The sequence below is a fragment of the Miniopterus natalensis genome, chromosome 2 (assembly GCF_054644295.1).
Source record: "Miniopterus natalensis isolate mMinNat1 chromosome 2, mMinNat1.hap1, whole genome shotgun sequence".
NCBI lineage: Eukaryota > Metazoa > Chordata > Mammalia > Chiroptera > Miniopteridae > Miniopterus > Miniopterus natalensis.
Window position 1 is genome coordinate 105,808,041 of NC_142082.1, and position 287,086 is coordinate 106,095,126.

The 287,086-nt window shown below is 47.2% G+C and overlaps 5 protein-coding genes across 10 annotated transcripts; 3 read left to right on the plus strand and 2 right to left on the minus strand.

The window, feature by feature from the left end:
- Window positions 1-10,059: 10,059 nt before the first annotated feature.
- Window positions 10,060-46,577, plus strand: SLC6A13 (solute carrier family 6 member 13). 2 transcript variants are annotated; one of them, XM_016224802.2, is made up of 14 exons: window positions 10,060-10,261; window positions 23,456-23,590; window positions 25,929-26,069; window positions 29,663-29,747; window positions 30,419-30,551; window positions 31,408-31,542; window positions 39,812-39,915; window positions 40,810-40,934; window positions 42,752-42,864; window positions 43,176-43,313; window positions 44,038-44,140; window positions 44,592-44,692; window positions 45,635-45,805; window positions 46,122-46,577. In XM_016224802.2, exons 1-14 carry the CDS (start codon window positions 10,060-10,062, stop codon window positions 46,242-46,244), a joined length of 1,809 nt encoding a protein of 602 aa, XP_016080288.1. In that variant the 3' UTR covers window positions 46,245-46,577. The 2 variants fall into 2 exon arrangements, with proteins under 2 accessions (XP_016080288.1, XP_087669983.1); XM_087813857.1 differs by lacking the exons at window positions 23,456-23,590; window positions 25,929-26,069.
- A 7,446-nt stretch (window positions 46,578-54,023) lies between these two features.
- SLC6A12 (solute carrier family 6 member 12) lies at window positions 54,024-75,505 on the plus strand. Its single transcript, XM_016224804.2, has 15 exons — window positions 54,024-54,094; window positions 56,008-56,286; window positions 61,317-61,451; window positions 64,365-64,505; window positions 64,819-64,906; window positions 65,854-65,986; window positions 67,526-67,660; window positions 68,720-68,823; window positions 69,167-69,291; window positions 69,776-69,888; window positions 70,433-70,570; window positions 71,296-71,398; window positions 73,212-73,312; window positions 73,825-73,995; window positions 75,233-75,505. The coding sequence occupies exons 2-15, from the start codon at window positions 56,073-56,075 to the stop codon at window positions 75,374-75,376; spliced, it is 1,845 nt and encodes a 614-aa protein (XP_016080290.1). The 5' UTR covers window positions 54,024-54,094; window positions 56,008-56,072; the 3' UTR covers window positions 75,377-75,505.
- Window positions 75,506-89,326: 13,821 nt separating this feature from the next.
- On the minus strand, window positions 89,327-191,378 carry IQSEC3 (IQ motif and Sec7 domain ArfGEF 3). 3 transcript variants are annotated; one of them, XM_087813859.1, is made up of 15 exons: window positions 190,817-191,378; window positions 159,600-159,683; window positions 140,179-140,458; window positions 127,949-128,759; window positions 127,627-127,912; window positions 125,507-125,668; window positions 110,293-110,415; window positions 109,594-109,760; window positions 102,349-102,488; window positions 101,053-101,178; window positions 98,986-99,085; window positions 98,676-98,837; window positions 95,295-95,387; window positions 93,238-93,287; window positions 89,327-89,967 (listed from the first exon to the last, which is right to left on the minus strand). In XM_087813859.1, exons 1-15 carry the CDS (start codon window positions 191,365-191,367, stop codon window positions 89,530-89,532), a joined length of 3,573 nt encoding a protein of 1,190 aa, XP_087669985.1. In that variant the 5' UTR covers window positions 191,368-191,378; the 3' UTR covers window positions 89,327-89,529. The 3 variants fall into 3 exon arrangements, with proteins under 3 accessions (XP_087669985.1, XP_087669984.1, XP_087669986.1); XM_087813858.1 differs by having other exon boundaries at window positions 127,627-128,759; XM_087813860.1 differs by lacking the exons at window positions 89,327-89,967; window positions 140,179-140,458; window positions 159,600-159,683; window positions 190,817-191,378 and adding an exon at window positions 93,080-93,154 and having other exon boundaries at window positions 127,949-128,753.
- Window positions 191,379-230,225: 38,847 nt separating this feature from the next.
- WASHC1 (WASH complex subunit 1) lies at window positions 230,226-248,780 on the plus strand. Of its 3 annotated transcripts, none has more exons than XM_087814474.1 (11): window positions 230,226-230,433; window positions 235,493-235,646; window positions 244,646-244,757; window positions 244,971-245,117; window positions 245,290-245,426; window positions 245,674-245,809; window positions 246,002-246,203; window positions 246,278-246,442; window positions 247,127-247,285; window positions 248,110-248,178; window positions 248,329-248,780. In XM_087814474.1, exons 2-11 carry the CDS (start codon window positions 235,498-235,500, stop codon window positions 248,466-248,468), a joined length of 1,416 nt encoding a protein of 471 aa, XP_087670600.1. In that variant the 5' UTR covers window positions 230,226-230,433; window positions 235,493-235,497; the 3' UTR covers window positions 248,469-248,780. The 3 variants fall into 3 exon arrangements, with proteins under 3 accessions (XP_087670600.1, XP_087670599.1, XP_087670598.1); XM_087814473.1 differs by lacking the exon at window positions 230,226-230,433 and adding an exon at window positions 230,819-230,968; XM_087814472.1 differs by lacking the exon at window positions 230,226-230,433 and adding an exon at window positions 231,123-231,390.
- A 929-nt stretch (window positions 248,781-249,709) lies between these two features.
- DDX11 (DEAD/H-box helicase 11) lies at window positions 249,710-280,428 on the minus strand. The gene is given in 27 exon segments (XM_087814475.1): window positions 249,710-249,822; window positions 249,903-250,057; window positions 250,238-250,316; window positions 250,637-250,721; window positions 251,141-251,244; window positions 251,247-251,402; window positions 251,633-251,782; window positions 252,720-252,823; window positions 253,165-253,237; window positions 255,933-256,045; window positions 256,469-256,600; window positions 256,763-256,874; window positions 257,172-257,210; window positions 258,758-258,825; window positions 258,946-258,990; window positions 259,881-259,960; window positions 260,317-260,363; window positions 261,342-261,494; window positions 263,086-263,291; window positions 263,655-263,742; window positions 263,962-264,069; window positions 265,031-265,076; window positions 270,867-271,024; window positions 271,347-271,433; window positions 271,956-272,204; window positions 279,300-279,447; window positions 279,727-280,428. Coding segments are annotated over 26 exon segments (2,811 nt in total). The 5' UTR covers window positions 279,444-279,447; window positions 279,727-280,428; the 3' UTR covers window positions 249,710-249,792.
- Between the last annotated feature and the right edge of the window lie 6,658 nt (window positions 280,429-287,086).

A 287,086-nucleotide genomic window follows, 5' to 3' on the forward strand; every position in this document is an offset into this window, starting at 1 on the left:
GAAAAGGGCACCTCCGCTGGGGCGCGGGATTCCCTCCTTAGCACCGAAGGGGCGGCTCCTCACCAAATGGGGGGTATGGAGCCCCCTCCTTATAGCTAGTTTGCGCCCCCTCCAGAGCGGGAGCACTGCCTTCTCTCCAGGGTGGGGGATTCCCAAGGTGGCCCCGGGCTCTCCCACCCCGGGAAGCAGGGGGCTGTTGTTTCCTCCGTAGCGGTGGTTTCTCTCCCAAGCGCTGGGGCTTCTGCCCCCACCTTCGGGGCGCGGGGATTGAAAGTAACCTTGGGTTCCCCGTTCCCTGCGCGGAGGCGTTAGGGCACACCTACGTGGCCCAGGGTTGGGGGGGGGCTCTCCCCAGTACGCAGGGGCGCAGACCCGCCCAGGGACTTGGGGTTCTTTTAGCAAGTTGGGGAGGTTGAAGGTAGCCCCCTACGCAGAACGGGGTGCGTGGCCCTGTTAAAAAAAATAGACAGAAAAAAACCTTTCGTTTATTTTGTATAGCTCCTGATGGGATGTTGCCCGACTCATGAATTGTTGAATAAAGCCAATTAGATCTTCAAGTTTACTCAGTTGAATTTTGTTTTTTTACAAGCTCTAGTTTTTGGAGACTGAGGAAAATGTCTTTTTAAACTTATTTAAATGTTTCAAGTGTGCGCTGAGTGGCCTGGAGGATTTTTACTCTCCTTGGGAGATGACACTGAACTGTCTTAAGCCTCCATTCTAGTGGTGCTAGGTCTGGACTATAGCCACTGACTGTCAAAATTGGGAAAATAATAATTCTTCGAAAGACTACAGTTGCTGGGAGAAAGAATTATGAGCGATCAAGTGGAAGGGGAATGATCGGACCAGCTCCTTTTTCCTAGCACAGCTTGAGGACAGCTGTGGGAGATTCAGAGCTGTAGTGAAACCTAGAGATGATCCAGTCTTACCCTCTTATTTTACACACAAAACACTGGGGACTAGAAAGGTGAACTGACCAAGGTTATGTGCCTGAGTAGGGTCCCATCCAGGACTAGAATTATGGAGGTCTGCCTCCCTGGCTATCCATTTCCCCCATCACGGTGAAATGTGCCTTTGCCTTGTTCCCCATTTATGCCCTCTCTTTTTGCACCCCCTCCGCCCCCCATTGGCCACCTAGGAGACCACCCTATGCCAACAGTCGCTTCTTTAGTCTTTTGCCTCTTAGTGAGCTAGTGAGTATGTAGAGTCCCTCAAGTGCTGAATTTCTCTTTTGGTGGAAACCAGAAATTCAGTCAGCAGTGCAGAGCTATTGTTGACACAAACACAACACTAGCCAGTCAAAGGAGGAGTCATGAAGGTCTGGACACTTCAGCTTGATGGGATCTTAAGAACCTGGAGAGCATCCAAGGTGGCACAGTGAGCACAGTGGTCGGGGTAAGAAATACGAACAATTAAGAAAGATGAAAGGATTTGTGGTTAATTTATCTTGGAGAGGGAAAGGCTAAGGGTGACTTTTAAAAGTGTGTTAAGCCCTGACAGGTGTGGCTCAGTTGGTTGGGCATAGTTATGTGCACAGAAAGGTTGCTGGTTAGATTCCCAGTTGGGGCACACGCCCAGGTTGTGGGCCCATCCTTGTTGGGGGTGTGCAGAAGGCAGCCAATCAATGTTTGTTTCTCACATCAGTGTTTTTCCTCTCTCTCTCCCTCTCTTTTCCTCTCTCTCTAAAAATCAATGAAACAAATCTTAAAAAATAAAAGAGTATCAAATACAAGAGCAGGTTAGTACATCTTCCCTGAGGAAGGTGTGAAAAAGGAGACAGCAGCAGCAAGAGCAGTTGGACTTCAGAGGTTTTCAACTTTAGCTGCCCAGGAGAGTCACCCAGGGAGGTTTTTTTTGGTCCAAAGATTTAAATTGCTCGTTTTAGATATTGTCACCCTACCCTAATCCCTAACCATAGCTCTAGGCTACAGTGTCAGGATGTGAGAGCCCTGTGGGGAATTTCTCCATTCCCTCAGAGCCCCTGATCACTGCTAATCAGCCACGTGCTTCCTGCTGAGACTAGTTACATAAATGCTGCAAACTGGCCTCTCTCTGTACTCAGAGATTCAGACAAGAAATCGGGAAACAGGGATCAGAAGAAACGGGATACAATTGGAAGAGAGTGACAATTAACTTTCTGGACTAAAAGAGAAAAGGTATGATTTCCTCCCTTGACAGGGAGGGCAGAGCAGCGGGGGAGGGTTGCAGCCCACATCCTGATAGGAAAGAGAGCTTTCTCATTAGGTTTAAAAATAGTCTTCAGGTCTGATGAAATTTTCAGTGAAAGTAACATTTTTCTTGTCATTTCATTGCCCACCTCTTGTCTAAGAAGGTTGTATTCGATCTCATGGACCAGCAATAGTCCAAATAAACACAGTGCTAGAGCTGGGCTTGTTAGCATTTTTCTTGTCTCCCCCTCCCTGGAATTAAAGTGTTAACATGTTATAAATGGACTTTAGACTCCTACAAGCCAGAGTTCAAGTTCTGGCTCTACCATTTTCTAGTTATGTGACCTTAAGCAAGTCATTTAATTCTCTCTAAGCCCGTATTTTCTCACCTTTAAAGGGTCATTGTAACAATCTCCTTTTCCCACGCTTGTTCTGAGGGTAAAATGAGATGGTGCATATGTAGCATTTAGCACAGTGCCTGGCATGTTGAAGTGAGTAATAAACATTAGTAACAGTGATGATCAATGGTATTAATATTCTTTTTTGTAAGTTTTGTTTCAGACCTTGAACATATAGAATTTAGGCTAATTATCCCATCTGAAATCAAACACAGCATAAGAGAAGAATCACCAAAGTGTTCAGTAACACTGATGGTTCCTGAGTACTATCCCAGCACTTTTCACAACAAGGTTAAATTCTTGGACTGCAATAGTCAGGATGCAAATCATAATCTGTTTTTTAAAAAACCCTTTTTATTTTAAATTAATTTTACTCTTTTTAAAAAATTTATCTTTATTGTTGAAAGTATTACAGATGTCTCTCCCACCCCCACTGCACTGACCCCCCCATCCCTGCCCCCTCCACTGGCCTTCCCGGCACTATTATCTGTCCGTGGGCTATGCATATATGCATATAAATTCATTGGTTAATCTCTTCCCCCCTCACTCCCTTCCCTCTGAAATATGTCAGTCTGTTGCATGCTTCCATGTCTCTGGATCTATTTTGTTCATCAATTTATTTTGTTCATTAGATACCACATATAAGTGAGATCATGTGATACTTGTCTTTCTCTAACTGGCTTATTTCGCTTAGCATAATACTCTCCAGGTCCCTCCATGCTCTCTCAAAGGGTAAGAGATCCTTCTTTTTTATAGCTGCGTAGTATTCCATTGTGTAAATGTACCACAGCTTTTTTAACCACTCATCTATTGATGGGCACTTAGGCTGTTTCCAGATCTTAGCTATTGTAAATTGTGCTGCAATGAACATAGGGGTGCATATATTCTTTCTGACTGGTGTTTCTGGCTTCTTACAGAAATGTTGCAAGAATAATAGAGAGTTTCCATATATCCTTCACCCAGCCCCCCTAATGTTAACATCTTACTTAGCCATAGTGCAGTTGGAACCAGGAAATTTACATTGGCTGAGTACTATTAATCTAAAGACGTTATTCAAGTTTTACCAGTTTTTACACTAAGGTCCCTCTTCTGCTCTAGCATCCTATATAGGATCTTATCCAGAATCCCATGTTCATTTAGTTTTTATTTTCCCTTAGTCCCCTGTAGCCTAAAAGTGTTCCTCAGCTTCCTTGTCTGTCATGACTTTGATGCTTTTGAAGAGTAGTGATCAGTTATTTTGTCCAATATCCCTCACTCTGGGTTTATCTTTTGTTTCCTTATGACTGTGCCAAATTTTTTTGGCAAGAACACCACAGAAATTTTGTTGTATCCTCCTTAGTACATCATCTCATGAAGTTCATGATACAGATATTGATGTTTTATTACTGACGATGTTGACCTTGGTCACTTGGTTAAGGGGTTTCAGCCTCATTTCTCTACTATGAAGTTACTATCTTTCTCTCTGTAGTTAATAAATATCTTGGGGAGATACTTTGAGACTATGTAAACTCTGTTCCTCCTCACGCTTTCACCCACTAATTTTAGTATTCATTGGTGAATCTTGTTTACAACAGTTATTACAGTGGTATTTGTCTAATGGTGATTTTCTATTTCTCTCTTTCCCTGTACATTTTTAATTGAATTCTAGTTTTCAGAAAAGCTGTTCTTTCTCCCCCATTTATCGATTTATTTAATTGTTTATATTAGCATAGCCTTGTGAATGTATTTTATTCCTGGTTATAATCCAGTACTGCCATTATTCATTTTGTTGCTTAAATTGCTCCAGTTTTAGAAAATCATAATTTGTTGTTTAGTTTATTATTCCACTTGTTCCTGTCCTTCCTCTTAATGTGATGTTTGAAAAGAGATCAGAAATGTCAACAGGTTTCTCATTCCTGGACTAAGCAGAACTACGCCTATGAATGTAACGGTCTCCAGAGGAGAGGAGCCCACCACTTCCTACACCAACTCTTTCCAACGCTGAAACTGATGTTGCTCAGAAATATCCTTTGGAAGGAATCATGCTCCTTCTTCAATGTATTCGCTCTTCCACTCCTAGGAGAGAGAAAAACTTGCTGGGAGAGTTTATCACGGCATATGGTCATTTAAATATGCCCAGGGAGCCCGGTTGGGTGTGGCTCAGCAGTTGAGTGTCGACGGAGGATCCTGGCGATCCGGGTTTGATTCCCAGTCAGGGCACATGCTCAGGTTGCAAGCTCGATCCCCAGCCGGGGGCGTGCAGGAGGCAGCCGATCAATGACTCTCTCATCATTGATGTTTCTCTCTCTCTCTCTTTCTCTCTCCCTCTCCTTTCTTCTCTCTGAAATCAAGATATATAAATAAAATAAAATAAAATAAAATAAAATAAAATAAAAATATGCTCAGGGTTAATTTGATAGGAACCAGACCTCATAGCCTTCTCTCCATGGTTCACTTTGTTTCACACACATGTGAGGGGAGCACAGCCTTCAGTTATCCTACTAACAATCTCCAGCGAGCCTTACACTTATGCAGCCTCCTGAATAACAATTCTTGAATATTGATCCTACTGTGACCTGTTTCCAGGTTTCCTGATCCTGCACCCAGGAGACAGAAGGACGACAGTAGTTGAGGCAGATGGAAGGCTGGTCCTGCCTGATATTGCTAAACCTCCCACAAGGAGTCGTGATGAACTATACTGACACCAGTGGTTCTCAAACTTTTAAAAACTATGGTCAATCTAGGCAGGGAAAAGACCTACCATATCCATTCGTATGTTATAGAGAAAAAGAAATTGGGGATAACAAGGATTTGGAGAGAAATAAAATAATCAAAATGGCAATTTGGCAACAGTTATATAAAAAACACTAAGACCAACAAGTAAAACCAAACATTCTTTAATTATAAGAGCAGCCACTCAAAACCAACTCAGGCTGCTCCTGATGGTGCCTGATGATCCTCGGGTCTTTCCTGGACACTGGAGATTCCAACTGTTGGCATGTATGAGAACACAGGAGCGGCTGTGCGCCATTGCCACAAGCAGTATGGTGTCCCAGCTTCTTAGAGTACTGAGTCTGAGTCCTCAGTAAACTCCGGTTACCTGGTAATTTTAGATTACAAATGCCAGCATTTCCAGTGCTTAGTAGCTCAATTAATAGGTCATTAGTACCACTCACTGATAAGTAAAAATGGAACCTAATAGCATTGTCTTTGAAGATGGATGTTTTGGAATGAATTTGCAGACTCTCTCGGAGGACCCTTTTGTTCTATCGCTTTATTTTACACAGTTAAATCAGATGGACAGATGGTTATAAGGGGAGGGGAAAAGAGGCAGCTGAAGCATTAGAATAACAATCTCCACTAGCCTCCATAGGTATTATGATGTGCTTCCCTGTCCCTGCTTCCATACCCTAGAGATGGATGAGGGGTGAGAGAGATGTCAACTCCCTTAGACTCTCTGCTTTACCTTCCTTTCCACTGTTCTGGGTCCTTTCAGACACACTGTTTCTATCCCATTCAGTCATCCACCCCACCCCCAGCCTCACCCCCTATCCCCTAACTCAGCTTTGCTCTGGGGTATCCCATCCCCTTCAAGAAAACTTCCCTGCCCAGCCGGGCGTGGCTCAGTGGTTGAGCGTCGACCTAGGATCCAGGCGATCGGGGTTCGATTCCCAGTCAGGGCACATGCCCAGGTTGCGGGCTCGATCCCCAGTTGGGGGCGTGCAGGAAGCAGCCGATCAATGACTCTTATCATTGATGTTTCTATCTCTCTCTCTCCCTCTCCCTTCCTCTCTCTGAAATCAATAAAGATATATTAAAAAAAGAAAAAGAAAACTTCCCTGCTCACTGTGACTAGTTCCTTAAGAATAAATAATAGCTACCTTTCGAGGGCTTGCTATGTATTAGGCCCTTTACATATTAGGACACATTATCTCCTGAAACCTCACACAGCCTTGCAAGGTAAGGAATATTCTACCCTTTTTGTAAAGGAGACAAGACTTGCAGAGGTTGAACACCTTCCTCAAGGCCACAAACTGGAAGGTGACAGAAGCAGGACTCAGCAGCCCCTGCCCGGACCACCTGGCTCCACAGCAGCTTTTCACTGCACTGTGCTGTGGCCAGTGGTGAACCGACTCCTCGCTTATGATGGGTTTTGGGTTTTGCTTTGTTTTAAACATTGGCACTTTCTTTTCTTTATTGGTTTAAAAATTACTTAAAAATCAATTCTAGCACATTATTTAAAAATTCAAACAATATTGAAGCTTAAAAAGCAGAAGTGGAAAATGTCTCTTCACATTATCTCCTGACTCCAACCTTGCTCTCCAAATGTAACTACTATGAACCGTTTGATGGATATTTTTTCAAACTTTTCTATAGGTATGTAAATGTGTGTGGTTAGGAAGTTTTTATGACTTCTTAAAGTTCTCATAATCTATGTATCTTTATTCTAAATCATCGTTCATTCTAAATTGTAAGCTGGAAAGGGTAAGATAAATGTACTTTTAAATTAATCTACACAAACTTGACCAAAGAAACACCTATTCTTTTTAGAAAAAAAATTTTTTTTATTGTTTTCAGAGAGAGGAAGGGAGAAGGAGAGAGAGATAGAAACATCAATGATGACAGAGAGTCATTGATCAGCAGCCCACTGCCCACCCCCTACTGGGCATCGAGCCAGCCAGCCTGGTGAAACACCCCTTCTTGATGGATTTATGGGAGCACTTGAGTTGGAGAAAGGGATGGAAGGCAGGATCCCCCTAGAGACCCCGAGGTCACCAAGAGGGGAACAGCATGTGAGCTACAGGGAGGAGAGCATGCCGCCAGTAAGCTCACAAGCAACTGGCCTGGCCTGCCAGGGTGTGCCCATACTCCCAGGCTGTGAAATCACTCACGTGTGAGTAGTCTGGTGCCAGGGGAGGGGAGAGCCTGGGAGGGGGGGTGGGAGGGCAGAATGTGGGCCGGGCCAAGTTTAGAATTACAAGTGCCACAGGGGAGTTGGAACCACACTTTAAATAGCTAGCACCTTCCCTTTCCCCTTAGATGATTCTCCTCCCCCTGACTGGACCTCTGGCAGCAACTGCAAGCAGGTTGGTAACATTTTCTTCTCTCCTTTTTCTGTTTCTGGGTCTCAGACTACAGGTTGGTGGGATCCATAGGATTTGTAATCAAAGGATTTTTTTTATACTCTCCTAGAAAATGTTTCTGACATTTATGTGCACATATGCAAAGAGTATATGCTATTTCTTTACTTTCTGAAACTTCAGTAGCTGCTGACTTAAGGGACAATGTGATTTGGAGAAAGAGAATCCTAGATTGAGAGGAAAGACACTGGAGTTTAATTCTAAGAATATGAAGGCTTTCTTCTCCGTGAAATGAGATAAGATGGAAAGATTGAAAGAGCATACAATTTTGACAGGATTGAAAGAAAATAAAATCTGAATGCTTGTAATTCTACTAAGTGCCTATATATATATATATATGTGTGTGTGTGTGTGTGTGTGTGTATAAAATCTCATTTAATCCTTATAACAAAGTCTATCCTATCATTCTCGCTTTTACAGATGAGCAAACTAAGGCTCAGAGTAATTACTTTCCCTGAAGTGAGGCAGGAAGTGCTATGGCACAAAGCAAAAATCTGAATCCAGGCTTGCTTGACTCTATGCCTCATGTCCTTCCAACTGCACGACGCTGCCTCCGAGAAGCAGTACCCCAATGAGGCCAAGGGACCCAGGATAGGGCTGCTGGGAGGATGAGGAAGTGAAGGGAGATGATATTCCATCATTGGAAGACATCCATCAGACGCTAACGGGAGGCCCAGCACACGGCATTAGACAACCTTCTCTAAAGGACTGAGGAATCTTCTTGGAACAAGCTGCTTGGGTTTCTCCTTCTTAGCCCACAAACAATCTCTGCAGTCCATTCCCTAATTTATGAAATAAGCAAAGGTGCCTGCTGTTCCCTGACTTTCTGGATCCCTAGGGTAGGGAGGTAGAGCCTCAGGAGGGTCTGTGCCCAGATGAGGCTCCTGCTGAGAAAGTTCCCTTAACATGAACTTCTCTTGAGGTGTAGAAAAAAGTCTACTTGCCCACTTTTCCAGAAAAGGGGCCACTGTATACAATCAGGGGAGAGTCATTAGAAGATGCTTGTATGAGACATGCTGATAAATCTAGGCAGCCAATGTAATCAAGGGATGTAATTGAAAGAACAGGAACAGCCGGTTCAAGTCCTGGCTGTGCAATTTACTAGCTATGTGGCAGCAGACACGTTATTTAACCTCTCTGAGCCTCAGTCTCTTCATTTACAAAGCAGAGGCAATACTGCTGACATCTCAGGGTGGTTGTATGTAAAGTGCTTAGTCCATAGTAGTTGCTTGCTACATGTGAGCCACATCCAGTCTTATCCTCAGTCCCAATAAGAGTCTAGAAGGGGCAGTGAAGGGTTTAGAATTCTTGTTCTTGATTTATTTGGTGTTGTCTTCTCTACTGTAAGAGTTTCCTACATTTTTCATCACCACAAAAAGAAAAGAGCCCAAAGTTCGTCTTTCTCTTATGCTGATTTCAGAGAGAGGTGGAGGGAGTGGCTGGAGAGATCAGCTCATCTTGTTCAGAGTTCCTGGTCCCACTCAACCTCTCTCATTGCTTTGGAAGGAGTTTTTAAAAAACTGGCTTACAAAATAAAACATGTTCTTTGACAAAAAAGTAGAAAATATAGATAAGAAAAATATTCCTTTAATCCAATCACTGAGAGAAAAAGCAGTTTGCTGAACATCCTAATCTTTCAATGTATATAAATATAAAATATTTTTGCAGCCATAATCGTATTGTATGACCTATTTTATAATTGTTTTCACTTCACACCTTATGAACATCTTTTCATTCATTACACTTTCTTCTGCAACACAATTTTTAATGATTATACAGTAGTCCATTCTGAGTATGTCCCATAATTTATCCATCTATTTGCCATTCTTGAACATTTATGTACTTTCTAATTTTTTGCTGTTAAAAGCAATGAACACCCTTGTGCCAAAATCTATATCCACAGTCATAATTATTTCCTTATAATAAATTCCTGCAATGGAAATTGGTGGTTTTGAGTATTTATAAAAATCCCATCACTTCAACAGTCCCAGCATACAGAAAAGAGAAACTGATGCACATGCTAGCACAGACAAGGCTCGTTGGGGGGCGGCAGGGAGAACTTAGGCAATCCCGAGCCCAGGCGAGTTCTTCCATGTCCACAAACCCCGACCCAAGAGAGCCTGTGCAGTGGAAGCGACAGCTGTACTTCAGTACTGATCTTTCTTCCTGAAACAGGAAAGGAATATGTATTTTCAGCAGCGGTCACCCAGGCTCTACCCATAGAGATGCGAAGGAGGACATGGGCCTGCAGACAGGGAGAGGAATTCACTCTCTTCCAGGGCGCTATTCCCTTGGAAATCTGCAGGTGGAGGACGGGGAGGGCTTTCCTCTGAGTCCCCAGCGATGACAGAGTGCCCTGCTTGTTTCCCAGGTGGGATGGACAGCCGGCTCTCCAGCCCAGCCAGTAATGGAGAGACAAAACCTGTGTACCCAGTGGTGGAAAAGGCGGAGGAAGATGGCACCCTGGAACGGGGGCACTGGAACAACAAGATGGAGTTTGTGCTGTCAGTGGCCGGGGAGATCATTGGGCTGGGCAACGTCTGGAGGTTTCCCTATCTCTGCTACAAAAATGGGGGAGGTGAGAGCCACTGCACCACCCCGCCGACCCTGGAGGCAGGATGTCTCCATCCCTGCGCTTGCTGCCCCTCTGGGAGTTCCACAGACACACTGAACGCTGCGTCGGAGAGGCCCTTCCTTAGAAGTCGCTAAGGACCCTGAGACCTAACCAGACCCCGACTTCCCCGGGGGTTTTCTACTATAGCATGGCATCGTGGAACTGAGTACAGGCTCGGAACCAGATGGCCCAGAGCTTGGATTCTGGCTCTCTGTGTAATCTTGGGGATGTTAGTCGAGTCCTCAGAGCCTCCACTGCTGCGTCTGTAAATTGAGGTGTAATACGTGCCTTTTGAGGTTGTTGTAAGGATTAGAGACAATGTGCGTAAAGTGCTTAGCAAATGGTAGCCTTGTTGAAGAGGATGGGGACACCAAACTGTCCCATGGTCTTGAGATTTCTTAGCTGTGGCTTTATGCCTTCCTCCTATTCTTCCGCTACCATGACACCCGCTAAGCCATTCACTACCTAACCTCCACCGGTGTCATAACCTTTGATTTTAGTGGCTTTTCCTTTATATGTTTCCCATTGAAAATGTGTGTGTTGGGCTGGGGGTGGGGTGGCGTGGAGCATTTACTCTAACTCTAGTTCTTTGTTGGCTTCTCATTCCCCTCCATTCTCACTCCTGGGGTAACTCTGCTACCCCCACAGCAGTGGTGGTGATTTTCCTACAGTTTCAGGGAATTCCAGATCGCTGTGGGAAGCCCCAGAGGGATTTCTCAGGTACCGAAGGTTCTGGCTGAGCAGCGGGTTCGGAAGGCCTCCTTGTTGATGGTTGGGCTCCCAGGTCTGGTTTGTTTTTGTGTGTTTTTTTTTGTGGGTTGTAAAGACATGAATCTTTTTTTTTTTTTAATTTTAATTTTTGTTTAAAGTATTACAGATGTCCCTTTTTCTCCCCAATGACCCGTTCCCCCCCCCTTCCTTCCCCCTCTCCAATCACTCTCCCCATCATTGTCCGTGACCTTGGGTTGTGCATATATGCACATAAATTCTTTTGTTACTCTCTCCCTCTCCATCCCCCCACCCCCCTCCATCCCTCTGACATTCGTCAGTCTCAACTATGCTTCCATGTCATTGAGTCTATTCTGCTCATCAGTTTATTAAGTTCTTTAGATTCCACGTATAAGCGAGATCATGTGATATATACCAGGTCTGGTTTTGAGAGGCTGTAGTCTGAGCTGGAGGAAGGAGAAATGCAGAGGCAGGTCACAGGGGGAAATGTTGAGGGGAGTGGTAATCCACGGCCACAAGGATTGGAGAGTACCCTAATGCAACACCTACCATTTTGCATGGGAGCAGAAGACTCCAAAATGCATCAAGCTGAGTCTCACAATGGCTTTAGAGAGAGAGAAAAACTGCAACACAGAAGGGAGGTGGGAGGAATGCGGAGAGCCCAGAGCACTGCTCTGAGCCCATAGTGTTATTCTCAGGATTGTGGCCGTTGGGATTGGCCCTGGGATTGGAGGTTAATTTATATTTTTCCAGAGGGGTGGGAAGGGCTAATAAGGCTTTTCTCTCCTGTAATTTCTGGCCAGCAGCCTGAACTCACAGGACTTTGCTCAGTCTGCATTGTGAAGAAAGGAGGGAGGTCTTTCCACTTTTGACCTAGCCCTGGATACCCCACATGCTTGTTTAGGAATTTAGGCCTGAGCACTCTCCCTTCAGAGAACTGGGCGGAGGGATGGAGCTGGTCGAAGGAGGAGGAGGACTCTGGGGCCTAAGCTGGGTGTTGAGACTCTGTGTCTGGAACCTATTAACGAGCTTAGCTCCTCACATGGCAGAAAGCTTAGGTGGTGAGCAGCTTTCCACAAGCCTCTCTGGAATTGGGTAAAGATTTGCCTGGGAATGAACAGAAATAGCATGAAGAGGTGGGAAGGAGGGGTTTCCAGGTCTAGTGTAAAACCACTAGGCTGGAGAAGAGGAAATAAAAGGCAGCAACTACGGGAACAGCAGGGGGGGTGGGCTCACCCTGTGGACTTGTGGAGGGGAGGTGCTCTGGCAGTGTTTGGGTCTGGGCTCTGCCTCAGGGCTCCGTGGTAAGTCTGTGCAGACCCAGGAAGGAAAGAATACCCACAGCTCTTGGTTTTACACATGGTGCTTGCGTGGGAGGTAGAGGCAGAAGGGTGGCTGCTGTGGCTGCTCCCTCCCTGGATAGAGCCTACCTTCCAGCAAGCAGGTCATGGTGGGCAGTGGAGACATTTTTAGGCACCTTGGATCCAGTCAGGTTCTCTTTACTGAATCCTTACACCACCAGCCACAATCCCTTCCCTTGGTCAAGCACAGGGCCTTAGGACGCCTCTTCTCTTTCCCTGATGGATGACAGCAGCTGGAGGGAAGTGTGCTTAAGGGCTTTGGAGTTAGAGGCTGATGCCCAGCTTTGTTTGAAAGATATGAGTCACCCAGGGCCACCGGGTGAATTAATGGAAAGGCTCCTTTACCAAGGTAAGGGGGACTAACCAAGGATACATATGGTCATTAGAGGTACCTAGACATGCCTATTTTTCTGGTTTTGGGTGTTCCCCGTGGTTTAACCCCTTTGTCACCATTTAACTCCCCTCACCTCCCAAGCAGCAGAGGCTCTTGCAAAGAATGTGCCCTAGCACTTCTTGTCATTTCCTTGTCTCTGTCAAGGAGAGACTGGTGTCTCTTTATGACAGGACCTTTTACTGCCACTGTGAGGAACGAGGGTGAAGAGAATAGAGAACATGTAGGTTGGTTTGACCCCTTTCTCCTGGCGCAGTGGTTTTATTTAAACCCACAGTCCTAAGATTGGGGCTTGAGCTCTCAGAGGATGAGAAGAATGTTCTGAACAAGCTCTGGAGAGGGCTGTTGGGGTGCTCTGTGTGCACTCTGCTTAGGTACTGTGCGCTACTAGCCTGCGCCTGACAGCAGAGCATCCCATTTCTCTAACTTCATAGCTTCAAATAGCTGCTTGGGGCTGAGGGTAAGCTAGGGACTTCATCATGACTAATATTTATTCAGTGGCGAGGCCAGGGATGAAACACTTCCCAAAGCATAATTTTAGTTCCAAACAAAAATTGTAAGTGATGTCTTCTTGGGTTCCCTGCAGCTCTAACATTTGGTAGATCCAATCTGAAGCGAGTTCCAAAGCAGGAAAAGGGCTTAGGCAAGATTATGATCAAAGAACAGGAAAATGGTTAGACACTGTAGCTGAAAACCAGAGAAGCTGAGAAAGTGGTATAAGGAAACCCACCCTGCCCTGGCTGGGTGGGTGGCTCAGTTGGTTGGAGGGTCGCCCCTTACACCAAAAGGTTGTGGGTTAGATTCCAGTCAGGGTACATATGGAAGGCAACTGATCGATGTTTCTCTCTCTCTCTTGAAAGAGGTATCTATTAGATAGCCAAGTGGAGATGTCAACTAGGCAGTAGCACATGTGAGTCTAGAGTTTGTAACAGAGACCTGAACTGGTAATACAAGTTTGAGGGTCCTTAGACTGATGGTATAAGAAAAGAGAGCAAGGACCTTTAAAGATCTAGGAGAAGCCCTGGCCCGTGTGGCTCAGTTGGTTCGAGCATCATCCTGTGCACCGAAGGGTCTCAGGTTGGATCCCTGGTTAAGCACATATGGAAACAGCTGATCGATGTTTCTCACATCGATGTTTCTCTCTCTCCCCGCTGCGACCTCTGTCTCTCTCTTCCTCTCTTCCTCTCTCTCAAAAATTAATAAAAACATATCCTTGGTGAGGATTAAAAAAAAAAGATCGGGTAGAAGAGGAGGAACCAACAAGAGAGACAGGAGGAGAAGCCACCAAAGGAGGAAAGCCAAGAAAATGAGGTGTTTTAGAGGCAAGTAAAGCAGTGTTCACTGGGAGGAGGGAGAGAACTAACCAAATGCTGCAGATAGCTTAGGAGAGATGAGAAATGAAAATCTGTTATTGGATTTAGCAGTGTGGAGATCACTGGTGACTTTATAAGAACAGTTATAGTGGAGCATGGGGCAAAGACTGGTTGCAGTGGGTTTAAGATCATGGGAGAGAGAAGAATTGGAAATAGGAAATATGGGTTACTTAGGCAAAATTCAGACTAGAAGTTTGTCTCTTCTCTCTGTAGTCTTCCTTCTGGGGGGAAGTAAGCCAATATGAGCACTGCACAATGGTAACTGGGCCCTGTGTGTCCAGCAGTGGTGGGGATGGGTCATGACTGATGAAGTTGCTGAGAAGCTGCACATTTGAATGATTTCCCCAGCTCTCCAGCCTCAACTCCCTGGAGGGAAAAGCAAACATGATCTTCCACCAGGGCCTGTCTGACTAAAGCTCCAGGCATGAGACTCAGGAGACTGGATCACCTGAGGCATGCTATGGGCAAGGTGGTAAGAGAGGTTTGGGCAATACAATTCAGATCTGCCAGGAAGGAATTCAAATTACTTGCCTGCCAATCTCAGTTCAGACAAAAACAAATAATCCGACAACCATTTTATACTTAATTTCTTAGTCCAGTTTGCTGAAAACCAGGGGCAGAGGTCACCAGTGCTGAGAGCCTTTTGTTTTTTCAAGTCATAGACCACCAGCTGAGACCACCTCGTATGAGGACAGGCGCTCCCTTCTTCATTGCCCACTTCCACCCTCTTTCGTTCTCACCTTCAGTCCCTAAACGTTTGCCCAGACCGTGGGTGCTTCAGAGCATGGGCCTTTCAGCTCGAACCTCTCTAGCTCCTTGGATCCTGGCTGCCGGCAGACTGAGTTCATCAACACCCAGAATGTGTACCACAGCTGGACGTCTCAGAACTAGGGCCCTTAGAGAGTGAGGACTGTGGGGGAAGGGCAGCAACGAAGTAAACCTCAGCTCTAACTGTAGGGAGACAGAGCAGGGGAACACCACTGTAAAGGGGACTAAATGACACCTGGCATCAGGGAAAACTGTTCTTGATCCTGTCTGTAGATGCTGAAGAGCAAAGAGAAACAAGGAACACGTTTCTTCCTGTTAGAGTAATAGTAGCACGTGACAATTTGGTGTCATTTTGCACGAATTACTTAAAGCCTAGTACTGGACAGATCAGCGCTGATTACAGCGTATGTTGATGTCTGCTCATTGCTGTGTTGCTCCTGTGGACTGTCATCAGTTTATGTCTTTAAAAATATCACCTGGAACGTTACAGCTGACAGCACAGAATGTGCTTTGGGAAGGCAGCCTGCAGAAGGATGCCTTTCTAGGATGGACACGTGGTCTCTCCTATCCATGGGGGAGAATGCCAGGACATTCTAGAATTTGGGGAAGGACATGAACATGGTGGATATGGGGGAGCAGCGGGTAACTGTGAACACCAACCTCCATCTCTAGTACTAACTCCGTCTTGTAGTGGTGGTGCCTGGGCTTGGGTGGGGAAAGAGCCAGAGTGTCTCACAGGACTCCCCCATCTGCACTTGAGTCCCTTAGGCTCCATCCTGCCCCTCGCTCCTTCCCCATTTTTAGGGCCAGTGGCTCTGCTTGGTGGGTGCAGACCTTGTCCCTTGTGGCAGGTTACCCAGGTGCTCAAGGAGGCAGAGGATTAGGGGAGCAGAACTGACCATAGAACCCATGGCAGTTAAACATTGGCTTAGTTTATTGGGAAAGCAAGTAGCATAAAGTTGGGAAGAAAGGGCTTGTGCTGGCCTGAAAATTCACCCCCCCCCAGGGTTTCCAACTCTCAGCAGTGATTGTTCATATTATACACTGGGCTATCTCTTCCCTAATTTTCCCTTCCTGCCCAACAAGTCTTGGATTGATTTATATCCTTATTAGACTAAATTGCTTACAGTCTTAATTTCTTTGCCCTTGTGGTAGTTAAATTCTTCCCTCAGTGCCTGAATTATGGACCCAGAGATGTGGACAGTGAAGAACTGGAGAACTCTATTCCCCATAAACTCCCCCCCCCAAACTTTTGTTTAAACAGTTCTATTAAGGTATAATTGACTTATAAATTGTACATATTTAAAGTTTACAATTTGATAAGTTTCGACACATATATATACCCTTGAAACTATTGACACAATTAAGATAATGAACATATCCATCACTCTCCTAACTTTCCCCCTGTCCACTTCTCCTGCCTCTGACCTCTGCTACCCCATCCCAATGCAACAGCAGACTTGTTTTTTGAAATAAACATATATATTTTCCAGGTTTATTGATATATTATTGACATATAGCATATGTAAGTTTAATGTGTACAACATGATGATTTAATACCTGTATATATTATGAAATGACTACCACAATAAGGTTAGTTAACACCTCTATTCCCTCATATAATTACCATTTTTTCATGGTGATAACATTTAAGATCTACTCTCTTAACAACTCTAAGTATACAAGTCAGTATAGTTCACTGTAGTCACCATGCTGTACATCAGGTCTCTGGAACTTACTCATCTTTTAACTGGAAGTCTGTACCCTTTGGCCAACATCTCCCCATGTACCTCTAGCCTCTGGCAACCACCATTCTACTCTGTATCTCCAGGAGTTTGGCTTTTTAAAATTCCACTTATAAGTGAGATCATGTAGTATTTGTCTTATTTGTCTTTCTCTGACTAATTTCACTTAGCATAATGCCCTCAAGGTCCATCCATGTTACAAAAGGCAGGATTTCTTTAGTTTTATTTTGGCTGAATAATGTTCCTGTGTGTGTGTGTGTGTGTGTGTGTGTGTGTGCATCTCTTGATGGACACTTAGGTTATTTCCATACCTGTTTTTTGTCACTCTACTTTATTTTGGCTTTCTTTGAATTTTATAAAAATGGAATCATGCAATTTTCTTTATCTGGCTTCTTTCACTCAGCATTCTGAGATTCATCTATATTTTCATGAATCAGTGAATCTATTGATCAATATGGAAAGAATTGACATCCAACTAATATAGTCTCCTGACCCATGAATAGAAGGGAACTATGTCTCACTATTTATTTAGGTCTTTAATTTTCTCTCAGCAATGGTTTGCAGTTGTGAATGTATACATATGTCACACTTTTTGTCAGATTTGTGTTTGATGCTGCTATGAATGGTATTATTTCTTAAACTTAATTTATATATTTTGTTGTTGATAGTTTACTGAAATACAATGCATTTTTGTATGCTAATCTTGTAGTTTAGAACCTTGCTAAACTAACTTATTGATTGTAGTAGTTCTTTGGTATATTTAAAAGGATTTTTCCTTTTCTTTTTAAAAACACTATTGAGATATGATCAACACACAAAAAGCTGTGCATATTTAATGTACACAACTTGATGAGTCTAGAGGTAATATCTATCACCTCAAAAAGTTTCTGTCTGTGCTCTTTTTTTTTATTCTCACCTAAGGATATGCTTTGTTTTTAATTGATTTTTAGAGGGAGGAAGGGAGAGAGAGAGAAACATTGATGTGAGAGAGAAACATTGATGTGAGAGAGAAACATTGATGTGAGAGAGAGGCGTCGATTGGTTGCTTCCTTTATGCACCCTGACCAGGGATCAACCCACCACCTAGGTATGTGCCCTGATGGGGAATCGAACCCATAGCCTTTTGGTGTTCAAAACAATGTTCCAACTGAGCCACCAGGCCAGGGCCTGTCTGCCCTCTTTTAATTTTTTTTTCTGGTGATAAAAACACAACATAAGATCTACCTTCTTAGTAAATTCTTAAGGAAACAATACAATATTGTTAACTGTAGGCAATGGTATACAGTAGATATCTAGGACTTACTCATTTTGCATAACTGAAACTTTGTACCCTTTGACCAGTGCCTGCCTCTCTGTTCCTCCTTTCTCACCCCCTGATAACCACCATTCTGTTCTCTGCTTCTATGAGTTTGACTACTTCAGATTCCAAAGGACTTTATGAATAGACTATTATGTCATTTGAAAATAAAGCAATTTTATCTCTTTTCCAATCTGAATAACTTTTAATTCCTTCCTTGACTTTTTGCCTTGGCTAGAAGTGTTTATAGAAACAATGTTGAATAGCGTGGTAAGAATAGACACCTTTGTCTTGTTCTTGATTTTGGGGGTTAAGCAGTCTCTCACCATTAAGCATGATGTTATCTATAAGTTTTTTGTAGATGCCCTTTATCCAGTTGAGAAAATTCCCTCCTATTCATCATTTGCTAAGAGGTTTTATTTATTTAGTTAGTTTTACAGAAATGGCTATTAGATTTGTTAATATTATAAATTACATTGTTTTTTGAATGTTAAAACAACCTTGTATTCCTGGGATAAACCCCACTATATAATGTATTATTTTTTTAATATATTGTTAGATTTGACTTGCTGAAATTTTGTCTAGAATTTTTGCATCTATGTTCATATAAGGTACTGGTCTGTAGCTTTTTTTTTCTTATAATATCTTTGTCTACTTTTGTTATTAGGATAATGCTGGCTTCATAGAATGAGTTGGGAAGCTTTCCTTCCTTTTAAATTTTCTGAAAGAGTTTGTATAGAATTGGTATTATTTCTTCTTTAAATGTTTGGAGAATTCACTAGTGAAATCTTTTGGGTATAGAGTTTTCTTTGTGGGAAGGTTTAAACAACCAAAAACATTTATTTAATAGAGATAGGGCTATTGAGATTATCTATGTCCTCTTGAGTAAGCTTTGGTAGTTTGTATTTTTAAAGAAATGCATCATTTTACCTAACTTTTTACATTTATTGACATAAAGTTATTCATATATCTTCTTCTTATTCTTTTAATATCTATAGAATCTGTAATCTGTACTGATGATACTTCACTCATTTGTCATACAGGTAATTTGTGGCTCCTAGAAGTTTATCAATTTTATTGATTATCTCAAAGAACTAGCTTTTTTTTCCATTGATTTTTTTTCTTTATAGTTTTCCTGTTTTCTGTTTCATCGATTTCCACTCTGATTTTATTATTTCCTTAGACTTACCTGGAGTTTTGCTTGCTTTTATTTTTCTCATTCTTAAAGTGGAAGCTGAAATCATTGATTTTAGACTTTTCTTATTTTATAATAACATTTGGTGCTATAAATTCTCATTCTAAGTACTGCTTTAACGTCATTCCACAAGTTTTGATTTGTTGTATTTTCATTTCATTTGATTTAAATACTTTCTTATTTCCCTTTTGATTACCCCTTTGTCACTTGGGTTATTTAGAAGTGTGTTACCTAATTTCTAAATATTAGGGAATTTTCCAAATGTATTTGTCTTATTGATTCTTAATTTGATCAGAGAACATACTTTGTATGATTTGAATCCTTTGAAACTTACTGAGGTTTGTGGCCCAGAATATGGTCTATCTTGGTAACTATTTCAGGGGCACTTGGAAATCATGTATATTCTGCTGTTGTTGGATAGAGTGTTTTATAAATGTCAGGTAGGCCAAGTTGGTTGATATGGTTTTCAAATATTTCATATTCCTATTGATTTTCTATCCACTTGTTTTTATCAGTTTCTTAGAGAGGGATATTGAAATTTTGGACTTTAATCAGGAATTATTTATTTTCCCCTGCAGTTCTAGCATTTTTGCTTCATGTATTTTGAAGCTCTGTTATTAGGCACATATGCATTTAGGACTGTTATGTTTTCTTGATTAATCTACTGCTTTATCTTTATGAATGACCTTCTTTACCTCTGGTAATATTTTCCTACTACAAAATCCACATTGTGTTATATTAATATAAACACTCCACCTTGCTTTTGGTATTAGCATAACAAATCTTTTCCCATCCTTTTACTTCTAACCTACCCTTGTCTTGATATTTTATTTATTTATTTGTTTAATCCTCACCTGAGGATATTTTTTCCATTGCTTTTCAGAGAGGGTAGAAGGAAGAGAGAGAGAGGAACATCAACGTGAGAGAGACAGATCAATTGGTTGCACATTCCCTGACTGGGGCCAGGGATAGAGCCTGCACCCGAGGTGTGTGCCCTTGGCAAGAATCAAACCTGGGGCCCTTCAGTCCGCAGGTCAATGCTCTAACCACTGAGCCAAACCAGCTAGGGCAATGTCTTGATATTTAAAGTGCATTTCTTCTAAGCAGCATATAGCTGAGTCTTGCTAGTTGTTGTTTTTTTTTAAACCCATCTGACAATGTCTACCTTTTATTTGGGTTATATAGACTAACATTTAAATGAAGTTATCCATATAGATAAGTTTAAATTTTTAAAAATTTCATTTTTTCAATTACAGTTTACATTCAGCAGTATTTTATTTAATTTCAGGTTTATAGCATAGTGGTTAAACAATTATATAATTTATTAAGTGATGTCCCTGATAATTGTAGTACCCACCTGGCATCATACATAGTTACTACAATATTATTGACTGTATTCTCTATGCTGTGCTTTACATCCTCATGACTATTTTGTAATTACCAATTTGTGAGTTAAATTTAAATTTATCATTTTGCTATTTGTTTTCTACTTGTTCTATCAGTCCTTTCTTTCCCTTTTTGTCTCTTTCTGCCTTCTTTTAGATCAGTGATTTTCAACCTTTTTCATCTCATGGCACACATAAACTAATTACTTAAATTCTGCAGCACACCAAAAAATATAGTTTTTGCCAGTCCGACAAAAAAACAGGCATAATTTTGATTCATTCACACCAGATGGCTATTGTTGTGTTGGCTGCTGTCATTTTTTTATTTGACAATTTAAGGGAAAAGAAGTCAGTGCCCCTGATTAAATAGTCAGGTATTGCATGTTTTAAAAATTCTTGTGGCATACCTTTTGAAAATCGCTGTTTTAGATTAATTAGATATTTTTTATTATTTCATTATCAGCTTTCTTCCTTGTTGGCTTATTAGCGATTATCCTTTGTTGTGCTAGTTTAGTGATTGCTTTAGGTTTTGTAATATGCATCTTTAACTTTTCACAGTTTACCTTGAAGTGACATACCCCTTTACAAATAAGAACCTCACAATAATACACGTCCATTTCTCTCCTCCTGACCTTTGTGCTCTTGCTGTTACACACTTTACTTTTTCATGTTATAAACTCCACATAACATTGTTATTATTTTCATTTAATCAGTCAATTATCTTTCAAAGAGATTTGAATAATAAAGAAAAGTTCTTATATGTTTACTTATATATATAGTTAACATTTCTGATGTTCATCATTCCTCTGTATATATTCATAGTTCTCTCTGGCATCATTTCCCTCTGCCTGAAGGACTTTCTTGAATATTTCTTGCAGTGCAAATCTGCTTACTGGTGATGAATTCTTTCTGGTTTTATTTATTAGGTGTAGAATTCTAGCTTGACAGGTTTTCCCTTCAGTGCTTTAACAAATGTGCTCCCTCATCACTCTTGTCTCACTTGCATTGTTTCCAATGAGAAATAATGATGGCTTCCTTATCTTTGTTCCTCTTTACATGTGTTCCGCCCCCCTCCCCCGTTTCTTTTGAAGATTTCTTCTTAAAAACTCTTAATCACGGCTTTAAATAATTTTATTATAATGACTCTTGTTCAGGTTTCTTATTTGGGGGCTCATTGAGCTTCTTGTATCTGTGGATTTATAGTTTTCATCAAATTTGAAGAATTTTCAGCCATTATTTCTTCAAAAAATTTTGACCCCTCTCTCTCTTTTATCTCCTTCAGGGTTTCAATTACAAGTATATTAGGCTGCTTCAAGTTGTTCTGAAGTTAACTGACACCTGTTTGTTTGTTTTCTAATTCTCTTTTTTCTCTGTATTTTATTTTGGATAATTTCTGCTTCTGTGGTTCAAGTTCACTAATCTTTTCTTCTGCTATGTCTAATCTGCCATTAATCCTAGCCATTGTATTTTTCTCTTTTAAATCCTCACAAGGATATGTTTTTCATTGATTCAAGAGAGAGAGGAAGGGAGAGGGAGAGAGAGAGAAACATCGATGTGAGAAAGAAACATCAATCAGTTGCCTTACACACACGCCCTGACTAGGGATCCAACCCACAACCTGGGTATGTGCCCTGACTGGGAATCAAACCGGAGACCCTTCAGTGCATGAGAAGGCACTCTAACCACTGAGCATACTGGCCAGGGCCATTGTACCTTTTATCTCATGCATTTTGGGTTTTATTTCTAGAAGTTTGATTTGGATCTTTTCAATATCTTTTATTCTCTGTCTAACTTTTTGAACATGTGGAATTCAACTATAATAACTATCTTAATGTCCTCACCTACTTATTCTAATATCTGTGCAACTTATGGGTTGACTTCAATTGATTGATTTATATACTAATTCTGAGTAATATTTTCCTGGTAATTTTTGATTGGATGCCAGATCTGGTGATTTTTGCCTTACTGGTTGCTGAGTATTTTGTATTTCTATAAACATTCTTGAGCTTTTTTCTGAGACCAGTGAAGTTATTTGATCCTTTGGGTTTTGCTTTTTAAGATCCGTTAGGCAGAACCAGAGTTGTGCTCAATCTAGGGATAATTATGTCCACTACTGAGGAAATACCTTCTCTTCTCAATGTCCTTCAGTCCTGAAATTATCCAGCCTGGCTAGTTGGAACAGTCACTCTTCCTAGCCCTGTATAAGCACCATAATCTCAATCTTTTGAATGCCTTTCTCCCCCCTCACCTTAGGTAGTTTCCTCACACTTAAGTGCTGACCAGTACTCAGTTGAAAGCTAGAAGGGGACCCTCTGCAGATATTTGTATCTCTCTCTCTGTGCAGGTCCCTCCTCTCTGGTACTCTATGAACTCCCCTGTCTACTTTGCCAGCAGATAAAGGTCCACCCATGCTGGAGAAAATGTTAGCACTCCTAGAATCAGGAGACTTGTCTCATCCAATGATTGTGAAACAAAAGCAGAAAGGGTTACTAAAGGGAAATGTGATTTCAGCACCCTAAAAGTTCCTAACACTAAGAGCAATCATTTCCTTGAAAAGAATTATAGTCTATGGGCTGTGTTAATGCTCCTGGATATCCATCATTCAGCGAGCTCCTTGTTATTGCCACAAGTTATGTGTTATTTAGGCAGTAATTGATGTTTGATTGAAGCAAATCTTGGTGGGTATAGATTGAAATTTCAAAATGGAAAAAAAAGGGACTGGTTAGGTTCTATGTAACTTGGTGATTCTTTATCTCTGCTATGGTTCCAGGCACCTGGACAGATGACTCCTGCGGTTTTTCATGACCCGCACCCCTAGGATTCTAATGGGTAGTATGGGTGGCTATGGAAAACTAGGAATATGGACCATGAGGAGGCTATGCCAGGTAACGAACAGCCTGTTTCTCACCCACAGGTGCTTTTTTCATCCCCTACCTCATCTTCCTTTTCACCTGTGGCATTCCCATCTTCCTCTTGGAGACAGCGCTGGGCCAGTACACTAGCCAGGGAGGCATCACAGCCTGGAGGAAGATCTGCCCCATCTTTGAAGGTGAGTAGCTGTGTGCCTGATTCCAGGGAATCTGCATTTGGGGTTATAAACCTATTTGCAGTGACTGAGCAGTTTAGCAGCTGTGCTGATTGAGATAAGACTCTGTATGTTAAACCCTCCATTTGTGGGCCCAATATTGAGCTAATCGCCCAGTACATCAGCTAATGGAGAAGATGGTGATGAGGGTGGGGCAAAGGCTTCAGGTTAAAAAAGTAGAGAACAAGCTATTTTAGTTATATGTTTTAAAAATATATAACAATTATTTTGTATTTTCAAAATATGTTTAATCAATTGTCACACATTTTAAAAGAATTTTAAATGGGAAAAATATCATTAATAATTCTACCACCTTGATACAACAACTATTTAAAATTCAGGGTTTTTTATTTCAGTATTTCTCTCTATGTAGGGTTTTTCTTAAGTTTCTATTTTGAAATAATTATATATTCACAGAAAGTTGCAAAAATAGTACAGAAAGATGAGGTGTACCTTTCACGAAGTTTTCCCCAATGGTAATATCTTACATAACTATGGAACAATATTACAACCTGGAAATTGACATTGGTACTATCCACAAACCTTATTCAGACTCATTTGTATAATTCTGTGTAATTTTATCACTCTCTGTAGGTAGTTTTGTGTAACTGCCACCACAATCAAGATACCGAACTGTTCCATTGCCACAAAGATCTGCCATACTCTTCCTCTGTAGTCACATTACCTTCTCCCTTCCCACCCCTAACCTTCTCTGTCTCTATAATTTTGCCATTTTGAGAATGTTATATAGATGGAAACATACAAAATATAACTTTTTGAGATTGGCTTTTTCACTCAGCATGATGCCCTTGAGATTCATCCAGCTTGTTCTTGTATCAATAGTTCATTCCTTTTTATTGTATGGTATGGATATATCACAGTTTATTTAACCACTCACCCATTGAAGAATATTTGGATTGTTTCCAGTTTGGAGGGTTTATTTCACTCTTTTTGTTTATATAGAGTTTACATATCTATTAACATGGAGTATACACAGTTTATAGCTCTGTTTTACAGTTAGTGCTATTTTCCATTTTCTACACAACAATCATTTAATGATTATATAAACTTACATCAAGTAGATATAGCATAATTTATTTAACAGTTCTTTGTTTTGGGCTTTTTCTTATTTTAAATTACTTACAAAATTTTTATATTCTGCTATCATGTATATTTGTTGGGATAGATTCCCACCTTTTTTGGAATTATTTCTTTGGCATAAGTTTGCAGGATTAGGATCACTGGATCAAATGGACGATCAAGTTGATGTCTCTTAATCTGGCTTATTAAATTGTCCTGTGGAAGTGTTATACTGATTTACAGTGTTATTGCACATGAGTAAGCATCTTTCCTTTCTGTCTTTAACAACCCTGAATTTGTGTGGTACCCAAACTTGTCTGCATATTGGAATCACCTGGGGACCTTCAAAACATCCTGAGGTCTGTACCACACCCTCAGATTGTGATTTAATTGGTCTGGGATCTGGTCTGGGCTTTGGAATTTTAAAAATATCCCCAAGTAATTCTAATATGCAGACAAGTTTGGAAATTACTGAGTTATATCATCTGTAAAAAATTTCACTCAGGCTGTAGATGCAGAATGGTACCTCAGTATTGCTTGATTTTGCATACCTGCAATTATTAGGGTGGATCTATTTGTATTTTCTCCTATGTGAATTGTCTTCCTGCTCTTAACATGTGTTTTTATATTTCAGAAATATATCAGACTAATTTTGGGGAACATTAACTATTGGAATCTCACAGTTAGTCTATGCATTTTTAAAATAACTTTGAGCCCAGCCGGGCGTGGCTCAGCGGTTGAGCGTCAACCTAGGATCCAGGAGATCACGGTTCGATTCCTGGTCAGGGCACATGCCCAGGTTGTGGGCTCGATCCCCAGTCAGGGGCGTGCAGGAGGCAGCCAATCAATGACTTTCATCATTTATGTTCTTCTCTCCCTCTCTCCCTTCCTCTCTCTGAAATCAATAAAGATATATTTAAAAAGAATAACTTTGAGTTAGTGAACTTTCAGAACCTAATAAAGATGACAGAGCACAGGAAGCCAGGATAGGACAGCAGAAGGCTGGGAGAAACGTCCCCTTCTGATCTGGAAAGGGCTGCTGGAGGATGCTGCACACTCCTGCCTGCAGGGGAGCGAGAGGAGAGAGCCAGGAGCCTAGGCTCCAGCACTTCTTGTTTTAGGACACTGGCAGTGGAACACAAACCCTCTCCTAAGCAGGGGTGGGTAGCGTGTGAGAAATCTGTCCACAGTCCCAGCCCAGTTCTGCCCCTTTCCCCTGCAGGCATCGGCTACGCCTCCCAGGTGGTCCTCATCCTCCTCAACGCCTACTACATCATCGTCTTGGCTTGGGCCCTCTTCTACCTCTTTAGCAGCTTCACCATCGACCTTCCCTGGGGAAGCTGCCGCCATGAGTGGAATACAGGTAAGGTTCCCTCCGGGTCCATTTCCTCCAGCTGCTCTGCCCCATGAACCAGGAGTGGGATTGTCCCTATATCCCTGGCAGCACAAATCCCAACCATAATTTGGGACTCCCTAGAAACCTGCCAAATGGATCATGGAGATCTTACACCAAAGATAAGAGTGAGATTTCACCAGCATCACAGGAAAAATGTATTCAATTAATGTATTATGAATTCATGTATTATGCAAATAGAACTATTTATGTAGTTTAGCTATTTATTTATTCCAGTTTGAAATATTGTTAGTTTGATGTATGTATATATTGTTTGTTCATTTTTTTGTTTCTCTTGCCTTCTCTCTGATACTGTTTTAGGTCTTTCCAACTCACAATTCATCTGGATTTAACCAGGGAATGAACTATTTTGTATGTCATCAATATAATTTATAATAGCAATTAATTTTTTCTTGTGCCTACAAGACTACAAGAGCCACCTGTGGCAATAGAACTACTGAGTCTAATGAATTGAAATTAATAAAAAACTGAAACTACCTAGGGTAGCCCTGGCTGGTGTGGGTCAGTGGGTAGAGCATCAGCGTGTGCATCAAAGGGTCACAGGTTCAATTCCTGGTCAAGGGCACGTACCTGAATTGTGGATTTGTTCCCCACACCTGGTTGAGGCGCGTGTGGGAGGCCACCAATCTATGTGTTTCTCTCACATCGATGTTTCTCTCTCTCCCCACCCCCCACCTCCCTCCCTTCCACTCTTTCTCTGAAAAGCAATGGAAAAAATATCCTCGGGTGAGGGTTAACAAACAAACAAATGAACAGAAAAACCTACCTAGGGTAGTGCTATCCAAAAGAACTTTCTGTGATGAAGTACTATCTGGAATGGTAGCCAACATGTGGTTGTTGAGCACTTGAAATGTGGCTTGTGTGTGTGAACTGAATTTTTAAAATTTTAATTTAATATTAGTTAATTTAAACATAAAGAGCCACGTGTGGCTGGTGGCCACCCTTTGGACAGTGCAGATGAAGAGCACACTGGACATGTCCTGTTTGGGTCTCAGCACCACATCCTGCTCTCATTGCCCAGATACCTCTCAGAGCCTGTCAATGAGACCCTACCTGTGCTTGGATAAAGTTTTCTGGTTCAGATAAGTCACTCAGCTCTGAAGGTTAATTCTGAACAGATTAAGACTCAGCTCTGGAGTTTTAATCTGTTGCTGGCCAGGAAGGCACATTTCTGCATTGGTTATCGTCATGTTCAAGGCCCCTCATGCCCTCAGACTTTATGCTTCCTTTCCAGGCAGTCCCTGGCCGATCCCTGCCACCACCTCTATCCCACTATTTTTTGAGTGAAATTCAAATCTTGGAGGTACTTCCCCTGCCACCCGAAGGTGCATTTGCTTCTTGGCAGTACCTGCACTCACCTTGGCCCTGCTGTGGCTCCTACATGCTTTCTGTCTGTCTGTTGGTCTGGCTTGTCCACAGATCAGCAAGAACTTGAAGGCAGAAAAGATGTCTTTATCTCTATGGCGTTTGTGCCAGGCACAGTGCTGGCTACAGCACAAACACTCAAAATATTTGTTGAGTGAATCAAGTTTTAAAGAGATGTTATATTCTAATATTTTCTTTGCATGACATATACAAAGATTAGGTGGGGGGTTGGGGGGTGTCTCTGAGATAATTCTGAGGCAAATGCAATACCTAAGTCTTTTGCTTCCTGACATTTTGGACATTTCTCCTAGTGAATCTGGTTTTACTCCAAGCCTAGCATCTTGAAATAGTGCAGGACACCCTGTCCTGTCAAGATGAGATGCTTTTTGTGGTGTGCTGAAGCTTCAAGGAAAGTGACATGTTTAGCAGGAAGAGTGCTTGACTGGCATTGTCCTTCAACAGATATTATTGAGCTGCGACTATGCCAGGCTCTGTTCTAAGAACTGGGATGTGGTGATGAACAAAAGCGAAGGTCCCTGCCTGCATGGAGTTGCCATTCTAGTGACAGGATACAGACCATAAATGAAATAATTGAGCATTAGGTATCATGTTAGAAGAAGTGCTGTGGGGAAAGGTAAAACAGGGAGGAGGTTGGGAGTTTTAGGGATGGGGTATAATTTTAAATGGGTCATCAATGCAGGTTTACTAAGAAGCTGACACGAGTAATGCTCTAAAGGAGGGTGGGAAGTGAGCCATCGAGACAGCAGGAAATGGACACTAGGTAGAAGGGACCTCCAGTCAGGGGTCCCAGAGTACCAGTACCTATAGCACCCGAGGAACAACAAGGGCTCTGTGTGGCTGGAGCAGGTGAGAAGGGAGTAGTGGGAAGTGAGGCCAGGTTTGATGGGTAGATTAAATGGGACCTTAGAGGTGATTATAGGGGTTTTGGCTTTTTCCCCTGAGTGGGATAGGAAACCCATTGGAGAGTTTTGAATTTACGTCCATAAAATGTGACGTAAATTTTAACAATGTCACTCTGCTGGATGGAGATTTGGCTAGGGAGGCCAGAGTAGAGATTGGAAGCCAGTGGGGAAGCATGAGGTGATGGCGACCAGCACGAGGGTGGTGGTAGTGGTGGTGACCAGAAAGATCAGATTCTGGGTGTTTCGAAGATGGAATGTACACAACTCACTGGACTGGATTCTAGTCCTCAGTCACTTACAAGCTAAGACAGGCCATTTCTAAGCAGACTCACTTTCTTCATCTGTACAATGGGAAAAACACTATCTGTTTTAATATATTTGAAGATTATTGTACTAATAAACCATAAAAATCAATGTAAACACGCTTTGTGAAACTCCAAAGTCATGTACAGATAATTAAGAGCCACTACTTATTGAGTGCTTTACAGACATGTTTTCATTTAATCCCCTATCCATCCTGCAAATGGATTTTCCTGTGTCCATTTGAGAAATGAAGAATGTGAGGCTTAGAGACCCACACAGTGAAGTGAATAACTGGATTCCAGCCAGGGCTTTCTCGCACCTGTCCCTGTGCTCTTCAGCAACTTGACTGTGTAACTTCCCTAAAAAGCTTCTTCTTTTTTTTTTTTTTAATCCTCACTCAAGGATATTTTTTCCATTTTTCCATTGCTTTTCAGAGAGAGTGGAAGGGGGGGAGAGAGAGAGAAACATCGATGTGAGAGAGACACATTGATTGGTTGCTTCCCTCAGGCACCCTGACCAGGGCCAGGGATCGAGCCTGCAACCAGGTACATGCCCTTGGCTGGAATCGAACCCGGGACCCTTCAGTCTGCTGTCTGACATGCTAACCACTGAGCAAAACCAGCCAGGGCTAGAAGACTTCTTCTTATTCCTCAAAGATTGTGACTTTACACACAGCAGTTACCTGGAAATATTTGTATACTTTAAAGCAGGTGGCATGCAGAGCATCTTTCCTGATGCCATCTGGTCATGCTGTAGTAAGGATATGCATCCTAACATTTAGAAACCGACAATTAAAAGCGTGTGGGTTTGTTGAGGTTATGTGTTTAAAGATATTTTTTTTAGACAACCTCAGCCCAATTCCTTCCAGATACCTCACTCCCATTCTCCTAAAATCTCACTCCAAAGACTAATGATTTTTCTCTTGCTTCCTCCCCTGGGGCCCATGAGTAGAACACTGTGTGGAGTTCCAGAGGACCAATGGCTCCCTGAATATGACCTCTGAGAATGCCACCTCTCCTGTCATCGAGTTCTGGGAGTAAGTGAGGCCTGTTTTTTATCCCATTGTGGGTTATGTGCCCACATTTGTGGGATGGGTTCATGCAGTGGTGAAGCTCAATGGACAACAAGGGAAGAATTTATTTTTCCTTCTTTGGTGGCCCTGTCACCTAAGTGGCTTTTTTCTGCTGTGCCCATATTTGTGGTTAGTGCAGAACAGGTTTCAGAGATGAGAATTTTGCAACTCTCCTCAGAATTTTGCAGCTCTCCTGCCTTTCTTCCCCCACTGTCCACCCCCATGTTAGTGCACATGCATGTGTGTCCACACCCTAACTACCCTCCTCTCTTGAGCTGCGTGTGCATTGTCTCCTATCTTCCCCTCCCCCAACACTGATATTCATCGAGGGCATGATTCCTCATATCAGAACATACTAAAACCCTGGTTGAGAAAATATGTGTTTGCACCTCCTTTTCTAGGTTAAACTGGTACTCAGCCTTCTAGAGCAAACTTACCTGGGAACAGTTTATATTTGCCTCACTTTATATCTACTCTCATCTCTGGGCAAAGGAGACCCTCATGGATTCAGGTGACAAGAGCTGACAAGCCTTTGGACAAGAGCCTGGAGGCATGGCTCCACTGCCTGAGACACAAGGGCTGTGCAATGGAGGCTGGCAGCAAAAGTGGAGCCCAGCTCAACCTTCTCTCCCCAGGAGGCGGGTCCTGAAGATCTCTGATGGCATCCAGCACCTGGGGGCCCTGCGCTGGGAACTAGCCATATGCCTCTTGCTTGCCTGGGTCATCTGCTACTTCTGCATCTGGAAGGGGGTCAAGTCCACCGGCAAGGTCTGTGTTGGAGAGCTCCTGGCTTTCCCATCCCAGGACACCCTGCCCTCAGTGGGGTTCAGTTACCCAGAAAACCCCTAAGTTGTAACTTAGTCAGGGATAGGAGGGGATGACCCAACAAAGATTTTTATGTCTTGCCCTTCCTTGATTCTGTGCCTCTCCTGGGTTTGATCCCAAGTCCTTCTGGTCTTTGGGGAAATTAAATGGAACTGAGAGAGAAGAGAGAGAGACTTCTAGAAGAATTTGATCTTGGTATATACCACATATGTGGGCATATTGTAAATCAAATGTAGTTCATGGCTCCCTAGTCCATTCAACATTTCTTTGAAAAAAGAATTCCATTAAAACCATTAGTCTCAAAATGATTCTCAGTCAACCTGGGCAGTTGGAGGAACTCTTTGCCCTAGAGTGTATAAGTGTTAGAAGGGCATTCTGAGTTCTGGGCTCTTGCTTTGGAGGCCTCTGCTAAGGCTTCCTTCCTAATCTGGCACCTGGTTGCACTGAACTTGTAAACTCTGTGAAGACAGGGATCATGTATTACAGACCCTTTCACACTTGGCAACCCTTGCCACAGTTCCGATCATACTTGTTGGGAGAATGCCTAAGTTCATTTAGTCACTCAACAAAGATTTACTGGGTTTGTGTCCAGGGAGGATGAGTGCTTCAGGCTGGAGGGGGAAGAGAGAGGAGAGGCTGTAGGCTCATAGCACGGGGGAGGTAGAACTGGACAGCTGCTGGGGTGAGAGGGGTGGAGCAGATGAACTCCTCTGACCTCTTCTGTAGGTGGGGAGCTCCTGCCTCCAGCCCCCTCTCTCCTACTCACATGTTTCTTATCTCTCATCTACCCCTTGGCCAGGTGGTGTACTTCACAGCCACATTCCCTTACCTCATGCTGGTGGTCCTGCTAATTCGAGGGGTGACACTGCCTGGGGCAGCCCAAGGGATTCAGTTTTACCTGTATCCAAACCTCACCCGTCTGTGGGATCCCCAGGTAAGAAGCCACAGGCAAGGGCTGTCACGTGGCTCTGGAGGTGCTTGAGCTACAGACCTTCCCTGTGCTCTGATGGGCCATCCCTGCTCCAGGCCCAACCCTAAAGCATCCACGGTGGGTGGGATGGTTGCAGACATCTGTTAGCAGCTGTTTGTGGTCCCCCTCCTTGGCTCACAGCTGCCAGGAAAGCCAGGAGACCCTGAGGCCTTCGTAATATTTCTCAAGGGAAGCAAATATGTCACTTACAGCCTTTACTCACAAGGTAGGGGGGCCTATTTCCCCACATCTGTCCACCCCCTCTTTGCATTTTCACCTTGGCAATCTTATTTCACACCCAGCTTCCTCTCTGTTTCTTAATCCTGTACTAGCAGCTCTGGTTCCTCGCTCTGTCAGAAGGCCCATCTCCAGGCCCCGGTCCCCAGCAGCTCCCCGCACCAGCTGGGCTGGTGTCCGGTTTGCTCTCGGTTGCCCGGCTCTACCCTCCCCTCAGCCAGCTTCTTCTCCGCCCTCCCTGGGAGGGGGCGGGGCTGCTTGCTGACTGGACAGGCTTGTAAGGCAGGGCTTGAATTAAGAAGCCACTGTCTCTGTAGGGTTTCTTTTCCTCTTCCGTTTGGCAGCCATTGTGAAAGCTGGCAAAGCCAGGAGGTGTGGAGGCTGGGGAGTGCGGGTGAGCTTCCCCCAGAGCCCCTAGGACGTGTTACGCTCCAAGCCCTGCCTTCCTCCCTGGGGAACATGTGTACAAGTTAAGCATCCCTGGTGCTGGAGAGGCCCTCTGTCTGTGACAGGGGCCCTGAGGAGACTTGGTGCAGGAGGTGCCCAGGACGGAGAAGGTGAACATGTGGACGGCTGTTCAAACGTTTTAAATAGTGAGGCACCAGCACAGTCACTGAAACTGCTGGGGGGAGCAAGAGGAAAGGGAGTGGCACATGTTTGCACAGTCCCTCAGAGGGACTCAGTTCACACAGAGGCAATGGCTCCCCCTTGTGCAGAATTTGGGCTGACCCAGAAGCTCAATTATCCTCAGTGTCCCAGCCACCCTGGCAGAGTTATGGGTTCTTCCATCCTGAATTCTACCAGGGCTGCCGGGGCTCCCGCAGGCAGAGACGTCCCCCTGGAGTCAAGTAGCCTTGTGTCCTGGGTATTTCTCAATGATCTTCTGGTGGGCCATGAGCTTTTCCTCCTCCTTTTATTTCTTAGTCATAAAAGCGACACAGATTGCTGCCGTGTCATCTCCACGTGGGGCACAGGGTTGCAGTCTGGCTTTGGCATCAAACTGTAGAGCCAAAGCCATTGTAGAGCCATAGCCATTGGAGCCAAAAGGGCTCCAGAGTTGATCCAGTGCAAACCCCTCATTGCACAGATGAGCAAATGCAGCCCAAGGTCACACAGCAAGTGGCAGGCCAAACAAAGTGTATTTTTATTTTGTGACTCATGCGTCCTTTGGTTTATCTGGAACCAAAGGGTTGTGATGGAGAGTAGGCAGCCAGCAGGAGGTTTGGGGCAGTAGGGTTGAGGGAAGGCTTTGAAGGACAGGTACAGAGTTAGGCTTGGATCCCCTATGCAAGAGGGAACCACTGTGGTTCTGGAGCAGCAGAGGAGTGAACCGTAGGTGTGGCTGAGCTACAAAGCCCACCTTTGTTTGGAGGTCAGGCTGGGAAGGAGGGGACATATTCAGGCCAGGAGACAGGCAGGTAGGCTGAGAGAGGAAAGGAGAGAGGGTCCAGTACTTCTGGAACTGCTTTATGGCTTCTGTGATCAATGCCTTGTTTGTCCTGATCGGCAGTTTATAGCTGGTAACTATTGAGTGCTTACAGTGTCCCTGGCATTAAAAGGTTTACATGCATTATTTCAGCCAATCCTCACAGCAGATCAACAAAGTATCCTTATTGATAAAGAAATTAAGGCCTAGAGAACTTAAAGAACTTTCCATCCTCTCAACTACACCCAGAATCCAGGTCTGAATGATGACAAATTCCACATACTTTATAATCTCTTGAAGGCAAAGTCCCCATCTGTATGTATATCTTCCAGCAAACGTAAAGAAGGTGGGCCAGGTAGCTTTCAACTATGAGAGTTACTAAGGCCATTGTTCTGTGTCTGGGTTACTGCAGGGAATAAGACCTCTTTGAAATCCGCTCTCCAGGGTACCATCCTTCCAACCCCAGCCAGCAGTAGGTGTGCAGGGAGCATATGTCTGCCAAGTCCTCTGAGGCTATGGGGTGGGGGGTGGGGGGGCAGGGGTGATGTTTCAAGAGCCAGGCTTGGTCCTGAGCTTTTGAGCTGCCAGCCTTATTAGCTGCCTGGTCCTGGTCCCACGCTGAAGTGAGGCCCTTGCTGTCTGTGAGCAGACCCGACAGAGCACTAATTGAATGTAGCTGGCACTCCCCAGGAAGTGTGATAATTCCAGCTGGCATTTGCCTGGCACTTGAGAAAGGTGCAAAATTCCTGTCTGCCAACACAAAGACCAAAGACATTTCTCTGTTAAGCACTCGGTGTGGGAGTGGGGAGCCAGGAAGAGACAGTGCTGGGTTATCTGGTTTCCTTTTCTCCTGCCAGGCTTTCCGTGTGCCCAGTGGGTTGCTGCTGGTCCTGGTGCTCCCCAGGGCTCGCCTCTTTCCCCTGGGGAATGGCCACTGGACACTCAGGGTGTCGCTGGTGCAGTGTGTGCTTTATTTGAGCACTTGTTTCTTTTCTTTTGTCTGTCCTACTGCACTTTGGTAGATTGGTAAGGGCAGGGACTGGGGGCAGGGTGTCCAAAGAGCCTTTGTTAAATCTTTTAAATCTCTATGGTAACTATTCTAATGAAGGCTTTATCTAGGGAGGAGGTTGCAACCATTGGTTAGAATGAGTTGTTTTATTTTGATATGGTACATTGAAATCTGTGGGACCTCATGTACACCTGAAACTAATATAATAATGCATGTCAGCTGTAATTGAAAAATAAAAATAAAATTGTTTTAAAAAGAAAGATTTATGAATTGGGCAGCATCCCATCTAGTAAATTGAAGAGTGCTCCAAGAAGTGAACAAACTGGAAGGTTATTGTGGGCAGAGACTGGGCAGGATAGAGAAGTTATTAGCAAAAGAAAAGTTTCTAGCAGGGGCACCTTTGTTTGGGAAAGGGTAGCAGGGGTCTTTAGAGGGCAGATGACCTCTAAACCCAACTGGCTTAAAGTCACATTCCTGGGAGGGGCTGACAACTGCAATTAAGTTTTGGTCTGTTGTGGGGTGGAGGTGGGGCAAGTGGCACCACCTTCTTTCTTTTTCCTGACAATTGGGAAAAGAGAAGAAAACAGTAGGAATGTTTGGCTCTCTCACATTCCCATTGAGAACTGCTTTCCCATCCCCATTGCCTGGATGGTAGTGTTTTTGAACCAAATAACTTGTTCCTTCAGGCTAAATGAGGACCCTGTCCAAGGACAAATAATCCATGGGATGAACTGTGGGAATAAGCACTAAGAATTACCTTCTGGCCTCCCATCTCCTGCAGATACTCCCACCGCCTGAGCCCACGGAGACGCAAAGGAGGCGAGGGTGTCCACGGTACAATCTGACAGGTCGGCCTCCTCTGGCACAAAAGCAGGAAAAGGGTGGAGTGCAGACAGGGGGGGCAAATAGAAGACGGGGGAAGTAGTTTCCAAGTAGCCAGCTTCCTTCACTGATGTCACAGGCCTTGTGCTACAGTGAGGATCCCAAACACCTACTGCCGAGTTCTTTAGAGACCCCCTGAGAACACATTTACCCTCCAGTTCTCTCTCTGAGAGCACAACCTATTTCCAAGAAAGCCCTTCTCTCTCTCTTCTTTCACTTTTCTTTCTTTCTTTCTTTCTTTCTTTCTTTCTTTCTTTCTTTCTTTCTTTCTTTCTTTCTTTCTTTCTTTCTTTCTTTCTTTCTCTCTCTCTCTCTCTCTCTCTCTCTCTCTCTCTCTCTTCCTTCCTTCCTTCCTTCCTTCCTTCCTTCCTTCCTTCCTTCCTTCCTTCCTTCCTTCCTTCCTTCCTTCCCTCCCTCCCTCCCTCCCTCCCTCCCTCCCTTCCTCTCTCTCTCTCAACCCCTCCCTTCCTCTTTTTCTTTCTTCTTTCTCTTCATTCCGAGGATAGTTTTCCCATTGCTTTTCAGAGAGAGTGGAAGGGAGAGTGAAACATTAATGTGAGAGAGACACATCAATTGGTTGCCTCCTGCATGTGCCCGGGCCAGGGCCGGGGATCAAGCCTGCAACCAAAGTACATGCCCTTGGCTGGAATCAAACCCAGGACACTTCAGTCTCGGGCTGACGCTCTAACCACTGAGCCAAACCAGCTAGGGCCTTCAGTGTTTCTTTGAAAAAGTGCCTTTATGATTTTTCACTTTAATAAAACAAACAAAACAAAACAAAAAACAATGAACACAACCACTATTAAAGAGAAAACCACAGACCCAAAATGGCATCACTTGTGCAAGCCCATCAGAGTACCCTTCTAGTTGCTAGAGGGACACTGCGTGATTCATGAATTGCTTAACAAAGCTAATTAGATCTTCATATTAAAAAAAGAAATCTCTGGGACCTCATCATCACTGAAAGATGGGTTGCTTTTTAAAAATATGTAGCACAACAGCAAACAGCAGCAATAGCTGACACGCTGATCATGTGCTGATTATTTGCCAGGCACTTTACTAAGTGGGGTGACACAGTGTAATCCTCCCACTAATCCTGGGAGTTAGGTGTTAGCCTCATTTTTCAGATGAAGGAATCGAAGCTTTGAAAACTGAAGAGATTTGTCCCAAACCACAAAACTAGTGTGTGGAGGAGCTTGGGTTTCACCCCAGGTACTCTTTGGTAGTCTACTATCTTTATCACCGTGATATTCATTTTCCAAAGAATATGAATTATTTGAAAGTTTGTTTTTTATTATTCCAGAAGGTGGGATAGGGAACTAATATTTATGTGTTAGGCATTTTACATACATTATTTTATTTATCATTATACCTATTTTCCTGATGAGAAAAGGTTCAGAGAGGTTAAGTGACTTGCCTAAGATCTTACAGCTAGTAATTAATAGAGTTAGTAATTGAACCCAGTTCATTTTGACTGCAAAGCTCAGGCTTTTTCCATTGCACACTATTGCCGTCCTAAAAATAGTAAATATAATAACCCTTAGGGTTGGGCTCAAAGTTGAAAACATCTCTCCTGGACCTTCTAGAGCTCCCCCTCTCTTCCTCTGTGGCCCCAGAGAATTTTTTTTTGCCCACACTTCACCAAGTGTTCTTCACACTCGTTTTATTCTTGGTTAGTCTTCTGCCCCAGCCAAAGACACATTGGAGCTTTGTTCCAGAAACCAGGGCTCCTGGCATGGGCAGGGAGTCGGCCGCCTGCTGTGGGAACAGAACAGCTTGCTCTGCTGGTTCCTTCAGCCCTTCTTCTGACCCCATTCCTTCCTCCTATCCCAGCAGGCTTGCCAGGCAGCAGCTGTGCAGAGAGCTGGGCTTGCCAAGTTCCCAGCGAGGGGGCTTTAGTCAGAGGCATCATATCTGACCCTCGCACTCCGAACTCTCAGGCCTCCTGCTGCATTTTTCTCTGTTCTCAGTAACCTCTCCTCCCATCTCCGTTTTAGTCTGTCCCCTGCAGGGTGAGGTAAACTGCCAAGTCACAATTTTTCCTCCCAAGCCCGAGTTTACAAAACTTTATAACCACAGGATTTGCATCCCCTGCCAGCATATGGGCAGCCACAGACATCTCTGTGGGCACTTGACAGTTTCCCTGGCACTGTGTGGGTCCGTCTGCAAACGGAGCCAACCTCCTAGGCTTGAATGGCCTGTTTGGGAAAGATTACCTGATCTCATGACAAAGTAAGCCCCAGGCAGAGAAGCATGGCTCCCCAGCCCTGCATCTCTGACCCTGGGGTAAATCCCTGCTGTATAAGCTCAGAGCTCCTCGTTATCCACTGAGTGAGCAGGAAGGAAAGAGGCTGACCTTCAGACCAGAGGTCAGTGAGTTTTCCTGAGTTGCCCATCCTTACAGTATCTGGGGGGCAGAGTTTTAGAAGAAAAAATGATTGAAAACATCTCTGCCCCGGTCGGATGGCTCAGTTAGTTGGAGTATCTATCACCTGTACGCCAAAAGGTTGAGGGTTCACCCTGGCCAATTTGGCCCAGTGGTTAGAGTGTCAGCCCACTGACTGAAGGGCCCCGGGTTCGATTCTGGTCAAGGACACATACCTCTGTTGCATGTGCAATCCCTGGTCTCGGTTGGGGCGTGTGGTGGGGGCAACCAATTGATGCGGCTCTCTCACATTGATGTTTCTCTTTCTTTCTCCCCCTTCCACTCTCTCTGAAAAAGCAATGGAAAAAAAATATCCTAGGGTGAAGATAAAAAACAAAAATTAAAAAAAACCCCAAAAGGTTGTGGGTTCCATTTCTGGTCAGGGCACATACCCAGGTTTCGGGTTCGACCCCTGGTCAGGGTGCATACAGGAGGCAACCGACTGATGTTTCTCTCTCACATCAATGTTACCCCCTTCCTCTCTCAAATCAATAAACATATCCTCAGTGAAGATTAAAAACAAAAAACAAAACCTAAAACATCTCAAACTTTTGTATCATCACACTGAATTTTGTAAATACCCCCATTCTTGTCTGCAGGTTTTTTCTTTTCATTCCTATCTTATCCTTCTTTTGCTGTGAAATAAATCCTGATGACCCTCCCCCTTCCCATTATGATTTCCCTCAAGTTTAAAAAAATCCCCCAGTGTTTCCACCTCTCATGCTATTTCTTGCTAGCGGGTACCTTCTTGGTCTGCTTCTGAGCCCTTTTCCTTGGTGGCAGCTTCTGCCTCACAGAATTCCTTGGGGACGGGAGTCACAGTGAGCACAGGGACAGGAGGCTAGGGACATTCTCCCCTTTCTTCACCACCTTCCCCTGCTCTTTTCCCATCCCTGCAGAAACAGAAGTATAACAAAAGGAGCGAGAGCCCGGGTGGGTCTCTGACGCCAGTCTCCTGGCTGTAGGACAGTGATTTCCATGCCTGACTGTTCAGTAGGATCACCCAGGCAGCTCTGAACATGATACAGGTTTCTGGGTTCTCCTTTAGCCCTAGAGATTCAGTGTCTCCACTGGGTGTACTGGTTGAGGAGTCAATGCGATTCTGATGTAGTTGGCTTGCCAGCAGGTCCCTGGGACCCAGTATAATGCTGAATAAAATGACACTTTGGTGGGGGTGAGTGTGATGAGAGAGCGAGCAAGGGAGGCTGAGGCTGGTGGTGGTGGTTAGGGAGATAGGAGTGACAGGTCAGGGGCTTAGGAGCTTTGGACAGAATGAAGCCCAGGCTTTGGTGTGTGGGGGCATTGGGAGCCTGATATTAGTGAAAGGAAAGTGGGCACCTGTGTGGGGGCTACTGGGGTAGAGCCAGGCAACAGACAAGAAAAGGGGAACACAGATGTTGGGACAACTGCTGGCGATGTCTGCGTCCACAACTTGGTGCTCCCTTGTGTGCTCACATCCTTCGAAGGCAGGAGGTGCCTGGGGAGGGTCTGTAGCCCCAGGACCCCACCTCCTGCTGATCTGCAGGGCTGCCTAGTCCTGTTTGCCTTGATGTTCTTTCTCTTTGGGATGTTGTTCCAGCTGTTAGACCTAAATCATAACATGCACAGCCTGGGTCAGCAGCTGAGATAATAACAACAACAACTTACCCTGTTTAGCTGGAGAGCTCTTCCCCCACCCAAGGAGTACAAAACCCTTTGCAGATACATTTCTGTTCATCCTCTTGACTTTCCGTGAGCTGAGTGTTGCTTTTCCTATTTTTCGGACAGGGGGCTTTAGACACGAGGGGCAAAGCTGCGTGCCCATGATAGCACTGACTGATATTAGGGACCCATAACTCTAGAGATCCTGTCTCTGGGCTCCTTCCAAACTAGTCACACCACCAGGACAGCCCAGGACAGGAGAAAGTGGAGGCAGAACCGAGGCTTTGTTTCCATGATAAGAACCTGGTGCCAGGCCCAGCTTAGTCCCACAGCACCCGCCCACCCGCTCACCCTCCTCCACCATGTCCTTTAATATTCTTCTTCAATGCCTAATGCCCATGCCATCTTGGTAGTGCTTGAGAAACCCCATCTAGGGGCCCAGGAAGTAGAGCTTACTGGGGTAGCAGGGTGGCACGGGAGCCTGCTCGGCCCGAGGACAGGGTTCTCGCCATCCCTAGCCAGTGCATGGCTCAGCCATGGGCCTGCGTGCTCCTCGGGAGCCCAGATGTCCTGGTTCCGTGGAGTGCAGCTTTCTTGCCTTTTCCCTGTGCAGGTGTGGATGGACGCGGGCACCCAGATCTTCTTCTCCTTTGCCATCTGTGTAGGGTGCCTGACAGCCCTGAGCAGCTACAACAAGTACCACAACAACTGCTACAGGTGATGGGGGGGCGGGGGTGGGCAGCGGGCCTAAGCCACAAACCCACACACCACTGTCCCTCCGGCCGTGCTGGGCCAGGGGTGGTTTGGAGGGTGCACTAGCTCATGGATTCGCCCACCCCCACCCTTCACCCCACTTTCCAATACTCTGGGGCTACCAGCTGCTGAAAGGGGCCACCTGCAGCCTAAGCAAAGGGTTAGCTGGGAAAGCACAGCAGGGACCCAGCCTGGGCCCTGGCTAATGTAGAGGGTACCGGGCTCAGGAGGGTCAGTGAGCCTGAGAAGTAAGTAGTAACACCATGCAGGGGGGCCTCAGTCTTTCCTGCTTTGTACATTTGCCCCAGCAAACACTGGCTCCTTACCCACTTTCCTTCCCCCCTCCCCCGGCTGGTGTCCCCTCCCCGTGGTTCCCTTGGCCTATCTGGTTGATATCAGAGAATTTAAGCCAATTTTAATGTTAGCCCCAAACATCATGCATTTCAGAATCAGATTTAGAGAACTAAGAATTGCTGGTTGCTCGAGACAATCTAGGCCTGCGTCCTCGACGTCAGCATGCCACCCTGCCTTGCGTCGGAATCATGGTGCCCCAAACGTGTGACAGCATGGCAGGGAAGGGGGCTGTGCGGCAGTGTGTAACTTTTAGATTAATATTTTACTTCCTCAGAGCCTCATTCTTTTAGGATGACCTTGATTTATTCCAAGTCTGAGCTAGTGGAGTAGGGGGAGCAGGACCATCCCTGGAACGCTCATCTTTCTGCCAGGCAACCCCCTCCGGCCTGCCTGCTGGGAGGAGCAGGGCTCCCCTGGGGTTCCCACTGGCCCTGGACCATAGGCCAGAGACGCTGCAGCCTTTTGTGACCTGCCTTTTGTTTCCACTCCCCACCTCGCCCGCAGGGACTGCATGGCCCTCTGCTTCCTCAACAGTGGCACCAGCTTTGTGGCTGGGTTTGCCATCTTCTCCATCCTGGGCTTCATGTCCCAAGAGCAGGGGGTGCCCATCTCCGAGGTGGCTGAGTCAGGTGAGTGTTGGGGAGGCCTGAGGCCGTGGGTTTTGTGAGCTTTGAACCTTCGCCAACCGTGTTCCAGAGATATTTCTACTGTCACTTTCACTGTGGGTGAGCTCTGGTCACTTTTCAGCAGGTGTCTCCCAGGAGGAGCTGGGGGAAGACTTAAAAACAGTAATTCCAGCTTCAAAGAGTGAAAGGGTATATAGGGAATATTTTTCTTCCCACCCCAATGTTGTCAGGCCACCAGTGTTATCAGGTTCATGTTTATCACCAGAGATAGTTTATTCATATATGAGAAAACGCACACGCATATATATATATATATACCCATTCATTCATACACAGGTACATATTGTAACTTCTATTTCTTACCCCCTTTGAAAAACCAGTTGATAACATACTACATACACTGTTCTGCACATTGATTGTTCACTTTAAAATGTATCTCAGAGGTAAGTTTATATTGACTCATAGAGTTTCCCCCCTTTTATGTGAATGCTTTTCCACCACCCAGTCTTGTTGCTTCTTTCAAATAAAATCAAGGCCTGGTCCCCTATCTGGGTAAGCTGTAAATGCTTCTCTCGCTCGTCCCCTATTCTTCAGACCACCCACTTGTACTCTGTAGCAAGACAATTTTTTATCATAGCATCACGAGCACACCCTTGTGATATAGGGTGCCACGCACTAGGCAATTAACACCATTGACTCTTAAAAAGGATAATATTTTGCACTGGCTGGTGTGGCTCAGTTGGTTGGGCATTGTCCCGTGCACTGAAAGTTTGCTGGTTTGATTCCTGGTCAGGGCATATTCCTGGGTTGCAGGCTCCATCCCCGGGTGGGGAGCATGCAGGAGGCAGCTGATTGAGGTTTTGCTCTCACATTGATGTTCCTCTCTCTCTCTCCTCCCTTCCTCTCTCTCTCTCTAAAAAAAAAAAAAAAAAATTCAATTAAAAAATCTTTTTAAAAAGAGTGATAATATTTCACTTTTATTAAGCACTTACTATATGCCAGGCACTATGCAAAGCATTCTGCCTGTACTATGCAGTGGAAAGCTGTGAGACAGGCGCTAGATAGGCAGGTCCCCATCTGCTTTAAGAGGTAAAGGACTGTCAAAGGTCACAGGGTCACACCCCTTTTTTCATGTGCTGGCATGTGAATCTGTTCCTGATATTTAAGCCAACTGAGAGGAACATTCATTTATTTGAGAGATTGCCTATCAGTGGAATTCTGGAATTAATGACAGTTCATTGGCTACAGGGTGACAGGAAATGCCCAGGGCAGAGGCGGCCAACTGGTGGCCCCAGGAACGGTCTAGTCTTGGAGGTATTTTCTTTGGAACTATCTCCTCTACAGAAACAGCACAGCGACTGCCTCAGCTGATGCGGGAGCCTGATGGCTCTGGGTCTTGTCAGGCCCTGCCACTCCCTCATTTTACCCTGGGTCAGCTTCACAGAAATAGACAGCCTGCTTGGTCCCTGAGTTTTCAAACCTCTGGTTTGGGACAATAGATCTGGAGAGTGAGTTTGGAGGATTTGGGGTAGAACTTACAGAAATGTGGGTGATATGCCCCTTTCTGTTTTCCAAAGCCCTTTATACACACAGCCTCTAGGTTCTGTTCCTGCCAATGAGAATACAGTGGGTGGTGCCTTGGACATCTGGGGAGCAGGGAGAGGTCTGGGTGGCTTCTCGGGGGTCAGGAAGGTGGTGGTGATAGTAACTTTGGGGCAAAGCTTCCTCTGGCTCCAGTGATTCCGTGGCACCACACTGGGATGGCACGTGGCCTGCAGCTGGCCCAGGCACTGGGTTCTGTTCCTCTGCTTTCTCTGCAGGCCCTGGCCTGGCTTTCATCGCCTACCCCCGGGCTGTGGTGATGCTGCCCTTTTCTCCTCTCTGGGCCTGCTGCTTCTTCTTCATGATCATCCTCCTGGGACTGGATAGCCAGGTATCGAGAAGCTGAGAGATGAGTGGGTGTGGGTGGGCTGGAAGAGGGGGAGCAGGGGGCATGAAGGTGAGCTTCATGCCCTGATGGACCTTAAAACAGCTGGGGACCTGGTGAGCGCCAGATGTGGATGCCCTTCCAGGACAAAGAGGAGCTTTGAAGGATGGGTCCAACCTAACCATGTCAGGGCAGCTCTGTGGTCTTGAGATAGGGAGCCTGGGGGGCTGAGCCCAGGAGCAACAAGCCAAAGCTAGTTGATGGAGCTTATTTTGGGGAACTCTCTTTCCCTCCAATTCTTTTGCCCTGTCATCCAGTTTGTGTGCGTAGAAAGCCTGGTGACAGCGCTGGTGGATATGTACCCCCGTGTGTTCCGCAAGAAGAACCGGAGGGAGGTCCTCATCCTTGGGGTGTCTGTCATCTCCTTCCTTGTTGGGCTGGTCATGGTCACAGAGGTGAGACTCTGGGAGGCTTGAAGATGGGGACTGGGTGAAGAGTCAGAGCAAAGGTGGACAACTGCCACCTTTCAGGTGGAACGGGCTGCTGTGGTTCCAGGGCAGTGGGACTCTCTCTTTCCCAACCACAAGCAGCACAAAGTAGTCAAGTTCCTCCTTGGCCTTTGGGCATTGACCACCTACTTCTGAGGATGGGTGAGAGGTAACTTGGCTCCATGTTAAACTAAGGGGTATGGAAAGGATGGTCTTGGATTAGGAAAAACTGCCTCTCCAGCAAGATTTCATGATTTCCCAGGCAGCTGCACCAAATTCTGGGGATAAACATCAAAGGGAGAAAGGGTGCCCTGGGAAGGGGCGATGTTCTGCATGCTGTCTCAAAAGAGAAGGTGATGGAGCCTGTCCACTCGGTGACACCAATGACAGCCCCTATCCTGATTTTTGCCACAGAAGTGCACATTGTGTCTTAGACTTCTGGGCCAATCCCTAAATGTTATCAGGGACAACCTAATAATAGCTGTCTCTTTCATCTATCATCCATCCAAAAACAATAATGAAGAATAATTATTGTCTCATATCTGTCTAGTGCCTTTCAGCTTACAAACTATATTCTCTGTTAATATCTGTCTTCTGTGATCCCCACCAACTCTGTTCTGTGCCCTGAAGTTGTGAAGCTGGATGTCTGTTTCCTGTGGATAAAGTTCTGTTATTATCTCTTCCCTGGCAGGGCGGTATGTATGTGTTTCAGCTTTTTGACAACTACGCAGCCAGTGGCATGTGCCTGCTGTTCGTGGCCATCTTTGAGTCCCTCTGTGTGGCTTGGGTCTATGGTGAGTGACTCTCCCTAACTCCAGTACTCACCTCTACTCCAGCCAGGGTCCTTAGACAAAGAGAGACGTCCACTGCTCACACCCATTTTTCTTGGGACTTCTCCTCTACCCAACCTCAAAAATTTCAAGAATCCTAAATTGCTACCATTGGAAGGGCCCTCGAGGGGTTGCCTTGCCTACCCTCCTGGTTATGGCTGCACCTAGACCACCCCAGGTGAGCCCATATCCTGTCCTATCCAAACCTTTTCAGCCTGTAACAGCCTTAATAATTAGAAAGCTATTGCCTCTGAATCCCAGGGAAGAGCTTTCTTCCAGCAGTGGTCTGAAAAGACAACCACTGTATCTTCTCTTTATTGATCCTTGCCCATCCTGGTCTGTGTGGGCCCCATCCTGATACTTTGGATACTAAAGAATGTCCTTTCTCTCCCTTCCTTCCTTCTCTTCGTGGTAGGAGCTGGGCGCTTCTATGACAACATTGAAGATATGATTGGGTACAGGCCTTGGCCTCTTATCAAATATTGCTGGCTCTTCCTCACACCAGCTGTGTGCACAGTAAGATAACCTTCAGGGAGGGAGGCCAGACGAAGGGAGAGAGATACGGTGGTGGCAGGAGGATAGGCAAGCTGTTTGCCTCAGAAGGGACTTCTCTGGGAATTGAAAGTCATTTCAGATTTTCATCCATCTTCCTGTTAGATTCTAGAAAATGACAGCAAGATAGATTCTTCCTTTCCATTTCACAGCAGGACAAACTGAAGTCCAGAGCAGTCAGAGTGTTTGACCAACACCATAATGTGAATCTAATGCCGCAAGCAGGACTGAAACCCCAGTGCATTGGGCTGCTCATAATAATACTGATAACCACGGCAATAATAATAGCAATAGTTACAGAGCACTTACTGTATGCTGGGTACAGAGTGCTTTATACATTTTAACCCATTTAATCCTCACAAGGACCCCATGAAGTAAGACTTGCTATTATATTTATTTTACAGATGAAACTGAAGCCAAAGGGGTTTAGCAATTTACCCAAGCTAGGATGTGGCTGAGGGCTAAGATTCAAGCCTAAGCGACTGGGCTGCAGAGTCTGAGCCATGAACCACTTGCCTCCTCTGCTTTATCCCTTTGATTCCTCAGTTCCCCAGCACCCACTGTGTGCAGTATATAAATGAGGCCTAACTTCTGCCCTTGAGGTATTCAGAGCCTCGCCTGAAAGCACCAGCAGGCACACTGTGCTGCCTTAACTGGGATCCAACCATGTGTAGAGGTGCCCATGGGCACAGGGCCCTGGAGGGACAGCATAGGTGCTTTGGAAATACCTATTGTGGGTATGTGGATTTTGAGCAGAATGTGGATGGAGACTGGAGACTGATTGGCCCAGATCAGCCCGGAGGAAAATCCGGACTTGTAGTGTGATCTCCGCCCGTTCCTCCAGAGGGCGCTGGAGGCACAGGACCTCTGCTTCCAAGCCCCTTTCTCTTCTGCTCTCACCCTCAGGCCACCTTCCTCTTCTCCCTGATCAAGTACACCCCACTGACCTACAACAAGAAGTACATGTACCCCTGGTGGGGGGATGCCCTGGGCTGGCTCCTGGCTCTGTCCTCCATGGTCTGTATTCCTGCCTGGAGTTTCTACAAACTCAGCACCCTCAAGGGCTCCTTCAGAGAGGTTAGTGGGGAGAGGGCAGCCAGAGGGGTAAGAGCCCTAGTGGATGGTGGTAGATGGCTGCCTGCCAGGGAATGGCTGGTGCACAGGGCAGTGAGCCTGGTGTGGGGATCAGGGAGGGGGGGAGTAAGTGCTTAAAAGTCTCAGAAAGAGACTGGATGCCTCCAAGACACAGGCAGTGATTGTAGGGCTGGCACTTAGAGGGCATGACTGTGTATGGGGAAGCAGGCAGACATTGGTGATGAGGGCAACTGGCAGACCTGTTACCGGCCCTCCCCCCCACTCCACCTCATGGCAGCCACCTCGACTCTCCTTCCAGAGAATTCGCCAGCTCGTGTGCCCAGCTGAGGAACTGGCCCAACGGAACCAAGCAGGACCCTCTGCCCCTGCTACACCCAGGACATCACTTCTCAGACTCACAGAACTAGAGTCTCACTGCTAGGGGCCAAGTCCTTGGACAGTGCCTGTGGGCCTGGTCGTGGGGACAGCTGCAGAAGGGGAGGGCAGAAGCAGTCCCTCTATGCTTCTCTGTCTCCCACCCGGGGTAGATAAGACAAAGGGGGTATTTTGGAATCTACCTTCTGAGCTGGGTGCCTCCCACTCCAACTTCCCTGCCCCAGGGGTGGCTAAACAGGTGTGAAATGCCAGTATCCACAGCATTCCCTTCCCGAGGGGCTGCGGAAGCTGGGTGAGGGCTGGTAGGTGGGCTGAGAGCTCTGTTTGGCTTCTGGGCCCTCTTACCCTTCATTCCATTAAATCCAAGTTCTTTCCACTGACTGCTAGCAGTTCTGCCTGGTTCTTGCCCCTTTGCCTTGTTGCCTTGTCCCCTTCATCACTTTAAAGTTGTGGCTTTAGGAGGCCCCTGTCTGCTTCCCTCGTTGGGTTCTTGTGGACCATGAGCAGAGGGGATTGCTGTGCGGAGAAAGGGGATGGGGCCTGGCTGAGGTCCTCCATCACCAGACACTTGGACCAGAGTGGGGATGCCTGTCACACCTCTGTCATACTTCTACTAGAGTCCCTTTCCTCCTCCTTCCCTCTCTAGAATAAGAAAGGCAGTGGTGGGAAGAATGGAGGAGGCCTGAGCCCCAGCTAGAGGAAGGAAGTGGAAAGAGTGGTTGGGCTTCTGCCCACCTTTCCCTTGCCATGTCCTTGCCCGACCCCGCCTGCCAAACCTGTCTGTGTGTGCCTGCCCAGGACCTGGTGCAGGGGCATAAGAGAGGGACAGCAGCGACTTGGCAGACTTGAGGCAGCCGGTCCAAAAAGCCCTGGCAGAGCAGGGCACTAGCCTAGCTCAGCCAGCAGAGGGACCCTACCTCCTCAGTACCACCCTGCTTTTCTGCTGAGAAGATGTAGGATGCAGCACCACCAGATGTGGCCACGATGGGGTGGCTGAGCTGCGAGAGGAACTCTTAGCGTTAGGCTGCAAAGAAGACCCAGGTGGAAGGCCAGGCCTGTCCTACTCAGGGTCAGTGGACATGACGTTGGCCCCGGAGGAGCCCACAGGTGTGTCTCTGTAGCCTCACTTCTGATCTGTGTGTGGAGCCGGGGCACATGTATCTGTGTGTGTGTGTGTGTGTGTGTGTGTGTCTGTGTGTGTAAGTGCTAACACACACAACTGCATTTCCCCCTGAACATGTGGAGGCTTTGGTGGCTGTGTCCCCACCTCTGTTCTGCTGGTTCTTCTTTCGGTGCAGTTCCAGCGGAGCATCTGGCAATCCCTGGAGCCGGCAAGGGTGCACTGCATTCCCTGGGCTGTTTTCTGATTTATTTATTTTTTACAAGTTATTTAGTGGGAAAGGGCACTGTAATCATTTCCAGTCTTTAGGTTTTGATTTTTTGTTGTTGTTGTGGAGTTTATAAGAATTAGTGAAAGCAACCCTGCTGTCTATTGGCCTTGGCTGCTCCCTCCAGGACACGGCTGGGAGGGCATCCCCCATGTGTGCCAGGCTCAGTGACAGTCCTAAGATGGGAGAAACAAACCTGCTAGAGAAACGTGCTGAAACTCGAGACCCCACACACCTGGCATCTCCATCCATCTGACAGCATTCCCAGATCGCCTACTATGTGGCTGTGCTATGCTCATGACACATGAGGAGCAAAAATAAACAGTTTCTTAAGTGAAAGATTGTGACAAATGCTATGAAAGAAAAGAGCAAAGTGCTATGAGAAGGAATAACTGGGGTATGGAAGAAACCTGATGACTTGGGTTAGGTGGCCTGGGAAGGCCATACTGAGGGTGTAATATCTGCCTCTCTATCCATCCACCTGATCAAAGTTGCAAGAATCTGCTAGGCCCAGGAAAGGATGTAGACAGTTCAGTAATGGTGATTTGAATCCCATTTAGGAGTTGCATCAATGGTGGAATATAATGTGAAAAGAATCCATTGGCATAAGAATTAGGAGATGTGGGCTCTAGTCCTGACCTGCCTCTATCTTGCTACTTGTGTTTGTGTAAGTTACTTAGTATTCAGGTCTTTGGATTTTTTTTTTTCAGACGGAGATAAAACTGTGCACCCCACCCACCCACAGGTTTGTTGTAGGGCTCAAAGGAGGCAGTAGGTGTGGGATCCCTGAGGTCATTAAACCAGCTGGGGGGATGGAGTGGATGAGAAGGATCTGCTCTAACAACCTATGGGGTTAACAGGCAAAGATGTGCGAGAAAAGCCACTTGTCTGGGTCCGGGTGGGGAAAGGAAGCAGGAGTGTGCAGACATGTTTTTAGCCAAGGGAGACATGGACAGGGCGAGCTCAGTCCATTTGCTCTCTCTGCCTGCGGAGGAAGACATAAAAGGAAGGGGAGCCTCTCCTGTTTAGAGGCCACACCTGTTAGATAAGAAAGGCAGGCAGAGGGAGCCTTGTGGCAAGTGATTACTGAATGGAGAGAGAGGAGCCCGGCCGGGCGTGGCTCAGCAGTTGAGTGTCAACCTAGGATCCAGGCGACCGGGGTTTGATTCCCGGTCAGGGCACATGCCCGGGTTGCGGGCTGCAGCCGATCAATGACTCTCTCATCATTTATGTTTCTATCTCTCTCTCCCTCTCCTTTCCTTTCTCTGAAATCAATAAAAGATATATATATATATAAATGAAAGGAGAGAGCAGAAGCATAGGAAACTGGAGACTTACAAACAGGGCCCTTGGAGATAGGGAAGTAACTAGTAACATACCAAGCCCACTGGGCTGCCTTGGGGCCACAGATCTCATACCTTGGACCTGGCACACATCTCAGATTCATACATGTGCACACAGATGTACTCCTTCATGATCTTCAGATAAATGTGCACAAGCTCAGCCACACCACCGTCAACCAAGTGGTGCTAGCCTCTCGCATAGTAGCTCTGTGACTGTGGGCAAGTTAATTTCTCTGATCCTTCATTTTCTCCTCTATAAAGTGGGAATACGAATACATTGTTGTGTTGTTGGGGTCCAGTGGGGGAGAGTTGCCCTGGGAAAGCAAATCCATCCTATTTCCCGTGCTCCAGCCCCACCACATTGGCTTGTCAATGACAAAGGAAAGCCCAGGAGTTCAGAGACATCCTTGCTGTCCTATGGCTCCCTGGCCCCAGGCATCAGGTTGCACTGGGCCCCAGAAGAAGGCTATGTATGCATTTATTGAGTTAAGCATTTTTGCTAGGAGGCAGGGCAGAGGTAGCCCTAAAATAAACCTGCCTCCTGTGGGCCTAGTTCCCTGTCAGCACCAGGAATGTTGTCCAAGAAAATCAGACTGAGTCCTCCAAGCCTCAGTCTACCCCCTGGTTCTGGGAGAGCAATGCCCTCCCAGAAGAGGGAAGACTGAGATAATTTTCCCCCCTCAAGCTGCATGCATTCACCCACCCATCCACCATCCATCCATTCATCCATCTAATAAACATTGAGTGCCTACTCTGAGCCAGCACTGTATTAAACGCTAGAGGCAAAACAAAGAGTTATGAAATGTGACACCTGCTCTTTAAATATTCAGGGTCTGGGAAACAGTATGCGGCAGTAGAACAAACGTAGGCTTTTGGAGCCAAGAGGCCCAGGTTCAAATCCTAGCTCCATCATTTACTAGTGTATGTATGGTCTTAGGACAAATCGCTTATCTTCTATTCACCCCAAAGTTCTCATCTGTAAAATGGGGCTAATAATTTCTACATTTCAAGGTTATTGGGAGGATTAAATGGGGTAACATGTAAAGTACCTAGCCTGAGTAAGATGCTCAAGAAATGGGTTCCATGCCAGTCCCACTGAAAGCAGGCCCACTAGAAGATGAGAAGATTCTGTGGGGCTCACAGTTCTCACTGCAGCAAGAGAACTGATCTATTTAAGCGTATTCCATCTTGTTTCTGGACCCTTCCCAGTGTGGGAACAGCCTAGTCTTAGGTAAGCTTTCCAGGTAAGTTTGGGATCCTACCTTTTGCAGATGGGGGACTCTGGTCTCCAGGAGTTTACCAGTTGGGCTGAATACCCAGTGGGGGTCGGAAGTGGCAGAGATTGGAGTGGACTTGAGTATGTGAGGACTCAAGTTAAAGGGAGTCCTGGTCAGACAAAGCAGCTGCTTTCCTATAAGGTAAAGGAGAGGTGGCAAGACTGCTGGACCATGTATATCCCCAGGTCCTCAAAGAAAGCCTGACGCATTGTAGGCATGAAATAAAGTTTTTGAATGAATGAATGAGCGAAGAAACTCACCCTCTGCCTAGTCTGATTCTCTTTGCTCTTACTCCCCTTCATGGAGAGGCTGGGTGGGTATTTTGTCTGCATGGTTGACACATGGTGGCTGATGCAGCAGTGCAGGTCACACCACCCCAGGTGAGCAAAGGGGTGACTGGAGTGTGAGTTCCGGCTGCTCTGCTCACACACCTCCTGCTTTCACAGAGGCAAATGTCTGAGAACTGAGACTCACTCTGGCTTCCCCTCCACGGGGAAACCCACAGGAGGTGCTGAGAGGGGCCTGAGATACAGTGAGAGGGGTGCTTGATGGAAAATTACAGACAGAGTTTCTCACTTCAAACCCAGCCCTGCTGAGAAGTTCTAAAATATGTAGGGGAAGCTTGTGCAAAGGGAAATTTCCCTTTCTCCCCACAACTTCCCCTCCTCCACACCACCTAGAGCCGAAGAAGCAGCATCGTCATTGCTTTGAAAGAGACACTGGCTGTTCTGAATGGAGGGCCTGGGACAGTCCTGTCTCCAGCACCGTGAGGGTGTGCTGGGGAATAGTGACAGGACCCTGTTCTGGGTAAGCTCACAGGTCACATAGCATGGGAAGCACACATTATTCAACACAGCTCACCACTGATAGCTGCCAGGCAACCAGACAAGGCTCAGCTGTGTGCTTTGGTGCTGCCGGACCACACACTCTACCACCCCAGCCCCAGCTTTCTGAGGACCCACCGCAAACACCGACGCCTCCCCTTAAGCACCTATGTTATCCTAAGCAGTTTACCCTGTTACTTCAGCCCTCGCAGCAACTCTGCAAAGTGGGTATTGTTATATGCTTTTTACAGACTGGTAAACTGAGGCTCAGACCCTTGCCTAGCTGACATGACTGATAAATGACAGGAGGAGGAGTTCAAACTCAGGTCTGATTGTAAACCTGTGTCCTTTGCATTCCTTGAGGTGTGTTCTGGGCGCTTTCTCTAGGAAAATCCCAAGGAAAAGGGTAGTTGTTGTAAAGGTCCAGAGCCTGCCTCGAAACCACAGAAGGGCAGGTACTTGGTGGAAAAGTCCAGCATGTGATTCACCCTCCTCCCGTCCCCTGTCACTGAGGCCAACTCCCCTTCTGAGGTTCTCAGCTTCCAGCCTGGGAGCTGGTGCTCCATCCTTCTGCTCTGGTAAGAGAAGGCTGTCCTCAGCCACTACCTTCCCATCTCCTCATCTCTCGGGAGGAGCTGATACTGGTACGAGGAGCAGGCAAGGTGAGAAAGGGGAAGAGGGAAAAGGCAACGGGCAGAAGGTGGGGAGATGAGCTTGGATTTGTGTATCTGAGTCCGGCTTGGAGGGGTCATCTTGGGACAGAACCACTAGGAGGGCAGGAGGGGCTGCAGGGGGAGGGAGTGGGGGTGGGGGACTGGGGACAGAGGACTTGACTTACTGAGGTTAGATGTTGTAATCCTGGTTCACAAACTTTTGACCTCAATCCCTCCTGTTGCTTGTGGTATTTCTCTGCCCCTTCGCTTCCCAATACACTCACACTCACACACACACCAGGCACTTTCTGTCTGGGAGTCCAGGACACAGCTCGGCTCGGATGGGATTCTGAGCGGGGAGAACAGGAGAAGGAGCGAAGGTGGAGGACAATTTCCCTTTCAGGTCCTGTCTCTCTGGGTATTCCTGTAGTGGCCTCCCTGGGCTCTCCTGGGGACCCGAGGCATGGAGCTAAGCTGACCACAGGAACCGGGATTGGGGCGAGGTGAGCAGGAGGTGGAGGGCTGGAGCTGTCTTCACAGTTTTGGGGAAGGTTTTCAGAGGGGCTGAAGTGTGAGACCTGAGAGACAAGACTGTAGGAGTGAGTGTGTGTGTGTGCGCGCGTGTGTGTGCAATGCACTGGGCCAGAGCAAAGTCTGATGTTTGGGAATCCCAGGACCACGGGTGTCCTAGCTGCCCCTCACCATCCACAGCATCTGGGTTGCTCGGGAACAAGCCTGGGGAGCAGGAAAGTCGGTAGATGGGGGGATGGCCACAGGGAGTGAGTGAAGGAGGGGGTGATCACCTGACTACGAGTGAGAGGGAAGCAGACTGTGCCCAGCAATGTGGGAGGAAAAGCAGACAGGAGAAACCTCGACCATTCCTGAAGGCCCATGGTCTGCAATTAGCCATCACAAGTGAGGGGCTCCTGCCCTCCCCCTACCAGCAGGGCAGAAGGAGAAAGCTGCCTGTTCTCAGGGGAGGCTTGGGCATGCCGGTGCCTGAAAGGGGTAAAGAGGGGGCTGACAGAAGGCACAGGCGGCCACCAGCCAAGCCAAGCAGCCCCCAGGGTATGAAGGACCAGACGGGAGCCAGGTTTTGGTGCCATGCACACAGGTATGTGTGTGCAAAGGGACGTGACGGGAATGGCACCAATGTGTGGAGGGAAACGGGAACTGGTATGTGGGTGTGGGCTGAGGCAGGACAGGAGCTGGGGTGTCCTGTGCTGGCCTGGGATGTGACAGAGCTGAGCTGGGGTCCCAGCAGTATATGGGGAGTAGCATTTCTACACTTGTCTGCTTCTCTGCTAGACCCTGGCCAGGCCTCCATCCACATGCCTGCCTCCTACAGTTACTTTTGGACTTTCTAGCCTCTTGAATATTTGCTCGATGGGCAGCCTTCAGCCCAGTGTGGCTGTTGGTGTCTGCTTCTGGAGGCACTGAGGTATGGTGAGGTCCTCTGCATGACCCCATACCCCGGCCCAGCACAGCAGAGCAGGTGGGCAGCCTGGGAGATGATGCTAGGGGCTGGAGAGGTGACAAAACTGAGGTGCATCTTGGGGAAGGGGGAGATCTCTGGAAGTCATCTTGACTGTGGATAACACTGTTGTTTATTCCTAACAAAAGGGCTGGGGTGGAAGGGCACAGCGGGGGCGGGGTGAGGGTGGCAGGAGGGCTGGCTGTGCTGTCCTTTGTCTTTTAAAAGTAACCCAAAAAGGAGAGCTCTCTGTACAGCTGGTTTTTGTGCCTAACGTCTTCCTGGACATTTTTTCCCTGAGTCTAACTTGCACCCTGCTTGCTCAATTTAAGCCTGCTTCCCCTTGACTTACCATGGCTCTAGGCCAGCTTTCCTTTTCACATGCCCTTGCTTTCATTCTGCCATTCCAGTTTTTCATTCTTACCCATAAGTTATGATTCTCTCAATAACCTTTTTTTATTAAAAAAAAATCACATTAGTGTCAGTTCATCAGTTCATGTTCTTTTCTATCCAGTCCATCTGTGATACAACCCAAATCCTGTGCCCAAACTGGGTTCTGAGATTTGCTTCCTGATCCCACACTCTCTTCTGGTTTTCCCTTCATTTACTCCTTTCCTCACCTCCAACTGCGAAGGACAGCTTGGCCCTGAAATAGCTGCTTCTGGTCTGGGAACAGTAAGGCTTGTCCCCTGACCATCCTTTTGGTGGCTCTTGTGCTTGGGCTCACCCTGAGCTAAGTTACCCTATGGCTTGGCAAACAAAGGCGATCATCTCTCCTTGTCTTCTACAGGTCTTATGTTTATCCCTTGCCCTCCAATACCCTTGTTGAGCAGAGGCCATTCTCTCTTCCAGGGAGGCATAAAGCCCAGAGAGGACGTGTGATTTGCCTAAGGTCACACAGCAAGTTAGAGACTCAGCTCCACCACTTATTGCATTGGTAAGTTCATGCAAACCACCCAAAAAAGCTTTTACCGAGTACCTGCTGCATGTCAGGTCTTGTTCTTAAGTTTTTTGAGCATTTCCTCATTTATAAAACAGAGCTAATAACTACTTCAAAGATTTTGATGAAGATGAAATTAAATAATGTATATAAAGATGTGTATGTTTTTAGGACAGTGCTTACTCAGGTGTTAAATTTGGTTACTATTATTAGCTAGGTCTGGACTAGAACTTGGGTTTCTGTCTGGTGCTTTTCTCATCAATGTTTTTTGGTTTATGCATTCATTCATTTGTTCACTCACCCACTCATTTGGTTGACTCAGGGGCTATTCCTCAGGGTGCCCCCGCCCCAGTTCTGTAGCAGAATTACAGTTGGTTTGGGTATTACAGCTTTTCCCCTGGGGCCAAACCACCCTGTTCTTTCAACCCCAGGCTCTGATTCTCAAGGCCCCCTGAGGTCTGCTGCTTACTCTGAACCTGGAGCCTGCTCCATTCCCTTCCTCCACTCCTCCTCCTTTATGTCAGAGGCTGAGGATCTCTGATTTCCACTGCGTGCCTCTCTCCTCATCTTCCCTCCTGGGCTGAGCTTGCAATAGCAGCCTCTGAGTAGGTGCCAATACCGGAATTTCACCCTGACATGCTTTGCCATTCCTGGGATAACCTGCACCCTTCAAGTCACCTTCAAAAATTTCCACAACCTCAAATGGCTCCTGCCACACCTTCCTAACCAACTTGGGCTTGGGCTGTTGCCTGGGTTAAAAGGACCAACAAATAAACACAGACTCTTCTTTTAATAAAAAGGACCCTGTGTTTCTCTAGAGCTGTGGAGGAGTGTGGAGCATTTGGTGGCTCCGAGTCACTTGATGCCCCAACGTGGGGGGTGGGTGCTTCCCTCTGCAGCCTGGGCACCTCCTCCTGGCAGCCCAAGGGAAACAGAGGCAGAGGTAGCCTAAGGGAGATTGGGGGTGGGGAGAGGAAAAGGCATACAGGGATTTTTAGACATGACACTAGGGTGTCGTGGCAGTTGACAAACGGACAATGAGAGGGCAGAGTAAAATTGAGTGGCACACATGATTTTCCTGGAAGCCCAGGGAGCTTCAGGCTCTTCAGGAGGGCAGGAAGTAGGGAAGGGCAGCGACCTGCTATGATGTGCAGCTACTTCTGGGTCTCCCTTAATGGGACCACTCTGATCTGGAGAAGACCATCACCCAAGTGAGAGTCATTCTGGTGACCCCTTCTATCACCAGGACCCCACCCCCGTTCTCAGGATAGAGATACAACTGAGAGGGAAAGAACCAGGGTTCCCTTGCAGGCCTACACTCGGCCCTGGCATCAATCCTCATCTGGCCTTGCTCAGAGGCCCCACCTTTCATTTCCCTCCCAATCAGATGTTTCGTGCTAGCTGGCTCCCATGTTTACCCTGAGTTGGTCGATCACCCTGGCACAGAGATGAGCACACAGTTGACCAGGGGAAGACCATGCAGTCACCTGGGCCACACCTGCCCTTTGACCGCCTGTCATCCCTGGCAGCCTTTGATCTCTTCTGGCCTGGAGGCTGGAAGCTGAGGAGCTGGGACACACAGGTGGCTGGCTATAAAGATCAAAGGGACTTGGAATAAAAGGCCCTAAGCCTGGGTTTAAATATAGTCCTAAATGGTTTTAGGCGAATCACCTCATCTGTCAAGGCCCGGATTTTCCCATCTTCAAGATGGGCAAGCTAAGATTTGGTCCCTATTTGTTCTCAGAGCCATGAGAGCAAAGTGTAACTGTAGGTGTAAATGTCATTGAGAACTTCGGAAGAAAATCAGTATTAAAGCAATATTCCAATAATAATGAAAGATTAGGATGGAGAAAACAAGGATGGCGGGCGTGTGTTGGGATTGCACAGCTCATTCCTTCTCCTCCCACCAGGCTGCGCCTCTCTCACCATCCTGCCCCACTCCCAGCTTGGCGGCCTCCGGATCCATTACGTGGCTATGGACAGAAAAGTGGCAGTCCACGAGGGTGGGCCTCCTGTGGTCTCCTGGGTCCCTGAGGAGGGAGAGAAGTTGGACCAGGAAGGCGAGGACCAGGTGAAGGATCGGGGCCAATGGACCAACAAGATGGAGTTTGTGCTGTCAGTGGCCGGGGAGATCATTGGGCTGGGCAATGTCTGGAGGTTTCCTTATCTCTGCTACAAAAATGGAGGTGGTGAGTTCATTTTGAGGTAGGCGTGGTGGGGAGAGCTGTGCCCTGATAGCCAGGCAGTGCCTACCTGGGTGCCTCCTGCTTGGGCAATGCGGTAAAATGGGAGGAGGCAGGGATGGAGTTGGAGGACTTGAGTTCAAGTTCTAGCTCCACCACTGGCCTCAATGTACCTCTCTGTGAAATGGCAATGATACCCCACAGGGCTACAGTAAAGATTAAATGAGGCAACAGCAGGACCTACGAATCTGAGTTTTTAATAAGCTCCTTCATTACTCTGTATAAATGTCAGTTGTTGACAGGATTCATTCATTTGTTGAACTAACATTATTGTGGGCCTAGCATGTGCCAGCCACTGCTCTAGATACAAAACAGAACATATCCCATGTGTTGTATTCTAGTGCAGGGTGGTGGATTACAGACAAATGAGTGAAACATGTGCTGTGTCAATTGGTGATGAGTGAAATGGTGAGAGCAAAGCCGGAAAGAAGGCTAGGGAGTGCTGGGTCACAGGTGGAGGGAGACGGGTCTGAAATGTAAGGTACCAGGAAAGATTTCACTGAGGAGGTGACATTAAAGACCTGAAGGAGGTAACAGAGTGACTCTTGTGAATGGATATCGAGTGAAGAGCATTCCAAACAGGGAACAGAGGCCCATAGTCTTGCAGGCTCTGCTCTGGGTGAGGTAGGAACCACTGAGGAATTTTAATCAGAGAAAAGTTATTATCTTGTCTATCTATAATTTCTTTTAATTAAAGAAACATAATTTTATTATTGAAAATCACTGGTAGTAAAAATGAGCAGGGACATGGTAGGAAGGGGCCTGAATACTTGTTTTAAGTATACAATTAAGTGGTTTTTAGTATATTCACTGAACTGTGCAACCATCACCACCATTGAGTTTTGGGCACCTGTTAATAGTCATCCCTCGCTTCTCCCCATCAGCCCTTGTCAACTGCTAGTCTACCTTCTGTGGCTATGGACTTTCCTATTTGGATGTTTCATATTTCTATGGATTTGTCTGTGACTGGCCAGGTCCATGTTTGCTTTTTGAAATACCTGCATTCTCCTTGTGGAAGTAATATATGTTTATAGTGATCATTAGAAATATTCTGGAAGGTTAAAAAAAAAAGAGAGAAACATTATCATTTAAAGATAACCATTGTTTAGAAAATCCATCTAAACACTGTTTATATTTAATTTGATAAATTTTTACTGAGTATCTACCGTGTATCTTGCTCTGTGTTTTAAAACTTATAGTTATTACTACAAACTGCTTGAACCAATGACTCCAAATAAATAGAAATGGGATTTCCTGGGCAGGGCAGGGCTACGAAGCCAAGACTGGGAGGGGAGGCAGGAAGAAGAAGTAGGGGTGGTGACCTACTTCTTTATCGCAGGCCACAGTGTCGTGGACAAGTAGGATGTTAGAGCTAGAGCTAAAGATGATCTAGGCAGAGTCCTCATTTCATGGAAGGGGACACCCGAAAGCACAGAGCTCGAGGGCAGCAGTAGGCCCTGGAAGCCAGGTTCACTGGCCCCCACGTCGTTGTGTGCATCTCGCCCTGCATCTGACAAGGAGGGAGAATGCCAGCCCAGGTTCCAGTCCCCACCCTGCCTCTGTCCTGCCTGGTGGCCATGATCTCTGTACTGACCGTGGGCGGGGTGGAGAGACAAGAGCCTGCGACAGCAAGCAGTGACACTGGGCTGAGCCTGCCATCTGTGAAATGGCAGGACCAGATCACATTTATGTGCAGGGTCTGTGTTCCTCTCTGTCACCTGTGTTCTCACTTAGCTCTGTCCCAGCCTAACTACATGGGAAAGACATGCTGCTGCTTCGAGCATGTTTCCTTCATCTTCAACTTGAGGGGCCAAGTGAGGTCTGGGGTCTCCATCTGGGACCACTGGTCTTTGGGAATCTAGGGGGGTGGTAATGAAGGTCCAGGAATTAATTTCCTTATCTCAACAACTTAATAATAGATCTATGTGGGAACACGACTTCACAGACTGACCCAAATGCCAATTTTATGCTTCAGGCTAGAATTGTACCAACTCGCTGTGGTAATATGGTTTATCTCAAGTTGACCATAAGCTCTGGTTGGCAGTTAAATATAGTTTTTACTAATATATAAATTAAAAATTAATTACTAATAATTATTAATAAGTATCTGTTAAAATTGGTTGTTAATGGATTATTAATTAATAATTAACTAGTGATTATTAGTTAATACATAGTTCTGTAGAGGACATCTTTCAAAAGGAATGAAAAAGTAATAAAGTTATTGGTCTAATAATGTCTTTGGTTATGAAAAAGTAGGGAGTCACCAAACCAGGTGAGCCTCAAGAAATTATTCCTTCCAAAAGAGAGTTTTATGAAATTTTGAGTTTTCTAGTTGTCGGTGGTTCAGGGGAGAGTGCTCGGCGAGATGAGGTGAACCTTAGTGCAGAGGGAGGGAGAGTTTACACAGGCCCCGTGCACAGATCGCTGTGGCATCACAGGTGCCTGTGCCCATAGCCTGGGCAGGTGCCAAGAAAACTGAGCCAGGATCACCTGCCAAAGCCAGGGTTCAGAGAAGCTTGCTGGAGGGGAGGGCGTTTGCAGTGATCATGTGTTAGAAATACAGGGAGAAAGACAACGATGGAGGACCCAGCCTCCTCCCACTGTCCCCAAAGGCCCAAGCCTACTCCTGCCCTTCCGGGAGGATTCAACCTGAGGCAGGCCCAGCTCCAGGCCTCCTGAGGGCACCCCATCCTCTGTAGGGCAGACGTCTACACTTCAAGGATAGAATGAAGCCATTTCCTTTACTAGAGGGGAAGGATCACCACACAGCCAGTGGACAGGAGCCTCTGGGTCACGTGCCCTGCAGACTTCCAGTAAAGTGCCCCCTGGGGAGTCCCCCAGCTGTGTCCCTTCTCCTGAGCGCTACTCCCATCCGAGCCCCTGCAACTATCTAAGCCATGGAAAACAGAGTGGGTGGTGTGTATTAGCCTGGAGTTACTGATGCTCTAGTGTTACCCCGGATGTAAAGGCAAACATGGTGTTAAAAACGACTTCAGAACTTGGGGGAGAGTTACTGGCTGGTCCTGGCTCCATAGGGCCAAGAAGACCCAGAAATCCTTCTCACATGTTGGTTGCTGTTGGGAATGCAGACTGGTACACAAATTTTGGAGGGCAACTTGGAAATGCACATCAAAGACCTTAAAAAATGTTCATATCTGAAAGGTGGAAAGAACCCAAATGTCTGTCCATGGTAAATGGATAAACAAAATGTGATATATACATATATATATATATATGAATATTATTCAGCCTTAAAAAGGAATGACATCCTGACACGTGCTACAACATGGTTGAATCTTGAAGACATTATGCTAAGTGAACTAAGCCAGTCACAAAAGGATAAGTACTGTATGATTCATTTTATATGAGGTGAATAGGCAAAATCAGAGAGGAAAAGAATGGTGGTTACCAGGGGCTGGGGAGAGAGGAGAACGGGCAGTTAGTGTTCGCTGGGGACAGAGTTTCAGGCTGGGATGAGTGAGAAAGTTCTGGAGATGGATAGTGGTGGTGGTTGCATAATAGTGTGAATGTACGTACTAAATGCCACTGAAGTGTATACTTAAAAATGGTTAAAACAATAAAATTTATGTTATATATACTTTATCACAAAAAAGCAAAAAAAAGGCGTATACCCTCTGACCCACCAATTCCTCTATTGAAATTTTTACTAAGGAGCAAATTAGACAAGTGCACAGGGTGTGGATGACGGTCTGCATCACAGCAGTTTTCTCAGGAAACAACAGAAAAGGCCAAAGGAGGTGCTGACAAAATAAACTAGGATAGATGCCTAAGGTGGAATACTATGCAGCCAGTAAAATGATGCCGTGAGATATATTTACTGATCTCAAAAGAGGTTCATGATATACATTTTAAAAATGGTTATCAAGTAATACATAGTAGGTTCTCATTTTTTCCAAAAAAGAAATATATATACCTGTGTGTTTATTGGAAGGATATATATGCATTTTCCTTTCTTTCTCTTTGTACTTCCTATTTTTCTGCAAAGTATTACGGATTACTTGAGAGACATTATAATGTAGTAGTTAAGAGCACAGACTAAAGATCAGACCTCTGGGGTTTGTGCCTCAGTTTTTTCATCTGTGTCTCAGTTTTTGAATCTTTAAAGTGGCCTCAGTTTTTTCATCTGTAGAATGGACATAACAGTAGTATCTATGCCATGGCAGGTTGTTGTGTGAGGATTCTGATATTGGTGAAGCATTTGGAAGAGTGCCTTATACACAGTAAGAACCAAATAAGCATCAAGCATTATTATTGTGTGATAAACAATCACCCACTTGCTCATAGGTATAATTCTGAGGTGAGGTATGTCTTTGTGACTGAAGTGGGTACTGTGGGCCTAGGATTGCCTTCAAATCCATTCATTTGTAATTTGCTGGATGTCTTTTAAGCCCGGCCTCCTGTCAGGGCCTGTAGTCACTGTCCGATCACCTGGCTGGTTGATACCCCAGTTCCTGAGAGTTGGGCTGAATAGAGAAGTGGCCATCTCTGCCGAGAGCCCACTTCAGATAGGAGCCTGGTGGAGGGGAAAAAATCCCTCTGAAAATTATTAGGGGGAAAATAATTTTTCCAAGGTGTTTCTATTTGTTTGTTTTTCTCTAAAATGTAACAAATGTGATAATTTAATAAGCATATCAAATTATACAGAACACGTGTTTTTGTTCCAAAAATAATAAATTGACTAGATTTGTGAAGCACATTGAGCAAATAAATAGCGCACACATTAGGATTTCCACTGAAATTTCTCTTCAAAGATCTTTCCTGTCCTGAGTAAGGTTCAGACTGGAAAATTTCTGCCTGTACCTGGGCACAGACAGGAGGAAGCCGATTTGTGCCCCTGGGAGGGGTGAGGAGGGAGATGAACGCGTCGGGGGTGGGGTGGGGTGGGGGTTGGAGCACAAGTCTCTGGGAGAGGCCCAGGCTGAAAGGCTTGGCCCCCGCCTCCCCTTCCTCTGCAGGAGCCTTCTTCATCCCCTACTTCATCTTCTTCTTCACCTGCGGCATCCCAGTATTCTTCTTGGAGGTGGCACTGGGCCAATACACCAGCCAAGGGAGCGTCACAGCCTGGAGGAAGATCTGCCCCCTTCTCCAGGGTGAGTGTTCTCCCTCACCCACCTCCCGAAGGGCACCAGCCAGCCTCCATCCCTCCTTGACTCCCCCTTCCTGTCTGCTCACTACCCCCTCATTCATCCACTCTCATCTTGTGCTAAGTGCTGTGGGGGACATGGGAAGTATAATGAGGCTTATAAACCCCGAGGAGGAAGGCACTCCTCAAGAAAGGCAATACCAGGTCACAGATGAAGAATCAGGACCAGAGCCTTGCAAGTGGAGGACCCTGAAGCCTCATCTTCACCAGCTTCATGGAAAATGTGCTCCTGTGTCTGTGATGTGGTCCCAGACGTATCTCCAAAGTGTGTAATAATAGTGATGATGATGATGTCAAACACCTGTTGAGCCCTGTGTGTCAGGGTTCATGTCAACACCTTCCACGCAGTTCCTTATCTAATCCTCCAATAATAACTCGTCACCTCATTTTGTAGATGCAAAAAATGAGGTCATTTGAACCCAGGTCTACTTGAGCTGAAGGTTCATGCTCTTTTCTATGTTAGGGATTATGTTAGGGACAGCTCCTGCTCTCCTCTCTCTGCATCTGTTGGCACTAATGTGAGCAGCTTGGGGTGTCCTTCCACGCCCCCTCTAAAGTTGATTGGGCCACTGCGAAAGAAACCCAAGGGATCTTGTCCCTGAAAGGTTCCTTGAATATTTGAAATGGCAAGAGGACTCTTTCCTAAGGGAGCTCCAGGGACTAGGCTACCTAGGGTTGCTGCCCAGTTTAGTAAGCTGGACAGAAGTGGGCTTCGTGGGGGACGCTGGCTCCTGAGCAGGCTGGGAACCTGACCACTAATTGGGGGTGTTTGGTGGTGGGGCAGGACAAGGCTAGCCTGGTACTGATTCCTCTTGGGGCCTCCATGGGGCCCTGTCAGGCAGCAGTGAGGGACTGGGGCAGGGTGGAGCTTGGCCCAGCCAGGTTTCTACTCCAGGGTTCTGGATGCCCCAGGGTGCTGTGCCTTCAGCCAGAGCATACAGCTACTGGGGGGTCTGCTCTGGACTCCAGCAGGAGCCTAATTCCCACCCAGCTGAGTTCTGTCCCCAGGGCAAAACAAGCTCATGGGTGGCACAAGCAGGGCTGGCACACAGGTACTGAATTCGAGGAGGGCTGGGCGGGGGGTTGGTGCGCCATTGACAGGGCGAGCAAACCCAGCACTGGATGGGGGCTGGGGGAAGACACTGCTGCTCCCTCCTTATTTTCCCAGTTGAAGGGACCCCAAGGCCTAAGGTCTCAGGGAGAGGCTCACTCACGTTATGGGCCCCTGTGTTCTTGAGACGGTCCAGGCTGCTGACTGCCTGTCCTCCGCTTGCCTAACTGCCCCCACTCCATGTTCACCCTCCCGGGGAGCCGGTGCACGCGGGCGGGGCACGGAGGAAAAACACCCTCCGCTCCCCCACAGCTACCTCCTCCGTCACTTCGCGCAAGCGCGAGCCCCCCCCCCCCCCTCAGAGGCGGGGGCGCCCTTCCCGCCCGGCGCCCGCCGCCTAGCGGTGGGTGGGGCGCTGGGTCCCTGGGGGAGCTCAACGCGTTCCCAAGGCACAGTGGCTGCTTGTGTGGTGTGTCGCTGTCGTTACCCCCACCCCCACCCCCGCCATCAACCGGCCTGGATGCTTCGCAGAGACCCCAAGAAGGGCGGGAACCCTTAGAGTCCCCCGCGGAGTTCGCCAGGCCAATGGGAACGGGCGGCCTGGGCCGGCTCGCCTGGCACGGGGTGGGGGGGGGCGCTGTCGGCGGCACCCATCGACTGGCCGAGGGCTGTCTGCTGCTCTCCAGCCTTCCTGACTGATCAGTTCTTGAGTTAGACTTCCTCCGGAAGGAGGCTGACGAACAGGCGGTACCGCGCCCACCCTCCACGCTTTCACACCTCGCGACTGGCAGCTGAGCCTCACCGTGGCAACAGCCCCCTCGCAGGACGCAGGCGGGTGGGTGGGCGACTGCTCCCGCGCTCGCCCCTCACTCGCCAGAAGGGTCAGCCCAGGGGACAGGCTGTGCCCTAGATCCCCGCTGCTGCTAGGTGTTCAAACAACAGGCTTTACCCTCTGCCCACGCTTGCCACCCCGGGGGGAGATGGCATTTAGGCTGAGCCGGCTGCATAGGTCTGGACAGCTCTTCCCTGCTGCTTTCTTCTGGTTTTGGCTCTTATTTTGAGCCTGATTTTGAGCCTGATTTTTACCAAATTTTCCATAGTCACTCTTGTGTTCTTCCAGCCTTTTAAAACTTTTACAAGTAATGCATGATTGTACTAGAAAAACTAGAAAATGCAGATAGGCAAAAAGAAAAAAAAAAGACTAAGAAGTGAACTCAAATCCTATAACCCAGAGCAGTGATTTTCAACTGGTGTGCCTCAAGAGTTTTAAAATATGCCATACCTGACTGTTTAGTCAGGGGCACTCACCTCTTCTTTCTTAGATTTTCAAATAAAAAAATGACATCAGCCAGTGCAGCAATAACTGTTGGGTGTGAATGAATCAAAAATAATACCTTTTTTTTTTTGGTCAGATGGGCAAAAAATATATTTTTTGGTGTGCCAAAGAATTTTAGTAATTAGTTTATGTGTGCCATGAGATGGAAAAGATTGAAAATCGGTGACCTAGAGAACCACTTGTTAACTTTTGGATGCCTGTCCTTCCAGAATTTTTCTCATTAAAAAAAAAGATATACATTCAAATATATATTATAAAAATGGGGGGATGCATAGGATAGCGTTCTGCAACCTGTTTTTCTTACTCAGAAAATGTCTATAAATGGCTTCTCAAGCCCATAAGTAAACCCTGGTGGTTCTCTTTGTGTAGCACCTACTATCCTAATCACTTTGCAGTTTCTAGGTGACTCTTTTGGGCTAACATTGATCTCTTGGATTCTCTTACTGCTTTCCACCCCTCCCCCACTCCGGAAGGCATTGGTTTGGCATCTGTGGTCATCGAGTCCTATTTGAATGTCTACTACATCATCATCCTCGCCTGGGCCCTCTTCTATCTGTTCAGCTCCTTTACCTCCGAGCTGCCCTGGACGACCTGTACCAATAACTGGAACACAGGTATCCATTGTTTCAGCTCCTGGGATGTGGGTTCTCCCTGTGGGGCTGGGCCTGTGGTGGCTGGATTGTGTCAGAGGTTGGTGGGCTGGAACAAGAGCAGCTTGAGGCACATGGGGACGGGGACTGGGCTCATGAACCACCTGAGCAGCCAACTCCTGCCACTCTGGAGGTGGGGGCTCCAAAGGAAGCTCTTGGGACTTGGAATGCTGGCTACCACCAGGCCGCAAGACCAGAGAGTCAGAGGTACTAGAGTGTGAAGGCATCTCTTCCCATCTCATCCCTAGCTAATGCACTCCTCGCTTTGTCCCAACAGAGCATTGCATGGACTTTCTGAACCACTCACGAACCAACACAGTGATGCCTCCTGAGAACTTCACCTCACCTGTTATGGAATTCTGGGAGTAGGTGCTGGGCCTGGTTGCCATGGGCTAGGGGGCCTCAAGCAGAGGAAATTCGGGTGTCTGAGACCTGGGACTTGGAGTGCAAGTTTAAGGCTCTCTGTGCATGTTTTCCAGCACTTAGCCCCACCCCACACATCACTGAGAGATGAGAGGATACTCACTTCTATCCATAGTTGTTCACCTACGTCTCCCAAATCCACCTATGTTCACCCAGACTCACACATTTATCCATGTCAGTCAGCATTCTCACACATGCCTCCCTGCATCCTCAAATCCCCTACACACCACACACCCACCAAGGCTACACATCTACCTACACATGTCCACTGGTATGCTGGAAACAGTCTCGACCAGCTTAGGAGAGTTGATTGTATACATCCCTTCCCAACCATTTCAGTCACATTGACCAAGGTGGGAGTATTTACACCACAAGAATTGGCAAACCCTACACTCACACATTTACCTTCCCACATGACCACTTACACCCTCACACCCTCTTGTGCCCATGTATGTCCACCTACACTCTCACACATTTTATCATCCCCATACACATCTTTAAGCACTATTACACACCCAACTCCTCCATTGATACCCATATACTTGCTCATAAATCTGCACATATAAATATTTACTCTCCATATACTCATTTATACATTCCTCACCTCTCCCCCTCTTTCTCTCTTTCTCTCTCTCACCAACAGAGAGATCTGAATGAGTTAGAGAGACAAAGATACCTATGGTATTACGTGATTTGGTCTTCTAACAGCCAGGGGCATACAGACAACAGGTGGGAACATGGCAGGGCTATGGGAAGGTGGAGTGGGTGGGGGCAGGGGAAGCCTGGAATATATCTATGGGGTCAGCTCTAAGAATCAGGAGACTTGATGACAGAGGCAAGTTGTCCCCTTTAGCCTTTCACCTGGTTATTTATTTCTCCCACCCTTTAGGAGACGTGTTCTGGGCATCACTGCAGGCATCCATGACCTGGGAGCCTTGCGTTGGGAGCTGGCCTTGTGCCTCCTGCTTGCCTGGGTCATCTGCTACTTCTGCATCTGGAAGGGGGTCAAGACCACAGGCAAGGTGAGGTGCTCTGGTTCCTGCTAAGCTCTCTGTGGCCCCCAGAACCTCTGGGGATGCTCACAGCGTCTCTCTGGAGAACTGAAAGAAATCATAGTTTAAGGAGAGGCCTGGTGAGAATACAGGAAGTTGTAGGAAGGCAGAATTTAGTTCAATACAAGGAATGGATATGATTTTAAAAGAACTCTTTATGTAAATAATATACAAAACAAAATAAGAAACATAAAAGTCCCACTGTCAGAGCTAAGCACTGTATGAGCCATCACCTCGATGGCAGGTTGGATCTGTTAATCTGTTCTTTTAATGTTTTGCTGCGTTGCCTTCTAGTTTCCTTTATATGTGTGTATGTGTATAGCTGTATCTAGTAAGTGTGCATATTACACAATTAGGATCAGATACTCTTTTTTCTTCTTCTTAATTCTCACCCAAGGATATGTTTTATTGATTTTAGAGAGAGAGGAAGGGAGAGAAAGAGAGAAACATTGATTGGTTGCCTCCTGTACACACCCTGACTGGGAATCAAAGCTGAAACCTGGGTATGTACCCTGACCAATAATCAAACCCACGACCTTTTGGTGCATGGGAAGACACTCCAGCCAACTGACCCACACCAGCCAGGGCTGGATCAGACACTCTTATGACTTGCTTTTTGTATTTAACAGCAAACACATCAAGACAATGTTTAGCTTGAGCTAGCACACAGAACTGTCTTTGAGGGTGAGTTTCCAATCACTGAAGGGGTTATAGCCAAGAATGGGCAACAGGGCTTGTTGTATATACAGAGACAGTTCAGCTTTGAGCATTATTTCCAACCCAGAGAAGCTGAGACTGATGCTTCATGCTTTTTAAAGCCAGGAATAGACAGGTACTGACTTTTCTGACTAGCATTCCATGGATTGTTGAAATAATAATAACAGCAGTAGTAATGACAAAAATAGTATAGTAATAATAATAATAACAAGGATAGTGCCACCACTCCGAGTAAAGGGCTGAGCTTGGTCAGGGACAGAGTGGATTCCCCTCTGAGTGTCTCCAGTGTACCAAAGCTCAGGCCACTGCTACTTCTCCAACCTTAAGCCTGGAAAAATACAGTCTCAGTTTACTCACAGATCTCTGTACAAATCTGCTCCCCTTCCCCCTGGTGAAGGGAGGCCACCCTCCTCAGGGGACATGGGAAGAACAGCCCCAGGGGACATGGGGAGAACAGGCAGAATAAGGGAGACCAGATTCTAGATTTAAAAATAGTCTTTGAAATGTTATGGCTGGAAACTTGTACCCTGTCCTTCCTCCTCACCCCTTGCCCTGTTGATGTGTATCTCATACTCTGCTGGGGGCCCAAACCCACTGGAACGTAGAAAGAAAGGTGCAGAAAGTTTTGTGTTCCCCAGTCTCAGATGTCTCTCAGAAGGTGCTGGACACTGAGCTAGGTATGGCTTGTGCCTCCTGGGAGGGGTGACAGAAAGATCACTGTAGATTCGTTGTTACCTCTGGCTGCTAGGCCCGCAACAGGAGTGACTTTGACCAGGAGTGTTTTCCCTGCAGGTTGTTTATTTCACAGCCACGTTTCCCTACCTGATGCTGATCATCCTATTGATTCGAGGCATCACGCTTCCCGGAGCCTATGAGGGCATCATCTATTACCTGAAGCCAGATTTGTCTCGCCTGAAGGACCCCCAGGTAAGAACTGTGCTGGGGACTACTTCCCCAAATGTCTCTCACCCCAAACCAGATTCATACTTTTGAAAATCTTCTATTGCTTCCCTCTTGTTTTAAAGACAATCAGTGTCCACTGGAGAAGAATTAATAGGGAAAAAGGCATTTTAGTATATTTCCTTCCAACATTTTTTCCTAGCTGGGTGGTGTATGTGTGTGTTGGGGGGTGGGGGAGGGGGGAGAGGGAGAGAGAGATAACGTAATTGAGAAAATTATATATAGAGCTATATTTTTCTTTCACTTAAATGATATTGTAAGCATTTTCCACATTATTAAATTCATTTGTAAATCCCATTTTTAACACTTGCATAATATTTCCTCCATCCATCATCTGTCCATTCATTTATTCAGCCATAATATACAGAGGCTCCATTAAGTGCCAGGGAGTGTGCAGTGCTGGTGTAGGCAGGCTCCATGTGCAGACTTTCACTGCCAGTGTTTGAGGGCACCCTTCTTTCTGCAGGGTCCATGAGAGATTCAATTATAACTTATTTTAATCATTGATAATTTGATAGGTCAAAATAATATCATGTTTTTGGTATATTTTAATTTTTTTCACTACTGTGAAGTTGGACATTTTCCCACGTATTTATCAACCATTTGTATTTCCTGCTTTAGGACTTGTCTGAGCACATTCTTGGTCTCCACTCCCCGCATCTCTCCAAGAGTCTTGGTGTTTTCTTCTCCATATTTCAATGGTGTGGCCCCTATGCCCCAGCATGGCTGCCTGGGGCCCACTCTGCTTGTTGAACGAGAGCAGATGCCCTTTAGTTCCTCCTGCAGAGTGCCTAGCCTTCTCTGGGGTATAGCCATGGGTGACAGGCTCCACCTAAGAAATTCAAGTAACACACACTTACTTGGTGCTTGCTTAGTGTCCACAGAGCCAAGTTACAAATGGGCCCTGCCTGTGAGAGGAGGGCACGTTAACCAAGGGTTAAGATATAAGTGGCTTTCCGGGAACACTGAGCAAGCCTGCTGGGCTCCCTCCCCTCCCTCTCACCACTTTCTCGGGGTCTCCTGTAGGTGTGGATGGACGCGGGCACTCAGATCTTCTTCTCCTTTGCCATCTGTCAGGGGTGTCTGACAGCCCTGGGCAGCTACAACAAGTTCCACAACAACTGCTACAGGTAGGGGCACAGCTGAGGGGCACATGCCTGCCCATGTCTGAGAAGGGTGGGTCCTGATGGCGGGCCCAGTCCTTCTCCTTTATTATCAGGGAGCTACAGGTTGTGTGAAATTGACATTCTGGGCTCATTTCCCCAACTGACTTTCTTTCTTCCTCTCTTTTCTTTCTCCCTTTCCTCTCCCCACCTTCTGAAACCCCATCTTTGTCTTTTCCTTTCCATTTTTCTGTTCCTTTTCTCTCCCCTCTTTGCACTGTCTTCTGATCTCTCCTTAAATGATGGATTTCATTCTCCCTGTTCCTTCCTGTTTTATCTGCATTCCCCCCCACCCCCCCACCCCCCGCAGGGACTGCATTGCCCTGTGCTTCCTGAACAGTGCCACCAGCTTTGTGGCTGGGTTTGTGGTCTTCTCCATCCTGGGCTTCATGTCCCAAGAGCAGGCGGTGCCCATCTCTGAAGTGGCCGAGTCAGGTAGGTGCCACACTGCTGTCTGGGACCTGAGGGGAAAGAGGGTCAGAGAACACAGATCCTCTTACAGGAAAGCAGGGGTCCTATGACCCTTTTAGCATCAGGGGCAGTGCTTGGCTCAGAGCAGGGCCTCCATAACCATGGGAGGGAGGGGGAGAAGGGGATGGATGGACCCACAGCTGCATATATGGATGGACAAATGGGTGGACAGCATGCTCCCTAGAACCTGGGAAGAGCAGGATAATGAATGGAATCACCCTGCCTTCTTGAACCATCCCCACTAAACACACACACACACACATATACATTCATGTACACATATTCGTGCACACACACACTCATGCACATACACACATACATACTCATGCATATACACTCATGCACACACACACTCACGTGCACATACACACACAGTGCCTCTGGAGAGGGCCCTTCCCTGAGGGGAGTGAGAGCCCTGGGCTCACCTGATTGTGCTGTGTCCTGGCAGGTCCTGGCCTGGCCTTCATCGCGTTCCCTAAGGCTGTGACTATGATGCCCTTATCCCAGCTGTGGTCCTGCCTTTTCTTCATCATGCTCATCTTCCTAGGGCTGGACAGCCAGGTTCGTCACCCAGCCCAGCCCTGCCCAGCCCCGCCCTGGTCTTTCAGCTTCAGTATTTCCTGGTGTTAACGTCCCTCTTACCCCTTCTCCTGACCATACATTCCAAGGCCCTTTCCACTGTCCAGGGCTTGTCCTGGGGTTAGTTGGGTGATCCCAGACCTTGAGACCCTCTCTGGTGAGGGTACCACTTGCTTTGTTCTCTCACACCTGACCCTTCCCCATACTTGGATGCACCCTCCCAAATGTCCCTCCAGCCTCCTTCCAGCTGCTTGGCTCAAGCTGCCCACCCTGCCCCCATAGCCTTGGGACAGAACACATATCCCCTCTCCAACTCTCACTGCTGGGACCTTCTGTTGTGGATATGTGGCCAAGGGCAGAGCTGGCCTTACCCTTGGCCACCCCCTATTTCTACCTTTTGCACCCTATCTGCACTGCTGTGCCTCAGCATGGGGGAGTGGGGTGAGAGGAGGCTGGGCAAGGCTGTGCTGGGGAAGGTCCAAAGGCAGGTGGCCCCTCTCACTTCAGCTTCCCTCCTGGCCCACAGTTCGTCTGTGTGGAGTGCCTGGTGACGGCCTCCGTGGACATGTTCCCCAGGCAGCTCCGGAGGAGCGGGCGGCGAGAGCTCCTCATTCTGGCCATTTCTGTCATGTGCTACCTGATAGGACTCCTCCTAGTCACTGAGGTGAGCAGGGGAAGCAGCCTGCAGGCTGGGCTCCGGGGCGAGGGAGCCATGGGGAGCACCACTGACCCTTCTTAGAGCCACTTTTCTCATCTGCTAAATAAGGGCTTTGACACCCTCGCAGTGAGATTGTAGGGACCATCTGTGTTTGTTAGCTCTCTTTTGGTTTCAGGTGACAGAAACCAAATGCAAGCTGGCTTAAGCAGCAAGGGGAATTTGGGGAGGTCAAGCAGAAATATTTTGTTTGAGGTATGGTTGGATCCAGTTGCTCTAATGACATGGTCAGAAATGCCCCTCTCTATCTCCTGGCTTCCCTTTCCTCTAGTGCCTTCATTCTTAGCCATTAGCCCTCCTGACATTAAAGAGGGCTTACCTTCTGCCACCCACCCAACCCCACAGGACAGAGAGCACCCTTTTCCTGAGAGCGTGGCCAGCGTCCAGCCATGACTCTTCTACAGGCCTGGAGCAGGGAGAGGAATGCTGGGCAGACAAAACAGTGTATGTCCACCCCAGTCCCCAGTGCCCTTGCAGATGTTAGAATTGCCCTGATGTTAAGTGAGGGGCCAGCAGGCAGAGAGAGGTAGGGTAAACTCCTTTTAGATGCAAGGAGTAACTTCCCGCGGGCTGGGTAGGATGGAACCCTGATGGGTGCTTGCCCTGCTGCTGCATGGTGGAGCGTGTCCCCTCCCCTGCTGGCCAAGGCCTCAGCTCCCTGCCCTTCTCCACAGGGCGGGATGTACATCTTCCAGCTGTTTGATTATTATGCTTCCAGCGGCATATGCCTGCTCTTCCTCGCCATGTCTGAAGTCATCTGCATCAGCTGGGTGTATGGTAAGTGGAGTCGGGGGAGGGGCCTCTGGAGCCCAGCTACGGGTGGGACTTGCCCCGGTGAGAGACGGGGTGTACCAGCCTCTGGTTCCTATGTGTTTTTTATTGCTGTCCTGGTCTTTTTACTCGGGAAGTTTATCCGTTGCTGGGAACCCAGGCGTTTCTCATTGTGCAGGAAGAGTGGGGATAGTGACCACACTGAGTTCCTTGAATGGGGAGGGTCATTGTAAGTGACAGTGGACAGTTTCATTTTCTTTGATGTAGAGGCTGCCAGGGGTCCTTCCTCAGTGGGAGTTGTAGTTAAAAGGGACCTTCAGGGCCACTTGTTCTGATCCTGTGCAGACCCCCACAGTCCCTTTCAAAGTTTTCGCCCAGACTTTGCTTGAATACTTCTGTGAACAGGAGTCATGCTGTGTTTTTGACCTTTTCCGTTGTGGTTGTTGTGCATTCTTTCTTACACGGAGGTCAGCTGTGCCTCCCGTTGACTTCTTCCCACAGCCCTGGCCCCTGGGCTCGGAGATGACTAACCAATGGTGCTGAGTGCTGTCATTTCCACACTGTTATTGTGCCCGACAACAATGGAGGAGACACCTTTAGTTACTGAGCCAATGCACTGCTGTGTGCAAGCACTTGCTACCTCACCATCAGTACAACAACACTTTATAGGGAAAAAATGAGGCTCAGAGAGGTTATGGCTCTTTCCTGAACTCACACAGCTAGTAAATAGAGGAGCCGTCATCCCCCAGGTCTGTATGGCTTCACTGTACCAGGTTGGGGGGCACATTGCCAATGTCTCAAGGCTCAGGGCAGAGAGGGTAAGGGGTGCCATGTACTGGGGCCTCGGGACAAGCTCTAAGTAGAAAAGTTTTATTTTGCTACCTTCAGCCTTTCTATTTGTTGTCCTTTCCCCTCCTTGGATATGTCCTCTCCCTTCTCACTCAAGCATCCAATGTCTTCCTGATTGTCCCCTACTCCTTTTCAAAACCTGTTCTCAGAGAGGGTCTGATAAATTCAACCACAGTGAGGTGTAAATGGCTGATCAGTCTTAATATGTTAAACCTACTTAGCAGTATCTGGTTTTTAACTGGGGAGAAATGTATAAGCCAAAGGAATGACTCTTTAATGGTGGCATTTCCTGCCTTAGTGACCAGAGGGGAGATGTTTTTTGGTGAGGGGAGGCTAGGGGGTCTTCTAAGTGTCTAAATGTCAGGGGTTCTTCACTTCTTAGGAGACAGAGCAAATGTGAAAACCTGAGGACATTAAACAAAACCAGTCATTGTTTTCATGCACACAAGCCAACCCTCTCACCATGCTTCACTGAGAATGCAGAGGGTGTCCTCTGGAGTCTAGAGTCAGACCTCCCAGTAGTGATCTGGCCCAATCCTCCCCTCCCCTTCCCTGTAGTGATCTGGCCCTATTGGAGCTTGCCAGATCTGCCTGAGCAGTGGCACGCTTGCTGTTTTGTGTTTTGACTTGAAACTGAATTCATCTTTGCTATGCAGATAAACAAGCATCTGCATAGCGTTGAGCCTCATTTTAGGCTCACATCCTCCTCTGTGGTTAGGGCAGTGGCATCTTCATCCCATGACGGGAACAGAGACTGCACTAGGAAGTTGGGTGACCCCAGGGCGGCCCCCGGTTTGTTGGTGGCAGCTCCTTCTCCCTCCCCAACTCCCAGTACTGTGTCTGGGGTGCCAGGGACTCATCTCATTCACAGGGTTGGGGGAAGAGCACAAAGCAAAGTGAGTCCTTCCCAAATACCCATGAGCTCACCCCACCCTTCTGTTCTCACTCTTCCCCCACTGTGCCTGGGCAGGGGCAGACCGTTTCTATGACAACATTGAGGACATGATCGGGTACCGGCCATGGCCCCTGGTAAAGATCTCCTGGCTCTTCCTGACCCCTGGACTTTGCCTGGTATGTGCCCACTCAGCTACCCCTTTATTCCCTCCTGCCTCCAGCAGACTCGCAGGGATGAGGGATAGGATGCCTGAGTTCTGGTGCTCTGAACCTGACTGTCCAGTGACCTTGGGCGGCTGGTCCATTCCCTCTGATGTGTTACCCTGGCCCTTCCTATCTGGGGCTATCTCTCCATCTGGTTGCTTTACCATCATTATCATCTATTTCAATTCCTGCTCCTTCCCTTTCTCACAGCATCCCCACCCACTTGCTTGATTTCCCAGTTATTGGTCTCTGTCTGCTTAGAGCTCCTCTGTCTCCCTTCCTTTCCTTGATATCTCCTCCTGTCTCAGTCTTTGACACGAGTGATGCCCGGGACCACAAGTTGCAAATGGCTTTTACTCTTCCTCCTCATAGATGTACCACAGTGTGTTTAACTTGTCCTCTGTCATTGGGTATTTAAATAGAGAGGAGGGAATTTCAGTGACTCTCTGTCTCATATGTGTCTACCCCCCCCCCCCCATTTCTAGGCCACTTTCTTCTTCTCCTTGAGCAAGTACACACCTCTCAAATACAATAACATCTATGTGTACCCTCCCTGGGGATACTCCATTGGCTGGTTCCTGGCTCTCTCCTCCATGATCTGCGTCCCACTCTTCATCATCATCACCCTCCTGAAGACCCGGGGTTCCTTCAAGAAGGTAGGGGGCTGGGGGAAGTGATGCATTAAAGAGGGTACTGAGAGAGGTGGGATCCAAATACCACCCAGCACACTACAGCTGGGGCCCAGCTCTGAGTGTGGGGCAGCCCTGCAGTCTAATGGAGTCTTAAAGAGATGGGTCTTTGAAGACCAGTCGAATAGTTTCATTTTCAGAAACATTCTAAAGTCCCAGAGTCCTAGACCTCCAGAATCTGACCTCTAGAAGATTACCTGGGCAGGTTATCAAAGGGTTAAGGGGAAACTAAGTCCCAAACAAGAACATAAATGGGCCCAGACAGAGAGGTTTCTAGAACACTGATTCCTTGCTCTTGGGAGACTGATAACTAGCTATCATGGTTCATTCCAGACACAGTCTCCTGGCTTCTTTTCTTGTATTAACCTTGTCTGGGGAACCATGTGCAAAAAGCTTCCTGTTTAGAGTTTAGGACATGCCTTCCTGGAAGGATATATAGTCAGTGTCTCACAAAGACATTATATCTATAGAAATCTATCTGGCCTACTAGTAGCAGAAAACTCAACCTGCAATAAGCAAATTGGCTTATGTCTTTTCTTACATATCAAGATCAGAGACAGGGGTTGCTGGCATTTAGTTCAGCTGCTTAAAGAGGCCATTAGGGACCAGATTCTTCCTATATTCCTGTACTGCCATGGTGACCATGTTGTGTCTTTATTACATGCTATCACTTCATGGTCACAAGAAGGTTGTCATGATTCCAGCCATCACATCAGCAATCAAGGCAAGAAGGGGGGAATGATGATACCAAAAATCCCAATAATGATAGTAATGTACTTCTATGACTAGTAAAAACAACAATAGATACTTATTGAACATATAATAGTAATAGTAAGAAAATAGTAATAATAAGAAGAACAAAAATAGATACTTATTGATGACTTACCCTGTGCTAGGCACTGTACTGTGAGGAATGTACTCTTATTATCCTCACTTTACAGATGAGGCAGAGAGGGATTAAATGGGTTGCCTAAGATTGCACAGGTAACAGAGCCAAGAGTGGAACCTAGTTCACACTCTTAATCACCATTTATTGCTGCTTCTCTCTTCTCAAAATACTTATTATTTATTTATTTACTCATATGGCACTGAGCCACCAGTCCCATGTTCCTGGTTCTGTGCAGGGCCCTGGAGATACAGATACGAGGAAACATCTTTGCCTCTCTCACCAACAACATCCACTCATTCCCTCTTCTCTCCACAGCGCCTGCAGCAGCTCATCACCCCTGATCCCAGCCTGCCACAGCCCAAGCAACACCTGTATCTGCATGGCAGCAACGGCCAGGACTGTGGGCCCTCCCCAGTGAAGGAGGGACTGATAGTTGGGGAGAAAGAGACCCACTTATAAGATGTGGCTGAAAGCCAGGTGGCTACTGAGCCAAGAACCTGGGTCAGGGCCACCCTCTCCCCCCCAGTGGGCAGCCTTCACCTCTGTCCCCATCACAGCCCTGCTGAGAACATCTGCGATGTCTGTGGGCACCCCCAGTGGAGGCAAGACCCTCTCCTCTCCTCTCCTCAGCTGATGGTCCCACTGGAACATGCCGTGCTGTGAAGTGACTCCCTGTTGGAACACACCATCTTATTTATAAAGGAGAGTGGTCTTTTTGGAGTTTACCATGTGATAATAACACATTGCATTGTGAGGGATCTCCCGCTGCAGGGATGTTCCCTGTTCGAGTTTACTATGTTTGTGCATTGGAAGATAGTGCCAGTTGGAATACATATCGTGATCTGATTCAGAGAACATGAGGGAACACACTGTGCAGGCAGGGGCAACTGAACACACCACGTTGGATTCTGACATTCCATTAGAGGGGTCCTTCACTAGTTTTAGCGTTCTGGAGTCCAGGGGAAGGAGACTAGAGAATAGGCCAGGAGGCAAACCTTCACAGGCCATCATTGCATTGACTTCTCCAGGAGGCAGTCTCTCCAGGTGTTCCTAGTTCCAGTGCTAGTTCTACACTCTTCTTCAAATGTTATCAACTCATGGAGCGTTCAAATGGAAGGGACTTACAGATGATCCCTGGACTTTACAAATATGTGGCATGTATGTCCTATGTCCAAGACAGACATTGCTAATCAATCACCAATTCTTTCCCACCTCATAATCCTTCCAAATATAGTGCTCCAGGCAGTTCCATTTGCCATCCTGATTTTGTCCAAATCCCTGACGTCATGGATGAGGGCCAAAGAGACAAAGTGACTTTTTCAAGTTCACACAGCTCCTCAGCACTAGAGATATGACTAGAACCTGGTCTTCTGGTTCTCAGGCCAGTGTGCCTCCCATCACCCCCTCCTGCCTAAATTAACAAGCCTGTATGTATCGCCTGCCCCCTATACTGCCTTCATTACCTCGCCCAGTTACGCTGTCTTGGGCTAGGAGGGAGTGAGGTCCTTTCTGTGAAGGGTGAGCCCCTCTCCCTAGATTGGTGCCCCCACCATAGTATTTTCTCTGCCAGTCCTTACTCATGTGACCAGACTTCCTCTCTGGACCTTTCATTCTTGCCACTTTCTATGTCTCCTCCCCAGTGGAGGCCTTGGGGTCTGCAAGAGCCCTCTGGTTTCAAACAGAAAAGGTGTGTGGGTGGGGTGCTGTTTTCCCCATGCCCCTACCAATCATGCAGATTCTTCCCTGGCTGGAGAAGGCTTTCTAGAGGAGGAAGGCAGGGCTTGTGTTCAGAGGGAAGTGAGGAGAGGAAGTGGAGGTGGGATGGGCCACTCAGGATAGTTTCTTGGGGTAGCACCTGAGAGCTGGAGGAAAGGAAGTCACCTGGGGAGACTGATGCGTAGGCAGATATTACCAAGAGTCAATGTCCAGTGGCCAGAGTAAAATTCTATGGTCTAGCCCGGGTGAGTTCCATCTCCAACAGCTCCAGGCCATCCTCAGATCACTCATCACCCTTTGCCCAGATATGTAGGTATGTCTCAGCTTGTAAGAGCAAGTATATTGGCACACTGGGCACAAGAAGATGCCCAGACTTCTGGGTTCTGGCATTCCCCTTCTGCATCCCTCTGGACTGCTCCATTCACCTGTGTTCCCTTTTCTTGGACTAGTCAGTGGGTGAAGAAGGAGGTACAGGAGGAAGGGATGGAGAGAAACTGCTTCAGTCAGATCACACTCACTGATGAGATGGGAGCCTGAGTTTGGGCAGGCACAGTGCTCTCTGCTGTCTCCTGGTGGCCAATAGGAGCAGTGCCACCTCCCCAGATCCCTGCCTCAGACCTCCTCAGTATCCTTTACAGACAGAAGGAAAGAGCCCGCGCCCCTGTCCTCAGGATGGATGGACAAGCTGAACAGCTCTCCTTCCCTATGTAAGCTTTCACGATCTGGAACCCAAATGCTTCCCTCATTCTTCTCCCTGTGGCTCCAGCTGGGCTCCCCAAGAGAGGCAGCTTGCTTTGGGCAGCCAGCTGCAGAGGACATGCAGTGGGCCAGCCAGGCTCTCAGCTACCTGTCACCACCCACAGTGTGTGTGCTGTATAACCTCAGTTCTGTCAGCCTGGAGAACAGCATTTTCTGTTGTGGGCAGTTCTGCACGTTGGGGCACAAGTCTTCCCCAGCTCACGGGGCCCTAAATCTCTCTCGGTCTCTGCAGCCTGTTCACAGACACTATTGTCTTCCCATCCTCCTCACCCCACATAAATCTACCAGATCTCCTGGCTTTGAACTCACAGCCTGTCTTAGGAGGTCTCTGCTTAGGCAGAGGGACTGCTGGAGGCACTCAGTATAGAACCTCCTTGGCCTGTGGGTCCACGGGATCTGGGTGGGGCAGCTTGGGGCTGGAGGAAACAGAGTCAGGGAAAGGGATTTTGGCCAACTTCACAGCTCATGGAACCCATTCATATTGGGTTCACAACATGGGCAAGGAGCAGCGATTGGACCCTTTAAAGTGCCCGGAGCACTGATACAGGTGTGTGTGTGTGTGTGTGTGTGTGTGTGCACATGTGTGTATACAGAGAAGGTGTGGGGTTAAACTGGGGTTCTGTTTTTATCTCATCTCCTAGGTTGTTTTATACTGGTGACCAGAGTCCTAATCTGGCAGCCATGATTTGTTTGGCCAATATGGTATTTAAAAAAACTTTTTTTTCAAGTGTATGCTTTTAGGTACTACCCAGTTTGCTGCAGCTCCATCACTCCCAATTACCCAAACCTGAGCTTTTCACACATTTGTGTCTAAAGCCATTTGAATTCATAACCTGTGTCCTAGAGGAAGGACTGGGAACCTTTGGGCAAGGCACGGAACCAGAACCCTTGCCTGAGCAGGAGGGGAACCAAAGGCTAGTAGTCTCAGGATCCCAGTGCTCAGAAGGGGGCAGTCATAGAACAGCCGCCAACTCTGGCTTGTTCATGTGTGGGTTTCCCACTCGGTAGACTCTCTGATGTTCATGAATCCTGGTCAATTCTCACCCCTCCCACCCAGGCTCTTCCCTTTCCCAAAGAAGGGTGGTGGTTGAGTTTACTTGCAAAGATAGATCTGAAGTGTCAGGCCGTAGTGCCCCCTGTGGCACAGTAGATACCAAAGCCACAAAGACCTGTTGGATTTTCTGATGTTTAGGATCACTTCTGCCTCCCAATCTCACCAGTTCATCCAGATGTGCTTAGGACTCATCACTCCCTCCCCCTTATTTTAGGCAAAAGCATTTAGTCTGACTGGCAGTCCTCTATCTGTGAGGCTGAGTCAGTCCTGCTTTCCTCAGCATCCTGAGCTCCTCCTGGGATTCCCCCCATACCCACTCCCAGGATGGGCTTCCTGTGGAGCTGACTCTCCAAGGCTGCTGGTATCTTGGGGTTTGCAGCCCCCAGCCACTCACCTTGGTTGTTCCCTGTGTCCCCCTTGAAAAGACTGAGTCTGGGTTTGGACTCTCCCCCTCTTGTCTCAATTGGGAGCCCTTTCTCCATGCAGTGTGTGGGTTGCCTGTGTGGGGAGCTGAGGAGTAGGCTAAGCTATGCTTGTACCCTCTCCACCCCCTACCCCAGGCCAGGAGAGCTGGGGGAGCTGAAGAGGGCCTTGAACTCCGCTGAGATTGGAGCCCCAACCCCTGATGAATGGACTTCCCATGTGTAAGACTGTGGTCTGTGTGTATTAGGTCGGAAGGGTGCCTGACCAGGCAAAAGTGATCCCTGGCCTCCCACCTTTACAGCTTCTCCCACCTCCTTCTGTGCAGGGCCCAGAAGGGGCCTCCAGGCATCGCCTGGGCTTCACCTCCAGCTGACCTCCTGAACCACCCTCCAGGTCCAGGGCACCTCGAGGCTGACCCTTAACTTCAGGTCAGGGTCTCATGTCTGCTGCTTCCGTGGGCGGGAAGCATCCACTGTGCCCTTCTGTTCCATCCCAGTGTTACCCAGGGATGCGGGCCTTGGTCTTCAGGTAGAATTCCTCCCACCCCCATCAGAGAGAAAGGGAATGTAAGCCACCCAGCCTATCAGCCTTGTAAGCCAGGTGAGGGGCAAAGCTATGGGAATGAGATTTGGGGCAGGAGAAGGGAACAGAATCATATGGAAGACAGAGGGATATAGATTAGGAGGCCTGGAGGAGAGAGGTATGAATTTGGGAGGAAGGGGCCAGGACTGGGGTCTGTGGGGAAACATCATGATCAGAGGGCTAAGCTTAGCTCACTGGACAGGCCATTACCTTGTCCTGAAATAGCCAGAGCACAGAAGGGGCTCCTTGGATCCACCTTTAGCCACCTCTGCCGCCTCCTCCCCTCAGGGCCCCGTGACCCTCACTGCCTGCCATTCACGCCCTGATGCACAGCATATGTGGAGAACCATGGTGAGGGACTAGGTCATAGAAGGCACTAAGGCTTCCACCTTGGTCTCTTGGGTCACTTGTTCTGGGGGAAGCCAATCAACATGCCACGCGGACCCTCAAGCAGCCCAATAGAGAGGCCCACGCAGAAGGAGCTGAGGCTTCCGGCCAAGAGCCATGACCAACTTGTCAGCCACATGAATGACCACGGTGGAAGTGGATCCTCTGGCCCCGGTCAAGCTTGCAGATGACTGCAGGCCTGGCTGACATCGACTGCAACCTTAAAGGGGCCTTGAGCCAGAAACACCCAGCCAAGTGGGCCCTGAATCACTGATCCACAGTGAGAGAGAATAAATGTGACTCATTGTTTAAGCTGTGGAGTTTTGGAGTAATTTGTTAAGCTTTCCTAAGTACAAGAATCGCCCTTTTTGAGGGGGGCATGGCCCCCTCATCAGGGCATTGTCCTCAGCACTCTAGGAGGGGAGGCCTCGCTTGGGTTCTTCCTGTCTGAGCCCTTCGCCTTTCTCCCACTTCCTCACCACTTCTGACCCTCCATAGGCCCTGGATCCTGGGCCTTGCCCTCTTCTCCCTGCCCTGAGACAGGCGAGGGCTGCCTGCCTCTCTCCCTGCTACTCTAGTCCTCACGCGCCTGCTCCCTGGTGACCCAGGGCACGTGGCTTCCCTGCAGGTTTAGCTGTTCAGGGAAGTAATAAGGGCTGATTGGACTGGGCAGGGATGAAAAGCTTGTTAACCACCCATCAGTACAGAGAGGCGGGGTGGGGGAAGACAGCAGAGGACCGATCTGGGCCAAGCCTGGCTGGTCACATGGGGCTGAAGTGGGTTGGTGCCCTGGGTCCCGGCACCTTGCGTTCCAGCACATTCAGCTTCCAAGGTGATGACCAGCACTGTCAGGTCACTGCTCACATGATCTGAGGAGCAGGCCGGGGAGGTGGGCACATAATTGCGAGGTGATGCAGCAGACAGGGAGGAGGGCTCTCGGCTTGGGTTCCTCCACAGGGTCAGTGACCAACCCCATGGCTGTAGCAAGAGTTCTGCCAATACTCCTGATGCAATTGCACTCCGAGGCTTTCTTTGCCCACACCATGTCACCGGCCCTGGGGCCAACTGCGGTGCAATCAAAGGGCCCTGGTCCTGAGGCCAGACTCCCCCGTTCCACGTCAGCAACCAGCAGTGGACAAGTCCCTCCCGGCGCCACTCATTCCTTGTCTCCACTCCGCAGGTGTATGGGAAGGTGGCCTGCACCCTCCCTGGCCCAGCCGGTCCAAGTGCAGCTGGAATGGGGCGTGTTGATGAGAGGAGGGCTCCAGAGGGGGGCAGAGATGGACACAGGCAGCCAGAGAAGGCTCACGGCTCAGAGGGCAACAGCTCTAACCCACCGCAGGCTTCTCCTCCGTATTAATTCTAACACTGTTTTACCTCTATATTCCTTAGGGCTTTTTACTTAGATAATCTGTCAGAAACAATGACAATTTTAATTTCTTTGATCATCATGCCTTTCAGTTTTTTCTTGTCTTGGGTCACTTGGTAACTGGAAGTGGTGGCAGGAGGCCTCGTCATCTCCTTCCTGATTTGGAAAGGAATTCTTACATTTAACTATGAAGTGTACTAGTTGATGAAGATTTTTGAAAGATACCATTTATTAGGCTATGAAGTTTTCTTTTGTTCCAAAGTTGCTGTTTTTGTGTTTGTTTTTTTTTTAAAAAGAATGAGTGTTGACCAGGTTACGGTAACTAGACTTACTGTGGTGGTCATTTCACTATATATACAAATATTGAATCATGTTGTACACTAGAAACCAATGGTATATGTCAATTATATCTCAATTAAAAAAGAATGTGTTAAAAAAAATGTGTTGAATTTTATTGATTGCTTTTTATGCATTTATTGAGATGATCATATTGTTTTTTCCCTTTAATCTGTTGATATAATGAATCATATTAATAAATTTTCTAATATTTAACTATCTTTTAATTCCTGAGACAAACCTAACTTGGTTATGGTGCATCACTTTTTGTTTGCTAGTCATTCAATGCTAGATTCAGTTTCTTCACAATTTGTTTAGAATTTTGTATTTATGCTCTCAAGTGAGAGTGGCTTACAGATTTCCTTTCTCACACTGTCCTTGTCTGATTTAGAGTTTGTTTTTAAGTTTACACTAAACCTATAAAAAGAAGTTTGGAAAATTTCTTTTTCTTTTCTATGAAAGAGTCACTAAGAGACGGAAATTGTCTGCTCTTTGACTTTACAGTAGAATTTTATAAAATCATCTGGTCTGGTGTGTATTTTTTAGGGGAAGGTGTGCAGGTAGATTTTTTAACTACACATTTAAATGTCTTGAGGGGGTATACATCTCAAATTTTCTATTTGTTCTTGAGTGAGTCTTGGTAAGATATTTTTCTTGGATAGTGTTCATTATGTGAAGGTTTTCAAATTTACTGTCTCCGGTTTATAGTTTATCTGTAGTATTTTATCTAAAAGCAAATCCACAGTATAGATAGCATGTCCCTTGGTTATCTATGCTGACTCTCTTTTCATGATTAGTCTTATCAGAGGTTTGTAAGTTTATTTCATTTCTTCTACTTACTTTGGGACTATTCTGATGTTCTTTTTGTTCTTCTTAAGTTAGATAGTCCCCTTACCCATAAAAGGAAGCAGTTGGACTAACTAACCCGTCTGCTTCCAGGCCTGACATTCAGGGGTTCTGTGGCTCCCTGTACTGGTGGAAATGGCTCCCTCACGCTCTGCCTTCTGTTCCCTGCGGAGTTAGGGAGGGAGGCTACTTCCTAGCCCAGATGTCTTGGAAGGAAATGGTCCTGGGGATTCATGGCAGGGTGGGGGGCAGCAGGCCTGCCCAGGGAAGCTGGGAATATGGGAACAGGAGCCAGCTCTCCTGGTGGTTCCTGCCTTCCTTGCAGCTGGTTCCCACAGTTTTTCCAGGGCTTGCCTTGAGGTTCTTTAGGGTCATGGGAGCAGGAAGCACTGAGGTGCTAGGGCCTGGCTATTGGGGTTAGGGTGCCTGGTTCTCCAGGGAAAGAAGCCATCCAGACCTGCAGGGAGTGGGGGGAGGAAATAATTCCCATCCCTCCTTCCCATCTCCTGAACCCAGTTCTTTCATCCTCCAGCCTCTTTGGAATGGAATTTTCCCATTAGGACCAGTTCTGACTCAGAGCTGGTGTTTGAGGCCCATCCCTGGGCTTGGCTACCTTCCTGGGAAAGGGTGGGGAACAGATAAGGAGTCAGCCTGCAACTCCAGGCCACTAGGCTGTGCCTGGGCCTCACCTTCTCCTGGAGGAAACACCTCCCTTGCCCCATGAAGGGTCTCTCCCAAGGCCAGCAGAGCCTGGTGTGGCCTCCCTGGGCCATGCTTTGCCCTGGGATGGAGAGCCCCTGAGTGGCTTCTCTGGGGCATCCCTGACCTACATCTGTGACCCGGCTGCCGTCTGTACTTCAGGGGCTCTCTCTCTGGGCCAGAGCAGAGGCAGCTGGAGGGAGGTGAGTGGAGCAAGTGACGGTAGTGTGGCTGCCAGAGTAGCGTGGAGTCCTCGAAGGAAGCAGTCCTGAGCATCCCTGGGCAGCACGCTGGTGAGCCAAGGAGCCAAGCAGAGCGCTTTCTTGAGAACAGTGGGCTGGGCCGGAGCAGCCCCTGCGCGCTTCCTTGAGGAGCTTTTCTTCCTGGGCTCATGGTCTCACAGCCAGCAGCGTCCCAAATGCCTTCCTTCAAGGTGCCTCAACGAGGATGACAGCCGGGTGGCAAGCTGATTTCATCCCAGGCGCTGACATACTGATTGATGGTGACTCCTGGAAAGCCGCGACCAATTAGGCGTGACCGTGGAGGCTGGGAAAGGAGGGAGGTGTGCCGAGGTGTGCTGCCCACCTGCTGTAGTAGAAATCAATCTTACCATAGTTTTATCTCATGCACGCTGAGGTGTGAAGGGTTGTCAACCCCAGGAGCAGGTGGGTAATAGGCTAGGAAGTCCACCCGTTATTTTAAATAGTGAACCTGATCCGCTGGGATTGGGGTGATGGGAGGCGGCGGACAGGGCGCTTCCTGCAGGCCGACCAGGCCCCGGGTGGCTCCTCCTCAGGACCTGCCCTGACAGCTTGTCCTGACTGTGGGCTTTGTCTTCTGGGGTCTGCACTGGTGGGCTGGGCCCTCCTGCTGCGGCCCAGCCTCTGATGTTACCTTCACCCCACTGCCTTCTCCAGCTGCCTGCTGCTTTCGACCCATTTCCTTCCCCACTGAGCATGGTGACCATCTGCCTTGGGCTTTCTAGAAGCCCAGTTTTATTTCTTTAATAAAGGTGATTGTAAAATGCATCTAAGTAAGATTTAGCAAGAGTTTTCATGTAAGTACTTTCACATATCAGGAAATAGTCCTTTGCAGACTATCTCTGTAGACGTAGTCTCTGAAAGACTCACCGGCCCCAGGACCTGCCCTTCACTTTGTTGAATCCACCTCCTTGGAAAGGCCTTCCTTGAAAGTTTACTCTACAGTAGCCCCTCCCCATCACCTCTGTTGCACCACCATCTGCTGTGTGAAAATAGTCAGTCTACTTGTTGATTTCTGATGGCACCACCCAGTGGGAACTCCTCAAGAGCAGGAGCGTTGTTTGTCCTGTTCACGGCCTATCCCGGCACCTACCCAGCACCTGGTACATGCCAGGTGTTCATGACTTGTTGAATTTCCCTGATGTCTAGCACTGGCATCTTGTTCTGGTCCATTGCTCTCAGTCAGAAATTGCAAATCCCAGGCACCTACTGGAAACATTCCAAGTCAATGCTTGACTTTGAGTTTCCCCATCTGAAGGGTTTTATAAGGGAGCTGCCCTGACCATAGCTCTGCATCCCTATGGCAGATGGACCCAGAGGGGCCTGCAATACCAGGGGGCTCTATCAGGGCCAGAGGCTGGAGGCTGGGAGAACGGTGGCACCGCTCCACATCCCGCACAGACAGCAGCAGATCTTTTTTTTTTTAAATCCTCACTCCAGGATATTTTTTCCATTGCTCTTCCAAGAGAGTGGAAGAGAGAGACAGAAACTTTGATGTGAGAGAGAGACACATTGATTGGTTGCCTCCTGCATGGGCCCCAACCAGGGCTGGGGATTGAGCCTGCAACCAAGGTACGTGCCCTTTGTTGGAATCGAACCCAGGACCCTTCAGTCCTCAGGCTGACACTCTATCCACTGAGCACACCAGCTAGGGCAGCAACAGGTCCTTTTGACCCTCCGTCCTCTCCCAGGCCTGAGCTGAGCTGGGTTTCCTCAGGGGTGCTGTCCAAGGGCCAGTCCTCAGCTTCCTGGGTCAAAGAGTTCCCAGGATGTGACAGGTCATAGCTCGCCCCAGGCTTCTCCTGGAATTTCCCTTTTCCTGGAAGGAGGGTGAGATCATGTTCCCTTTCATTTTAACAGGGAGTAAGGGGACCCAGCCTGGGGTGCTGTTGAGATTTCTGGGTGTTCAGGTTTCTAGTCGCCAGGGGAGCTGGGTGCTGTCTTTGTGGGTGTCCCTGGACCAGCCATCCTGGCCAGTTGCTTTTCTCCCACAGTGCAGTGCTCTGACGCCTCAGCTTGGCTGGAAGGCTTCTTCTCTCCCAGCCAGAAGAGGTCACCCTGTGTCAAGCCAGTTTGTGGAGGCTGACTGAGCATTGACGTACCTGTGAATGCTCGCCAAGCACCTTGTGTCTCTCTCCTGCCCTGATTTCAGTCTGCTCTCTCTCCTGCATTGCAGCCACTTGGCTGTTGTATCCTTCTGCAGAATGTTGGCATCCCTTCCATCAACCAGCAGGGCACCTGGCACACCGTGGGCCTCGGTAAACGTTTGCTCCATTGCACTCTATGGCTCCAAGCACTTTCCCAACAATTTTCCCCCAATCCTTTCACCCGAGTCTGCTGCCCCCTCCATTGCAGGAAGAGCACACCCTAGGTCTCATCAAACCAGATGCTGAGATGAGAAGGTCAGGCTTCTGGAGCTGATGTCTGGTGAAAATCACCTAAGGGTGATGATCCAACATGGTCAGTAGTACCCTGACCCCCCAACATACCCTCACTCTCATGACAGAAAGCCAAGCAGGGCCCATGGGTTCCTGGCCCCTCATGTCTCACTCTGCTAGGTGCACACTGGCAGTCATGGTGATCCTACCTCCAAAGCTGTCCCTGGTCTCCACTGTCACCTGCTCAAAGCTGAGTGTGAGTGAGCGTGTGTGTGTACGCGTGTGTGTGTGTTAGGGGGCCCTGCACCCCCAGCTCTGACCCAGTGCCCACCTATCAGATGACTCCCTATACCCAAGCCTCATTAACTTTAGAGCTTCCTAGTCGTGTCACAGCATGGCTCGGAGGGGTATCACCCTGGTGTAAAGGGGTGACACCACTATGGCCAGAGAAGAGCAGCCTAGCAGCCCAGCTGCCCCTAGAGGCCCCAGGATTGAGTGCATTAGGACTTCCCCTTGCTTCGGACTCTCGCCAGTTTGTCACTCCCACTTGCAGAACAAAAACACAACCGACACAGTTTGCTCAAGTGACATATTTCAATATAATCTCTAAAACTCTATGAATTGAACAGATAAAATACCTCTGGGCTATTTTGTTACAAAATATTTGCCATTTGGATTAGTCGCTGGGTGCAGCCACCCTGCCTTTCTCTAGAGAGGTTTCTCTCCAGCGGGGTGAAAGTTCGTCTGCAGGGAGGAGGGGTGCAGCAGGAACGTATGTTCAGCAGAACACAGGACAGACAGACAGATGGTTATCAGGATAGCCTATCGGGTACAAAGAGACATTCTGGCAGGCTGTGGGGGAACAGGTGGGGTGGGGGTAGGGTTAAGGATTTCAAGGGTCAAGGTTCCTGGGGATGATACGCGCGTGTGCCTCAGGCAGGCAGATGGGCTTCCAGGTCAAGCTGCCTGGGGCAGCGTCTCCCTCCAAGTCTGGAGGTGAGATTTGCCCAAAAGTGGGTGGGAAAGCTAGTTTCTTCTCCACTCCTGATTCTGGAGCCAAATGGATAAAATTGAGAGAGGGGTTCAGATTCCCCAAAGTAAGGCCTAGAGTTAATAGAGTGGGGCCATGTTGGGGTAATTGGGCACACAGCCAGGAGGCTGTGTCTGGGGGCTCAGTAGCATTCTACTGCTCCTAAGCCTTGGGAGAGCAGGAGGGCCCATGAGCATCTCCAGCTGGGCCCTCCGCAAGGGCAGGAAGCTTGTCCAAGGTCTGAGGGCTAGGCTCTGGGGATGGGGACAGAGGGGTCTTAGCCTTAGCCTGTTGGCTGACCAGGGGAGGTGGGCTATTGACACTGGGAATTCTTGCTTCCCTAACAGTGAGGAGGGCCAGCTGTACCTTGTCCCAGGCCACTGGGGATTAAAAGCCTCTCACAGCTCAGGCTTGGCTCCAAGTGCTGCTGAGCCCAGGCTGGTCTGCTTCCTAGGCCAGGACTCCCCGTGCTGCCAGTGGGGCCCAGGGCAGCCACAGCAGTGCCCAGGGGTAAGTCCCAACGACCTGAGCATCCTGGTCCTCAGAGAAAGGGTTTGCATGCTCGAGTCCTAAGATCTCTGCTGGTCCCCATCTGGAAAGTCAGGGCCGCAGCAGAGGTGGAAGGGAGGGGCCAGCTTGCTGTGCCCATCTACAGGGGGAGGGCACCTTGTCAACTAGAAGCACTATGTGAGCAGGTCACAAAGGGCCCAACTGTCAGGACTGTGCTCCTTCCTCACCAGCCCATGGCATTCATGGTCCCCATCCCATGAAAGGGTTTAGTAATCTCAAAACCCCTCTCCATTCATAACTCATACTCCCTGCTGCCCCTCTGTAACTTCCACTCTATGTCCAGCCCCCCTCATTCAAGATTCATTCACTCCCATCACAACTCTGCTCCTGCTGCCCCACCTACACTCTTTTGGGGTGATCCCTGCCCTGGCCAAGGGCATCAGAGATGTGTGAATTTGTGTGCCCACCTGTCAGCCATTCCGTTCCAAAAGGCTCTGACTGGAGTGTCCCTATTACAGTAGAGACACAAGAGAGGGGCCAGGACAACAAGGATAAAAGCTGCTCGGCTGGGAAGCCACAGTGGGGGAGACAGCAAATTGGTCACAAGTTATGGATCCTAGGTTGACAAAGACAGGGCCAGAAATAAACTCACTGGGTGACATCATAATGACGTTTGGTGACTACACACATACAAATGGAACTAGGTCATCTGGAAGCTCTGAGAGAGGGAGAAGAATCGGGGTCTCCTAGCTGGCCCAGGGGACTGCAGTTGGGGCCCAGGGTAGGGGTTGGGAGAAGCACATTCACTTTAGATCTGGCCCACATTCACTGCCACCTCTTGGGACACTTTGATAATGGGTCCAAGTGGGAGCGGAGCTCTGTGAAGGACAGCAGTGAGCTGAGGGCACAGGGAGGAAGAGTCAAGCTTGGCTTGGGACATGATTGAAAGGGCATGATTGGGAACCTCCTGAGGTCTTTGAGGGGAGCTGCCCAGGCTCTGTGGAGTGACCTAAAGGTTGACTCCCCAATGCTGTTTGGCCCTGAGGAGGTCAGTGAGCCCCACTTTGCTCTTCTTTGTAATTTTGAGGGTGTAGGGGCTCTTTTAGTGCCCCCCTGCAGGAGGCAGGCCTGTTGCCTTCCTGGAGGAGGCAGGAGGTGGGAGATTTAAAGGTGAGGGGCAAGGTTGGGATGGCAGCAGGGAAATGCAAGTGCCTGTGGAGCACCTGCTTCTCTTGCCCACGTCTGCATCCAAATCCCTCATGGAGGCCACAAAAGCCGTGCAAGAGGGAGCCCTGACTCTCCCAATGCGCCTCCACTGGCTGCATTTGCTCCTGGGCAGCCCACTGCCCCTTCTCCCCTTCCACAGTGGAGGAAATTAACCACTTCTCACTCATGTTTATGTTTATGCCTGGTGTACACTTTGCATTGGCTGGGTATTATTGGAGGCTAAGAAACTAAAACTCTAAAAAGGTTCATTTTGTAGATAAATGACCTCACAGTTCCACAACCCTGTTGAACTGACCTATGGAGAGCTGAGACCGGTCCCCCTTCCTTCCTCCCTTTCTCAAAGCTTTCCTGGAGTCTGGGCAGCCCTGGGCAGGCAGGACCCAGCTCCAGAGAAAGAGCAGGCCCTGGGAGGAGGGGGAGGATGTGGTCAGGACAACCAACATCCTTGGGGACAGACCAGCAGCCTCCTGAGTTCTGCCAATTTTGGGGGGGCAGGTGCAACAGAGAAAGCCCCCTCCTCACAACTCTCACTTCCTTGGTCCCTCCAGGGATCCAGGGCAGACCACCTTTCAGCCACTGCAGCATCTAGAGCTGAACAGGGAGCCAGGCCACTTTCTGTCCGGTGCTTGGATACTGGCCCCCAGCCCCTCGTACCTCAGGCCCTCTTAGCCTGAGGCCCAGGGCCCAAAAAATTCAGGATCCAGAAGCTGGGTGGGTCTCAGCTCCTGTTCTCTCCAGTCTGTGGTCCACGTGGTGACTGGTGGCAGGAGGATGAGGAGGCCTGGCCGTGCTGGCTGTGCAGGGCCCAGGAGAGTGCGGTGGGGTCTCCAGATTTAAGGGGGGGGGGTGCTCAACTGAGTAAAGAGGCATGGTCAGGTGAGGCAAACCCAGGTGCCAGGGATTGGGGTTCTCTTTCCAAAATGATGGTGATGGTGACCAGGAACACAGTGTGCCAGGGTGTGGGGAGCAGTGAAGTGGCAGCCGGGGCTCCTGGGCACAGCCCAGGGACCTGGTGGCTGCCCTCCTGGGAAACAGTCTACACCAGGCTCCTGGAGCCACTGGAGTAGCGGCGCCGGTGCAGCAGGGAGCCTGGTGGGCAGTACTGGTGAGGGTGGTTGTAGGGGGGTGGCGGGGGGGGCAGGGGGGGCTGGTGGATGACCTTGACTGGGGAGCTTGGGCCGCCCAGGGGTGTGGAGCCGCAGGAGTCAGAGGAGGAAGAGGCGTAGCAGGAGAGAGCCTGGCTTAGCAGGGGCTCCATGCGGGCCAAGCAGGGCTTGTCCAGGACAATGACCTTGACAATTTGCTGACACTGCACCAGGGTCCCTGGGGGCGTGGGCAGTGATGATGGCAACTGCGGCAGGGCCTGCTCTCTCAAGGGGCTAGGCTGCGGGTCTGGCAGTGGCACCGGAGCTCCCCTCTCGGCCCCCAGTCCGGAGTTGTGCTGGGACGTTTGAAGCCTGTTGTGAATTGACACCTAGTTTAGAAACAGCCAGAGAAGCATGGAATGTTACAAGACTAATACCCAGCTACTAGGACTGGCTACCCTGAGCCTCCCTTCTCCCCTTCCCTGGCTCCTGTGCCCATGGGGGCTCTCAGCCTTCACTTTGACTCACTCCCATGTCTCCACCCGAGGAAAACTGGCAGCTGACGGACGTTCCAACCCTGCAGTCAAGAGACTAATGGGCTCTGCCACTATGAGCAGCCTCAGTTCTCTAGGCCTCAGTCTCCTCATCTGTGAGACGAGCAGTTGTTCCAGACTCTCAGGTTCTGCATAGCTCTGCAGTCTGATCTCATGGGCCTGCTGGGTGGCTTTGGGCCATGGGTAAACTTCTCCCTACCTTCCTCTCTACCAGCACCTGAGCTTGAAAAGCAGGGGTAAGGGTCTTTGCCCCCTCCCTGCCTCCCAAGGGTGTGTTGAGGACCAAGGGAGGACACAGGGACAGGGTTCAGCATCTGGACCTACCCCATCCCCCCGGGCTCCTAAGGCCATGATCACACATTCAAGAGCGGCCCAGAGAGCAAAGGCCAGAGTCAGATCCCCAGCTGCCTTTATGGCCCAACCTGGGTCCTGGTTAAGTTTATTCTGTTGCAGGAGCGGGTACCCAGAAAGACTCTGATCCTTGTCTCCTAGGTGGGGAATGAGGAGGCAGCTCCCTTCCCAGGCCATGGAGGTCACTAGGAACCAGCCTGGCCTCCTCTTGACAGCAGGGGGAGGGGGAGGAGAATCTAGAGGATTCTGGAAGGAGAGGGGTTTAATTCCTCACCCCTAAGTCTCTAGATACTACAACGCTGGACACCTGAGCCCTTTGGGGGTGCCTGAGACCCTTCTCTCTGAGGATGATTCCTACTGTCCTTGGTTCCACCACTCAGGACAGGCTGCTCAGAGTTTGGAAAAGATCCAGGTTATAGGGAGGGGACCTTATCCCCAGGCCTAGACCTGGATGGCCCAGCCCAAAACTATTTCAGATCCCTAAACCAGCAGATCTTAACCTTATTTATTGGCAAAAGGTGCAATTGCAGGCACCCCCCTTCCTGGGTCTGTGCACTGCCAGTAGACTGTGTCTCTCTCCACAGCCCCTGAGCCCTGGTTCTTTGTCTGCCCTTCAATATTCACAAGCCCCGCACCACGCTCAGCAGGTTGCAGGCTTTACTCTTCATCCTCAACCTCCAGCCTTGGCAGCACTTTTCAGGCCTGAGATTCCCACAAACTAATGAAGGGGCCCCTGAGCCCTGCACTGCCCTACCAAGACACAGGGCAGGCAGAGAGCTTGGCTGGGCCTCCTTCCTCTTGGGGAGCCCTTCGTGGCCCTCACTTGGGCAAAAGGCCTCTGTCCACTGCTGCTGGAGGGGACAGGCTCCCGCCCACCATTATTCTGACCTATTTCTCAGGAGGAAAGTGGCCAAGACAGCAGGGGCAGGCTTGTGCCCCTTCCGCTCTCTCCTCTCAGACTCTACAACTGCCCCGCCCCAGGCAAGTGCCCAGCTGCCCCAGTCCAAACTCGCTGAGCGCTCCTCCTCCTCCCCAGCTGCCCCCATGTAGCCCCCAGCTCTTGGCCTCATCCTGCCCCGCCTTTCACCTCCTGCTTTCTGATTCCACCTCCACTGTCCCACCTCCCTCCTCCCCACCCCAGCCCGATCCCTTATCTTTAATAGTAAGTGAAAAGCAGGAAGTGACAGCAAAACATTCTCTAATTTTGACCCTCTTCTCACCTCCCTGCTGATGAGAGAGAGAGAGAGGGATTGAGGATGGAACATGAGTAGCAGGTCAGAACAGCTTGGAGAAGATGGAGAAGCGCCTGCCAGGGGGATTGGGCCAGGCAATGAGGAAATGTCAGAGAGAGGGCAGGGGACACGAGAGCTCAGGGTCCAGCTGAGAGGCCGGGGCAGCGAGGCTGCCCTCTGTGCGGGGGAGCAGAGACTGGCAGGGCCCTGGGGCTAGCTGGGGGTGGCAGCCTTGCAGATAGCCACATGGCCCTCTGGGCAGGGCAGGAGGAGAGAACGGGCCATCAGATTGCTTGTCCTCCCTGTGCAGGTCAGGCTAAGGAGCGGGCAGGGCTGGCAGAACAAACCCGAGGACTGGTAACTCCGTGTGTTTATCTGCAAGGCTAGAGAATGGGCAGCTGCAGGAAGATGGGGAGAGAAGGGGACGGGATGGAATACCCACCCTGGGGGCTTGTCAGCTGCTGGGGCAGGAAGCTCCTCGGAGTAAAGGTGCCTCCTCCAGATACAGGTGTGTGGGAGATGGGGGCCATGGGGAAGGGGGAAGCGAGGAAACTGGGATCCCCTGGGGTATCTTAGGGCTTTCCTGAGCTTAGTCAGGCTGGTGGGCAGCAGGGCTCCTCCCTCAGACCTATACATGGGGCTCCTCCAGCTTGGGGGGGGGTGGGAAAGGAGGTGTCTGTGTGAGCAGCTAGCGGTCCCTGAAGGCTTGGCAGAAAAGGAGTGAGGGGGCTCACTGGGGCTTGAGGGGAGCCAATGCAGGATGGGCCCAGCAAGGCTTGCAGGGGCAACTGCATGCCCCCCCCGCAGGTGACACTTTGAGGCCTGGGAAGGGCTGGCTGCTGCTGCTACTTCCCCAGTGCCTTCCTATGTGGCTTGAGGATGGGCTGCCCTTCCCTCTGACATGGACAGTCTTCAGAGAGATCAGCTCTCCCCCCAGGAAACCCTGAAGACCCCAACCCTACTCTGCCTCATTTTTTCCAGCACACACCCCTACCCCATGGTCAGCTTTCCAGATGGACCAGCTGTTTCAGGGAGAAGCTCCACCCTCCAACATCTCCAAGAGGCATCTGGAGGGCAGGGTCCACCCTAGAAGGGGTGACTCTCTGGAAAGGGTCCAGGCTCCCTCATGGAGGATGGGAGAACTTGGGGGAGGGGAATATTGGGCTCTCTGATATAGCAAGTATTAGGAGATTAGTGTGCTGGGGATGTGGGCTTGGGGTGTGTGGGAGGGATTGCGTGGAGGGCTTCATCTGCATGGTGTTAGTCTGAGAGCTGGACCCTGGAGGGCAATCAGCTGGGCCAGGCTAGGAGATGGGAAAAATGCTGCAGCTTAATTAGGCGCTGGAACAGTGGCATTACCCATGCTAGCAGTAACTTTTAATTGTATCTCTTGAAATTGGTAAAATGGTGAGTCGGGCTGGGGAGGCATTGATTAATACCTGAGAAGAGAAACAACAGAGACGGTGAGAAGGACAAGCTGGGGCACAGAATCACTCACCTGGGCAACCAGGCCTCCACTTACCTCCACAGTGCTCTCCGAAGGCCTCTCACCAGGTGCAGCTTCCCTTTTGGCTTTGAATGCAAAGAGCACAGGGCTCATTCTCCACCCTCCCAATACAAACCCCTATCCCCTCCTTACCCCCTCAAATTGAGCATGCCTGCAACTAGAGTACGGGGTTGGTGTGGCTGGGTGCCACACCACTCCTGACTGAGATGCAGCCAGGTCAGTGGACTGGCAGTTCTTCCACTTAATAGCTGTGTGACCTTGGGCAAGATGTTACACCTCTCTGAGCCCCCGCAGACCAGAAGATCTCTGAGATTCCTTTGAATGTGGGCATCATTGAATCTAATTTACCCACACTCAAAGCTTTTCCCATAGGGACTGTGTAAGTTGGTTATGAGCTGGCATTGCTTCTTGGCTCCCAGAAACACATGAAGGCTCTACTGGGCATTTGTGGGCACCACATTTATCGGTCTTCTTCAAACACAGGCTCCTTGTTCCTTGTTTGTTCCCATCCCTGCTGCTTAGCCCGTTGCTGGGGATTCAGTGAAGTGAAGTGAGGCCCGCACAGCACTCACCACAGGGCCTGGCGTGTCAGAGGCGATAAAGGCTCTGTAATTGCTACAAGGGTGTTCTGACTGGCCTGGTGCAGCACCAGGGACCCTTTGGACCCCCAGGGACAGCTTGATGACTTTCTCTGGCTTAGTCATCTCCCGCCCCCTCCCACCCCCACCCAGCAGACATTCCAGGGCTCCTCTGCTGGAGACCCACATATTTCTCACACCCTCTGGGGTGGGGGAGGTTGCCAGTTCCCACGCTGTGCTCACCCCTGTGCTCTCTGTAGTACAAAAGGGAGCTGGGCCAGCATTTGGCATCAAGAAGTACTCCATGTGGAGACACCTGACAGACAGGGCCCTAGAGACACATGGCCTGGCCTGACCAGGGGCTGCAGCTCAAAAGAGGCAGGCTGGAGTGCAGAGTGCGCAGCGGCTGTCAGGGAATCAATCACAGCTGACATTCAGCTTTGGAGTTTAAACGGCTGTGAAAACAAGCAGCTGTGACCTGATAGAAATAAAGGGGCCGGCTGAAAAGCAGGCGTGTGTGTTGTGTGTGTGTGTGCGCGTGTTCAAGGAGGATCATGAATGCATGATGGCAGGTCAAATTCAAGCAAAGAAGGTGACATCACAGTGAGAATCTCCACAAAGTTCAAAGAGCCCTAAGCCCTGCTTAGAAAATGAGTCACCTCTTCCAGCTGGTATGCCTTGTCCTGGGGTGCTGTGTTGCAGCATCCTGGCGTCCTGGCCTCACTGAAAGCTGTGGACCAGCATGAGACCCACTGGAGCTTCTCGGCTCAAGCTGGTGTCTTGCTAGGACCCTGGCTTTCCGGGCTTAGCTCAGGGCACACAGCAGGCACTCAGTAAGTGTTTGTTGCATGTAAGAATACGTGCCTGAATTAACTAATGAGTGCACAGTTCTGGGTCCTTTGCTGGGGGTTTGATGGGATGGGATTGATTTCTCATGCCACCTCTCCTAATTCTTTTTCGTTCGGGACTGTAAAGGTGGAGGCAAGTCCTCTCGTGCTCCCTGAAGGTGGGGGTAAGGGCAGGGCGAGGTGTAGGAAGGTAGAAGATGTCAGCGGGAGGAAGGAAGCAGGTCTAGAGAACGTGGCCAAAGGGACATAAAGCCTAAAGCTGGCTTCATTCATCTGGAGTGAACAATTAACCCCCCAGTGAACAGCGGTCTCCGGAGAGCCTGGGTGTGTGAGGACAGAAGTCATTGTCACCAGGGCCAGGATCATCAGGGCTCAGGCCTGACTCCTGGGGGGGGGGGGGGACAGGGATGTAGCATGTGGACGCCGGGCCCTGGTGCAGTCTCTCTCCTTCCTCTTCACTCCCACCACTGAGGCCCCATGAGACTAAGCCTGGAACTCCTCAGCAGGAAGAAATGGCCATGGAAACGAGCACTTCCCTTACCCAGATCTCCCGGGAACCCAAGCCCAGGGGCGGCAAGTGGCGTCCATGCCACTTGTGCCCCAGCCATCCAGGCCTGGGGTCTGAAACTCAGGGTCCAAGGCTCACCTGTAGGCGATCCCTGCTTCGGCTGTGGGTCCACCTGCGCTCCTCCAGACTTGAAGGAGAGTGTCTTTGCTCCCTGCTGCTTCTCCAGCTCCCCTAGGGAATGGAGAGGCTCGTGAACAGAGAAACCCTAACCTCAGCCACACCGAGGTGAAGAAGGAAAGGAGGAAACAGAGAGAGCGGGAAGAGGGCAAATCCCTAACACGCTACAAAACATGGGCCTCAGGGTCGGGCACCCCACTTCATGGCAAGTTAAATACCTTCTGGGGCCTCAGTTTCTTCATCTGTATATGGGGATGACAATATCTACTTGAATGTAGATGTTAAGAAGAGGAAGGTGGGCTGTGTGGGTTTGAATCCTGGTTCTGATACTTTCTCTCTGTAGCTTTAGGCGAGTCACTGAGCTTCTCCATGCCTCACCTGAGGGACAGCAGTGCCCACTTCAAAGTGTCCTTAAGGGGATTTCCATGAGGAAATACATTAAGGCACTTAGAACAAGGCCTGGCTTGTGGCAAGTGCTCACTAAATACCTTTTATTACACTGTGTAAGACTCCTTTGGCACAGTAGACCTTAGAGATGGCAAGTGAGGTCTGGCCAGCCGCCACGCTCCCCTTGGCGCTGAACCCCAGCCTCTGCTGCTCCTCAGGAAGAGACCCCAGTGCCCAAGGGTCTGTGAGTGCTGCACACCTGCGTGGCCAGGGCATCTGTCTTGGTACTCAACTCCAATTTCTCTCTCTCGACTGTAAAACCCGTTCCTCCTTGTTCTCTGGGTGTTGCTAGAGAACTGCCAGTGACCATCCTTGGAGATTTGACAGTCATTATTAAATCACTCCTTCAGCTTCTCTCTTCCAGGGACATAACTCAAGTTCCTTTTATTAAAGCTATTCTCCTGGGTCCCATTATCTGCCTCTCCGGTTGTCTATAATCCAGGGACACAGACTGCAAACCCCCAAACCAAAACCATTTGTCCTGATTGCTCTGAATCACAGCATCAATCAATGTGAAATACTTGACGGAACTGAGCTTCGTTCCTCTCCCCACAGAGCTGCTTTCTCGGCTTTGGGAAAGTGAGCAAGGAGTCCAAGGAACCTGGGTACAAGTCTTGTTTTGTCACTGACTGGTGAACTTCACAACCTCCTCAAGCACTGTTAGATTCAGTTTCCTTATCTATAAAATGAGAACAATGCTACTCACCTCATGAAAGTGTGGCAAGAATTATATAACAGTAAGTTCAGCATTCAGCCCAGGGCTGGGCATGGAACCAGTGCTTAATAAACTGTAGCTGTTGCTGATTTTCATTTGCTCCTTTCTACTTGCCTCCCTGACCGGCCCTGCCTGCATCTTCCCTCAGCTGCTCCTTCCCTCTCTCCCCATCTGAAGATGAAGGGCTAGATGTGAGCCTCTCTCCCTACTTCCCTGCCCTCTAGACAGCAGAAGAGGATATTTGCCTCCTGACATACAGATTCTGGTGATATCTACTCCTTTGTGCTCTGGGGAGATATATGATGTGCTGCGCCCAGGCTGAGGGGAAAAGGTGCCTCTTGCAATAATGCCGGTGCCCATGGGCCCACTGTGGCTCCCCAGCTGCTCCCCAGGGCTGTGTGGAGCCACCTGTGACATTTTTTTTCCTTAATTTATTTTGTTGAAAATATTACTGATGTCCCCCCTTTTCCCTCCCACTGACATTTTGACAATGAGAGAAGTGAAGCCATTTCAGGGTGTGTTCTTGAGAATGTTCAAGATCAGTAGCCGGCAGAAGCTGCATCTGAGCATCAGCCCAGTCCTCTCGAAAAGGGTCTGTTTGTTGTACTAGTGAACTCAAGTATGTCGACGGAGTGCAGAACAGGAATTTACACACCCTCCCTTCACCTAAGCAGTAACTGGAATTATATAGGCTGGTCTGGTGGGTTTTTTATTTTAACTTGATTTAGCTTTGGTTGTTTTCTTAGGAAACTATCAACAAAACCTCTTCTCTCCTTCCCAGAGTGGAAAGTACATGAACCTCAAAATCAGACTTAAATGCAAATTCCAGCTCCTCTGCTTTTAATATGCATGACCTTGGACACACCCCTTAACTTCTCTGAGTCTTATCTGGCAAATGGGGACAATGCACCCACAATGCAGCATCAGTGTGAGGATTAGTGGAATATAAACAAACTGCCTAGCACATAGCTGGTGATCCCAAACACTGATTAAAAAGCAGCACTCCGTAATATGGTCCCTGCTCAAAAACTCCCACTGCCTTTCCTGTTGCCTAATGGATTTTTATGAATATATTTTAATCCTCACCCGAGGATATTTTTATTGATTTTTAGAGAGAGAGGAAGGGAAGGAGGGAGAGAGAGAGAGATGTGAGAGAGAAACATTGATAGGTTGCCTCCTGTACGCACCCCCAACTGGGGATCAAACCTGAAACCTAGGCACCTAGGTATGTGCCCTGACTGGGAATCGAACCTGCAACCTTTTGGTGCATGGGATGATGCTCCACCCCTAAGCCACCGGGCCAGGGCAGGTTTTTATGAATTTAGAAATGTTTTTCAACTAATTGGTTGTATAAGGCAGACCTGAAGTTTAGTTTTATTTTCTGTTTTACTTTCTGAATCCATTCTTATTTGTCTTAAAGGCTATCTGAAGCCACAGCAGTGCTTAAACAGTAAAAGCCTGCAGATGGACATAGGTTGCAGGTCAGCACTGCTCTTTTCTTAAGCCGAAAAGCAACCAGTAAACCACCCGGACATATGAAGAGACCGTGTTTTCTAAACCTCCTGAACTGGAGCCATCAAGAATCAAGGTTTTCCTTAGAAAAACAGAAAGACCAAGATGAGGGACAGTCAGAAACCCAGCCTGGGCTCTTCAAAGCACAACTTTATGAAAATTAAGTCGGGGGACTATTTGAGATGAAAAGAGATGAAAGAAACGAAACAACCAGCTATAATGCACCTGGACTGGATCCAGAGGAAAAGATTGTACAGGGAATTTGATGGCAGAGAAACTAGGCTCCGGACCTCTTTGGTTTGCATGCCTGCCTTGGTCAGCTTGCTCAGCGTCCTGGTCCAAACAGAGGAGTTCTCAGCTCCAAGGGGCCCACATGCAGCCCCATGGCCTGGCTAGGTGTGCACACATGCATGCATGCTCTAGCCTACCTCGATGTATTGAGAAGAAACAGAAGAGCAGTGCACCCACATGGGGCCGTGATTATGCAGTGGGCTGGGGAGGGTTCAGGACTGTAGGAGGGTCCTTGGCTCACCACACACTCCCTCCAAAGTGGGGGAAGGAGTCAGAGTGTGTCTGTCTACAAGCCAACTCCATCCCTTGTTGATTGGGAGCTGGCCCATCCACCCTGCCAACCGCCTCAGAGAGCCTGGGCTGCACTGTGTCCTTACACTCTATCCGGATCTGCTCCAGTTCTGTCACCTCCGCGATGGACTCCTTCAGGTCCTCCACAAACTTCTGCATCTCGTCTGAGCCCAGGGCACAGAAATGCAGCACCTGCTTCTTCTCGGATCCCGAGAGTGGGGTCACCAGGGTGATACCATGAGAGTAATCTGGAAACCAGACCCCAGGCCCATGGGCCGTGAGCAGCAGCAGGTGAGGCTGGAGCCAGCCCAGCATGCTTCCCCCTCCACCCTCCCTACAGCCCTCAACTTCCCCCAACCATCCTCCGCCACATCCCTGGGTCCCACAGGGACTCACATTCATTCTCAAAGAGGTGGAACTGCATGCCCAGCAGGCCAACTGACTTGCAGAAGGTGTATGTGGAGGAGCTCTTCTTCTTCGGGCAAAGTTTGAGAATCTGTCCAGGAGAGGGAGACAGAGATGCACTGGCGGGTGTTCACATGCATGTGCAAGCCTGGATGCATGAACCCCAGGGACAATCCTGACCACACAAGCAAAGATACATGCACACACGTATACACACATGCACACTTGTATACTTAGGATATGTTCACACATGCATACACATACATGTGCATCTACACATACACCACACATATATAAACACCCACTGTATCAAAATACGGGTTGTGTGTTTTTTACTGCATAAAACCCACCAGTGGCTATTCCCACTGCACTTAGAAGAAGCTAAGCCACACTTCCTGCCTAAACCAATCTAGTCCCAGCCTTACTCCGGCTTATGCTCAAGCCACACTCTCCTCCTTTCTGTAGCTTGAACAGGGCAGGCTCTGTCCACCGCAGGCCCTTTGCTCATGTTACTCCCTTTCCACAACTCTCCCTGCAGCTTTTTGCACAGTGGGGTTACTCTCATTACTTAGATATTAAATGAAATGCTACCTCCTTAGAGATTCCTTCCTTGACTGCTCTATCTAAAAACCAAACAAAAACAAAATAAATAAACAAAAAGTCCACCTTAACATCAGTCACTCCCTGTCCTATTACTGTTCTATTGTTTTCATAGCACCTTCCTCTCAATTTGATATTAACTTCTCTATTTGTCTTCTCAATTACTTTTTTATCTCCTTACTCTACTAAAATGAAAACTCTGTAAGCCAGTTGCTCAATACACAAATATTTCTTGAGCACCCTCCATGAGCTGGACTCTGGAGACACAGGAGAAGGGAGATATAAGGCCCTGCCCTCAGGGTGCTTATGCTTTGGTGGAGGAAGACAGTCAGGGACAATACAGCACAATAAGCACACAAAGAAACAAAAAATGGATACGGTAATTTCAGAGACTGAGAAGTGTTTTGAAGGAAATGAAGGATTAGACAGTGACTGGCAAGCTCCCTTGCTAGGTGGGCAGGGAGGGCCTGTGTAAGGAGGTGATGCTTGAATTGAGACCTGAATGAAAAGAGGGTGGTGGTAGGGCAAAGGTGGGGGGTAGGTGGGATGAGGGGGAGGAGCTTTTCAAGCAGAAGGACCAGCAAGAACAAAGGAAGGCCTGCGATGGAATTGTGGGGGTACATGGGAGGGGCCCACAGGAGGCAGCCTGTGGGGCAAGGTGCCAGAGCAGCTAAGGAAGAAGCCAGGGCATGAGGTCAGAGGTCAGAGGTCCTGGAGCCCCGGGGCTGGAAGGTGGGACTTTCTTTTCCTGCATGGCAGACAGGCCTGAAATGCACTCTGGAATGATCACTCCTGGCTCTGTGGAAGATGGACCTTAGCGCAAGATTGTTAGATTTGGGGTAATTTTAAAAGTAGTGCCAATCAGATTCATGGGTAGACAGGATGTGGGATATGAAGGAAAGACAGAAACCAAATTCTGTTCACCATTGTTTGCTAGCACTTAAAACAATGCATGGCACACAGTGGACACTCATTAAACATGTGTGGAATAGATACCTGTCTTCAAAGAGCAAAGAATGAGTACCATACAGATGTGGACATGCACACGCGAGCACACGCACACACACGCACACACACACACCAGCATCCCTTCAGGCCCAGGGACAGCGCTTAGGTCCAGGACCAACACCATACACCCTGGCTATGGGACATGAAGCACATCCCTGTATCCTGCCTGCCCAGGCTTCCTCTAATACTGGACTGCAGCATCCAGGATCTAATTCATTTCCACCATGACAGTGGAAATGATTTAACCTCTCTATGCCTCCACTTCATAACTTATAAGGTAGAAATGATCCTATCCACCTGAGCTACCTCACACCTATGATGTAAAAATGCCACAAACAAGGTAAATCAGCCACTAAGTACACAGCATTTGGTGTGAAACTCTTCTGCTCCTCTTTGGGAGTCCCCGCTAAGGCCAAGCAGGCCAGCAGGTGCCTGGGCCTGTTGGCTCACCACCAGCAAGTCGTTGAAGAGGAACACCTCCCTCTGATGGGCGGCCTGCTTCTGCAGCTTGTTCACATCCGTCACCTCAAAGAGCCGGCTGCAGCAGACCAGGCGGCGATGGGGCACTGACAGCACCTGGAGAGAGGCATGTGCTCAGCAGGAGATGGCCCAGAGCTCAGGGCCCTGCCCCCACCCAAAGCACCCATTTCCCAGAAAAGCAGATGGAGGCCCAGGACACTATTACAGGGCCTGTACTTGACCCTAAACCTCCTCTCTCCTCGCTGGGGCTCTTTCCCCTTCCTCACGTTTCTTAGGGAGCAATGCTGGGGGAGAAGGGCTCAGTATGCTGGAGTAAGTGAGGAGGTAAAGGAATGGGAAAGACAGTTGATAAGCACTTCCAGACTGTTCACATCCAGTTGCTGTCAACCTGTTTCCCTCCAAGGCCTTCTCGAGGGCACCCTATTTCCCAGGCTGTGGCCTGCAAGATGGCACCCACCCATTTTCCACTGCACACCTAAACGCAAGTGTAGAAAATGGGGGACTACAGGGACACCTCAAGGTGTAAAAACCATCTACTCCAGTGGCATCTGTAGACCAGAGAGATGCTAAAACCTCAGCAATATAGGCTCTGGGCAGAAAAGGGCCAACCCTGTGCAGACTGGGTGGAGGAGCCAGCGCACAGCCTCCAAGGAGGTCCCCAAAGTGCCCCCAGCAATTCAGGGAGGAGGAACTGGAGACCGAACCCAGAACCTGCTCCACACCCTTTGTATTTATGGCATGAAGAGCCTCCGCTGTCATGTAAGTAGAGTAGTAAACCAAAGAGAATGCTTACCTTAAAAATAACTGCAAACTCACAACATATTGCCTGTGACACAGGTCGCAACTAAGGGGCACCCCTGTGGTTTGAGATACCGCAGTCTAAAGCCTACCTTAGCCCGTTCTCTGTGTCTATCCAGTGGGACTAGCCAGGAATGCCCAGTAGCCATCCTCATTCTAAACCCCCCTATCTAGCCATCCAGATGCTTCAACCCTAGAGCACTGGGCAGTCTTGCCTGACAACTCACCTCAGTCTCCCTGCTGCAGCAGCTGGGAACAGAGGCAATAAGGGTGCAGTGCATGGCACACGGTAGGGACTCAATAACTACTAAGTACACAAGTAACAAAAAGTGTTTTTGAAAGGCAAGGAGGAGAATAGGAGATGTTAGGGAGAAAAAAATGAGAGGAGATTGGCAATGGGGGAGCTTAGCAGACACAGAAGAGGACATGACCCTCCCCGAGAGATACTGCTCTGCAGTGGGCACTTACTGTCTTCATGCCCACAATGGACTTCTCCACCTTGGTGACATACGTGACGTGGTCCTCATTGGACTTGAGCTCCTTCTGCTGTATCCTTTCGTAGATGCCTACCACCAGTTCTCTGGGGATGTCTGCGCCATCATCCACGCCTGCAGTGTGAGAAGGGAGGTGGGCAGGTGGAGGAAAGATGTGTTAGAAGCCTGCAGTCAGAGAGGGGAAGCCCCTACCAGATTGATGCTCCCAAAGGGTGGCCTTGATTTTGCCCTGTCCCTGTTCCAAAGCCTTCAATGGCTGGCTGCCCATATCCACTAAATTAAAGACAAACTCCTTAGCCAGGCACTAGAACTATTATAATATGATCCCAACACACATTACTAGCCTCATCTCCTATTGTTTCAGAACCTCCACTCCCACCTCCAAATACAGCCTCCCTGCACCTGCTATATGACCTTGTTTCTGCAGTCTGTCCTCCTTGCATTTGTCTAACCCCCTCTCCCCTGCCCTGCCACGAGAGCATCTTAAAGGCCAATGTTCTGTCTAGTTTCCTTTTGAATTTTCCCCTTCTTGGGCCTCCCTTCCCTTCCAATAAGGAGCACAGTGCTCAGTGATTAGTTGCTGAATGAGTGACAAGATTGTTCCCTCGCTGGGAACGTTGGGAGAATTAGACATTGACTGAAGAGGAGCAGGGCAGCCCATGTGCAATGCAGGTAAGGAGGCCCTCTATCCACCTCCTACTTCATAGTAATGGTAAAACTCTGGTAACAAATATTACTAGCAGGAAATGTATCAACATGAAAACAAATTTCTTTGGAAGTAGAAACAGAGGCAATAAAGAACTTCTACTTTTTCTAAATCTTTAATGACAGTACACTTCTTTGATAAGAGGAAAAAATTGAAAATAAAGCAACCTTGGCAAGTGTCCTCAAAGGAGTTTTCTTATGACTGAAAGGACATTCACCTTCTATGAGCAACTCTCTGTATTGACCCTGTTTCTTCCACATCTGTACTTGGCTCTTAAAGGTGGGCTAATGGGCCATGCAGCACCCCTGGGGGCCTGAAAGAAATCAAACCGGGGCAAGAAAAAGCAGGGATCAAGACTGATTACACAGAGGCTCCCAGGTAAAGATGGTAGGTTGCACACCTGCTCTTTCTGAATCTTCTGGTAAAAAGGAATTTTTAAAAGAGGATACATCCACAATATAGAGATCCAAGATGGCAGTGGATTGAATGAAAGCTACGCCGACACTCTTCCAGGACCAAAAGGGAATCACAGCTGAAATATAAAAAAACTACCCTGAATAATCAACTGCAACTGAAGAAGAGCTGGAGACTACCCTCATAACCAAGGACCTTTAGGAGTCTGCATAGACTGGTAGGAAGTGTGGAGGCACAATAGGGCTAGCCAGGCTCCCATAGGCAGCAGCTGAAGGTCCAGAGGGATATCTTAGGTGTTGGGGGTTCCCACTGAGGACTCTGGGGTCTAAACCCCAAACTGGGCTCCCCAGCCCAGGGCACCAGAACTGAGAAAGATGCCGACATAACACCTGGCTGTGAAAAGCAGAGGAGTTTCTGTCTGTCAGGGAGAGATGTCTGGAAATGCAGGCACCCTCTTAAAGAGCCAACACACAAAGTTTTGTGTGAACTCACTCACCTTGGGTGCCAGCAGAGGAAAGGCAGAGTGGACTAGAACAATATGAGGAGAATCTAGGGGGGTTGGCTAGGGGAATGGGGTTCAGAGGGCAGCCATCTGGACCCTGGTGCTAAGTCTTTCTCCCATACAGCCGAGGACATCTTTCTTGGGCAGACATTTACCTTCCAAGCAGCTTTTGGCGGGGGGCGGGGGGGAATTGCCTCACCCTGCTGGAAAACCTCTGGCCCCACCCTGTGGCCTTTCTACAGCCTGAGGCTTATTAAGAGACTGAATAACAGCCTCTGGGTGCTTTGAGTCTTTGCCTAATTTGCTTGTGGACCCAGGGCTTGGAAACGCACATCGTGGTCCCATCCAAACACACTCAACCTCAGCAGAGGAAACCAGAAGCTGTGGAGTGTGGAAAACTTCAAACAGGGTACACAAGGCTAGTCACAAACAGTGTTGAACATTGGTCTGCACTAGAGACCATCCAAAAGACTGGGAGTCCTAGCAGATCTACCTAATATATAGAAACAAATCCAAACAGGCAGCCAAAATGGGAAGACAAAAAACAAGCCCCAAATGAAAGAACAAGAGAAGTCTCCAGAAGAAGAGCTAAGTGAAATGGAGATAAGTAATCAATCAGATATGGAGTTCAGACTACTGATCATAAGGATGCTCGACAGCATGAAAAAATATAAAGAAACTATGAAGAAAATTAGGAATGACAGGAGAAATAAAAGAAAAAACATTGGAAGGAATGAACAGCAGATTAGGGGAAGCTTAGGATTGGATCAGCAAATTAGAAGACAAGGTAGAAAAAATCAATCAATCAGAGAACCAAAAAGAAAAAACAATTAAAAAACAGAAGGATAGTTTAAGGGAGCTGTGGCACAACATGAAACATAACAATATTCACATCATAGGTGTGTCAGAAGAAGTAGAAAGCAAGCAAGGGTTAGAGAACCTGTTTAAAGAAATAATGGCAGAAAACTTCCCTAACATGGTCAAGGAAAAAGTCACTAAAGTTTAGGATGCACAGAGTCCCAAGCAAGAAGAACCCAAAGAGGCCCACACCCAAACACATCATAATTAAAATGCCAAAATTTCAAGACAGAGAATCTTAAAGGCAGTAAGAGAAAAGTAATCTGTTACTTACAAAGGAGCTCCCATAAGGCTGTCAGCTGATTTCTCATCAGAAACTCTACAGGTCAGAAGGGAATGGCATGAAGTATTCAAGGTAATGCAAAACAAGGATCTGAAACCAAGAACAGTCTATACAGCAAGGCTATCATTCAAAATAGATGGTGAAATAAAGAGCTTTCCAGGCAAAAAAAAGGCTAAAGGAACTTATCAGCACCAAACCAGCATTGAAGAAATGTTAAAGGGACTGCTGTAATAAGAAGTTGAAAATGTCCCAATCAAAAAACATAGGGTAGCTGAACAGATAAGAAAACAAGATCCAAATGTGTGCTGTCTACAAGAGACCCACCTCAGTACAAAAGACTTACACAGACTGGAAAAAACCCACAAACAAAAACAAAACTTCTGGAGACTTTAAAGGAGAGATCATCAGCAGTACAGTCATAGTAGGGAACTTTAACACCCCACTGACTTCACTGGATAGATCTTCCAGACATAAAACCAACGGGGAAACAGTGACTCTAAATGACACACTAGATCAGATGGATTTAACTGACATTTACAGATCATTTCACTCCAAAGCTGCAGAATAGGGATTCTCCTCAAGTGCAAGTGAGACACACTCAAAGAAAACCCAATTAGAACACAAAACAAGTCTCTACAAGTTCAAGAAGATTGAAATCATATCAAGCATCTTCTGGGACATTTACACAATGGAACACTATGCAGCTATAAAAATGAAGGATCCTTTACCCTTTGAGACAGCATGGTGGGACCTGGTGAGTATTATGCGAAGTGAAATAAGCCTGTTGGAGAGAGTTGAGTGTATATCTTACTCATATGTGTAATCTAATGAACAAAATAAACTGATGAACAAAATAGATCCAGAGACATAGAGGCAATGAACAGATTGATGAATCTCAGAGGGAAGGCAGGGGTGGGTGGGTGGGAAGAGATTAACATAAGAACTTATATACATATATGCAAGTGTATATACACAGACAATAGTGTGGTGAAGGCCTGTGGGGAGGGGTATATGGTAGAGGAGATCAATGGGGGGGGGGAAGGGGACATTTGTAATAAGTTCAACAATAAAGATAAATTTTTTAAAAAAGGAGGCTACACCCACAAAGACAAAGAGGACAGGGAAGAGAGATGGCACCATGGAGCCTGGAAAGCAGACAAAGGAGTAAATGGGTAAGCAAACCTAAGAAAGTAGACACTGAAGCGCCACAGAACCTAGAAAGGCTCTAGAATTGGTGGCAATAGGAACTCTTAAAGTGGAGGTGAAGGTGGGCTGGAAACAGAAAAATAGTTTGTAAATCTAGAAAACATTTAGATTTTCCTATCCCTTCCTTTACTACAGCAAACCACTCTAGGTTAATCCTCTGAAAGGGATGAACCAGGAACTCTTGTTGGGGGTCCCCCAACCCAGCCAAAGGTGGGAGTCTGTGTTGAAAACTGGAAGATGGAACTGATGTCTAAGTATTAAGAGACCCCCTCAACCCTATTTATCCACAAAGGTCTCAGAATTTTGGAAGCCAGACTCATAGCCTCTGAACAACAGATTGGACATTTCTCTTTTGGGGAATCAACCAGCACAAGAGAAACATTTAGAGATACTGCAGTAGGGGGCCCCAACAAAACAGCTCAACTAAACCACCCTATGAGAAAGTCCACTATTCAGCAGCCCGCCATACTCACAGAGTGTTTAATCAGCTGTTTAGTGGCTCACTCTTAAAAATAAAAGGACAATCAAGTTTTGTCAACTATATATGAGAAAGAAGTATGGGAAAAACAGAAAACAAAAGCCAGGAGAAATGAAGACAAGCAAGAAGAACCGGAAACAATCAAATAAAAACATATCATTAATGTTTTCAGAGATAATAAGAAGATATCGCATCTACAAAACAAGAATAAAATGCTACAGAAGAGGAACATTTAGAGAACAAAAAAAGAGTTATTTAAAGTGAAAAATATGACAACAGAAATTAAAAACTTAGTAGGAGACTGGAAAGGTAAGGATATCTTCAAGAAAGTCAACTAGAAGACAAAGACGGCAGATAGAAAATTGTAAAAATTAGAAGATCAAACTAGGAGACCTAACAACTGAATAATAAGTGTTCCAGAAGAAGAGTACAGAGAAAATGGAGGGGGAAATGAACAAATACAATATTTAGAAAACTTCCCACAATTGGAGAACTTGTGTTTCTACACTGAAAGAACAACTCAGTGCCTAGTACAATAGAGGGGGTGTGGAGGGGTGGGGGAGAAAAACTTAACAAGGCACGTCATCATAAAAATTCAGAAAACAAAGGACAAAGAGAAGAACCTATGCATTTTCAGAGAGAGAGCAAGAAAAAAATAATAGCAAAAGATCAGGAATTGGAATGACAGAGCGTTCTTTAGCATTGTCAGTTAAAAGACAATGGAGCAACACCTTCAAAATTCTGAGTTCAATGTTTCCAATCTGGAATTCTATTCCCAGCTAGACTCCCAGAGTGAAGATAGAAAAAGATACATTCCAACACACAAGCTCTCAAAATGTTTGCCTCCACAGTGTACTTTTCTTCCTGGGGGAAAAAACGTGTGCCTTTCTCTCTCAAAGAAGCAGCTATGAAATCTAGGCAACATGAATCTAACACAGGAGCAAGGTGAAGGAGATCCCCAGATAACGGTGAAGGGAGATATCAGAATGACAGCTATGCAGCTATCCAGATCAGAGCAGAACTAGAGGCTCCAGGAGAGACAACTCCCAGAAGATGAAACTCATGGAATACCTGCTGGGACTCAATGTGTGTAGAGGAACTTGACACTTAAGGTGGAGAGTTTAGAGATGAATTAATGGTAGGTACATAGAGAGCTAAGCAAATGGACAAAGAACACAAGTATTCATTCCAAGGAAAATAGAAAGGATGTGTAATCATTATATACTTCAAGACTCAGCTTTGGATGTGTTTACCTAGTCTTAATAACATAAACACTGATGCAAACAAAATGATGCTATAACTATACTGAGAGCATGGGGCTATGACGTAGTTTTAGTGGGAGTAACTTGGGGAAGGTAAATGAAAGAGAGTTAATCTTTATAGTCTATAAGGGGAGATTGCTGTGGTCTGAATGTTTGTGCCCCTGCCAAATTCATATGTTGAAATCCTAATGCCCAAGGGTATTGGGAGGTGGGGCTTTCAGAAGGTGCTTAAGTCAGGAGGATTGAGTTCTCATGAATGGGATTAGTGCACGTATGAAAAGAGACCCCACAGAACTCTCTCACCCCTGGCACCACATGAGGACACAGTGAGAAGCATCAGCTAGAACAAGGAAGTGGGCTCTCGCCAGACACCGAATCTGCTTGTGCCTTGACCTTGGACTTCCAGCCTCCAGAACTGTGAGAAGTATGTGTCTGTTGTTTATAAGCTACCCAGGCTGTGGTATTTTGTTATAGCAGCTTGAACAGATTGAGACAGAAATTAATAGATAACACTTAACATTTTAAAAATGAGTAAGTAGCAGAATGTGAAAGAAACCACATACCAAAGTATATATACTGTATAATCCCATTCATATGAAGTTCAAGAGCTGCCACAGCTAGTCAATGGTGATGGAAGGTCAGGAGAGTTGTTACTCAAGGGCAGGGGTATTGAATGGAATGGAATGAGAGAGAATGTTCTGAGGTGAGGACAGTGATCTATATTTAGATCTGGGTGTGATTATCTATCTGTATAGGAACATAAACATTCATCAAGATCTCAGATTTATAGACCTTACAGTATGCATTTTATACCAATAAAAAAGGAGTAAGAAAAAAAGAAGCAGAAAGAAGCGTGTTATTTAGTGAAATAGAGGAAACACAATAAAGAAGGAACAGAATGAAAGTGGTTGCCCCTAAGGAAGGAGAGTGGTGACAGGGGCAGGGACTAATGTTTTTAGTAAGCCTTGTAGAACTATTTGACTTTATTAAATTATATTCATGCATAACTTTTATTTTCAAAACGCTAAAAATAGAAAAAATCAATTGAGCACACATCACAGCCTGCCGGGTGGTGCCCTGTATCCTTTAGAAAAAAACTTGGCTGGCAGATTCCATTGGTTATCTGCAGGGCTGACTTAAACGGACCCAAGACTGAAGAGCCCTCAGAAGTTGTGAAGTGGGAAGGGCTGCTACCACCTTGGCTGCAGCTTTGTTGTCAGGGGCCCAGAGGTCAGCCAATGGAGGACAGCCATGCAGGGCAAAGGACTTTGCCCAGGGGCTCTCGCTGCTTAGTACAGGACAGCGGCAGTGGCTCCGGGAAACTCCCCAGGCATCCGGCATGCAAGCAACTTTCCCAGGCTGCTATGCAAGACCCGGCCCAGAGAGCAGCGTCCAGCTCCTTTGGCTGCTGCAGTGACGATCTACAATGGGGCTCAGACTCACAGAATTAACACTGAACAGAAGAGGCCAAAGTAGTGGCCTGGCCCACCCCCTGCCCCCACCTCCTCACCTCGAAGGTTCCGGATGAAATCCTCCAGCATCATCTTCCGGTCAGGCTTGATGTTGGGGCTGTACATGTCGGTGTTGAGGAGGATGATGGCAAAGGCCAGGATGAAGATGGTGTCAGGGTTGTGGAACTGCTGCACCACCTCGGGGTTGCACATGCAGTAGCGCTGGCTGTGGTGATGGACACAGAATGGGGACTGAGGCCCCTCCCCAACCCTCCCCAGCCCCAGTAAGTAGGGGGGGGTAGTGGGGAGGGGAATCCGGCTCTCTGCGTGCCTTAGATCCAAGCAGCACACCCCCCCCCCCCCCTGTTGATCTTTCCGGCAGCCTGGTCTTCTTCCATCTGAGGGGACAGGGCAGGTGTCACATACCCACGGGTCCCACAGCACCAGCCTTGCACAGGTGCTCAGTAAAGATTTGCTCGTTGATGGGATGAGTGAGGTGCACCCAGGCCACCTGAGGGCCCAGTGCTGTTCCAGCTTGGGGAGCTCGAGGGATCCTGTCCCTTTTCTTCCCTTTCCTCCTTTCTATCCAGCCCACCTCTCCCACCTCACCAGGAGGGCTTCTCCCAGCCTTTGACCCTCCATCATCTCCCGACCCTCAGGCTCACAGCAGCTCTTTTTCCCCACCCCAGCCTCTCCCATGCCCCAGGTGTGTGTTTTGAGGGTGTATGAAGGAAGGGGGCTGCAGAAGGGGATCCTACCTGAAGGCCTCTATGAGCCGCTCCACCTTCTGGGCTTCCCCCTGCACACGGATGTGAGCCTGGAACTTGCGCAGGGCCTCGTCCAGCTCCATGCCAGAGAAGTCCATCTCATCCACCACGCAGCTGAGGATAGGTGGGAGCAGGGTCATGAGGAGTCAGCCCCCAGCTTCCCCCACCTCACTGGTGGCTGGAAGACCCCACCTTGCTGGGGTAAGGGAGGAGCTTTGCTCCCTGGGACCAAGTAGGAGGGGACTGGTGGGCCTCCCAGGCTTTACTCATCCCCCAGGGGTTTCCCTTGAATTAACCTAAGAGACCTTTGTCATACCTCTCATCTAACACAATGGCCTGCGGGGCCTGTTGTTTCCAGTTCAGTTAAGAAACCGAGGCCCAGAGAGGTCTGTTGGCTGCCCAAGGCCACAGAGCTAGGTGGAGGGTGAACCTCCAAAGCCCAAGTCCTTTCTTCTCAAGTTCAGAGAGTCTCAGTGTTAGATTAAGGTCTAAGACTTCCATAAATACTACTACTCTCCTATTCTTCCAGAGGCCTGTTGGGAGTTTGCATATCTCCAGAGCTTCTCTTTCCAGCCCCCATTTGGGTTTCAGGTGACAGAACCTCCTCTTGCATGGCCCTCCCAGTTCTACCATGGGCTTCCAGGTCCTTCGTTTGCAGCCATGAAGCCCCAGCTCTCAGGGGAGGCTGTGGCCATTGAGAGGAAATGACATATAGTCTTAATGTGGGAGGGGACAGTGTGGAAAACAGACTCCTGGCCAACCACTGGATTTTTTGTGACTTTAGTTTGCAGACTCACCACTTGGAGCCTCAGTTTCTTCTGAGAAGGTCAGAGTCTTGTTCCCCAAGGTCACTTCCATCTCTTAAATGCCCCCTCTAACCCTGGAGAGTTTGCCTCTGAATGTTCCCCTTTGGTGTGTGGGGGAAGAGGAAGTGGGGGACATGTGCAAATCACCCCCACTAGGCAGTGTCGTTCTTTTGGCTTGGGCTGCTCCTGGGAGCCCTCCCTTCCCCCGGGTCCTGCTTTACCCGCTTTGGGGAGCCTGTCCCCAGGGCTGTGGGCAGTGAGGCAGGAGGCTAGGCCTGGTTCAACCGAAGACCTGATTCTCCCTAAGAATTGCAAAAACTCACACAGGCCAACGAGGCTCTCGGCGCTGATTCCTCCCCTTTCTGCACCCATGCTCTATTCCAATCCTCTCTCTTTGTCCTTTTATACCCAGCCCTCCACTGCCCTCTGGAGGTGAGCAGCCCCCTCTCTGCTCCCACAGCCTCTGGAGACTCCACTACAGTGTCATGACCCAGGAATCAATGCCTTGTCACTGCCTGCCAGTCCATGGAGGGCTGGAGTACAGTGTGTGGCTCAGGACCCAGCTGAGGGACCCAGGAGAGTGGCTGCCCACTGGCAGGGATGAGCCCATGAGCAGGCCCACTCTTGCCATCATCCTGGCTCCTGTGTTGGGCCCGCTGCTTGTGCAGATATCTCAACTCAACCCTGGCTTTGCTGTCAATTTTTAGGAGAAAGCAAGGGGAAACATCCATGTGGTGGTGGTCGTGGATCTGGTGGTCCATGGGCTCTACCTCTCCCACTCTTTTCAGGGGGACCAAGAGGAAGAGAGCAACACCGAGGACTCCTATAGAGGAAGGGCTGGTAGGGGCTCTCCTTCTCCCACACCCCAAGGGCAGGGAGGATGGCCATCTTCGTGCTCGGAGCCCTTCCTGGCTTGGTCCAACCCAGACTTCTCTCAGGCTCATCCATCTGGGTAGTGAGTAGGTCGGAGGGTGGGGCTGGGAGAGGAGGCAAGAATTTGGCGCAAGCATGGGAATTTGCAAAGTCAGTGTCTGAGCACTTGAGACGGACAACTGGGTAGTAAGGGCCTCCAAGTTCAGCCTGATTTCTTGGCAGCTCTTGTCACCTCCTCGTTGACCCCCTCCCCAGTGGAACATGAGCTGTGAGGTCAGCATGATGGGGCCCACATCTGCATGTCCCTGTAGCCCAGCCTAGTCTGGAGTAATAAACCCAGCACTATTGAGCCATACAGGGATGCCCACTGTCCGGAGGAGGTGAACCAGTCATTCCTGAGCCAGGGAGATAGCAGAGAGAGGGAGGAGACAGAGACAGTGAGAGACTCAAAGAGTTAAGTGAGAGAGACAGAGAACAAAGAGACAGAGGGAGAGAGACACACAAAGAGAGTAAAAGAGAAGCAAGGAGGTGGAGAGAGACAGAATGACAAAAAGTGGGGGAGAAAGAACAAGAGAAAAACAGAAACAAGGGGAGAAAAGGGAAAGGAAGGGAAGGAGAGGGGGAGAGGGGAGAGGGGAGAGGGGAGAGGGGAGAGGGGGAGGAAAAGAACATAGGACAAGACAGAGGCAATGGGGGGAGGAAAACAGCAAAGCCTGGACCTGGTGGGCCTGGGAATGAAGTGAGGGAAAGGGGGAAAGCAACGCTGCAGCCTCTCACCCCAGGGGCTCCCACCCTGACTCTTGCAAGACCAAGGGGAAAGACAGTGAACTCTAGCTTGGTCAACCCTGTCTGTGGGGCCTGCCTCCCTGGGGGACCCCAGAATGCCCCCTGGTTCCCCCGGTCTGGCGTCTGGCTGAGCCCCAGGACCACTTGCTTCTGTGGTTTATCTGTTTACTCCTTACTTGGCCCATGACCTCTCCCTGCAGGCCCCTGAACCCTGAGATCCTAACACCCTGTACCCTTCACCAGTGTCCCTCCCAGAGCCTCTGTGCATTTATTATCTGCCCCAGCACCCCGGTCCAGGCCTCATCCATGATGAGGAGAGTGGGTGCCCAGAGGCCCAACCACTGTGGGCAGTCGACAGAAGGAAGCGGTGGAGCAGCTGGGAGAGGGTGGGCTCTGCTCCGCCAAGCACGATGGCCTAGTTTCCAGTCCTTCACTCAGGTGACACGAAGCCGGCTCACAAGCTCTCCGGGCTGCAGCTAAAGGCTCCAGTAATGAGCCCAGAGCCTGAGAGTCAAAGACTGAGACAGGAGATGCAGCCAGGTGGAAACACCAGCCCACGAATGGGGAGCATTACATAAATCAATAACTGCCCGGGGATGATGACTTCAGGGGAGGATACCTGGGCAGTGGGGCAGGACAGTCTCCACATCTCACATCTTTGAAAACCCCATGGAAGGAGGTTTGTTAAAATGTAGGTCCCTGGACCCCACCCCAGGTCTACCCACTAAATATCTGGAGGCGAGTCCTGGGGACAAGCATTCTTCAAATTTCTCCTGCTGATTCTTAAAAAATGTAAACTAATAGCTGAGCTGAGTGCAAGAGTAGAAGGGAATCCGGCCCATGTAGAAGCTTTTAAAATGTGAATCTAACAACTCACGGGCCATCAGGGCAGCAGCTCATGGAGGCTCGTGTGCCCCGCCCCCCCCAGCTCTCAGGGGCTGCTTTTGCAGTGGGGGTGGTGAGGGAGGGAAGGATGGAGGTACAGACAGACGGGGTCCCCCATCACATGCACACACACATTTCATGCCTTCCTCCTTGCGGTTGCCACCATGGGGCAGCAGTGGTTAATGGGCAGCTCGTGTCCTGGGGTTCTCAGATCCTAGTGGGAAGAAATCTCAATGTTTTCTGCAAAACCCCCAGATATAAGGAGGAAGCCAAGCTGAATGGTGGAGACAGGCACTACTACCCCCCAGCAGGCAAATCTCTTCCTCTGTGTAGAATTGGAGTCAGGCTAGGTGACCTCTCAGGGCTCTCCCCACTCTGACATTCTCTGGCAAGGACCCTGCCCGAAGCAGAGGGCCCCAGTCATTGTCTACGGCCCCATAGGGGCTCCAGGGATGGCAGGAGAGTGAGCGTCATTTCTGGCTGGCTTTGGAACACAGCTCCCGATGACTGCTTCTCCCCATGCCTCCCAGAGAGCTATCTCGTGTCTTCCTGGTGGGGCGAGTGTCTCCCGGGCCAGGTGGCTATGCTCTCTAACAAGCCTGCTCTTGTGGGACCTCACCTCAGGGGTCTCCATCACCCTGGGATCACCCATAATCCTTGCCTCTCCCTACAGCATGATTTTTTCTCACCCCCTAAGTAAAAATTTTGGCCTGTACCTTGACCTCTGCTATCTCTCCTCTACTTTTACCCTTTTCCATTGCTTCCTTTATTTTGCAGTATCTACCAGCATTTAAAATCTCCCCCTCCCTATCTTCTTTGCCAGCCTGGAATTCTTGTGGGGAGCAGATTGTTGATAGTTCTCCAAATCCACCCTGTTGCCTCTAGCCTGGAGAGTCAACTACCATCTCTCCTCTCTGATCATCTTTAAGGTGAAAAACAGCACGTTTCTGGGTGGCATTTTCTGGTGTATAATCTCCCCATTTTACAGAAGCCAAAACTGAGACCACAAGGGGCTTGCTCCATGTTCCCACAACTAGGTCTTTGCATCTCTGTGCCCTCTCCACTTTACTGGGGGGTCCTAACACTAGTGGGGAAGCTCCTCTGTGCTCTCATTTACTGAGTAGTGTTCTTAGTGCCTCACTAAGCTTCCAATGACAATCTTCTCAATCCATTGTTAATGCATTGTTAATTATCTTGTTATTTTTATCACACGTGGGAAACTGAAGCTCACAGGAGAGCTGGCCCTGCAGGGGGACTGCATACACAGAATTCCTTGCTGGCATCTCCAGGGCCAGGCAAACCTGCCCCCGCGCCCCCAATGCCTGGTGCTAATGTGTCTCTCCCTGGGGGCTGCTACCTTATCCAGAGGCATGATAGGAGCCTGTGAGGGGCCAAAGGGGAGGAGCCACTTCTCTGACAGCAGTCAGGATGAGGCTGTGCGGCCACCCTCAGTTTTAGAGCTGGCCTGGGCACACAGCCCACAGCAGGGGGCTAACTCCTTGCCCTCTTACCTTCCCTTTTCTTGTCTGCCCTCTCGCCCTCCCGCCCTCCCTTTTTTCCTTTCCCCCTTCCTTCCAAGAAACATGCAGTTAGTGTCTCCTGTGTGCAAGACACTGTGCTAAGGACTGGTATAAGTGCAAACAACACAAACACAGCCCCTGTCCTGATGAGAGACACATGGAATTTAAAATAATTATTTCTTTATAATTGTGATGAGTCCTATGTAGGCAAAAGACAGGGTTCCATGGGAGGACAAAGGAGAGTGTTTTATATTGGTGTATTTAGAAAGGCCTCTTCGAGGATATGGTATTTGAGCTGAGACTTGGAAGACAAGTAGGAGCTGACCAAGGGAAGATGAGGGCCAGGGGAGAGCTTTCAGGCAGAGTGGGGGAACCATATACCAAGGCCCTGTGGTAGGAAAGAACTTTCAAGGACCTAGAAAGGGTGAATGAGGCTGCAATGCAGAGTTTAAAGGGGAGAGTGGAGAATGGCGGACTGTGGGGCCAGGGAGGTGAGCAGGGGCTTGACCAGTCAAGAGCCTTGTGAGTCAAAAGGAGGATTTTGGAGTTTATACTGAATGCAGTGGGAGACAATGGAAGGGTATGATCAGAGGAGTGATGTGATCCAGTTCGTTTTAAGAAAGCTTTCTGGCTGTTGGGGAGAGAATGAACAGGGGAGAGAAACAAGAACAAAGCAGGGGGCCCAGTTAGGGTGCTACTGCAGAGTCCAAGTCAGAGGGGATGGAGTGTGGGCCAAGGTGCAAACAGTGGAGACACACCGAATGCACAACCTGAGATACATCTTGGAAGAAGAACAGACGGAACTAGGTGAGGGAGGGGATTCGGGAAGTGGGACAGAGGAGTCAGCGATGAGTCTCAGAGCTCTGGCGTGGCACCTGGGGGCCTGGGCTCATGTTTTAGGATGAGTGGGTGACAGGGTGGACACAGATGCTGGAGGAGAGGTGGGGACTTCAGTTTTGGACACATTAAGTTTGAGATGTGCTTTCATATAGTATTAGCTTTTCCCTCTCTACTAAATCTTTCTCATTAACACCTAAATTATTTTCTATTTTACAAATTAAAACCCTGCTCTGACCCTTCTTTGCTCTCTAGAAACTTAGTCCTTTTCTCTATTTCTCTTTAGAGCTAAACTTCTAGAAGGCATCCCTTCCATGCTGTCTCCACGTTCCCAATCCCATTCACTTTCAGCCAACTCCGGCCACGCATCTACCCGCAGCATTCCACGAGAAGTCTCTTGCCAAGGCTGCCAAGTCCAGTGGCACCAACTTCTGTCCTTGTCCCACCAGCCTCTTGGCAGCATCAACCTGGTTAATGCTCCTGCTTAAAACGCTCTTCTCTCTTGCTTCCTCCACACCGCCCTCCCCCAGTTCACTCTTTCCTCTCTGGAGGCACCCCTCCTCCTGCTCCTCCCTCCTCCCCCTTCCTCCTCCCCCCCTCCTTCCCCCTCCTCCTCCTTCCCCCCTCCTCTTCCCTCCCCCTCTTCCTCCCCTCTCCTCCTCCCTCCTCCACTTCCTCCCTTCTCCTCCCTCCTCTTCCTCTCTCCTCCTCCTCCTCCCTCCTCTTCCTCCTCCCTCCTCCTCCTCCTCCTCCCTTCTCCTCCTCCTCTCTCCTCCTCTTCCTCCCTCCTCCTCCTCCTCCACCCCCGCCTCCTCTGCCCAGCTTCTAACTTCCGGCTGGGTGGGCCTCTTAGCAGCTCTTCTCTAGGTGGCCTCACCCATTCCAATTGCTCTAAATGCTGACTTCATGCTGACAACTCTTATGTTTATCTCTTGTGATGAATTCGCCCTTATTATTTTATTACTAGTCCCTAACTAGTTAATGTCCTTTTTGGTGTTGGTATATTGTTTATAAAAGACTGTGTTAAGTAGTGGTGTTGCTGAGCGTGGAGGGCTCATGTAAACTATCAACTCTGTGCCTTCGACTGGAACTTAACCAGCCCCCTTCTGTGTTCCTCCTGCTGTCTGAATCTGGGTGCTCTTGTCTGAACATCATGGGCAATACTCCGACGACCACAGGTGGTGCTAGCATCTCTTGCAGAGAAGTCAGGTTGTATATATTTTATGTTTTACTTGGTATTTAATATTTTAACTTGTTCTCAGTAAATATCTGACAATGTCTGGTTTGAGGAACTCTTCAGATTAAAGTCCCCAAACCCAGCATCTTCCTCCACTCCCAAACTGAAAATATATGCATGTTTATTTAGCATAATTTGTGCACATTACTGCACTGGGCTTGAAACACAAACATATTCATATGCAAAGACTGAGTATTCTGAGTTCTCAGCAGCTCAGGAGGCTGCCCACCAGGATCTGGCCACCCCTGTTCTTCTACACTGGTCACCAGGCCCACTGCTTTTCCATGCCTCCGGGCTGCACTGACTCCTACCCTCCCTGAGGCCACTCCTGAGATTTAAGGCATCATTCCCTCCACAACGTGTCTGCAATAGCCTCCTAACCAGCCTCGCTGCCTCCAAATCATACTCCAGAACAATCCTTCTAGGACACCATTTGGCCCTGTCACTCATTCCTCTGCTTATATTTTTTCAAGGGCTTCCCACATCCCTTGCAGGAAACACGACCTCCTCAGCAGAGCAAGCCAGGCCCTGTTAGCTTCCCAGCTCCCCCTGCCCCTTCGGCACACTGGCTCCCCTCCTGCCGTCTCACTAACATGCCCCCCCACTTTTGCACACACTGTTCTTTCTTCCTGCCGCCCAGCCCCAACCTTGCAAGCCTCTGTTCAGTGGGCAGTCTCTCAGTATTCCTCGACCCCTGCTGAACCCTGGGCAAGCCTTCTGCTTGCCACTGTAGTTGTGTTCTAACATTCACCTGCCTGTCTTCCCTCTAGGCTATGCCCTCCTTCCAGAAGAGGCAGTGCTCAGAATCTCTGTATCCTTATGTATGAACCCAATAAACATTTGTAGGATGAATGAATAAGTGAGAGACCAACTGAGTAAATGAACGAGAACTCGAGCAACGTGGTCAGCTGGGGAAGGAGTCCAGTAGCTTGTGCCTTTGGAAGCTCTGCCTGGTTCCCCACGATGGCTAGGCCCACCAGCCTGCTGTGCAGAATCATCAGGAGTTGACCTGACACTTGGACAAGCTGCCAGGGAAATGGCCCCGTGGATTCCGTCGTGTGGAGTGACGTCCTTCCCTCTCCCCTCAGCTGCTTATACAAGTGAGTGAGTGATGAGATCCCGGCACACGGGGGCTGACTAGACAGCTTCCAACAGTGCTCGTCTGGACCTGCCTCTGCAGGTGCCGCTGAGAGGTGCGTCACGAGTGTTATGAAGCTCCTTCTGCGCAGGCCTCCCTCTTTCCTGTGGGTGTCTGCAGGGGCTACAGCAAGTACCCCACAAGGTGGGGGAAACATCAGCACAGATGTTCCCTGCATCTGTGTAAAGAGGTACAGTCGTGTATAAAATGGCTCAGCACTGATCTGTGCGTGGAATCAGTTTGTGTTGCAGGGAGTTCTACATGATCTGTGATCAAAATGAATTTCGTCATCTCAACTTTTTTTTTTTTTTTTATGACAGTAAAACAATGTCTGGCAGACAAAGGAACTGGTTGGGAGCTGAAAGTAGGTAATGACAGCAGCAGGGATTTCTAATTGGCCAGAACAGACAGTAAAGATCTGGAAGGTGAGGTGCAGGCTGAGGCAGGGAGGAGGTGTGTGCATTACAGACCTGGGACTTGTGCGGCTGGTAGAGACAGATTTCAGGTTTCAGAATGAGGGTGGAAAATGAAACCACCCACTGCCATGGGATGTAGGAACCCTGGTTTTATTTCTGCAGTTCTTGGCTCATACAATTCAATTAAAAATATCCGCATACGCCAGAAAGTTATTTTTGTTAGTCGGAACTCATAACATGCCCAACAAAGGTCAAGGCTTTTTGGAAAAGTGCAGTGTGGCTAAGAAAATGAAACAGAGGGAAGCTGACGCAGGAGGATCTGCCAGTGTTCCTGGTGATGACATGAGGACAAATAAAATCTTATTTGAGGGGGACCCAGAAGAGATGGCAGCCAGTCAGACCTTGAGAATTTAGGAACCGAAAGAACTCCGTGTAAACTTCCTAAACACATTAGAAGCCAGTGTGGATGCCCAGAATGATTTTCCTTTTTCTGGGCCTGGCAAGCATCCCTGTTTGCCAGTGGATCTCAGGCTTGAGCAGGTATCAGAATCAAATGCAGGTTTATTACCACACAAATTGCTGTCCCCAGACTTTCTGATGCACTGGGTCTGGGCTGGAGTCTGAGAAGATGTTGCTAACAAGTTTCCAGGTGCTGCTGCTGCTGTTCTGGGGCCCACACTTTGAGAACCACTGCTCTATACCAGCAACAGAAGGTGGAATGAGAAGGCAGGCCTCTGGTGTCAGATGCCCTTGGGTTTGAATCTTGTTTCTACCATTTAGCTATTCAGTCACTCAGCCTCTCTGTGCCTCTCTTTTCCCATCTGTAGAATGGAGCTGATACCTATAACACCTCATGGGCAGGGTGGTTATAAGTTTTAAAGGAGATAATGTATGTAAAGTTCTTAGTATAAAACAAAGCTTAATAAATGATAATTTTCTTTATGTACCTGGAGACCAAGTCTGGATTGACATGCCAGGTAAGTAAGTGGACTTGAAAAGTTCCTTCCCTCTAGCATAGGTATTAAGACCCTTTCCCTCACCACCAAATACTCTGCCTGAAATTATACTACTAGACATTCATCCACCAACCCTTTAAAGGAAACTGAATCTAGCTCAGTCTTCTTGAGATTTATGAATCAGTTTCTTGGCTCTGCTTCCTTCTCAGATGAAAGGGTCAGAGCATAGCAAAGGTAAGTCAAGGGATAGTACCTGATACCATTCATTTTCTCTTCCACTGGCCAGGGAGCTAGTCATTTCTTCTTTCTGGGCTTCAGTTTCTGCCTAGGTAAAATGAGGGGGCTGGACTAGTGGACCATCCAAGGGATCTTCCAGTACCACGATTCACACCTGACAAGGACTATAAAGGCATCAGGTTCACACTGGTCTTGGGATACAGTACAGAGGTAGGAAGATGTAGGCTTAGAAGCTCAGGTTATGGAACCATGTTGCCTGGCTGAAGATCTCAGCCATCGATTAGCTCTGTGATTGTGGACAAGCTACCTAACCTCTGCTCCTCAGGTCCTTCATTTGGCTCAGTTTAATAACACTCACCTGGCAGAGTGGCTGCGAAGATGAAATGAGGTTTTGCATGGTATGGGTCTTGGAACAGTGCCTGCTGGCACACAGTAATTGCTTGATACGTACATCTGAGCTGTCACTGCGATGTCTCGAGGCCTGCTCACTCAGAGCCAGCCCTCCTAAAATCCCAGGAGAGCATAGCTTCCAGGAAGCCTCTTCTAAAGTCCCACTTCAAAGAGTGGCCAGTCTCAGCCACACCTGAACATCACACAGGGATTAGGACAGACCCCTCCAGAGCTAGGGCCTGAGTAATTGGGAAGGAACTGGGGGGTAGGTATGTTCATTTTTGTGTAAAAGCCCAGTTTGTATGATAATGTGACCAAGCCAAGGGGAGTCTCAACTCTGGACTTGTTCACCCCACACTCAGAGCCCCAAGATCTCCAAAGGAGTAAGTAGTTCTTTAGTGCTCATGATTCTTTACTGTTAAGGGGTAGCTCTCATTTATGTGTGTGTGGGAGGGGGGATAGGTGGGTGAGTGGTTGGGGGTTTGGGGGAGGGCACTGGAAAGGTAAGAGGTCAAGGCCATAAAATCCCAGACATCACTTTCAGAAGAGATCCCCTCCTTCCATTCCTCTGGGTGGTGGCAGCGTGAAGTTTGCAGAGCAAACTTGGGAAATAACCCCAAAGTCTATCCCTTTCTGCCCCAGGCCTCTGTCCACCCTCTCCCCACACTTAAGGGTTTGCCTGGGCCCCAGTGGACTCTCCTCTTCCTCGCAGAATTCCTCAGGAATAAGGCAACAGTTCTGAGGTACACACGGCACTATGGGCAGAATGTTCTCAAATAATTTCTTCCTAGTGATGAAAGGCCGGAGCTTTCCAGCCTGTTGAGTACGATAGACAATCTGTCTTCATTTCTGAATGTCCCCTACGAACAAATCTATTAAATTCTGGCCAACACATTTCTATGGAAATGAAATCATGAAGTCTGACTAAAATGTCAAACTCTAATATCTAACAAAGAATGAAGTAGACAAAGTGAGAGTAGGAACATTTGGGAAACTTCCTTCTGGCAGCTCAAACCAAAACCTGCCCTTCGAGCATTTCCGGGGAAATGACAGACACTAATGCCCTCCATGTGTACGAGATGCCCATTGCAAAGATCACTTGGGCCAGAAAAGAGACTACTCACAGCCAGCACGGAACAGTCCCCATTCACAGCCTTCAAACCTGCTGAAGCAAACATTTCAGGAAGGAAATAGAGCACAGCCAAATTTCCCAGCCATGTGAAAACTGCAAGGGAGAAGCTTTCAGCCCCAAAAGATCCTAATCCCTGCTGCTGTCTGGCTCCCGCTGCTGGGCCAGCCACTCCCCCGTCTCCTCAGCACCGAGAGGACTTCCTCAGAGTATAGCATGGTTCCCAAATGAGCTCCCTTCCTTCCTCAGAAGTTCTTGCTGTCTAGGGAGTAGAACTGAAGAGTCTTTGGTTTCCCTGTGTTGGGGGTGGGGTGTATGTGGGGTGGGTTTGGGGGGGCGTATATCTAATGCCCTGTGCTTTCAAGTGGGAAAGATAATAATAGAAATAGCTAACATTTAAAAAAGAATTTACTAAGCATCAGGTGCTGAGTTACGCATTTTATGTGCATTGAAAATATTTCATTCATATTAGATAGGTACTATTTCCCCATTTTACAAATAAGGGAAGTGAGGCTGGTTTCTCCTTAAAAAGAAAAAATGCCCTTTCCAGGTGAACACAGATGGACACGATCCTTTGAGCTCAGAAGGCCTTCTATTATTATTTGAATAAAGCCTGGTTGAATACGTTCCTTCTTGGAGTGTGTTGTCTATGGAAGTAGGGCACAAAGGGATGGGAGGTCAGCTTCTAAGAGCCCCGAGGGCCTGATCCTGGAAGCAAATGTTACTGCATCTATGATGCTCAGACACAGGTCAGCGCGGAGGCAGATTCTGCTCAGGCTCCCCTTCCTTCTCCCACAGGCATAAGAGTTGGGAGGGGGTATCTGGGGGTCCCACCCTTTCCTCTTCCAGAGGCCTCTCCCCTTCCTGTCTGGCTGCTCCTTGGAGAGTGCTGTGGCTTGTCTTGTCTCAGTCTCCAAGGGGATGGGTGATTTATGTCCTTTTATTCAGCAAACAGCCTTGTATAGAACGGATGTAAGTTGCTGAATGTCACCAGGCGGGGGCAGGGGAACTGTGTAGAATCCCAATGAAGCCTTCCAGGCCTGGGCAAAATGGCACTGGTGACTTGGTTATTGTGTGTTTTCTCTGGTGGAAATAAGGAAGAGGCAGAGGGTCCTGAAAGGTACCAGAACAGCTGGCTTGAGAGGCAGGGATGTGCCAAAACCCCAGCATGTGGCTCCCCTGCTAGTGCCTGCCTCTTCCTGCGTCCCCACCTTCTTCCTCCTGGCACTTTGTAGGAGACAATCCAGGTGGTCAGCAAACTGTGGCCTTGGGGGAGGAGGGCTCCTTTCTGTGTGCAGAGGCTGAATGTGCCGAGCCCTCCGAGCCCAGGGCCCGCTTGGCTGCAGAATAAAGCATGAGGGATGAGGCATTCACTGGGGCAGAACTGGGGCTCAGCTCTGTACTCAGTCTCCCCCAAACCCACAATGCTGGCTGGAGCCTGCTTGGTCCTCCTGCCTCCTTTTCCATGCTTCTCCATTCTTCTCTCCCAATTGACACCTGGGCCTGTAAGTTCCCTGACGCATGAGCCATTCCTATTCTTCCCCCATCCACATACATACACAGGACAGCTAGCTCAGCCCCGTTTCCAACATGTGGTAGGCACTGGGTGTTCAATGAACGCGTGATGAATGGTCATCTTGTTCTCCCATGAACTCTGGTGCCCTGCACTGCCCTGGAGCCTGAGGAATGCTCTGGCAGGATGACAAAGCAGGGCCCCCATGTTTAAGGTGAATGATTCTGCACGATGCCAGTGTGCTACAGATGCAATGGGAAATGGGGAAAATGATAGATTCACAGGAGTTGGAGGGACCTCTGAGATCACACAGCCTAACCCTCTGGTTTTACAGATGGAAAACTGAGGCCTAGAGGAGAAGTGCCTTCCAAAAGCTACATAGTGTGTTAGGAGCAGAGCCAGGTTCAGAGATGGGCCCTTCCTCTCAGGTCCAGCCATCTCTCCTACCCCGCCACTGCCTCCTGGGCCCAGGCCTGGCGCTGCCTCAGCTGCTAGCCCAGTCCCCAGCCCAGGTCTCCTGCCAGCACAGGCTGCAGGGCTGGTCTGAGTCTCCAGCCCACACATTCCATCTCGCAGGGAGGGTGGCAATTAGTTTTCATTGTGCTGCTCAGCGTGACCTGGGCTGGAGAAAAACCGTAGGTTCCCAGTACTCCAGGTCAATGTGAGCCTGGCAGGTTAAAATTCCAGGGTCAGGTGACACCGGGACTAGGGAAGCAGAAGAGAGAGAACAGAGCAGACAGTCAGGGCCTGTGAGTGAAGCAGTCGCCCCTGTACTCAGAGCACAGAGACAAAGCAGGGCCCCCCGGGGGTGTGGAACAGTCCGAAAGAACAAAGCCATAGGGCACAACACCTCCACTCACCCTCCTACAGAGTGGAAAGGGGACAAAAGCCAATGAAAAAGCCAGAGAGGGGAACCAGATGGAGGAAAAACAGGGGAAGGGAAGCGTCTGAAAAACCTGATCTTTCTCCTCTTCAGCAGGGGTGGTGGTGAAGGGAAAGGGGAGTCAGAGGCAATGGCAGAAGAAGGGAGGGCGACAGGGAAATGCTGCGCATTCATCAGTTTATTTTCCTTTGTGAGGCACTCAGAACATCTCAACCATCGATGTGAAAGGGACAGCAAACTGTCCAAAGCCACTGAGAGTCAGAGGCAGGAGCTGGGTTCTGGGGATTTCATGGTCCCTCAGATGGACCCAAGTCCCCATTCTTCTGACTATATGCAGTTAGACAACCACCCTACCAGTAAATTTAGGAATATGACAAGGATTCCATGGGGCAGCTGGTCCATTCCTCATCAGCCAACATCCACACTCCACAGGCAGGGAAACGCAGGCCCAGACAGCACCAATACTGCTCCTTAAACTAAGCCAGGTCTCTGAGCTCCCACTCCAAGGACAGTGACTACCTTGCCGGTCAGGTTGGGTGACTCACACTTCCAAAGCCTTGATTAGGAGCCCTCTGCCCCTCGGCAGCAGGCCCTTGCTGCTCCAAGAGCAAGGACAAACAGGAGAGGTTCTCCTAGGACCCCAGGGGAAACACTTCTGTTGACTGTATCCAAGGAGAAAAGGGGAAGGGAAGTGGGGGTGGCTCCCTACAGAATGGTGACCTTCAAGAACATCTGAGCCTAGGGGGCCCAGTGGGAGAGAGAAGGTACATCTGGGGAGTGGCAGGGGCCTGGAACAGACTTCCTGGGACCTCACCCTCTCTTTGCCAGGGAGGGGTGCTCCAAGGCCTGCTCCTCAAGTAATGCCACCCCTGCCCGGCAGCTCGAGAGGGGCAGCGAGTGTGAAGAGGCTCTTGCCTGTTCACACTGGCAAAGCTGAACACTAGCAAAGGGAGCCCCCTCACCCCACCCCCCACCTATTAGACTGGAGAGCAAGTTTCTTTGATTGTCGTGATTTGGGTGGTCAGTCCATCTTTATGGAATCATAGCGTTTTCCTGCTCTAAAACCCCTCAGTCTAACCCCTTCTTTTTTCTGCCTCATGTTTGCCTCCACCGATATGAAAATGATCCTAGGTGGGGAGCAGGTAGATGCTTGTGGGGGGTCTGGGGGCTCGACAGGTGGCAAGGAGAGGGTGGGTTGAGGGGTCTGTTCCCCAGGCGGAGAAGGCCCCAGCACTGACAGCCCTCTCCTCTCCAGGCCCATTTTCTTGCCCCTGAGGGTGGGAGAGAAGGTGGCCTTTTTGTCTCCTTTGACCATTTCTGTACCAATGGTACCCTGTACATAATGTGCTCAATAAATAAGAGACTTTCTAGGGGAAGCAGGCTGGTCAAAATGCAGTGATTGGCTAAAGGCCATGGGGATTCTGGTTCCTGGGAACAAACAGGAAACTGCTAGGACTAGGGAGAGGCTTTCTGGGAAATGGACAAGACTTCAGACATCCCTCTTTCTTCCCTGAGTCCTTCCTAGCTGAGGTCCCCCATCCCAGTGGGAAGGAGGGAATTGAAGGAGGGGGTGGGGAGCCCCGGGGGTGGGGCACTCACTCCAGCACGTCGTGGTTGAACTGCTTCTTGTTGTTACCCAGGAACTCTCCAATCATCTGCCGGCTGAGGCCTTTACGCTGGAGCAGGAAGTGGGCCACGCCGATGGGGGTGTCAGGGATGAAGCCACGTGAGATCAGGAACTGGATGCCCTTGTCTGGGTTTCTGGGGGTGTGGATGGGGGTGGGGAGAAGGAGTGGAGAGTGAGCCAAGGCTATCCACGGCTTCTTTCTCTGTTCTTCCAGCCCATGGAACCCATAAAAAGTGTCTGGAGGTCCTTGGAAAGAATTCTCAGGAAATGCCAGGATTCTTTCCGCAGAAGAGGGGCTCCCCATCAAAAGCACCTTTCCCCTGAGCCTCACCCTCCTGAACCATCCCACAAAGGAGTGAAGATAGTGTGGGGCGGGAAGGGGGGAAGGGGAGGTTTGGCCAAGCAAAGTGAATTCCAGAACAGGTGAAGAGGTATCTTCCCTCTTTCTGCCTCACTCCCACCAGATCTCACCCAGAGGCCTGTCAAGAGGTCCCCAAGGTCCTGTTGTCTATATGCAGTACCCATCCTGGAATTTGGAGAGGATGAGATTAGGAACAGCGGTGAGATCTCCCCCACATTCCCTGTTCCCTGTGGATGGTGGATACACAAGAATCCTGTTCTCCGGCATTTACAGTCCCAGGCTTGAGTCTATGTGTGGGTGTGGGTGTGGGTGTGGGTGTGGGTGCTGTGTCTTAAGGCAGTTGTGCTCACAGTGTGGTCTGCAAATCCATGCTCTTCCCTGAATTGTTTCTTACTCATCCAGGAGAAGATAAGTACAGAAATAGAGGGTAAGCATTTAGAACCTTTTACAGCACTTTGACATTTTCAGGACAACCAAGAATGTGTTTCTAGCAGTTCATTTTTATTGTATTTTACAAAAGTATCGGCCCACAATGTGTTGGGTAAAAACCAAAACTGGTCCTTCACCATAGATAGTTTGAGAACCACTGTCTTGAGGGATCCAAGAATCTGTGTGAACATTTGTGTGCATGTTGAAGTGATGCCCTGGATGTGTCAGGTGGGGGCTGCTCACCAGGACGGCAGCCTGATGTAAAAGAAAAGGCAATGGATTGGGAGTTAGACAGATCTGGCTTCACCTAAGTCTGTAGCTTACTAGTTGTGTCATAGTGTGCAACTCACTCACTAGTGTGAGCCTGTTTCCTTTTCTGTAAAATGGCATAACAATGCTACCTTTAATACTGTTGGGAAGACTGCAGATGCTTTATGAACGGTAGTTATTCTCCCCAGGACACACGCTCCTTGAGAGCAGGGGATGTGTCTTACTCATCTTTGTAGTCCTGGTGCCTGGCACTCAGGAAATAATGCGTGTGGGCAGGAGGGATGTTGTGTTTCCTGGCTCAGGGCTATGAAGGAAGGGTTGAGCGGAGGGTGGAGATCAGTGCCTCATGTACTTGAAATTTCCATGTGTGCTCCCTCTGCTTGCCACCAGCTGTATACATTCTGGTTGTGGGAAAAGGTTTGGCTGGGGCTCTCCCTGGGGGCTCTGACAGTCGTTCATTTCTCTCCTTCATTCCCCTGTTCTCTTTGTCCTACACCCCAGCCTGCTTCACACTCTTTCCGTCTCCCCCCCCTTTGCCCCTCCCTCTTCTGCTTTCTACTTGAACCCCTTAAAGTAGGTCTCTTCTCTTTCCCCCACCCGCCCCTCATTCCCCTTGCCTCATTTTCCCCTTTGCTCACTGTCTGTCTCTCCTCTTCATCAACCCCACCCGATTGCTGTGGGCCCCTAACTTCATATCCTACCTGAATGATTTCTGCGCAATCCTCATATAATCTGTACCGTTATTTACTTAATACTGTATTTTCTTTTCAGTTCTCTCACTTTTCAATCTCTAGCTTCATCTTAAGCAGTAACAGTGGTGAAAGCATGGGTTTGAAATGCCATTTTGTTCCTAATGTTTCTTAAATCAATAACAATTAAAGCTAAAATCTGTATGTGTACACAGAATCTCAAGGAGCAGGCGTGGCACAAACGCCACCTGCGAGGGCCCTGGGGTGCTGTGCTGAATTCCGTGGCTCCCCGCTAGCCTGCCTTCCCTCCCCCAGGCCCTGCTCCGAGCCCAGCCTCACTTACATGTTGAAGAGGTTGAGGCCGATGCGGTAGAGGCGCTTGCGCAGCGTGTCGGTGGAGAGCGTGGGCGATTTGCAGCTGGCCGGGTTCTCGCAGTGGTAGCGCGGCAGGCTCAGGATCATGGCCTGCAGGGCCTCCTTGGAGGCCGATGCCGAGGCTTCCGAGCCGGACTTGGCGGACTTGGTGGACGTGCTGCTGCTGCTCAGCTGCTCCGAGCTGTCGCCGGCCTCGGCCTCGGCCCCGGCCCCTTTCCCCGCGCTCCCCGTCGCCTCCGCCTCCGCTTCCTCCTCTCCCGGTGCGGCCGGGGCCTCCTGCACGGCCGCACCCGTGGCCGCAGGGGAGCCGGCCCTCGGGGCCCCGCCGGCCCCCTCTTTTGCGCGCGCGATCTGGGCGGGCGCGTCTCCCGGGCCTGCGGCTGGGGCCGCCGGGGCCGCCGGAGCCTGGGCCTCGCCCAGCTCGGCGTGGCCCGCAGGGGACTCCGCTGGGGCCTGGGGAGTCTGTGCGCCCAGACAGTTGGCCACAGACAGAGCGGTGGAGGAGGAGACAGAGATGTTCTGGTTGGCGATCTGCACGGTGACATCCCGGAAAGCCATCATCAGGGTGCTGCTGTGGCCCTGGGGCAGGCCCGCGGCCTCGGCGGCCTCCTCCCCGGTTCCCGGGCGAGCGCTCTCGGGCTCCCGCATCTCTGCCTCCAGGCCGGGCGGCCCGGCGCCGCCGTGCAAGGCCTGGTGGATCTGGTAAGCGCCGCTCTCCTGCAGGGAGCACATGGTTTTGAGGCTCCAGGTGCTGAGGGCGTCGTCTATGGACTTGGCCAGGGACTGCACCTGCTCGGTGAAGGAGTCCTCCAGCTCGGTGAGCGTGCCCGCGAAGGCGGGCGGCAGGGAGGGCGAGCGCACCAGCGGCAGCCCCAGGAGGCCGTAGCCCTCCATGAGCGCCTTCTCGGCCGCCAGGCTCTCCGCGGTGGGCGCGCGCACCTTGCGCAGGGAGATCCTACGCGGCAGGCGGCTCTCCAGGAGCGAGTTGCGGATCTTCTCGAAGTTCTTGCTGAGCTGGTACTGGCGGAAAGCGGTTTGGATGGTGCAAGCGGCCCGCCGGGATACCAGGTGGCCCCCGTACTTGTGCTCTAGCATTTCAATCTGCAACAAGGGCAGAGAGGAGGAAAAGCGCACTTAGGAAAGGTGTGTCACAGCCCTTCTAAAAGAGGGTGCTGATGGCTGTCCTTTAATGCGGGGGAGTCACCTGGCTAAACTTTGCAGGGGCCCAGGAATGCACAACTGTGGGGCACTGAGGTCTGAAAACAAGCGTGCATGGCAGGAGAGAGCAGGTCCTTGGCAAGACCCCTAGAAGTGTAGGATGTCGGAAGGGATTCCAGGGCTTGGTGAGGCCTCAGGGCAGGGGAGAGGTATTACCGATTATAGTAAGATATTGCTGGTTTGGTGATCATTTTAAAATGTTCCTATCAGTGATGCATATGGAAGTATTTATGGATGAAATTCATGTCTTGAATTTGTATTAAAATACTCCACCAAAAAAGTGTGTTAGATGAAAAAATATTAATAAAAGTTGTTGGAGCTGGGTGATAACCATAAGACAGTTTATTACACTATTCTTTCTAGTTTTGTGCACACTTTAAAATAATTTAGCCTGGCCGGGCATGGCTCAGCGGTTGAGTGTGGACCTGGGATCCAGGCAACCGGGGTTCGATTCTGGTCAGGGCACGTGCCTGGGTTGCAGGTTCTATCAATGACTCTCTCATCATTGATGTTTCTATCTCTCTCTCTCTCTCCCTCTCCTTTCCTCTCTCTGAAATCAATAAAGATATATTTTAAAATAATTTAAAAATTAAACAGAAATGCTTTTAAAAAATTGCTGCTACTACTCCTTTCACCTGCTTTTCCTCTTAGCATTTATGTCACTGCATTGGGGCAGCCCCTGGGACATCATAAGGGCTGGGATTGGGGTTTGATTATCTCTGTGTTCCCAGTACCCAGCCCAAGGGCTGGCACACAGTAGGTGCTCAATAAATGTTAATTTAATTCAAAGCTGGGTGGATGGATGGATGGATGGATGATGGATGGATGATGGATGGCTGTATCAAGAGGGGAAGTCCCTTCCAGGCTACCATGCTTTACAATTCAAGTCACCTCTGTGCTCAAAAATGGGAGCTGTACAACCAGGGCTGGACTTGGTGGGGCTAACTGGTAGGGGCATGCAGCCTCATCTGGGTAGATCTGATCCCAGGAAAATGTCTGACAAGGGGCCAATTTATCTTCAAGGCCTTTACTTACATCTTCTCAGCTCTGTCCCCTGTCTATGATCTTTTCTATCCCTTATTATGCTCTTACTTCTCTCTTATCAGACCCTCTCAGGAAAGGATAAGAAAGATATTCCCCCTGAGATGTGAATGACCAGTAACATTTAACCATGCCCCTTCCTGGAGGTTTTTGCATTTAAATAAGGGACAAGTGCTACGTTAAGGAGATGGACAAACAGTAGCATTGTGGGCACCAACCAGTCCTTAGGGAAGTTTAGACAGCGAGGAAGTATTCCTGGGCCCTGAAATTATGTCCTATTCACAGCCATACACTCCACTGACACCTAGTGTCATTCCTGACCTAAGGATAGAGATAGATGGGCTGAGATAAGCAACTTACGGCAAGAACAGCATCATCCCTCCCATGTTCCCCCAGGACCATGGGTGGGGAGGGGTATAGATAAAAAGGCCAATTTTCATTCCTCAGTAGAAAGAACCATTCTACCCACTTCCTGCTCCACTCAACCCACCAGGGAATGCAGCTGGAGTGACTGCCTTCCCACAGCCCCAGCAATACCCTTTGTTCCACCCTGTGGGTACCCACAGCTGGACCAGTGGAGGCACCCTCCTGCCCAGGAGACCTCACAGATATAATCCCAATCCTTAGGGACAAGCCCTGGTAAAATGAATGCCCTCAACTCTCTCTGCAGGATTCTCTGCTAGTCCCACCATTCAGTGCCTTGAGCCATCCTCAAATCTAGTGGCATTATGCTCTCTCTCCACATCCAACACTCTTCTCTGAAGATAGCTGGAAAATTCCTTATTAAGGTTTGGATGGCCAAAAAGGCTTCCTACAACTCCTCCCAGAAGTATTTGCATTTCACAAGGTACAAGGCTTTAAGCAGAAAGCAGGAAGCTCTCCCATCCTCATAATCTTCATATTGTATGTAGGAACACTAATATTTCTCTTTTAAAAAATCATACTAAATGTATTAGTTATCTATTGCTATGTAGCAAGTTCTCTCAAACTTAGCAGCTTACAACAACACCCATTTATTTTTTCACAGTTCTTTATGTCAGTAGTCTGGGCACAGCTCAACTGGGTTCTCTCCTTGGGATCTTACCAGGCTGAAACCAAAATGTCAATCTCATGTAAGCTCAGAGTCCTCTTCCAAGCTCACTGTTGGTGGCAGAATTCAGTTCCTTGAGATTTTTTAAGACTGAGGACTGTTACTAGAGGCTGCCTGCTGTTCTCAGCCACACCGCCCTCTTCGCAACAGGGCTGTTTGACCCTTTGAGGCCAACAGGAGAGAGTCTCTCTGATGCTTCACCTGATTAATTTAGGCCATCCAGAGTGAAGGAAACTGACCACTTACCTGCTTCCTTCTTTCTCAATTTCTGTCTCTCTCATATCTCTCCCCAAGCACCAAGAGAAACTGACATCAGACAGGAATTCACATCTCTTTCCTACCTGGTCTATTCACACTTTTAGGGAAACACCATATCCAAGAGCATTCCTTTCAGGTTATGAGATGCTATTGGCAACAGAGGAAAAGTATGAAATCCCATTCCCTGAAATGTTTCCAAAACAGTTAAAGAGGTCTATCCTTTTTGCATGGTATCATCCTGCTTGGAGGCAGGACGCTGGCTGAGGTAACCCAAAGAGACTTCTACCAGCCACTGTCCATGTTTTGGCCAAGCAGAGGAGAAAACTTGATTTTAAATTCTTGAATCTGTTCCATTAAGTCCTCCACTAGACTATAAGCCTCATGAAGGCTGAGACTTTGCCTGCTGTGTTCGCTGTTTCATCCCCAATGCTTGGAGAGTACCCAGTACATAGTAGGCCTCCAATCAATATTTACTGAATTAATTAAAGAATTAGTTCCAAAGTTATCTTTGTGATTCTCAGAAACCTTCCTAATCTGACCTGTAACTTTCCTCTCCCAGAGCTGACGATCTCACCCTCTCTTGCCTCCTTTGTAAGTTTACTTCATCCTCTAGTCTCTCTTTTACTTGTATTTCCAACCCCCACCCTTCCATTGGCACCTTTCCACTTGCCTACAGACTCTCCCAGATCTCCCCAGGCTAAAACACAACTCAGCTTGGCTCCCCTGCTTTGGGGCACTAGCCCAATTTCTTTTTATTTCCATCAAAGCTTTTGGAGAACCGGTCTACACCCTCTGCCTCACTGCATGAGCAGATGCCAAATTGCTGATCCAACCCTGCATGCCCTGGCTCCTTGAAGTCTGTCTCCTGCTCCCACCAGTCTTCTAAAATGATCTTTAATCACTAAATCTGATGGCTCATCCTCAACCCTCCTCCTTCCTCTTTTCTGCAGCTCTTGATATTTTTATCACCCTGAGACTCTGTCCTCAGCTCTCCAGTCTCCATAGAGTTCCTTAATCCTACATTTTGATCACCAAATCCCTAAGCATGCTAGTTACAAGCCAGATATGTGCCATCTTCTACTCTCCAGGCACATTTTAATTATTTTTCTATACACTTCTGGACATTTTCCATGATTTCTATGTTGGAAGTCATTAGACAAGCCTCTGGTAGTTGATAATTAACAAGTAATTAAGAGGGAAACTATCTCTGGCAAAGCCTTTGTGGCAACTCTAAGGATGTTCTGCAGGCGGATGTCTTCTTACCTCTTACCTAAGAACCTTATCTATAATTTTATAACAACTTCACTCTACTTGAATGGATTGATGAACAAGCCATAGGAAATATGCCCAGTCCCAGATCTGCCTCTTCTTTGCTGGTTGACTTTGGACAAGTTTCCTAACATCTCTGTCTCTCAGTTTTCTTACCTGTTAAATAAGGCTAATCCTGCTGACAATCGCTTATTGTGAAGCTTAAGTTATTTCACATAGCACATGGCACATAGTAGGGGATCAGTAAGCGGTAGCTATCTAATGATGTCAACGATGACTATGAATGACTCTCAAATCTCCATTCTTAGCCTTGACCCTGCATTTCCAACAGCCTATGGGTCCCCTATCCACCTATACAAAGCCATCGTCTTTCCCCACCTCACCCAAACCAGCTTTCAATGACTTCCTTATTTGCCTAACTGCACCTTGGCTGTATTGTCATCCAGTTTGGGGACCTCTCATTTGTCCTTGGGTCCTCCTTTGCCCCATCTTCCACATATACCAGCCCCAAAGTCCTCAATATTTGCAATCATCTTGACCTTTCCACCAGACTATTGCCACGTGGGGCTCCCTTTGACTCCCCACCTGGACCACTTTTGCAGCCTCCTCCCTGCCTCCCTGCTTCCTTCCCACCCCCACCATCTACCTGATACACCAGTACCCTGATCAATGCTCTCAAAAAGCAGATGTAAACACAGGCTTTTCGCTGCTTGAGACCAGTGCCCAAAAGAAGTATAAATGCTTCCTCCTGGCATTCTGAAGCTGAGCAATCTGGCCCTGCCTGCCTCCCAGCCTCCACTGCACAAAGCCCATGCACACAGCAGCTCCACTCTGCCTGGCTCTTCTGCTCTGAGCATTTGCTCAGCCTGCAATGTTCTCCCCGCCCTCGAATCCCATTCTTGCCCCCTTCCCTCCAGGTAAAGCCATGTCTCCTTTCTTTAAGACCTGTCTCCAATGTACCTCGTCCACAAAGCCTTCTTAGTCCCCCAATAGACCAGATCTCCCTGCCTTGGGCCCCACAGAGAATGCTGTTTTCTCCACTCATCTTTGTAATATTTATCTAACCCTGCTTTCTCTCCCCCAGACTGCAACAGAGCACATGTTATTCGAGGCCTCGATATGTTTTAGTCATCTTCGGATCCATGTATAGCACCCACCACAGAGCCTGGCACAGAACAACTGCTCACTGTGGTATTTGAATTCAGTTATTGGATCTTCTCCATTTGTTCTAATGCATTGAATGCAACCATATCCCATTTAGTCCAGCCTTGTGCCTGCTGCACCCCAGCCTGCATGTCTCCCGCTGCTTCCTTCCCCCATCAATGCCCTCTCTGTACCTACAGACTGTGCCTACAGGCTGGACAGTACTATCTGTCTCTGTACCCCTGGTTCCCAGCACTGAGCAAGAGCCATAGTTGTGACTTACATGTTTGCAGACATGAACTAAACTGAACTCTCCTCTGTCCCAGGGGAAATAAAAATCCAGGCTCTCTTCCGGATCTGGGCTTAGAGTCAAATGCTTCACCCACACCCTCCTCCTGCTTCCCATAGGGCTTGGGGGCCTGACAGGGCCTCAGGTCAGCTCCATCCACCCTAACCCTGCTCTTAACCAGGGCCACGTCAGAGAGTTGACAGATAGATGGGAGAAGGGAGGACAGCTCTAGGGGAGGGAGGGGCCTCTGGGCCCACTGGCCAAGGAGCAGCTCTGCTCACCTCTCTCTAAACCCCATGAATCATAGGTAATTGTGGCCTCTCTTCCTCCCAAGAAATCAATCTCTCAGCTCCTGCCAGAAGAAGCAGTGGAGGGGGCTCCAGGGCTCTGACTCTCTAATGAGCCTCTCAGTGTTAATTAGAACATGCTCCCTCTCTTCAGGTTGCCACTGAGAGATGGCCATCAAGACAGGGTGGGGAAGGAACAGCAGTTAGCTGGGAGCCACAGTGCTGAGGAATGTGGGGGAGCGGGGTGGGGATGGGGAAGGTGACAGGGGCTTTCACATGTGAGCAAGGGTTTCCTCTGATCCAAGATTTCTCAACTGAGAACACTGAAGCAGTACATGGAGCAAACCTCACCTGAGGCTGAGGGGCGGAGAGTCTGGGGAGGGCAGAGGAGCTTAGGAGATGCTCAGGGCAGCACGGGAGAGGTCCATCTGACTGGGCAGGGTGTGGCCCCTGAGGCCTGCCTACCCCTAGGAGCCTTCCCTGATTACAGCCAAGTAGGAGTGGTGGGTGCTGCAGCTCAGCTACTCCTAGTTCAGAGACTCCCTCAGGTGAGCTGCGCCGGGAAGCCTGCTCTGAACTCCAGGTTGGGCTGCTGCCCTCTTCAGTGCTCCCACAGTGCCCTGGGGGCTACGCCCTTGGAATTACCCTTCATTGGAACAGGAGACAGTGGCAGGTGCTGGGTTAAAATCTTAGGCTGTGGGGTCCAAGTCTTGGCTGCATGAGGGATGACCCATACCTGGAGTGTATCCTCGGGCAAGTTACTTTACATCACTAAGCCTTAGTCTTCTCACTCTTAAATGGGGAGAGGGACAGTACCTCGCTCACTGGGATACAGTGCAGATCTGAGGAGGTAATGGGTAGAAAATACCTAGTACTGTGCCCACACATAGTGTCCTTCATTCTCGCTAGTACTAGTTACATGTTAGTGCCCATCACTGGAATGTGGGCTTTCTGAGCACGGGGACTGTGTCTTTTGCACTGTGGTGTCCCCAGGCCTCTCACAGGCCCTGGACAGAGCAGCTGTGCAATACTGTTCCCTGAACTGAATGCAACTGAGCGGAGGAAACCCCAGTGTGCCTTGCCATAGGCTGGTCCTCTGGGGCTCCCCATGCCCATGGTAGAATTCTCATCTTCAGAGTGAAAAAGTCCTTAGATATGCCTGGCATAGCTCCTTGTGTCACAAATGAGGAAACTGAGGCCCACAAAGTTGGAAATGCAGCCACCACGTCTCCCCTTGAGAGTTACCCCATAGTAAGGCCGGACCCTGAGGCTTGGGTATAGGAGATCCACTAGGGAAAGGGCTGCTCTCCAGAAGGAGATGTGGTTTCCACCCAGAACCCTAACTTGGGGAACAGGGCCTGGATGCCACTGACTGCAGCTCCACAACCCCTGGGTTGGACAGCATGGAGAGGTATATAATGTGGACATCTGAGATGGGCTCCAATGGGCTGTTTCTCCACAGCGGCAGGGAACAAGATACAACTCTCTAGAGAGCCTGAATGAATTTGGAAATCACTCCTCTTCCTTCTATATCCTTGCCACAGCCACAGTCTTTCCTAAAGGGTCCCAAAAGGGATCTGCATTCCCCCAAGGTGGTAGCTCCAAGGAGCACTGTGAGGTGGAGTGAGGGCAGAGGGAGCTACGCAGGGGACCTGCTCACTGTGCGACCAAGGGGAGGGGACTAGGAGCAGGGAGAGCAGGGAAGCCTGGGGAGGGCCTCTTTCTTCCTTCCTTCCTTTCTTTCTTTCTTTCTTTCTTTCTTTCTTTCTTTCTTTCTTTCTTTCTTTCTTTCTTTCTTTCTTTCTTTCTTTTTCTTTCTTTCTTTCTTTCTCTTTCTTTCTTTCTTTCTTTCTTTCTTTCTTTCTTTCTTTCTTTCTTTCTTTCTCTCTTTCTCTCTCTCTCTCTCTCTCTCTCTCTCTCTCTCTCTCTCTCTCTCTCTCTTTCTTTCTTTCTTTCTTTCTTTCTTTCTTTCTTCTTTCTTTCTGTATTCCTCCAATGTTCAGCATTTCCTAAGTGGCAGGGACTGCACTGGGTGTAGGAAAACAATGGTGGGCCAGGGCAGGGCAGCACCTAGTGCCCAGCTCTAGGGATTTTTTGCTCCTCACACAGCCTATGAAGTGAATAGCACCCCTGGAAGTGTTCAGTGCACAATCTGCTCAACTCTGTGATAGCCCTGAGAACAACACAGACCTTGACCCTAGAGTGGGGCAGCTACCAGACAGACAGTGCAGAGCCGGCAGTGGGGCTCTCAGTAAAAGCACACAGCCAGGTTCAGGGACAGCTGGGCTGAGACTTGAAGTATGAGGAGCGATCACCCAGGGGAAGGTGATTGGGGGACAGGTAGGGAGCATTCCCAGCAGAGGAAATAAAATCCCAGGACGTGGGGTGGCAGAAGAGCCTGGAGAAGTGTTTGTCCTACACGGATGAGGAGCCATGGAAGGTTTTCACGCAGGGCGAGGGGGGGTGGGTACCATAATGAGACGTGCCCTTTGTAAGGAGGACTCAGCTGCAGTGTGGCGATTAGGTTGGAAGAGGCACAGCTTGAAGCAGGGGGATCCGTGGGGGTTTGCCCAGGTGTGCAGGCCAGAGATGATGGCGGGGTGGCTTAGAGTGGGGCAGGGGTGGCAAGAGAGGGTGGGATTTGGAAAATAGTTAAGAGGTAGCATCAGTGGGTATGGGGATGAAGAAGATGCAGGGGAGGGGGAGGAGCCTCGGGGAATGACTGGGATCCTAGACTGCGGGTGGAGCAGGGCTGGCAGGCTGGTGGACTGGGGAAATGATGACTGTCCAAGATTCCTTCCAGCCCAGGGACGACGAGGATTTGTGTGACTGGTGGAGATCACGGGATCAGGATACTAAAGCCTAGATCTCAAAGAAAGCTAAAGTGGAATTAGGTCTTGGCTCAAGGCTTCATGCCCATCCCAAGCCCCCTTCAGGTCCCTGAGTTATTAGTTTCCCCTTTTCATCTTTCCAGCATCTTCTTCACGCCAAGCACTGTGTTCAGCACTAGGGATATAAGTCAAGTGTCCTGCTTTCAAGGAGCGAAGGAAACAAGAAACGATGATATAGGGCTGAACGGCTATGACAGGGAACATCTGGGCTATGGGACCGCTGAGAAGGGGCGACCAGCACAGTGTAGGGATGGCGGGGAAAGCTGCCAGGGGGAGAGAGGAACACCAAAAGTTAGTCCCAAATAAAGAGGAGTGATGGAGGCCAAGTGCAGGAGTATGGAGGGAGTAGGAACATCAGTAGTGGAGGCAAAACCCCAAAGAGATATGAGACAATGAGGCCCAGAGGAGTTAAGCAACTTGCCCAAGGTAACACAGTTCATTTGCAGAAGAGAAAGGAGCAGAGCTCAGTCTCTTAGTAAATGTGTGCTATGCTTTTAATCACTTTGCTCTAGCTCATCAATCCCTTTTACCCCTTCTTCCCAACCCCAGCCTACGCTTGGCCCAGACAGATACATGAGCCGGGGAGGTGAGCTTTTCCCATGGTTGGGTCCACCTAGCATGAGGACCCCGCCACCTCTAACCCTCACCTTTCTTGCCTCACTCTTGCTGGCCTGCTATGCAAACCCATCTATTAAAATTATGTCCACTATAAAAAAGGCCCATAGTACTAATCAGAACCTATACAACTCTCCATATCCCACCTAGTCATCAGCATTAAAGTAATTCTCCTGCCCAAGACGAAGCATGAGTTTCCTTTGCTGTTATTAACTGGATACTCCCTAAATTGAACTGTAATCTCTTGGAGGAGCAAGTAAGAACCATGCTTCTCTTCTTTTTGTACCCCACTCCCTTATTGCTTGGCATATCATAGTTATTAAAAAATATTCACTCAGTGGGCTCTTACTATGTCCAAGACACTCTGCTAGATGCTAGGGGAAGGGTAAAAAGATGAATAAGAGATTGTCTCTGTCACCAAGGAGCAGTCATGGGGAATTGAGAGGACTCTCTCATCCGGGCCAACTGGCCACTCTGATCACACTGTGATGCTCCCGGTGGGCATGTGCCAGCCGCTGCATGGAATTCCCAGTGACACAGGACTCACTACCTCACAAGCAAGACATTCCGTGTTTGTAACAGCTCTAGATGTTAACCAAGCTAAAATCTTCCTCTCTTATAGCTTTCATACATTAGTACCACTATTTTTGTTTGGAATGATAGAAAATACAGCTAGTCCCTTTATCACATGGCAGCTCTTCCATGTTTAAAGCTTGTTTTCATGTCTACAGTTTCTCCATATGATTCCAGCCAATCCTGTTTTCCTTCTTAGGATAACCACAGGATTCTCATTTCCCCCTCAAATGTAGCCCCAGACAGGGTCCAGACAGGCCCTGAGCAGTAGTCAGTGTGGAGCTCCAACCGGCTGCTCGCTTATTTTGGGGTCTTGTCTACCCTTCTGTGAAGGCTGCTGTCCTCACTTCTCTGGCAGCTGCTTTACCAGCTGTTGATTCATCTTAAGCTTACAGTGAATTGAAGCCCTAAGGTCTTTCTCCCAGGACCAAGCCTGCCCATCTTATACTAGTGCTGTGGGCTTTTCAAAGCAAAGAGCAGAACTTTAGATTTTTTTCTTATTTAATTTGATTTATTTCATTTAAACCATCTTTCTCTCCTGAATTCTATTATCAAGGTATTAGCTGTCCCCTATTAGCTGTGTCATCAGAAAGTACTGCCACATTAAAATTATTGAACCAGACAGGACCAAGGATAGCGTCCCACTCACCTAGGAATTGGCACTGATGGAAAAATAAAGGTTTTTGAGAATTCTGTTTGAGAACAACCCACCTGACTATATAGTGATCTAATCTCCTTTCTATCATGTCTACATAGATATCATAAGAGAATTTGTCAAATACTTTATGAGAGCCAGATGCACCAGACTACAGCTGGCCTCGATCCAGGATAATAGATTGGCATTGACACCTAAGGAAAGACATGACGTTGGTTTGGTTTGGCTCAGTCTTAGTAACTGTTCTACTAGCTTCCTTTCCCAAGGACCTGTCCACTGGGTTAAAGATTGGTTCCTTAGAATCTACTCGTTTCAGAGCAAAAGAGACCTGAGAGATGACTCAAGATCAGATTCCCAATTTTGCTGATGAGAAACCAATGCTCAGAGTGTGTAACTGGCATTCCTGCTGTCACAGAGTTAACTAAAGCAAGGACAAACTATGGCTCCAAGTTCAAGGCTCTTTCTTAACAACATCAGGTAATAATATCTTTCTCTAAGCATGTTCACACACGTGTGCACATGGGTGTGCACACACACATACACACACACACTTATAGATCTTACTTCTGGTCTGTTAACTGTCCGCCAAGAAAAACTGGCAATATCACTTGGGGACCCTGTGACTGACCACTTTCTCCTGCTTCACAGAATAGAAGGTAAGGCCTAGGGCCCCTCAACGGAACCTGTTCTCTAATAGGGGAGCTCTGGGCATCTCCCAATCTGGGTTAATCTTGGGAATCCTCAGTCTACCAGGAGACCACTCTTTGAACCTCATTTGAGCCTGTGTGCACCTAGGCATGGGGCTTGCCTCTTGAGTGGGCATGTAAGCTGGGCTATCTCTTATAAGTAGGAAGTGGAGTGGGACTTCCCCAGAGAACACTGGGCCACTTGCCTAATGCTTTGTGGGTCAGTGTAGGTGTCCTGCACATGGTGAGAGGAGCAGAGCCCTGGACACACTGCCTAAGGGCCTGACATTGCAAGAATGTGACCCTTCTGTGTAGAGGCTGCTTGCTTTGGAGATTGTGCTGCTGGGAGGGCGGATTACTTAGCTCATTTTGAGAGAACTGGTGCAAAAGGGGTGTCGCTGCAGCAGAAGAGGGCCCAGATGGGGAGATCCCTGGCACCCTGGACAGCTCCCAAAGGCACAGCCCCTTCACCACCCTTCCCACCCCCCTTGGAGGCCCTGGGTACCTGTTGATTCTTTAGGTCAAGGGAGAGCTCGTAATCGGAGGCAGCAGGGGTGTGGGAGCAGAGCCCTGTTGCCAGGGCAGGCTGCTGCCGGCCAGGGGAGGCCCCACGGTGCGGGCCAGCCCTCGGGGAGGCACCCCCTGCCCCTGGCCGCTCCTCCTCCTCCTGCAGCTCCTGGGCTTGAGCCTTCGGGGCATGGGCACTGGGTCTGCCGGCTGCCACGGCTGCTGCTGCCACCACGGAGTCCTCCATGCCCCCACTGGCCTGGGCGCAGGAGCCGTCACTGTGAACAAAAGGCAACGGTGCTCGGTTGGGGAAGAGGGGGACAGGGTGCATGTGGGTACAGGGGTGGGGGAGAAACCGGGCAGTCTGGCAGCGATGGGCCTTTCTAGTGGTGGGGGCTGCTGAAGGTGTCTCCTGCAGTCCCCTCTAGGGAAGGGCTATCTTGGCAGGGAATAGCCCCAGCAAGAAGGAGGACCTATACTTGGTATCCCACACAGAGGGAAGAAGCAGCTATGGCCAGAGCTCATGAACCTCTGCTTGGAAGAAGAGGAGCAGAGAGGTTAAGAGTAGACTGCCTGGGTTAAAATGTGGGCTCTGCCTCTTACTAGCTGTGGGACTCTGAGCAGATTATTTAACCTCACTGTACCTATTTCCCCATCTATAAAATAGGCATAATAATAGTGTCTACCTCATAGGGATGTTGGAAGGCTTAAGTTAGCTAAAATTCTTAAAACAGTGCTTGGTTCATGGTAATTGCTGTGTATAAGTGTTAACTATCATAATTATCAGTGGGCTGACTCTCTGGCCATTGGCTTAGGTAGCTGGAGGAAGATGACCCACACTGATTCAGCTCCATCTTTTGTCCAAACGTGTCTGGGGGATGCTTATTTGCCCGGTTGGGGCATAAAGGGCCCCCAAAGCAGGTGGATGCCAGCTTTTGTGGGCTGTGTCTATGAAGAGGACGGTTCTTGCTTTGCTGGGTTTGGGAAGCATCTGTTCTTCCCTCACTCTTCCTCTTCTTCCCTGAAGCAAGCTGACCTGTAGTTGCTACCTATCCTCCCACTATAAGAAGACACCTGCTAGCTGGACCACCACACTCCAGCCTGCCCTGGAGCATTAGTGCACTTAGGTTGCTCCCTTCCCCAGTCAGCCTCCAAATTCTGCACTTTCCTCAAGGCTCAGTGTTAAGCCACTTCCTCCATGGAGCCTTCCCAGGTGACTCCAGCTTTTGCTGCTCTATCTGCTAGAATACTAGGACCTGCACTTAGAGAGTCACTGTCTATTTCACAGAGGAGGAGAAGCATTGTGGGCTCAAATCCAATCTCTGCCACTGTGTGGCTTTGTTCAAGTTGCTTTTTCTCTGAGCCCTGGTTTTCTCATCTGTGTAATGGAGGTTCTAGTACCTACCTTACTGGGTTATGATTGGGGTGTGGGTCAAGGAGTCAGTATATGTAAGGCATTTAGCACAGTGCCTGGCAGAGTAAGTGCTCGATAAACATTAACTCCTGTTTCTCTCATCAGTCCCCTCCCAGAGGCCAGAGCCTGTATTCCATCTGATTCCCTTCCCCCCACTTAGTGCTGGGCAAAGGATGAGTGCTCAATAAATATTTGCTGATGACAGAATTGAAGAGAACCCAAGGGCCAGAGGATGGCCTCTGCAGTGGACAGTGACAGAAGGTCAGAACTGGAAGGGACCCTGAGGTCATCTAGTTCAGTCTTCCAATCTCCTTTTTCACAAATGAGCAGGGGTGCAGGGAGGTGGGGTGGCCCTAGTTAGAGAGCTAGGCAACCTTAGGACTTGCTTATTTCTTCCAAGGCTTTGCCTCCATGTAAGATGCCCCAAATCACACCAGAGAGGAGACCTTTTGCTATTGCTTTCACCCAACTTTGGAGCCCCTGGTGCTAGAATAACCAAGGGCAGGGTGAAGAGCCCTCTCTTCACTAAACCTCCATCTGTCCTCCCAGCATCCCCCCGATAAAGGAGAGCTCATTGGATTGCCTTGGAACCAGGAGCCTCAGACTCCCTAAGGCACCACTCCTTGCTATGGCATATTCCTTTGCTCTGTCATTTCTTGTGTGGCCACCAATGAAGCTACATAGTTGGGTGAACTCTAGATATCAGATGTGTGTGTTTTTTAAACTAGTATCACCAGGAGGTTCTTTCACAACTCTTACTTGAACTCCTCTTGCTTAAAGCTCCTCTTGTCCACTCTCCCTTCAGGGCACATGGAAACAGCCCCTTCCCTCTGTGAGCACAACCAGCCTCTGGAAGACAACATCTAGTCCCACCTGCAACTGTTTTTGGTACTGATGCCCAAGGCCTCCCCAACCCAAAATGTTTCAGGACTCTTTAGAGAGCCGGTGGCTACTCAGGGCTGCAGACACCGTTTAAAGTAGCCTTTAGTTTTCCCTGATTGCTGGAGTGTGCTTGGCAAGAGGTTCTGGGGAGTGGATGCCACTCAATAGCAGGCTCAACCAACAACAATAGAGGTTGGTAGATAAATATACCAGCTTCCTCCTCCCTCAGGCAAAACAACTCTAAGGCACATTCCATGCCACCTCCCCAAAGTGCCCAATGTGATGGAGCCCCAGTTGGCCAAAGCAGTGACCTGATCATTAATGAACCTGTGTTGGCTTCCTTCTTTTCTGTGTCTCAGTCCCAATTCCCCTATTGACACTTCTTAGAGTTACCTTGTGCCAAATAAACTACTTATATTAAAACAAAACAAAATTTTAAAATAACCTTCTTTGTGGGCCACCCTTCTGGATATAGACAAAGGCTCCAAGGACTTCTCACCTGAACTCATTCACAGGCCTAGGAGTTAGGCTACCCCACTGCCATTTCCACTCACAGACACACGACCCTCCCACACACACCTCCCCCCACACACACACTCATGCACACGCAATGCTTCTAAATAGCTGTGAGGCTTTGAGTAATTCATGTCCTCCTCCTGGGTCAGTTTCCTCACCAGTCACCTGAGGGGAGCTTACTCATCTCTCAGGACCCTGCTGACTCAGACATTCTGGGAGCTCGGGTTGCAGTGCTGAGACCAATCCAACAAGGCCCACCGACCCCAAGGATCCAGGCTTTCTGGCTGGTGCAACCAACTCCACCTTTCCCACCTATGTACACAGGGACCTAAGAGACTGTGGCCCTCCTCCCAGAGTGTAGAAAGGGGACCCTGTCCTTGCCTTCCTTCCTTAGACTTCTCCGTGCGTGTGGTAGAAGGTGACTATGGAAACCCAGGACTGCTGTCATTAATATGGCAAAGTTTAAAGTTATATAATGGAGGGCAAAGAACATACGTTTTGGTTTCAGGACTCTTTAGAACCAAGGTCTGCTATCTACTATGTGACCTTGAGCAAGTTATCTAACTTCCTCATCTACAAATGGGCATCCTAATAACTCTTTTACAAGGTTGCTGTGAGAAATAGACGTAGCTTGCAAAGCACCTAGTACAGTGCCTGGCACACTGCGTCCCTGATAAGTGGTGATGGCAGAGGTGGTTGTATTTTGAGCTGGGACCCTACAGCATGGAGTCTCAAAGGAATCCCAGGAAATAACGTGGAGAGTTCCTAAGTGGAAAGGGTTCTCAACATTTAGTCTTCCTGTCAACCTTCATGAAACAGAAACAATTGGAGTTTTTTCATCACACCTTCTGGCCTTTCCCAGTTCTCCAGACTAACTCCCAGGGTGTTTAGGGAGAAGACTGAAGATGGACTGGCTTCCTCCCACCCCTGTTCTCCATCCACAGAAGCAACCACACAGTGAAGGGCCTTGCTCTGGGATGTCACCAAGTCACAGGATACATGGCCTCTGAGGAATCTGTGTGTATTCACCACCTACAGGCAGTCCCTTTAACTGTCACCACCACAGTGCGGCATCCCCTGGGTGGGCATTTATCCAGTGCCTGTTGTGTGGACTTGTGCTTTGGTCACTTTGTCGGGGAGCAGTGGAAGCCTTTGTGTTCAGCACCTCTATTCATTTATTTTTTATTTATTTATTTATTTATTTACTTACTTACTTACTTATTTATTTATTATTTATTTTTGTTAATCCTCACCTGAGGATATTTTTTCCATTGATTTTTTAGAGAGAGTGGAAGGGACGGGAAGAGACAGAGAGAGAAACATCGATGTGAGAGAGACACATTGATTCGTTGCCTCCCACACGGGCTCCGACCAGGGCCGGGGATTGAGCCTGCAACCGAGGTACGTGCCCTTGACTGGAACTGAACCCAAGACCCTTCAGTCTGAGGGCCGACGCTCTAACCACTGAGCAAAACCGGCTAAGGCTCCTATTTAAAGGCTGAGAATCAACAAGATGTTACCAGCCTCCGTTTCCCGCTCTGCACTCCATCTCTAAAGATGGTCCGAGGAAAGAGGTTTGAATCTTCATCTTACATTGTCATAGCTGGAAGGACCATTGTCCTTAATCCATAGTCGCTTATGGAATTGGAAGCCCATTGTTCCAGTACCTGGGACATCATTACTCCCAAGACATAATCTATGTGTCACTTAAGCTTCCAGAGTTCGCTGGGCTGACCTCACATCATGAAACTGCCGTCCCTAGTGGGTCAGATTCCAGGCAGCCTGGCACTTGGACAGGAATCATGTGGAATTCACTCTGTGACCTGCATAGCTTCTTGTAAGCCCCTCCCTTGAGCTCCTGGAGAGGGATCCTGGTGATCTTAGCTGTACTGGGCTCATATCCAGCTGCAGAAACAGATCTCTTGAATGGCAGTCCACTAGCCTGGAGAAATTAAAAGTCACTGCTGACATATGGGAGATGCTAGTCACAAGAATCTTCCCCTGGTTGGGGCATCCATTTGAGAAGGTAATAAGTAGAATGTGGGTGGCACCAAAGTGAGAGGTTCTTAGAAGGCTTTGGTTGTGCCCAGATGGTATTAGGCTGATACATATACAGGGCCCAGGCCATCCATGGAGGTTATTCTACATATGAGAACACAGGATTAGAGTATGGGAAATGAAAGTCTTTGAGAAATTGAGGGAACAAGAGTCACTCAGAAGGATAATACATGTGCCCAAGAGCAGAATGACCTGTATGTTGAAGCTGAACATCACATTGGGGAAGGGTCACTAATGTGGAGAGCCAGCTTGTGCTCAGAAGGGTGCTGGGTCCCTGCTGAGCATGCCTCGTCCTGGCGCATGTGCGACTCTCTTGGGGTTCCAGTGACCACCCCAGCCTACCTACCATCTCTGCTACCAGAGTTGACTTTCTAAAATGCAGCTGCTATAATGCCTGTGAGCATTTCTGAGTTCTAGCACCTTTGATAAGAACTCTGGGCTCTCTTCCCAGAAAAGTGCGCATTATATCATACACACCAAATTTTATCTCTGTCTTCAGAGGCCTTACAGACCCCGTGGATCCAGGCTAAAAACACTATTCTGAAGAGATGATCACGGATTATCTTCCATATGCTGAGGACAGTGCCAAGGGCTGTAGGCAGCTCTGCTAGTACAGACAAAATATTTGGGTACCACACACCACAGAGCTTTCCGACACTGGTCACCGTGACCTCAACACAGGGAATCCTCGTTCACAAGTAAGAAAGCTTGAGTGGAGTGAGGTCCCTGGCTCTGCAACTTACTAACTGGGCGAGCTTGAGCAAGATACCTTACTTTCTCATCTCAGTTTTCTCACTTGCAACATGGGGATGTGAAGATCTCTTTTCCAAGAGAGTGATGGAGGTAAAATGACTTCCTAGGTTGGCATGATGGCCACCACAGGAAATTTAGCCTTTCTGTAAGAGGAAAGAGCGAGAAGGGGGGCACCTGGCAGGACCCCAGCATCTGCGCTTACTCAGCCCCTGACAAGAAGCTGAGTCCCTGTGAGGAGCTGGAGGGGACAGGAGCAGCTGAAGAGCTATGTGAGGGTGAGGAGAGGGTGTGGGCCCTGCTTGGAGAGACCTCAGGGGCCGAGGCACCCAGGCTCACACTTCCATAGCAGAGGCTGGCATGGGTGGTGGCCCTCGGCACTATGGTGGAGAAAGGATGAGGGGGAGCCTGGAGGGCCAGCCACTGAGGCTTGTCGGTATTGATGGGGGTGGGGGCGGGGGAGGGCTGCTTTCCCATGGGCACAGTGGCTAGAACAGTAATTACTAGAGACTTGCTAGGAGTGTTTTGAAGGCTGCAGGCCTCCTCAGACTGGAAGATCCTCCCACACTAGATTATCCCAGACTCGGCCAGCCTTTCTTAAAGCTCTTCTGGGACAAAGAAACGAGGCATTTTCCAGACAAAAGCTAATAACATGCCTCACATCTCAAGATTTTTCAGCCTTTACTAAAACACTTCTTTCTCTCCCTTGTCTGAATCAATAAAGTTATCGTAGGTGGTCAGAATAGTCACTGAATGATGGAAGCCAAGTACCCTTTGAGGTCCCAGGTGGTACTGGGGAGGGTTGAGGTGAACAGAGGGCCAATGTTAAAAACAAATTCACTCTGTGCCCATTCGAAGCACAGGCTGGAAAATGCTGCTTGAGGTGGTGGTAAGAGCACTGAGAGTCAGGGTCTAATCTCCCCTCCGCCCGCAGCGTTCGGTATAACTTCAGGTACATGGCTTCTCTCTGTACCTGTTTCCTCATCGTAAAATTGACAGTTCGAGCAAGACGCTGTGACATCTGGAAGGAAGGAGGGCCCAGCTTCCTCCCTCTCCCCTTCCTTCTGCACCAGCCCAGGGCCCACGCTGCACCATCCCTGCTTATGCCCACCAGTCAGCCCTCAACACCCAAGAACACAGCACAAGCCTCCCTTTGCCTCCCTATGTCATTTAATCCATGCCAGCACCTCCTCTGTGACCTCCATTATCCGAGCTGGAAGCCAGGTCTCAGAATAGAATGCCCTGGAGGAGGGCAGCTGTGGCTTTCTGGGCTCCTCTTGCAGACCCTGCCCTGATTTCATTGGTTTTGACAGAAGCAGCTCCCTCCCACCTCCCAAGGGCCCTGAGAGAATAAGTTATTCTCTCTCCTGTCTGCTCTAAGGAGACTCCCGCCTTTGGTCTCACAGCTGTTCCAAAAGGTGCTGGCCAGTTTGGTTTGTCTGTAGGGCTTTCTGTCGAAGGGATCACAGCACTTCTCTGAGCTCGTGCCCTCCCCACACCCAGGCCCACAATACCAAGGGTGCCACTCAAGGGGCAGTTCATGCAGCCTGTCCCCAGAGGGCCTCTGTGGAAAGCACCCCTGCTTAGCTCACCCACGGTGCAATCTTAGCCGCTGGGCATGTCAGAACATGGCACGCCCCAGAGAGGCCTCATCTAGAAACTTCCTCAGGACAGCTCCCTCACAGGCCCCAATCTGGTCACACTGACTAATGCCATTTTACTGCCCCTGGACTCCTAATATTTTTGAGTATTTTATTTTCTCACAAATAAGCATGGATCTGGTAGCAAAATCAAGCTCTAAAGACATCCTCCCTCTTCTCTGCCCCCTCCACACACGTAGCACACAGCTTCACACATGCGGGCCGACGGAACTCAGTGTGCACCTGAATATACCTGCATTTTCTCACTTTTATGCCTGCTTGTGCTACCGCCCCTAAGATAAGACAGTTCCTCCTCCTGTTCTCATCTCACTAGCCTTAAGATGAAGCTCAGAACGGCTCCCCTTCACACGGCTCTAAAGCCATCTCACAGCACCTACTATTTACAGCCTCGTGAACTCGGGTTTCTTATTTTTTTTTTTTTTTATGGACAATTCTATGATGCACAGATGAATAATATGCGTGAGGTATAAAGAAAAATGCACACTTGCACCCAGCTAGAGAAACAGCACATCAGAAGCCTTTAATACCCATGTGCTCCTCCTCCCTCCTCAGAGGAGTCGCTGTCCTGCATTTGTGTTCATCATTTCCCAGGTTTTCCTTGGGGGCAGATTCCCTCCTGTCTTTATGTAAGCGGTGGTGGCTGCTGGCTGGAGCACACGTGTGCATAGTGAGCTGGGCAGGGAGGCTCAGGAACACTCCAGGTCTTGCAAACTCTAAAGGGGTGAGGAAGCCCCTTTGGCACGCAGTACTGTGTGTGCCCATTACTTCAGCAAGGCAGACTTTCAGGAAAGAAAATGGACTTGTCCCTTAAGGACCCACACCCTGCTGGCCCTCTGGGGCCTGGATGGGCAATGATCTTCAAATGGACCATCGTGACTGTTTGGAGTCACAGAGGTGATGCTGAGAGAGGTGTACTGAAGAGCAGCATCAGCTGGTCACCATCTGGGAGCTGGGTCCAGGGTGTGATTGCTTCTTGGGTCCCTGAGAGGAGGAAGCATATGAGGCCATGGACAGTGTCAGCCAACTCCTGATTGGGGCCAGCACTGTGGCAGCGACAAGTGTGGGCTCGGGGCCAGGCTGCCTAGGTCTGAATGCTGGCTCTGCCGTTCACCTGCTGTGACGCCTTGGGCACGTTGCTCAACCTCCTTGCGCCTTACTTTCCTCTCTATGAAAGACATATATGGTGATATATGTCTAACGCTCAGCGAGCCCTATATAAGTAGTAACTATCTTTTTCCTTTTTAGGATTTCCAACATGCTATTTTGCTAAATAAGAAAAATTGTTAAAAGCACTCTTCTGTTTCCCTATAACATTATAAAAGAATATGAAAAGTAAGAAGGATGTGATTTCAGAATAAAGAAATAGTCCCTTAACTTGAACTTTCATCTTTTATGTTCTTGGTGTCTTGTGCTAGAGTTCTCTAAATGGAAGTATTGGACTTTTCTGTATGGTGTAATTACTGAAGCTCTGAGTTAGAGATGATGCCAAGAGAAGCTTACCAGAAGGCAGCAAGGGCTGGGAGGCAGCAGAGTGTAATGAATATGAGATTAAGAGCCAGACAGACCGACCGTGGTTAAAATCTGGCCACCCCCTATCTGTGTGGCACTGAGTAGTTCCCTAACTTCTCTGAGCCTATTTCCTCATGGGTGAAGTTAAGACACCTACCTCATGATTTTGCTGGGGGATTAGCAAAATAATGTCCATAAAGCCTCTGGCACCCATTTGGTGCTCAGCAAATGTAGGTTTCCTACCTTAATCTGAGCCTGTTGTGCTTCCCCTCTTTCTGGTTCATGAGCAATTGCTCCCTGAGAACAAAGCCCTCTTCTTGCCCTTCTTGGATCTCTCAGAGAGCCCTCTGATGGCGACCTACACAAACCATGTGTACATACAGCCCAACCCAGAGGGCATGAGACCTAAAGTGTCATCATTTCACCCTCCTCCTGGTCCAACCCAGATCAGTCCTACCTCGCCCCAGCAGAGTAGATGTTTCTTTTGTCCTGAGCCATTTCCAGGGAAAGATAGCCTTCCAGCTCCTCATGGGCTCAGTTTCACCACACACCAGGGGAAATGTATCTGATGGCCCACAGGTGCTTATGGCGGACAGGTATGTGCTTGCCAAAACAGGAGTCTTGTGACACAAGAGATGGAAATGGCAAATTACCTGTAGTGTAGGATATTGCTCTGGACATCCATCAAGTTACTATGGAGCAACATTCCTACCTGTTTCCCTACAATCACCTTCCTTATCTTCACCTTTCCTACTAGAAGTCCTTCCTAACGTCTAGCTTCAATATTCCTTGCTGCAGTAGGAACCATTCACAAGCTTACAGTATCAGAATGGCCCTACCACATCCCACATGTCTGTGGGTTTCACAGGCCATCTCCAGAAGTGTTTAGGGGGAAGGGACAATGCAGCACACACTGGCTATCAGAAGAAGCCTCAGAAATCCCAGCTTGGGGAGCCCTCCACAGGCAGGGCGGAGTCAGTGCCAGGCCATAAACCTTTCCTTGAGGTGGTTAAATGGTCTCCTTTCTCTTAGGGTAACAGACAGTTAGACTGACAAGATTGTCCTGATAAAAATGTGAACAGCCTGGTGCTGGGTTAAATCATTTCCTCTCCTGCCCTGATGTCTCGAAAACCTCCTTTTCCAGCCTGTGGCCCTGCTTGATTGGCATTCATCTGGGCCTTTAGCTTCTTTGATCTCTTCCCCAAATTGGTCCCTCAGTTCTCAGAGTCAGTCCCTGTCCCTCTTTCTCTGTCTCTCTCTATCTCTTACTCTTGGATATTGGGCTCTTTCCAGCCAAAACTCTGTATTTCATGGGCTAGGTTTGAATAGAAATATCTGAAAGGCTGTCTCCTCCTCCATGCCCATTGCCCACCACCCAAAGGAGGGACGGACCGTCTCTGTGAAGGACATGGCTCAATGACCCTGAACAACACGCAAGGTAGTGTGTCCCCTGCTGCATGCTATACCAAGGGCTCTGCCACTACGACCCCACCCCCTGAAGTAGTAGCCCATTCTCTTTAAACTGAGTTTCTAGACCCCTTCTCCTGGGACTCCTGGATCTTAACTGATTTTCCCCTGTCTGCTCTTAAAAAGAGTGCTGCCTATATGCCAGACACCTTGCCTTGCGTCACCTCATTTAACTCTCCCAACCACTCTAAGAGGTAAGTGGTATTGTGATCCCCATTTTACAGATAAAGTAAATTGAGGGTTAGAATGCTTAAGTAATTTAACCAAGGTCACAGAATTTGTAAGTGACTGAGCCAAGACTAGAACTTGGATTTGAATTGCTCTGTCTATGCTCTCAACTGCTCGGCATTCCAGTGCTTCCTTGAAGTCTTTCTGAATTGGTCTTTTAGCCCAGGGTTTCTTTACCACCTCCTCGCCTCTCTTCCTTTCCAACCTAGAAGGCAATCCGTGGAAATCACCTGGTGCTCAGCCCTCTGCCCTTGGGAAGAAAGGGGACTCTTATATTTGAAGTTATTTATTGATCAGTAGTTAAGAGTATCCTGTTTTCCAGGATCATTTCTCATTATGAATTAGTAAATCCATACTAATATGATAAGTCAGTCTCTTATGAATTTGTTTCTGGTGAGTCAGTTTCCCTGGAATCAGAGGGCCTAGGGTAGCCTAACTGATCTCCAAAGCTGCAGAACTTCAGCCTAGACTTAGAACATGGTGACAACACCAAGCTCCCACCAGTCTGTGTGGGTGGTGGCACCTGGTGTGTGACCAAGGCAGCACACTCAAAGAGTGACAAAGAGGACACAAGGCCTTAACGTCACTGCTCCTGTGGCCCACTCTTCGTACAGGCTCTCACCTTAACCTCTGCCAACTTCCACCCTCGGACCCTGAACAAGTGGCTCCTCTTCTCCAAGTGTTTCCTCAGCTCTAAAAGGGACACAGTCATTCTTGCCCTCGTGACCTTTAACAGGCTTGCGGTGAGGCTCAAGTAATGAGCAAAAGGGTGAGAGGGAGCTCTGCCATCTGGAAAATGCCCACACACTTGAACTGTTAAGGTCGTGGCTGACTCTCCACTTCAGCCTCCTTCTTTCCCCATCGTTTCTGTCCTGGGAGTGAGCGGAACTGCATCAGGGTCAAGGACCAGCGCTGAAGCCTCCAGCATGGGGGGGGGGGGGCATGCTCTCCCTGTGGCATTCTGGGGGCACAGCAGCACCCAAATGTGTAGAGAATGGGGAAGATGAAGGGAGCTGTTGTGTAAGGGTTGTCGGTGATGAGTGAGGTGAGGATTTTCTCCTTTTAAAAACTTCTTTTTGTGTTTTAACAATACGTAAAACAGAAAAAGAAAAAAACATGCCCTGGCCTACCCAACACTTTTTGTTCTCACCTATGCTCGTACTGGTTCTAACACTGCCTTTCCCATCTGCCTCTCGGGTCTACTGTCTGTAGCATGTCACTTGCTCCTTGTCTTGCTGGTGGATGCTCCTGGTCCCTCCTTGTGTATGTCTCATCCTTGGCCCAGCCACAGTGCCTTCTTACAGAATCGCTGCCTTACAGGGGGGCCTTGGGCATTAGACACTCCCCCTTATGTCATAGCGAAGGACACCGAGGCATAGGGAAGGCAAGTGCCTTGTCTGAGTGAGGTGCTGGGAAGCACCAGCTTTATCAGGAAGCCTGGCTTCTCCCTTGTTGTGCATTTCACCAGCTGCAAGACCTTGGGCAAGGCACCTTCCTTTGGTCCTCAGTCTCCTCTCTGTTCAATAAAGGGCCACTGCATGCCTTGGCTCATTTCCAGCCATGACATCCCCAGGTTCTAAATGAACAGACGCTTTCTCTTTGCTCCCGCTGGCACCTGTCCTTGCTGGAGACAACACATGCCAGTCTTCCCTCAGACATAGCTGTCTTTCCCGTTTTGCTTTTTAATTGTCACAAAAGAAATCTCGGAAAAGCTCCTTTCTTAAGCCATTACAAGGCTTTTTAAAGGCAGGAAAGTCTTTAAGGATACCTGGTCTGATTAAACCACTCTTGCTATAGATCAAGACTATTTCCTCTTTTTTGATTTTATAAAACAAATTTAGAACACCTTTTGTCATACATCAGAAACACTTATTGGAATTATAAATTATTTTCATGGTCATAGTATTGATTAAAAGATAAATGAAGCCCGGCTGGTGTGGCTTAGTGGTTGAGTATCGACCCATGAACCTGAAGGTCATGGTTCGATTCCCGGTCAGGGCGCATGCCCATGTTGTGTGCTCAATCCTTGGTAGGGTGCATGCAGGAGGCAGCCAACCAATGATTCTCTCTCATCATTGATATTTCCATCTCTCTTCCTCTCCCTTCTTTTCTCTCCCTTCCTCTCTCTGAAATCAATAAAAACATTAAAAAAAAGATAAACGAATAAGTAAAGATGCCCTTTCAGAGGAGAAAAACAAAACAAAACAGAACAAAAAAACCCACAGGAGATAGTGAGGTTAGAAATACCTCTAGGCCTGCAAAGAGAGTTGACTCTTTCTGGGAATGAAAAAATAATAATATCCAAAAGGCTCAAACAAAAACTTTCATTTAATGAAAAAAGAATTTGTTTCCCAGAAAATTGTTCAAAACTCTGCATTAATGAAGGCTGACTGAACAGAGCTAGCCAGACATTCCTTGTGGTATATTTTATTTTGTAGTTCTGGAAGTATTATCTTTAGTTATGTTTATTTCTTTAAATAATAAAGTCTAGAGCTTTTTAAAATGTCATCTGGGTCATTTTGCTCTCCAGCTTGGTTGCCCTGATGTGTTTACCTAATTTGCCTGAAGTCTGAAAATAGCCTCATGCACAGGGTGGAGGGGCAGGAAACAAAGGCCTGGCCTTCTCAGTCTCTGAACAAGCTAAGTTTTCTGAAAGAATCTGACCCTAAGCAGCTCACTTCCTGTGGTTAGGGAGGTGGGAGCCAGCTGTTCACTCCTCCTGCCTCACCTTTCACTTTGTGTGCTTTAAAAAGCCTCCCTTTTGTTACCTGACTCGAGTGTAGAAGCTACAACAGATGCTTGGTTGAAATCCTCGCTCTGCCATTTGCCAAACATAAGGGCCTTGGATCAGTCATTCATTATCTCTGATCCTCAGTTTCTTTGTTTCTAACATGGGAATAATAATAATAACGTTTTATAAGCTTTTAGTGAGAATTAAAAAATACTTGTGTAGCCCATAGCAAGTGCTCAATAAATGACAGCTGGTATTCTCTTTCCCTCTTTCATGGATGGGGGAAACAAAATACAAATAGTGAATGAAGAGGAATTCTCTGATCACCTCTAAATGCCACTGAAAGGAAGTTGTCTGTCCTAACTAGCAGCTTTTTGAAGGTGGGCCCTTTGCTCGCCCCCATAGTTTCCTAAGTACCCTTGGGTGACAACCTAGGCCTCATGAAGAGACCAGTCATAGAGGATGGTGCACGGGCTGGTAGGGAAAATACACAAGGAAATTGGCCTGGAAAAATACTTAACTCCAAACCCAAGTTTCCCAGCTAAGAAAAGTCCTCTGAACAGAAGGTCAAACATCATGACAAGACAAAGCTTTCCTAACACTTTCTGCAAGGTATCCAGTGTTTTGACATCTATTTTATTTTTGTGCCTACTGAGTCTGGCAGGGAAGACACAGGTGGGGCACAGAGAAGTAAAGTGACAAGCCATACAGTTCACTGGGAGGCAGATTTCACTAGCTCTTGGGTCAAATTCTTCTGCCATCTTGTTGTGGTCGCCCTTAGGTAAGGAGCCCATCCAAGGAGGATTCTGATGTAACTACATGAGATCCTCGGGAGACTGGTGAGCAATTCTGCTCAAAAGCCCAAATAAGAAGGGACAGCCCCTCCCCTATCTCTACTGTGTCTCATACCACACAGCGTCTTCAGTCCCTGGAATCCCACGTGGGCCAAGCAGGTGGGATGCTCTACCCCAGGGCATGGGAATTTTTACAGCCCTGGGTCAGGTCACATGATCCCAACACTTGCAAAGGCCTCTGGGAACTTACCACTGGACTCTGAAGCTTACCAGGCAACCTCCCCTTGGCCTCACTCACCCCCCACCCCCACCCAGGGGCCTGTGAGGGAGGCTGGGGCTTTTCTGTGTCTCTTTAGGGACTGAGAGGACACAGTTCTGCAGCCAGAGAACGACTCCTCCCCCTTCCACCGGTGAGTGGGGCAGGTTTCCCAGCAGCCTCTGAGCCTCAGATGTGACAAATGGAGTAGACACTGACACCAAAACTCCCAAGCCCAGCGGTCTGAAGACTAAACTATATTGACTGAGAATTTAATTGCTCCATAATGGCTGAGTAAACACTGGCTAGTCCATTGATCATGCCTCAGGCCGCTGGGAAGAGGTGGAAGTCTGCCTGATGCGCAGGACGGTGCTAACACAGGGCTCTCCCTGACAGCCAGTCTTGGAAGGGTGCCCCTTCCTGAGGACCCTGCAGCCTCTGCCACACACATTCTGCAGGCTGGTTAGCAGCTGACAGACAAGAGGGGTGGAGGCGCCAGGAGGTTCTGGTTAGGGCCGGAGGCTCTCTCAGTGCATGCAGTGGGAAATGCAGGCCACAAAATCCTTTTTTTTTTTTTTTTTTTTAAATGGGGGGGAAATGTTAAACCCAGTGCACAGAAAAATAAAACCCCAGAAGGTTGCACACTAATATATTAAGAGTGGTTAATTCTGCTTGACTGGATTCAATTTTTATTTTCTTTATATTGCTGTATTTTCCAACAACTAGCAAGTGTAACTTATAATCAGAGAAAATAAATGTTATTTCAGGTTAAATGAAATGTCTCAAAGAATTTCTCCTATGCTATTAAATAAAAAAAGTCCTAGCAGCAGCTCCGTGGAAAGAGGTTGCCTTTTGGAGTTAGACCTGGGCTCACCTTTCAGCTCCAGGCTGATTCTCAGTAGCCCCTCTATCCATACACAGAACTTCTCTCCATCCCAGATTCCTTATTTGTAAATGGGAGTAGCAGCTATCTCACAGAATTAAGTGAGATAAAATATTGAGAGTGCCTAGTGCAACATCCCTGGTATGTTCAATAAATATTGTGTTCAATAAATATCAGCATCTCTTCCATGCTGGAGCAGGGCAGGGTGCCTGAGGAAGAAGGACCAAACACTGGGGGTGAGTGAGTTCAGGCTGCTGGGGCCCAGAGTGCCCCTCCCCCTCCCCCCACAACCCTCCTTCTCAGGGCTGGGGGTGTTCTGTTTCCTCCCTAGCACCTCCTATTTCTGACCTCCCCTTCCCCCCAGCTTCCTGTCATTACCCTAATAAAAGCCAATCTTCCTCATCTTGCCCCACTGCCACCCACGGAGACAAATGGGCTAGATGCTGGGAGGCAGCTGGCCAGCTCCAGGGACATTGTTCTGAATGTCACTGAGAGCCTGAGAGGGAGGGGAGCCCTGGGATAGAAAGTAGGGCTGCAATTACTAGCCTATTCAATTCCCCAGAATAAAGTCCTGCCATCAGCCAGCAGTGGAGGGAGGTAGGAAGGGGGATGAAAGACCTGGCACGACTTGTCCCCTGGCTGGCTCTGGGCCCACTCTCCCAGTTCTCACCTGAGGGCCTATTGCCCTGGAAAGCATAGCTGTTTGCTTAGGGGTGTGTGAACCTAAGCACAATGGAGCTCATGAAAACTCTACGCCACCCCATAACTGTTCCATCGTATGCCAGTCCCCGGTGCCTACCACTCAGCCTCCCCTCTCACACACACACAGCTTCCAGACTTGATTAACTTTAGGTCTTCCCACTTCTGAGGGCATCACTTCCTGGCAAGCTCCAGATCCCAAGATAGCTTTCTCCTGACCCCAGCCCCCTAAAGGCTGCTCTACAAGTGGCTGGGCACCCCCATGCTAGCGCACACTAACAGGGCTGGAGCTTCCCGCTCTTTGGGAGGGGGTGAGGATCTTTCCTGGTCCCTGGAGCTCTCCCCAGGTCTGAGGGTTTGCCTCAGGCCACAGCAGCAGCTCCTCCCCACCCCTCTGATCTGGGGGCTGCGGGTGATCAGCTGTCACTGCAGCCCCCAGGGTCTGAGCCCAGGGGCTCAAGGAAAAGGATTCTTACTTAGTCCCACAGCTTAGGGTGGAGGCAAGGAGGGAACAGACCCTTCAAACTTGTGCTGACTTTGGTTACTACTGGCTTCAGGGTACAGAGGAAGAAGGTGAGGGGGCCTCTGTGGCCAGCTCTGAGATCACACAAGAAAGGCCCCAATGACCCTGAGATCTGATGATTGGTTTGGATTCCTTAAATTGGTGACTCTTGTAGAGATCAACTGGCTTATTCCTAGAAATGCTCAGAGGAGGCTGATTTGGCTGGAGGCTTGCTGAGCTGGTAGGAAACCAGACTGACCAGTGAGGAGGAGCCTGGCTTGTCTTGGAGGCCTCTGTGACCCACCTACTCTGAGCTGGCCCTCAGCCTAGTCTCTGACCTCTACTTTCTCCTAGAGAAACTCATGGGGAGGTTTGAGCTCCACTGAAGGTGGGAACCTGGCTAAAGGGAAGGGATTAAGGTCTGTGAAGGAGTCATGGATAGGTTTGAGAGCAAGGATGTTGGGAGTCTGATGGGAGAATATTTATCTCAGGATGGAATCCCCCCAAGAACCCAGGAATAGACAGACTGACTAACACATCCACTGTCAGAAAACATCTAGATAGCCTCTTCCTAGAGAAGCTGAGAAACTGTCATCAGACAGACAGACAGACAGATGGACAGACATTAACACACTCTAGGAAACTACAAACCAGACAGGACAACTTCGAATAACTGGGAACAGACACAGACAACAGCGGGACCAATGTGGGTGCAAGTCTTCCTGCCGCACTTAGAGGGGAGGACTGCAGTAGCAGCACTTACAGCCCCTCCATGAACCAATGGTCAAGAAAACCATCCACCTTCCACCCTCCCTCCTTAGAGCACCTCTGCCCCCACCTCAGTTGCCCTTCAAGGGGAAACTGAGACAATAGGTTTCCTACCATCACACCCCGAATCTTGGAAAATAACCCTATTCCCTTGGAGCCCAGGCCCCATGAGGGGCAGCACCCCTTCCTGCCCCCAAATATACCAGCCTCTCTCCCACCCCTTCCCACCAGGAGACAGACTGCAGGCGGGGGAGGGGGGTATCCAGCCAGGCAGAGGAGTGTTAGCACGTGAAACAGTGGGAGGGGTGCGTGTGAGAGAGAGGAAGGACCAAGGAAAGCCCAAGGGAAGATCTTTGTTGCTGGGGCCCCCAGGGCTGACTCTGTGAGGGTATGATGCTCGCCATCCTCACCAATGCCTGGTGCTCGGGTAGCAGCAATTAAGTGCCCACTGAATTGAGCTGGATTGATGGGGTAGGAGGCAGACTGGACAGCTTCCCTTGCATCTCCTCCCCTGCCGGGGAAGACATTTTTAGGAGGAAGACCCAGCCACCTGTCTGAACAGGGACAGCTCGTGGGAGGAGCCAGGGTCCCCTGCCTCTTTCCTCCCAGACCACCCTTGCGCCACTCTACTCTCTGTCCTCTCTCCTTTCTCCCCCACTTTCTCATTCTCACATTTCTCTCCTTCCTTGCAGCTTCCAGGTGAGCCATTTTCCATTTGGAGGCGTAACGACGCCCCACTAGATGGGGAGCTCCTCAAGGATCCTAGTGGCCTTACTTGTCCTGTGTCCCAGCACAGAACTTGGCACAGAGACCACCCCCGGCGTGACACAGAGCCTGGTCCTTCCCTTTGCCTTCTATCCTCCAACGTGGTCGGCTGCAGAGAACAACCATGCCTCCCACCACCCTGGATTGAAGGACCTGGAGGTGTCATTGTGGCCCGACTGCCATAGTTCCCTCCTCAGAGTCCTGCCTCGTGCCCAACCACCTCTGACTTCCCTGTATGGGAAATGAGTATAATGCCCTTCAGGGGGTCGTTTCTGTCCTTAAGCTCGATAGCTGTCATCTCTGATAGCCACCATGTCTGATTATTATCTAGTTATTTTTCAAAGAAGAAAGGGAAAGATCGCGGAATTGTTAAATCTTAAACTTGGAAGTGGCGAGCAGGGAGTCAACTGCCCTAAGTGTGCATCTGGGCCCCGTTGCTTACTGGCTGTGTGACTGTGGGCAAGTCCCTTGAGTGCTCTGAACTCACTCACCTCTCACATAAGACAGGGATTATAAAACCTGCCTGGTCTTATTTTCCTAAGCAGGTGAGAGGCTCAGTGAAGTTACATGTAAATGTTATTTTCTAAACAGACCAACCCCTTCGTTATACAGATGAGGAAACTGAGGCTGAGGGAGTTAAGTAACTTGTCCAAATTCATTCTGACAACAGGAGACTGTAGATGGGGCAAATTTTTGTCCAGAATCGAAGGACAGTGACTCCAGAGGAAGTAAAGAACAAGAGAAATGTGCAGAACTGTGAGACAGAAAAATTGGTGGAAAAAAGTAAACAAACTGTAATAAGGGACAGAGACTGACAGCACACACAGATCAAGATGAAAGTGAGCGGAAACTGATGTGGGCGGGGAGGAGGGGACTGGAGGAGCAGAAGGGCAGCCAGATAGACGAATGTGGGAGGGGAAAGACAAAAGTGTGATGGAGAGAGCACAGGGGAAGGAGGCAGGAAGAGAGAGGGCGGGTGGATAGCCGGAAACAGATGAAGGAGAAGGCCTGGCACAGGGACACCAAACCTGGCTTTTCAATACTCCCCTTCCTCCCGGGGTGTCAGCTAACTCAACGAAGGTTGAAAAATCCCTGCAATTAAAGTCAGTCATCCTCGCTCCTTTACGGAAGGAGAAAGATTAGGAAGAAAAATGTAAATATTTGATATAAGAGGGAAGATGGGCATTCTCATTGGTTGAGCAACTACTGAGTGCCGGACACCTACTGTGTTCTGTATATATAGTCACAGTAATTTCCTCTGACGTTTAAAAATGTACTTTATATAAGCCATTTAGAGGGTAGGAGTATAGGACTGGGATTTGAACAAAGGGGCATAATGACCTCAAAAGTTGGGAATGGCTCATCTGGGGTCCTGAGAAAGCAAAGAGAGATGGAAGTATGAGGAAGGATGTAAAAACCAACAAGCAAAAGCACAACACTCAAGAGTAAGAGGCCAAAGGGTGCAGTGGTGTGTGCTTTGCTCCGAGGGGAAGGATGGTGGGGTGGGCGGGGAGGACCATCCACCAATTACTTCACCTTTGGGAGGCCAGGTCGGCGCAGGAGGGCTTCTGCTCGGCATCGGCAGCTGGGCAGCAGAACTGGTGCAGCACGGTCTCATTCCTGAGGGAAGAAAGAGGGAGAAGGTCAGAGGCCTCCTTCCTGAGGCAGAGAGAGGGAGAAGGTCAGAGGCCTCCTTCGTGAGGCAGAGAGAGGGAGAAGGTCAGAGGCCTCCTTCCTGAGGCAGAGAGAGGGAGAAGGTCACAGCCCGGCGGAGACAGGCTGGGCTCAGCTCGGCTCTCTGACACCAAGGCCTTTCTGTCCTGAAACCTTGCCCCTGTGTCACGGAAGTCACCAGCACAGCTCCAGGAAAGGAAGTGCAGCATGGATTCTATCATCAAGGCCTCTTCAATCACCCATTAGGCCCAATTCAAACACTACCCCCTGTATGCAGCCCTCCTGACTTCCTTTCAACAGAACTCTTCCTACTTCTGCACCCCCAAGCCCTCAGTAGGCTCCTCTACTTGTATGAGCCATTAATTCCCTCTGTCTTTTATCATTACCATAGTTCTCTCTAACCCTGTTCCCCACTAAGGCCTGGCAGGGCAGAACTAGGTCTATCCACCTGCGATGCACAGAATTGCACACAGCAAACATTTTAAAGCTGATCATATGCAAAGGTACAAAGCATTCACACAGAGACTTTAGTGTTGCTAGCTGAAAATCCAAAGAATGGGGCTTCATGGATTTGTTTGACCCAGATGAAAAAGCCAATCCAGGAAGCAGAGACCTGGATTCCAGTGCCAGCTAGCCAGCTGGGTGATACGTAGTTTACCTCTTCTGGGTCTCAATTTATTCACTGGTGAAACGAGGGAGTTGAGCTGGAGAAGTGGTTCTCAACACTAGCTGCTTATTAGAATCACCAGATTTAAAAATCAACCCCTGCCTACCCCCAAGGACTGCTTCATGTTGTCTGGCCTGGCTCGGGGGCACCAGGATTTTTTATAAGCTCCAGGTGACTCTCAAGGTAGCCAGAATTGAAAGCAATTAGGCCAGATAATTTCCAAGGTCCCTTCCACCTCTAAAATGCTGTGATTCTAATATCCACTTTCAGCCAACTTGGGATCTAATATTGAAATTACTTTTTCATAACTAATGCTGTCCATTGCCTTCTCTCTTAGCAAGTAGCCACTGAACTGGGCATTGTGGAGTCAGAGAATGTCAGATCTGGGAGGGCTCCCAAAGATCAACTGAAAGGGGTTTTTAAACTTCTTTAGCTGCAAAATACTTTGCCCAAACCCAATCTTTACTGGAAGCTGCTGAATTTGGCTATCCTCATGGAAGAAAATTACATTTGAAGCCTACCTTTATTTGACAAAAATAAATTCCAGAGAGGTTGCATGTTTAAATGAAAACAATAAAACAAGAGGAAATAAAGAAGGGAACTTAGGAATATAGCCTATGTGTTAAGGAGACTTAAAACAGAAAACTGAAAAGTCGTAAGTAAAAGATGTCTTTCTTTTGTGTATCTGACTACACAAAAGAAAGACATCTAGTATGAAAAAAGATATCCTATTAAATCAAAAGACAAATGACAGAATGGGAAAATATATTTGCAACACATATGACAGAAGGCACGTTCATATCCTACTTTGAACTCCCACAAATTCATAGTGCAAGGACAAACCCAGTAAAAAATATGGATAAAGGATATGAATTCCGGTTGACACAAAGGGCAATCCAAAGAACCAATAAGTATATGGAAAGATGCTCCACCTTACAGTAAACAGGCAAATGCAAATGAAAGCAACACTGAGATGCTTATTTCCCATCCACCAGACTGACAAACATTAAAAGACTAATAAATACAAGTGCTGGTGAGGATGTGGAGCAAGAGAAGCCCTCATCCATTTTCTGCATAGATGTGATTTTTTACAGCTGTTTTTGGAAATGAAAAAGAACACAGATCTTCTGACCCCGCAATCCCACCTCTGGAATTTTATACCCTAGAGATGCAAGTACCCTTTTATAAAGGCATTTGTACAAAACGTTATGGCAGCTTTGTTTTTACTGGGTGGAAAACAGAACCACTGGAAATAACCTGAGTCCCAATGAGTCAGGGAATGGCTGAGCAGCTTCATCCCTACCATGGAATTATGTGCTGTGTCTCTACATGGGACTACTGTGCGCCTGTGGAATTATGTGCTCTATCTCTTGGCCTAGTTTGATTTCCACAGTATATGGCTAACGTAGAAAAGCAAGTTGCAGAGAAATGTAGTTTTATAAAATGAATATTAACCCTTCTCCCCAAAGGGCAAATTCTATACATTGTACTATAGTCATATATGAGTGCACATGTAACTAAGCTATTAACACTGGTTACCTCAGCAAGACTAGAATGGGGGGAAAAGGGAGTGTAGGTAAAAAAAAGGAAAAAGAAGAAGTGTTTGGCTTAATGTTAACTGAAAATGTTAAATATAAATTCCTACGTAAGCTATTCTGTAAATACATTAAAATAGAATATGTACCTGGGCAAGGACTAGAAAGTGTCAGGAACCAAGATAAATATTAACATCATTTCAGGATGGATCATAGGCAATTTTTATGTTAGATTTTTAATAATTTAATAGATTATTGATTATAGATTATGTATAGTCTATAGATTAGAAATTAATATTTAATGAAACTGATATAGCTTTTTAAAGGGCAGTAAAGCAAATAATTGAATCTGACCCCTCATTTTACAGTTGAGAGGGCTGAAACCTAGAGTTGGGGAAGTGATTTGTCTAGAGTTGCTCCCCGACCAAAGTCCAGTCTTCTGGTCACCCCCACCGTCCCCACCCGGCCCAGGCATTCTGGGGCACATCAGAGCCTTTAGAGAATTGTCTTATGATACCCCCGAGGGCTGCCTGGCATGAGTAGAAGGGGAAGAAGGAAGGAGGAGACAGGGAAGATAGGCTCAGAGCCCAAAGAGTGGAGGGGTGGTAGACCCAGGTGTGTAGGTCAAGCAGAGAACCTACTCCTACACTCCAGTTCCTACCACCAGTGCACCTGTGCCCCAGAGCAGGTTCAGAATTTTGGCAAAAGCCGATGAGAGGTGAGGCAAAGAGGTGCAACTTGTTCACCACCTGTGACACTCGCACCTTAGGAAAGAACACACACAGACACCGTAACAGGCTGCTTGATCCTGCCTGTTTCCCAGAGGCATCCTCCCAGGGTTGGGAGCTGCTCCTCTGACCAGACACTGAGGCAGGCTCCAGATGGGCTTCCCAGGTCCCCAGACTCAGCTGTGTTGGCCCACGCAATGGGTGACATAAACCTGCATATCCCCAAGTACTTCCACACCTCTGGCTTGCGATGGCAGTGCTATTGGGGTTGTACTCTTTTGGGGTTCCTGTTGATGGGGTCCCTCAGGCAGTCCAGCTGCAAGGAGAAGCTTTCCTTCAGCCCCTTTCCAGTTTCTCCTCTATCTACCTCCTGCCCCATGGGCCTCCTAAGCCTGGGCCAGGACCTCCCTTCTTGCCTTCTCTTGGGCTTTAGTTCATGATGAATTATAAGTTCTATTCTGCCCACCTCTGACCAGTCTGTCCACCTCTTCTGCCCAAAGTCATGGTCCAAGTGCCCTGACCTGGGCAAGTCTTAGCTTAAGTTGGCTGAATGTTGCTTTCAGCCTCCCAGACTTCCCTTCCCTCCACTCCAAAGGAGAATCCTAAAAGGACCCAAAGAATTAATTGCCATTAAAAGTAAAATTGGACCTCTGGTCGGTGTGGCTCAGTTGGTTGGAGTGTCATCCCATACACCAAAAGGTTGCTGGTTCAGTTCCTGGTCAGGGCACATACCTAGGTTGCAGGTTCTATCCCTGGTCTGGGAGTACACTCCCAGACAACCAGTTGATGTTTCTCTCTCACATCGATGCCTCTCTCTCTCTCTCCCTTTCCTTCTCTCTAAAATCAGTAAAACATATCCTCAGGTGAGGATTAAAAAATAATAATAATAAAATAAAATAAATAAAATTGGAAATGTGATGAGAAGGGCACCTTACCTCTGGTAGTATTGGTCCCCAAAACCTATAACCCCAGTCTAACTGTGAGAAAAACATCAGACCAACCCAAATTGAGGACATTCTACAAAATATCTGACCAGTACTTCTCAAAACTGTCAAGGTCATGAAAATCAAAAAGAGCTAGAAACTGTCACAGACCAGAGAAAACTAAGGAGACATGGCAACTGGAGACAAGGAGTCGTGTGGTACCATAGATGGGATCATGGAACAGGAGGAGGTTAGTGAAAAAAATAATAAATACAAATAAAGTTTAGAGTTTTGTAGATAGGTAGGTAGATAGATGATAAAGTTGGGGCAGCAAAGTGCTAATAATTATATTTTAGCACTTCACTTTATATACAGTATTTACTATATGGCACATAGTATTCTAAGCACTTCCCATGTGTTAACTTGTTAATTCTCACAAAACACCCAAAAGACTGTCTCATCACTCTACAGATGAGGAAACTGAGGCATAGTGAGTTTGTGAACTGCTGATAAAATATCATGCATTCAACATATGCCTCATTTCTTATGACACCTCTTACGGTATGTTTTATTGTCTCCTCCCTTTATTTTACAAATAAGAAAACCAAGACTCAGAGGAGGTAAGTGACTTGCCCAAGGTTACACCGCTGGTTGGTAGGAGAGCCTGAACCCCAGTCAGGCTTTGGAATCATGTAGCCCTCAGCTCAGCCCTGAGTATGAGACTGGGAAGGGCCTTCTCAGAGCCACCATGTCGCACAGTGCTGGAGGCATCATCCACACTGTGGTCTGTGGGATTCACAGCCTAAGGCTGTGGCCCTTGGGAATTCTGGAGCTAGAGGGGACCCAGGAAATTTGGCAGTAGAAGAGCTCCTCTAAAGAAGGAACATGACCCATTCTAAGTCCTTGGCTCTTGAAATTCCAAGGAGGGAAGTTTGTGGTATCCAGGTCAAAGGTTTATTTCTTGGATTCTTAATCCCAGGGCTCATGACTTTAGGTAGAACTCAGTGTTGACCCGTATACCAAAGAAGGTTGTGGGTTAGATTCCCAGTCAGGGCATATACCTAGGTTGCAGGTTCGATCCCCAGTCAGGGTGCATATGGGAGGCAGCCGATAGATGTTTCTCTCTCTCCCTTCCTCTGCCTCTAAAATCAATAAACATATCCTTGGGTGAGGATTTAAAAAAACTCACACAAGATACCACTACACACCCACGAGAATGACTAAAATTTTAAAAATCTGACAATGCCAAGTGTTGAAAAGGGTGTGGCGCACTCTCATACACTTCTGGTGGGAATGTAAAATGGTGCGGGTTTGACCTCCAGCCCCGGTAGGGTCGCATGCGGGAGGCAACCAATTGATGTGTCTCTCTCACATGGATGTTTTTCTCTCTTTCCCCTGCCTCACTTCCTTCCACTCTCTCTAAAAATTAATGAAAAAAAAGAATCCTCAGGTGAGGATTAACAATAAATAAATAATCTAAAGACTTAAGTAAATATTTCTCCAAAGAAGACATATAAATAAATGGTCAATGGGCACATGAAAAGATGCTCAAAGTCACTACTCATCAGGGCAATGGAAATCAAACCATAATGAGATACCTCATACCTGTTAGGATGGCTATTATAAAAACAAACAAACAAGAGACAAGTGTTGGCAAGAATGTGGAGAAATTGGAACCCTTGTACATTGTTGATGGGAATGCAAAATGGTGCTATGGAGGTTCCTCAAAAATTAGAACTACTATATGATCCAGAAATCCCACTTCTGAGTATTTATCCAAAAGAATTGAAGTCAGGATCTCAAAGAGATATTAGCACCCCAATATCATGCAGCACTGTTCACAAAAGTGAAGATTCACAACTTAAATGTCCACTGATGGATGAATTAATAAAAAATATATATATGCTTACAATGAAATATTATTCAGCCTTAAAAATGGAAATCCTGCAATAGGTCACCATATGGATAAAATTTGAAGATATCCTAAGCAAAATAAGCCAGTCACAGAAGGACAACTATTACATCATCCCACTTACATAAGGTATCTAAGATAGTCACACTCATAGAATCAAAGACTAGTGGTGTTACTAGGGGCTAGGGAAGAGAGGGGAAATGGGAAACTGCTTATCAATGGGCATAAACTTTCAGCTATGCAAGACAAATAGATATCTGCTGTACAACATTGTGCCTACAGTTACAATACTGTATTGTACACTTAAAAATTTATTAAGAGGGAAGATCTTATGCTGTGTTCTTACCACAATAAAACAAAATAAAATAAAATAAAAAAGTTAAACATCGATGTTTTAGTTTGAATATTTGTTTTTTGAATTGTATGACTAAAACAAGTGGTTTCCACTTTGTGAGCACCCGAGCCCTGCCAGGAGAGTAGGAGTTGGGGGGAGCTGATTTAGAGTTAATGCAAGGAGTGCACAAATACATATGCATACCAAGCATTGTCTGTAAATTAAATAAATGATATATCCTGCACACATATGGGTGGTGTGTTCTAAATGTATGTGGAGGAGTTATTATCAACAAAATAAAGATTCCTGTTATAAAACAGCAACAACCTAAATATCCATTAACTAGTAAATGGATAAACAAGTTGTAGGACATCTATACAATGGAATACTAGTGAGCAGTAAAAAGGAATGAGCTTACGCATACATGCACCAATGTGGATGAATTTCAAAAGTGTTATACTAAGTGGAGGAAGCTAGATACAAAAGTCTACACACTGTATGATTCCATTTATATAACATTGTAAAAGAGGCAAAACTATAGTGACAGAAAGCAGGTCAGTTTCATCGATATGAGAGGGGAGAGGTCAGACTGCAAAAGGGAACAGGGATCATTTGGGGTGATGGAAAGGTTCTATAGCTTGATTGAGATCATGGTTACACAACTATAGACATTTGTCAAAGCTTATCAAACTATACACTTAAAATGGGTTTTATTATATGTAATAAAATTATATGTGTATATATGTATGTATGTATACAGCTGACATTTTAAAAAGACCAATATATTTTACTTCCCCTTCTCACTTTTAAAAAAATATATATGTTTTTATTGATCTTTAGAGAGAGGAAGGGAGAGGGATAGAGAGATACAGACATCTACAGAGAGAAACATCATCCATCGGCTGCCTCCTGCAAGCCTCCTACTGGGGATCGAGCCCGCAACCCGGGAAATTGTGCCCTGATGGGAAATTGAACCGTGGCCTCCTAGTTCATGGGTGGACTCTCAACCACTGAGCCATGCTAGCCGGGCGCCTTCTCACTTCCTGATGCTTCAAGAGGCTTTAGAATAATTTCTTTTCTAACTTCCCTCCTCCCATTTCCCCCAAATCACCTAATTATTAACCCCCCTCTAAGCAGCAGGAAAAAACACTGTATTTTCCCTTCCTTGCAAATGCTAGATTGGATTTGCAGAGACCAGATGGCTCATGACTGAGCCAAAGGAGTCCAGGAGGCCAGAAACTAGGACAATGAGAAAATCAGGGGTGGGGACGGTTGAATGGGAAAAGGCTGGACCTGGGCCTACGAGCTGGGAGTCCCTGGGAAGTGCAGTAGTAACAGTGCTGAGAAGGAGATGGAGACCCAGCCCCCACTCCACTACTGCTGGCCCTCAGGAGGGTGGTTTCTTTCACCGAGTTGTGGGGATTCAGTACGACTTTGAATGTGAAACTGCCTTGGGAGAAACATAGTAAACCCTGCACAAATGCAAAATCTTATCATGTCTATTATTGATATTATTAGTCTTTGCTACCTCGGAACTGAGTGACCCCCTCTCTGCTGCAAGCAGAGGCCTACCAGAATGTCACCTTGATGTCCTCCTCCCTAGTCCCCCAAACCCTCCTCCAGGCCTGGGGCCTGTGGGCGTGGGCTTTCTTTGCTAATTGGTAAAATCCATCACTGCACAGTCCTCCACAGAAAGTTTTGGAAAGATCTTAATAAGGCAAGTGATTACAAATGTTCCAGCAACCACAGGCAAAAGTCAACAGAAAATAATTGTCCTGATGGTACCCAGGTCCGGAAAGACAACCAGTTCATTGTTCATTGTTCAGTCATGACAAAGTCTGGGATCTCTGTGTGGACAGCATACACACCTGGATTCACTTCTTTCATTCTCTGCCCACTTTCTTTGGGAGAGTTTTAAAGGTCACCTAGTCCATGCTCCCAAGGAATAGAAGGTTACAGACTTCTAGAGAGAGTTGCCTGTCTCTCCTTTTCAGAGAGGTTTTCCCTGAAAACACGACGCAGGCTCTTCAGATGTTCATATGAAGCAAGTGCCTTTGGTCTTGCAGTAACCCTGTTTCTCTCCTGTGTTCTCAGGAGCCCCAGCGCCCCAGGGGCTGCCCCAGGGCCCACTCTGAGATCAGAGGAAAGTGGAGGGGGCCCAGCATAGAACCTCACACTGCAACCCCCGCAGCTCTGATTTGGTCTGCTTTACCTACTAGGCATGTCCATTAGGTTTTACTTGGGGGGAAAAGTTTCCTTGTTAAAACACACACACACACACAACCAGCTGGGAAAGACTTCTTCTAACCCAAAGCCCTCCTCCTGCAGCTACTGAAGCTCCCTAGGTTTCGAGAGGAGCTGTTTACTACCGTCCCGAAATGGCCTCCTTGGCCTTCCCTTTCTCACTGCCTGGAGGAAGACTTCTTAAGTAATCCTACCTAACTCCTTTGTATAAACTGCCTTGGTCTCCTCATCTGTAAAATGGGGTTAGTAAGAGAACTTCTTTAAAGTGCTGTTTTGAGGATGAAATGCATTAAAACATGTAAAGCACTTAAAAGAACTTGGCATATAGTAAATGCTTAATAAATGTCAGCTGTTATTAATGTCCTATTTCTGCCAGCTGTGCCTCTCTCCCTTTGACCTCAGGGGAGAGGTGGTCCCTCTTCTCCAGGCCCCATCCTGTCTCTACATCTCTTCGTCCTGTGCCCCCCCCTTCAATGCTGTCTTTTCATAGGCGTTTTCAGCACCTAAATGGTTGCTCAAATCTCTCGTCATAAAAACATTACTTTCCCCTACAACTCTTCCCTTCCTTCTACAGCCAGCCTTTCAGGAAGAGCTGCTTCCAGGGACTTCCTTTCATCTTGATCTCCTGCCAACTGGCTGAAATACAGTTATTCCCCCACAGCCCTGACAGAACTCTCACCAGGGAGGTCCCCAAGGATCTGGTTGCCCAATCCAGTGGAATTTCTCAGTTCCTAATTGACTTTTCTGTAGTTATTGATTGGCCAAACCCTCCTTATTGTAACCCTCCTTCCTTGACTTGCAGGGACGTGCTCTGCCTGCTCTCCCTACTACTACTTGCTCTCATGGTAATAGGAGGAAACCAGCCACTGTGCCAGGAGGAGCACAAACGAGTCCACAGAGAGGTCCATGTGGGAAGGAACAAACATCCACCGCCAGCTCACCAGCCATCTGATGACCATCCTGAAAACAAATCTTCCAGCCTTAGTCAAACCTCTCAACCTGATGCCACATGGGCAGAAAAGAGCTGTTCCTAACAAGCAGATTTCTAAACAAAACAGATACATATTGATGTATAAGTTCTGGGTGGTTAGAAGACACTAAGTTGGGTGCTTTATTATGCATATCAAAGTGAATTATAGTTGTTGGCCTCTCTGTCTCCCCAACTAGACTGTAAGCTGCTTTAAGGAGAGACATCTCTGTGTCTGAATTAATATAGTGCTCCCACACCTATCAGCCCTGTGAGGTAGGTACCAATGTTGCCATTATCCCCTTTTTACAGATAAGAAAATTGAGGCTGAGGGAAAAGAAATGGCTCAATTCAAGCTGCAAATGGTGGACCCCATCCCCTTTTCACAATGCCTTAAGAAGGCACCAAGGAACCCTTTCCCCAACAGAAAAGATCCTCTCTCATCCTTACTCAGTGTCTCCCCACAGAGCTCAGAAGACAATGAGCACTCTGTTAACAGCTCGCTTGTTCATTTATTTACTGAGCACTACTGCCTCCCAGGCACTTGACGTACAGTACCAAACAAGAGTTACATTTTACAGATGAGTAGAGAAATTTACAAGGTCGAAGTCACACTGCTAGGAAGAGGCTGACATAAGACTCGAACCCAGGCCTGGTCCAAGCCCCCACATTATTCGACTGCCACAGAAGAGGTTGTGATGGAGGGTGGACCAAACAGGAGGCCTGGGTTCAAATTCTAGAGACATCTAGCTGTGTGGTTTGGGGCTAGTCACTTGAGCTCTCTGAGCTTATTCCCGTATCTGTGAAGTCCATCCACTACCATGCCCTTCTGAAAACAAGATTATATTTCAGGGAGGCAGCAGGCACAGGGGAATGACTTTGGCTTGGAAGCAGGCCCATGTGAATATACATAGCACCTTTGCCATTTATAGCTCTGTGACTTTGGGAAAGTCTCTTAACCACTCTGAGCACTTCACTTATCTCTCAGACATAATGATGGTAGTACCTCCATTCAATAGTTGAGGAATTAAATAAGAAAATGCACCTTAGGAATTCAGCCCACAGTAGTGAATAATAAATGATAGTCACTCCATTCTTGAATTAGTTGCTGTTATTTCCCAAACGACATACTCCATGTCTTAAGTGTCTCTTTATCCCCATGCACAGGCACAGGCATGATTATCTATTCTACATTTGCTAAACTGAGGGCAGAGTCTGCCTGGGTCAAGTGCATTCCTTTTTAAAATTTCACTTATATAATGTAGTGTTACCAACTATGGTCATCATGGTTTCCATTAGATTCTCAGATCTTTCACCTAATAGCTGAAAGTCTATGTTCTTTTACCAACCTCTCCCTATTCTGCCACCTCTTAGACCCTGGCAACCGATTTTCTATTCTTTGTTTCCAAGTTTGAATTTTTTTTAAGATTCCTCATATAAATGATACCATATTGTATTTGTCTTTCTCTGGTTTATGTCACTTAGCGTAATGCCTTCAAGGCCCATCCATGTTGTCTCAAATGGCAGGATTTTTTCTTTCTTGTGGCTGCATAATATTCCATTGTATGTGTGTGTGTATCTCACTTTTTCTTTCTCCATGCATCCACTGATGGACACTTTAGCTGTCTCCATGTCTTGGCTACCATGAATAATGCTGCAATAAACATATGAGTGCAGATACCTCCTCAAGATCCTGTTTTCCTGTACATATATATAGCCAGAAGTGGGATTGCTGGATCATATAGTTCTATTTGTAATTTCTTGAGGAACCACCATACTGTTTTCCATAGTGGCTGCACCATTTTTCAATTCCACCAACACTTGTTCTCTCTTGTCTTTTTTATAATAGCCATTCTAACAGGTATGAGGTGCTATCTCATTACGGTTTTGATTTGCATTTCCCTATGATTAGTAATGTCCAGCACCTTTTCATGTACCTATTGGCCATTTGTAAGTCTTCTGTGGAAGAACATCTACTCAGCTCCTTTGCTTATTTTTTTTTTATTAAGTTTTAGAGAGAGGAAGGGAGAGGGAAAGAGAGAGAAAAACATGGATGTGAGAGTGAGACTTCGATCTGCCGCCTCTTGCACATGCCCTGTGAGGGATGCAGCCAGCAACCCGGGCATGTGCCCTGACCAGGAATCAAGCCGGCAACCTTTTGGTGTCTGGGACAACACCCAACCAACTAAGCCATACCAGCCAGGGTATCTTTTGCCCATTTTAAAATCAGATTGTTTGTTTCATGTTAATGAGTTGTCTGAGTTCTTCATATATTTTGGACATTAACCCCTTATCAGTTATATGATTTGCAAATCTGTTCTCCCATTCTGTCGGTTGCCTTTTCCTTCTGTTGTTTTCCTTTGCTGTGCAGGAGCTTTTTAGTTTGATATAGTCCCCTGTTGATTTTTGCTTTTGTTGCCTAGTGTATTCCTCATCACATTTGCCACACTGGTGGGCACACAATGCTGCTGTCTCTTCCTTTCGTTACAGCACTTCACAGTTTATACAGCATTTTCTCACATAGCTTCTTTTAATCTTTGCACCACCTTGTGAGTTACACCTAGCTATTCCCCTTTGCAGATGAGGAACAGAGCTGTGACCTGGTTTTCCAGTGGGCACACAGCTGGTAAGACATGGAGCCATCTGCATTGAGGTCCTCTAGTCCTGGGAGTGCTCTGTCATGAAGCAGCGAGGGAGGGACAAATACCCAAAGGAGGAATTTCATCAAGGCTCTTTCTCAAACCACAGGAGGTAGCAAGGTTCCACAGAAAGCCCGCAGGTTAGAGGTCTGGCCACTGGGATGGCTCTGGAATCTTAGGCAGATTATCTGACCTTCTTCAGCCTCAGTTTCCCTAGCTGTAAAGGAGAGGTCATAAGAGAAATGACCTCATAGGGTTGTTGTGAAGGTCAAACAAGATAAGCCATGCCATGCTCAGTACACAATACTTAGCATGTAGCAGGGCAAAATAGAAAATCTGGACCGTGCACTGTATGGGGTACAGGAGGTCTAGTGTTCAAAGGCCAGTTTTGCCACTTTTTAGTCAACAGCTTGGCCTGCCTGAGCCTCAGTTTCCTTACTTGTAAATAGGGTACTGTTAGCATTTTACCTTCAAGTGTGATTGTGAGGATTAAATGAGCAGATATATCTATAGTGCTTAGAACTGTGCAAGGCCCAGTTAGTAAACCCCTGCTGCTCCTAGACCTGGGATTCCTCGCCCTCAGCCCTGGAGTTGAATGCTCAAGGGCCTCACAACCATGCTGTGCCGATGGCACAGCTTCTACCTATATCTGAATTTTATGGTTAGGAAACAGACTAAAGTGGATGGAAGCCTAAATCGGAAATCCCAGGCTGCCCCAATCTCCAAATCTCCAAATTTTGCCCACCCTTCAAGGCCCAGCACTAAAGACATTTCCCCTGCAAAGTCTTCCCCAGATCATTCTTGTGCCTGCCCCCTCTGCCCCAGCCCCGGCTGGAAGCACTCACCTCTGGACTCCCACAGCAGCCTCTCTGTGACACTAGCAGGCACCAACATCAATTTTTCCACATCGTATTGCCAATGTCTATATATATGTTGCGTCTTCTAGCTGTGAGTTTTCCAGGACAGAACCATGACTGTGACCAATTCCTGTCTACATCCAGTACAGGATGTAGCCTGGCTCGCAGCACTAAATACCATTTATCCACTCAATGCGTGAATAAGTCTCTATTACTGAAGATGCCGGAGAGTAATGGGGAATTAAACATGCACATACATGAAACGGGCACATGCATGGAAAAAGCCCATGTATGTACCACACAGACACCATCATCATATGTGCAAGGCAGTGTGCAAGCACTTTCCATACATTCCCTTATTTAAATCCTCATTTTAGAGATGAGGAGACTCAGAGGGACTAAGACACTTCTTTAATATCACACAGCTTTGGCATCAACCTGGCAGTCTTGGGGAAGCTTAACTCAGATCAGGAAACTCAGCCTGTAACTTGAGTGGGCCAGGAGGCCCCGAGTCCCTTCTCTTCTACACTCACCATCCCAGCCCAGCCCTAGAACTGTCAGTCTTTCTCTCAGTCCCCAGGCTACAGGTTGCCCTCTCTCCTTCTTGCCCAGGGGGTGGCACTGCCAGCAACCCCAGAGCCATGCAGTTTCCTAGCTCAAGCCTATTTGTGCGAAGTCCAACACCTTTGTAGGCAGCCAGGAGGGCGCCCAGCACCAGGCAGGGTGGCTCAGTGTGAATGACAGAACTGGGAGCTTGGTTGCACCTTGCCAGCTTCCCTCACAAGAGATCTCTTTATTACTTGGCAGACGGGTACCTAGCTGCTGGGCAAAGCCAGCTTGAGAGGACAGATCAAAGCCATCTGGCCCACACCAGCCTCAGAGGCTGCTTCACACTGTGGCCTCCCTCACGACGCCAGAGCAGCACGCCTACATGGCGTTACTCACCCACCCTTAATCAACTGTGGCCTGCATTGTTTTTCCAGGAATAGTGAAGATAAGTCCTCATCAGTATAATGACTGCATTTGTGCAGTAGTTCTGATTTATGGAAAATGGTAATAGTAGTAATAATAATATTATATATTATAATTATAACTAATGTTAACATTAATGCCACTTGACTGATGAGGAGGCTAAGGCTGAGCAAAGTTTGATGACCTCCTGAGAGCCCACAGCTGAGACTCCAGCCCACACCTTTCCACTGCCGCCTGCTGCCCCTGGCACCCACCCAACCCCACAGCGGGCAGGGGAGGTGGCCACTGGGCTGTTAATGGAAGAACCTTGCTCTTGCCCGCCATAGCACAGGCAGATTCTTGGAGTTAGACAAACACCTAAAACCTCACCCAGCCAATCCCCAATCCCACATCTTCAATTGACCTCCTAGCCACAGCTCATGCATACCCACCCAACTCACATACCTACAGAAACACCTCTTACTTCTGGTAAACCAACTACATGCTAACATGCAACATGCTTTTATACACCTGCTTGGGTGTGTAAAGATTAATACACATAAACTTGCATATGCATGTATGCACGTGCACACACACACATACTCCTTAACATGCACACCTCACTTCATGAACACATCCAGAGGTCTCATAAAAATGCACAGCTGTCCCTTGGTATCTGAATATACAGATGCCCTTTGGTATCTGCAGGGGATTGGTTCCAGGACCCCCACAGACACCAAAATCTGCAGATGCTCAAGTCTCATATATATGTAGTATTTGCATATAACTTACGCACATCCTCCCACATATTTTAAATTATCTCTAAATTGCTAATACAGTGTAAATGCTATGCAAATAATTGTTATACTGTATTGTTTAGGGAATAATGGCCAGAATTAAAAGTCTATACATGTTTAGTACACACACAATCATGTAGGCCAAACCACATAATACACATCAACAACATAACTTTTTTTCTCCACAAATATTTTTGACCCACGGTCAGTTGAATCCATGGACGCAGAACCCTCAGATATAGAGGGCCAACTGTAGTCCCAGTCCCACACTCAATATAAACTCCCCAAACCTATGCACACACAATCCTGCACACACATGCACGTGAATGCACACACACTTCTGGATGTGTAAACACACAGACATATTTTCACATATAATCCTGCATGTGCAGGTGTGCGCACACACACATGTATACACACACAGGACTGAGACCACGAATGTCCCATCCCCTATGTGGGCCCTCCAGAGTGTGTGGGCCATAGAAGGATGTCATGTCCCATGAGGACCTGTAAATCACCCATCTTCTGGCTGCATGTGGATGGCATTCTGCCAGTCCCCTAGTCCAGTCTTGCATGGCATGACAGAGATGAGTGGGCCAAGGGCCAAGTTCTGAGCTATAGCAACATAAACAACTCTCATATGGGCATGGTGCCTCCAGCCTTTTTGTCCCTGAACATTGAGCCATGTTCTGGACCAGGCCTTGCCCAGGGCAAGCACTTCCCATGCCACAGGGGATGCTCCTAGAGTGGGGATAGCTATGTCACAGTATAAGAGGCTAAAGCTTGCATGTGAATCTTGAAGATGCCACTTTAGCTGTGTGACCCTGGGTGCGTCATCTTAACCTCTCTGAGTCTCAGCACATCTGTAAAATAGGATTGTGTGGATAAAATGAGATAATATACGTAAATACCTAGCACAGAGCAGAAATTAGTACATTGATGTTGAAAGACTGAATAAATAAGTGAATATTATCCCTGGCCAGGTGTGGCTCGGTTGGTTGGAGCGTCATCCTAAACACCAAAAGGTTGTGGGTTCGATTCCCAGTCAGGGCATATACCCAGGTTGTGGGTTTGGTCCCTGGTTCCTCCCTCCCTACTTACCTCCCTCCCTCTCTTTCTCTCTCTAAAATAAACAAACATACCCTTGGGTGAGGATTAAAAATTAATTAATTAATTAATTGACCATCAGATGATTGTGAATTGCATACCAGGGCTCTCTGTGTAGAACTGCTTTCCCTCTTTGGCCCTTTGACCCCCATTTTCTCTAGTAGTGGATCATATTGCTTCCTTGCTCAAAGTCCCCACAACCATGATCATTATTAAGCTATTATTTCTCCCATCTTAAAGAACAATCTTTGATCCTGAACCCACTTCCCCTCCAGCTACCACTCCATTTCTTTATTCCTCTTTGTAGCAAACTCATCAAAGAGTTTTCTGTACTCACTTTCTACAATTCCTCTCATCCTGTCATCTTTTAAACTCATTAGGGAAATTTCAAACATACATTTTGCCAATCTTCTAGCCCCAACATTTTTGTTGGAGTATTTTAAAACATAACCCAGAAATAATATCATTTCACTCAGAATGTATCTCTAACAGGTAAGAACTTTAAAAAGATATAACAGTATCATTATTACACCTAAGTTAACAATAATTCTTTAATATCAACTAATAAGTCTTCCGTGTTCAAATTTCCCTGATTGCCTTAAAAATGTCCTTTTAGTTGCTTCATCTGAACCAGGACCTAATCAAGGTCCACATGTTTATTTGGTTGACTTGCCTCTTACATCTCTTTTCCCTTCTCTCTTAAACCCGCACTAATCAAGCTTCTGCCCCAATGCTCTACCAAAACTACACTTTCAGGGTCACCCATTACCTCAGTGTTGCTAAAGCCAGCAGACAGTAGTCATTCCTCACCCTGCTCCAGTGTTTGACTCTATTCCTGCACCACCCCCCCCCCCCCCCCCGCCCCCGAAACACCTCCCTTCCCCCTCCCTCTCAGCTTCTATCCCACCTCTTGACATCAGAGTGCTCCAGGGCTCCATCCCTGCTCCTCTTTAGTCATCTAGTCTCAGGGCTTTAAAAGCTGTCCCAAATTTATATCCCCAGTTCTTTCCAAAAGCCAACTGATTGTCTCCACCTGAATATCCAATAGGCATCTCCAACTTACCATGTCTAAGACTCCACCCATCACCTTCCCTCCCACAGACTTCCCCAACTCATCCTTCCAATAACTTTCACCCAAACTCTCGGACTGGCTCTCAACTTGTCTCTCTCACACCCCACATTAATCCCTCAGGAAGTACTGTTGCTTCGACTGCTACTTCCATCTCCTACCTGGACTTTGCAACAACCTCCTACCCGATCTCTCTGCTTCTGGCTTTCTTCCACTTCAGTTCATTCTCAACCCAAACTCAACGAGCGGCTACAGTTGTCTTTAAGCATTCTCTGCTCAAAACTATCCAGTCGTCACTGGTTTTTCTTACGTAAAAGCCAAACTCTTCACAACAGACTCCAAGGTTCTACCAGTGTTTCACAACAAGAAACATTTACTTGGGGCAGGAAAACTCTTCCCTGTGGGTCTGTCCTGTGCACTATAGCGTGGTCTGACATTGTCTTTGTCCCCCCAATGCCCGCAGAGCAACACTTTCCCCTCATGTGTCCAGTACTGTTTCGCTGTAGCATCTGTGCCACAAATATATTCACCACAAACATTTTCACCCCATAACTGATTGTCCATGAGGCAATTTTGCTGTAAAAAAAAAAAAAAGGTAAGTTCACAACAAATAAAAGAGGGACATTAAAAATGAGCAACAAAATGAAAAAGACTTTAAAGTGAAATACAGAATGTTTGAATACATTTAAAATGGGTGTAGATTCATGGTAATACTGTGCAAATAACCGATTTTATATTGTGCATTGTACCTAAGCACTTGTTTTCATTCCATGGGAAATGTGGGTTCAACTCTGTACCCTAAAAGCTGCCCCTTGGTGCCTCTTCCTCCTCCCAGTATAGTGTATTTCAAAATAAGAAACCTCTTGGGGGTAAAAATCTTCATGTGAAAGAAATGCTCACTATTTTAAAACACCACTATATAACTATTTTCTCCACCATTTCCTCAATGGAGAGATGAAACCAACCTGATCAATGCCACCCCCTAGGCCCCACCCTCATTCCCACAACAAAACCCTAAAAAACTGTCAGTTATTTTATCTTTTTTACAGAAAAACTGTCTTATGGCCAATTAATTTTGTGGTGAAAATATGTGCAGCAAAAATGCTCACAACAAGATGTCTATGGCAAAGATGCTATCATGAAAGCACCTACAACCCCCCCAACCCTGCCAGCCATTGTGACAACTAAAATGTCCCCACACATTTCCAAACACTACCTGGTGGATTTGGAAATCCCAGCTGAGGGCCTCTTACAAGATTTGCTACACCCCTTCCCTCTCCCGCCCTCCCTACACCCCATGGATGGCTCTGATTTGGCCTCAAGACTACTCCCCCAGTGCTCCTGCTCTCACTGGGCCAACCAGACCGGCTCCTGCGCGGCCTTTGTGCTGGCTGCCGTCTCTGCCAGGAATGCTCCTCCCCCTTGCAGAGACCTCCCTTCGCCAGGTCTTTGCTCAGGCATCATCTTCTGGGCGAGGTCTTCCCAGTACATCCTGTTTGAAATTGCAAATCCCTTTAGTCCCAGGCTCCCTTCTCTAGAGCACTTAACCCATCAGATGTAGTATATGTGTGAATTATTAATTGTGGGGTTTTTTTTAGTCTGCAAGCTTCATGAAGGGATTTGGGGGGTTTTGGTTCACTGCTGTACCCAGTGCCCGAAACAGTAACTTGTACACAGCAGACAATCCATAAATATTTAAGTGAAAGAAAAGATACAGATGCCATGAACATAAACTTATGTAGAGAAGGAAACAAGCACTTTTAAGTCACAGGAATAAAGAATAATTTCATTCTCAGAAAGAACTAGAGTATGCTCAGCCTGGGGTGGTAAGTAGGGGGAGAGGCTGTGAGAACCTCCATTTATTTCTCAGATCAGTTCAGGAAAACTTCCTGGAGAGATGGCTTTTTAGGACTCACCTTCAGCTCGTTTTGAACCAGATTATAACACCCTGGCAGCTCCCCCAGCCCCAGGGAACAAAAGTGAATCAAGCTAGAAGAGTGTTGAAAAGTTTTCAGGCTGGGAAGCATACTCCATGAATCTTATTTCTACCGCAATCTACCAATGTCTGTAGGAGACTAAAGCAGCAAGTCAGCAGCTGCAGGGCCAAGTTCAAATGGAGACCCCCAATAATATCTGCCCACTCCCACCCTGGACCCTCAGAAAAGCCCATCCCAAATGATCACACAGAGGCAGGCCACCCAGAGTTTGCTTTCCATACTCTCAGCAGACAAGAACCTAGATTCACAGCCATACAATGAAATATTTTGCAGTTAAAAAGAATGAGGCGGTTCTTTTTATACTGGAGATGGAAGGATCGCCAAGACAGACTATTAGCGGCAAAACGCAAGGTGCAGAACCGCATATAGTATACTACAATTAATGTAAAAGAAAGTACACACTCACACATACATGCACTTGAATGTACATAGAATTCCCTGAAAGGATACATGAGAAATTGCTGACAGTGGTTGCTGGTGGGGTGACAGTGAGTGTGAGTGGGTTGGAAATGGGTGGGGAGACACTTGATTGTAAATTCTTGTATCCTTTACATTTTGTATTATGTCAGTATACACCTACTTGAAAAAAGTGAATTAAATTTTCAAACAATACAACCAGATTGACAAAAACCAACAGGCCCTTGTGAATAGTTCTGCATTTTTTGGTGTTAAAACTTAAGCCACCTGCATAACTATAGGTGGCCTGAAGTCAGAGGACAGAGTCCTTCAAGTGGAAAGAGCCCAGGGGCTTTAGCTGACCTGTCCCTTCTGTGGCCTGGGGCTGAGAAAGCCAGTGGGTTCCTAGGTGCCATCCAAAGCCAGGCTGGGTCAGAACTTGCATGGTTGAGGTAGGAAGTTAAGGGGTGGTCTGGCCATACCCCCTGGACAGAAGGGCTCCCTTCTTGCTTCTGCCCTAGAAGAGCAGTGATGAGATAAGGCACAGCAACCCACAATGCCCCTGCAGCAGAAGTGGTAGGCTTAGGTGTATTCTCTTGAAAGAAAAGGCGACTGGGGATGGGGAGATAGTGGACAGGAAGACCAGGGAAGGAGGTATGACTGTCTTCAAATGCTTGTGGGGCTGCCAAAGAAGAAAAGAGGAATCCTGTTCTGAGTCTTCTAGAAGACACAGAAAAGTAAGGAAGTGTACTCTACCTTCAAAACCACTTTCTGGCCCAGATCTTGCCAGAAGGATCCAAAAATAACAGCAACTACTCAGAGTCCTCACTGTGTGCTAGGCACTTGGGTTACTTGGTGATTTACTGGCATTGCCTCTTTATTTTCACATCAATCCTACCAGGTTAGTACTAATTGTATCCCCATTTTACAGACAAAAAACCAAGGCTGTCACTGATCAAGATCACATAGTAAATACGTGCCAGAGTCAGGATTCGAACCCAGTGCCACACTCTGAACTATTAGGTTTCATCATAGGTTGGGCCAGAATTCTTAGACTATGTGATCCATTGAATTCAAATATAAATATGGGGAGGCTAAGGTAGAGTTGGGCTTCTCTTGCCAAGGTGTCTTGGGAACAAGGAAGGCTATGGAAGGTGGATGCCGAGTAGACGTTGGACCTCGGTGACACCATCCTGGTCCCTGACCCTCAGCCGTCTCCACCTCCCCCCTTCTTCTTCAAAGGGACTCATCCACTCGCAGATGCCCGGGCTGGGACCTACACAGGCCAGGAAAGGAGAGCCCATCAGCCCCGAGGGCCCGCTCCCGGGGGGGGGGGGGGGGGGGGGGGGGGGAGCAGCCTGGGCGGAGGGTGAGCGGGCTGTGCCCTGGGGCCCCGGGGGCCGCCAGGGTCCCGGGCGCGGCGGCAGGAGCCGCAGGGCAGGGCGGTGACGCAGCAGGGACGCCCCCTTCCCTCCCGGGTCCTCGCTCGGGGCGGGAGGCGGCGGGCGCCGGGGGTGCTCCCAGACGCCGTGGGCGGGCGCCAGGCTGAGCCCGCGGGGGCGCGGGGCGGGGGAAGACCGCGGGAAAGAGCCAGGCTCCGGAGAGGGCCGGGCGCTGGGGGCCCGGGTAGCCCGGGCGGGGTCGGGGGACTCGGGGGAGGACGGCGAGCGTCGAGGGCCCCGGAAGCGGGGCGGGGGTGCGGCAGCCCCTCGTTCACCCTCCCGCCCACGCCCACGCCCACGCCCACGCCGCGGGCCGCCGGGGCGGGGACGGCGCCGGGGCTGCGCTGCCTGGCCTGTGACTCAGCACCGCCCCGCCGCCGGGGTGCGAGGGCGCGCGCGGTGCGCTGGGGCGCGCGGCTTCCCCGCGCCGGGGGCCGGCCGGGCGGGGGTGCGCGGGGGCGTGTGTGGGCGGGAGATTCCGTGCTGCTCCGAGGCGAGCCTCACCCCGCGTCCCCCCTTCCCCACCGAGAAGCCTCGGGGACGCGGCCGGGGGCTGAAGGGCTTTCCCCGGGCTTTTGGAGCGAGTCTAGGGGCAGACGACGGAGGAGGTGACCCGAGGTGGGGAGCGGCTGGAGCCTGAGCTCTGCCTTCCAGCGGCCCTCGGATTTTCAGCGCTAATGGCCGGGAGGAGCCCAGTGGAAATTCCTGAGGTATTTAGAGCTGGAATCCCCTGCAGAATTCACGTCATCCTTCCCAGACCTGCAGGGCTGCCCTACATCGGGCCCACTGGTGTCTGTCTCCCCCTCCCTTTTTTTCCCCTTGAAAGGAAGCGTGAATTGAGTCTCCCTCTGTCCCCCATCCTGAGCTCCTTTCCCAAGGCTCTTATCATTTGAAAGTCACTTTTCACATCTGAGCCAGGTCCTTTGTGCTGCAGTAACCTCTTAACAGCTCTGCTTTGCCACAGACTTGGTGAGCTGAGGGGAGAGGGGGGCAAAAAGTGATTGTTCCCGTTGGCCTAGAGAAGGGGAGGGGTTTGCTCCAAGCTTACACTTGGGGTCTGTGAAGGTGGGCACAGAAGTCAGGAGTCCTGGCTTCTTGGTGGAGACCAGCTGATTGGAAGGAAAGTATCTCCCTTATCTGTCTGTGGAATTCCCTTTGGCCTTCCCTGATGTGCTCTCATGAGTTAAGTAGCTCTAAGAATGTCAAAGATGCAAATGAGCCAGTTTGGAGGCATTGTGGGCATCTGTTTGCAGAGACCAGGCTATGCACAGGAATCACCAAAACTAGACACAGGCAAGAGGTTCCCAACTGCTTTGTAGAGTTTTTGTTGCTGTTTTTAAATAATCATTGTGTTGAGTTGATGTGTTGAATGAAATTTGTGGTTGATTCAAATCATTTATCAAGAAATTAGGACCCTAGCCGGTTTGGCTCAGTGGTTAGAGCATCTACCCTCAGACTGAAGGGTCCGGGTTCGATTTCGGCCAAGTGCACCAAAATCGGGTCATGTGGTACAAAGCCATAGCCACAGCTAGGCCAAGTTAGGTGCAGGGAAACACCACACTGCAGCTTTCCCTGCATCTTGTGCATTTCCCTGCTGCCCAGTTACTGAGCTTCCAAACATAACAGCTCAATAGAGAGTCCCAAATTCCCCACCCCTGCACCCAACCACCCTCCCTGCGGCCTTCAGCTCACGGATTCCAGAGACCTGGTCTCCTTGCTTGAGACAGAGTGAGGGATAGAAAGCCTAGAGCCAGGCACTGTAGACTCACCCCATTTTACAGAGGGGAAGACCCAGGAGAAACTGGCCAGCCAAGAGAGATGAAACAAGCCATGCAGAGAAAGAAGAAGGAACCCTGAGTCCTGACAGGGTGACAGGCCAGGGTGTCATGGGGAAGCAGAAAGAAAGCCTATGCTGAGCTTTGGTGTGAGGCCCATACATGTTCTGCATGGAGTGGGTGACATCAATCTCCCCCAGCCCAAGTCAGTAATACACTCACGCATACACAACTGTATCCACTCAGTCCCACACACACATCCATACCATACACACACCCACTTACCCTCCCGTCAGTGTCCTAACATTTCCGTGAACAGAGCTGACACTGCCTGATTGAAAATAGGAAGGAAAGGCCTAAAGCCTGGGTGTTGGTTTCTGCTGTGTCTCCAGGCTAGATGGTGATCCCAGAATCCAGCTCGCTCTCCTCTGTCTGTTTCTACCTGGAGACATGAGTACAATTTAAGCTTCCTTTCCCTCCCATCATCAGAGACCCATTACCCATTTCTAGTTCAACCTGCTGACACGCTGTGTGTGTGTATCACTGAGATGAAACACTCAAAATGCTTTGTCATGCTTAATAATGCAGCTTCCCAGGCTGAGGACTGGACTGATCAGAGGCAGACACAGAGGGAGAGGAGGGTTCACCATGCTTATGGATAGAATTAGGGTAGGATCTGTTAGCTGGAAGGAGCACCCATGTCCCCCTCACTCCCCAACCAGCCTTAAGAGGTGAGCTTTAGATCCAGCTTTTCACACATGCTCAGCTGCAGAAACTGCTGTTGGGCCTAAGCACAACCTATTTGCCCAGTGGGGCCTCCCTCCAGCTGAGATCTTCTTCAGCTCTGACACCATATTCTCTCCTCTCCCTCCACTCAACCATCTATGAGCTTTCCTGGTCCCTACATGCTAAGCGTTTATTCATTCAAGCAAAGTTTATCAGATACCTCCTAGATGTTGACTTAGCCTCTCATCCCCCATTCTCTTCGGGCCCATGCAACACCAGCCTCTACTACCTGCTACTCTTCTTGCCCACATCTTCCTGCCCCATAGCTAACCCTAATAGAGTTGTGTGAAATTTTTCCATCCAAAAAATTATTTTGTTAAGATCCTAGAAAGAATCAAAAGAGCTTGCCAAGTACCAGGATGCTCCTTAAATTCCTGCCTCATGACTTTACACATGAAGCTCATTGGGACAGTGTCCCTTCTATGGCCTAGATAATTGCTTTTCCAAAACACACCAATGAGGGAATGCCCCAAGGCCCTCCCCTTTGCTTGCCAGGTCCAGGCAAGGCAGTTCCAATTCCCTGCAAAATATAGCAGAGATAAAGATCATTTAGGTTCTGGACAGTCCCCTTTCGTGAGCACTTCAACTCCTGAGCCTCTTGTGCTGGCTTTTAGTCAACCAGTGTCACCATGGCAACCTCCTCCCTTATCAAATCTGCTCTCAGACATGGCTCAATAAACTCTTTTATGCTGAAGTGTGAAAGGCTGATATAGCTAAATGTGTTGTTTTTCTCCCATCCTGGGATAATTTACATTTTAACAAGGGTATAACCTTGAAGAACCCAAAGGAATCCCTAATTGTGGGATATCTGGCATAGGCAAGATATTCTGGAAGGCAGAGAGATCTCCCTGAGTCCCCTAAACCCCATAACTAGCTGTAAGTTTGGCCCTGCACACCCATGGAGCAGTCCTGCTTGGCTCTTTTGGTACGTCACTGTATATTATGAAGAGCACTGGATGAAGAGTTCTGCCACTAACTAGCTTGGAAGCACCGTCACTTCTGACTCGGGCCATAGTTTTCTCATTTGCCAAATGAGAAGTTTGGACCAAATGACCTTTTATAGGACCTTTCTAGCTCTGACATTCACCTGACTCTCAGAGGGGCTGGGGACCCTATTCCATTTCCTAAAGCCCTCCAGCCCCTGCAGCTGTGGCCTGATGCCAGCACAGAAAGTGGGCAGGGACTTGGACAGGTCTGCATGCCTTCTGTCCACAGTAGCTGCACACTCACCGAAGACAAGAGGTACCACTCAGTGCATACGCCAGTCTTGCAGTGTTACATAACCCTCCTGGATGGGATAGTCCAAAAAAACAGCAACAGCAAAACAGCACCCCCCCACATACACACACACCAGTACCCCAACATGCACACGGAGCAAGCAGTCTTTGCCTGTGGTGGCCTCCCAGCCACAACCACCCTGGGAGAGAATTTTAGAAGCTCACCATCTTTTCTTTTCCCGTTGTTTTGTTTATCCTAAGAAGGTATTTCACCTTACGAGAAGAAACTCTTTTATGCTCTATGCTTGACCAGATAAAGCAGAGTCCTCCCCTAACCTCCCCTTTCCCCAACCACCACCAAAACCCCCACAACAACACATCAGGCCTCTCCTTTTCTCGGTTGCTCCCTGCTGTTATCTCCAGCTTTCTGACCTCAGAGTCCTGCAAAGAGCAGGTCTACCCTTCCATCCCCAGATGGAAGAATTTGGAGAAGTGGATTTAATTTTCATTCATTTTAAGTGGAAGGCATTCTCTTGGTTCAGGCTCCATTGCCCCCACCCTCCCCTTTTGTCCTTGAAAATCCATATACTGGATGAGACTGTAGTTTCCTCATTTTAAAACGAGGAGACCCTTTTTATCACCGTGGAGCATTGGGTGATAACTGAAATCCTTTCCAAGTCCTTAAGAAAAGTACAAATAATCTCAAAATGCAACAGATGAGATTTAAATTGGGCTTAAGGAAACATTTCCCATCTATCAAGTGAGCCTTCAACACAGATCACTAACGGATGGTGGATTTGGCCTGCCTGGCTGCATTTCAGTGCAAGCTCCACATTCATGTATCTGGAATAATGGGTGCACACTGTCCAGAGGCAGAGGAGTAGATGAGGAAAGGGCAGATGGAGATAGCTGGCCTGGAAGAAGGGAGGGACTGCTGCCTGGATTCCAATCTATTGCTATGTTCTGACTGTGGATGAGCCCTGGGCCCTGGGTTCTCTATCTGTAGAAATACGACAATGTATTGAGCACTTGCTTGTGTCCAGAACAGTACTAAGCAAATGATACTATTTAACTTTTAAACTTTACAACAACCTTTCAAAGTACATATTACTTCTCATTTTATAAATGAAAAAACAGAATCTTAAAGAAGGTAAATAATGAATGTAGGGTTTCACGCTGGTGGTAGAACAGGATTCATACTCAGCTATGCCTGACTCCAAAGCCCATGTTCTTACCCATCTAGATCTTGAAAATTCTGTGGTTCTCTGGTTTCCTTAAGTTCCTTCCAGTCTGAAAAATCTAATTTCTCTCTCACTGTACTCCTGATCCTTTTTTGTTTGTTTGTTAATTCCCTTGTTGCATGAAATGGAGATGACTACCCTCTACCACCATTGAAACAAGAAACCCTTTGCAGCCTGTGTGGGAACCTGCAGAGGAGGAAGGAGCTGCAGTGGCCCAAAGCCTTGGAAAGCCTTCCAGATGGCGTTGTATTTGGGGATCTGCTAAGTGCAATGAGAGTCCCCAGACCTCTTACTAAGAAACCCCTTACTAATCTGCTGCTACCCTGTGTCCAGGGTCACTGAGGATATGTTTGCACCCCAATGAAAAAGTGTTTAGGCTCCCCAACAAAGTCTGCCTAAAAATCTTTACATGGGATTTAAATTCAGGATCCAAGTCTCTGTCCAGATCATGAGCATAACTATTTGCCCCAGCTCCCTCCCCTTCCTTTTTCCTATCACCCTCCCTTTCGTTGGCTCTCCACCCAAACCTGACCCCATCTGCCTTTTTTCATGAATGACCTTTGAAACTCAGGCTGCACAGATATTTGCTGAATCAGCAGGACAACTGCTGCTCCTCTTGCTTGGTTTTAGTCCAACAGGAAAATGTTCTCGAATGCCTTTGTGAGGCCCTACAGTGTTGACTGTGTGGGTCTAGGAAGGGCTCAGGAATAAGGAAGGAAAGAGCAGTGGTGAAGCAAGTCAAAGGGGGTGGGTGGGAGGAGGAAGGCCATGGGCATTTCCCAGAAGGCAGGGGTGATGTGTTTTCTTGAATTGTGTTCTTTTGGGATGAATGGGAGAGAAGAGCAGCAGTCTGAGCCATTGGAAAGGAGGAGACAGCAAATCTTTACAAGTGCCCACTCCATGACAGCTTCCAGGTGAACAAAAAGACACGCACGCTCTCCTCTCAGTGAGCCTTCATTCTGGCCCCGTTTCTGAGCTTACCAGCTAGAAGTCCTCTCCTTGACATGGATAGAGGACGAGAAGGAAAATAGGCAGGTTGGTGAGCATTGTCCATAATGTTTCCTCAGCAACCAGGCCTTCTAGGCATGAGACCGACAAGGACCTTGCATTCTCGGGCTCTCCTCACCCTGTTGATAGGGTTTTGCCTGGCAGGAGGGGATGAAGGGAGTGGGGACTGTACCATCAGAGGATGCGATGATATGCACATGCAATGCAGGTATCTCCATGCATTGAATCTTCTGGGCTCTGTCCTTTATCCAGCTATCCTTAACTCTTGCTCTTCCTGACATAAACTCTTGACTCCAACCAAGAAAACTTTCTCTTTGGGCTCTGAATGTGATTTGTATGCTCACCCCTTTCACCATTCTGTTCTGATAGAGGGTAGCTTTAGGCAGCTGCAGTCTGCTTACATTTGTTTATATGTTTCCAGATATGTGTCTCCTATATGTTGAACCAGAACTGTTTGCTATTTCCTCCTTCCACAGCACAGAGTGCAGGGTTTTAAATGGGCTGGACAGCTGATACAATAAAGTTGACTGACTGACAGACTTTCATACTCTTTTATTAGCTCCCAGGGTGGGCCAGTCATGAGCTACACCTCCAAGCAGAGACATCTACTCCAACCAGCACCTAAGATAACAGGGTAAAAGCACATCCAATGATCTTATAACCAAACTCCAGCCTCCAGTCTGTATGAGAGCTCAAAAGATGACCCAAGATTTATTTTATGGTGAGAGGACGGGAGTAGAGAGGGGGGACTTCCTTATGCAGCTTAAGTAGAAGCAAAGCATAGAAAGAAGACGACATGGGAGAAATTGTGTGAAGGGAAGGAAGAAAAGTGGAAGAGAGAAGGAAGAAAAAAGAGAAAGGGGGGGATAGTGAGGAAGAAGTGTATAGAAAGAAGACAAGAGAGGAAGGAAAAAGAGGACAGGAGGTACTGAGCCATTTAGACTTCAGGGCCACTTGGAGGTGGAGAGTTTGGGGTAGGAGCTAAATTTAAATTATAATGCAAGGATTTTGCCCAGCCTCCAGTAATCCTCTGCCCATGGGCTGGGGGATGTGGGCAAGCCCTGGGGTCCAGTAGCTCTAAATGCATAGCTGGATGGCTGGGCAAACCTGTGCTCCAACAGAGAAGCTGGGGTCACACTGAAGCCAGTAGCTTCAGGTAGGGCCACGTGCTTCCGTGACAAGGAGGAGACTGCCAGGTCAAGCTGAGGCTCTGGCTCCAGCCAGGAAGGGCATAATCAATTCTGCAGATGCAGTGAGCCTTGATTGAAAAAATAAAGAGGAGGAAGCTAAGATTGCTGCTTTCATTAAGAGGCAAAAGCAGTGGGGGCTGGAGCTTAGCAAGAGTCAGGAAACATGCCAAAAAAAGAATTTTAACCCCTCAAGCCTTTTTTTCCATGATGCCTCTGCTCTCACTTATCTCCATAATGTTGCTTCCTTGGCCTGATCTCCAAGGCCACCATTGTTCTACCTCCCTGAGCCAAAAGAGGGAGAGAGACCAAGCTGCATATTAATGCAGATCTGATGACAATTAAACAATCCATTACTTCCCAGTCCCAAGTTCCCCAGGGCTTCTGCTTCTCCTGGATTTGAGCAGAAAGGGGAGTTCTGTGGCTAAGAGACAACTGTGTGATGAGATAATGTATCTAACACAGTGCCTGGCCCCTGGTAACCCTCACCTACCCCTCAGCAACCTCAACAGGGCTGCATTCTCACTATAATGAGGCCAGAGAAGGGGAAGTAAGAAATGAGAAAAGATTTCAGCAAAATTATAATCCAAAGACCCCCTGTGCCATCTCTTCCTTCCACTCCAGTACCCCTAGTAGAGAACTGATTCAGCAGGGAGTTCCCCAGGAGAAACACCAGGGAGAGAGCTGCTGGCTCTGCTCTTCTCCTCACCTTACCCTATCCATGGAGATCTCTCCCTGCCTGCTGGCTGCATCTAGCTCTGCAGCATTGAGAGGTATGGGCAGAGGAGGACAGGCATACAAAATGGGGGTCATGGGTAGAGAGCAGGTTGGGGTCAAATGTGTAGTCAACAAAGATGATTCCTTCCTGAGGTCCTATAGGGGAAATTGGGGGTTGAAGTTAGGCAAAACAGTGGGGAGAAATGGGTGGTCCAAAGGCATTCAGCAAGCCAACATGCCCATGATTTCACATCTATGGGAAGAGAGAGCCGTAGGGAGGAGGTGAGGCATGCATGTCCATGCCAAGCTCTCTGTCTCTCTGTCTCTGTCTCTTCGGACTTGGGGAGCAGGAGAAAAAGCTGGAGGATCTGGAGAAATGAAGGAGCTAGCAGTGGTATTAACCCTTTAGTGTTTAGCACAACATCCTAAATGAGAGATTTGCAACAATATCTACTCTCTTCCACCATTCCAATTATTTCTTATTTTTGTTCTGCTTTCTTGGGAAGCAGAAGCAGGACAAGGGAGAAGGAAAAATGATGTTTCCTCTCCAGTTTTTGCCATATGAGGCTGGATGGAATCCAGATGATTCCTAAATCCCTGAATTCCCAGCAAGAGCATCTGGGCAGCAGAGTTTGGGCTCTCTAAGCCACTTTGGGGGCCACAGCAAAGTTATTCTCCAAGAAAAATTATATTTTCTCAACCTCTCTTGCCCACATAGTATCCTGAAGAGATACAAAGAAAGAGGGACAGAGTGGAAGAGAAGGAGACGACAAAGGACATGAGGAGAGGAATCAGGTGAACCATCATTATCAGGAAGCTGTGGCTGCCCCCAGAGAAAGGGAATGGGATAATTTTTATCCCCCTATTTGGGGAAAAAGCCACATAGTGCCTTGGGCCTTTTGACAAGCAGTGAGCATGAGGGAAAAACTGACTTTCTGCTTTTTACGCTAGATAAGGAAAGAAAGCTGTGAAACTGAAGGGAAGGCAAATGGACCACTGAAGGAGCTGGGGAAGAAACCCATCTTCTTGGGGCTTGAATCAAGTTCTTTAGGTCTGTGAACTCAAATCATCCTAGATCTTTCCCCCTCAGATCCTATGGTTCCGGTCAAATCTACCGTTAGCTAACATGTCCTGACCCAACTTCTCTAACTCTACGATAGATGTGAGGAGAAAATGAGTTTTTAAGAAATATATAAAATCTCCACAAGTATTCCCAGACCTAAAGCACACCAAGACTGGATGAAGATGAGATCCTTGGCTCTCCTCCCTCTCTTGTCTGCCTAACCAACTCCTTTAGCATCATCATTGTCAGGGTCAGGTGCTGACCAGGTGCTGATTTCCCCAGAGCTGTTCTTTCCTGCAGTTCTCCCATCACCTCTCTAATCAGAGAAAGGAAGCTGACATGATCACAGCTTTCCCAATACACAGGAGAGAATATTCCAGTCCCCTTTCATCTCTTCTTTCCATATTCCTAGTTTATAGATGTTGGGTGTGAAGAAAGAGCTCAAAATCCTAGAGTTCCTCATGAGGGGATTAATGGGCATATTTCTCTCAGGACTCAACATGAGATTTCAGTTATCACCAAAAAACTAATGGGAAACAAAGTTGGCAGTCACTAGCCATAACAGAGTGATTTAAACAGGAATTACATTCAAATACCAACTCCGTTTGGCAACTGTCTCTCTCCCTCATTGTTCCCTTTCCACGACTGCCAACCACCCTGCACAGAAATCTTCCTTGATTCAGAGGGAAAGCTATAACCGGTCTGAGTCTCACGCTATAACTCAGTCCTACACTGGCTTGGTGGGTTGTTATCTTGCACCCTTTTGGTTCTATGGGGACTCATAATAAGGGCACCCGCTCAGGTGAGAGCAGAGCAAGCGTCCCTAAATGAGCCACTCCTGGCTTTGACTCCCACTGCATCAATTAAAGAGCCAGCTCGTTCCTCTGGGAAATACTTTCTCCCACCCTTCACCTTCTTCTGTCTTCAGGCCCCCCTGACTTTTTACATCATCTCTGCTTTTCAGCCTCTTCCTCTGCCTCCTGAATTCCTCAGACCCCAATTCTACTCTCCCTGGACCCTAGCCATTTTAAAGCCCGTAACGTGCCTGTTTGCCAAGCCTCTGTCTTTTTCATCTTACTCTTCATTCAAATAATTTTACTACCCAAACTCTCTCATAAGATTTTTCTAACTTAAATACATTCTCCAACTGTTCTCTTTTCTTCAGTTTAATCTTCAACCCAACTTCCTCTCAATATTGTCCCCATTAAAAACTGCTAGTTTCCAGCATCCCCAATCTCTTAAACCCAATTTATTTCCTCTTTCCCCCCCAGTGATGGTATGGATATTCCCTTTTGCTTCAGCAACCCCGAGACACTCTCAAACACTGATATCACTCCCTCCTTTCCCCCAAATCTCCTTGACACACTTCTACCCCCAAGCACCTTCTCGCCCCATCACTCCACGTTACCTTAGTCCTTCAGACTCTTAGGTGCACCCGATTTCCCCCTGGTATCCTCCTCATACCCATTTGCTCCCCTTTCTCCCACCACGACAGTCCGCATCCCCTCTTCCCCACTCACTCAGGTCTCCTGCTCAGGACGCCCTTGCCGAGGGCAGCGGGGGATTTGTGCTGAAGGAGGGTTCCGGCGGCAGCGCAACAACTCGGGGAACGCTCCTTCTCCTTGTTGGCGACGGCCCCTGGCGCCGCCGGGTGCTGGTGGGGCGACTGGGGTGCGTGCGCCCTAGTGCTGGGGCCCGGAGGGGGCTGCGCCAGGAACTGTCCGTGGTGCTGAAGCGGCGGCGGCTCGGGCGCTGCCTGTGGCGAGGAGGGCGGGAGCTGTCCGTGGTTCTGGAGCGGCTCCTGGGCGACGGCGGCGGTGGCGGCGGTGACCGGGGTAGCCGGCAGCGGGGCTGGCGACGGGGGGACCAGCCCGGGCGGAGGCTGGGCTTGCAGCAGCTGCTGGTGCTCCCACAGGCTGCGGTTCTCCGCGCTGAGCTCGTCCAGCCGCCGCTCCAGCTCGTCGATACGCTGGCGCTGGGTGTGGATGAGGCTCTGCTGGTTCTGCACGATGGCCGTGAGCTCCTTGAGGTAGAGCACGGCACGCACCGGGTTCTCCAGCAGGCTCTCCATGCCGCCCGCCGCCGCCTGCGCGCTGCCGGTGCCTCGGCGGGCGGGCGGGCGGGCGGGCGGCGGGGAGCGCGAGGGCGCGCGGGAGCGAGTGGCCCCGGCGATCCGCTCGCCGCCCTCTCCGGCGGGCCCAACCTCCCTCCCGCCGCCGGCGCCGCGTCACGGCCACACATTCACACACGCACTGAGGGGCGGGACCGTGGCACCAGGTCCCACCCCCCCGCCTCCCACCTCCAGGCGTCGTGAGAAGTCTCGGCTTCCTGCAGGGCTGACCAGAGAGGGGAGAGGCGAGTGAGACAGCGGGTAGGGAAGCAGAATACACGAAGGATAGCCAGGTAAGATAAATCTGGAAAGGGAAAGCGGGAGGGGCAGAAGCACAGGTGCTGGGAAAGTGCCGAGGGACCGGCAGGAGAAGAGGCGCAGACAGGAAAGAGGGAAAGAAGAGGGAGAGGCTGGGAGAACAAGGGAGCAGAAAAAGGAGAGAGATGTATTTTAAAAGAGGAATTCATGGGTACTCTGAAAGGATCACACATTCTTTTCCCGATGTCCAGCCATCCCCGAGGCAGAGGTCCATCTTAAAGACCTGAGGAGAGGTCACACTTGCGTCTTTTGTACTCAACAACCTGTTCTGCTGGGGAATTCCCTGAACACAAGGATCACAGGACTATAAGAGACCCTAGAGAACACCTAGTCCTAACTCCTTCGTCCAGTGAAGAGTAAACTTAAGGATGGAAAGGTTGTTTATGCTGAGTTTTCTCTGGGAATTGAGCTCAGGACAGTTTTGACCACTCTAATAGGAACACAAAGTAAGTAAACCAGGCCCTCTGTGTCATGGGCTAACTTCTGTAGGGATCATATAAATGTTTGAAAACATTTATAAAATGCATGCTACTAGCCAACACCAGGCTAGGTGGTGGTAAAATAAGGATGACTAGGATGAAATCTTTGGCCTCTTGGAGCTTATGGTAAAGTAGGTGAAACAAGTAATAAATATTTAATTTTAATATACAATGGTGGTTGTTAAGTGATAAGATAGGGAGATGCCCAGAGTGCGATAGGGGCCCAACAGCTTGGGAATCTAAGGAAGCTTATTGGAGTCAATAGCACTTGAAGTGGGAAGGATTTTCCAGAAAAGGGGAACAGTGTTAGCAAAAGTTCAGAGATATGAATCAGCGTGGACTGTATCATTCATTAATTTCTACAATAAATGTACACAAAACACCCACCAAGTTCTTAGTAATGTCCTAGAAAGTATACAGGCTACGCCTAGCATAGATAATAAGTTATAGTTTCTATAATCAACAAAATTACAATCTGATAGAGTAGATATGGTGTGCACATGATGACTAAAATACAAATCAAAATTTCTGTAAGAGCACTTCAGGCCAAGTGCCATAGGAGTTCCAGGAAAGGACTATGGGACCTGATAAGGAGGAGGTGTTATTCTAGCTGTGCCATGAAGGTTGAGAGGGATTTCAACAGGCAGACTAAACGGGGGGCGGGGGTGGGGGGACAAAAGATATGTCAGACAGCAGGAAAAGACTAAGGAATGGAAATAGAGCACCTAGATTTAATTTGACAGGGAAATGACCCTTATGAGTGCTCTTAGCATATCTATCATAGTACTGTTCTGTTCTCCACACAGGGGGTCCATCAGGCTCCCTGGCTACCTGCTATTCACCAGGGTATATCCATAGATACCATGTGTCCAGTGCCCTGGGCCAGCCACGCCCACCTGGTACCAGACTTGAATGACCTTATGAGACGGGATCTGTGCTCTGAAAATATATCGGCTTCTCTTCACTTGTTATGTGTTTTTAGTTTTATTTTCTCCCATTTATTTTCCTAGGAAACTTTCTTTTGTAAAGAATGAGTGCAGAAAGCTTATCCACAGCTGAGCCAGCTGCTGGGAGAACAGAGCACCCAGGAGGATACTCTGGTAGTGTGGAGGTTGGGGATGGAATGAGCACACACAAAAAGTCACTTTTCTTCTGAATTTCTTTTGTTTACCTGGTTGATTTGTTGTCCAAGAGTTGGGTGCTCAGAGAGACCAATACTATATCCATAATTGAATATATCTTTTTATTGATTTCAGAGAGAGGAAGGGAGAGGGAGAGATAGAAACATCAATGATGAGTCATTGATCAGCTGCCTCCTGCACGCCCCCTACTGGGGGATCAAGCCCTCAACCGGGGCATGTGCCCTAACCAGGAATCAAAACTCGATCTCCTGAATCAAAGGCTGATGCTCAATCGCCGAGCCACGCCCAGCTGGGCTGTTTTCATTTTCTAATTGTTCTTTCTTTTATTAGATAAATCAATTCTGTTGAATTACAATTTACATGTAATAATATGCACCCACTTTAAATGCACAGTTCAATGAATTTTGACAAATATATACACTCATGTAATCAAAATTTCCATCACTGCAAAAAGTAACCTCATGCCTCTTTGCAGTCAATTGCTCTTATTCTCAACCTCAGTCAACAGCTGATCTGCCTTCTGACAAGATAAATAAGTTTTGCCTGTCCTAGAATCTTATATAAATGACAATCATAGAGAATACACTTTTTGTGTCTTTCTTTTTTGCTCAACATAATGCTTTTGAGGTTCATCTATTCTGTTATAAATATCAATAGTTTGTTCCTGTTTATTTCTGAGTAATATTTTATGGGATGGATATACCATAAGTTATCTATTTACTTGTTGATGGACATTTTTATTGTACAGGTTTTGGTTATTTGAATAAAACTGCTATGATCATTAATGGACAAGATTTTGTGTGGACATATGTTCTCATATGTTTTGTTTCATATGTTTTGTGTAAACATGTGTTTTCATGTTTTATCTAAAGGAAAATCTAGAATTGGAATTGCTGGGTCATATACAAAGTATATATTTAACTTAACAAGAAACTGCCAAATTGTTTTCTAAAGTGTTTTTTTGTTTGTTTTTTTTATTTTAAATTTTATTTTTGTTTAAAACATTACAGATGTCCCTTTTTACCCCCAAAGACCCGTTCCACCCCGTCCCATCCCCCTCCCCAGTCCCTCTTCCCACCATTGTCCGTGTCCTTGGGTTGTGTATATATGCATATAAATTCTTTGGTTACTCTCTCCCCCTCTCCCCACCCACCTTCCTCTATCCCTCTGACCTTCATCAGTCTGATGCGTGCTTCCATGTCATTGAATCTATTCTGTTCATCAGTTTATTAAGTTCTTTAGATTCCATGTATAAGCGAGATCATGTGATGTTTGTCTTTCTCTGCCTGGCTTATTTCACTTAGCATAATTTTCTCCAGGTCCATCCATACTGTCCCAAATGGTACGAGATTCTTCTTTACAGCTGTGTAGTGTTCCATGGTGTAAATGTCCCACAGCTTTTTTATCCACTCATCTACTGATGGGCACTTGGGCTGTTTCCAGATCTTAGCTATTGTAAACCGTGCTGCTATGAACATCGGGGTACATATATTCTTTCAGGTTAGTGTTTCCGGATTCTTAGGATACATTCCTAGGAGTGGAATCACTGGGTCAAAAGGCAGCTCCATTTTTAATTTTTTGAGGAACCTCCATACTGTTTTCCATAGTGGTTGCACCAGTCTGCATTCCCACCAGCAGTGTACTAGGGTTCCCCTTTCTCCACACCCTCGCCAGCACATGTCGTTTGTTGATTTGTTGATGGCAGCCATTCTTACAGGTATGAAGTGATACCTCCTTGTGGCTTTAATTTGCATCTCTCTGATGATCAGCGACATTGAGCATTTTCTCATGTGTCTCTTGACCATCTGTATGTCCTCTTTGGAGAAGTGTCTATTCAGGTCCTTTGCCCATTTCTTAATTGGGTTGTTTGTCTTCCTCTTGCTGAGTAATACAAGTTCTTTGTACACTTTGGAAATTAGCCCCTTATCAGATACATCCTTGGCAAGTATGTTTTCCCAGACCGTGGGCTCCTCTGTATTTTGAGGCTGTTTTCTTTTGCTGTGCCGAAGCTTTTTAGTTGGATGTAGTCCCATATGTTTATTTTTTCTTTTGTTTCTCTTGCCCTAGGAGATGTATCAGTGAAAATTCCACTATGTGGGATGTCTGTGACTTTACTGCCTATGTTTTCCAGGATTTTTATGGTTTCGTGACTAACACTTGAGTCTTTTATCCATTTTGAGTTTATTTTTGTGTATGGTGAAAGTTCATGGTCTAGTTTCATTTTTTTTTTTTTTTTTGCATGTATCTGTCCAATTTTCCCAGCACCACTTATTGAAGAGACTGTCTTTACTCCATTGGATATTGCCTCCTTTGTCAAATATTAACTGACCATAATGGCATGGGTCTATTTCTGGGGTCTCTGTTCTGTCCCATTGATCTATATGCCTGTTGTCACTGGTAGGCAGAATGATCTCCCAAAATGTGCATGTCTTAATCTCCAAAACCTGTGAATATATTACCTTACAAGACAAGCGACTTTAAATGTGTAATTAAGTTAAGGATCTTGAAATGGGAACATTATCCTGGATTATCTGCTTGGGTCTAATATAATCCCAGGAGTCTAGACGAATGAGTCAAGAGTGTCAGAAAGGAGATGTGACAACAGAAGCAGAGGTCAGAGTGAAGCAATTGCCATCTGGGAAACAGAAGCCAAAGAATGCAGGTAGCCTACAGAAATTGGAAAAGGGAGGGAGACGGATCCTCCTTCAGAGCATCCAGAAGGAGGAATTTAATCCTGCAAATACCTTTATTTTAGCCAGGTGAAACCCATTTTGTACTTCTGACTTCTGGAACTGTAAGATAATACCTTTGGGTTGTTTTAAGTCACTATGCTTTAGGTAATTTAACAACAGCAGTAGGAAATGAGTACAAGTATCTTTCATGAATGTATCTATTTCATCTGAGTTGTCAAAGTTGTTGGCATGAAGTTGTTTTCTTTAGCTTTTTAATGTCTGTAAGCTGTGTAATGATGTCTCCTTTTTAATTCCTGATACTGGAATTAGAGATTTATCTATCTTTACAATATTTTCAAACAACCAGTTTTTGGTGCCACTGATTTTTCTTTATTGCTTGCTCATTTTCTATTTCATCAATATCCTCCCTTACCTTTATTTTTATCCCTTTTCCTGCCTACTTTTATATCTAATTGCTCTTCTTCCTTCTTTTTAAGATGGAAGCTTACATTATTGAGTTTAGCCCTTTCTTCTTTTTAAATATAAGCACTTAAAAGCTCTAAAGTTACCACTAAGCATTATTTTAGATGCATTCCAGAAATGTTGTTTTTATTTTCATTCAGTGCAAAATATTAATAATTTCCCTGTTACTTTCAAATCTTTTTATTATTGAGTTCTAATTTAATTCCTTTATAGTAAGAAGACATACTCCATGTGACTTAATCTTTTTAAGTTTATTGAAAATTTTGGAAATTTTATATGGTACAATTTATGGTCTATTTTGATTAATGATCCATGTACAATTGTCTGATAGCCACTCCAACTTGCTCATTAATAATGTTTGCATGCCATGGCTTGGTGGCTCAGTTGGTTGGAGCATTGTCCTGTACACCAAAAAGGTTGTAGGTTCGATCCCCAGTTGGGGCACTATGGGAGGCAACCAATTGATGTTTCTCTCTCATATCAGTGTTTTTTTTTCTCTCTCTCTATCTCTCTCTGTCTCCTTCCTCTCTCTCTAAAATCAATAAATGTATCCTCAGGTGGGGATTAAATAATCCTATCTTGGAAACCTGTGAATATGTTACCTTACTTGGCAACAGGGACTTTGTAGATACCATTAAAATTAAAGACTAAATGTAAATTCACTGAATTCACCAATAAAAAGGCACAGAGTAGCAGACTGGATGAAAAAAACAGAACCCAATGTGTCTGCCTTCAGGAGACACATCTAAGCTGCAAAGACAAAGACAGACTCACAGAGAAAGGGTGGCAAATGACTCTCTAAGCAAATAGCATCCACGGAAAAGCAGGTGTAGCCATACTTATCTCTGACAAAATAGATTTCAAGATAACAAAGGTAACAAGAGACGAAGATGGACATTTAATTTTTTTGTTTTTGTTGACTTTAGAGAGAGAGGAAGGGAGAGGGACAGAGAGAGAAATATCAATGTGAGAGAGAAACATTGATCAGTTGCCTCCCACATGCACCCAGACCAAAGACCGAACCTGCAACTGGACCTGGAATTAAATTGGCAACCTTTTGGTGCACCAGGTGATGTTCAGTCAACTGAGCCACACCAGCCAGGGTGAAGATGGACATTTTATAATGATAAAGGGGACACCACGTCAAGAAGACATAACACTTCTTAATATAGCTGCACCCAATCAGGGAGCACTGAAATGTATAAAACAAACTACTAACAGAACTAAAGGGAGAAACTGACGAAAATACAATTGTAGTTGGGGACCTAAATACTTCATTACCAGCTGTAGACAAATCAACCAAAAAAAAAAAAAAAAAATCAATAAAGAAATATTGGCTGTAAATGACACATTAGACCAAATGGACATAATTGACATTTACAGAACCTTCATCCCTGAACACCAGGTTATATCATTTTTCTCCAGTGCACTTAGAAAAATCTCAAGGATAAACCATATGTTGGGTCACAGAACTAGCATCAACAAATTCAAGAAGATTGAAATTATACCAAGGCATGTTTTCTGACAATAATGCTTTGAAATTAGAAATCAACTGCAAAAAGGAAGTATAGAAACCCACAAATATATGGAGATTAAACAACATACCACTAAAAAATGACTGGGTCAATGAAGAAATAAAAGGGAAGATCAAAAGATATACAGAGACAATTGATAATGATAATACGACATACCAAAACTTCTGGGATGCAGCAAAAGCAATAATAAGAAGAAAGTTTATATCATTACAGTCCTATCTCAAGAAAAAAAAGAAAACCAAGAAAAATAAGAACAAAAGCAACCCAAAGTCAGAAGAAGAAAAGAAATAATTAAAATTAGAGCAGAATTGAATGAAATAGAGAACAAAAAGACTATACAAAAAAATTAATACAACAAAGAACTTGTTCTTTGAAAAGATTAATAAAATTGACAAATACCTAGTTAGACTCACTAAGGAAAAAAGACTCATATAAACAAAATTAGAAATGAAAGAGAAGTTACCACAGACATCATAGATACACAAAGGATCATACTAGAATACTATGAAAGACTATATGCTACCAAATTCAATAACCTAGAAAAAAATGGATAAATTCCTAGAAATATACAACCTTCATAGAGTGACTCATGAACAACTGGAAAATCTAAATAGACTGATCAACAGAGAGGAAATTGAAACAACCATCAAAAACCTCCCCAAAAAAGAAAATTCCAGGACCAGATGGCTTCACTAGTGAATTCTACCAAATAGTCAAAGAAGATTTAATACCTATCCTTCCCAAACTCTTCCAAAAAATTGAAGAAGAAACAATACTTCCTAACACATTTTATGAGGCCAACATAACTCTGATACCAACACCTGGCAAGGATAACACAAAAAAAGAAAACTACAGACCAATACCTTTGATGAATACAGACACAAAAATCTTAAACAAAAGATTAGCAAAATTCAATACAACAATATATTTTTAAAAAAATAATATATCACAATTAAGTGGGGTTCATTCCAAGGGCACAATGATGGTTCAACATATGCAAATTGGTCAATATAAATACACCACATTAACAAAACAAAGAATAAAAATTATATGATCTTAACAACAAATGCAAAAAAAGCATTTGATGAGATAAAACACCCATTTATGATTAAAACACTCAATAAAATGGGTATAGAAGGAAAGGCCATATATGACAAACCCTCAGCTAATATCATACTCAATGGTGAAAAACTGAAAGCCTTCCCTCTAAAATCAGGAACAAGACAAGGATACCCACTCTCACCACTGTTATTCAACATAGTTCTGGAAGTCCTATCCAGAGCAATCAGGCACGAGAAAGAAATAAAAAGCATCTAAATTGGGAATGAAGAAATGAAAGTGTCACTTTTTGCAGATGACATGAGTCTTCATGTAGAAAACCCTAAAGACACCACCAAAAACTATTAGGAACAATAAACAAATACAGTAAAGTTGCAGGATACAAAATCAATGCACGAAAATCCACTGCTTTTCTGTATGCTAACAATGAAATTTCAGAAAAAGAAATGAAAAAAATTCCTTTTGCAGTTGCAACCAAAAGAATAAAATACCTAAGGAATAAACTTAACAAAGGCTGTGAAGGACCTATATATTGAAAACTACCAAGCATTATTAAAATAAATTGAAAAAAACACACAATAAAATGAAAAAATATGCCATGTTCATGAATTGGAAGAATCAACATAGTTTAAATGGCCATATTACCCAAAGCAATATACAGATTTAATGCAATCCCCATCAAGATCCCAATGTCATTTTAAAAAATTGAATAAAAAATTATCAGATTTGTATGGAACCACAAAAGATCCTGTATAGCCAAAGCAATTGTTAGAAAAAAGAACAAAGCTGGAGGTATCACACTACTTGACTTTAAATTATACTACAGAACTATGATAATCAAAACAGCATGGTATTGGCAGAAAACAGACACACAGACCAATGGCACAGAATTGAGAGCCCAGAAATAAACCCTCATGTATATGGGCAAACAATTTTTGACAAAGGAGCCAGAAACACACAATGGAGAAAAGAAAGCCTCTTCTTCAGTGGCTTTTTAATTGGTGCTGGGAAAATTGGTAGGCCACATGCAGAAGAATGAAACTAAATTACAGTTTGTCCCCATGTACAAAAATTAATTCAAAATGGATCGAAGACCTAAATATAAAATCTAAAACAATAAATTACATAGAAGAAAACATAAGTACTAAGCTCATGGACCTTGGTCACAGAGGATATTTTATGAATTTGACCTCAAAGGCAAGGGAAGTATGTAAAGGTAAAATAAATGAACAGGACTATATCAAACTAAAAAGCTTCTGCACATCAAAAGAAACTGACAACAAAACAAAAAGGCAACCAAGCAAATGGGAGATGATATTTGCAAACAACAGCTTTGACAAGAGGTTAATACCCAAAATATATTTAAAAACACAACTCAACACCAAACAAACAATCCAATTAAAAAATGGGCAGAGAACTGAACAGACACTTCTCCCAAAAAGACCTACAAATGTCCAACAGATATATGAAAAGATGCTCAACTTCACTAATTATTAGGGAAATGCAAATCAAAATTGCAATGAGATACCACCTCACACCTGTTAGAATGGCTGTTATCAACAGGACAGGTAATAAGTGTTGGAGAAAAAGGAACCCTCATTCACTGCGGGCTGGACTGTAAACCGGTACAGCCACTATGGAAAACAGTATGGTGGTTCCTCAAAAAGTTAAGAATAGAGTTACCATATGACCCAGCAACCCCTCTTCTGGGTATTTACCTGAAAAACTTGAAAACATTTATTCACAAAGATGTATGCACCCCTGTGTTCATTGCAGCATTATTCATGGTGGCCAAAACATAGAGACAACCAGTGTCCTTAGATAGAGAATCGGATAAAGAAGGTGTGGTACATATATACCACGGAATACTCTTCAGCCATAAGGAAAGATGAAATACTGCCATTTATGACAATATGGATGGATCTTGAGAATATTGTGCTAAGCGAAATAAGTCATTCAGAAAAAGTTAACAACCATATGATTTCACCCACATGTGGCACATAAAACTAAAACTCATAGACAGACAGGAAGGGGAGAGTAGTAATGAGTTAAGGGGGCCAAATATATGGTGATGAAAGATGATTTGACTTTGGGTGGTGGACCTACAATACAAAATACAGATCATGTATCATAGAAACGTACAGTTGAAACCTATATGATCTTATTAACCAATGTCACCCCAATAATTTTAATAAAAAATAAAATTCACAGGTAGTGGGGGGAAAATTAAAGACTTTGAGATGGGGAGATTGTCCTGGATTATCCAGGTGTGCCCAACCTAACTGTATGATTCCTTAAATATGAAGAACCTTTCCTTGTTGTGGTCACAGGGAGATGTGACTACAAAAGAGCGGTCAGAGGAGTATGTTGTGAAAAGGACTAGACTCTCTTTGTTTTCTTTGGGGATGGAGGAAAGGGCCATGAGGAATGTGGGTGGCCTCTAGAAGATGGAAAAGGCAAGGTAACTGATTCTCCCCTAGCGCTTTCAGGAAGAAATGAAGCACTGCTGACACCTTAATTTAGTGAGACTCATGTTGGATTTCCCACTTACAGAACTGTAAGGTAATTAATTTGAATGACTTGAGCCACTACATTTGTGTTAATTTGTTATGGCAGCCATAGAAAACGAATACAGAACATTACATTTTCCCCACCCTTTTACTTTTAACCTGTATCTTTACATTTATAGTGTTTTTTCTTATAGATAACATTTTGTGGGATCTGGCTTTTTAAGAATCCAGCCTGACAATCTGTCTTTTAATGGGAATGCTTAGATCATTTACATTTAATATAACTTATCAACATGGTTAGATTTAAATCTGTCATCTTGCTATGTTATTATTTTTCCCATCTGTTCTTTGTTCTTGGTCACCTTTCCTGCCTTCTTTTAAATTGAGTATTTTCTGGTACTCCATTTCATCTCCACTATTGGCTATTGACACTACCTATTCATTTATTTTTAGTGGTTGCTCTAGGGTTTACAATACTTGTTGTTAAGTTTCCATTTTCTACTTTCAAATACAATAACATTTTACATGTAAAAACTTACAATAGTTTATTTCCATTCCTCCATTCTTAGTGCTATTATTATATTAGAGTTATATTTATGTATGAGTCCCACAATGCATTATCATTTTTGCCTTAAAGAATCAATTATTTTTTCAAGAAATTGAAAAAAATATCTTTTATACTTACCCATATATATACCATTTCTGCCACTTTCATTGCTTTGTAGATCCAAATTTCCATTTAGTATAATTATCCTTCTACCTGAAGAACTTCCGTTTTTTGTGTGTTTTTTTTTTAATATATCCTTATTGATTTCAGAGAGAGGAAAGGAGAGGGAGAGAGAGAGAGAGATAGAAACATCAATGATGAGAGAGTCATTGATTGGCCGCCTCCTGCAAGCCCCCGACTGGGGATCAAGCCCGCAGTCCCGGCATGTGCCCTGACCGGGAATCGAACCGTGATCACCTGGATCGTAGGTCGATGCTCAACCGCTGAGCCACGCCCGACCAGGCATGAAGAACTTTCTTTAACATGTCTTACAGTCAGATCTGTTGATGATAAGTTCTGTCTTTTCCTATGCTGAAAAAAAGTATTTATTTCTTCTTATTTGTTGAAATTTCTTTATTCTGGATATAGAATGCTAAGTTGACTTTTGTTTTCTTTCAGCACTTAAAAATATTGTTCCAATGTCTCTGGCTTGCCTTTTCTGGTAAGAAGTCTGTGAACATGCTTATCATTGTTGTGATCCAAAATGAGGAGAAAAATAATTAATAGAAATGAAATGTTAAGTGACAGAGAGGTAGAGTTAGCAGACAAAGATTTTAAAACAGCTATCATAAACACAGGGTGAGGCAAGAGTAGGTTTACAGTTGTGAGTACATGAAACACAGTTTATTTTTGTATTATTATTGATTAATTATTGCATTACTTTTCATACAAACAACTGTAAACCTACTTTTGTCCTGCCCTGTATATTTAAAGATTTAAAGAAATACATGAACACAAATGAGGAGAGAAATGGATGATACAGAAAGAACTAAAAATAGAACTTCTAGAGGTAAAACTATAACATCTGAAATGAAAGTTTTACTGGATGGGATTAAGAGCAGATATATACTGCAGAATTTTAAAAAATCAGTAGACTTAAAGATACAGCAACAGAAGCTATCTAAACTGATTAATATTGCTCTACAGGTCACTGAATCTCTATGCATTTTTTTGTCCTGTCTTTTTCTCTCTGTGCTTCAGTTTGGATAGTTTCACCTTAGACTTTCCATTTAGTTCTTTTTTATATCTTCCATTTCTCACCTCATTATGTTTTTGTTTTCTACCAGTTTGGGCTCTCATTTTCCTGTCTTTCCATGTCTAATTTTTTTTATTATTCTCTGCTGAACATTTCGAGTATGACTTTATTGAGTGCTGAATTTTGTTGTTTTCCCCTAAAGAGGGTTGGACTTGAACTTTGTTTTTGCAAGTAGTTAAGGATCCACCTGATCCTTTCAAAAGAGTTATTTTTAAGCTTTTTTTTAGGGCAAGCCTAGAGTAATCACTATTACAGGACTAATTTATTTCTACTACTATGGTGTAATCATTCTGTCATCTGATTGAATGCCATCAAGGTCTTTTCAGTCTGGCTGGTCAGAACTCTAATTTCTTCCAGCCTTGTGTGAGCCTTGAGCATTTTTCAGCTAAAATCCCTCAGTCATTATTTTCTCAGGCTGTGGCGTTTCATGCTACACATGAGCAGCTTAGTGTTCAGCAACAGATTCAGGAAGGGCTCTCTGTAGACTCCTGGAGCTCTTTCTTTATATACCTCTACTCTGCTACTCTGCCCTATGAACTCCAGCTACCTCAGCCTCCCCAAACTTCAATCTCTGTGTCCTCAACTCGGAGAGTCTATTATGCTCTGCTTTGATTACCCTCCCTGCACTGCAATCTTGAAAGTTCCTCAGGCAGTAAGCCAAGGAGATTGAAGGGCTCTCCTAGATTTCCTTTTCTCAGGGATCATAGTCCTATGAAGCTAGTTCTCCAGTGTCAGAAAATTGGTTTTAAAATGTGTGAATATATTGGAATATAACAATTTCTAGTTGTTAATAGTAAGAGGACAAATGCAATCCCAATGTTTGGTTTCTGGCCAATTTTTCTTAGCCAGAAGCCAACAACTACATCTTTAACAAGCACCCAGGTGATTCTGATGCACCCTAAATATGGTGAACTCCTGGGCTAGTTAGAGGGCAATGAAAATAATGCCTTACATCTCTGTAGCACTTTCCAGTTTGCAAAACATCTTCATATTTATTATCATTTAATCCTCACATCACCCTCTGAGGAAGGCAGGGAAGAGACTATTTACTCCCCTCTTAAGACACAAAATTTGAGGCCCAAGGAAGTCATGACTTTCCTGTGTTGATAGGTAGGATGCTGAGCTGGAATTCTAGTCTTCAGAACTTAATGCACAGACTCATCTCCCACACATCGGAAGAAGTCAGGACCCCTGGAGGAAACAGGCCTAAGAGTGAGCTTGGGATCCCCTTCCCTGAGCCATGCCATGTGCTCGCTCCCCAGCCTCTCCTCCAGCACTGTGCCTCTCGCCCCACCCCAATGAACATTAGGCTCCAACCAAATTGGACTATTTGCTCCTCTTGGATCCAACCATGTTCTTCTGTTTTTCTAGTGTTTACTGCTGTCTTAAGTGCTCTTCCTGAATTCCTGCATGTTCAAATCCTGTCCCATGAAGGCTCAGTAGAAATGTCACTTACACCATGAGTATCTTCTATTTTCTCTTTTTTCTTTAGATTCTCATAGCACCTTATCTTTGTCTCCCTCTGGCCTTCTCCCCTCTGTTGTGTAGTTCTCTGTGTGGTTGTCTTCTCCTCCTGGACTACAGATCCCTTGAGGGCAAGAATTAGTGCCTTATCCCAGGGCCTTGGACACAATAAGTGTTCAAGGAAAGAATAAATTAGTGGTTGTGATAGTGGGAAAGGGCATGTAATAAGAATAGAGCCACAGTTGTTTAATAATCATTTACCTTACTAACTATAAATAAAAGGTTTTCTTACAGACCCTGGGAAACTGGAGGATGAAACAAGGCTGTAAAAAGATAAGATGCCTCAGTGGGTCCATTACTCAGAAAAGAAATATATTTTGAGAACAGACCAAGGACAGGATACACTTTGATTTGGTTGCTGTGCCCAGACCCTGACCCCCTCTGGGAGTTTGCCTCAGGAACACTGGCCACTCTTTTGTCCCAGGAATGGGCTGAGCTGTTCGTAACATCATAGAAGATTAGCCACCTGGTTATCGGACTTTGAGCTCCTGAAGGCTGGACCCCTCCCGTCCCCTTTCTCTGTTACACTTGTAGCTCGAAGCTGCATGTAGTTATCTCCTCCCTCACTGGTATATAATCGGCCAACTGGCGAGGACAGTCAGAGCAGAATTACCAGGGTGACCGACTGCTCTCCCATTTTGTGGCAATAATGCAATAAATGCTCAAATATGATTCAACCCGGTCTCTGCTTGATTTGGCTCAAGTAGTGACAGGCGGCCTCGGACCCCTTGTGTCCGGTTTCAGTTGGAAATGGAAAAAAGAGGACAATGAACAATTAAGAAGAATTCAGCCATAGATAATGGCACTTTACCCCTTTGGGCTTCAGATGTCTCTCTTTTAAAATAACATGATGAAAAAAATCAAATTTAAACCTGATCAAGCTTCTAGATTCAACTATTAATTTACAAAAAAATGTTTAGAAGAAACAGAAACATGTCAAAAATAACTAGGGAATGTAATCAGCAAAATCCAGGCTAAGGGAAGCTGTAGAACAAAATAAATAAAATAAAATGACATGATGGGACGTGTGTGCGTGTACTTTTCTACAAGTATATATATAATCAACAATAAAATGTTTCAAAATTGAGACTGTAGAACAAGGTAATTTCTGGATTTCCTCTTAGCTATGACATACTTTTGTAAAATCATAATTCTGGGGTAATTTGATGGGAGCAGAAGAGATACTGATGAGAGCTTTGATGCCCAAACAGCACCTGCAGGAACATCAAGGCGTTCGGTTTTTCCAATCTAGGGTAATAATTCAGTGCCTCTTTCCTCCCCCAACTAACTGACAAGAACAGAAGGTGCTGCCACCTTTGCCCACAAGCTGCATCACCCTGAGGGGAAATCCTCTCACTTTAGCTCCAAAGGTTCACAGGTTTCACGCCTGGATTTGATTGGACAGTTCTCCAGATGGGCAAGTGGGGCTGAAGAAGCCACGGTGTCTGTTTCTGCTCCTGCCCAGAAGATTCAATGGATGCTGGATGAGAGAGGGCTTTCAGGATCATGTCATCCTGCCCTCTGCCTCTGGGAAGAGCGGCAGTGAAGCCCTCCCCGCCCCCAGCCAGAACCTCTCCTGGCTCACACATGCTCTTATGTATTCTGTTGCCAAAACTGGCACTAGATCAGGCTATCAGCCTATAGAGAAGTAAAGCAAATATGGCCTATCCTTGTGACTTTTTGGGTCTGTTTTCACAGACCTTTGCCTTATTGTTATATAATAACAGTGATGGTACTCCTAGCCAGTATTTGTATTTCACTTTACAGTTGAAAATATCTCTGGGCATTGGTTTCCTCAACTGTGAAATGAGAATAATAACTGAATCCACATCACAGGTTATTGTCAGGATAAATACGTAATACATGTAATGCGCAACCACACATTTTCATTGTATTTGATGTTCTGTGAGAGGTGAGCAAGACATGTTTTCAGATGAGGCAAATGAGGCTCAAAGAGCGTGGATAGCTTTCTGGAATTTACACAAAGGCAGAACCAGCAAAGGCAGAACCAGGACTGGGACCCAAGTCTCCCAAGCCCCTACATCTTTCCTTCTTCACCACATGTTAGGACATCCAACATGAAGCAAATACTTTGGGGGCGGGGGGGGGCAGCAATGACCTCATACTTGTGTGTGATTAAATGAGGTAACTCATGCTGTCTTACTTAGAACGAGGTCTGGCACAGAGCACATGTCCAATACAATCAGCTTTATTCTTGAGTGGTTAACACTATACTATGCGTAAAGTACTTTTACAGATATACAATCTCATTTAGTACTCACCAAAAACCTATAGGGTATTTTTATTAACCTCATTTTATAGAAAAGGGAACAGGGGCACACAAAAAAAGTGACATGCACAAGACTAGTAAGTAGCAGAGTAGAAAGCCCACTCAGACCAGGCTGCTCGAGGTTTTCTCAACCAGGGCTCCTCTTAAATGCAGCCTTGGAGGTGAGTTCCACGCCTTGCAGAGCAAAGGTGGGTTGAAGGGATGCAGTTCATAGCACAGGCCTCAGAAGGAGCCCCTGAGGCTGTCTTGCAGCCATGGTTTGGACTGGGGCAGCCCTATTCATATCTAACTGCCCGCCTGCTGGATCAAGCTAGTCCTACCAGGCTCTGAGACAATCTGAAGGCACCCCAAGCTTTCTGGCTTGAACAGAGTCCTCAACCCTGAGATACCATTTCCTAGGGGCTTCTCTGGATTTAGGAATGGAATAGAGTCATAGGAAAGGAACATGGGTTTTGGAAAAGGCAGACATGGGTTTAAACCCTCACTTGGCGCCTCCCTACCTATGTGACCGAAGTTGTCTGAATCTCAGTTTCCTCAGCTATGCAATGGGTATCTTGGGGTTGTAGTGGTAGCACAATATCTGGCATAGATAAATGTTTATTAGCTTTTAGCATTTAGTAGGAGCAGTGAGATTTCCCTAGAGTCAGAAGCCTGTGTTAACACCTCTTGTCATGGTTCCTGGGTGAGTTACCTGCTTGCTCTTCCTGAGCTTCCCCACCCTCACCTGTGAAATGGAGAATCCCCCGAGCTCACACCTGTGAATGTTCCATATGAACAGGAAAGTGTTTGAGGCATAAGCCCAGACCCAAAGAGAATTTGTGGGCCCAGGTGAAGGTGGGAACACCCCTTCCTCATTGTTTCCCTTCTCCAGCCCCCATCAATGGCTGGCCTTAAATTTGAAGAAGGTCATAGGCCTCCATGACAGGCACATTGTGACAATCCAGAAAGCCCTGTAGTGAAAAGGGCATGGAGAGAACCTCCCTCTTTCTTGGGGGTGGGGGAGGCTTTGTGGGGGTGTCATTGAGAATACTTGAGAAAGTTTCAAGTTGGAGCCACAGGTCTGAGAACCTTGCTTACTGGTTCTAACCTGCCCTCTCGCCTGTAGCAAGCTGCATAAACTGGGGCCAAGGTCTGCCCTTCTCTGGAGTCCCGCAGTGGAGTCGGGGGCTGGGGTAGAATCACTGGACCTAGGAAAAGGAAGGGCCCGCGAGTTCACCTACTCTAGGACACCCTGCCACCCAAATGCAAGCACCCCCACCACATCATTCCTGACCACCAGACTCTGCCCTAAGTTTCCCAGGACAAGAAGGGCCCTGTGTCTCAAGATGGTTATCTAGTTTTAGGATGACAAAGGGCTGGGAGGACTTTTCTTACATTGAGCTGTGATCTGCCTTCCTTTACCTTTCTCCCATTGGTCCAACCTCAGCCCTCTGAAGTCTCATTCTGTAAGTCCTAAACTCCTTCCAGGAAGAGATGAGGAGATAAGAAAAAGAAAGGCAGAGAGGAAGCCAGGTCCCAGCCAGGTCTGAGCTTTCTTATGGAGCATGTTTACACAAGCTGTAAGCGTCACATTTGACAAATTGTTTTAAAATATCTTTTTCTGATTGCTGCCAATTCTTCCTCACCCTCACCCACAGAAATTGCTCTAAGGGTGACCCAGGAAATGGGAAGCAGTCACAGCACCGCACTCACTGGGGCTTTTCCAGTTTAAATGGCAATAGTCAGTAGTTTTTTAGTTTTTATAATTTTTAATAATTTTTCAGAAGAATACTTTTCTCAAATAAACTCTTACATGAAACTCAGATGAATGGATGGATGGGTGGGTGGATGGATACGTAGGTATATAAAATGGGGAGAGTGTATTGCAGTTATGATATACTCCAGAGCCAGACTACAAGGTTCAAATTCCTGCTGTCATTTACTAGCTGTGTGACCATGAACAAGTCAATTAACCATTTAACTCTTAAGTTTCCTCATCTGAAAATGGACAAAATAGTTAAAACTCATCTTGTATTGTGAACTACTGAATGAGCTGGTGCATATAAAGTACTTATGGTAACACCTGGAGCAGTTAGTGTTCTGTAAGTGTCTGCTAATAATAATAATAATAATAATAATAATAATAATAATAATAATAAACCACTGACTAAAGTTGGAGAGACTCCCCCTTCCTCCAACCACTGTGATTCCTGAGACATTGGAAGTTCTGGGAACACTACTTATGAACCATTTATGTAGTTCACTTTCTCATTTGACAGAGGAGAAAATGAGGCCCAGAGAGGGAACATTATTTGCCTAAGGTCACACAGTGGAGTGTTTATAGTAAAGCCAGATCTTGAGCTGAGGTCTCTTAACTCTTGGCCTTTGCAGGTCTCAGAGATCTTTCTGCACGTGCCAAATTGGACTGGAAGTCAAGGCCAGAGACAAGAATTTGAGCATCCCCTAAGCAGACAGTGGCTCTGACCTTGGCTGACCTGCCCTGCTTGCCTTCTCCTCCAGGATGGGTCCCAGAGGTTCTCTGCTAATAAAGTAGCAACTTCAGCTCTCTCTTGCAGCCAGGGTGGAGGCTGAAAGGGGTGGGAGGGAGTGGATAAAGGCAGTGAGCTGTGAAACTTAATTCACACTTAGGCTCTGTCTTAAGAGCTCAGGCTACAAGGTGTTACATGCTGTATGTGCGAAAGTGCAGTGATTAACTGACAGGCAAGACTCGTCAGGCTTCCTCTGCCCCCTCACTTCCTTCTCTCTCACTCTCACCCTGAAATATTGGAGGAAGTGTCTCTCTCCAAGACAGGCAATTATAGGCAGTAGTGCCCCTCTGAAGCTTATGTTGAATCTCCAAGGTGATAGAAGAGGGAGGTTTTTACCTTTTATCAAAACCAAATGAACTATTTCTCTTTTATCAAGTCACAACACTTCATTTATTCATTTAACACATTTATTGAGTATCTACTATATGTGTTAGGAAGGGCCGCCTCCATGAGTGTGTAACGTGCAGTACTTGGCTCAAATGCTCTGTTGTCACCATCTCAAGGTTATTAATAAATTTATCTTTACATTTGTGCTTTGTAAATGACATCCAGCAGGACAGTGGAGCAGGTACACAAACAGAGTAGATGCAGGTCAAGTGAGTGTCTGCCATTCCTTGCCACCCCATCCACCTACAGCCTTCTCAGTATCCCATGAGCACAGAATTCTGGTGGACCCACACCCCAGGGGGAGCACTGGGACACTCAAATTGAGAACAAGGCAAGGATGTTGGATCTATGGCTGATTGAGTGGGATGCTCAAAAGCCCGAGAAGCCATGCTTCCCATTCAAACCGGAACTTACTCTGCACAGAGGAAGAAGACCCTGGCATTTGAAGAAGCAGAAATGACTAAGGAGCCTTATCATCTCCTTTCCTACTGTTTTTAATCCCTGTATTAACCAACACCCCTGCTGAAATGACAGGAGAGGAATGGCTAGAGTAATATAGAGCTCCTTTCCCTTCAGCCCTTCCTCATTCATCAGTTCCCCAAAGGTAGAGTGTGTGGGTAGAATGTGCATGTATCAAGAAGTGAAACAGAAACATCTGAGTTCATCTGTGCACATTTCCACTCTTCTGGTAGGAACAAAATGCATACACACAGATGAGCTACAAAATGTGAATTGTGTCATTTTGCTGACTTCACATATGAGTTAAATACTCATACTTCCATTTAAAATTTGTACCATACAATATAAAGATGAATGATAGTTAAATTAATGATAATAATTTAAATTTATTTTTAAACTTAGAATTACATTAAATAGCAAATTAAAATACCATGACTGTTGAGAGGACACAAAAGAAAAGAAAAAGCTGTATATTTAAACACCTTTCACAGCACTTTTTCCTGCTTTTGAACAGGAGCACTGCATCTTCATTTTGCACTGAGCACCACACATTATGTCCTTGGGGTGAGGTACCAGGGACATGTGATGAATAAAATACAGTCCTTGTTCTCATAAAGCCTACTAGTCTGATGAGAGAAACATGGTAATTGAATAATCACCAAAATATATCATTATCAACTGATAAGTACCAAGTAAGAAAATTATAGGGTTCTCTGAGGGCATGAAGTAGTGGCAGGACCCACTCTAGCCTTGGGGTCTGAGGAGACCTTTGTGAAGAAGTGATGTTTGAATTGAGATGTGAAGAATAAACAGGTGCTACTGAGGTAAAGAAAAGGGAATGAGTGTTCCAGACAGAGGGGTATGTGCAAAGGCCCAACCGAGACAGGAGGAAGCCTGGCATTACAGCTAAAAGATAGCCATCTGGCTGAGCGAGGTATGGCCCAGTCTTATAAATCACATTAAGGAATTGATCTTTATCTGAAAAGTCATGGGAAGCCATTAAGAATTTAAACAGGAGAGTAATGTGATCAAGTCTGTGTTTTAAAAATGTCTATTACATGTTAGAACAGCCTGAAGAGAGCAAGACTAGTTAGAAAGGAAGCTATTGCAGTAATCCAGGTGAGAGATTATAGTGGCTTAGGCTATGGTGAGGATGAGAGAATTGAATGGGTTCAAGAGATAGCTAGGAGGAAAAGTGATGGAGTGGATGGGGGTGAGAAGACTAGAGAAGATAAGGTATCAGAAATGACTTCTGATTTCTGGCCTGTGCCACTGTGTGGATAGTGAGGTCATTTACTAAAACATATATCAATAGTGGAGGCCAACATCTGAGAGAGGAGGAAGAGTGAAGGAGAAGGTTATGAGTTTACCTTTATGTTCAGTTGAGGTCCCTTTGAGACATCCACAGAGGGGCCTCAAGAATGCCATTGGAGGCTATCATTAATAAATCATCAAACAACAAGTGTTGGCAAAGATGTGGAGAAAAGGGAACCCTCCTGCACTGTTAGTGGGAATGCAGATTGGTGCAGCCACTGTGGAAAACAGTAGGAGGGTCCTCAAAAGATTAAAAATGGTACTTCCTTATGACCCAGTGATTCCACTCCTGGGAATACATCTGAAGAAACCCAAAACACTGATTTGAAAGAATATATGCACTCTTATATTGTAGCGTTATTTACAATGGCCAAGATATGGAAGCAACCCAAGTGCCCATCAATAGACAAGTGGATAAAAAAGCTGTGGTACATATATACAATTGAATATTACTTGGTCAAAAAAATAATGACATTTCACCATTTGCGACAGCATGGATGGACCTAGAGGTATTATTCTAGGTGAAATAAGTCAGTCAGAGAAACACAAATACCATATAATTTCACTTAGATGTAGAATCTAAAAAACAATATAAATGAAAGAAAAAAATGGAAATAGACTCATAGATACAGGGAACAGACTGATGATTGCCAGAGGGCAGCAGGACTGTGGGACTGGGTGAAAAAGGTGAAGAAATTAAGAAGTACAAATTGGGCCCTGGCCAGGTGGCTCAGTTGGTTGAGGACATCATCCCAATAAGCTAGGGTTGTGAGTTTGGTCCCCGGTCAGGCACATACAAGAATCAGCCAATGAAGGCATGGATAAGTGGAACAACAAATCAATGTTTCTCTCTCTCCCTTCCTCTCTCTCAAATCAATCAATAAATTTTTTTAAAAATTAATAAATAAAAAAGAAGAGCAAATTGGTAGTTACAAAATAGTCACTTTACAGGGATGTAAAGTACAGCATAGGGAATATAGTCAATAGTATTGTAATAACTATGTACGGTACCCGGTGGGTACTTGAAATATTGGGGAAACACTTTGTGAGTTATATGATTGTCTAACCACTACGCTGTATATGTGAAATTAATACAAAATAATATTAAATGCAAACTATAATTTAAATATTTTTTTTTTAAATGTAAAGGCCATTGGCATATTTATCCAGAGCCCAGAAGTGAGCAAGATTTGGACAGAAGAAGTTAACTGGTTACTAAAAGTTGCCACCATGCAAAAGACTTAAAAAAGGCCCTTCACAAAACAGATTATCCAAATCACCAATAAGTACATAAAAAGTGCTCAACATCAATAGTCATTAAAGAAATGCAAAATTAAAACCATAATGAGATACCATTTTATTAAAATAGTTAAAGTTTTAAGAGCAACAAAACCAGGATGTTGAACAATCAGGACTCTCATACATTAATAGTGGACACGTAAGATTGCACAACTACTTTGGAAAACAGGCAGTTTCTTCAAAAGTTAAACAGGTGTCAGGACAGGGTGCATTCCTTGTTTGGGCGTGCCTTTAGCTGAGGCAGTGTGCATCTTTCATGGCTAAAGCATGCCTTTTGGGAGCCTGCCATTTCCATGCCCAACCTGTTAGGTGCTGCCCTCTTTGATCATGTCCAAGTCTCTGAAAAAGTTGGTAGAGGAGAGTTGGGAGAAAAACCAGCCAGTAGTGGACATGAGTGACTGCGGCATTCCCAACATCCTGGATGTCAATGGCCTGTAACATTAGCTCAAAACACTCTATGAAATGTGATGCTGGAGAAGAATGTGTTTGGGAAATATTGGTTCATATATCATAACAGAATAAAATTGAATTACATCAAATGGTACTGTTAGAGATTAAAGATGGTGGCAAACTGAGTGGAAGCTACACTGATACTCTCCTGGTACCAAACTGAAATTACAACTAAATTTTAGAAAAGCCATCCTGACTAATCAACTGCAACTGAAGACAAGCTGGAGAGCACCCTCATAACCAAGGACAAAAAGTGGGAACCACATAGAGACTAGTAGGAAGTGTGGAGGCACAAGAGGGCTGGCTGGGCTCCCATAGGCAGCAGCTGAAGGTCCCAAGGGATATTTCAGCTGTGGGGGGATCTCACTGAGGACTCTAAGGCCTAAACCCCAGGCTAGGCTTCCCAGACAAGAGCAACAGAACTGAGAAATGTGCCCACATAACATCTGGCTGTGAAAAGCAGCCAGGTTTCTGTCTGTCAGGGAGGGACAGCTGGAAATGCAGGCACCCTCTTAAAAAGCCAACACACAAAGTTTTGTGTGTAGCCACTCACCTTGGGCTCCAGCAGAGGGAAGGCAGAGTGGACTGGAGCGGTGTGAGGAGAATCTAGGGTTATGGGCTCTGGAGATAGAGTTTAGAGGGCACCCTCTGGATTCCTGTGCCAAGTCATTTCCCCATACTGCAGAGGACATCTTTCACAGACAGACATTTACCTTCCAAGCAGCTTTTGCCTGAGGGGGAAGCAATTGCCCCACCCTGATGAAAAACTTCTCACCCTATCCCATGGAGTTTCTACAGCCTGAGGCTCATTAAGAGAATCAGATTAATCAGCCTGCAGTCAGAGGCAGACCTCAGAGTGCTTTGAGTCTTTGCCTGTTCTGCTTCTGGACCCAGGCCTAGGAAAAGCAGACTTTGGTGTGCATCTTGGTGCTGTCCAAATGCACCCAGCCCCAACAGAGGGAACCTCAAGCCGTGAGTTGTTAATAGCTCCAAACAGGGCACTCAAGGCTAGTCACAAACAGCATCTGACATTGGCTTGCACCAGAGACCCTCCAAAAAGACTGAGAGTCCTAGCATATCTACCTAATACAAAGAAGCAAGCCCAAATAGGCAGCCAAAATGGGGACACAAAAGAACAAGCCCCAAATGAAAGAAGAAGAGAAGTCTCCGGAAAAGGAGCTAAATGAAATGGAGATAAGTAATCTATCAGATACGGAGTTCAGAATACTGATTGTGAGGATGCTCAACAGCATGAAAAAAGATATGGAAACTATGAAAAATGACCATTCAGAAATGAAGAATGACATAGCAGAAATAAAGAATACATTGGAAGGAATAAACAGCAGATTAGAGGAAGCTGAGGATAGTAACAGCAAATTAGAAGACAGGGTAAGAAAAAATCACTCAATCAGAGAACCAAAAAGAAAAAATAACTTAAAAAAATAGGAGGACAGTCTAAGGGAGCCGTGGGACAACATGAAATGTTACTATATTTACATCATAGGAGTGCCAGAAGGGGAAGAGAATAAGCAAGGGATAGAGAATTTGTTTGAAGAAATAATGGCAGAAAATTTCCCTAACCTGGTGAAGGAAAAAGTTAAGCATATATGTACCATACAACCCAGCAACTGTACTCCTTGATGTTTACTCAAGAGAAATAAAAGACTTGTTCACACAAAGACTTGCAAAATAATGTTCATTGCCACTTTATTTATAATAACACAAATGGAAACAACCCAAATGTGCATCAATTGTGAATGAATGAATGAATTGTGGGATATCCATGCAATGGAATACTGCTTCTTCCCAAAAAGAACCAAACTACTGGTACATGTAGCAACATGGATGAATCTCAAAAATAGTATGCTGAGCCCTGGCCAGTGTTGCTCAATGGTTAGGGCCTTGGCAAGCACACCAAAAATTTGCAGTTTCAACCCCCAGCCCCAATCAGGCATGTGCAGGAGGCAAGCAATCGATGTGTCTCTCTCACATAGATATTGCCTCTCTCTCTGTCTCTCTCTCTTTCTCTCTCTCTCTCTCTCTCTCCCCCTCCCTCCCTTCCACTCTCTCTAAAAATCAATGGAGAAAATATCCTTGGGTGAGGATTAACAAATATATATATGTTTGTTAATACTCACCTAAGGATTACATACATATAATCCTCACCTGAGGATATTTTTATATCATATAGATATATAGATATATAGAGATAGAGATAGATATAGATAGATATAGATAGATAGATATAGATATAGATGATATAGATATAGATATAGATGATATAGATATAGATATATAAATGCTGACTGAAAGAAGTAAGATAAAAAAGAGTACATATGTATAATTCAATTTATATGACATTCTAAAAGAGGCAGAACTTATCTTTAGTGATAGAAATCAGATCAGTGGTTGTTGGGGTGGGTTGACTGCAAAGGGGTGGGGAGGCACAGATTTCTGTGAGGTGATGGAACTTTTCCATATCTTGATTGTGGTGTTTACACAACTACACACAGGTGTCAAAACTCACAGAACTGTACACTAAAATGTATGACTTTTACTGCATGTGAATTATACCTTAGTAAAAAATATTTTTTAATTGAAGCCATGAGTAAAGATAAGACTCACTAAGTGAAGAGGATAGAGTAAGAAGAGAAGAGAACCTGGGTTGCTAATCTCACCAACAGGTAAGAGGTGTTATCCCCATCTTACACATAAGAAAAACGAGGCTCAGAGAAGTGGAGTGACTGCCCCAAGAACACAGCTACTAAGTAGTAAAACTGGCTCTCAAAGCCAGAGCCATCTGGTATTAAGGTGCATGTTCTTTTCATTCCTTCCCATCATCCAGGCTGGGCCCATGGCTGAACATAATGGCCAAGCATGGAGTAGGACCTCAACTCCTACTCTTTGAGGGAGAAAGGGCTTGAGGGTTGGGCCTGGATCTAGAAACCCATGTGCTGTCCTTTGTATATGAAGATGATGCTCCTCACCCATCACCAACAAACTCCACAGGTGCTTAGAATAGAGGGTATGGAGATTACCATAATGACCATCCATATTCTCTGTGCCAATCCTCACTGAACCCAACGGGAGCCCTAGCAAGATGACAGGCCAGGGTTGGGGGTTCTGCCTGGGTCTCCCCGACACCCAGAGAGCCATCGTGACATCTGCTCCAAAGGAAAAATCATACCCTGCCTTGTTTGGCCAAGAATCTCAACATTGCCACAGCTCTTTATATTTTCCAACTCCAGAAATATTTACTGAAGACAACTATATGATCCCTCTCCTGGCCTTGGACTCATTTGATGAATCCCTGCTCTTGTGGTCTGATCTCTCCCTGAGACTGTTACCTCAGCCTCACAATCACATACTTCGCCTCCCATTCCACCTCATTATGTTTGTATCACTATGTTCTTCAAAAAAATCTTCAAGTTTCCCCATTGCCTAAGCAGTGCTTTGAAAAACACAGGGAGTAGTAGATCATAAAATCAATGTAATGGGTCATTTAAAAATATAAAATAAAATAGAACAGAAAAGAAAATAGAATGCATCACATGTGATAAGGTTAAATATAATCTCTTAAAACTTTTGATTCAGTTAGACATACCTATTCATACATATGTGTTTATTTATGTACTGACTAGAGATGTAACTGTGATGGCAAAATTTAAGCAATAATCTGAAGGAGGTAAGGGAATGAGTCATGCAGTTACATGCAGGAAGAGCATTCCAGGAAGAGGGGACAGCAAGTACAAAGGCCAGGAAACAAAATGCTTGCCTGGTGGTTCTGAAGATCAGCAAGGGGCCAGTGTGGTGACTGGAGTGAGGCAGGGATGGAGTAGCATCAGATGAGGTCAGAAAGGTGGGGGGAGGCACAGATTGAGAAGGACCTTGTAGGCTTTATCAGTCCTCCATTGCTGTATAATGAATTACCTCAAACTTAGCAGCTTCAAAGAACACACATAGTCTCATAATTTCCACAAGTCAGGAGTCTGAGCATAGCTTAACTCAGTCCTCTGTAAGGCTGCAATCAAGGTGTTGGCCAGAGCTGGGACCTGGCTGGGGGAGATCTGCTTCCAAGCTCACATAGCAGCCTTCATACACACAACATACAATGGTGGGATAACAGCTATAGACATTCTTGTTCAAAAGGGGTAAACATCGGATATACAAAGTAATCACCGGCCCATAGCAATTCTGAAATCTACCTGGGCAAATATTAGGTGTTCCTTAGGTTTTAAGATCTGAGAAAAATTCCATGTCCCTCAGCTCTGCCTTCTGGGTTTCTGCCCTCAGGGTCATCCTTCCTTTTTCATGAACAGCAGCACATGTTTGCAGCTGAGTAGTTTTATCAACTTTCTTCTTTCCAGTAGAATTTTGGGATCCTAAAACCTCCTTTCATTTTGAATTCTCTCTGTCCCTCATAGTTCAAGATAGCAGTGCTCTTGCTGAAAGATTTCTCAAAAACTGTGTGTGTCTAGTGTAGATTTCAATGAGGTTCACTCCATTAGGCAAAAGCCACACCCAAGATCTTTGTGAGAAGTTCCTCCTGAAATGGCTGAGTGAAAGCTCACTTAAGTTTCCTTGAGGCCCATGGTTAGATTAAGAGGTTCTGGGAGGCATATCCCTAATCTCTTGAAATAGCCCTCTTTTTTACTCAATTCTACTCTGATCCTTTCATCTTCATGATGTTTTTAACAAAAGATTGTATCACATTTTCTGCTTTTTCTCTAGACTAGGGCTTATCTCTATTCCATGTGCTTGGAAGCCATTCCTTTCTTTTCTTTTCTTTTTAATGCTTTTATTGATTTCAGAGAGAGGAAAGGAGAGAGGGAGAGATAGAAACATCAATGATGAGATAGAATCATTGATTGGCTGCTTCCTGCATGTCCTCCACCAGGGATTGAGCCCAAAACCGAGGCATGTACCCTGACTGGGAATTGAACCATTACCACCTGGCTCATGGGTGGACGCTCAACTATTGAGCCACCTGGCTGGGATGAAAGCCATTTCTTAATTTTAGCATCTTCTACCATGTGGGAAGGCTGAGAATTTTCAAAATCATCAAGACCTGATTTCTTTTCAACAATTTTTAAACCAGTTTTCCCCTTAATTTATCTCTTTCCTCTCACATTTACTATAAACAGCAAGAAATCTGGTGGCACCTCAACATTTTGCTTGGAAGTCTCCTGAGTGTATTAACAATTTATCACTTACACATTCTGTTCCCACATAATGGGAACAGAATGTGTAAGTGACTGCAGGAGACAATTTTTCTAAGCTTTCTGCCACTATCCAACAAGAATCCCCTTCTTCCAGTTGTTATTAATAAAATCCCCACTTCCTTTGAATCCTCTCTGGCAAGTGCTCCAAATCCACCTTTCTACTGACAGTCTAATCCAGGCAATCTAGGCTTTCTTTTCATGAGCCTCAAAATTCTTCCCACCTCTGCCTACTGCACAGTTCCAAAGCCACTCCCACCTTTTTAGATACCCGTTACCCCATTTTAGGAACCAGAATCTGTATTAGTTATCTATTGCCATGCAATAATTTCATCACAAACTTAGAGGCTTTAAACACCATGTGAATATATTAAAAACCATCGAATTATATACTTTAAAGGGGCAAAATTTATGGTATGTGAATTATTTCTCAATTACAAACAAAAAGGCATTAGCCAGGGCTGGGTTCTCATCTAGGGCCTGACTAGGGAAGGATCTACTTCTGAGCTCACATGGCAGCATTCAGTTCTGTGCAGGCTGCTGGAAGGAAGGCCTCAGTTTTTACTGGGTGCTGACTGGAGGCTTCCTCAGGTCCTTGCGAAGGCCCTCTCCATAGGGCAACTCACAACATGGCAGCCTGCTTCTTCAAAGGTAGCAAGGGCTTGCCCATGGGTACTACAGTTTTACAGTCTTATGTAACATAGTCATGTACATGTAATCACACCTGTCTGGTCACCTTTGCTGTATTCTCTTGGTTAGAAGCAAGTCACAGGTTCTGCCTACACTCAGGGTGTTACCGAATGGGGTTACCAGCTGGGACCTTAGTTCTTCTCAACAGCGCAGAAAAGAATTTAAGGCCAACGAAAACAGAAGTAAAACAAAGTGGGATTTATTGAAAATACACTCCAAGCGAGGAGTAAGCCGGTCAGGAGACAATGGCCCCAAACTCCATGTGTTATTTGGTTTAAATGAGGGGATTTTCTGGGTGGAGACTTTCATTTGCATCCAGGGATGATTGACAGAAAATAGTTATATATTTGTTCTGCGCATATCATTACCCATAATGCATACAGAAAAACCCAGGGTGTGTGTGTGTGGGGGGGGGGGTGTCAAAATCGCAATGCAAATTTTATTATAATTAGTCTGGGCCCTGGTAAGGTCACATTAAGGTTCATGTCGTTTTCCTTTGCGTTTTCATGGAGAAGCAGACCGCTGGCCACCCATATAGAGGCAGTCTGAAGGCAGTGTTGGTCCCACCCCTGTCAGGACCCCAGGGCACACCCCACCCCAGCCGTTCTTGTCTAATTTCCTACCTAACAAAGGGGAGAGGGGTGTGCAAGGGTGTGAACACCAGGCAGTGGGGATCATGGGGGTCACCTGAGAGTCTGTTGCCATGTAGGCCAATTTACTCTGAGATGAGGGTTTTGAGCTGAGGAGTCACATGATCTGATAGGTTTTAAAAGGACACCTCTGCCTGCCATGTTGAGAACAGATTGAAGGTGCAAAGAGTAGAAGCAGGAAGCAAGAGTTAGGAAGCTACTGCAAAAAATAACACAGATGAAAGGCGGGGTGTGGGGCTGTTACTAGGCTGACACAGACACAGTTCCCTTCCACTCTTTAGGGGTCTCCAGAACTTCCCCAGGGAATGAGGACTCTTCTCCCCCAGCAGAATTTAGCCTTTTCTCAGGGCCTTCCTTCCTTTTTCTTTAAGGTCTCTTCAGCCCAAAGCACACACTAGTCAGCCCACTAAAGCAGGCAGAAATTTGACTGCTGTTCTGTCAGCAAAATATTATTAAGTGTCTCGTAACTATAGCATGATGCTAATACTGAGAATGCAAGAAGAAATAAGCCATGATCTGTGTACGGGAGAAGCTTATGGCTCAGTGATGGTTATGCCACTATGGGTGAGACACACTCTGCCAGCACATGAACAAAGATGGGGGCTGGTGCAGGGGGTATTCAGGGGTGCAGACCTACGGGGAGCTAAGAGATACCTAAGCCTCAGGATATAAGCTAACAGACATGGCCTGCCCCTTGAAACACATTCTTACTGCCTGGTGGAGTTGTCTCTACCTCCCCACCCCAGCCTCCATTTCCATCCTACCTCCACCCACACCCCCTAGTGACCTTTGGCCCTACCCTAGAGAACCTTCTGCACCACCTTTCTAATTCTTCACTTCCACCAGAAACCAGAGTTAGGTCTTAGCAGCCTTTACATCTAGGGAAGAGCTGTCTGCTAGAAATATGATGTGAGCAACAAGTGTGATTTTAAAATTTCTAATAGCCACATTCTTAAAAGTTTTTAAAAAGTGATGTGAATTTTAATAGTATATTTATTTAAACCACATATCCAAATATTATCATTTTATGTGATCACATAAAAATTATTAATGTGGTACTTGAAAATTTTTTTCATAGTAAGTCCTAGAAACATTTCAATTTAGATGTTGATTTTTTATTGGGAATATGTGGTCTGTATTTAGATTTCACAAAATTAGATTGAAAAGGTTAATTCACACATTCAAGTTGTCTCACACATACTTAAGTTTTCCAATAGAATATCAACTTTTAAATTTACTTTTAAATCAGTTAAAATTAAGCACCTTAACAGTTCAGTTCCTCAGTGGCACATACAAGCCACATTTCAAGTGTTCAACACCCACATGTGACTAGTGGCTATCAGAGCACAGGCCTCTCCTGTCTGGGCCCCAGGTCCACCACTCAGCTCCTGCTTTCTCCAGTCACCAAGTTCACCCAGATCCTGCTGAGCTCAGCATCTCTTTGCAGACATACACCTGACCCTGCTTCCCTGCACCCCCATCTACAGCCTGCAGGAGGGACTCATGACTCATACCCATCCCTGGTTCCCCTGGCCCACTTTTTACCTGGTCCTCCTAGCTAGACTATCATCTTTACACATCAACATTAGCATATTGGAAAGCCAATTACTTCTGCCCTAGTCAAATTCACACAATTTCAGGATCTGGAGGCATTCTCTCCTCACTGAATGAGGCCCCAGGAAATTGGATCTTGTCTTCCTGTCAAATTGGAGGAGGTGGGATTTCAGTATTTGCTTGGTTTATGAGATGGGAAGGAGGGACGGAGAAGGTACCCGAGCATGGGTGGTAGTGTGAGTGGGAGACAGGGTACCTGTGAGGGTATGTGGGAGTGGGGAGGATGTTTCACATATGGTTCACTGTGACGGAATGATCTCGTTGTTAAATAAGCACCTTAAAGGATTATTTCACATTCATACTTTAAAATTTTTGTAATTTAAATTCTTTCCCTCAGGCTGGGGTTTTTCAAGCTTCAAATCTCTAGCTGGAATTGGCTCATTTGCATAATCCTACCTCTGAGATTTAGTCCCACTCCGTAGGGCTCCCTCATTGCCATGCCCTGCCCAGAAGTCTCTGCTAGGCATTTGCCTTCCTCAGTCTTCCCACTTTGGGCAGCGCCCTGCCCCCGCCCCCCCCCCCCCCCCTTCTTGGGAATGAGCCTGCTGTGCTGCTGCTGAGAGGCTGGGATAATCCTCCCTGAGCTATTTCAAGGATTAGTCCTACTGCCCTGTGCTCAGCTCCCACACTAGTGGGATTTCAGAGGTGTGGGCAGGACACTGTGCTATGAAGAGAGGGGCACAGCTCTGTTTCACACATCCATGCAGGGCAGTGGGCACCAGGCTGTGGGTCCCAGGTTTATTAGAGTATGTCATGGTTGGTGTTCGGTGAGATGGACCCTGGCAGTCTGCAACCCTAAATCTAAGAGCAGGAGAACTGAGTACCCGAAGTCCTTGGTCCTTAATCTTTGTCTTGAAACAGACACAGACACACACAGACACACACACACACACAGACACACACACACACACACCCCTCTCCTTTCCACACTTACCCTTCACTTTCACACACCAACGTCATGATTTTCACAGTCTAGGCACTTTGCTTATTCTAATTTCTTTTAATCCTCACCTGAGGATATGTTTTTGTTGGTTTTTAGAGAGAGAGGAAGGGGGAGAGAGAGAGAAACATCAGTTGTCTCCCCATGTGCTCTGACTGGGGATCAAACCTGCAACCTAGGTATGTGCCCTAATGGGAATGGAATCTGCAACCTTTTTGGTGTATAGGATGATGCTCCAACCAACTGAACCACCCAGCCAGGGAAGATATCTGATTCTATAAAAAAAATATTAAAAATTATACTTTATGTTGGCACTCAGGCGAATATATTAATATTACATATTAAGATATCTCCTTCAATCTAAAGTTCATTTATTTTCTTCTGATTTTAAGTAAAATATTTTTGTGGATCCCTAAAATATTGTGTCTAACTGTGCCTAATGGATAAGTCAGCCCTGCCCATGGCCCGCACATGCGCCCCCGCATATGCACCCCCCCTCTCTTCTCCCAGCCATAGTCTTCGACAGCTGTAGAGGCCAGAACTGGGGGTAGTAGGAGAGCTGTAAGGTCCTCAGGTGGGTCATTTGGGCTCAGAGAAGGGCACTTAAGTTCCTGTCCCCTCCCTCTGAAAATGGAGACCTTCCTCACCAGGGAGAGGCAGGTACTGACCAAAGAAGGGTGCGTTTATGATTTCCTCTCCCCTTCCCTTTCCCCTGCATGCCACTGATTAGAGGTAAATCTGAGCAAATCTGAGGGAGCTCAAGTTTGGCAACAAAGGGGGTGGCTCAAGTCTAGACTCATTATATGACACATGAGACCCTCTCAGAGAGGTAATATAATAAGAGTGCTTAGAAAGAGATGGACCTATCTGACCTTGGGTAAACTCTTAAATCTCACAAAGCCTCATTTTTCGCCAACTGTACATAAGAATGACAGGAATAGCCCAGCCAGGTGTGGCTCAGCGGTTGAGCATCGACCTAGGATCCAGGCGATCGGGGTTCGATTCCTGGTCAGGGCACATGCCCAGGTTGCGGGCTCAATCAATGACTCTCTCATCATTGATGTTTCTATCTCTGTCTCTCCCTCTCCCTTCCTCTCTCTGAAATCAATGAAGATATATTTAAAAAAAAGAAAAAGACAGGAATATTTTCCTCACCACATTTTGATAAGTATTAAATATTGTATATGTACATGTATTTTGCACACAATTAAGTTTTATACACTTGTGAGGAAATAGGATTGTTATGCAAAACAAATACACATAAAAGATCTGCCTCTTCTCCACAGGTCAGATGCCCTGTCACAATTGAAATTATATATGTAAAGTACGCAGTTAATTGCCTGGCACAGAGTAGGGGCTCCAAAAAATGGTACCTAGTATTGTAGCCTGGTTCCTATTTCCTTCTCTAAGCTCATCCCCACTCCTCTCTGCCTTGAACTTCAGCAACACCAAACTGCTTATGGTCTTTTCATTTCCCACCCCACTCCCAACTGTACATTTTCTCACCTCCTGATCATCGCAGCAGAAACTGGCCAGGTCTTCCTCCTGGGAATATAGGTAGACTATCTTTCCCAGCGTCCCCTGCAGCTGGATGTGGCCATTTGAACCAGCTCTAGCCAAGGGAATGTAAACTAGAGTGACATATGCTGCTTCCAGGCCTGTTCCATCAAATCTCCCACATGCTCTTCATGCTCTTTCTCCTTCCACCTTGGAAGCTTTGTGTTTCAGATGGTAGAGCCATTGATGGAAAGAACTTGGTTCCCTAAATGAAAGTGTGAGGGAGAGCCATCCACTGTTTTGGAGGTCCCGTTAGTGAGAAATAAACTTCCATTGTTTAAGCCATTATGGAGTTTTGAGTTTGTTGCAGCAGTTCGCCTTACCTTAATTAGTACTCCTATTGTTGCATGTCCCTGGAATGCCTATAACCTCACTCTGCTTCACCAGAGTAACTCCTACTTACCCTTTAAGCATCACCTCTGGCATCACATCCTCCAGAAAACCCCTGGGAACCTCAGACCTCTCAGGAAGGGTTAGGTGTATCTAGCAAACAGCACACAATTGACTAACCTCTGTCCGCTCTCCCCTTCCTCCTAATAAAATCCCAATTTTGTTCAGGGCAGTAATGTACTCAGTTAACAATACCCATTTCACAAGATACCCATGCAGCTAGCAGCAGTCATGTGATCCAGTTCTGGCCAATAAGATGTAAGAGTAAGTTGCTGGGTGAGCATTATTAGATAAATTTTTTAAAGAATAGATTGGACTCATATCTGCCTTTAACCTTTTTCCTTTGTGCTTCCTTTCTTCCTATCCGGGAGTTAGCTGCAATGCCCAGGAATGGAGCACACATGTCACACCATAAGGATGACAGCTACGTGCTAAGGCAGGGTAGAAAGAAGATTCTGGGTTCCTCAAGGCTCCATGGAGCCACTATATCAGCCCTGTTTTGCCTTCCTCTACTTCTCCTGTAATGTAGAAAACAGAAACTCCTAATGCTTAAGCTCAGAAAGCCCAACCGAAAGCAGTCTGAACTGAGTGTGTGCCCAGCTCCGTGCTCGGAGCACCCTGTGCTCCCCCCACACTGCTTCCATCAAAGCACAATCACACTCTGATGATCTTCGGCTTAAGTGTCTGTTTCCCTGACTTGTTTAAAGGCACAGAGCAAGCACTCAATAACTGTGTGCTGAGAGAATGGTGACAAGGGATACTGTTGTGTCTTTCTCAGCCTCACTCTTAAGGAAAGAAAAAGGTATCCCTGGAGACACACAGAAAAAGGCCTCAGCCAGTGAGTGGCCTTCCTGTCCCCCACGCTCCGTCAGTGGAGCATTGCTCTATGACCCCTGAGGTCTCTTCAAGCTCTTGCACTCTCTGAGTCCACCTCACACCCAGTACATTCTCCACACCAAGTACAGTAGCAAGTATTAGACACAGGCTTGGCCAGGTACGTATGCAGTGCTTCTTACTCCCAGCACCGTTTTCTTTTTTAATTGAGGTGAAAGTCACATAAAATTGACCATTTTAAAGTGAATAATTCAGTGGCATTTAGTACATTCACAATGTGGTGCAATCACTACTTCTATATAGTTCTAAACATTTTTATCACTCCCAAATAAAACCTTGTACCATTCAGTAGCCATTTCTCATTCTCCCTGTCCCTCAGCTCTCAGAAACCACCAATCTACGTTCTGTCTCTAAGGGTTTACCTATTCTGGGTATTTCATATAAATGGAATGACACAATGGGCCAACACAGACAGGTAGGGCCTTAGTGTCCACAAATTAGAATGACATTCAGCTTTTCTTCATCCAGAGTGAGGTCAAGGATTCCCATTTCAGCTTGAGTGGTTGAGGTCAATGTCTTTGCAATCTAGCTTCTTGGAAATTTTTATTTTTAAAAAATAATTTATTTTTCGGTTGACAGTTGACATAGAATATTATATTAGTTTCAGGTATACAACATAGTGATTAGACATTTATATAACTTACAAAGTAATCCCCTGATAAGTACAGTACCCACCTGGCACCATACAGTTATTACAATATTATTGACTATTTTCCCTGTGCTGTACTTTACATCCCCATGACTACTTTTTGACTACCAATTTGTACTTCATAATCCCTTCCCCTTTCGTCACCCATCTTCGCCACCCATCCATCTAGGAAACATCAAAATGTTCTCCGTATCTGAGTTTGTTTCTGCTTTGTTTGTTCATTTAGTTTCTTAGATTCCACATTTAAGTGAAATCATATGATATTGTCTTTCTCTGTCTGACTCGTTTCACTCAGCATAATACCCTCTAGGTCCATCCATGTTGTTGCAGATGGCAAGATTTCTTTTTTTTTTTAATGGTTGAGTCATATTCCATTGTATATATGAACCACTTCTTTACCCATTCATCTATTGATGGACACTTAGGTTGCTTCCATATCTTATTGTAAATAATGCTTCATTGAACATATGGATGGATATGTCTTTTCGAATTAGTGCTTTGGGTTTCTTGGGATAAACATCCAAAAGTGGAATTGCTGGGTCTTTTGTGATAGCCTTTGTTTTGAAGTCTATTTTGTCTGGTATAAGTGTTGCTACCCAAGCTTTATTTTGTTTCCATTTTCATGAAGTATCTTTTTCCATCTTTTTACTTTCAATCTGTTGTGTTTTTTTATCTGAAGTCTCTTGCAGTCAGCATATGTAAGGGTCTAGTTTTGTTATCCATTTAGCCAATATTTTGATTGGAGCATTTCCTCTATTTACATTTAAAATAATTATTGATAGATATGTAGTTATTGCATTTTATTATTCATATTTTTTATCTATTTTTTCTTCTTAAAGAAGTTCTTTTAACATTTCTTATAATACTGGTTTGGTGGTGGTGAACTTTTTTAGCTTTTTCTTGTCTGGGAAGGAAATTTTTAAAATTAGGTCTGGGATAAGCCTGTCAATAGATAATTTTTATGGAGGGTGAACTATATGGGGCTGAACTGGTGGGCCTGGGCCCAAGGGGCACTGTCTAGTAGCACTTTTGTGAGAAAATACAGCTATGTTTGATATGTGATGTGGTGTACATTTGTGTGTCTATACGTAGACAGACATCCTGAAGCCCATACAAATTTCCTTTGGTGCTTGAATAAACTTTATAGATCACAAAGCACTTGGACATCCAATGGCAGCTCACAAGAGGCAGAGCAAGCACTTTTTTTTTTTTTTGAATATATCTTTATTGATTTCAGAGAGAGGAAAGGAGAGGGAGAGAGAGAGACAGAAACATCAATGATGAGAGAGTCATTGATCGGCTGCAGCCCGCAACCCAGGCACGTGCCCTGACCGGGAATCGAACCCTGATCAACGCTTAACGGCTGAGCCACACCCGGCCAGGAGGAGCAAGCACTCTTAACCCCAATTTATAAATGGGGCAACCAAGGCCCCATTAGAAAACTTGCCCAAGGTCCCACAAGGAATGAGTGGCAGAGCCCCCAAGCCTGTGTGCTCTCCTCTGTGCTCTGGATATCTTAGACCACTTAGTCATTGCTCTAGGTGTGACGGGGAAAATGTGTTAGCAGGTTGTATGAGTAAAAAACAAAATACCATAACCTGAATGGGTTAAAAAACATAATTATTTCTCAGTTCTGAAGGCTGGGAAATCCAAGATCAAGGTGCCAGTCAATTTGGTTCCTGAGAACTCTCTTCCTGGCTTGTAGATGGTCAGCTTCTCTCTGAGTACTCACATGGTGAAGAGAAAGAGAGAGCAAACTCTCTTTGTATAAGGGCACTAATTCCACCTTCATGACCTCACCTAACCCTAATTACCTCCCCAAAAGCCCCATCTCCAAGTACCATCTCATTGTGGATTAGGGCTTCAACATGTGAATTGTTGGGGAGGGGCACAAATATATGGTCTATAATACAGGTGGATACCACAGCTGGTGGGGAACATATGTTAGAACTGGTGAGACAGTAAAATGTTTTTGTCAAAAAAGGTAATTCAAGCCTTAGCCAGTTTAGCTCAGTGGTTAGAGCATCAATCCTTGGACTGAAGGATCCGGGCGGGGTTCAATTCCAGCCAAGGGCATGTACTTCGGTTGCAGGCTCGATCCTGCTCCGGTCAGCAACCAATCAATGTGTCTCTTTCACAGAGATGTTTTTCTCTCTCCTTTCCTCCCTCCCTCCCTCCCTCTCTCTTCCTTACACTCTCTCTGAAAGGCAATGGAAAAAATATTCTCGGGTGAGAATTAAAAAAAAAAAAGACAATTCAACCCTTAGCCAGTTTGGCTCAGTGGTTAGAGTATCGGCCTGTGGACTGAAGGGTCCCAGGTTTGAGTCCAGCCAAGGACACGTACCTTGGTTTGTGGGCTCAATGCTGGCCCTGGTCAGGTGCATGCGGGAGGCAACCAACCAATGTGTTTCTCTCACATCAATGTTTCTCTCTCTCTGCCCCTTCCACTCTCTCTGAAAAGCAGTGGAAAAAAATGTCCTTGGATGAGGATTAAAAAAAAATTTAAAAAGACAATTCAAGCCCTGGCCGGGTAGCTCAGCTGGTTAGAGCATAGTCCCAATGCACCAAGAGTTCGTGTTCAATCCCCAGAGTACATACAAGAGGCAACCAATGAATGCATAAATGGAACATAAAATCAATGTTTCTCTCATTCAAATAAATAAATAAATAAATAAATAAATAAGTAGGACAATTCAACCTAACTCCCCCAGAAGGAGGAAAAAACTCAGAGAGTATTAGGAAGAAAGTAGGGTTGCCAGGTTTAGTGAATAAAAATGTCAAATGCCTATGTGATTTTCAATTTCAAATAATATTTTTTTTTTTGTATAAGTATGTCCCATGCTCAGTTTCAGGTATACATACGTATACATATACATATATGTATACATATATTAGTGTATGTAAATTTTTTCTGGAATTTAAATTAACTTGGTGTCTTGTATTTTTCTCTGGTAATCCTAAAAGAGAGGGGCCAAGAACTGTAAGACAAGTCAATGAACTCTAGGAGGGGCTATTGCAGGATCTCTGGACTAATGCTTCCTTTATATACTTAACTTCTTAAAATCCTATTTTTAAAAACTATCTAGCTTGGTTTTTTGGTGGTAACATATACAGAACATAAAATTTACTATTTTAACCATTTACACACATTTATTTATTTATTTAATTTATTTATATTAGAGAGAGGAAGGGAGAGGGAAACATCAATAAGAGAGCAAAACATGCATTGGCTGCCTCCTGCACACCCCCTACAGGGGATTAAGCCCACACGTGGGCATGTGCCCTGGCAGGGAATCCAACCAGCAACCCTTCTGCGCTCTAGAGGACATCCAATAGCTGAGCCACACTGGCCAGGGTCTAACCATTTTTAAGTGCACGGTTCAGCCGCACTACACGAATGTTCACGTTGCTGTGCAACCATCACCACCAATCTCCAGAGCTTTTTCATCACCCCAAACTGGCATGTCAAAAAAACCCAGAGTTAACAAAAAAAGAACAAGAAGACCAGAGCTGTACAGCAGTTAAAGAGGTGCAAACGGATTTTTGTGAGAACTTTGCAACAGAAAAGAGACCTCAGTATAGAACCGGGGTAAATTCTGAATAAAGCATGGCAATGGGGATTTACAGCCAAGAAACGGCGTAGTGATTCTGGATGGAAAATTGCTAAAAGCGTGGGGTAATTTTTTGCTAAACTGACCTGACGGGATTCCTGCTGAAGGCAGGCCAGGGCGACCAGATAATACCTGGGGGATCTTGTTGGGTTGAGGAATTGGGTCAGATAAGGAAGGTGATCTGATATAGAGGGTGGGAGATTCTCGCTAAAATGCGGAGATGCAAGGAGAGGCCTTTCTGGAAGAGGATTCAGAGGAGCCTGACTAAAGTTTGGTCAAACAGAGGCTCTTTTTCAGAAACTGTACCCATTAAACAATAACTCCTCCCATCCCAAATTGCTTCCCAGATCCTGGCAACCACCATTCTACTTTCTGCCTCTATGAATTTGAGTACTCTAGCTACCTTATGTAAGTGGAGTCATACAGTATTTTTCCTTTTGTGCCTGACATATATTTAATTTTCAAAGGAGGATGGAAACGAAATGAAACCCGTGGGGACAGCGGCCCACAGAAGTCAAGACAAACAGTAAGGGCGCGCCGAAAGACGGATTACCTCGGTGAGGTGCGTAGGGCCTGAGGCAGGGGCTGTTACCACGCCGGGGCTGGGGTCGGGCGTGGGAAGCACATTGGGCGAAACACGGGGGTCCCCGAGCGCTGGGCAGCAGCTGCCTAGGCCGGGCAGAGGGGTGCCGAGCGGTGCGCGCGCGGCTCCGAGCACCGGCCGGGCCGCACCCGGGCAGAGCGCCCAGAGGCCGCGGCGGCGCCGGGCCGGCAGCGCAGGCGGAGGAAACGCGCGGCGGGCGGAGCGGGCGCGGCGCGGCGCGCAGGTGAGGAGAGGGGCAGGCCGCCCGACCCGTCGGGACGGTGCTCGCCGCCCGGCGGGAGAAGACGGCCGGCGCCCGGATGCAGGGGGCGGGGAGGCGGGAGGGAGGGGCTCCGGGGAGGGCCGGGCGCAGACCGCGGCTTCAGCGGGGCCGGACGCGGGACAGCGTCCGCGAGAGGCGGATGGGACCACGGACCCTGCGCCCGAGCTGACTTCCGACTGTGCCGTTCGCCGTGCCGCCCGCCTGGAAGCGGCGCCGGGGCTCTGCCCAGCAGTAAGACGGGCTCCCACCCCTGTCGGCCCTGGGCTCTCCTCCCGAGCGCCTGAGCCCTCCTCCGGCCCCTCCCTTCCCGCAGCGCGGCCGGGGCCCGGCGCCGAAGGGCCCGGCGGGAAGGCCGGCCTTGCTGCGGGCCGCGGCCCTCCGCTTCCTCCCGCGGCCCCGCCCCGCGCCCTCACGTGCCTTTCCGCCCGGGCTGGGCCCTAGGAACCGGCTGGACTGGCCCCGCAGGCCTTCCGCAGCTCCCAGCCCTCGCCGAGGCGGATTTCGCCTCCGTGACCCCTCTTAATTGGTGCCACGCTGCGGACGGCGTAGGTTTCTGACCTGGGATGTAGCCCCTGGGAGCTGGGTGTTCCCGGAGGGTTTGCAGAAAGGATTTCACGCACTTCCGAAATTATGAACAGCCTTGTGGAAGCCGGGTATGGTGTACGTTCGTTTTCTGAAAGCGGCCATTGTTTTACCAGATTCTCTTAGATAGTGCTGTGCGTTACAAATGTGCGAGCCACATGCGTGATTCTGAAAGTGAAAAGAGCCCTGAATGGGTGACTTCGTTGGTTGGAGCGTCGTCCTGTACACCAGAAGGCTGCGGGCTCGATCCCCTCTCAGGCTCCAAGGGGAGGCAACTAATGGATGTCTTTCTCTCTCCCCCACTTCCTCATTCTCTGAAATCAATAAAAACATCTTCAGGCGGGGATTAAAAAGAAAAAGGTGAAATTAATTTAGTAATCTATTTAACTCAGTATAGCTAAAATATCATTTCAGCATGTAATCGCTATACATGCAGTCGTCCCCTACTTATCACTGGTTTCACTTTTTGTGGTCTCAGTTATCCTGGATCAACCACAGTTTGGAAATATTAAATGGAAAATTCCGGAAATAATTCATAAGTTTTAAGTTGCACCCCATTTTAAAATATATATATATCTTTATTGATTTCAGAGAGAGGAAAGGACAGAGAGAGAGACAGAAACATCAATGATGAGAGTCACAGATTGGCTGCCTCCTGCATGCCCCAACTGGGGCTAAGCCCACAACCTGGGCATGTGCCCTGACCTGGAATCAAACCCCGATCGCCTGGATCACCTGGATCCTAGGTCGATGCTCAACCGCTGAGCCACGCCGGCCAGGTAGCTGCACCCCATTTTGAGGAGAATGATGAAATCTGGAAGGTGTGCTATGCTGTAGATGCTCCCCAACCCCTTAGTTACTTAATAGGGGACTAGGTTATCAGATCAACTGTCAAGGTACTGCAGTGCTTGAGTTCAAGTAACCCTTGTTTTGCTTAATAATGGCCCCAAAGCCACTCACATTAACTTTTATTACAGTATCTTGTTATAATTGTTTTATGATTGTTAATCTCTTATTTTGCCTAATTTACAAATCAAACTTTACCATATGTATATATGTATAGAAAAAAATATCATGTATGTATAGGGTTCAGTACTATGCGGTTTCAGGCACCCAACGGGGGTCTTGTAACATTTCCCCCACGAATAAGGGCTGTAAAAAATTTTAATGAGATATCTTACATTTTTTCCTAGTAAGTCTTTGGAATTCGATGTATATTTTACACTTATGCTACACTCAGTTCAGACTAGCCACGTTTCAAGTGCTCAGTAGCTACATATAGCCAGTGGCTACCATATTGGACAGTACAAGTGGAAGGATTTCAGTCTAAACTCCTTGCCATGGTATTCACTGTTTTCCATAATCTGGTCTCTCTTTATCTTTCTTTTTCCTGTTGCTTGTCCAAGGATAGTTATACCCTCATCACTCAAAACCACTTGCCATTACAGTCAAATCTTAATATAATGAACTAATTCGGATGAAGGGGTGTCCATTAAAGCCGAAGATCAGTTATATAATAAAGTAGTTTCCTGAATTTGTATGTTAAAAAATTGACAAATCAGTTTACCTGTTTTTACTTATGTAGACATGTTTGTGTAATTAAAATTAAGTGTGTATGAAAAGTTTAATTTCACTGAAAAGTTTTCTATATGTATTACAGTAACTTTTAATTTATACTGAATAGGTCTATCTAGTAAATTCGTGCATTCACCAGTCCCCACTAGTAAACAAATGCACATGGTTGGGGCGTGGCTTAGTATACATCAGAACATCAGCTGGCTTGAGTTCAAACTGCTGCAGAAAGTCACCCCACTGACAACAGAACCAATTACCACATGCACAATGTGGTGTGATCATGTGCTAATTATTCACGTAACATTGCTTACAGTGGTGACTCTTGTATTTAAATATGTAGACCATAGTTGTAGATATGTAATATTTATTTTGGCGAAATTAATAGTGTTTTTTCCAACATATGGCCTATTCGCTAAAATTTGTTAAAAATAACTGAATTAATAACAAAGAATAACTTGTTAATTTAATGACAAGCAAATCTTGGTTAAAGCATTTTTAAATTAGGATGTTAAATTTCACATATGACATATGGACCGGAAATTTTGTCCATTAAATCCAAAGTCTGTTAAATTGAGTTCTCCAAATTTGAGGGTTTACTGTACCCTATAAACCTTTGTTCAAGCTGTTCCTTCTACCTAGAATGCTCTCCCTGGGCCTATTAGGGAGGTACAGCTTCTAATAAGAGGCTTTTCCTGACTCCCATAACCCCAAAAGGGGTTTATAACACCTTCCTCATTGTTCCCCTAGTACTGTGTTCATGGCTGGATTAGAGCACTTACCCTGTGCTATTTAATTGTTCTCGAGGCTGTCTCCATAGCAAGTATACTGTCCTATCCATCTTTGTTGTGATCATGGTGTGCACCTAATAGTTGATGGGCAGGTGTTTGCAGACAGTGAGTAAACCACCAACTAATTGTACTCATTCTCTTAATTCTTGAAAGGATCTGTTGCTTCCCTGTTCAGGAGATTTGTGCCTGAATTACCCCCTCGTGTGTGTACATACATGCACAGATGTGGTAAATAACCACAAGGAATGTATTTCAGAAAATGCACAGAAAATTGTCTTCTGCTTTTTATCCCCTCCTCCATCTTACAGATGGGAAAACTGAAGTAATGAACTAAGGATGACCAGCAAATTTGCATCAATATAAATACAAAGAAGAGGGGGGATTCTCCTTGAAAGGAGTGGGGGAGGTCATGGAGGGTTGGGTTCCTCAGATAGTTAGGGATAACTGGCCCCACTTTGGTCATTTGATAGGAGGGAAGTGAGGAGAGGAGATAACACTGGGCTCTGATAAGGATTCCAGACAGGTTCAGGTCTGGGAAGCTGAGGATGTCACTGTTGGAAAACATGTTGGAGAGCAGAACAGTCATCTCAGGTGATGGAAAGTGCTGGCCTGGGAAAGGTAGGAGAGAACAAGTAGGGTAGAAAGAAGGGCTGGGAAAGCTGGCAGAGGGAGCAAAGGAATAAGCACACCTGCTTGGTGAAGGTGTTGGTGTGATACATTGGGAATAACCACTTACCTAGAGAGCAGTGCTACTCTCAATCTGTGGAATGGGAAATAGAATCAGATATTCAGAGAAGGCAAGCAGCTTACACAAGTTCACATAGCACTTGAAACCCAAATGAAGCCTCCCAAGCCCTCCCTGCCACACACAGCCCTACTCATACCTCTGTTGCAACCAGGGTCCCCAACATGGTGCTAGGAAACAGGTCTGGGGCACAGTGCCAGGCCTGATTAGTGTCTTCCTCACCATCTTCTACCAAGGGGTTGTGATTAGGCCTATTTATAGGGCCCAGTGCCTTAATATTCTGCCTGGTGCATCTCTTGCCAATCAAATTGGTGCCGTGTGCAGTGTGATTGCTGCTTTAGTGGCACCAGGGAGTGGAGTTAATTAAACCCAGTATAAATAGACTCTGCCCTGGCTTAAAATTCGAAGGAGTGTTTTTCTTTCCTGTTTCCCACCCCCAAATGCCCCTTCTTTCTCCTAGCCCCTCCTAGGCTCTAGCCTGGGTGAGCAGAGCCTGGACACCTATACCTGGAGCCACTGGGCACTGCCTTTCCTATCTCAGGAACAAACCCTGAGCTCCTCAGAGGTCAAAGTGAGAAGAACCCAGGAGTTCACCTTCTTTCTGGTTTTCCAGACCTGGGTACCATTTGTCAGTTAACTGAGGCAATTCCCTAATTCCCCCGCCCCCAACCATTCTGCTTCCAGGCTGTTTTTCACTCTGCAGCAAGGGTTTCTTTCTCGTTCGTCCAGGCTGAGGAGGTTGGAATGAGATCATGTATAATGAGGGTGTCTAGCAGGGTCCCAAGCACCTTATGGAGTTAGTCAGTGTTGTACCTTCTCTGAATCCTTCTCATTAGCCTCTGTTGTCCCTACCAAGTTTCCCCCTTCATTCTCTTAATAAGCAGCAGAAGACCAGCTTCTGTGGGCTCCTGGTCTCCCACCAAATGCTCTGTCCCCAACTGCCCACCTGTACAGGCTGAGCCTGTGGGGTGAGGAGCTGTGCTCTCTCCTCTCGGTACCTTGTCCTGTGGTAGATGGGGGTGGGTGAGTGTGGGGCAGCCCTGATGCTCTGGTTCCCACCCACAGGCACCATGACTCCCATGAGGACCCAGCACTCGTTGGCAGGTCAGACCTATACGGTGCCCCTCATCCAGCCGGACCTGCGGAGAGAGGAGGCCATCCAGCAGGTGGCAGATGCCCTGCAGTACCTACAGAAGGTCTCTGGAGACATCTTTAGCAGGTGGGTGCTGCCACCCATCCCCACTTCATCAGGAGCCTTTCCCTACCCTGAGTAGTCGTCTCTCCATTCCTAAGAAGACACCCTCTAGGAACAGCCTTCTGGTGATTCTTGGTCATGGGGGGACCCAGCTGGCTTCCCTGTGCCTGAAGGGCCCAGCTTAGAAGCTTTTTCTCATAAATGCTCATAAGAGCTGCCTAATGTCCCACTTATCCCCCTCAGTTCCCTGTGGTCCCACAGGCCCTGGTGGTGATACTGCTCTCCTAACTCTTTCTCTTCCTCCCACCGAGGGCCCTATTTCTTCACTTATTTCTACAGTTAGCAAATACATATTCAACACTTTTTGTGTGCAAGGTACTGCTACTCCCCTTAGTTTCAGTGGTGAATAAGGCAGTATCCCTGTCCAACTAGAGGATATACTCTGGCAGGAGATAGACCGAAATTAATCAGTTGCATGTTAGTTTTTTAATTATAATTGTGATAAGACCTATTTTTAAATAATTCTGTAATAACTAATACTTATATAGCATTTACCATGTACCACCATTGATCTGAAGTGCATTAATTCATTTAATCCACACAACTTTATGAGGAGCTACTGTTGTTATCTCCATTTTATAGATGAGTAAATTGAGGCATAGAATGGCTAAGAGACTTGCCCAAGTGGCAGAGCCAGGGATCACACCCAGGAATTTTGGCTTCAGACTCTGGAGTTCTTACTGTTTTTCTGTGAAGGGAAGGGAGGGTGTGATGAGAGTTGTTAAGGGGAGGCCTGACTTGGTCTGGGGAGATCCGAGGAGGCTATATAGGGAGAAGCTGTATGGTAAAATCTGAAGGATGAGTGGGAGTTATTGTGAATAGGTAGGTTGGGAAGAAGAATATTCCAGAAAGAAAGAATTACATGAACTAAAGCTCTGAGGTGGGAAGGACCTGAATGGAAGCCAGCATGGCTGGGGCGAGGAGAGCAAGGAGCGGGGGCTCTTGAAGCTGGTGAGGAGGCAGGGCCTTACAGGTCAATGACGATTTTGAGCTGGTGAGTGGCAGCTTTTTGTTCTCTCTAGCTAATCTAGTCTTAGCTATAATGACTTTTCACTCAGTGTTTATTTAACATGAATCACTGGTTGCTGTTTCTGTGCAAAGGTCCCAGGGTTTATCCTGTCTTTATCTGGCCATAAGCAACCTGAGATGGGCTTAGATCTTCCTGGGTGCCGACATCTTGCCTCAACATAGGAGCCCTTTATTCTTCCCAGTGTAAAATATTTGACTGCTTGACTCAGGTTCATCTCATGGTCTAAGACATCTCCCACCCCACCCCCTGCTTGAACCCCAGTCCAGGAATCCCCTTCTGCATTACCAGGCAGCCTCTTCCTCCTCCATCAGTTGTGAGTCCACCTCCTTCTGAAGTCCTCCCCAGTGGGAGCAGAAAATGGAGTCATTGCCTTCAGTTGGATTTGGTATAAACACCAGGTCCTCTGGACTCTTCTGCCTGCTGCCTTCCCACTGGCGTACCTGCCTGCCCCAAGCCTGTCCAGAATATAAGTACAACGGGACGGTGCCCAAGTGGTTCAGGAGGTTGACTCTGGAGCAGACTTCCTGGGCTCCATCCGGCCTTCCCATTTACTTGCCCTATAACTTTGGGAAAGTAACTTCTTTAAGTCTCAGTGTTCTCGTCTATAATATGGTGATAATAATGGTACCTTCCAAATAGGATTGTTGTAAAGATTAAATGAATTAAAACTTTCAAAGGAATTCCAGTGTCTGGAATATGGTAAGCATGCAGTCAGTGTTCACTCTTAGTATCATCTCTGCTCATTTGCTGCCTATTGTGGTCCTCCATTAACCTGCTGTCAGTAGTTACAGAAAGTATTAAGCGCCCCTTTTGTGCTTATTTTTGTGCTAAATATGCCCAAAGAGTACATAAGCAAGACACAGGCCTTTCAGAGCTGTCAGTCCCAGATTATGGCCACCTCATCCCTAGTGATTAAAATGGGTGCCAAAACCAGTCCACCAGAAATATTTGTGTTCCTCACCAGGATTGTGACTCCATGCTTGCCTTTCTCTAAGGAGGGTGCTGGATTTTTACCATACCTTAATGTCTCTTCCTGATATTTGGCATCTGTAGACAGATAGATGAGGAGAGGGCAGGAAGGCCACCTCCTGGGCAGGGATGGTGAGTTGGTTGAGCATGGGTATGGGCCCTCCAAGTGTTTGAAGGAGGGGAGGATGCCTCTCAGGAACCCTAAAACCAGGTTCCAGGTCACCCCATTGCTGGATCCTGAGGGTTAATGAAGACATATGGCATGGCTCCTATCCTCAGGATCTTATAGTCTGGAATGGGAAAGCAGTAGGTCTTGGTTGTTTCTTAATTACATAGCAGAAACTGTGTGGGCCTCTCAGGATCTAGGGAAGGAAGGGAGGGAGGGAGGGACGGAGGGAGGGAGGGAAGGAAGGAAGGAAGGGAGGGAGGGAGGGAGGGAGGGAGGGAGGGAGGGAGGGAGGGAGGGAGGGAGGAAAGGAAGGAAGGGGAACTGATGGCATGTTTATCAATCAGAACTCCCCAAAGTCGTTTAACCAAAAAGTAACCAATCAGTAGAGTGGGTTTCGGAGCTGACGGGTGTAAATGATGTCATTAGGACCTGGTATTGCTTTCGTTCCATTTCCACTCTCTCCCTCTGGGTTGGCCCCATTCCCAGATAGGCCTTGCTCTTGTAGCATGGCCATACCAACAGGGTCAGACTCCTAGATTCAATTTCCAGTCCAGCATTTCCTTGGAAGTCCCACTTGCCCATTGGCCCATCTTGGTTCTCATGTCTGTGCCAGAGCCAGTTGCTGGGCGAGAGGGGTGTGACACACCGGCTGGCTCAGACCTTGGTCACATGCATTACCCTAAGCCCTGGGTTTAGCCCCACCTGAAGTCCAGGGACTGAGTCTGTGGGAGTGAAGGATACTGCCACGAAACAGAGGCTGTTCCTTGAATAAGGAAGCAGTAGATGATAGCAAGGAGAACCACATGCCTACTACATGTGGTCAGGAAAGGCCTCCTGAAGGAAAGGGGCATAAGCCAGCCCATAGGAGAGACAGGCTGTGGTTAGGCAGGCCTGGCAGTGTGAGCCTGCAGGCCATCTGGTGGGATCTGGAAATGTGTGCCAAAGGCTTAGAGGCCAGAATGTGGTGTGTCCCGGCTCCTGGAGTACAGACATTGCTGCCTGTCTCATACTTTCAGCTCCTCTACTGCAGAACAAAATGGTGTGAAAAGTCAACTTGCCATGTGTCTGTGGGTCTCACTTCCCTCTCTGATCCTGCGTCCTTGGGACCTTGCTTCTGGCTTCTTTATGTTCTATAGAGCTGTGGGAGTGCTCCCTGGCAGTGGAGTGGGAGTGAGGTGGCTGGGAGAGCGAAAAGTTGGGATAAGTCAGGGCCCATGGGGGCTTCTCTGAACAAGGCAGGACTTTGAGCTTGATCCAAGAGTTGTAGGGAGCCTGGATAGGTGCTTGAGCAGGGAAGTGATGGGATCAAAGAATTTTGGGAAGGTTTGTCAGGCAACGGTCACAGAGTGGACAAGAAGGGAGAGTGGATTCCAGGGATGCACTGGAAGTTAGTGTGGTCAGGGCATGGAAGGGATAAGGCTGCAGTCCAGGGGAGTTGCAGGCAGGGAGGGCTGGATAAGAGACATTTCAAAGGCAACAATGACAACGTGATGACTGAATGGGAATGAGGAAGAAGGAAAGGGAGGAGTCAGGGATGATTGGGGCAGGGCTGGGAGTGCCTGGACCTAGCCTTTGTCTGCCCCCACCCCCATCCTGTAGCAATCAACAGGCAAGGAGGCTTTTCGTTTCTCATGGGCTTTTGTGGTGGGGATGTCACCCCAGTTTGGAAATCTCCTCCTTAAACCTGCTCCTGCTTGTAAACCTTACAGAGAAGAGACACTTTTTATCTCTCCTCTCCACTGCTCCTCCCATTTCAGGCCCAGTCCTGGGTCCCTCGGCCCCACTGGAGCCTGGGCCCAGTTCTGCAGGTAGGTGAGCTCATGGAAAATTAGCATTCCAAGCTGGCGTTCCTGCCTCCTGCTCTGCCGCAGTGGGAGCTGTGCAGAGACTGGAGAGAATGACAAGTACCTCTCAGCCTCTTCTGGAACCTCTCCTTCCAGCCCAGTCCCTGGCTTCTCCTCCTTTTTCACCTGGGAGAAGCCAGGCCCAAAATATCTGCCCAGAGACGTCACGGGCTTCACAAGACTTAGGTGATGAGGCAGAGGGTGTTGCAATGGCATGGGGAAGAGAAGCTGGACAGATTCTGCATGTGGAAGTTGGGGTGCTGTGACTTGCCATTCTGTTCAGCCCCACCAGGGAAGCTGCAGCCCCTTCCTGCCTCACTCCTTCCTCCTGGGAAAGGGTCCATTTTCTCTGCAAAGCTTTTTCTTTTTCTCTTTCTACTTCTTACCCCACCCCCCTTTTCTCTCTACTGATTGGCACCTGGTGACTCTCAAGGTTAGGAAGCACTCAATCAGCTGCCTGCATAATTAGCAGATCTTTCTTAATTATCCCTGTGAATTATCCCTGTGAGTGGAAAAGATAAAGGTGAAGGCAAGAGCCCAGGTTCAGGGTCTGCTGTGCCAGGGACAGGACAGGGAGGGGAGGAGAAGCAGCAATTATGGGGCAGGAGTGGGTGCCTCCTCCCCTCCTGCAGCCTGCCTCTGCGGGACTGGCTGCTGATCAGCATGCAGATCTGATTGTAAGGAGCCAGGCAGCACTGCAGGCTGCACTGCAGGGGCCATGGGGCTGCTTGGCTTCATAGAAAGGGGATGGAGAGTCAACCTTGGAGGTGGTGGGACAGGGAGCCCAAGCACTACCCTGGCCAACCTATCGCCCTCTCTCTGTCACACCAGGAGCAGAGTAGTCCCTAGGTGCCTCCTAGATGCCTCCCACCCCAGCCAGGGGAGCTGCTTACTGTTGCTGTGCCTTCTTCCCTCCATGGCTTTCTTTGACAAAGTGCTTATTCCTGGTCTGAACTTCCTTCCCTGCATCTGCCCATCACTGCCTCTCTGGCTTTTCCCTGAATGTCTGGAGCCTCTTATCCCTTCCTCCATCTTATAGGTAGTAAAAGCAAATATTAACCGAATACTTAGGATGTGTCAGTGAGTACAGGAACACTAGACATACATTCTCTCATTTTAATTTTTACAATAATTCCCTGATATAGAAGTTACCACTCCTACTTTTCAATTAAAGGAGCTGAGGCATAGGCCTATTAAGTGACTTGCCAAAGGTCACTGCTACTAAATAGATGTTAACCCAGGTGTATGGGCCATTGTACACGGCTTCAGAGGGGACTGTAGATCAGGAATGGTAAGCAGTTGCCCTTTTGCCACCATCCCTTGCCCTCATGGGGGCCATTGCTAATCAGTTATTGCATTAAGTCCCAGCCCCAGTGTGGCCTAATAGCCCTTCCTAACACAGCCTTCCAAACCGTCGCTGCTGGTAGGTAGAGATGGCATGCAAATTGAAAGCTTTCTCATCTGTGGCCTGTACTCTGCTTGGCGTCATGGCAGATGACTGACTATAAGAGATTAGACTATCTGGGAACTTTGTCAACAGACTAGCTATTACTTACACTTACAGGTTCTTGGATAAGAAAAGAACCCTGGAAATCATGTCCCCCATTCCCCTGCCCCATACAGGAACCTCCCTTAAAGCATTCCTAACAGGTGGTCATCCAGTTGGAATCTTATAGCTCTGCAGAGCTTTGCAGCTGTTTGCTAGAAAGTTCTTAGGCAGACCAAGGTCTGCTTCCTTGTAACTCCACCCACTGGTCCTAATGCAGCCCTCTGGAGTGACAGAGAATAAGTCTGATCGTTTTCTACCTGATAGTACTTGTGATGGTTTTTGATATTTGGAGGGAATTATCATATTCTCTAAGTCATCTCATCTGTAGCCAGACATCCTTCAGTTACCTTTGTATGACATGAGTTTCTCATTCATCACCATCCTCATTACCCTCCTTTGGATGTTCATTAACTTGTCACTTTTTATTCAGCCAATGTTTGTTCCATGTCAGGCACTGACCCAAGTACTAGAGATATAGCAATGAATAAGGGAATGGTCTAGAAGGGAATTCAGAGTCCTTTTAAAATGTGGATCTAGTTTAAAGGAGACACAGCTGTGGATGAGATTGGTGCCTGGCATAGATTAGTTCATTAATTCAGGGCTCTATTTTCTCTGTAGTGCCTCTAAGAGAGTGAATGTTTTCTGCTTATTGAAAGAAGGTAGAGAGGCCCTGGCCGGATAGCTCAGTTGGTTAGAGCTATCCAGTGCAACCCAATACACCAAGGTTGAGAGTTTGATCCCTGGTCAGGGCACTTATGAGCACATACAGGAATCAAGCAATGAATGCATAAATAAATGTAACAATAAATTGATGTTTCTCAGTCTCTCTCTCTCTCTCAAAAAAAGAAGAGGGACAAGGAGCTATGTGCCCTAAGATTATATTTTCTTTTTAAGCTGCTTAACATTCTTTTAGCTCATACTGAATTTATAGTTAACCAGAACCTCAGGTCTTTCTTCACCTGCACTGTTGCTCAACCTCCATCTTCTGTGTTTATGCACTTGACTTTTTAACCTAAATGCTGGGCTTCATGTTCACTCCATGTCATTTTTATCTTGTTGCTTGCATTCCATTCTTCTGGCCTCAGGACTATTTGAGCCTTGATTCCATCATGCAAACCATTTTTGACCCCTCCTTCATTTGATATCCCGTTTATTGATCAAGTGTTGAATGAGCTGGACGGGGGCCCTGCCAGAGACCTTTATGCAGGCTGAAATCAATCTATTCTTCAGCAGTGCCCTTAGGATACTGTTGTTCATCTGGCCCCGATTTTCTCAAGTGTACTCTCTTCCAACCCCCACAGCTCCATCTCATCTGCAGGATTTTGTGAGAAGCCGTCAAAATCCTTGCTGATTCAAGATGCACTTTGTTTAAGGTTTTCCCCTGATACACCAGTCTAATAACCCTGTCCAAGAAAGAAATGCTGTGAATGTAGAACAGTGCTGGCCCCTGGGACCTGCCTCTTCCTTTTCTAAGTGCTTACAGACCCTCTGTTTAATAATCCATTCTGGAAATTTGCCAGGATCCATTGTTAAGCTTGATGTTTACAATTTTAAAAAATTGGCCCTCTTTCCTTAATGGAAGAACCAGAACAGAATAGCCTTTGTCCATCTCCTGGTCTGATGTCCCTGCCTCTCCACATCGACTCCGAGTGGAGTAGTTACATAACTACTGAGGTTGCTTCAGCACCCAGGGCCAGAATGGCTGAGCTGGGAACTGGAGGGAGAAGCTGGGGATCAGGCACCCCTTTCCAGCCGTTGAGGACCTTTCTCCCTGCAGAAAAGATGGAGCCCGTGCTGGGAAAGATAGGCGGTTCTGCATTCTCTCGTTGGAAGGAAACTGCCCTCTTGTTCTCTGTCTGCATTGCTGCCCCACTCAGACACCTCTGACAAGAAAAACTAAGCTGCTTTGGGTGCCTGCTTGTACCCCAGCCCCCACCTCACTCTCCATCTCTGGACATGTGAAGCCGGGCATATTCAGGGAGACTTCATCAGGACGGAGGCCCCTGGGTTGTGAAATTGGCTGATGGGGTGGGTCCTCTGGGGACCAAAACCTTCTAGAGTGGGTGGGGATAGTTTAGGAAGGCTGGGCCAGAGTCTTGACTGTTCCTTTATGCCTTAAGAGAAATCTCAGAGTCCCTGGGCCCTGCAGTCTCCCACCGCAGAGACAGTGGAGCCCTTCTGCCGCCCACAGTATCTTCCCACATTTCCCCAGGTACTCAACTTGCAACTCTGCCTTTTTCTCCTGCCTCACTTGTGTGCTCACTCCTGCCAGGTGAATGCAGAGATGTGGTTGCTCTGAATGTGGAATGTGATGGTCATGGGCAGGAAGTTGGGGGGGGAGTAGGTGGGGGACACTTGGGAGGAGGATGGACTGGCACACGAGAGCCAGAGTAGCTACAGTGAGCCGACCCTTCCTACTGCTGAATGCGGGGACAGCGTAAGTGAGGCTCATGTGCATTTACATTTAGGGCACATGGGTGTTAGTCATCAGTAACCACAGAGGGGCCTGAACAGGTGCCAGCACTGTCCTAGGCACTGGGAATACACAGGGCACAAAGCAGAGTCCTTAGTCCTCTGGAGCACGTTAGTCAAGAGACACATCATGTCAGGTTGCACTGTGTGCATGTAGAGCGGGTGGGGGTTGGAAAGTGATGGTGCATTTTCAGATTCTGTGGTCAGGAGGGCTCAAGTGAGGAGGGGCTCCGTGCAGTGAAGGAGCCAGCGTGTGGCTCTCTGGGGGACGACATTTCATTTGATGCAAATGCCATGCATCAGGAGTGAGTTTGGCATGTTCAGGGAATAGCAGGGCAGCAGGTGTTGCTGCAGCTGACTGACTGGTGTAGGAAGGAGGGGTGGAAGTCCTTGAGCAGCCAGACCATGTCCATGATAACCTGGTTGGGACTTGGGATGCACTTACAGGAGCCATTTATGATGTGTCAGGGCAGTTCCTCATGCACAGGTCTAGGACTTGAATTTAGGTTCAGCCTTGCCTGTCACTCAGCTTTGCTGAACTCTGGTTTCCTTGTCTGTAAGTAGATGACTGTGTCCATGTCAGTCATGATGATTTTCCATCTTGAGGCTGTATATTTCAGGAGGCAGGAACAATGTCCCTTCAGATGGCATGTCTAGGTGCCAACTTGGGGCCAGGGTAATTGCCCATCCCTACCCAGAGCTCCAAGGAACTTAGTACAGTGCATTTCTAGACCCTTCAGTTTGGATAGTCCTTGAGAGGTCACCTGGGCAGTTCCAAGATTAACCCTGACAAGCAGATAACAGTTTTTTTAAGATCCCTTGCTCAAGCCCCTGGTTTTTTGCAGGTTTGCTGTTAGAAGCAGGAGGTATGCAGGAGGCTGCAGGGGCTTGAGGAGCAGCCCCAAGCCCTTGTAATTTTCTTTATGGCAGGATTTCCCAGCGAGTAGAGCTGAGCCGGAGCCAGCTACAGGCCATTGGAGAGAGGGTCTCCTTGGCCCAGGCCAAGATTGAGAAGATCAAAGGCAGCAAGAAGGCCATCAAGGTAGCTCATGTGTTCCTGTGGCTGGTGGGCAGTTGCAGTTAGCCCATTCTCTACCATATCCCTGTACCTCTGAGGCTGCCCAGGTCCCTCCCTTCACTGTCCAGCTACACCTCAAGCTTTCCTCCTCCTCTGAATCTCCCCACCCCAACTTAGGCTCTCTGGAACTTCTCAGGGCCCCTGAAAAAGTGATGTCAGGCTCTCCTGTGTCCACAGGTGTTCTCCAGTGCCAAGTACCCAGCTCCAGAGCACCTGCAGGAATACAGTTCCATCTTCATGGGTGCCCAGGACTTCGGCCTGCAGAGACGCCCCCGCCACAGGATCCAGAGCAAGCACCGCCCCCTGGATGAGCGGGCCCTGCAGGTATGAGGGGCACACCCGCCGTACACACTTGCAGGGTGACTGGAGGCAGTCCTGGATGTGGGGGAGGAACTAATCTGTCCCCAAAAGGATTCTGATGGGATGGGGGCAGGAGGTCACTGGTCTGGCCCTGAAGCCCACCATCTTTCTGTCACATCCCATCCCCTACCCCCAGGAGAAGCTGAAATACTTCCCCGTGTGTGTGACCACCAAGCTGGAACCAGAGGACGAGGACGAGGAGGGGCTCGGGGGTCTTCCCAGCAACATCAACTCCGTCAGCTCCTTGCTGCTCTTCAACACCACTGAGAACCTGTATGACCAGAAGGGGTGCTAGAGAAGGGTGGTGGGAAGCCTGGCTGGCTTAGTGGGGGACCCAGGGGCATCAGGTACAGCAGAAGTCTGCAGCCTGAAGAGCCAGGACCAGTTTGCTTTGCCTTGTAAGGCCTGGGAACCCACAGTACAAACTTAATTGTGGCCCCTGATGAAGTGGGAAAGGTAGGTTAGGGCCATGGGCCTAGAACAGATGACAGATTGCCTGACATCCACCCCACCTCTGCAGGTACAAAAAGTATGTCTTCCTGGACCCCCTGGCTGGTGCTGTAACAAAGACCCATGTGATGCTGGGGGCAGAGACAGAGGAGAAGCTATTCGATGCCCCTCTGTCCATCAGCAAGAGAGAACAGCTGGAGCAACAGGTAGAGCTAGATAGTGCTTGGGTGGGTGGGGGTACAGGTAAATGAGGAGGTGGCGCCCTGCCAGGGTTCCCTAGGTGAGGGGTCTGTGGAGCCCCTCATCGCACCCAAGCCCCACTGACTGCCCCAAGGTCAAACTGCCAGGCTCATGATCCCTGCAACACCTGACTCATGTACTCCCACCTAATTCTGCAGGTTCCAGAGAACTACTTCTATGTGCCTGATCTGGGCCAAGTGCCCGAGATCGACGTGCCATCCTACCTGCCCGACTTGCCAGGCATCGCTGATGACCTCATGTACAGTGCTGATCTGGGCCCTGGTATTGCCCCCTCCGCCCCTGGTACCATTCCAGAGCTGCCCACCTTCCACACAGAGGTGGCTGAGCCTTTCAAGCCAGGTGAGTGAGAGCCAGGAATGGGAGTTGACCCACTTTCTTCCCCAGCCACCTCACATTTCTCACACTCGTTTCAGACCTTGAAGATGGGGTCCTAACAGCACCCCCGCCACCACCACCCCCACCACCACCTCCTCCAGCTCCAGCAGTGCTGGCCAGCGCTCCTCCACCCCCACCCCCACCGCAGACAGTGGCTTCTCCAGGTCAAGGTGCCAAGGATGACAGCAGCCTGTCTCCTTCAGGTAGGAGCGGCATTGGGCATGTGGGTCCATGTGTGGGTAGGGTGCTCTCTGAGGGCGCCTCTGTGTAATTTCTGAATCCCTGAAGAATTTCCTGTAGGTTTGTTGAATGATCATAAATTGAGTTTCAGAATAGTTCTAATTTTAAACCTTGTTCCATTGGGTTCATAAAATAGTGGTTTTCAAACCATGTCTGTAGAGCTCCAGAATTCTATCCTCCAGAGTAGAGGGAGCCTGGACAGGTGGGGTTATGGGTCCCCCATTCCCACTTAAACCAATGGAAAAGGGGGGGAGTGTACTAAAATAACTGAAAACCACAGCAACATGTGTCCCTTAAATTGCAGAATTTCATTTTTAACATATCTCCCAGTCTTCACCGTCCAGAAGTGGCATGGAAATCCCTTGTTGGACCATGTGTCACATTTAGATACTCAGCACATGAGTAATTCCCAGGGTCCACCTCTGCAGGGTAGCGCCTACGCTGGGTGGGACTGGAGAGGGACGGGGGTGCCTGGACACATTCAGGCTTCACCAGAGGCCCAGCTTCCCCAGCTGGCTTCCTCTTCAGGAGGAGCCCTCTTCGCAGCCAGGCTGCTGAGGGCTCCTCTGGACGCCCAGACCTTTAGGCTGGGTAGGGCTATCCGGTAGCCTAGTCCTGCCTGAGCAGCCTTTCTTCCCCACCCCCAGCTCCAGTCCAGGGAGCTCCCAAGGAAGTGGTGGACCCCTCCAGTGGCCGGGCCACTCTGCTTGAGTCCATCCGCCAGGCTGGGGGCATTGGCAAGGCCAAGCTCCGCAGCGTCAAGGAGCGCAAGCTGGAGAAGAAGAAACAGAAGGAACAGGAGCAAGGTGAGGGTACCTTACACCCACTCCAGTAGGGCTCTAAGCAAAGGGCTGCCTCTTCCAACCACCACCAGACTCTATCAATAGAGTTCTCCTTGCCACCCAGGTGTCAACAGGCCAGCCCCCTGCTTTCCCCAGGGTGTTTGCTGCAAACCCTGGGTAGCCACCCTGACATCCTTGCCTCTGCTGTCTGGGCAGTGGGTTCCTGCTGGGTTTTGGAGCCTGCTTAATGGAACTTTCCTCCCTAAGCTGATAGGGGACAGAGCCTCATCCAGCTCAAACTACATGAGAAAATCTCATACTCTGCCAGTTGTCTGAGGAAAGTCAGGACCTGAGATACTTTAGAGACAAAGGACCTGGTAGCTCAGTCCTGCTTCTCTAAGCCTCTTGGGGCACAGATTACTTCTGCTATGACACTGGCATAAATATAACACCTGGGCATAAAGCAGCAGGCCCTATGTCAACAGTCCTGAGCTTGAGTCCTGGCTTTGCTTCTGAGCTTTGTACTGAGATCCAGGCAAATTGCCTAACATCTCTGGGCTGGTTTCCTCATCCATACAGTGGGGCTGCTCATTCGTGCCCTTATCTCACAGGGTGGCTGTGACGGTGTTGCTCAAATGTTAACCATTTTCTTATCAGTGCCCTGGTTCCAGATCCACTGGCAGACTGAAGCTCCAAGAGCTGGTGGTGACACGGTGGCTGTGGAGGGCTAGGGTGTGTCAGTAGTGAAGAAAAAGGACAAATGTGACTGAACCCTGAGGTGGTCACCCAGGAGCAGCTTTCACACTTGATCCCTTCCTCTCCCTCACCCGTAGTTTTTCCTGTTGCAGTGAGAGCCACAGGCCAAGGTGGGGACCTGATGTCAGATCTCTTTAACAAGCTGGTCATGAGGCGCAAAGGTAGGACAGAGCACTGCTGCTCCCCAGGGCTGGGGACTGGGGTGCTGTGCGTCAGGCACATTCTGCCTTGTTCTTCCTGTTTCTAAGTCTTTGGGGGGCTGGGGGAACTGGCTCCCCAAACAATTCCCCTCACCTTCCACCTCCTCCCAGGGATCTCTGGGAAAGGACCTGGGACCGGGGCCAGCGAGGGGCCAGGAGGAGCCTTCGCCCGAATGTCAGACTCCATCCCGCCTCTGCCTCCCCCGCAGCAGCCACCTGGAGAGGAGGATGAGGATGACTGGGAATCCTAGGGGCTTAGCGGTTCCTTCTCCTGAACCCAGGCTGAGGGTCTTACACTCACATGGAAACAGCTGGGATGGGCTCCTTGGCCTGCAGGTCTCTCAGCCCCTGCTGCCCGTGGAGGGATGGGGATCGTGGAGGACTAACCAAGGTCTGTGCCTGGACAGTCTTCAAGGAGCAGGGAAGCTGGCTTCTGAGGGTGGTGGTGCAAGGGGGTCCTCGCTTTTTGCCTGTGCTTCACCCACCTCCTTCACTAGCATCTTTTCTGAGACTTTGAGATACAGCGGTACACAAATCAATAAAGAAATATAACTGAGCATCAACCAACAGTACTCTTTTAATTAAGGAACTACAGCTGTGCAGAATGCAGACATCTCCGAGCCAGGGACTGTCCTCCCTCGCCCAGTATCTCTGGCAAAGTGCCAAGTGGACCAAGGCCCGTTCTCTGGGGTCAGGGAGGGGAGGAGAGGTATAGTCAACAGAGGCAGCTGTTGCAGATGGAGGGAGGGGTATTTTCACACAGGAAAAAAGTCTCATGATAGACACAGAGTAGCTAAAAATAGTCATGCTGAGAGCCTAATGGTCCTTGGTGTAATTGCTGATGTCAGGGGAAGAGGTGTCTTGGAGTTTGCTCAAGTAGCTGAGAGGAGGAAAGGTGCCACTGATTTGAAGGACCTGGAACCAATCCAGGGAGTAAGAATGCTGTGGAAGGCTGTGGACAGGTTAAGGACCAGCCCTGAAGTAAAGAAGTGAGGCCAGCAGGTGGGGGAGCAGTGCACAGGACATTTCTCTCAGTTCTAAATGACTTCAGTGCCTGATTTGCCATAGATGGTGCTTAATCCCCAGATGGCAGTGGGTTGAAGTAACCAGAAGCCAGAGGGCAGAAGAGCCCTGGACACCAGGGGGCTAGAAATGGGGAATGTTCTTAATTTTGAGGAAAGGGTAGAGGCCTAGAACAGCTAATTTTAGCTAGAAAGGGGAAAGGAGAAAAGGTAGAGGCAAGAGAGGCCTGCTCCATCTCACCTCTGAGAAAGTAGATGCTGAGAAATGAGCACAGGCAAGGATGCTACAGTGGAAGGTGCAGCTTCCACAGCCACTCGGGAAAGCTGGCCAGGAAACGGCAGGGAGCTTAACTGGGCAGTGGTGAACAGGAAGCGAGATTCAATTCCAGGGAGGGGAAATACCCTGAGATGGGCCTGAGGATGGCCAGGATCCACTGGTTGTTCAGGATCAACCTAATTTTAGCCTACTGGCTTCTGCACCTATTCCTGGATCCTGGCAGCCCAGTGATTCCAGAAGGAGGCTGGTCTGCACTCCAGACAGGTGTGGCCGTCCTCAGGAAAGGCCAGACTTCTCGTGATGAAACTGGGGAGACGGAAAGACAGTGAAACACTAGATGGGGTCTTGGTGGGAGTTCTTGGGGGGAAGGGAAAGGCAGGACTGACCTTCCGTAAAGCAGCAAAGGCAGGGCCAAAGGTAGCTTTGACCTCCACACGGTCTCGGATCCAGGCTGGCAGCTTTGCCAGGACAGGTGGACGGGCATACCGCTGGTCCAGGAGCACTATGCTGGCAAAGTCCTTCTGGTGCCTGATGGCCCTGCCTGGATGAGCACAAGTTGGGGCTCTGATTAAACCTACCTTCCCGATAGCGTATTTCTATTGTGTCCTTTCCCAGCCCTCAGACTGGAGAGGTGGCATGTAAAATCCCATCCTGTGACCTCACTCTTCACCCATCCCTCCCCAACTGTTCATCCTGATAGCTAGGACTCATCCCTGCTTACCTATAGATTGGTTGACAGCCTTCATACATAGATTCTCCACCAAAGCCTTTCCTGGGGAGCCCTGACCTGGGGTTCGAGGCTGGGAAGGGCAAAGGAGATGACCTATCAGAACTGTTTCCTGCCTCCTGCCTCCTGCCTGCTGTTCTGAGAAAATGACACTGCCAGGCTTTGAGCAGGACCAGTCGGCTTCATGGGCACAATGCCAGCAGCTGATATAATGAATAATGTCAGGAGAAGCTCAAGAGGGTATGGAGGATGCTGCCATCCCTCTGGAGCAAACAGGAAACGTTGCCACATAGTAAGGGGCAATGGGGAAGTCACAGAGTACCTTAGCCCTAGAGGCCACAGAGCTCTCCCCCGCCCTCTCCCCTCATTCTCCAGAACCCTGGAGGTACTTACAAGGGTCTGATCCAGGTAGGCCATTTTCTCTTGGAGCTCTGGAGACTTGATGTTGGGGTAGGGCATGCCCACCATAACCACACACCTGGTGGGGAGGCACACAGGAGCCAAAGGCACCTGGGGTTTTCAAGGCCCAGGATGAAGGGCTGCGTCCTCACCCACATGTCACAGCTGCTGCATCTACCACTCCTGCTGTCCTCAAGCTGTGCTCTGTGGCTCTCCTCCCTCCCCACCTTACACCTACCACCTGGAAAGGGGTTTTTCAGCTAAGAGATCCAATCTAGGCCAAGGAATTGAGTCCTGATAGTTACTGCCTGCCTAATTTTCCAACTGGCCTCAAAGGGCCAAACCCAAAGCTGCCGAATCACTTCCCCATGCAGCTGACTGCGCAGTTAGCCCAGGTGCAGACTCAGATGGCAGCAGATTGCAGGGAGGCGGGCAGCTGCTTGAGGTGAGGAGTGAGCAGGGATCAGAGTCCTGGGAGATGGGAGGCCCACTGCTTACCGGCCGAGGTCGTCGGAGAAGTTGATGCCTTCACTCATCTTTCCTCCGACCACTGAGAGCAACAGGGCCCCTGTCACCATGCCTCCTGCCTGGCCATGGCACTGCGGGAACAGACCAAAGCTGGGACGCCATCCAAATGTTTTCGGATGCCAACCCACATGTCTGGACCCAAGGCCTGAGATCCACCTCTCACCTGAATGCACCTGGAATACTCTGTCAACACCTGTTCCACCTGGTTTGCTCTCTTGGGTTCCTGAAATACCTGAAAGTAAACAGATGTCTCCCAGAACAGGGTTTTAGGATGCCTGGTTCACGGGTCTGCCCCAGGCAGGAGAACTCTGTGGGCTTTGGGGACTCCTCTGGGCAGTGATCAGGGATTAGAAGTGGGAGAAGCCTCCATATGAAATGCCCAACCATCTGGTTTGATGTGCGTGAGAAATCCCAGGAGGAACTGTTCCCACAAGTGGAAGGTCCAACTGAGGGGTCACTCACCTTTTTCCTGACAGCCAGGCGGGCCAGCAGGCCACTCTTGTCCCAGTGGGCATGGACCTGGCGTTGGTACTCATAGGAGGGGAAGAAACAGATCACTCCTCCAGGGACCACATTGCACAAGTTACAGAGGATGCGACCTGTCTCTTCCATCTAAAGAGAGGAAGACAAGGGGCCCTCCATGGGGCAACTCCTGAAGCCACACCCAAAAAAAGGCTCCTACCTTAGGGCTCAGAACCAAGTAAAGACCCACAGGTGAGTGTGGTCAGGGAGGCCTATGGCCAGGTGGCGCCCCCTGGCTGGGAATCACAGATTGGAATGTGTCGCCCTCCCTACCAAGCACACCCAACTGACGCTCCAGGCCACTGGCAGCATCTGCCACATGGCAGTGCGAGCACACTGAGCTACACCTGTTACTGGTGTGTGCCGGGTGCTCCTTTCCCCAGCTCTCAATGTCCTGTGAGCAAATGGTCCTGTAAGCACCATCTATGACAAATTGGGCACTGAAAGCCCCAGGCGTGCCACTAGAGAAGTGCCCCCAGCACTTGTATCCCTGACAGGCAGGGCCCGATATAACCAAATGGCAAGAGAACCAAAGGAAATGGTTTCTCATGAGCTTCATCCTAAAGGGTTGACTGGAGGTGTCAAGAAAACTTTTTTCTAATCCACACCCAAGGACATGCCTTTCACTGATTTTAGAGGGAAGGAGGAGAGAGAGAGAGAAAAACATCAATTAATTGCCTCCCATATGTGCCCCTACCAGGATCGAACATACAACTTGGGTATGTGCCCTGACCAGGAATTGAATCCGCAACCCTTCAGTGCATGGGACGATGCCCCAACCAACTGAGCCACACCCACCAGGGCAAGAAAACTTACTTAGCAGCCTCAGGGGCAAGGGGTGTGGGGAAAGTCAGACCTTCCTGGATAAACATCTAGATACTGTTCATCCTGTGCCAGCTCTGTGTGGGAAGACCCAATACTAATTTTCACAACACTTAAACACTCAGGACTAGCCAGTGTCCCCACCCCAGAAATCTCTCTTCCACACTGGCAAAGGCAGTGCTGAGGCAGGCTGGCTGGTACGAACCATCTGAGGCAGCTCTCTTTTCAAGTATGTGAATTCCAGCTGCTGGTTGGAGGGCCCACTGCAGATGACGAGGGGCAGGATGTTGTCTGGAGGGATCACATGACCTAGGAAGAACCAGTGAGGGGCTTCAAACTGGAGCTGCAAGGCAGAGTCCAGAAAGAGCACTGCCCAACCCTTGCCTTCCAGACTAGGAGTAGCAATTTATAACATTCACCCACCCGTTTCCACAAAACAGCAATGCTCAGGCCTCTCATGTAGATGGAGGGGGCACAGAGTATGAGAACACAGAGATGGTGAGCTCACCAGACAGCTAGCAAAGGAAGAGACGCCTATCCCATGGTCTCCTCGGCCCCTTAGGCCTGATAACAGCATATGGCTTGATTATGACAACACAGGGCCATAATGTGACTATGTGGCCCTTTCCACCCTGGAAGTGGATCCTCACCACAGGAAAACTCCACCAGTCGCTCGGCTTCCACCCCAGCACATGCCAGCAGCTGCTCCCGAAAGTCAGATACCTGGAGACCACAACGTCAAGGCTCTATGACCTCCTGGAGGTCCAGGGACAGGGACCTCAGGTCTGAGCAGGCAGGGGTGTTGGCAGGGAGAGGAAGAGAGAAGCACTTGGAAAGAGAGAAGTCTGGGCAAGGAGGCAGCAAGTACATAAGAACAGAAAACAGGTAAAAGGAAAGGCTGATAATAAATTAGCAAAAAGGACAAACAATTTAATGACACCCAGTGTTGGCAGTCTCATTTAAACTATTTGTGGGAATAGCAAAGGAAATTAGGCAAATTTGGCACAGTGGTTGTTCAGCCCTGGTATGCAACACAATCACCAGTGGGAATTTAAAAAAATATATACAAATAAATAAATAAATACACACACACACGAGCGCGCGCAGCCAGGCCCCAGCCCAAACTATTGAATAAGAATCTCTAGGGAGAGGAGTATGTTTTTGTATTTTTAAAGAGCTCCATCCAGGTTTTTCACCTATCAAATTGGCAAATCCAAAAGTTTGATCACTGTGTGGAGAAATAGGCATTCTGATACATTGTTGGTGAGCTACAGAATAGTACTACTGCAGCCAGAGGGGGATCTGACAATTGAACAAATTAGATACATTTTGACTTTTTAACCCAGCAATCTCATATCTAGGAGTCTCTCCTGGAGATACAGCTCAACAAACCAAATGACACATATGCAAGGATATTTCTTGGGAAGTTATTTGTGAGGGCAAGACTGTCCTTCCAGAGGGACTGGTCAACTGAGCTATGCTGCATCCACCCAAAGAAAACTATGCAGCCAACAAAAGGATCCCTGTGTGCTGATATGGAGTGATCACCAGAACATGCTGGTAAATAGAAGCTGATTATGCCATCTTTGATGTAAGTAAGAAAGCAAAGGAAAAAAGAGTAAGTACATGCACCTGCTTATTTTGACAAAAAAATAAAACATGGATCAGTGGAAGGATAGCAGCGATAATACATGCTTACCTACGGAATGGGGAACAGGCTGGGAAGGGATGGAAGTGAGACTTTCTGATCCTTTTATACCATACAGATTTGACTTTTGAACCATACAGAGGTTTACATATTTAAAAAACAATTAAGTCAACAAAAAGGCAAACTCTAAAACTGAAGACAAACAGAAACAAAGGAAGCCTAGCTGTCTATCAAATTCACAACATAAGCTCACAGAAAAGCCTGATACCAAGTGGCTTCACATCCATGGTGACACATATCCTTAGCAGGATATACTCAAAGGAAAAAAAAAAAAAATGCAAAGAAAACTTTAATCAATAGGTTATTGTTAGAATATTGGTATTATATTTTTGACACTATTCTAAGTATATTGTGGGAGAGGGCAAATAACTATGTTAATATAAGAAACCAAAAGTTTAGCTCAAGAAAATGAGATACAGCACAAGGTTAAATAAATTGACTGATTCTGACTTAGGAATATCAATATGGACTCATGATGTCTGAAAACATACTTCCTAGGTCTGTACTAAAAAGGCCCATAAACATAATTACCTGGGAACACTGCACACACCCCAGCACCCAGATCTTGGTTTCTAATACACATCCCCAATAAAGGAAACTAGGGCACCTTGGAGAAATAAATGATTCCAGATCTGGGGCAAAGAAAGCATCAGGTGGCCTGGGGTGTTTTGTTCTGCCAGAAAGCAGCCTTCCAAGACTAAGAGGGCCACATCAAAGGGACCAGAGCCCGCAAGGGGGCTCCCACAGGCCACATTTGAGACAATCTGAGCATCAAGCCATAATGACTATAAATTATTTTAATACATGAATGAAAAAAACTACAAGTCTATACACATGAAAAAATGGAAAAATAATAAAGCTACAGGGGTGATCTAACAGGCAGCTGAGGTTGGGAACAGACTGCTTGAGGACGCTGAGTAGCTTTTCATGCAGTAAGTCCTGTTCTAGGACGTTTCCTAAGGAAAGAACCACTGTGCAGGGACTGGTTATATGACCCTTTATTGTTTTAGAAATCACCTAAAAACCTAACAAAAGAAGAGTGGTTACATAAAATATAATATATTCATGTAATAGGATAAAGTACAGCCAGAGTATGGCAGAATAAATGCTTATTTACTGACAAGAAAAAAATGGGCATGTCATTTCGTTGCTGAGTGAAAAAAAATAAATTGTAACAACATATACAGATAATACCATATTTTTGTTTTTAAAATATGTATGTTGTAAAAATTACACATATGAAGACTATTATAATGATATGCACCAACATGAATCTTTTGCTGGTAAAATTATGACCCTTTTTCCTGTTTTTACTCGTCTCTGCTTTCTACAATGGAAATATAGTACTTTTCTAAAAATATATTTAAATTTATAAAAGAGAGGGAAGGTTTTATCTGTGGTGGGCACAGGAGGGCATGGCACTAAGGTACCAGAGTGAGAAGAACAACCTCTAGAAGGACTTTCTCTGGAAAAGTATGATGCCACTGTATGGACACATGACACACAGGAGCAGTGGCAGTGCCCCATGTCCCCACAGCCTGAAAGGCCCAGGGTAGTGAGACAGTACAGCAATGCCACCTGGTGGACAATGCTTGGCCTGCTCAAGCCAACTCCTTTCTGATTTGGGAACCTAAGGCCTGATTGTTCACCCTTCCCTTGTCACTGTCCCATCCACACCCGGGCACAAGAGGCTGGGTCTGGTGTCCTTACCGGCTGCATGGTGCCCCCGGCAATGACCACTGCCCGGCATTCCTTCACCACCTGGGCAAAAGGCACAGCTGGATTCAGCAGCAAGAATTTCAGGCTGCTCTGACTGAGGCTGCCTGATAAAAAGACAAAAGACAAGGGGAGGCAAAGGGGACCTCCACCTGGGTCCATGTAGGAGGCACAAGAAATATCACTTTCTCTTTAAATTAAATCCCACTTAATCTCCGGGACAACCCTGAGGTAGACAGTACTATTAGTTCCCTTTTCGCATGAGGAAACTGGTCCAAGACACGCAGCTCGTAGGGGATGGAACCAAGACTCAAACCAGAGCTCGTTACCTTAGCCATTAGGCTACGTGGCTTCTCTCCCATCCTTGCCAGAAATGACCGACCATCCCATACATCTGCATCCCCCCTCACTACCCACACCGCCTGCCCAGGTCACCACCCTGTTTCCTCGTCCTGACCCAGGGAGGTGCCGGGACTGAAGCAAAGGCTCCTTTCATGCTCTGGCCTCCCAGCTCCAGGAGCGCGGATTACCTTGGCGGCTCAGGATGACCCTGCCGTCCTGGTTGGCAGTTGTGAGAGCTGCAAGGAAGCCTTCGATGTGCATCAGCGGGGAAGCAGGCCGTGGTGCCCTGGCCTCCCCCTCCTCCACAGGGGCTGTGGGAGCTACACAGAGCAGAAGGAAGAGTCTGGGACCACGGACAAGGCCAGCCAGAGGGCCTCCCTGCAGTTGGACTAAAGCAGTTTTCTGGGGAAGATGAGTCCATGCATGAGGGAGGAACATTCTCACCCAGGGCCTGCAGCCCAGCCCCCACCCTCCTGACTCACCTTCAGTAACCCCGGGCTGCAGGCTCTGTAGGAAGTGCTGGAACCCAGCCAGTCTGGGCTGCTCCTTGGGGGGCATAAGGACTGCCCCATACCTTTCTGTGAAGCCAAAGAGCTGAGCAGGAATGAGAACAACAATGACGAATGAAGGCAGCAGTAGCGAGGGAGTCCGGGGTGGACAAGAGGCTCCCCACTCTCATCTGCATCTCAACCAGCCCCTCCACCTCCACTGCCCCAACACCACACATTTTGGCAGCCTCTACCCACCCCAGCAAGGCTGCTCCACAGTGAAGGCAATGGAGATGAGAGTGACTCTGAGTTACCACAGGGCAGGAGAGAGAAAGGCAGTGTGAGGGCAGCAAGCAGGGGCGCTGCTGGACCCCACCTAGGCCCCAAGGAAGGGCAGCCGTACCTTTCTGCTGACCATGCTCTTCTCACAGTAGCGCCGCACCTGCAAAACCAAACCCACCGTAGGCACATGGAATACTCAATCAGGCTGGAAAACAAAGATAACCACTTTCCAAAACCCAGGGAGCATGAGTCACTACCACCTCCCAAGAAGCTCAAAGCCTCCTGAGGCCAACCATGTCACCCTCTGAGGTCACTCCTCCCCCACTGTTTCCACACCACATGGTACTCTCCCACGAGAGCCTCTGCCAGGCCCCGAGGTGGCCTCCTCACAAATAGGTATGCATGGCTCCAACCCTCCCAAAGGCATTCGGTGAGGGCTGTGTCCCCTCTGCTTTCCTTCATCATGATAGCACCTAAGCTAGACCTTTGAAGGATTAAGAGGGGGTTTTTTTAAGTCCTGTGAGCAAAGGCACAAAGGAGGTGAAGCCTGGGACTTGTTCAGGCAACAACTGGAGGGCAGTTGGCTGATGTGTAGCTTGGAATGCAAGGTGATGACTTTGGAGCCTCTAAAGAGTTCTGAAAAGAACGGTGTCTTTCCATTAAGATTCACTAGGCTGCAATTTGTAAAAGCCATTAGAAGGCAGAAAGAATGAAGTCAAGAAGACAAAGGAAAAAGCCTGAGCTGAAGTAGCAGCCATGGAAATGAAAAGGTGGGATAAATTCAACAGCTATTTCAGGCTATTGGGTCTGGCAACTGTTTGGATGAGGGACTCAATGGAAGAAAGGACTCAAAGATGACAGGACTGCCAGCCTGTTTGAAGGGGCTAATGGCAGTAACCATGACCAGTTAGGGGCAGGCTGGTTTGAAAAGGAAAGGCACGATGGGAAAAAAGCAGGGTCTTGAGTCTATGAGGCTGGGTCCCATGCCAGCTCTGCCATGCACCATTTGTTCATGTGTGGCCTGTGTGTGGTGTCCTCCTGAGGTGACCTTGTTGAGCCTTGGTTTCCTCTGCTCTAGAATGGTGATGGCACACCCTACCCTGGAGTCACAGAACCTGGTGCACCGCCTCAAACACAGTAATTGCTCTGTTACTGTTAGGAAACTAGAATCATAAGGCTGTGAGTCTAGCAACAGTGGCTGTACCCCACCTGGGAGAGCACCGAATACATAGGCCTGGAACAAGCAAGGACCTGAGGCTGCAATCACACAGCTGGAGCGGAAAGACAAGAATGGTTAAGCAGAGTGGCCCGCTGTGCCCTCCCTCACCTCAGCCTAACAGCAGGATAATGCTCACAAAATTATCCTCCTGCTCGGTCCAGCAGCCCAAGGCAGACTGCGCCCTAAGAAAGATGGAGCAGGGCAGAGGGCCGGGCGTCTCTAGTTGTGCTTACTAGGTACAAAGGAAGGCACCTTTTCTCCCTCATATCTATGACCCTTTGGCCCTAGTTGAGGATTTTTTTTACTGACACACTGCTTTTTTAAGGGTTAATGGCATGTCTGTGCTGTAGACCCTCAGCCCTCTGGACTACCTGAGGGCAGAAGGAATTTACTTTTTATTTCTTCCACAGTGTTAACATAGCGTTCTGCCCACACGTGGTGGTAAGGATAAGATGTGATGAGCTAATGTGAACAGGTAAAACCTCTACCTTGAACAGGTTGATGTTGTCGATCTGGCTCTGAAAGAGGAAGTCATTGATGGTCTTCAGCTCTGTCCCTAAGGGTAAACAAACAAGAGCCTTGGGGTCCTGCTCTGAAGACTGAAGGTTTGGGGTCCCAGAGGGAAGCTCAGAACTGGCTCAGACCAGCTCTGGGCCCATGAAGACCACCCTCTTACCTGTCTGTGAGAGGCTCTGTGTATTGGGATTTTGCTTAATGTTCCCTAAAAGAGAATTGAAACAGGTCAGGATGGTGGTCCTCTGGCCCACCATCTTCTCACACTCTACACTGTGCTAGTCAAGTAAGAACATTTGTATTTGAACAGACTTTTTGCTATTTTTAGAACCCCTAGACCCCCACTGAGGACAGGCGGTTGCAGGAAGCCCCAAAGTCTGACCCACATGTGTGATATGTAAACAAGAAAGATGGAGCAAGGCAGAGGGCTGGGCATGTCTAGTTGTGCTTACTAGGCCCAAGGCCTTGTGATTTCATTCTTTCCACACCTCCTCCAAGGAGGCAGGTACAGAGCAGCCACCCCATTCTGCACTGTGACAATGGCAAGGCAGAGATGGAAGCGAAGAGCACCAACATGAGACAAAACCCCTCCAGAACACACACACCCTGCCCGCCGCTGGCATTGTGGACTTCCACTTCTATGAAAGCCTTCAAAGAGATACCCGAGGAAAGAAAGAGGTTCTGCACAGAAAGCTGGAAAGACGAATGGGAACTGGAGCCAGCGGGTTCTAATTCCCTTCACTGCGCTCAGGAACCAGAGGCTCTCAGCTTTCATTCACTCATCTGTCACTGAGGGTCAGCATGCCCATGCTGCCTTCCTCACAGGAGAGCTCCAGTTGTTATCACTAGTCCATAAAATGTCATACAACTGCATTATATTATATTTTATATTTATTATAATATATTATTACCACCTCAGAACAGTGGCAAATAAACCAGGGTTCTAAAAAAAATCAATACAACTATGCTATAAAAAATGAGAATTTTCTGAATCAAAAGTCAAGACAATCTGAGGACACAGAAAACCCAGATGCCCTGATGGTGTCCAGAGAACCAAGTCCAGTGACCTGAGCTTAGGACAGGCACAGTGCTCCTTACCACCCAGCACAGTCACAAACTTCTCCAATAGGTACAGGATCTGTTTGATGTACATCAGGTTCTTGGCCTTCAAACGTTTCCTGAGGACAAACCAATGGGCAGCAAGTGGGGTTACTCCAGCACCTTCCCTTATAAGTGCCCCAAGCTGAGGCCTTTCTGTCTGGTGTCTTTCAAACTGGGTCATGAGCTACTAAACACTATGGAAAAGAGGCCAGCCACAGCCCAAGGTCTTCAGAGCCAGGCGCTGGGTCCTGAGCACCCCTGGCCTATGTGGGTGCACCCACGCCATGATGAACCAAGAGACAGCAACACGATGGGCCATTCTGCACGGTGCCCAGCCAGAGATGCCAACCCAAGTGCTTCCTCTCAGAGGCTGGCTTAGGGGTGCTGAGGCTGAGCAGGATTTTCCCTTCCCCCTCGAGAGGTAGTGTCTCACCTGTATCGTTCCATGTACTGGAGCAACTGGGAATGTGCTTGGCAGAGCTAGGGAGAGAAGAAATGGGCATGAAGGCAGACGAACTCTAGGCAAGTGGCCCAGGACTGTGCCAGGGACTTCTTAGATTGTGCCTAGAAAATGCCAATCCAGGACACACAGGAGGCAATCAGTGTGAGGAGAGTAGGGCTGATACAGACAAAAGGTGTGGGTTTTAAAGGCCCTTAGGCTGGTGAGACCTGACAGAGGGAAAGGAAGACAGGTTCTGCTGCAGTGTCTACTTTGTGCCAGGGGAAAAGCAAAAGGCTGAATCTGTCCCAGGCAGGGAGAGGTAATGAAGCTCCCTGCTAGTTTTCACTGGGGTTGGAAAAGACATGTTACCTACTAAGAGTGATAGTTCAAGGTAATCATCACATCCTGGCCTAAGGTCAACCCAGGCATTGGTCAATAGAGGCGGTGGGATGTCATGTGGGTTTCAGGGTCACAAACCAGGGGCCAAATCCCAGCTCCCCACTTACTAGCTGTGTGACCTTAGGCACTGCTTAAATCTCTCGAAATCTCTGAGTTCTCAATGTAAAATAGGAATACCAGCCCAGTGTAGAACAGGTGTGAAGATCAGATATACCTCCTACAGTGCATGGCACATAATAGGTAATAAATAGTTTTCAGAAATCTTGAGCATTCCTCAGTTAAATCCCCTCAAAGCAGTACCAATAATGACACCCAGCTACATGAGGACCCTGCTTCTGTCAAGCCATGATCATGGAGAAGCAGTTAGTAGCATCCTGGGCTAGAGGGGCTCAGAACACAGGCCAGTGACGATCAAGGGCACAAGCCCCTTTGCCTGAGCAGGATCCCACAGTTCTGAAATCCACTGGAAAGCAGAGTCACCTCTCATGAGGCCACTGCCTTGACGCAGTGCACCTCCACCAAGCTCTATCTCTGGAGGAATCCAAGGTCTAGCAGTTAGAGAAATGTCCCTTTGCCCCATGACAAGCCCTGGCCCAGGTAGGGAGAGGCCGACCTACCTGGGAACCGCTGACCTCTGTACTGTGGATGCCTGTGATGGTGTCGATCAGGTTGTGCGCCTCGTCGATGATCACTACCTGGCCCTGTAGCCGGATCCCTGCAGCCTGCCGGGTGGCCGTATGCAGCAGCATCTGATAGGGCAGCACCACCACCTGGAGGAGATGGTGGCCACGTGAGTGGTGATGGGAATCACTCCTACAGCATCTCCCAGCCTGCTCTAAGTTCGTGGTGTGAACAGTTTTATTTCCTGCCCAGAACAGGTGTAGAGAGAAAGCTGTAGTATTGTACTGTGCTTCTAGCAACAGACTCTTTCTTCAAAAGTTTTATGTGGAACGTCAAATATATGAAACAAAAGTGAAGCTGACCTGACTTCTGATTGAACCAAGGGCAGGGATGGGGGCCTGGGAGTGGACCCCTGCTGCTTAGCCTTGTCCATGCCCCCAAGGTAGCCCCTGAGGCACCTAGGTTTCCTCAAAACACTGAAAAACACTGGTGTACCAGAAGGTAGCCCAGGGTTCTGGTCCTGGAGCTGCCACTTCCCAGCTGTGTGATTCTAGGCAAGTCATTTATTTAACCTGTATGAGCCTCGTTTTCCTTATCTGTAAAATGTACTTGATAAACTCTAAAATAGGGTTAAGAAGTGGGGTTGGGGTAACAAAAATAAAAACACTCCATAAATCTTTTAGTGGCTCTGGTGCTATGACAACTTTCCAGTTAAAAGGATACTGATAAACAAAGTGAAGATCCAGAAAACTAGAAATTTAAGACCCAGATTTTACTATGGTTCCACTACTCACTTGCTGTGGAAATAGATAAACCACTTAACCTTTCTGGAACCCAGTGTCCCCAGGTGTAGAATATGGAAAGTATCTGCTTTAGCCAGTTCAATGGTATACCATAAAAGCAAAAATGAGACTTTGAAAAGTGCCTTAAGTCAAGGTCATGAAAACTTCAGGACCTCTTACTGCACTGGCAGTGTCTATAATGATAACCCTCCGCTGTGCGAACAGATCCTGGGAAGGGCACGAGAGCGCTGTGAGGCTGGGAGGGCTCCTGGATTTCTCTGAGTCCCACTCACAGGGGTCAGGGTAATAGACTGATGAGCAGTTAGTGCCAGGTAAAATTATTACTAACACAGTTCCCTGCGTCTTTTGAAACTGACATTAACCTTTTCTTGATTATATGGAATTCTCCACAAATAATATCCTATTTCCAAAAGTCACTCAAATGAAGGAAGTAGCAAGAAAACAGTTAAATCATACCCACCAAATAACAATGACATCATTTTTGACCTGTCAAACTGGCAGATTTTCTGTTTAAATAATACTCCACATGGCCAGGCCAGAAAACAGCCCTTTCAAATGCTGCAGTTAGGTGCACAGTTAGGATAGTCACTCTGAATTGCCACTTGGAAATAGATTTATGTTCTGTAGCGCCCTTACTCCATCCCTCTTGGTGTCTGTGGTCTCAACTAGGAATGCACACTCCTTCCTGGCTCTGACATGCTTGCTGTCCTCCTATAATGTCACAGTCCCTGCAGCCCAGAGCCACCAAGGGACCCGGGGCCTCCTGCAACCTTATGTACTAGGAGAGAGTAGGTTATGTGTCATCAGTGTGTAGTGTGTCAGTCAGTCCAACCATGGCCAGTGACATCTTCCCAAACTAAGAGGAGTAAGGAATTCCCTCATGGCCTAGGCTACAGTTACAGCCAAAAGCTACTGCCCAACCCTCCGTGGTCCTCACCTGGGCTGCTGGAATGGCAAACCGGCTCCCATAATAGGGACAGGCCCCAGCCTCCTTCCCCAGGGTCACCAACTGCTCAATGTCCTTCACTTCCAGCAGGACCTCGTCCTGGAGGAGCTGTAGCTGCTTGTAGTTGTAGAAGGGGCAGGCAGCCTTCTCCTGCCTTCTCCTCTTGGGCTCCTTGTCCTCGGCTCTGCTCTTGCTCTCTGTGGTGGCACCAGTACAGGGGTCAAAGGCAGAAAGAATGGTAACTGTCCTGTGGCCAGGAGCAGGCCTGTAAGGTCAAGTCTACAAAACCTTCCCATGAACTATTCTGGTCTCATCATAACATTCTAGTATTTTACTCTGTGTTCAAAGCCAGGGTCTCAGAATTAACAATAACCCAGAAAGCAAAAACACCTTCTCCCAAGGAGAGGATCTTTAGGAAGAAACCATCATTTCCACTAAGATACTGTCTGTATTTCCTGTGGCCCTGGTCCATGCCCCCTCCCACTCCCTCACTCCCAGTACTGCCCAAGGACACAGGATGGTCCCAGAGGCTCCTTTAGCTCAAGGGTACAGGTGGCTACCGTGTCTAGTCCTCTGCAATTCCACGCAGCGGTCGTTGATCAATTGCACAGAACCTAGGTTTTTCACGTCTTCGTTTATACAAAGATTCTAGAAAACAGAGGAGAAAGAGTTGAAGAAACAGTGCTGGCTAAATGACACAGCAGCCCACCAGGGCCTCCCAGCCCGGCCCTCCTCTGTTTCCTTCCAAAGGTCAGCAAGGCCAGGGAAGGGGCTATCCTCCCCCTTCTCAGCCTGCCTGGAAGAGGAAGACAAAGGTACAGGGGAGGGAGCAGATGGCACCTGGGCTGACGCCCTGCCTCTGTCTACCTGCCGAGAGCCGAGGGAGACGAGCCGGGTGTCCTTGCCAAAGGGGCTCTTCTGTACCTCGTGTACAAACTGGGCCAGCTGGGAGTGGGTCCGACTGCAGTAATAAATCTGCTCCGAGGAAAAGCAGGGGATTTCAGAAATGATAACATCCTCAAATATTCTCTGCACATCAAGGAATGCCATGGCCTGATGGGCTGAGTGAACGAGAGTGGCCACAAATACAGCAGCCTAAAGCAAGGTGACTCTGTCCCACAGATCTTAGCAAATACAGGGGCCAGTGCTTCCCCACCTCACCCTCACCCTCAACTCCTGAAGCTCAGGAGAATGCCCACAAGACAAGACTCCTCCCATCAGTCATGCTAAGCCTCTAACCCAACTGTTCTGGAGGGCTAGGCCATCTTAGGAGAGGTATTTCCCCGAGTGATGGCTCTTGACATGGAAAAGGTTCCTGAGATTCTGGGGACTGTGTATGGGGGGCTGTTCCACTACACCTCCCGAAGGGCATGCAGGATGGAGCTGGCAGTAAAGTAGAATACAGCAGAGCTGAACACTCTCTCTCCGTACTTCGCTAAGATTTAGAAGAGTGAGGAGAGGAAAAGAGAAAAATGGGGGGGGGGGGATCTAATTTCAAAAGAGAAAATAAAAGTCTTACATGAATGAAACCAAATGATCTGAATTTCAGAAGTGTTGGCTCCATATATGCCTCTTAGCTCTCCATGCAAATGAAAATATGAACAAAGGAGGAGCATGCCATCAGACATCTGAAGGGCAGAGAACTCTCACTCTGACCTGCCCTGGCCTTCCTCAACCCCTAATGCAAAGAGAAACCCAGGATCCTTGGCCCAGAACGGCTGCTCTTCGATGTCCTGGGGCGCATGAGCCCAGGCATCCCAGCCCAGCCTGCCAGGTGAGCTCCTAGAGATCAAGGTCTGGGTCTGGGGAGACACAGAGTCAGTGGGCTGGAGGCTCCTCCCCTACAGGACAGTGAGAAGCAGCTGGAGGGACTCTCACATGCTCCCCTGGAATGGAGAGCCTTGGACTCAAGAAAGCCCAGGACATGGTATCTTACCTTAGTTATATGTTCTTCCTCCAGATCATCCTCATCCTCATCTAATCTGAGAGAGAAAAAAACAAAACACACAAAAACATTCTTCTCAGGGAACTCAGGTCAACCAGAAACACACTTAGTGAGCATCTACTAAGTGCCAGCGACCAGCCCTAGACCTAAACAAATAAGAACGCAAGTGAGGATTGAGCCCTGAGCCAGGAGACAGACCCATCCCAGCAGCGAGGCTCCACCAAAGCAACAGGTGTCCACTTGCTCTCTTGGCCAGAGATGCTCCAGGCAAACACCAATGCCATCCTCCCACTGCCACTCGGGAGGGGACAGAAAGAGGACATGGTATTCCCAAAGCCTAGGGTCAATGTCTGACAGTCACTGAAGGCTACTCTCCCCTCACTGTGCAACCTCCAGCAAATGGGACTTCTCTCAGTTCCAAGAGAACTTTATCACCTCAGAGCCTGGGACATGCTGCTCTTTGCCCAGAAAGCGCTCTCCCCTCACTTCCTCCCTTTACCTAGCCAACTCCTACTCAACCTCCAGATCTCCGCATAAACATCACCTCCTCATAAACATCACCTCCTCCGGGCAGCCTTCCTCAATCTCCACTGGCAGGCTTGGCTGATCTGACACACTGCCTTGGTCCCTGCACCTATTCTTTGTGATACTCATCTCATTCAAAACCATTTCTTCTGTCTCCTCAACCACACTATCATGTCCACAGGCAGGACCTGGAGTGTCTTATTTCTGCAGAGCACCCCACCCCCTCCAGCCTGCACACAGCAGGAACTCCATGCACATTTCCTGAGTGAAGCCCCAACTGAGTGAATAAAAGACGCTGTCACTCATGACCAGATAAATCTCTTCTCCCCTCAGCACCTCAGTCTGCCCTTTCTAGGAATGAATGAGGAGCCCATTAGCACTAGGGACTGGTAAGTCAACCCTGCATTACTTGGCTGGATATTTAGTCAACATTATTAGTCTAAGCATCTTAGAAAACAAAAAACCCTTTTACAGATACACTCTACCTTGTGTATAAGGTAGGGCCATGATATGGATTTCTTTTTTGTTCACCTAGCAATTCAGTTTTTTAAAATAGCAGAAATCCTCATTGCCTTGGAATATCAGAAAAGGAGTTATTTATAGGGTCAGCTTCCTGTCAATAAAGAACTGTTCAGTCAGCTTTGACTGAAAGGCCTGGATTTAAATCACACACCACAGCCCTGGCCTATGTGGCTCAGTTAGTTGGGTGCTGTCCAGTGCACTGAAAGGCTGCCAGTTCGATTCCTAGTCAGGGCACATGCCCAGGTTTCAGGCTCAATCCCTAATAGGGGGTATGCAGGAGGCAGCCAATGGATGTTTCTCTCTCTCCCGGGAAAATTAAATAAATAAATCACATGCCACATAGTGCACAAACTCAAGAGGATCTCAGTGTGAGGCTGGATGTGTGAACAAATGAAGAACAAACACCTTGCATTCAGAATTGGTTGTGTCCTCAGAGAGGCTCATGCTCTCTCAAAATGGCAGGGCATCAGAAGCTATACAAGCTAACCTGCAGGGTTAATGGCTCTTGCCTGGTCCCTAAGGAGCACTTTGTTTTTTTAATTCCACAAACTCTACTTAAGTTCTTTATCTTGTTCACAAGGGGCTCTAGAGGAGAGGTAGAAGAGCAGACAAGCAACCTAGGAGGCAGAAAGAAAGGGTTTATGGAGCACTTGTTGCTCCTATCTCTCCCTGAGTGGGATGCATAAAGCAGTCTGGACATCTTAGCCCTGGGCAGGATCAGAAGTTTTTAGTGTGAATCCATGTTCTTAAACCTGGGCGTAAGGGCAGGCCACTGAGCACCAACAAAGAAAAACCCTGGACCAGATGGTTTTACTGGCAAATTCTACCAAATATTTAAAGGAAAAATTCCAATCCTCCTCAAGCGCTTCCAAAAAATCTAAGAGGAGGGAACATTCCCAAACTCATTTTATGAGACCAGCATCAGTCTGATACCAAAGCCAAATAAGGATACTACAAGAAAGAAAACTACAGGCCAATTTCCCTGATGAACACAGATGCAAAAATTCTCAACAAAATACAAGCAAACTGAGTTCAGCAATGTAAGGATCATACACTGTAATCAAGTGGAATTTAACCCTGGGATGCAAGGATGGTTCAACATAAGCAAATGAATAAATGTGATGTACCACATTAATACAATGAAAGATAAAAATCATGTGATCTCAACAGATGCAGAAAAAACATTTGACACAATTCAACATCCTTTCATGAAATAAACTCTCAACCAATTGGGTATAGAAGAAATGTACCTCAACATAATAAAGGCTATATATGACAAGTCCACAGTTATAACATCATACTCAATGGTTAAAGTTTGAAAGCTTTTCCTCTAAGATCATAAAGACAAGGATACTCACTTTCACAACTCCTACTGAACAGAGCAACCAGGTAATAAAAAGAAATAAAAGGCATCCAAATCAGCAAGGAAGAAGTAAAATTGTCTCTGTAAATGACATGACCTTATATATAGAAAACCCTAAAGATTCTAATAAAAAATCATTAGAACTAATAAACAAATTCAGTAAAGTTTCAGAATACATATCAATACATAATCAACATATAAAAATCAATTGCAGCTGGCTGGAGTGGCTCAGTTGGTTGGAGCATCATCCTGTAAACCAAAAGGTTGAGGGTTCAATTCCCGGTTCAATTGTGGACACACACCTGGGTTGCAAGTTCAATCCCCAGTTGGGACATGTATGGAACTGATCGATGTCTCTCTCTCTCACATCGATGTTTCTCTCTTTCTCCCTCTTCCTCTCTCTCTCCATCCCTCCCTCCCTTTAAGCAGGTCCTCGGGTGAGAATTAAAAAAAAAATTCAGTTGCATTTCTATACACTAATAAACTATCTGAAAAAGAAATGAAGAAACAAATCCCATTTACAATAGCATAAAAAACAATAAAATACTTAGGAATAAATTTAACTGAGGAGGTGAAAGATTTATATACTGAAAACTATAAGACATTGATGAAAAAACTGAAGAAGACACAAGTAAATGAAAAGATACCCTATGTTTATAGATTGGAAAAATTAATATTGCTAAAATGTCCAGACTACCCAAAGCCATCTATAGATTCAATACAATACCTATCAAGTTTCCAACGGCATTTTTACAGAAAGAGAGAAAACCATCCTAAAAATCGAATAGAACCACAAAAGACCCCAAATATCCAAAGCAATCCTGAGAAAGAACAAAGCTGGAGGCATCACATTACCTGATTTCAAACTGTATTACAAAGCTAGAATAATCACAACAGTATGGCACTGACATTAAAATGGACACACAGACCAATGCAACAGAAATGAGAACCCAGAAATAAACCTCTAATATATGGTCAACTAATATTTGACACAGGAGCCAAGAACACTCAATGGTGGTGGGAAAACTGGATATTCACATGCAAAACAATGAAACTGCACCCTTATCCTACACTATGATTAACTAGAAATGGATTAAAGACTTAAATGGAAGGCCTGAATGTGTTACACTCTAGAATAAAGCATAGGGGAGAAGCTCTGATGTTAAATTCATTTTGGCAGTGATTTTTTTGGACGTGACACCAAAAATATAAGCAACAAAAGCAAATACAAACAAGTGGGACTACACTGAACTAAAAACCTTTCGCACACTTCTCTTTTGTTTATATAAAGTGCTAATTTTAAAATATTTCTGTAACTAATTGGATTGCAAAAATATATAAATTAATTAAAATAAAATAAAAAGCTTCTTCACAGCAAAAGAAACAACCAACAAAATAAAAAGGCAACCTCCAGAATTGGAGAAAACATTTGTAAACCAAAAATCTGATAAAGTCTTAATATAAAAAAAAATAGAAGAAACTCCTGTAACTCAATAGCAAAAAAAAAAAAATAATCCAATTAAAAAATAGACGAAGGACTTAAATGGACATTTTCCCAAAAAAGATATATACAAATGGCCAGCAGGTACATGAAAAGATGCTCAACGTCACTAGTCATTAAGGAAACACAAATCAGTTACAATGAGATACCACCTCACACCTGTTTAGAATGACTATTATCAAAAGACAAGAAATAACATGTATTGCTGAGGATGTCAAAAAAGGAAACTCTTGTGCACTATGGTGGGAATATAAACTGGTGCAGCCACTATGGAAAACAGTATGGCAATTCCTCAAAAAATTAAAAATGAAACTATGATATCATCTAACAATTTCGCTTCTGGATATATAACTGAAGGCAAAGAAATCACTGTCTCAAAGAGATATCTGCACCACCATGTTCACTGCAGCATTATTTAAAATAGCCAAGACATGGAAACAACTCAGTGTTTGTTGACAAATGAATGAATGAAGAAAATATGATAAACATACACAGTGGAATATTTATCAGCCATAGGAGAAAAAAAGGAAATCCTGACATTTGCAACAATATAGAAGAAACTTGAGAGTACTATGCTAAGAGAAATAAGTCAGCTAGAGAAAGACAAATGCTGTATGATCTCATATGTGGTATCTCAAAAACCAAACTCACAGAAACAGAGTAGACTGGTGGTAACTGGGGGGCAGAGGGGAGATGAAGGTGGTCAAAGGGTATAAACTTCCAGTTACAAGATGAAAAGTTCTGGAGGTCTCATGTACAGTATGGTAACTGTAATTAACAGTGTACTGTATACTTAAAAGTTGCTGAGAGATCTTAAAAGTTCTCACCACACACACAAAAAATGGAACCTATGTTAGGTGACAGATGTGTTAACTAGCTTTATGGTGATCATTTTGCAATATATACATATTTCAAATCATCAAATTGTGCACCTTAAGCTTACACAATGCTATGTGAATTATATCTCAGTAAAGATGGGGGCAGAAGTGAGGGCGGTTGGGATGCAGGGTGTCTGGAAGTGGCTCTTTCTCATCCTTCAGGCCTCGGCTCAAACATCACCTCCTCAGAGGGTCTTTTCTGACTTTTCCACCTGGAGATGCAACCCCCACACCCCACCCACTTTACTGTTTTACTGCCCTCATAGGTAGATGTACTTTCAAATAAGGGCTGTTTTCACACGTATTGTCTGTCTCCCTCCGCTAAACGCAAGCTCTCTGAGGGCAGGGGCCATGTCTGTCTTGTTCAGCGCAACATCCATAGCATCTGGAAATGTGCCACACCCAGAGCAGACACCCAAAGGGCACGTGTGAAGCTAAAGCATGAATGGAAAAGGAGGGTCTCACGAGGGGCAGTGTGGTCCGGAAATGGGCCTAGTTGTTATCTGTGTGTTCTAGTTCACCCCTATGTTATAGCCTGTAAGCCAGAAACCTATAAACCTGGACCAACAGAAGCCTTATAGTGACAAGAACAACAGCTAAGGATACCTTGATGGTTTAGGTCACAAACCTTACTCAATGTGGTTTGATACTTAAGAGCCTGAAATCTAGAACTGGCAGGGGGCGTTTAAGGCTCAGCTCCCCGCTGCCTGGCCTTGTGGCCTTGGCCAAGGCATCATACCTTGCTGGGCCACAGCTTCCTCGGCTGTAAAGGGAAGACACAAATACTGTTGTGAGAACGGAGTTCACACACGTGCAGCTAGTGCCTGAAAGAGAGGGAGGGCTGGCTATCGCTGTCATTAGCACTATGCATCCTGAGGAGGAGCCTGGCTGGCTGAGAGAAAAGAGGCAGTGGCTGGCACTCCATCCCTTCAGATGGCCTGAGAGAGACAAGGAAGCCTGCCGCTTTCTGGGCACAAGGAAGGAGCTGCCTCCCACGAAGACTGAGCAGGGTGGTGGGTGGGGCAGAAGCGCTCTTACCCATTACCGGTTCCTTTCTCCTCATCACTCTCGTACTCAGAGAGGACCAGTTCCTCCTCCCCAGGTGCCAGCTGCTCTAGCGGCCTGGCCTCTGCTCCTGCTGCCAGTATGTCCCTGCTGAGGCGGAGGAGACGCTCGGTCTCTTCTTCTTCCTGTCTCTGTACGGGAGCATCGCAGGTGGGGAAAGAGAACAATCTCAGTAGTGGTGCCCCCACCTCCTCAACAGTCAGCCTCAGTGTGGCCGTCCCCAAGGACAACACACACACATGCCATTAACTCAGGCCTTGCTGTTTTACTGGTATCAATACCCCAGATATTATCAACACCCCAGGTATCATTACCTCGGCACAAGTTCCCAACCACTGGGTGTTAAGAACTTAGCCTATGGGGGTCAGGGAGAGGTGTCTGAGGTCCTGGCCACTCACCCAAAGGAGCTACACCTTGAGGCCCTGAGCAGCCACTCCCGGAGATGACACTCACCTCACGCTTGGCTGCATACTTTAGCTGTGTATTGTGACGGAGCTGCTGCAGGCGTTCTTCTCGCTTCTTCCTCCTGATCTGCTCCTTCTAAAGGGCAAAGAAAGCATAAAGGAGACTCCTGCAGGAAGCCCCAAACCAGGCCTTTCTTACAGAGTTTGGGGCTGCTCAGCCTAGTGCCTTTTCACACAGGGCAGTTCTTCCCTGGCCAGCACTCATCCCCAGACCCAGAACCTTGCCAAGTGCCAGCCTCACTGCTCACTGCAGGAAGTCTGTATACCCCCTGCCAAAGCCCCACTCTCAATCAAATGCATTCCTGAATTGAGTTTGTAGCCATGAAACCATGTTGCCAATGGCAACAGCAAGGTAGGTTCCTTTCCCAGGTGGGTTATGGATGAGAACTGCCAAACCCTGTCTAGAGAAGGTCTGTTGGACAGCAGCTTAAAAAAGACAGTAAGGGTGCAGCACCAATGACTCGAGAACACTGCCAGGAAGCTAAGAGGCACTGCAAAGGCAAAGAACACAGATATCTAAATCTCAGAATCAAGCCAAAATAATCACCGAAGTGCTGTTTCCTAGACTACTCCTACTTCTTGTTACCTGGGATCTCACCTTTAGTCGGTCCACCAGGTCCCTTTCTTCTTTCTTCTGGACAAACTGAGTAACCCAGTCAGGTTCTCCAGCAGGCCGCAGGGCGTCGGGGGTCTCTTGACAGGAGGATGAAATAAGTGGGGGCTGGTCCTTCCCATTACTTGAGGGGACAGCTCCAGTTTCAAGGAGACGCGCTTCCTCTTGATGTTTCTTCTGTTCAAAGTCACGGAGCCAGGAAAGGGCCCCACAGATAAGACTTAAAGATTTTCCCTATAGGAAAAAAAATGTTTTCAGAAATAGAGAACAAAAAACCCAAGCTTCCCAAAAGGCCTTCTCCATTTGACTGAAGCTTCAAGGAAGGTCTGACTTTAAATATTAGAGGGTGCCAGAAGACCAGCCTGGGGAAGGAAGGGAAGGAAATTAGCATGACAATAGCTAGGAAATGTAGGACAGAAGAAGTAGAAATGAAGCTCTTTGCTTAATTATACAGCTCACTGTTGAGAATTCAAACTGGCTTATCAGGTTACACATAACTACTGTAAGTTAGCATAATTAGAAGTGAGAAATTAGAAAAATAGCCCCCAAAAGAATTAAGGCAAAAAATGAGGCACATGAAATGTCACCCATGTGCTAAGGAGGAGCCACACCTGCCTCTGCCTTTAAAGCAACCAGTGTGCAGGCAGAACATGACCAGTCCCATGAGTCCCAGTGTTCAAAATTTTGTTGAAGCAAACCACTTGTTCTCAAGAACACAATTCTTGATCTAAAGACCAGAATTCTCCCTGTGGGTCCATGTTATAGGATGAATCATGTCCCCCCAAAATCCATATGTCAAAGTCCCACCCCCCAGTGTCTCAGAATGTGGCCTTATTTGGAAACAGGGTCATTGCAAATGTATTGTCAAGATGATATGGGCCCTAATCCAAGGACTGGTGCCCTTATAAAACGGGGAAATTTGGACACAGAGACCACATAGAAGGAAAGCAATTCACAGGGAAAAGACAGCCATCTATAGAGCGGGACCTGCATAGATCCTTCTCTCACAGCCCTCAGAATCAACCCTGCCAACATCTTGGTTTCAGACTTCTGGCCTCCCGAACTGTGAGGGGATAGATTTCTGTTGTTTAAGCCCCCCAAGTTTGTGGGATTTGTTACAGCAGCAAGAACAGACTAACACAGTCCTTCTAGAGAGGCTGCTGCAGAGTTTCACAGAGCTGCAGCTTCTGCTGTCCAAAGGGCAGTTCATTTCAGGTGAGTCTCAGGAGGGGCCAACAATTTCGGGTCCAAGCCCTCAGCTCTCCAGGCCTGCTTAACCCAGGGGTTATCTCAAAGTATCCAGAGAGAGGTTCTGAGCCTAATTTGGGCTTCAATAAACTGTAGGTGAAATGCATGTGTGTCTAGAGTTGGGGAAAACAGCAGAGCATAGTAGCTAAAGCTTCAGACTCCACAGCCAGGTTGCCTGGGCCAAATGCTGGCTCCTCCACTTAGCTCTGTGACCTTAGGCTAAACTCTCTAGGCTTGTTTCTACAAATGCAAAATGGGAATGACAGTAGGACATTCCTCGGAGTTGCTGCAAGCAGTAAGTTAATACACATAAAGGTTAATACCTATACCAAGATTAGATGGAATACCTAGTACATAAGTAAGCAACTGGACGCTGGTTTTGTTTTTGTTATTATTACATAACAATAAAATTATTACTAACTTAGGATGAGGATCTATTAGCTTTCATCAAATTCTCAGATGGCCCTGAAACAGATTGATAGTTCTGAAGAATAGATGGCTCACATATCTTTAGAAAAGCCCTATATGTTCCATTTCTGTTTTTTATAGATACTGAGTAGCAAAGACTTGCAGACAGCAGTCTCCAGGAAAACCGGGGCAGCCATTCTGTGTGCCTGGGAATGGGGAGCTGTCAGCTTCAGCTGTCATCAAGCGAGGAGCAGGAAAGACATCCCCGTAACAATGGCCCAAGGTGCCCCGTAACAAGGTGCCTGGTTAGAGAGCTAGCACCCTCCTCCTGAAAGGGAGCTGAGGAAGTTTCTGAGGAGATGGTCAGTTATCTTCCAGAAACAATGGTGGGTATACTCTAACAGCAAGAAAAAAAAATCATTAAAGCCCTGCAGGTCTATATTCTATAAAAAGGCCACAGAAATTTTAGACCGGAAAATGTTAAAAGGATGTATAACCAAATGCTCACCTCAGTTATGAAATAAACTTAATAAAGTACCCACAGTATACCCAGTTTTGTGCAATGTTATTTCCTGGGGATTTTGTTAAGATAAGTTTAAAAAGTTTATGCAAAGACAAGCAAATTCATTCCTTATAAACACCTACACTGTAGCAAGCACTGGGCTTGATGCTGGGAACACAGAGCTCCCTAGAAGGCGCCCACAGGCACAAACTTAAACATATGATTTGAAGGGTTCACTGCATCCCCGTGGGACATGGACTCCAGGTTTCTGAACTCCCAGAACTGCAATGCTATATAAGCACAAAAGAGAGAGGTCAACTCAATGTGATGGACTCATAAAAGGCCTAAAAAGGTGACTCTTAAAGGAAAAACAGGCATCATCAGGCAGCCAAAGGGGGAAATGGGGATCCGAGGCGGAGGACTAGCAGGCGAGGCACAGCCCATAACAGCATGGCACCCTGCAGACAATGCGGCACAAGGACAGGAGGGGAACTCTATTGGGGTGTGATATGGAAGACATCAAATGTGAAGGCATCTGAAGTACACAGATGAGGCCACAGAACTGAAAGCATGAGCATGAAGGGCTGAGCAGAGGAAAAAGATGCCTGGAATGGGCAAGGGGCTGAGATGGAAAGACCTGAGAGGGAGGAGGTGGGCCTTGAGGTTAAAGAAGGTGGAATGAGCACATGCTCTTCTATGTCCTTTTCTGAAACACACTAAAATTACTCCAAAGGAATAAAAGAGGCTTACACCCACAAAAACAAAGAAAGTGGAAGAACGGACAGTAATAAGTTTTAGGAGAGAAAGCAGAGAAATGGAACTGACTTAGCCGAGTAAAGGGCACTGAGCCGAGGTGCCCACAGAGATCTCCCCAGATGACCCCTCAGAAATGCCCAGAAGCCAGCAGGACCAAGGCATGGCACTGAAAACAAAGGGATTAATTGAAATTCTTTAAGGGATAATTAGATCCCCAAGTTGCAGTCCCCACTCCTCACAGAAGACAGGAAGTTTATTCTGTGGTGAAGCTGAGCCAGGAGGGCCCTGGAGACAGCAACTTGAGCAAAGCATGGGAACAGGGCTGGGCTGAAAGCAGAGCATTAAGTGAAGTCTGTGCACCTAAAGCCACTCTCCAGGACACCATCAAGAATACTGGCTGTCAGGCTTGGACCCACTCACTACGCAAGAGCTCAGAGGAGAGACTGCTTTGGAAAAACTGGATGGCCCTAGGGAAAATTCTACAAATACTGACAACTGGAGGCCCCAACAGAGAGGCTCGGCCCAAGGGTCCACAGCCAGCCTGCACCACAGACCTTTCACTCAGCCCTGCAGTGACTTTTTCTTGAACACCAACAGAAGACAGTCAAGGATCACCAGGCATTTGAGGAAAGCCTCAAAACAAAACAGAGAACCCAAAATTGGGGGGGGGAATGAGACAAGACAATGTAAGGGGGGAAAAATTTCAAAATACTACTCTAACTGATATCCTCAGAAAGATATTACTTCCATGAAACAAGAACAGGATGCTATTTTTAAAAAATTATAGAATAAGAACAAGCTCTTGACTATTTACAAGATGACAGCCAAAATAAACTAAATAGAAAAACTGGGCAATAAAGTTAAAGAAATCTCAAGGAAGTAGAATTTAAGGCAAAAACAAAACCAAACAAACCATGGTACCCAAAGAGATGGGCAGTTAGGAGAAAATATTAACCAGGAGGCCCAAAACCCAGTGAATGGGAGTACCAACAATATTATTATCAAATACAAGAAAATGTCTCAGAAATGAGCGGTAGAAGTCCCAGATGCAAAGTGCTCAAGTAGCCAGCACAAGGGACTGAACATACACACAGCAGGCCTGTCAGCATGCGATTTCCGAACACAAAGCATAAAGAGAAGATCCTGAAAACTTTTGAGGGTGAGGTGGGATCAGGTCACAGAGGACTGAGGTGCGGATTGCCCCTGGACTTCTCCACAGTAACAATGGAAACTAGCGGACAGAAGGAGCAAATGTGAGGGAAAATTATTTTGAAGCTAGACTTACATACCCAATCAAACTATTAATACCAACCAAACAGAATTAATACATTTTCAGACCAGCAAAGTCTTAAACACTTACCTCCTATACAGCCCTTCTCAGGAAGATTCTCTACCAAAACAAGGAAGTAAACCAAGAAGATATGGATCCAAGAAACAGAGAATCCAACACAGTAAAAATAAGGAAAAAATACACACAACAACATGGATGAATCTCAAAAATATTATATTGAGTAAAAGGAACCAGACACAAAAGAGTACATACTATATTATTACATTTTTATAGAACAGTGGAAAGACAAAACTAATCTTCAGAAACAGAAAGTGGATCAATGACTGCCTGGGGCTGGGGTGAGGTGGGAACTGAGGAACAGCAGCAGGGAACAACTTCCAAGAGGTACAGTGAACTTTCTGGGGTGATGGAAATGTTCTGCTTCTTGATCATGGTGATGGTGGTGAAGATATAGGTTTTCACATCTGTCAAAACTCACTGAAATTGTAGACTTAAAAGGGGTACATATTATATGTCAATTATCTTCAAAAAAGTTATTTTTTTAAAAAGGAACAAAGGGAAATGCTTGGGGAATAGCTGTGAAGTAGGTCTAAGGAACTAGTAATTCAGATTAGAACAAATGGATGGACAACTTCAAGGAAGTCTCCAGGGTAAAATGGAATTGATTATTGCTATGGACTGAGCTTGTCCCTGCCCCCAAATTCAGATGTTGAAGCCCTAACCCCCTTGTGACCATATTGGAAAAACAGTCTTTAAGGAGGTGATTAAGGTTAAATAAGGTCATAAAGGTAGAGCCCTGATCTGGTAGAACTGGTGGTATCCTTATAAAAAGAGAAGAGACACCAAAGACCTCTTTTTCTTTCTGCCATGTGAGGACACAGCAAGGTGATAGTCAGAAAGCCAGGAAGAGAGTCCTCACCAAAAACCAAAGCCTGCTGCAACCTTAATCTTGGATGCTTTAGTCTCCAGAACTGTGAGAAAATAAATTTCTATCATTTAAGCCACACAGTCTACGGCATTTTGTTGTGGCAGCTCTAGCAGACGAAGATAATAATTTTACCTACGGAATACAAGTATCCCTGCTTTCCGAAAGTTCGCATTAGGCAAACTTAGGTCTTTTGTAAGAGCAAAGTGGCACAACACAAACTTGCATAAAGCGAACTTTTGGAAAGTGGACCATACTCTCCTTCACTTTATGCTGTTTGGCTCATGAAAGGTTTCACAGGGATGCTCTACATTCTTCCTCAGTATTTGTGGGCAATTAGTTCCAAGACCCCCAAGGATACAAAAATCTGAAGATGCTCATGTCCTTTACATAAAATGACTTAGTATTTGATGTAACCTATGCACATCCTCCCACATACTTTAAATCATGTCTAGATTACTTATAATACTTAATAGAATGTAAATGTTATATAAATAATTGTTATACTATATTGTTTAGGGAATAATGACAAGAAAAAAAGAGTCTGTACATGTTCAGCAGCTGTCATAGGCCTGACTACACAGTACATGTCAGCAACAAGGTAGCTTTCCCCCCAGTATTTCTGATCTGGGGTTGGCTGAATCCATGGGTGCAGAATCCACCAAGAGGGGCCAACGGCACTTCTGAATAGTGTGGAAACCTGCATCATACTGAGATGATGTGTAAGGAATTCGCATAAGCATATTAAGAACTAAACAAACTTTTAAAAGGCAATTATTAACTCTAGAAAAACAAAATTATTCAAGGAAAAAACAATCACAGTATATTGACTTAGCAGAGACTAAAAACAGCTAACTACATCAGGAGAGGCAGGGAAAGGGGGCAGTAAGAAAGCTCCATCTTATCCATCACCAGAGGAAGGTACCAAAGACTAAAGTCAACAGATCAAGAAATAGCAGCACATAGGTTAAAACTGTGAAATGTGCTATGCAAGTATATTTCTTAAGAAACAGACAGAAGAATTAAAAGCACCTGCCCAGGGAACCAAATTTGATAAATTTGACTTTTTAAATAACATGCGTTATTCTTTGATTACAATTTTTATCTTGCTTTAAACAAAGGAGGGAGATATGCTCAACAATGTCAAACATTGCAGAGTGGTCAAAATAAGGACTTGAGATATCCAGATCCATTAAACAGGATGTCACTACTGATCCTAAAAAACACTTCAGTGGGTTGAGAGGGGAAGAAGTCATATTGTGCTGGGTTTAAATGGAAGGTTAAAATGCTAGCAGAATATTACTGAAAAAAACAAACCCCTCTGCACATTATATTCATGGCCCACATTTTGTTAACTGCAGGACTTATTCTCTCCCACTCACTATACGTATGTGAAAGAATAAAATGAAACAATACAGTACCCCAGTCAGCACTCTTCCTGTCCCAGGAGATCATGTCATCTCAAGCAAGTGAGAGAAAAGAATGAGTCACTTTTTTTCCTCCTTGCCTCTCTCCCTCTGTTCCTTCCTTCCTTCCGCACATACCTATTAGGAGACTCCTGTGAGCCAAATGGGCCAAGTTCTGCTAGATGACAGGGACACAGAGGTGAGGACCACAAGATCCTTATCCTCCAGGAAGTCACAGCCTAGGTGAGGGACCTTCCCTTCAACACATACATTTCACTATCACCGAGTACTTGCTATAAAAGATTGTAAAGTGCAAGAAAGAAGCAGGAACTGACCACCACAGCCCTAGCAATCCCCAATAGCCAACGTCTAATAATCCCTCATTCCAGGCCAGGAAGAAAAAACTTATGGGCCCTTGATTGGATCCCTCCAGCACTCAGTAACCTAGTTCCTGGAGACTAAACCAATATGTTTAATCTGTGAATAAGCCAAAGTAATTTCTACATTGCTCAACATCAAAGCAGTTGTGTGCCCAGAGAAATCTTGAAAGTTTCAGTGCTATGCTTCCACTGCCATTCAAATTCTCATTTGCCTGTGGCCTAATTTTCCTTGGACCCTGGGGTTGTGTTTAACAATTTAATAGAGGGAAGTGATCATTAATCAGAAAGATAAACTGAGAGAACTACTTTGCCCAGCTCCAAACCATGAAATCTCTGCAAGGGCAAATAAGCCTCTGACTGGTTATAATCAGGGTCTCCCAAAAGCACTCTTGGGCTCGATTATTCATACTTACAGTGCCAGTTGGACTCTCAAATATCCCAATCTTGCCAGCTTCCAACACCCGGTACAGCTCTGCCATGAAGTCTTTCTGGATGGAATAGGGTGTGAAGGGAAAAGGGAAATGGATGCCACCAATCTCCTGGTTGTTATCAGCCATGATCCTAGGAAGGAAAAAAAAAAATCTGGTAGTTCTCTAATGAGCCAGGAAGAAGTGGCTTGAAATCTAGAACAGTTCCTAAGAGCAGCCTCAATACTAGTTAATGGAATTTCTCCTTAGGCTGTACATTATTTTGCAAGCAGAGACCATGTTCCCTCCATCTTATGCATATCCCCACGAAGCCATACCAAATCATGCAATCCATCGAGCACACTTATCACAAAGGGCTCCAGCAGAATGCAGCCTAGGAAAACCCCTATACAGAAACTCCCTGCCATTTCACCTGAGGCGCTTTTGCTGCTTGGATGCCCTTCTGTCTACAAAAGGCTTGAAGGTTTCTTCTCGAAGACCTGTGTCCTGGGATCAAAGATGTTCCCGTAATCACTTCTGCAGCATTCTTCTCTCACTTCTGCACAGGGCAGCATTTGCATGACAAATGTGCTTCACTTTATCCTGTTGGGAGACTGTAAGTAAAATTATGACACACAGGCAGAGAATTAAAGTACAATTAGAGTTTTTTCTTACATGGCACAGGTTAACGTATATATCCCTAATTTACAGGTATCTTTGGTTTGCTTCTTAGTTCATCCTACCCTCCATTTCCAATACAAACCAGAGCTGCCTCCAAAAAATGTTTGGCCTCAAGAATCAGAGCCTTCTGTCTGGCTCCAGACTGGCAGAGCTCTCTTCACAGGGAACACGCCTGGCCTGAAGAGCTCCACAATTCTCTTCCCTTGCTAAGCCAAGGTCTGAGAAAGACTTCTCTGCTCCATGTTAATTTCACCTTTTTCCTCCTTCTGAACTTGATTTCTCTGAGATAGCTTTGTATACCCTTCCTTCCTTGAATCGCCATTGTGAGGGCTGACTCTTCCATCCCAGGTATTTAGCAGGCCCATCTTTTATAAATACAAACATTAATAAACCTAAAACCATTTACATCTTTGTTACCTAACTAGCAACAGTGTCAATTCATTATGAGGGGAAAGGCAGTAATGTTCTTCCAGTTAGTTTAGGGACAGTTCAAATAACTACAGTGGTGTAATGATAACTATAAGAAGAGTGACTTAAAAAAACGAGGACAATTCAATACTGAGAGGGAGGCATGTAATCAAATAACCATTAAAACATGAAGGGGAAGAAGAAAGGCATCTAACAAATTTTGAGCACCTACTATGTCTATGTGTTAAGCACTCTATAGGTGCTTTTACTTTTATTACATCATTTAATCTAAAAAACATGGTAAGGATACAGTTGTTGCAATAGAAATGAAATAACTGTTCAAAGTCTCAGCTAATTAGAGGGAAAACAGAGATCCAAACCCAGGTCCATATTACTGTTTTAGTCAAATTTAACTGGCTGCAGGGGATAACCATCAGACATAAAAAAGAGACTTATTAAAAAGATACCTACTGAGAGATTAAAAATTGAGACCATCTGGAAAACCAAGAATAGAAGCCATGGACAGGGTGGGAGTTCTTGCAGACTAGAACTATAGAGTAGTTCAGATCTCAAGACAGCTCCCAGAACCTCACCAACAAGTAAATACCCATGGATTTGCACCCTCCTGCTCACTCAGTGCCAGATGGAGCCACTGACTGACTTCCTCTGCTTACTCACAGCTTCTGTTCGTTCAAAACTTCAGCCTGCACATGGTCTCTTCAGCCCTCTGTACCTTTTAGCTACAGCTCCCACTGCGAAGTGAAAACTCTTTTCATGTTTCTTAGTTCTAAATCCCAAGAGGAAAATCTGATCAGCATCTCCTGCCCTTTTAAGACAGATCACTGGTCAGCCTACAGACAGGCGAAGCACCCAGCCTGATCTAACCAGCTTCGGCCTTGCACTTCTGTCTTTCCCCATGCCTCCCCCACAGGGAATCATGAACCGTCAACCACAGCTCAGCTGCCCAGAGAAGCCTCTCCCTTTATTTGGCCATCCTATTATGGTCAAATACCCTCCCTCCAAATATATGAGCCTGCACATAGGCACGGCCCTCTACTTTAAGTCACTCTTCTACGTTATTACCCTGTATTTAATTTTTTCACAGCTCTTAGCACTCAACTTATTTTATTTAGTCTTCTCCACTAGAATACAAGCTGCGTTAAAGAAGGAGCCCAGTCTGCTTTGTTCTTCCCTGCTCCTAACACTCAGAAAGCCAGGCGCTTTGGCAACTAGCAGGCATTCAACAAAAATCTGATGCATAAATAAATAGCCAGTTTGACATGGGGGCTGTAGGTGGAGGTTTCTGTTCTTCAGAGGTGTGGGTGGAGGGTGTCCCATGACTTCAATATCTAGTCCAAGGGCCAGTCCTTTAATAGTTTCAAACTGTTTTCATATAACCTCACAACAACCCTGTGTGATCAGTATTATTATTAGCTCTATTTTATAGATGAAGAAACTGACACTCAGAAAGGTTAAGTGACTTGCCCATTCAGCAATTGCCTGAATCCAAGCGTTGGATGCACATCTGCCAGACCTTCAAGCCCCTGAGCTTTGTATTTCCTCCCTCTTCCTCTAACCAGGGTAAGGAGGGTGGAAAGAGACTTGGTTACCAAACTTCAGAATAACAACAGGAAACAATACAGAAAAAAAAGTAATTACTATTTCACTCCCTGTGGGTGGTAATGATGGTCTCATTATTCCAGAAGCGGTACAAGCTAAGTCAGAAGTTAAAGAAGGATTTAGATAAATCCATGAATAGTGGATACACTAAGCGCATATTTTTTTTTTTAATATTTTAAATATATCTTTATTGATTACAGAGAGATGAAAGGAGAGGGAGAGAGAGATAGAAACATCAATGATGAGAGAGTCATTGATCAGCTGCCTCCTGCATGCACCGGACTGGTGATCGAGCCCGCAACCCGGGCATGTGCCCCGACCGGAAATCGAACCCGGATCGCCTGGATCCTAGGTCGACACTCAACCGCCGAGCCACGCCCGGCCGGGCACTAAGCGCATACTAAGGATGCTTGATGTAGCTTTGTCTGACCTCTTCAGATTGGTTGCGTGGAGGAAAACCATGACCTCCCACACAAGTTCTCCCTAGATTTCACCACCACTGCTAAGGCACAAACCTTATGCTCATTAAATAAGGTAATATGAGGTTATGTGAAAAAACCTCAGGCACATATTAGTTCTGAAAGTGCTCATTTTCTTCATTCTTCAATTATCACTCGGTATTTACTTGGGTATAAACTATTGCTACAGACTGAACTGTGTCCCATCCTCCCTCAAATTCATGTGTTAAAGCCCTAACGCCTAACATGAGACTATCTGAAGGCAGGGCTTTTAGAAGGTAATTAAAATTAAATGCAAAAGGTAATTAAGATTAAATTAAGTCATAACAGTGGGGTCCTAATCCTTATTAAGATTGGTGGCTTTGCCCTGGCCAGTGTGGCTCACTGGTTAGAGCATCGGCCCAGGCACCAAAGGATCGAGGGTTCCATTCCCGGTTAAGGGCACATACCTGGGTTGCTGGTTCATTCCCTGCCCCTAGTCGGGGGCGAGTGCAGGGGAGGTAACCAGTGGATGTGTCTCTCTACATCAGTGCTTCTCTCTCTCTCTCCCCTTTCCACTCTCTCTAAAAATCAATGGAAAAAATATCCTCATGTGAGGATTAACAAAAAAACAACAACAAAAGATTGGTGGCCTTCTAGGAGGAAGAGAGAGAGCTCTTTCTTTACCAACCATGTGAGGACAAGTAAGGGGGCCTTCTGCGAGAGAGGAAGAGGGTCCTTGACAGGGACAGAACAGGTTGGGACCTTGATCTTGGCCTTCCCAGCCTCTAGAACTGTAAGAAAAAAAAATCTCTGCTGTTTAAGCCACTCAATGTATGGCATTTTGTTATGGCAGCCAGAGAAGACAGAAACAACTATGTTCCAGGCACTATCCTGCTTTTAAGCCCCTAAAAGGCTCTAACTTCACACACCTGGGAGACAACACAGCCCCCCCCCCCCAAATGTTTTCTGCACCTACTGTTTAGTCCAGCGCCACAAGACTGCAATGCTCCCACAGCTGGGGACATGGCCTGGCCCACACCCTTGCTATGGGGGCCGTATCTCCAACCCAGCTCCATCCTCAGAGCCCTCACACTGTGTAGGAAAAACCTGCTACTTAGTATTCTTTCCACTTTTCATAGCACATCGTCCAACAGTCTGGTCAATTCCATCCAACTGAATCTCCTGACCGGCCCCACTCCACCTGGACTTTCTGAAGGGCAGGCAGCGGGGCAGAGCCATTAACGGTAAGGGCTCCGGGCTCAGACCGCCAAATTTGGGATCCCAGCTGCATTCTTGCCTAAGTTAATTCTCCTAATCCTGTTTCCTCGCGTGTATAAGAGAGATACGTAAAAGCGCATACTCATAAGGTTGCAGTGACCGCTAAATAACTTATAAAAAGCAGTTAGCCTAGATGGGTCATTGAAGTCCCCGGTGCGTGTTAGTTTTTATTACTCCACAGCACAGCTCCACTTCAACTGCAGATCCCGCCCTCACTCACGCTCCATTCGCCCTTGCATTGGCTCCCCGCCCATCAATCACACGTTAGCCCCGCCCCAGATCCGGAAGGCTTTCCCGCGCCCGACGCGCCCCACCCCTTCGCGAACAGCCGCGGGTCTGCGCTCACAGCGGAGTCCGCCCTTTCTCGTTCCGTTTCTCCTGGCCCCAGGCTTTGCTACCACGCAGCACCGCGCTCACCCTCTTCTCGGGCAGGACAGCTTCACTTCAGGACAGGCGGCTGAGGTAGCAGAGAGAACGTCGCTAAATTTAAATTCGCGGTCGGGTCCCGAGAAGAGCGTGCGGCGCTGCCACGCCCCCGCGCCGCTGCGCATGCTTACAGGGGACTTGGGCGTGTCCTTTCTGCGCCACGGCGCTTGCGCGGCTGGCTCAGGGCGGGGCTGATCTCAGGCTGTAGGAACTCTGCTTGGGACGCGCTGACCCTCAGACCCCAATTCCTGACCAGAGAAATTTGGGCGTCATGCAGACCTACGACCTCCTCCGCCCTCCTGCCCCGTGCAGGATGTTTGATCCTTCCACAGTTAGCGCCAGATGTGCTGAGCTCTGCAGCTGACATTTACCAAGCGCCGAGGGCCAAAAGGCTGCGGCAGAGACTTGAGAAACTTGTATTCTGGTCCTTGCTCTTGTCAGGCCTTAATATGTGTGAACCTGTTATTTTACATCTGAATGGACGGTACACACTCAGCTGGGCTGTGCAGGAACTTGGACATCTTTCCCCCCAAATTACAGTTGACATGCAACATTATATTAGTTTCTGGAGTACAATATACTGATTAGACGTTTAGGTAATTTACCAAGTGATCACCCAATTAAGTCCAGTACCCATCTGACACCACGCATACCTATTAAAATATTGACTTTTCTCGTATGCTCTACTTTTACCTCCCCATGACTGTTTTTATAACTGGCAACTTCTGCTTCTTAATCCCTTCACTCTTTTCACAGATCTCCCAACCCCCCTCCCATCTGGCAAATCTGGCAACCATCAATTTCTGTATCCGTGATTTTGTTTCTCTTTTGCTTGTTCATCTGTTTTGTAAATTCCACAAATGAGTGAAATCCTGTGGTATTTGTCTTTGTCTTATTTCACTTAGAATAATACCCTGTAGGCCCATCCATGTTGTCGAAACTGGCAAGATTTCATTCCTTTTTATGGTTGAGTAATATTCCATTATATGTGTATCACATCTTTATCCATTCATCTATGGATGGACACAGGTTGCTTCCATATCTTGGCTCTTGTGCATATATCTTTTTGTATTAGTGTCTTTGATTCCTTTAGATACATATACAGAAGTGAGTTGCTGGGTCATAAGGTAGTTATATATTTTTTAAAATATGTTTTTATTGGCCCAGCTGGGCGTAACTCAGCGGTTGACCGTTGACCTGGGATCCAGGTGATCGGGATTCGATTCCCGGTCAGGGCACATGCCCGGGTTGTGGGCTCAATCAATGACTCTCTCATCGTTGATGTTTCTATGTCTCTCTCTCCCTCTCCTTTCCTCTTTCTGAAATCAATAAAGATATATTTTTTAAAAAAATGTTTTTATTGATTTCAGAGAGAGAGGGAGAGGGATAGAGAGATGGAAACATCAATGATAAGAGTCATTGATTGGCTGCCTCCTGCATGCTCCCTACTGGGGATCAGGCCACAACCTGGGCATGTGCCCTGACCAGGAATTGAACCCTGACCTTCTAGTTTATAGGTCGATGCTCAACCACTGAACCACCCAGCCAGGCAAGGTAGTTCTATTTTTAAATTTTGAGGACCCTCCATACTATTTTCCACAATGGCTGTACCAATTTACAATCCCACCAGTAATGCACCAGGGTTCCCTTTTGTCCACCTCCTTGCCAACACTTGTTTGTTGATTTAATGATGATAGCCATTCTCACGGGTGTGAAGTGATATCACATTGTGGTTTTAATTTGCTTTCCCTAATGATTCATGATGTTGAGCATCTTTTCCTACGTCTAATGGCCCTCTGTATGTCCTCTTTGGATAAATGTCTATTCAGGTCCTTTCCCCATTTTTTAATTGGATTGTTTGAGGGTTTTTTGGTGTTGATGTGTATGAGTTCTAAATTTTGGATGTTAACCCCTTATCATGTTTCATTGCTGAATATGTTCTCCCATTCAGTGGGCTGCCTTTTTGTTTTGTTGATTGTTTTCTTTGCTGTGCAAACCTTTTTCCTTTGATGTAGCCCCCCTTTTTTTTCGTTTCCCTTGCTCGAGGATACATCCCCACGCCCCCAAATACCATTAAGAGCAATGTCCAAGTGTTTACTGCCTACATTTTCTTCTAGGAGGTTTATGGTTTCAGGTCTTTAATCCATTTTGAGTTTATTCTTGTATATGGGATAAGAAAGCAATCCAGTTTCATTCTTTTGCATGTATCTGTCCAGTTTTCTCAACATCATTTATTGAAGAAACTGTCTTTACCCCATTGTATATTCTTGACTCTATTGTCTTAGATTAATTGACCATAGAGGCATGGGTTATTTCTGGGCTCTCTGTTATGTTGCATTGATCTATGTGTCTGTTTTTATGCCATACCATGCTGTGTGGCGGTATCATGAATTTTTATTTAACTTTTTAAAAAATTTATCTTTATTGTTGAAATTATTACAGATGTCCCTCCCCCCCCCCATTGATCCCCTCCACCATACTCCCTCTAAGCCTTCACTCCACTATTGTCTGTGTCCATGGGTTATGCATATGTGCATATATACATTCTTAGGTTAACCCCTCCCCACCTACCCCCGCCTTCCCTGAGATTCATCACTCTGTTCCATGCTTCTATGTCTCTGGACCTATTTTGTTCATCAGTTTATTTTGTTCATTAGATTCTATGCATGAGTAAGGTCACAGGATACTTGTCTTTCTCTGACTGGCTTGTTTCGCTTAGCATAATACTCTCCAGGTCCCAGTATGCTGTCTCATACGGTAAAGGATCTTTTTTTTTACAGCTGCATAGTATTCCATGGTGTAAATGTCTGAGAAGATGCTTGGTATGATTTCAATCTTCTTGAACCTGTAGAGACTTGTTTTGTGTCCTTAACATGTGGTCTGTCTTTGAGAATGTCAATGTCCCATGTGCACTTGAGAAGAATGTGTCTTCTGCAGCTT

Bases quoted from the DNA above. Each gene is read 5' to 3' on its own strand.
- SLC6A13 (XM_016224802.2), top strand. From the start codon at position 10,060: ATGGACAGCCGGCTCTCCAGCCCAGCCAGTAATGGAGAGACAAAACCT. The intron at 23,591-25,928 runs GTGAGTAGCTGT...TTTCCCCTGCAG, and splicing joins GATCTGCCCCATCTTTGAAG to GCATCGGCTACGCCTCCCAG. The intron at 42,865-43,175 runs GTATCGAGAAGC...CCTGTCATCCAG, and splicing joins TCCTGGGACTGGATAGCCAG to TTTGTGTGCGTAGAAAGCCT.
- IQSEC3 (XM_087813858.1), bottom strand. From the start codon at position 191,367: ATGGAGAGCCTGCTGGAGAACCCGGTGCGTGCCGTGCTCTACCTCAAG. The intron at 125,669-127,626 runs GTAAGTGAGGCT...CCACACCCCCAG, and splicing joins GGCCTCAACCTCTTCAACAT to AAACCCAGACAAGGGCATCC. The intron at 109,761-110,292 runs GTAGGATCCCCT...CCATCACCACAG, and splicing joins CGGCTCATAGAGGCCTTCAG to CCAGCGCTACTGCATGTGCA.
- SLC6A12 (XM_016224804.2), top strand. From the start codon at position 56,073: ATGGACAGAAAAGTGGCAGTCCACGAGGGTGGGCCTCCTGTGGTCTCC. The intron at 61,452-64,364 runs GTGAGTGTTCTC...CCACTCCGGAAG, and splicing joins GATCTGCCCCCTTCTCCAGG to GCATTGGTTTGGCATCTGTG. The intron at 65,987-67,525 runs GTGAGGTGCTCT...TTTTCCCTGCAG, and splicing joins GGGTCAAGACCACAGGCAAG to GTTGTTTATTTCACAGCCAC.
- WASHC1 (XM_087814474.1), top strand. From the start codon at position 235,498: ATGACTCCCATGAGGACCCAGCACTCGTTGGCAGGTCAGACCTATACG. The intron at 235,647-244,645 runs GTGGGTGCTGCC...TCTTTATGGCAG, and splicing joins TCTGGAGACATCTTTAGCAG to GATTTCCCAGCGAGTAGAGC. The intron at 244,758-244,970 runs GTAGCTCATGTG...CTGTGTCCACAG, and splicing joins GCAGCAAGAAGGCCATCAAG to GTGTTCTCCAGTGCCAAGTA.